This window comes from Pogoniulus pusillus, chromosome 19 (assembly GCF_015220805.1).
Source record: "Pogoniulus pusillus isolate bPogPus1 chromosome 19, bPogPus1.pri, whole genome shotgun sequence".
Taxonomy (NCBI): Eukaryota; Metazoa; Chordata; class Aves; order Piciformes; family Lybiidae; genus Pogoniulus; species Pogoniulus pusillus.
In genome coordinates, this window is record NC_087282.1 from 11636497 (window position 1) to 11880289 (window position 243793).

Below are 243793 nucleotides of genomic sequence, written 5' to 3' on the forward strand. Positions count from 1 at the left end.
AAAAAGAATTCAGGCCTTGGAAAAGGATTTATTAGCCGAAAAAGCTAAATGCCAAAGTATCTGGGAAAGCATGCTGGCGCAGACAAAGAGCCTGACCGCGGCACTGACTGCCCGGATGAAAGAAAGGCTTGTAACGCCTGCAGACACCACCTCTTCGGTCTCCGTGTCTGAATTTGAATGGAGTGATTCGCGGGAATCGGGGAGAAAGGCAGAGAATGCCCCGAGGGGCTCTTCGGGGGAGAGAAGTTCCCCGAAACCAGGCACAAAAGACTCTGCCAGAGACGCAGAGAATTCCTCTGCACATGCCTCTGCGCGGCAGAAAGCCTCAAAGCCACGCAGAAAGCGCAGGTCCCGACCGGACTCTCCCGTAGCTAGCGGAGAAGAGAGCTCCGGTGAGGAGGGCGCCGCGGTGCACAAGCACGTGTTGCCTGTGATCAGGAATGAGTCCGTGAAGGGCAGAAAAGGCGGTGCAGGGACCACCGTGATCAAAAAACAGTTTACAGATGCACAGCTCAGTGACTTACAAGTCAAATATGCGAGAGATCCTGGGGACTCAGTCGCTGACTATGTGTATCGAGTGTCCCGAGCCGGTGGGGACCGGGTCCTTCTAGACTCGCAGGAAGCTGCTGGAGACTGGGGGGACGATGTGTTCCTGACACGTGAACCCGAGGGGACACACAGCCTCACCGCTCGGATAGCTTACTGGGCAAGTAGTGTCCGTCCAGCCTACCGGGGGGAGCCGACGGAACTAAAGGTCACCAGCTCCTCTGAGCTCATCACTGCTCTCCGCAGACTTGCCTGTGTCCAGGCTATCTATGATAAGGGACATTACGATTGCCCGTTTTATGCCCCTGTGGACCCGGAGAGACTGCACCCTATTATGAAGGGTTTGCCAGCGACTCTGCAAATCCAACTAATGAAGAATGTTGAGAAAATTGAACGTGTGCTTGGAGAAAATGCAGAGAACGATGGTGCTAAAGAGCACGTAATGACTTGGGCTGAACTGTTAACTGACTTGAACGCCCACGGGCTGCAGTTTGGGTTTGGGTCTCCTGAAGGAAAAGGGGCTGGGGAGAGACAGTCTCGTGCTTCTCCCCCAGAAAATCCCAGGACTCTGCACAGGCAGGTCCGGCCAGTGCAGGACTGCCCCCGCAGGGGGACCGGTCCTTCAGGCTTCTCCCCGAGGGGAAGGGGCAGAGACCAACAGAGTGACTGGAGACCCAGAGAAAAGAACAGCTGGTATAGACAAGCCCTGACTTTAGGGGTACCAAAAACTGTTTTAAGGCAGCTGGCAGACTGGCAACTGAAGGATCTAGTGCGGTGCCTTCAGAAATCGGCTGCAAAATCCAGAGGCAGCCGCGAGAAGCTCAGGGCCAGCAAAAGCGGCTCGCCCAGCGGTGGCTCCCGTAGCGGCTCGCCCAGAAGCGGCAGCCCCCCCGCTGGGAACTGCAGCTCGTCCCCAGACAGAAAGGTTAACCCTTTCTCGTCTCCCATACGGGAGGCAAAACACTGAATTAGTGTAATGGTGGCTCGGCAGCTTTTAATGGTCAGCAGTCACGGGGAGAGCTACAGAAGCCCCCAGAATAAAGACCTGCTGCCTAGGTGAGCCACGTGGTCACTGACCACCTGCCCCAGTACAAAAGGCCAACCTATAGGGGTAGTGCCAATGGCATGGGGTAAACCCAGAGGCTTACATGCTTGGGAAGCCCTAGATGCAAATGGAAAAGGCCACCGGATCAGTACACGGTGGATCGTCCCCAACTATTAATTGCTAAGCCTGGCCTTTATAGGCCGAGGCAGATTTTGTCTCCTTACAGGTTAAGGTCGAGGCAGAGGACCAGTTCCTGACCACTTGACCAGCACCTGGGAAAAGGAGAACCAGCTACACGAGAGATGGAGTCATATCACCGGGGTGGCCAGTGGATGATGGCATCCGGACCCACGGACTGTGACCTCCAGCCATGGACTCAGAGCATCCAAGGCTCTGCCATGAACTTGGTTGCTCTACCAGGAACAGAGCAATCTTCAAATGGACTGTGTAGCTTTATTTAATACTGTTTGGGCTATTGTTAAGCCTTGTTAAGTATTGTTAAATATTGTTGGGGCGATTAATGTATTACCTATTGTTAATGTTGGAAAAGGCTAAGCCATATATATATATTAATAGGTTCCTAAATTGAAGGGGGATCACCTCTCACTCAGGTTCTAGACAAAGATGCTCATTACCACCGGGGTGGGATGTCCTGGAGTCCTGTACCCCTAAATTCCTCTCCTGCCCGGACTTCGGGGGGAAAGGGGAAAAGCCGCCTGGTTTCCCCCCCCCTCGCCTGCCCTGCAGCCGAGAAGGGGGCGGCGACTGCCCCGTGAGTTCCCGCGCTGGAGCCAGGCTGGGATTGGCCGTGCGCTTTCGCGCCTAAAGTGTGGTAACTCTGCCCTTTGTCTAGCGAAGGGTATAAATATTGGGGGTCTTCCCGCCTTTGGGGTTCCCGCTTTTGGATTTTGCCTGTGCCTGGACGAGTTCGCTCACTCTCCTGTGCCTGGACTGCAGAGAGATAAAGGACTTGCTTTGGTGTTAGGCACACCTTTGTCTGCCTAACGACCCTTAACGACCCTTAACGACTCCTGTAGCCGCTGGAGGAGGAAGACCGACTGCACGAGCCAGCCTGAGTGAGTTATTTGGCTTAGCTTAATTTAGTAAGAAACCGCTATTAATTAATAGCAGACTCCTTTTCCAAAAACTGACTTCCAAATATATATAGTCAGATTATTAATGGTATCCTCGTAGAATTCTCATGCAACTTAACCTGTTTATCAAACGAAATTAACCTTTGTATATATAGTTGTGGGGGCGGGTTTTGTAAAAATAAAAAATATCTATTTTTGATAAATTTTCTTCTCGGCCACGAATTATTACTGCCCTCCGCAACAAGTGGCTATGGCCAAGGGGATAAGGGAAGAGCATAAGGAAGAGATGTGGTGAGATGGCATTTGTCACCAGAGCCGTGGGGAAATGGGTCTCCACCTGCAGCTACTGTGGAAACAGCCTGTGCTTAGAATCATGGAATCATGGACTAGCTTAGGTAGGAAGGGACCTTCAAAGCTTGAGTCCAGCCAGGGACATCTGCAGCTAGAGCATGTGGCTCAGGGCCCCAGACAACCTGACCCAAAATGGTGCCAGGCATGGGGCATCTCCCACTTCTCTGGGCAACCTGGGCCAGGCTCTCACCACCCTCAGTGTCAAACATTTCTCCCTTCTCTCCAGTCTGAACCTCCCTCTTTAAGTTCAAACCATCTCCTCTTGTCCTGTCACAACAGGCCCTGCTCACAAGTCTGTCCCCAGCTTCCTTCTGCCTCCTTGAAAAGCCACAGTAAGCTGTCCCCAAACACTTTCCTGCCAATCACATCAGCTGGATGACCTCTTTCTGCTCGAGTTTTCACCTTGTGAACATCAAGGCACAGTAATCTCCATCGAAATTGGGGCGTTGTGCCCAAATCCTGCCCAAATCCAGCAGTGCTGGAGGATCTGGGAGTGCTCTGGAGCCAAGGCAGAGCTCAACAGCACAGCAAGATCGAAACAAGTCCAAGCAGAACCCTCTGCATGAGTCTTTGCCAACCCCAAACCGCTGCCAAGTCCTGGCTTGATGCTGGCGATGTCTTTTTCATTTCACAACAACTGCTCCAAATGAAGATGCTTGTTTCTGCTCCTCAAATATTCCCAGCAGCTGGAAAAAGTTCAGCTGAAGGTGATGAGCTTCAAAATTGCCTGTGTCAATCCCTTCTCATATCTCCTGAGGCTTCTTTTCCTTTGGTGTTCACCTCAAAACTGAAACCCAAGCAGTTCTCCTGTGGAAGAGAGAATCCACCTCCAGTCCAGAGGAGCACAAAAAGAGAGGCTGAAATATTTTGGGCATGAAAAGGACCTGGATGATGAGGCTAAAGAGCAACCAGAGCAGTAAATGATGCTCCTGGAAAGGTTGTCTCTCTTTTTTTCCTTCCCTCTGCTCTGGATGTGAGGTGCTGGCAGTAACCCAAGAGTGGAACTAGAGGGGAAATTAAAAGCAGGTCTTGGCTTCCACCAGATCATCACAAACAGGCATTTCTTGACTAATTAGAAACCCAAACACCAACAGTTTCAGCAGAGAGCTAAAAGGAGATGAGGCAATGCAAACTGTGGGTGAGAAGTCAGAACTCATTAATTGTTTAGGTTCTTGGTTTCCCAGGGAATGTGTTTCTTTGGAGGGAGCTGAGCCTTGCCCAAGTTTAATCACTAGCCTGCTGCTATGAAGGAGGAAACAGCAGTGGGGAATGTTTCATTTCCCACTTCCATCACTTACCTGGAGGCCTTGGCTGGCAATAATCAGCTTTTGGAGGGAGGATCAGGGACAGTTTGGTCATGCCTAATCCTGGGGATGGTTCCCTTAAACCAGGAGCCAAATCTGGAGTGTTGGCTGGGAGCTCTTGGAAGCAGCTTCACTCCTAGGAAGGGCAGAGGGGAAACCCTCCCTAGCGACCTTCCTGCTCTGTGTGGAGTTGTCAAACCCACCAGAAGGCTGACAGGGATGTCCTTGCATGGCAGGGATGCTCTTGGTGCCCCTGGGGTGTCCCAGAGCAAAGATCATAGAATCACTGAATCATTTTGGTTGGAAAAGACCTTTAAGATCATCCAGTCCAACCATTCTCTTACTCTATCATGTCCCCCAGCACCACAGCTCTGTGGCTTTTAAATAGCTCCAGGGATTGGAGGGGGGGAGGGGCAGGATTCAACCACCTCTCCCAGTCTTTGAGAACCCTTTCAGTGAGGACGTTTCTTCTAATGTCCATCCTAAACCTCCCCCAGTACAACCTGAGGTGCTCTGATGCCAGCCATCATCCCTGTTCCCATCTACTTTTTTTTTTGGCATCCAACCCACTCGAGGGGATCCTCCTCCTCCTCCTCCTCCTCTCCAACTTCTCCTCCCTTCCCCCACGGCCCCCTCCTCCCTCTGCCCGCAGCTCTGCAAGCCTCAGCTCCTCTGAGGGGTAATTGAAGCAGCACGTAGAGCATATGGCCAAGCAGGGATCCCTGCTGGTGCACCAGCTGTGAACTGGGTGCTGGGAGAGAGCAGGCGAGAGGCTCCCAGTCCAGACTGGCTGCCTCCCGCTTACTCAGAGGGCACCTCTTAAAGGGGTCTGGTTTTGGGGTCTTCCTGGCTACCTGGGTGCTGGAGGTGGGGTGGGGGTTGTGGCCAAGGCTTCATCCTTGGCATCCCTGCGTTGCTCTCAGGTCCCCCAGGTTGGTGTTTTACTTCTCTACCCACACTTTAGTTTAGTTTCTCTGCCCTCCCCCCACACTCCTGCCATGTCCCAGGGTGTCCCAGAGGGTGCTGTGGGGCACCTTTTGGGTGTGATGGGCACCTGACAGCAGCCAGCCAGGCTGCTTCATCGAGTCACAACCAAGTCATTTAGATTGGAAAAGAGCTTTAAGAAAACAGAGCCCAACCACACAAGGGATGGCAGAGATGGTGGCAGCTCCGTTGCTGCCTTCAAGAGCTGCATGAAGGAAGAGCAAGGTCTGTGTGAGTGTTGGCCTGGGGAAGTTTGAACTTTTCCCTGAATCCTCCTAAGAACTTGGATCATCCAGAAGAGAGACCAAATCTTTCCACACTCCTTGCCCTGTAACCAGATTTGGCTCTGGTGCCCCTTTCTCTCCCACCCTCTACCATTCCAACAGTACCTCTGGTGGAGGGGGTCGCTGTTCTTTTCACCTAGCCTCTGGTCAGGCCCAGGCTCCCCCAGGCAGAGGAGATGTCCTTCTTCCAGCTTGTGGCTCCCCTGCTTGGCCCCAGGATTGAAAACCAGGGAGGCTGTGCCCGCTGCTGGTTTGCTCATGTGGACTAACCTGGGAAGGGTGACCTGGTGGTTCAGCACCTCCACCTCTGCCTGGGCAGCACTCAGCCCCTGTACCTGAGTACACTTACCTCCCCAGCTGGTGGTGCCATGGCCCCATGGGCTGTGAGATAGAATCATAGAATCTGCCAGGCTGCAAGAGACCTCCAAGCTCAGTCCAACCTAGCACCCAGCCCTGGCCAACCCACCAGACCATGGCACTAAGTGCCCCAGCCAGGCTTGGCTTCAACACCTCCAAGGATGGTGACTCCACCACCTCCCTGGGCAGCCCATTCCAATGCCAATCACTCTCTCTGACAACAACTTCTCCCTAACATCCAGCCCAGACCTCCCCTGCCACAACTTCACACTGTGTCCCCTCGTTTTGTTGCTGGTTGCCTGGCAGAAGAGCCCAACCCCACCTGGCTACAGCCTCCCTTCAGGTAGCTGCAGGCAGCAATGAGGTCTGCCCTGAGCCTCCTCTTCTGCAGGCTGCACACCCCCAGCTCCCTCAGCCTCTCCTCACAGTGCTGTGCTCCAGGCCCCTCAGCAGCCTTGCTGCTCTTCTCTGGACACCTTCCAGCACCTCAACATCTCTCTTGAATTGAGGAGCCCAGAATTGGACACAGCACTCAAGGTGTGGCCTGAGCAGCACTGAGCACAGGGGAAGAATAGTGGCCCAAGACACCCAGGAAGCAGCCCTGGACCACCTGGCTCACACCATAACTGGGATTCCCTCCAAGGTGGAAACATCTGGGCTGAGACATCCCTGTTCTTCAGGCTCACATTCTCCATGGCCAGTCAACAGCTAAGGAGGTGAAATAGGCTCCTGTTCCTTCAGCACTCGCCAGGTTCATCTTCTAGGATGATCCCTCTGGGTGTAAGGACAATATCCCAGACACCCATGCTGGGTTCCCAGCTGGTTCCTCATGCAGGGGAGGGGGCAGGCAGAGATTCTTGAAAGGAAAGGGGCTTCATTTGGAGCAATTATTCTCAAACTGAGGAGGAGGAAGCCGTCACTCCAGCCTTCCCCTTTTTCATTCCCCCCCCCCCCTCCTCTTTCCTCCTTTTCCATTTGTTGTGTTTTCCACGCTCTGGCAGTGGCTGAATATCACACAAGTGCCCTGTCAGGAGAGATATTCAAGAAACACTTGACACCCAAGCTCAGGAATACATGGCCCGTGGCAAACATGAATTATTCACATGGAAATCAAGATAATTTTGCTTCTAACTCAGAAAACCAAGACTCTCCCTTTCCTTCCTTATTTTGCCTCTCTTCCTCTCCCCGTTTTCTTCTTGTTCTCTCTTTTTTCCCCTCTCTCATCAGTTCTTGTTTCTTCCTTCTTCCCCTCTCTCTCTTCTTGGAAACCTCCCTTTGCTGAATAAACCAAGGTGGGGACCAGAAGGAAGCTTCTTTGGATGAGATGTGTCCAGAGAAGGGCAACCAAGCTGGTGAAGGGTCGGGGGAACAGGTCTGGTTAGAAGCAGCTGAGGGACCTGGAGTTGATCAGCCTGGAGAAGACGAGGCTGAAGGGAGACCTTCTGGCTCTCCACAGCTCCCTTGAGAGAGGTTGGAGCCAAGCCTGTTCTCCAGAGCAACAAGTGACAGGACAAGAGCTGTCCTTAAGTTGCCCCAGGGGATCTTTAGGTTGGCCACGAGGAGCAATTTCTTTGCTGCAGGAGTGGTCAGGCACTGGAACAGGCTGCCCAGGGAGGTGGTGGAGTCCCCATCCCTGCAAGTGTTCAAGGAATGTGTGGACATGGCACTTGGGGACAGGGTTTAATGGCCATGGTGGTCTTAGGCTGGTGACTGGACTTGATGATCCTAGAAGGCTCTTCCAACCAAAATAAATCTGTTTGTCCCCTGTGGCTCCTCTGTCCCTTTGGCTCAAGCTTGTGAGGATCTCTGTGGCTGAGTTCCACATCATGGTCATGGGGGACTTGTTTGGGAGAGCAGGATGTTACAGCTGGCCTTTGGGATGCTTTTCCTACATCACTGGGCCTTTCCTCTGCTCCACTAAATGCACTGCCAGGAGGTGGCCAGGATGGGGTGAGCTTGCAGCAGGAGGGGTTTGAGAGATGCTGGGGTTGCATGAGCAGAGCTAGCTTCCCTCAGCCTGGGACTAAATGGGACACAGAAGTCCTGCTGCTCACTGAGAAGACCCAGAGGTGACTCTCAGGAAGGCTTTATAAATGGGATGCCCTGCCCAGAGCTGTGGGCAGTAGGGGAGGCACTGTCCTCTTTCCTCTCGTCATCTGGAAGGTCTCCCAGCTGCTCATGGACTTTTCTCCCACAGACTGGTGGAGCTTTGGCCTCTCTTCTGAATAGTGACTTGCTGCTGGGCAGTGGTGAGTTGTGGGTTGAGATTCTCCACCAATTCGTGGCACGAAAGAGAACCTGAAGAGTTTTGTCTCCAGAGAGTTTTGTCTCTGAAGAGTTTTGCCGTGGTGCTTTGGCTTACAGCATGCTTGAGCCCTCCAGAGGATGAGAGACTCTTCCAAAGGCCACTTTCCTGGGCTATTGCAGTCTCTGAGCTCCGCATACACGCCCAGTGAGGCTGTCCTCACCACTGTCTCTAGTGCTTTAGGAGCCAGGGGGCTGCACGATGGATCAGAGCAGAACCAATGCCATCAGCAGTCCACCAGGACCTGGCAGACCTTAAGAGCAGGTAGGACAGTGAGGATGCTTCCCATGGCTGCTTCCATCTGGTCAAAGCTGTTAGTTATTTTTATGGCTCCTCTTCATCCCTTCCCTAGTAACATCCCCCCTGGGTGGGAGAAGGCTCCAGCCAGCTCCATCCATCCTTTCCTCTCCCTTCCTGCTGGCAAGGCTGGAGTTTCCCAGCTCCTGGTGAATGGCCCGTGGTTAGTTGTGAGGTTGGGACTGGCTGTCAGCCAATCACAGCCCAGCAGCAGGGATCTAATAGCCCCGGCGCCAGCCATTTGAGGGGAAGGAGAATATAGGTCATCAGTGACATCATCTCTGGGAAAAAGGAGTGGTGGTGGGGGGGGGGAGAGGTAGAGAGGAGAGGGGGAAGCAATCGTTTAAATTTGGAGAGGAACTAACTGGAAATTTGGGCCATCAGGAGAATGATGGGGCCGAGAGGAAGAGCTGCAGATATTAATAGAGCAGGTTTCTGTAAGAGCTGGGGAGAGCAGCGAGGGATGGACAGCCACGGAGGAGGCTCCCTGTCGGCAGCAGCCTGTGTGCCGGAGCGGGCGGGCAGCTCCCGGGGGGCTGGAAGCATCAGCTTGGATTCCTGTGCGCCCACCCTGTGCAAAAGCTGCCTCTGCATCCCCAGAGTCCAGCAGCTTTCACTCCTCCTGCTCATCACTTGGTGGTCTTCCATCCCCACTTTGCCCCATCCCAGCCGGTTGCATCATAACCCCAGCTAGAGTGGCCACTGTCCTGAGGAACCCTCAGAGGCCCCAGAGGAGCTTGGTGTGGCTCCCACCTGCTCCTCTCTGCCCAGCTGCTGGTGTCACCCGAGTCTGGGTGCCTTCATCTGTGCCTGGCAGGGCTGAGTTCATGGTTAGACTTGGTGAGTGCCTGAAGAGGGCCTATGGGAAGGCTGAGGAGGGTCTTGGAGGTGGGAAGAGAGCTCCAAGCTCAGCCAGTCCAACCTAGCACCCAGCCCTGGCCAACCCACCAGACCATGGCACTAAGTGCCCCAGCCAGGCTTGGCTTCAACACCTCCAGCCACGGCCACTCCACCACCTCCCTGGGCAGCCCATTCCAGTGCAAATCACTCTCTCTGCCAACAACTTCCTCCTAACATCCAGCCTAGACCTCCCCTGGCACAGCCTGAGACTGTGTCCCCTTCTTCTTCTGTTGCTGGTTGCCTGGCAGAAGAGACCAACCCCACCTGGCTACAGCCTCCCTTTAGGTAGCTGCAGACAGCAATGAGGTCTGCCCTGAGCCTCCTCTTCTGCAGGCTGCACACCCCCAGCTCCCTCAGCCTCTCCTCACAGGGCCCTCACCAGCCTTGCTGTCCTTTTATGGACACCTTCCAGCACCTCAACATCTCTCTTGAATTGAGGAGCCCAGCACTGGACACAGAACTCAAGGTGTGGCCTGAGCAGTGCTGAGCACAGGGGCAGAAGAACCTCCCTCGTCCTGCTGGCCACATATCTACAAGTGACCACTGAATTTTGTCTCCCAACATCTGCCTTCTATTCCTGGACTTGGGCAGAGTTGGTATCACTACTGGGGCAGCCCAAACCCATGGAGTGTGGGTCCCTGTTGGTGTGCATGCAAGTGAAGGACAACTAACACCTATTTCTCCAGGAGAGAAATGCTGCCTTCTGAAGGTCTCAGGGCAGTTGTGGTGGCAGCTGCTCCTGGTGGATCTCAACATGCTCACAGTGAGCTCCCAATGACCCCCAAAATTGCAGTCACAGATTGTTTTGGAAGAGATCCTCGAAGGGCATCTTGTCCAAACCCCCTGGGTCAGGACAGGGGATTCTGCCCCTTTACTCTGCTCTGGTGAGACCCCCCCTGGGATACTGTGTCCAGTTCTGGTGTCCCTACGATAAGAAGGACACAGAACTGTTGGAGAGAGTCCAGAGGAGGGCCACAAAGATGGTTCAAGCACTGGAACCTCTGCTATGAGGATAGGCTGAGGCAGCTAGGGGAGTTCAGCCTAGAGAACACAAGACTCTGGGGGGACCTCAGAGCTGCCTTCCAGTACCTGAAAGGATCCCACAGGAAGGCTGGAGGGAGACCTTTCCTGAGAGTGCCTAGCGATAGGACAAGGGGGGATGGTGCTAAGCTGAGGGAGAGTAGGATTAGACTGCATTTTAGGGAGAAGTTCTTCGATGTGAGGGTAGTGAAGCTCTGGAACAGGTTTCCCAGGCAGGCTGTGGGTGCCTGATCCTCAGAGGTGTTTGAGGCCAGATTGGATGAGGCCCTGAGCAACCATGTCTAGTTGAGAAGCATGAGGGCGGTGGATCTCTGGAACAGGTTTCCCAGGCAGGCTGTGGGTGCCTGATCCTCAGAGGTGTTTAAGACCAGATTGGATGAAGCCCTGAGCAGCCATATCTAATTGAGAAGCATCCCAACCCATGTCAGGGGGAGGATTGGAGTAGATGACCTCTGAAGTCCCTTCCAACCCAACCCATTCTATGAATCTCTGAACAAAGCTGTGGGAAGAAGGGGAAGAGCCTGGAAAGCACCCCCAGACCCCAGGCTGAGCCAGCCGAGCTCGGGGAAGAGCCTGTGCTGCTGAGCAGCAAGTTACACAATAGGCAGGGCTCAGGTAGTCTCTCAGAGCTCCATCTGATACGCTGGAAGGGCTGCAGGAGCCTATCAGGCGAGGTCCCTTCCTCTGCTCAAGGCAGCCTATCAAATATTTAACGGGCTGCCATCGGCAATTACATTAGAGGAGGTAGTTAAACACCACCCCCCCCTACCCCGGGGCACCCCCCTGCCATGGAAATCAAACAAATTGGGCTCTTTTCACAATTGACACACACGATTTTACTTACTCTAAATAATTCAGCATCAAAAAAAGTCCAGCTCTGCTTTGCCCCATCTGGGTCTTCTTCTTCCCCCCCCTCCCCTTCCTCTCTTTCCTCTCTCTTTCGCTCTCCTGCTCCACGAAGCTCAACAGCTTTGGACCTCAGGGCTTCTAATGCAGTAGATGGGTGGATAGAGTGGTGGAATTCTGCTTGCCTGGCTTGAGCTGTTAAAAGATTCCCCCATTTTCCTAATGGATGGGAGGAAAAAAAAAAAAACCCAGTCCAACAAAAGAACAAACCCATCCCGTGCTCAGGAAACTGGTGAAGTTGTCCATTTAACACAGCCAGAGAGGTTCCAGCCAAGGGAATTTCCCCATCCCTCTGGAAGAAGGTTGGCATCTCCTGGGGTCGTAGCAATCTCCTGGAGAGGTTGGCTGAATGGTTGCCCTCTTTAATTAAAAGCTTTCTCTCCAAGATGATGCTCAGTGGGGTTTTAATAAGGGTTTTTACAAGCATTGGCCAGCACCAGGAGTCTTTTTCTTACACCTAAAGTGCTCAACGCTTTGCTCCTCAGGCTAAGGAAGAGCCTCAGATCAGCAGCAGCAGCAGCAGGAGGGTGCATCAGGAATGGTGTGGCCAGCAGGAGCAGGGAGGTCATTCTGCCCCTGTACTCTGCACTGGTTAGACCACACCTTGAGTACTGTGTTCAGTTCTGGGCCCCCCAGTTTAGGAGGGACATTGAGATGCTTGAGCGTGTCCAGAGAAGGGCGACGAGGCTGGTGAGAGGCCTTGAGCACAGCCCTACGAGGAGAGGCTGAGGGAGCTGGGATTGGTTAGCCTGGAGAAGAGGAGGCTCAGGGGAGACCTTATTGCTGTCTACAACTACCTGAGGGGTGGTTGTGGCCAGGAGGAGGTTGCTCTCTTCTCTCAGGTGGCCAGCACCAGAACGAGCGGACACAGCCTCAGGCTGTGCCAGGGGAGATTTAGGCTGGAGGTGAGGAGAAAGTTCTTCCCTGAGAGAGTCATTGGACACTGGAATGGGCTGCCCGGGGAGGTGGTGGAGTCACCGTCCCTGGAGCTGTTCAAGGCAAGGTTGGACATGGCACTTGGTGCCATGGTCTGGCCTTGAGCTCTGTGGTAAAGGATTGGACTTGATGATCTGTGAGGTCTCTTCCAACCCTGATGTTACTCTGATACTGTGGTGTTTCAGTGCCCCCTTTCCCCCAGGAAAAAAAAGCTTTTGGGAAGTGTGGTGTTTTGAGCTTTGACTTAATGTCATGGTTCCATGATACTGGAATGGGTTGAACAGGGAGGTTATGGGTGCCCCACTCCCTGGATGTCTTCAAGGCCAGGTTGGATGAGGCCTTCAGCAATCTGGTCTAGTGGAAGGTGTCTCTGTCCATAGCAGGGGGGTTGGAACTGGATGATCTTGAAGGTCCCTTCCAACCCAAACCACTCCAGATATCTGTGGTTCTTTGACTTTCCTAATTCCAGCAATCACAGAACCATAGAATAATTTTGGTTGGAAGAGACCTTTCAGATGATCAAGTTCAACCACGGACCCAGCACTGCCAGGTCATCAACAATCCATGTCCTCCAGCACCACATCTCTGCAGCTTTGAAACCCCTTCAGAGATGCAGACTCCACCACTGCCCTGGGCAGCCTGGGCCAGGCCTTGGCAACCCTCAAGATGAAGAAAATCATAGAATCACAGACTCATTTAGGTTGGAAAAGACATTTAAGCTCAAGAGGAGAGGCTGGGGGTGTTTAGCCTGGAGAAGAGGAGGCTCAGGGCTGACCTCATTGCTGTCTGCAGCTACCTGAAGGGAGGCTGTAGCCAGGTGGGGGTTGGTCTCTTGTGCCAGGCAAGCAGCAACAGAAGAAGGGGACACAGTCTCAAGTTGTTCCAAGGGAGGTCTAGGCTGGATGTGAGGAGGAAGTTGTTGTCAGAGAGAGTTCTTCACTCCTGAAGATCTGTCAAGCCATGTCCTCTCTGCTTCATGTTGTGCTGGAAGCTGTTGACTGCTGCTGGTGGGTTTAATTGGCAGCTCCAACACTCAGAGCCCAATAAAGCCCACAAAGGTGTCAAGGGCTCTGGTTCAGGCACATCTGGGGGAGAAATCAATCCCACTTAGGCAATAAAACCAGCTGGAGTCTGGAGGCAACTGCCTGAGGCACCAAACCACATGGTAGGCAGGACAAAGCTCTAAACCATCACCATGGAGTTCTGCTTTGAGAGCATGGGGATTAGGTGGAGCTGCAGGATTTGCTTGGTGAGAGGCATGAAACCAGGCCAAGAAATTAGGGATCAACCTGGAATCTCAGCATGGTGGGGGTTGGAAAGGACTTCTGGAGATAATCCAGTCCAAGCACAGTCACCCACAGCAGCTTGCTCAGGATCACTATGATCAAGTGGGTTTGGAAGCTCTCCAGAGAAGGAGACTCCACAACCTCTCTGGGCAGCCTGCTCCAGGCCTCCAGCACCCTCACACCAAAGAATTTTCTCCTCCTGTTCAGATGGAGCCTTCTGGGTTCCACTGTGTGACCATTGTCCCTTGTCCTGTCCCTGGACACCACTGTGAAGACCTCATGCCCCCCACAGGTCCTTTATCTCTTGCTGAGCATTGCTCAGACCCCCCCTCAGGCTGCTCCTCTCCAGGCTCAGCAGCCCCAGGGCTCTCAGCCTTTGCTCCTCACAGTGATGCTCCAGGCCCCTCATCTTCTTTGTAGCCTCTGCTGGACTCTCTGCAGTACTTCTCTGTCTCTCTTGAACTTGGGAGCCCAGAGCTGGAGCCAGGACTCCAGTTCTGGCCTCAGTAGATCAGAGTAGAAAAGGTCTTCATAGGAGAGACCTTGATTTTCTTTTGTCCTGATTGCAGTGAGATACCTCCTGCCTCACTGGAGTTACTGGTATGGATGGAAAAGAAATGAGGGCCTGGACTGTTGCGTTCAACCAGCAATAGAACGAGGGGACACAGTCTCAAGTTGTGCCATGGGAAGTATAGGCTGGATGTTAGGAAGAAGTTCTTCACAGAGAGAGTGATTGGCATTGGAATGGGCTGCCCAGGGAGGTGGTGGAGGCACTGTCCCTGGAGGTCTTCAAGCAAAGCCTGGCTGAGGCACTTAGTGCCATGGTCTGGTTGACTGGATAGGGCTGGGTGCTAGGTTGGACTGGATGAGCTTGGAGGTCTCTTCCAACCTGGCTGATTCTCTGATTCTATGATTCCTGGAGCAATCAGTAGCTGCAATGAGAGACCACAGTAAGCACTGAGAAACTTCTCCATGTTACCCAAGAAAGCCACATCTGAGGATTGGCAACCACCTAATGCTTGGTCTGTGCCTTGCAAATTAGCTATCAAGATTCAGAAGGACCAAGGGCCACAGAAACACCACCCACACTCCCTGATCCACCACCAAGCCCAGCTGTTAGCCTGCCACTGCCATGGCCATTAAACCCTGCCCCAAAGTGCCACGTCCACAAGTCTCTTGGATGCTTCCAGGGATAGAGACTCCACCATCTCCTGGGATAATCTACACTAATGCCTGAAAGTAAGCTGCTGGAGAACTTCCCTCCTTCTTTGGAGCTCTGAATGTTTTTGCACACTCTGTTTGTAGAAGGCATGGTTTTGCCTACCCAGAAGCCTGCACCAGGTGACCTTAGAAGAGAGTCTGAAGCCTGAGGTAGTGAGAACCTAGCCCAGGCTTCCCAGATAAATGGGAGGTGTCCCATTCCTGGGACCATTCCAGGTCAGGTTGTTTGGGGCTCTGAGCAACCTGCTCTAGTTACAGATGTCCCTGCTGACTGCAGGGGGGTTGGACCTAATGACCTTTAAAGGTCTCTTCCCACTCAAATCATCCTGTGACTCTGTGGACCACAGCAGATGTGGAGGTCACCTAACCTCATCCCTGCTGGGTTTGTGATTTGGGTCCCTGCTGGGACCAAATCACAAATCCATGGTAGAAGGACATCACAAACCCACCCATGGGATCGAGCTGGGAGGGGTTTCCTTCTGTCCTCATGGCATCCTACTCTAACCCTACTCAGGTGCCAATGCTGCAGTGCTGGCACCAGTGCTTGGGGGGTCCCAGCTCCAGTGTGTCCTGCTCTAGAAGCTCGCTGCCAGGATGAAGCAAATCCAGGGTGCTCGGGAGTGTGATGAGGAGACATCAAAGGGTGGAGGCTTGGCTCTTTGGAGAAGAGATCTTCTCAACACTGACATGCCAGGGGGTGAAAGGGAGGAAATGCCATTTGCTTCATCTGCTTCTTGTCTCATTCTCCTAGACAAACAGCCAAGACCAAGGGTGGTTGAGTTTTTTGGGCTGGACTGGGGCAGCTCTTCTGCTGCTCAGCCATCATTTCAGTGGTTCCAAGTATGGAGACAGAGATCAGAAGTGGCTTCGTGTGCTGGAAACCATACTTCTGTTCTCCCTGCTGAGCTCACCACTCTGGTGCTGTCCTCAGAGTCTGGATTAATGCACATCCTGAGCTTCCTGGAGGTGAAAATCATTCTGCTGAGCCCTCTAAGAGGAAGCTTTCAGCTGATGTCCCACTCACTCCAGCTGACTGCATGAGTGATGTGCTGAAGTCCAGCACCTGTGTCCAGGTCTGATCTCAGAGTTCCCAACCTCCTGGGCATGTCCTGGGTCAGAGCCTGGAGTCAGCTCCTTGTAGGTTTGCTTCTGTGGGCAGACAACTCCAGGGCTTGGAGCAGAGCTGCTCTCTCCAACCTTCCCTCTCCAAGCTGCTCTCTCTGACCTTTCTTCACCAAGCTGCTGAAACAAAGAGACAGAGGAGAAATGAAGTAGAGAGGTGTCCAGGAGGAGCCCAGCAGAAGAAATCTGAACAAGAGCTGTCAGGAGAGAATTAACCAACCCAGAGTGACAGATGATAGAGAAAACCTGGTCCTGGGCCCACTGCAGAGCACCCAAGAGGAACAATTCCCTGGTGCCCACGAGACTTCCTGGGAAGCTCCCTGGCAGCTGCTCTCCTCTGCCCATCTCCTGCTGCTGCAATCACTCGGCAAGCAGCAGAGAGGAGACCATGACTCAGATCTGTGCTGATGGAAAGCAGGGGAAGAGAGGAAGAGGCTTACCAGCTCCTGCCTGCTCTTCCCGGTGGGAACTCAGAGCATCAGCACTTTTCCTGCTGCTGGTAGCCTCTGACATGTGGAGGATGCTCTCCTAAATAGGAAGATGTGGACCATGGAGGGTGCTTTACTGAACAGGCATGTCTGGACCATGGTGGGTAGGGACTGCCCATAGACCCTCTCCCATTTCTAGGCCACCAGGGATTGGGCTTTCCTGGCAGCACCATGGTGCTGGTGGAGTTCTGGAGTGGTCTCTTTCCCCAAAACAGACCACTCCAGAGTCAGGATGAAGCTTACTGTGGCTTTTCCTGTTTCTCTCCTTCACAGGTCTGGTCCAGGGACTTTCTTACTGCAGACATGTCCCCATGGGATGGCTGTGCCTACACCTGGGCACATGTGGTGATGGCTGCTTTCAAAGTCTCCTGTCACTGGATCTGACCTTCCCCATCATGTCCAGGGCCCAAAGAAACAGCTTTTGAGGGACACTTCAACCTCTCTCAGCTCAGGCTGTGTTTAGGTCAGGATTTTCCTTCCCTTAGGACACATTTTGACCCTGTTTGATCCAAGTTGCCTAGCCAGATGATCATGAAGGGACATCTCAGATGATTCTGAGTGCAGATTCTGTTGAGAACAGTACAAGCAGGAAAGGGCCAAGGAAAACTGATCCTAACTCTGACTCCTAAACCACCTGCACCATCTCTAATCATTCTTCCACACCTTGCTGGGGCTGGATTTCCCTGTCCCCTTGAGAAGATATTTGCTCCTGACCATTGCCACCACCCTCTTACCTTCCATCAACCCCAAGCTCAATGCCCTCTGCTCCAGCAAAGCCCTCTCCAGCAGTCCCTCTGCTCTGGGCTCAGGGCTGGTGGGCTGCAAAGCCCCTCTAGATCCACCATGTGACCACCAAACTTCACCTCCACATCTTTTTGTTTCATTCTCTTTTCAGGGACAGGCTCTGGGTTTGGTGGCAGGTGGCTAGGGATGGGTCAGTGGTGGGGACAGAAGGACTGTCAGAAGAAGGCAGGCAGCAGTGCGATGGACAGGTGGTAGGCAGACAGGCACGGACACTGTAGGGGCAGGAGGATTTGGGTCATGCAACTAAGCAGCCAAAATACAAGATGGTAAAACTTCTTGTTCTCATGTTCTGATGGATCTGAGCCCACCTTTCCCCTTGGATGGAAGAGCAGGAGGATTAGGAGGCACCCCCCTTGCTCCCGGGCTTGAGGATGCTCCCATCCTCCCAGGGAAACCCAGCCCAGAGCTGCAGACAGGAATCGGGAAGAGACCTGGAAGTTGTCAAGAAAGGAGTCAGGCAGGGACTGGCAAGTGGTCGAGCAAAAGTCAAGCAGGGATCGAGTAGGAATTGAGCAGGGATCAGGCAAGGAGTCTAGCAGGGACTGGGCAGAGATTGGGCAAGAGCAGGACAGGGATGGGGCTGAGAGTTAGGCAGGGATCAGGCAGGGGTGAAGCAGGGAATGAGGCAAGAGATGGGGCAGAGATCAGTCAGGAATCAGTCAGGGACTGGGTAGGGATTGGGCAGGGATAGGGCAGGGATTTTTCAGGGAGTCGGGCAGGAATCGGACAGGAACTGTGCAGGGATCTGGCAAAGATCAATCAGGGGTCGGGCAGAGACCAGCCAGGGACCGGGCAGATGTCGGGCAGGAGTCAGACAAGAATCGGGCAAGGGCAGGGCAGAGACCTGGCAGGGATGGAGTAAATGTCGGGCACGGATCCGTCAGGAATTGGGTTGGGATAGGGCAGGGATTAGACAGAAACCTGGCAGATGCCAGGCAGGGCCAGACAGCGCGGGCAGAGCCGGGACGGGGGATGCAGACCACGACTCATTCCGGGATGTTCCGGGCCAAACGGGGGACAGCGGCGGGAAGAGACAGCCAAAGCTCCGTCATTATCCCGGGGCGGCCATGGGAAAGGCCAGGATCTCCCCCCCCGCCTCTCATCCCGGGATAACCACCGTGATAACAAGTGGGATAAAGCCGGCCAGCGGCGGAGCCCCCCCGGCACTGCGGAGGGCTGGGGCGGGAGGCGAGACCTGGGCTTTCTTTGGTGGGGGGATAGATGGAGTGAGGGATGCAGAACTGGGAGTGGGGCGGGAGCTGGAGTGGTACCACTGGGGTACTGAGGGTGCAATGGGGTCAGGGGGTACAATCGGGGTGCGCGGGGGGTGTAAAATCAGGATGGCAGGAGTACAAACGGAGATGGAGGGGATGCAACAGGGCGGGGGTGGGGTAGAAACGGGGTGAGGGAGTACAACTAGGGGCAGGGGGAGTCTGAGGGGTGTGCAACCGAGGAGAAGAGGTACAACTGGGGAGATACAACCAGAGTAGGGGGTACAAGTGAGGGAGGCAACGAGCCAGGGTGGGAGGAGACATAAGCAGAGAAGGGGATACAACCGGAGGAGGGGGGACACATAAGCGGAGGGGATGGGGTGGAGGGGTACAACCGGAGAAGTGGGGGTTGTGATCTCACTGCCCGGGGGGGGGTGTTGGGAGGGGGGACGGGGGCGGGCGGTGGGAGGTACCTGCCTGAAGCCATCCAATGAGCGTGGCGGGGGGCGGGGGGGGCCGGGCTATAATGCCATTGATGCCGGGTGGAGGAGCCAGACAATACCGCGCCCCCGGAGCCCGGGCTGCCCGGAGCGCCCCTGCCCCTGCCCCGCTCCTCTTCCTACCAACACCACCACCTCCGCCACCACCATGATGTCCATGAACAGCAAGCAGGCCTTCAGCATGCACCCCATCCTGCACGAACCCAAGTACCCCCACCTCCACACCAGCTCCGAAGCCATCCGCAGAGCCTGCCTGCCCGCACCCCAGGTAAGCTTCACTCCCCGACACTAAGCCCCCCAGAACCCCTTCTCTACCTGCGGAGCTTCCAGATTCCCCCGCCATGGGGATGGGTTTTGGGGGGTCCTGCACCTGCAGACCACCTTCAGCTCTCCGCAACTTCGTCTTCTGATGGTTTCCGTCGGGGGTCGGGTTTCTTTGGAGGTTTTGGCGAGGTTGGTGAGGTGAGGTGGGAGCTGTCCTGCTGCTGAGGGGCCTTGGAATGAGAAGAGGGTCTGGAGAGAGTCGGGAGCGGGCTGCGAGGGTTCATCGCGGGCTGCGTGCTGCACAACCCCACCCGTGAAAGCACAGGTTCTGCGGGACAGCCACGGGCTCCAGCCCCTCCTCTGGCTGCTCCCTCTTTCGGAGAGGCTCATCCTGGACGGAAGGATGGGTGCTTGAGGTCCGGCAACCCCAGTCCTGGTCTTTTTAGTTGGTTTGGGGGTCACCCCGGACGGAAGGATGTGTGCTCCAAGTCCAGAATCCCTACTTCTGCTCCTTTTATTTGTGGTGGTGGTGAGGGTTGAACCCGGGTCAAGCTGGCCTGGGCACTGCTGGAGGGAGACAGTGGGACCTCCCCCCCCCCCAAGTCATGCCAGTTTCCCTTTGATCCTCTCCCACTCGTCCCACTTGTTTTTTACTCCCATTTTGATCCGTGCTCCCCCTTCCCATTTCACATCCAGATCCAGGGTAACATCTTTGCTGGCTTCGACGAGACCTTGCTGCGAGGCGCTGAGGCTCTGGCAGCTGTGGACATCGTATCACAGAAAACCCACCCCTTCAAGCCAGATGCCACCTACCACACCATGAGCAGCGTCTCCTGCACTCCTACCTCGTCCTCTGTCCACCTGCACCACCCGTCTGTGCTGACCACCCACCATCCCCACCACCACCACCACCACCAACCCTCCCAAGGTCTGGATGGCGAGCTCCTGGACCACCTCAACTCTGCCCTTCCCCTCGGAGGGGTGCCAGGCCCAGATGTGGGCTCCACACCTTCTCACCCTCACTCCCACATGTCAGCCATCAACCACATGGGCCACCATTCCCAACCTATGAACATGTCCCACCCTCACGGCCTCACCTCCCACGCCGTCATCTCCGGCCCAGAGACGGAGACGGATCCCCGGGAGCTGGAATCCTTCGCCGAACGCTTCAAGCAGAGAAGGATCAAGTTGGGGGTGACCCAAGCGGACGTGGGTTCCGCCTTGGCCAACTTGAAGATCCCAGGAGTCGGCTGCCTTAGCCAAAGCACAATCTGCAGGTTCGAATCCCTCACCTTATCCCACAACAACATGGTAGCCCTCAAACCTATCTTAGAAGCCTGGCTGGAGGAAGCTGAGAGGGCCCAGAGGGAGAAAATGACCAAACCTGAGATCTACACGGGGGGGGACAAGAAACGCAAGCGCACCTCCATCGCCGCCCCCGAGAAGCGCTCGCTGGAGGCTTACTTCGCCGTCCAGCCGCGACCTTCCTCCGAGAAGATCGCCGCCATCGCCGAGAAGTTAGACTTGAAGAAGAACGTGGTGAGGGTTTGGTTTTGCAACCAGAGACAGAAGCAGAAAAGGATGAAATTTTCTGCCACCTACTAAAGGAGGAGTTGGGTTGCGTGCGTTGGGTTAGCACCTCCAACCCACCTCAACCACCTCGCTTTGGTCCTGCCCTTCCCCATCCCACCCTGCCCCCCCCCCCCAACCTAGCCCTCTACTTAGTCCCTCTGAGTTGGGCAGGGTTATTTTTTTTTTTTTTGGGGGGGGGGGGGGGAAGGTTCTTGGAGCTTTTGTTTTTGTTTTTCTGTGGTTCTTTGGAAAAAAAAAATTGGGAGGGGAAGAAAAAGGAAGGAGGAATTTACCTTCAAAAAAAGAAAGGAAAACTCACCCAAAGTGAACAATTCTGGTGCCTGCTCCTCACTGCCCCCCACCTACCCAGCCCCACGCCACCCTCCCATCTTGGGAGTGATGTTGTTAAGACTGGGACAAGACTTTTGTAGATAAAACTGGAGAGGAGAAGAAAAGAAATATATGATGGAAAAGAAAAAGAGGAACCAAAAGGCTCAAGAAGGAAGAGGGGAGTGTGTGTGGGGGAGGAATTTTGGGGAGTCCAGAGCATCAGCAGTGGAGGCTTTGTGACAACCCTTTGCCCCCTCCCCAGGGCATGGAGTGGAATTCGGGGCGGGGGGAGGGGTGTGGGGAGGGTGGGTGCCGTGGCACTTGGCTCTGTGGTGTCCTTCTCCTCTTTTGAGAAATTAAAGAAGCAAAAAAAGTGAAATAGGGGGAAAAAAAAACCCCAACCCCGAGCTGAAGCTCCCTCCCCCCCCCCTCCCGCTGCCCCCTGCACACACACACACACGCACTTGCATGGTTTTGTTTGCTGTCCCCTTGTGTCCCACCTCCCCTACTCCACCTCCCCCACCACCCCCAGCAAACCCATGGCAGTTTTGCAATAAGGTTTCTGTTTCTACCTCATCAGCTATGTTAAAACAAAAAAAGAAGGGAAAACATCCCAAAAAAAGGAGGGAAAGAATGAAAAAAAAAAAAAGAGGGAGGAGGGGGAAAAAAAGGTAGGGGACGGGGAGGAAGGCATCCAAAAAAAAAAAAAGGGAGGGAGGGAAGAGATTTGTGATAAAATAATTAAGAAGTCAAAAAGAAGGGAAAGAAAAAAAAAAGAGGGGAAAGAAAAAAAAAAGAGGGGAAAGAATTCCGAGAGTAAAATGCAAGGATAAAAATTGATTAGGAAAAAAAAAAGAAAGGGGAAAGAATCAAAGAACGAGGAGAAAAGAAGGGAAATAGGGAAGGAAAAAGAAAGTCACCCAAAAAATTCGGCCCGTTCCTGGAGCCCCGGGTTGGTTTCTGGGGTAGAAGGGGAACGGAGTTATTTTTGCTGGTGGGTGTGGGTCTGGTTTCACTCCTCCAAACCCCTGCGCTTCGACAATCAGCGGGTTTCGGGCTCAGCAAGCGGGGAGGGACCGGCCCGGGGTGGGGGAATGCTCGGGTTGGACCCTCCGTGGGGGCCCGTGGGGAACTCTGCACTTTCTAAGGCAAGAATAGTCTTTATTTTTGGTCATTTCTTCGGTTGTTTGGTATTCGGGTTTTATTATTCTGCTTTTTTCCCCCTCTTTCCCCCCTTCCTTTTTCTCTTTTTAGTGTATTTAACAGGGAAATTTGCCTCTTTCCCTTTTTTAAAAGTTTTTTTTTTTTTGGTTGCTGTTTTTCTTTCCCCCTTCTTTCCCCCTTTCCCTTCCTTTTCTCCCCTACTTGTTTTCCTTCGCGTTTTCTCTTCCCCCCCCCCGCCCCTTTATTTCCTTTACCCCTTCCCCACCTATTTTCCCCTACTTGTTTTCCTTCCCGTTTTCCCTTTTCCCCCTCTTCATTCCCTTTACCCCTTTCCCCTCCTTTTTTTTCCCTACTTGTTTTCCTTCCCATTTTCTCTTCCCACCCCCCTTTATTTCCTTTCCTCCTTTCCCCTCCTTTTCCCCCCTCTTTTTTCTTTCCCGTTTTCTCTTTTTTTCCCTTTATTTCCTTTCCCCTTTTCTCGACCCTTTTTTTTCCTTCTTCACTTTTTGCTTGTCCTTCCCCCCCTTTTTCTTCTTCTTTTTTTAAACTTCCTCCTCTTTTTTTTTTTTTTAGTTTGTTTTGTTGTTTTGATTTTGCTTTGTTTTGTTTCGTTTTTAAATTAAAGGCGATTTCGTTCCGCCGTGTGTGTGCTGAATGGAATTCGGTGTCCGTGTTCGCTGCAGCATCTCGAAATAAATCATGCACGTTTTACCTCACCCTCCTGCCTCCTGGAGTTACTGCACGGCTCCAGGGATTCCCCCCACCCCCCCCCCCGCCTCTCCCCACCAAACTCCTCTATTTTCCTCGGGAGCCCTTCTTTTCCCGTAGGAACCCCTCTTTTCTTGGGGATCCCCCTCCCCCCCCCCCCAAGCCCCCATTTTTTCCCGGTAACCTTCTCCTTTTACCGTGGTTCCCCTTTTCACCCCAGATCTTCACTTTCCACAGAAGCTTCCGTTTTCCACCGGGAAACTCTTTTCCCAGGGTTCTCCTTTTCCTCCCCAAACCCTCGATTTTCTTCCCAGGTACCTTCCTTTTTCCCGGGAATCCCTTTTTCCCTGGGAACCCCCTTTCCCCTCAAATCTCCATTTTCCCTGGGAACTTCCTTTTTACCCGGGAACTCGATTTTCCCGGGGACCTTCCTTTTCCCCCCCAAACTCTCCATTTTCCCCAAGAACCTTCCTTTTACCCCAGGAACCTCCTCTTCCCAGGGATTCCCCTCTTTCCCAGCGCATCTCCATTGGATCTCCAGGAGCGGTCCTTTCCTCCTTGGTGGGCAACGAAACGGAACTCAACGAAAAGCAACAGATCTTGGGGCCGAGCCGCTTCTCAGCACCCCGGGATAGAGCGGGGGGCTCCTTCCGGGCTTCCCCGGGCTCCAGCCTTGCCAGGGTCTCAAAAGGCGGCTGGACCACCGAGATAGGGGATGAGTTTTACCCCTTCGCCATCCAACACCAGCCCAAACTCCCTGTGCCCCGAAGCTCCACTTGTCGCTCCCGAACTTGGATTTGCTTAAGATCCCGGAGGATGCTCCCAGAGGTTAAATTCGTTGTGGGGATTTCGGGGGAGCTCATCCTGCATCTCCCACCCGGTGCTCCGCGAATGGCTTCAGGGAGCGATCAAGACCCGATTCCCCTAACTCCCCCACATCCCCTGGGGGTATCCCCACGGGTGTCGTTTTCTTCTTCCCTGGTCCTTACAGGGCTGCGACCTGAAATGGCTGAGGAAGGGACATTTGAGCTCCCGGCTCCATCAGCCCGGAGCTTTCCGCTCCCGCAGCGGCTCGCATCGAAATGACCCCAGAAACCAACTGGAGCTTCTGGACAGCTGAGATGTGGCAGTTCCTCGGGCTTGAGATCTTCGTCTTGGGAGGGCACTTGGGGAGATAAAAAGAGGGAGATTTTGCTTGTTTCAGGTTTTTTTTTCTCTTGATTTGCAATTTTAAAAGCTTGTTCTTCTTTTTTCCTTGTTTGCTTGGTTTGGATTTTGATTGTCTTGGGTTTTTTTTTGCTTGCTTTCTGCGTGATTTGGGGGTTTGCGTTTGTTTTGGTGTAGTTTTTTGCTTCTTTGGGAGCTTTTTGCTTTTCGTTTGGTTGTTTTTTTGTTTTGTTTTGGTTTGGTTTTTTTTTGGTTGGTTGTTTTTTCTCTCGCCTGTTTTGGTGGTTTCGGTGGTTTGGGTTTTTTTTTGGTTGGTTTTGTTTTAGGGCTTTGTTTGTTTTGCTTTTGGGGCTGTTTAGAGGGGGGTGTTATTTGTTTGTTTGTGTGCTTGCTTGCTTCTTTAAAGTATTTTTTGGTTTGGGGTTTGCTTGTTTGGGTTTTTATTGTTATTGGTGGGTTGTGGTTTTTTTTTTACTCTGTTTTGAAGGCTTTTTTCGGGGCTGGGGGGGAGGGGGGTTGGCCCTTTTAATTGTTGATTTGCTTTTTAAAACAACTTGTTCAGTGGAAAAAAAAATATATATATAAACCTCACATTCCTGTGATGGGATAGAGCAAGCCTCAAACCCTCCCATGTTAAAGGGAGTGGGGGGAAAACAATCCACCTGAAGCTACCCTAACCCCCCTGAAACCACATAAAACCCTCTGAAACCACAAAAAAAACCCAAACCAACCCAAAGCCAAATCAAACAAACAAAAAATGACTTAAAAAAGGAAAAATTATCCAACCCCCTTAATAACCACCCGGGAGGGAGAAGGACAAGCCCAGCGGTTGCATCCAAACCCTTTCCCAGTGCTAACTGGTCCGGTCCCACAGGCTCCAGAGAGGGAGTGGGGGGGTGTGTAGGGGGGTGTCCAGCCCCTGTGTCCCCCCTCAAGCCCACCCAGTTCTTTGTTCCTGCTTTTTCCATGAAGCCAAAAGCGCATTTTCATAACCAGACCTTGGCCAAGTGCTGCCGATGAAATTTTAATGAGGGCTGGATGCTGAGTGCTGCCCGGGGGGGCCTTGGAGAATCAGCTCCGCGCAGCATTAGCAGGGCCCCCTCCGCTCCGTCCCCCCCCTCCCCGCTTTTCCCCGGCTCTCCCTGGCAGACACAAACACAGCTCCCGTCTGCTGCTGCTCCTGAATCCTAGAACCCCACCAAAACCAGTCACAGCGCACCCCACACAGCACCTCCTGGGACCCTTTGCCTCGGAGATGGGAGCCTGAGCCCTGCTGGCGATATGGGGAGGGGAGCAGGGATCCTGCCTGGGGCTGCGGTCCGTGCCAGGGGCCGGTGCCAGGGGCCGGGGTCGGGGCCTGGGCTCAGCGGCCGGTGCCGGCGTCAGCGCCCAGGGCTGGGAGTGGGTGCCGGGGACTGGGGTAGGTGCTCGGAGCTGGGATCAGAGCCCTGAGCCAGAGTTCTGCCCGAGCTCGGTGCCTGGGGTCGGAGTCGGTGCCTGGGACTGGAGTCGGTGCCCAGGGCCGGGTTTCCGCCCCGGGAGTCATTGCCCAGGGCCAGGTTCAGAGCCCGGCACCCGGCTCGGTGCCCGGTGCCATGGACGGTGGCAGGCGGCAGCAGCTCGCAGGTGCCTCTCCTGTGCCCTCCCTCAAATGTGCCCCGGGTGTCGTTCGGTATTCAAGCGGGTTACAAGCGGCCGGGGGGCACTGGCCAAGCACAAAGCACTGGGCTCCGGGGCAGGGCTCCAGGGGTCCCACACAGGAAGGGGGCGAAACTCCGGCCCCCAAAAACCAGCTAGGGGAGGCTTGAGGGGGTCGGGTGGGATGGGACAGCTCTGGCCAGTGACCATCAGCTGCAGTGGCTGGGAAGGGCGGGCAGGGGGTGCAGGAGCAGTGACGAGACCTGGAGGACTCATCACACATGGGGACCCGGAAAGGGACTGTTCCTGTTCCTGACACTGACCTTCATTCTCCTCCTGTTCCTGCTCCTGCTCTTGAAACAGATTCTGACCTTGATATTGACCCTAGTCCTGGTCCTGATCCTGCTTCTACTGCTAACTTAGCAGGGATCTGAGCCTTGGCTGAGCTGCTTTTGGGGTCTTCAAGGCAGGGGTGCATAGCTGAGTGTAGATCATGGCCAGGGGAGAGGAACCAAGGACTCTACAGTGCAGCTCTCCTCTTTCTGTCATCACCTGCTGAAGCGAGGCAAATTAACAGTTCTCAGAGGTATCCTACTCACCCTAAAGCCCACGAAGCTGTTTAATGACCAGCTCAGGTGGAAACATCTTTAAATGGGGACACTAAAGCTTAGCAGAGCTTAGTCCAAGCCCTGGTGCTGCAGAGGACAGGAAAGCTGCCCACCACTTCTGGGCTGCTGAAGCTCTCAGACATTGGTTCTTGGAGCTGTGCCCAGTGAGCTCTGGGAGCTGGTGCATGACCCTGTAGCAATCGTCTCTCTTGCAGCAAAGCCTTCACCTCCAAGTTGGTCAGCTCTGTGCTACTGCCATTTTAATCTATTTTCCTTGCAATAGAACCCAAAACCCTTCAAGAATTTGGGTATCTGAGATCCTGGAGTGGACACAGAAATGATCCAGGTCAGCATGTCCATACCACCACCTGCCAAGGCATGCAAGGAGGTGTTTGCAGCTGTCCACGCTCTGAGGCTGGTAACTGCAGGCAAAAGGTGACCTGTCTGGAGACATCTTGGTGGAAGCACTGTCCCACCTCTGTGTTTTAGAGCAGAGTGGTTGAGGATGAGGTCACTTAGGGTGGGGTGTGGATGTGATGTTAGATCAGATCCCTCTCACCCTGCTTTTTGTCACAGACACAGGGACCAGCAATGGTTCCTGAGTTGCAGGGTGACAGCAAATGGTGGCAGCAAAGCTCCTGTGCCACACAGCCAGGGGGCTGAGCCAGGCTGATTGAGTTGGGGTTCTTCAGTCTGGAGAAAAGAAGGCTCCAGAGAGAATTTCTGGTGGCCTTACAGGACTTCAAGGGGACCTACAGGCAGTCTGATGACAGACTTTTGAGCAGGGCCTGTTGTGACAGGACAAGGGAGGGTGCTTTGAACTCAAAGAGGGAGATTTGGAATGCAGAGAAGGGAGAAGTTTTTGACTCTGAGCGTGGTGAGAGCCTGGCCCAGGTTGCCCAGAGAGGTGTGAGATGCCCCATCCCTGGAGCCACTGCAGGTCAGGTTGGTTGTGGCTCTGAGCAACCTGCTCTAGCTGCAGAGATCCCACTTTGGACTGGACCAGCTTTAGGGGTCCCTTCCAGTGCAAACCATTCTATGCTTCTATGACACATGGGCATCCTTGTTCAGATATTAGCAGCACGTCACAGTGTTGGGTCTGGAGGAGAGAAGATGCTCCATGTTCTTTAAGAGACTGCAGCCTTTGAAAGCTGTCCAGGTGCCGGGGCCCTGCTGATGGGCACTCTTCCATTATTCCATGTGTTTTAGCAGGGAGCAGAGCAGATGCATTTTTAAAGAGGCTGGTGCTTGAAGTCGGCTGTGATCCACTACAGGGGGAAAAAAGGAGGAGAGCAGTAATGAGAGGTTTGGTGGTGCTTGGGTGAGGAGGAGAAGAGCCAAGCTTGAGGGAGAACCCGGGATGACAGCTGGCAATTAGGTGTCTTTGGAAAGAGCTTGGGAGGTGGGAGCAGAGTGAGGCATGGCACAGCCCCCACTGCTGGAAGGCAGGACAGTTGTAGCCCACATGGAATGGTGGAAGTTAAAACTGCCTCCAAGGGGCCTCTGGAGGTCATCCAGTCCAACCCCACTGCCAAAGAAGGGTCAGCTACAGCTGCTTCACCAGGCTCACCATGTCCAGTTATGGTTAGATGCTCTCCAGAGAAGGAGACTCCACAACCTCTCTGGGCAGCCTGCTCCAGGCCTCCAGCACCCTCACAACAAAGAAGTTTCTCCTCTTGTTCTGGATTCTAGTTTATGCCCATTGCCTCTTGTCCTGTCACTGGGCATTGCTGAGAAGATCCCAGCCCCATCCTCTTGGACCCCACAAGTCCTTTAGCTCTTGCTGACCACTGCTCAGATCCCCTCTCAGGTTGACCTTCTGCAGGCTCAGCAGCCCCAGGGCTCTCAGCCTTTGCTCCTCACAGAGATGCTCCAGGCCCTTCAGCACCTTTATCTTCATCATCCTCTTCCCCAAGCCATCAGCTGCTCTTCACCAGTACCAAGGCTTCAGTCAGGCTATGGCTTTCCCTTCTGTGTTCTTTGGAGCCTTCTGCCAAACCCCTCCTCCATCTCTGGGAAGCTACTGGGATTTTGGTCAAGCAGAGGGTGCAGTAACATCTGAATTGCTCTGAGCAGACACAGCATTGCAGAGGGCAGAGGACATGCTTCAGGAAAGCCTGGGGAGAGCTTGTAGGGTGGGAGAAAGCCAAGCCAGACAACTGGTCTGCAGCTTGTCCCTCAGGTGCAGGTGAAAACCCCAGGATCTCAACTTTTGGTCACCTGAGTGTCACACTCTGCACTGCAGGAATCAGGCCACCTCCCACACAATCTGCTCAGAGGAAGCTGGGAGATTCAGAAAGCAAGAGGAAAAGCTTGGTGAGGACACTCACTCTTGAGGCATCACCTGGGCTACATCTCCAAGGACCAGCTTTTGAGTTTCCTCCTTTTGCTACCAGGAGTTTGGGTGCTCTTCACCATGAGCAGCTTTCACACTTGAGCCTGGTGTGCAAAAGCAGAGCTCCATGCTCCACACACTCATCCCTGTGACAATAAAGGAGCTTTTAACAAAGCCACGAGTGGGTTTGTTGTTGTTGTTGATTTTGGGTGGTTTTCTTTCTGGTTAAATAAGCATTTGCAGAACTTTAATCTTGTGCTTTTCCCATGCAGAGACCAAGAGCTTGGTCCCACCACCCCTCACCTGCAGTCTTGCTGGGAACAGGCCTTGGTTTGTAGCTGTATGTTCTGAGGAGGTGGAGTGGGATTTGGCTTGGGAGCGTTGGGTGAATTGGAGAGTAGGGAAGCTCACAGAGGGCTGGAGAAACTTTGGGATGCTGGAGATGGAGAGATCAGAGCTAAAATCTTTATTTCATCTGCAGCTTCTCCCCAGCATTTCCAGCAGCTGTAGGAAAAGAACTCTCTGAGAAATATGAACTCAGAGCCATGTTTTATTTAGAGCAGGCAAGGAAGGTTTTGCTTTCACAGAAGAAAAAAAACAGGTCCTTGTGTTGGTATAAACCCTCCCCAACCCTTTTGAGACCACCCAGCCACTACCTGTGACTCACAAGGACTTTGTTTGGCCGAGGCTGTTGTCAGCCCCTGGCACAAGGAGGTGAGTAGAAACTCAGTCTCGTTCATTACCAGCTCCAGCAATGAGCAAGGAATGGGTGATGAATGAGGCTGGGTTCCTACTGACTTCCCAACCTCCCTGCACATTGCTGCTGGGCAGTGTCATGTTTGTCTCTTCCATAAACCAGCACCCAGCTCAAGGAGGAAACCTCTGCTGGCCTTGCATGATGGAAGAGGATCTACCACACATGTTCAGCCACTCTGGATCTAACACTGAGTGCAGAGAGGTTGTGGAGCCTTCTTCTCTGCGGGGATTATGCCCTGGGCAACACACTTGAGGTGAAACTGTGGTAGATATTTCCCAGAGGTCCTTTCCAACCTGCTGCTTATCCATACTGGGATGATGTCCCTCAGGGTCCTAAGTGAGGGCAGCAGTAATGCCAAACTCATTCCCCAAGTTTAGGCATGTGCTGCTGACCCTAGACCAAGGATGTAGGGTTGGCTCAGAGTGCCATTGGTGGAGGTGGCTTTAAACTGAAAGGGGAGAGATTTACATTAGATGTGAAGTTTTTCACCATGAGGGTGGTGAGAGCCTGGCCCAGGTTGCCCAGAGAGGTGGGAGATGCCCCAACCCTGGCACCATTGCAGGTCAGGTTGTTTGTGGCTCTGAGCAACCTGCTCTAGTTGCAGATGTCCCTGCTGACACAAGGGGTTGGACTGGATGAGTTTTAAAGGTCCCTTCAAGCCAATCCAGTCTGGGATTCTCTGCTCAGTGGAGCACCAGGAGAAGCCTGCTTTTCTCATCACTTGCACTCACTTATAGCTCCTGATGGCTTCTTCAAGAAGCCAAGGCTGGAGGTCCATAGCCAGACACTGGGATCCTACTCTCAACCTGTTTCTAAGGGCCAGGCAGCACTGAGTACTGCAGTCTACAGTCTAGAAGTGACTGCACACCTTAGTGACAGGAAGAGAGACTCCTTGGGACTTGACTTTTGGTCATGTCTGGAATTCTTGCCTAGATATCAAGGTAGCTGTGACTGAGATCTGACCCAGGGCTCTAATCTTCCTGAGGAAAAGCAATTCCTCATGGGTGGACTGACTCCTTTTCCTTCCCTGCCTCACAGCAGAGCTGGGCTCCTCCACAAGCCATGGAGAATGCAGCTCAGCATCTCCATCAGCTTCCTCGCACATCCCTCCTCCTTGTCCTCCCCCTCCTGTCTGTCCACCTGCCTTCACACCAGAGGAGACAGCAGCACAAAGGTGAGGAGCAGAGGGGCTGCACTTGCCCATGAATTAGTCATGGCAGAGAAATGACCCCGTGTCCTGCTGCTCTGGTGGCTGCACTGCGCAGCTGTCACGGGCTGGGAACAGTTGTGGAGCAGAAGATTCCCATGGTTTTGGCTATGGAGCATCCAGAGCTGACCCAGCCTCACCCCTCCCTCCCAAACCCTCCCAGCTCTGGGCAACCTGGGCCAGCCTCTCAACACCCTCAGTGTCAAACATCTCCCTTCTCTCCAGAGTGACTCCCCCCTTTTTAGTTCAAACCATCACCCCTGGCCCTGTCGCAGCAAGCCATGCTCAGAAGGTTGCCTCCACCTCCATGGACCTGCACCAGCCTCAGGCACAATTATGAGTCTACTCCTGTGAAGTTCCAACCCTCAAGCCCTGGCCAAAGGCTGTTGACCTTCTGCCACCCCAAATCAATGCTGCAATCCAGCTGAGACCTGATGCTTTCCACTGCTCCTTGTCTGGAAGGGTTTTGTGGAGCAGCTGCCATGCTCTGCACCAGCAGCAGCTGTGTGAAGCTCTCTCCTTGCTGGGGGAAGGGGTTGATCCATGCCATGATGGCTGAGCATCTCCCTTGTGAACCACTGGCTGCTGTAAGATACCAACTGAGCCAGCCACATGCTTCATGATGTCAGTTGTGGTTCAGTGTTAATTATTGATGAGGAAACTTCATCATGTGCTGGTAAATGGGCTGCAGGATGGCTTGGTTGAATTAAGGAGACCTTCACGCTCCCTCTGTAGAGCCTTGCTGAGAGCCAAGGTTCAATTAAAGCTTTGGATGGTGGCCTCTGTCTAAGGTCTCTGAAGATTACAACCAGGGGAGCATGGAGATCAGCCTCATGGTTTCCAACAGCAGAGTTCCAGGTGAAGTGTTAACCAAGAAGACTCCAAAGCTGGGTCTGCAGAGAGCCTGAAACACCAGCTGTGCTTGCTCCTGAGCTTGGGCATTCCCCAAGCACATACCTCATGGCCACACAGACCTGTCCCTCTTGGCCACACAGACTTGTCCCTCATGCCACACAGACTTGTTCTTCATGGCCACACATATCTGTTCCTCATGGCCACACAGACCTGTCCCTCATGCCACATAGCCCTGTTCCTCATGGCCACACAGACCTGTCCCTCTTGGCCACACAGACCCGTCCTTCATGGCCAAATATGCTGGACTTTTCCACACCTGCTCAAATGCTCCCCAGGGAATGCTCCAGAAGCTGCTTGCAGGGCCTGGATCTCTGTTTGCTCATCAGTGGTGCTCTGCTCTGCCTGCTCACCCATGGGTCAGACCACGGCGCTCCATCTCCCTGCCTGGCAAGCAGCCAAAGCCACAAAGTCCACTCAAGGTGGCTGGGTGAGTGCACCTTGCATCGATCTGCTGCAAACTGAGCTCTGCACAAGTGCTCCCCTCACTCACTGGAGAGCCTGTGGAGATGCCAATGAAAGCAGCTGTGAACTCCATGGTGGGGTTGTCTTCTACACATCGTCATGGTGATCTGGCAGAGAGCAGCATGTCTGGATCTGCAGTCATGGACATGCCACTGATCGTGCTCCTGTGTCCTTGGCAAGAGAGGGTCTTCAAAAGGACCCAGTCTGGCTGGTGAGGCAGAAATAGCTCCCTGCTTGAGCTCATTTCCTCTTGTCCTGTCACCTGTTCCTTGGACTCCTCCTGGCTCCAGCCTCCTTTCAGTTCTACAGCTTCCAGCTCAGCTCCTACCCAGCTCAGCAGGTCCACTGTAGTACCCCCTAAGATGATGCAGGAACATCTCCACTGCTGTTGAGCCACCAGCAGGGCAGGGAGTTACTGGTGTCTGCTGAGCTCCAGCTCCTTGATCTGCTGACCTTCAACTGCTTCTCACCAAAGAAAGTAGGTGACGTGGTGGCATCACTCTGGGTCTGACTTACCACCTGGCACTTGAGATCTGTGGCTTGAGAAGGGCAGAGAGAGAGGGGAGGTCACCCTGTGAGGAGCAAAGGTGGAAGAGAAGCTGCTCATATGCCTTCTCCTAAGCATTGATGGCACATTTGGTGGCTGGGGATGGGAGGCTCCACACTCCTCTTGCTGGGCAAGGCTGGGGTCAAGAGGTCATAGAATCATAGACTGGTTTGGGTTGGAAGGGACCTTGAAGATCATCTAGTTCCAACTGCCCTGCCATGGGCAGGGACACCTTTCACTAGGCCAGACTGCTCAAAGCCTCATCCAATCCTCCACGGAGAGGGCATCCACAACCTCCCTGGGCAACCTGTTCCAGTGTCTCACCAAGTCACTTGTGTGTCATCAATCATGGCCACTATGGCTTTACCTTTTAGACAAAAGCCTGCTTCTGGCCATCTCTGCAAAGGTGAACACATGGAGGAGAGAGGACTTGGGCTGATTGATGGGGAGATGTTTCCTACTCCCAGTAGAGCCTCCACTCCTTCAAACTGAGCACCTGCAAAGCGAGCTCAGGCATGGAGAAGAAAAGAATCCACTTGAAGCAGCCCAGGAGGGAGTCAGGAGGAGTGATTGTGCACTTGGCAGGAGTGGGAAGGCAGCTTGCCTCCATGCCAAGCCTTGATGGCTTCATTGTGCTTTGTAAGGCTCTTAACTCCTGTGGGTTGGAGCCAATCTCTCTCCCAGGGCTGCAGAAGGGGGAAGGTGGCCTTCTGAAAAGCCACCCTAGATACCGAACTCAGTCAACCCCCTTCTGTTTGAATGCTGCTCTAAGTTATCATGGCAATAGGTGCTGGCTGCTCTTGGAGGGACCCAGGTGAAGCTAAACCACTCCCCAGTGCTCCCAGTCCTGCCACAAAGGTGTGGTCACTGCCTCCAGGTTGACTTCTTGTGAAAGCAGCCAGCAAAGGTTCCACACAGAGAGCTTGGAACCATGGAATCATAGAATCCTTTTGGTTGGACCTTTAAGATCATCAAGTCCAACCCTTAACCCTGGCATTGCCAAGTCACCACTAAACCACAGCCCGCAGCACCCTCAGCTTTGGAACCCTTCCAGGGATGGAGACTCCACCACTGCCCTGGGCAGCCTGGGCCAGGTTTTGACAACTCTGAAAGGCAAGAAATTGTTCCTCATGTCCAAACTAAACCATCCCTGGGGCAACTTGGCTCATCAGCTCTGAAACATTCCCTTGAAGAAGAGGAAATCTTCATGGATATGATGCCCAGGGAAGAGAGGTGGGCACGGGGAGTGGGAGTCCCTGGGTTTGTTTGCTGGATGGTGTCCCAGAGCAGAGAACTTACTGATCCCAGGCAGTCTGGGGGTGAAAACAGCCCCCTGAAATCAGCCTGCTATCCCCTCTCTTGTCCTCACTGCAGCTGCAGATGAGGACAGCCTCCCATAGATGTGTCTGCAGCATGTTCCACCGCTGGTCCCACCCACAGTGCCTGCATCTTCCCATTTCTTTGCCTTTGCTTTTTCTCTTTTCTTGCCATCCTTCTGGTTTTGATTTGGTTTAAAAATGTTTCTCTTTTTTATCTTCCCTTTTATAATTTAAACTTCTTTTTTTTCTTTCCTCTTTCCCCTCCTTTTTCCTCCCCTTTTTTTTTCTTTTTCCCTTTTCCCCCTTTTTTCACTTTTTTCTTCCCCCTCCTCTTTTTCTTATTTCTTTCTTCTTTTCATTTTTCTTCTTTCCCCCTTTTTTCCTTTTATTTTTCCCCCTTTCCCCTTCTTTTTTCCTTTTCTTCTTATTTCCCTCTTTTTCTCCTTTAATTTTCTTCCTTCCCCCCTCATCTTTTTTTCATTTTCTTCTTCTCCCCCTTTTTTTCTCCTTTTATTTTTTCCTTCTTTTCCCTCTCTTTTTTCCCCTTTTTTCCCCCACCTTTTTGTCTCCTTTTCTCTCTCTTTTTTCCCCTTTTCTTCTTCCCCCCCTTTTTTCCCCCTTTTGTTCTCCCCCCCTTTTTTCTCCTTTAAGTTTTTCTCCTTTCCCCCCTCCTTTTTCCCCCCTTCTTCTTTTCCCTCCTTTTTTCTCCTTTTATTTTTTCTCCTTTCCCCCCTTTCCACTCCCCCTTTCTTCCCCCTTTTATTTTTCTCCTTTTCCTCTTCTTTTTTTTTGCCTTTTCTTCTTCTCCCCCTTTTTTCTCCTTTCATTTTTTCTCCTTTTATTTTTCTCCTTTTTCCCTTCTTTTTTCCCCCTTTTCTTCCAATTTCCCCCTTTTTTCTCCTTGTAATTTTTCTCCTTCCTCCCCTCTTCTTCTATGGCTTTTCTTCTTTCCCCCCTTTTTTTCTTCCTTTATTTTTCTCTCCTTTTCCTCCTTTTTTTTTTTTACCTTTTATTAATTTTCTTCTTGTTTTCTCTCTTTCCCTTTATCCCTTTCCCTTCTTTTTTTTCCCCCTTTTTCTCTCTTTTCTCTCTCTTTTTTTCCCTCATTTTTTCCCTTTTTCATCTTTTTTCTTCTCTTCCCCCCACCCCCAGCCTCTCTTCTTCATCCATTATTTAGACTTTTCTGACTGTAACAGCAACATTCACCTTGTATACCTTGTGTGGGGTTTAAAATATAGATAAAAGCAGAAGGTTGGACTTGAAACAGGGATTCTGAGGGTTGCTGCTGACTTTGTCTGGAAGCTACAAGATCTGGAGCTATCTGTGCCCAGTGATGGTGTTGGTGCAGTTGGGGTTGGGTTGGTTTTTTTTTTTTTTTGGGGGGGGGGAGGTTATTTAATCCTCTGGTTGATATTCCTGCAAACTGCTTCAGTGTTTGATGTTTTCATCCAGCTTTTCAGCTTCTAAAAGTTCTGGGGCTTGGTTGGCTTCAGGACAAGGGAGTTGGAGTCATACAACTTCTTCTTCGAGGCTGCAGGTCTAAATCCTGACCAACCCCAGCAGTAAATCCCTGCTGGTCTCCCATCCAAAATGAGCTGGGGAGGAATGGGGCAGGTGGTCTCCATCCTGGATCCAGCAGCCTTTAATTGGCACCTCCGGTAGGAGATGCAACAAAGCCAAGGACTTCTCCTTTCAATTATAGATGCCCATGATTCTTTCATGTCTGCTTCCTTCAGCTGTTGAAGAAATTGGGGTTTGAGGAGCAAATGTTTGTGGAGAAACAAATTTCAAAGTCAGGATGAGAATGGTCCCAGGAAGCTGGCTGGACTGGAATGACCACAGGGCATCCAGGGCAGCCTGCCAGCTGGGAGGCAGAGGGGTGGCATGTGATAGACAAGAGCAGTTGCAAATATGCTCTGAGTCTGAGTGCTCAGATCATAGAATCACAGAATGGGTTGGGTTGGAATCATAGAATCACACAATGTCAGGGGCTGGAAGGGACCTTGAAGGCTCATCCAGTCCAACTGCTGTGCCAGAGCAGGATCACCTATACCAGATCACACAGGAACACATCCAGGCAGGGTTTGAATATCTCCACAGAGGGAGACTCCACAACTCCCCTGGGGAGCCTGTTCCAGTGTCCTGTCACCCTCACAGGGAAAAGATTCCTCCTCATGTTTCCATGGAACTTCCTGTGCCTCAGCTTCCACCCACTGCCCCTTGTCCTGTCACTGAGCATCACCCAGCAGAGCCTGGCTCCAGCCTCCTGGCACTCACCTTTACATATTGATAAACATTGATGAGGTCACCTCTCAGTCTCCTCCAAGCTAAAGAGCTCCAGCTCCCTCAGGCTCTTCTTGTAAGAGAGATGCTCCATTCTATTCCATTCCATTCCATTCCATTCCATTCCATTCCATTCCATTCCATTCCATTCCATTCCATTCCATTCCATTCCATTCCATTCCATTCATCATCTTTGTGGCTCTGCACTGGACTCTCTCAAGCAGTTCTATGTCCCTCTTGAACTGGGGGGCCCAAACCTGGACACAGTACTCCAGAAGGGAAGGGACCATCAACACCATCCAGTTCCAACCCCCCCTGCCACAGCCAGGGACACTTTCCACTAGCCCAGGTTTCTCAAGGCCTCATCCAACCTGGCCTTGAACACATCCAGGAGGGGGCATCCACAACCTGTTCCAGTGCCTCACCACCCTCATTGTAAAGAATTTCTTCTTGATCTCTGCTCTAAATCTCCCCTCCTCCAGCTCAAAGCCATCATCCTATGCAGGATGGATCTGAAGATCCAATGAGCCCAAGCACAAAGGAAGAACAAGGGAACTGTTGCCCAGACAGGGATGTTCCTTGAGCATAGGAAAGGAATCCAGCAGTGCTTTGGGTGGGAAGGGACCTTTAATGCTCCTCTAGTCCAACCCACTACAGTTAGCAGGGACATCTGCAACTGGAGCAATGACCAAGGTGCAGATCCTTTGTTAGCATCTCTATTTGGCTTGGGTAAGAAGCACCTCAAGACCATGCAGGGACATGCAGCTTAGGTACAAGTCTCAACCTGCTCTGTGCCAGCAGAGCACGGAACAGAGCCAGAGCCTATGGAGGCAGGTATTGTGCAGGTGTCTCCATAGCCCATCTGGCACTCACAAAAGAACTTTTCTTTCACCCTAGCCCAAGGGAAAACACATCTGCCACGCTGGGACTGGCTGTGGTATCCTTCCAGGCACTGTCCCAGCCAACCAGGATATGGAAGCAAAGAGAGAAAGAATGCACAGTGTTGATGGGTGACCATTGGCTGGAAGGGTGACCCTCAAATGACCATTGGGCACCTGGGCATCCTGTTCCAATCTCTGACCACTCCCTCAGGAAGGAAATTGTTCCTTATGTCCAATCTGAACCTCCCCTGGTGCAACTTGAGGCCATTATCACCTGGCACTAGAGAGAAGAGGCCAATCCTCACCTCCCTGCAACCTCCTGTCAGGGAGCTGGAGAGAGCAATGAGATCTCAGCTTTCTCTTCTCCAGATCACAACATTGCAGAGTGGTTTGGATTGGAAGGGACCTTTCAATGTCATTTGGTCCAATCTCCCTGCAGTCATCAGGGACATCTGCAACTGGAGCAGGCTGCTCAGTGCCCCCAGTGGGCTGCCCAGGGAGGTGGTGGAGTCATTGTCCCTGGAGGTGTTGAAGCAAAGCCTGGGTGAGGCACTTAGTGCCATGGTCTGGTTGATTGGCCAGGGCTGGGTGCTAGGTTGGACTGGCTGAGCTTGGAGGTCTCTTCCAACCTGGATGATTCTATGACTCTATGAATATCTGACCCAAAATGGTTCCAAGGATGAGGCATCTACCACCTTCCCAGGCAACCTGGGACAGAGTTTCACCATCCTCAGAGTCAAACATGTCTCTCTTCTCTCCACTCTGAATCTCCTTCTTTTAATTTAAGCCACTACCCCTTGTCCTATCACAAAAGGGCCTGCCCCAAAGCAGCTTTCTTCTGGCCCCTTGGAGTCCTGAAAGGCCACCAGAAGGTGTCCCTGAGGCTGAACAACTCCAGTTCTCTCAGCCTGGCCTCACAGCAGAGATGCTCTTGCTGATGGCTTTAAGGACTTGAAGACATCCTTCCCCCCTCCCCTGCCCCAAGCTCATGTCCTCTGAGTGCAACGATCCCTCAGAAGCCTGAGTTGTGTTTTCCTCCACCGGTCCTGTCCATTTTGCCTTTGGCAGGCATCGATTTTCCGCAATCCCCCAAAGCCCTCCCGAAGCAGCTGCCAAGACGACTCCCTCGTGGGTACCTTCTTTCATTCGGCGAACAAAAGAACCATCCGCCTGGTCCCCGGCGATCTTTGGCGGCAGGATGCCGAGCTCCCTCTCCTGGCTGCTGGCTCCGAAGAGAGCAGCTGAGAAGTCCAGCAGATGGGAACTGCAGGCTTCTGGCTGGCAGAGGATGAGCTCTGCCCAGCTCTTTTGCACCCTTCGAGGTTCCCCAACCCCGCATCCCTTGGGGATGCTTTTGGTGTTTGTGTGGTGTCCCCATCTATTGGCATGTCCACCCACCAGGGTGGTGACATTATTTTGGGGGGGGGTGTTGGTGTCCCCCACCCCTCCCTTGGTGACACTTTTGGGGAGGGCCAGCTGAACAGTCCTAGTTCAGGTGGGATGTTTTGGAGAGGAGTATCCATTGGTTCCGTGGTTATCTGAGCCTGCTTCTCCTCCTCACTGTCACACAACTGATGCCAGTGGGGGGAGAGGACCACAGAACCACAGAGCTTTAGAGGTTGGAAGGGACCTCCAGAGACCATCGAGTCCAACCCCCCCTGCCAAGGCAGGATCCCCTAGGGTAGTTCACATAGGAATGCATCCAGGTGGGTTTTGAAAGCCTTCAGAGAAGGAAACTCCACAGCCTCTCTGGGCAGCCTGTCCCAGGGCTCTGTCACCCTCATTGTAATGAAGTTTCTCCTCATGTTGAGGTGAAACCTTCTCTGTTCCAGTTTGTATCTGTTGGTTCTTGTCTTATTGCTGCTGACCACCAAAAAGAGCTTGGTCCCAGCCACTTGACACCCACTCCTCAGGTATTTATAGACATTGATGAGATCTCTTCTCAGTCTTCTTCTCCAGTCTAAACAGCCTCAGGTTTCTCAGTCTCTCTTCCTAGGGGAAGTGCTCAAGTCCCCAAATCATTCTCTTGGCTCTGTGCTGGATTGTTTCCAGCAGGCCCCTGTCTCTCTTAAACTGGGGAGCCCAAAACTGGCCACAGGATTCCAGGTGTGGTCATAGTACTGAAGACAGGCCACACCTTGAGTGCTGTGTCCTGTTCTGGGCTCCTCAACTCAAGAGAGATGTTGAGGTGCTGGAAGGTGTCCAGAGAAGGGCAGCAAGGCTGGGGAGGGGCCTGGAGCACAGCCCTGTGAGAAGAGGCTGAGGGAGCTGGGGGTGTGCAGCCTGCAGAAGAGGAGGCTCAGGGCAGAGCTCATTGCTGTCTGCAGCTCCCTGAAGGGAGGTTGTAGCCTGCTGGGGTTGGGCTCTTCTGCCAGGCAACCAGCAACAGAACAAGGGGACACAGCCTGAAGTTGTGGCAGGGGAGGTCTAGGCTGGATGTGAGGAGGAAGTTGTTGTCAGAGAGAGTGATTGGCATTGGAATGGGCTGCCCAGGGAGGTGGTGGAGTGGCTGTGCCTGGAGGTGTTGAAGCCAAGCCTGGCTGAGGCACTTAGTGCCATGGTCTGGTTGGTTGGCCAGGGCTGGGCGCTAGGTTAGACTGGATGAGCTTGGAGCTCTCTTCCAACCTGGTTGGTTCTATGATTCTTATGATTCTATCTCAGCAGAAAACACAGCCTTGTCTCTCACTGTCAGGTTATCCCACGTGGAGATGGTGGAAAAGAATGACTATGTGTTGCCTGCTGTTGTTTGCCAGGGCAGAGACATTCTCCTCTTCTCTCCAATGAGAATGAAATTGGTACTTGTTTGCTTCAGGAACTGACACAATAGAGAGTGACCATTAGCAGGTTGAGATGACAGGTCTGGATCATCCTAGTGTAGTCAGCAGAGCTCACAATGGTGTGGCCCTGATGGGTGCTGAGGGGCTCCTGGGTGGCTACAGAACCCCAGCACAGTGAGGCTTGGAAGGGACCTCTGCAGATCATCCAGTCCAACCTCCTGCTAAAGCAGGGCACCCACAGCAGCTTGCCCAGGATCACAATGGCCAGCTGGGCTTGGAAGCTCTCCAGAGAAGGGGACTCCACAACCTCCCTGGGCAGCCTGCTCCAGGCTTCCATCACACTCACACTGCAGAATTTTCTTCTTCTCTTCTCTTGGGTTCGAGTTTGTGCCCTTGTCCTGGTCAATGGACACCACTGAGCAGAGTCTGGCTCCATTCAAGAACAAGTAACCTTACCCTGGCATCTATTTAGCAAAGGTCCAGGCCAGGACTCTGGCCCAAATTGTCCCTAGCATGGAGAAAGGCTCCTGTCATGCACAAGCATAGGTGAGCCACTCCATCCATCTGTTCAGTCCCATCACTGACCATGAGTCTGGACATAGGCAGGGGCTGGGACACTGCTCTGCTGCCCCTCTCACACACACCACCACACCCATGAGCAGAGAACACCACAACCATGGAGAGCCTTAGGCGGACCTGTGACCACATGCTCATTTGAACAGATGTTTTATTTCCTTGGAGCAACTTCTCTGCTTCAACACTGTCCTCAAATAGGACCTAGAAGAATGAGGGAATGTACAGACAGAGATGATAAAGCTGGCCAGAGGTTCACAGAGGTCTCCAGTTTAGAGCAGTCAACTGTTGTCCTTCTCCCCTCAGTTCTGCTGACCACAAACCCTCCCACAGTTCTCCTGCAACCCTCCAAACTCCTCAACCCTTCTCTTTCCAGTGCAACACCTCACTTGTGGCCACCTGTTCCACTCTCTGTAGCCCACCTCAGGGGCTTTGGGTCAGAAAGGACCCTATGAGAGAAGCATGAGCTAGAGGATGTATGGGAGAGGGGCATCTGCTGACCCTGCAGCTGGGCTCAGGCATTACAGACCACTGCTCCACTATGTGCTCCACCTTCCAGACAGATCCAAGGTGGTGGATGCTGATGGCACAAGCAGCTACATCCTGCCAGTGGTGTCTTTGATGGCCAAATCTTGCTTGAGTGAAGCTTGTTCTGCCAAGAGGGGAAAAGAAGCAACTACATCCTGCCAGTGGTGTCTTTGATGGCCAAACCTTGCTTGAGTGAAGCTTGTTCTGCCAAGAGGGGAAAAGAAGCAACTACATCCTGCCAGTGGTGCCTTTGATAGCCAAACCTTGCTTGAGTGAAGCTTGTTCTGCCAAGAGGGGAATAGAAGCAACTACATCCTGCCAGTGGTGCCTTTGATGGCCAAACCTTGCTTGAGTGAAGCTTGTTCTGCCAAGAGGGGAATAGAAGCAGCAACATCCTGCCAGTGGTGTCTTTGATGGCCAAACCTTGCTTGAGTGAAGCTTGTTCTGCCAAGAGGGGAGTAGAAGCAACTACATCCTGCCAGTGGTGTCTTTGATGGCCAAACCTTGCTTGAGTGAAGCTTGTTCTGCCAAGAGGGAAAAAGGAGCTTCAGAGCACAGCGAGAGCAGCTCAAAGGAGGGAGAAGCTTCCCCTGTGAAAGGGAAAGGAAAGCTCAGCGGCAAGGTCACCTCCAGTGCCTCAGGCAATGCAGGGATGACAAAAGTTGAGCCGTGTTGCACGTCAGCAGACGACAAAAGCCATCCCTGGAGGGCAGGAAGACAAGGGGAGCGCAGAGCAGACAAGAAATGTCATGTAGGCAGAGCCAGGAGGATTGCTGCCGTTTAGAGGACAAGTTCCTGGGTGGCTACCATGGCCCAGCTGAAGCCCCCGGAGCCAGGTGTGCTCCAGAGCTGGCACTTTATTCTCCTGGCTCTGGCTGCTGGCCAACTGGCACCTGGGAACACGAATCATTGTGGGCATTTGGATCTTGGCTTCAGGTCTGTGACTTCTTTCTGCTCTGCCCACATCATCTGAGTCCTGTGGGGGTGGGTGGGGATTTGCAGGCAACCAAAGCACAAGGGTAGGGTCCTGGAGACCTGCTTCTAGGGAGGAACAAGCTCCTGCACCAGTGCAGGTGAAGGGTGACCTGGTGGAGAGCAACTCCACAGTGAAGGAGCTGGGAGGGCTGGTAGGCAGTTCACCATGAGCCAGCAATGTGTCCTCGTGGTCTAGAGGACCAGTGGTGGTCTGGGGTGCGTGAAGAGTGGGGGCAGCAGATCAAGGAGGGTTCTTCCCCCACCTCTGCTCTGCCCTAGTCAGGCCACAGCTGGAGTACTGGGTCCAATTCTGGGCTCCCTTGTTCAAGAGACAGGGAACTACTGAAGAGAGTCTGGTAGAGGCTCCAAAGGTGCTGAGGGGGCTGGAGCATCTCTGTGAGGAGCACAGGCTGTGAGACCTAGGGTTGCTTAGCCTGAAGAAGAGCAGCCTAAGGAGGGATCTAAGCAATGCCCAGCAAGATCTAAAGGACCTGTGAGGGACAGGAGGATGGGGCCAGACTCTTCTCAGTGGTGCCCAGAGACAGGACAAGGGGCAAGAGGCACAAAGTGGAACCCAGGAGGTTCCACCTGAAAAGGAGGAGAAACTTCTTTGGCGTGAGGGTGCTGGAGGCCTGGAGCAGGCTGCCCAGAGAGGTTGTGGAGTCTCCTTCTCTGGAGAGCTTCCAAACCCAGCTGGGCATTGTGACCCTGGGCAAGCTGCTGTGGGTGCCCCTGCCTGAGCAGGGTGAGGTTGGACTGGCTGATCTGCAGAGGTCCCTTCCAACCCCACCATGCTGGGATTTGGTGTGACTCTGTGACTTGTGATTGTCCCTTTCCACAGACCCAACAGTTTCTAAGACCAGAAGGATCAGGGCAGCAGCTGCTTGGTCAGTCCTAGGAGAAGTGGCCTTAAAGGAGATGCAGATGGCTCTGCTGTGAGCTAACAGCTGGGATGTGGGCAGGTTTTCCAGGGGCACAGTGGGCAGCCAACTGGAGGGTGTCTGGATCTGTGCTGCAAGTTTCAGCAGAGCAGAAAATTGGAGGTTGTTGAGTGCAAAGTGCTTGGCATGGACACAGGGACTGGGAATGCATCTAAGGGTGGCACTGGGGAGAGCATCAGGATGGTGCATCTGGAGTCAGAGTCCTGGACACATAAGATGGTCCTCATGGGTTTCTTTTTTGCTGGAAGACAGAGTCATCCAAGCTCTTCTCCAGAGCAGAGAAGAAAAAGCAGTCTTGGAGGTGTTGGTTCAGTGCTCTGAGGGCCAGTGGGAGGGGGGAGTGAGGAGAAGCCAAGGTGAAGCCTGCACAGTGCCAACGCATCCTGTCCCAGGGAAACTTCTTCCCTTTGAGGCTGTTGGAGCCCTGGAGCATAGAATGGAATCACAGAATTGGTTTGGTTGGAAAAGACTCCTGAGATGGAATCCAACCACCAGCCTAAGGCCACCATAGCCAGCAAACCATGTCCCAGAGTGCCATGTCCACACATCCCTTGAACACCTCCCTGGGCAGCCTGCTCCATGCTTGCCCACACTTGAAGATCCCTGCAGGTGCCAGCACAGCACAAATCTGTCTTTCAGCTCCAGCTAAAAGCAGAGTTCCAGTGCTGTATGGGCACCCTGGAGCTGGTACCCGCAGCAACCTCTCCTAGGGAGGCAGCTGCATTTCCCCTTTCTACCATCTGCACTTAAAAGCTTTTAAGAGAGCCATCCATCCCCTCTGCTGGCAACTCCACCTTCTTGGCCCCTTAAATCATCTCCAACCACCCAGCAACAGCCTCTTAAAAGCCTTTGCTCTCCTCCGGCTGCAGGAAACCTCAGTGCAGCTCCCTGCACTCGTGAGACACCAGCTCAGGGCCTTACTGGAGATTCATTACCAGGCAGGGGAGAGCTGGGCAGGGCTTGACAAGGGCCACACATTGGTAGGAGGAAGGAGTTTCTTGCTACGTCACTTGTAGACACTCAACTGGGCTGTGGATGTAGCCCAGATAGTGTTTTTTTGGGGTCATTTCACTTCAGGACATGGTTTAGTGGTCATGGTGGTGTTGGACTTGGTGATCTTAGGTGTCCTTCCCAACCTTAATGCTTTTGTGGTGTTGGGTTGATGGTTGGACTTGATGGTCCCAGAAGTCCTTCCCAACCTTAATGATTCTCTGGTGTTGGGTTGATGGTTGGACTTGATGGTCCCAGAAGTCCTTCCCAACCTCAATGATTCTCTGGTGTTGGGTTAATGGTTGGACTTGATGGTCTCAGAAGTCCTTCCCAACCTCAATGATTCTCTGGTGTTGGGTTGATGTTTGAACTTGATGACCTCAGAAGTCCTTCCCAACCTCAATGATTCTCTGGTGTTGGGTTGATGGTTGGACTTGATGGTCCCAGAAGTCCTTCCCAACCTTGATGATTCTATTCTTCACACACCAAGTGTGAAGTCTGCAGGGTTCCAAGACACCCTGTCCAGGAGAAACTTCTTTGGTGTGAGGGTGCTGGAGTCCTGGCACAGGCTGCTCACAGAGAGGTTGTGGAGTCTTCTCTGGAGAGCTTCCAAACCCAGCTGGACATTGTGATGCTGGGCAAGCTGCTGTGGGTGACCTTGTTTGGACTGAATGACCTCCAGAGGTCCCTTCCAACCCCCACCACGCTGGGATTCAGCGATGCTGTGCTCAGCTGCTCAGCACATCCCTTGCAGGGGAGTTCCACCCTTCAGCTGCTCACTCACTACTGCATTGAGGAGAAGGTTGCTGCTATCCCTGCAGGCTTTGAGCCAGCAGCCAGCCCTGGAGCCAGCCTGCCCTGCCTGCACAGGAGGGCAGCTGCAGGCTTTGATCTGGGTGGGTTTTAATGTTTTACTGTGTTCCTGCTGGCTTGCTTTCTGGATTCTCAGGACAAAGCTCTGTGGCTGCTGCCTTGCTGGGGAGCTGAGATGCCTGTGCAGGGCAACAAGTGACCCTTGGAGCAGGGCTGTGGGGATGGCTCAGCTGTGCAGTCATATTCTGCCTCAGGGTCAGGGCTCCACTGAGATTTCCCAGCCTGGAGGCTCCCCTCCATGTCTGGAGATCCAGAGGAGCCTGTTTCCATCCTGCTTCCACAGCTCCTCTTGGGCAAATCTTTGTCACCAGGAGGAAAGCTGGTGTAGTTGTGGAGTGGAGTGTGGAAACTGCCCAGCTTGGGCTGGAAAAGAGGGAGGAGGAGCCCTGAAGGAGAGGAGCAAGAGGATGCTTCTGCCAAGAGCACTAAATCATCCCTAACAGGGAGTGAGAACCTCCCGTGAAGACTCTGGGGACCCCCTAATAGAATCATAGAATATAATCAATGGTTTTGGTTTGAAAAGACCTTTAAGATCATCAAGTCCAACGACTCTACCAAGGCTGGTGCTAAAACACATCCCTCAGCACCACATCTCTGCAGTTTTGAAATGCCTCCAGGGATGGGGATCTGGGGATTGAGGGCAGCCTCTTGCACTGTTTGAAAACCCTTTCAGCAAGGAGGCTTCTTCTATGTCCAACCTAAATCTCCCCTGGAGCAACCTGGCTAAAGCCACTCTGGCAACATCTATGGGGACAGCCTGGAGCCCTCACCAACCCTGGAGCTCCCAGCAGTAGCAGGTGACATGGTTGGTGTCATGGCTGGTGATAGTCATCATGATGTTGGGGACATTGTAGGGGTTATCAGGGCGGGACACCATCATCCCCCTGGAGTGCCACACACCCCTCTGAGCTCTCCTATCATGGACTCAGAAGGCTTTTCCTGCCCATCCCTGGTCTTTCCTTGGCCTTTCCTGCCCTAAGCACAGCACCATGGACTCAGAAGGCTTTTCCTGCCCATCCCTGGTCTTTCCTTGGCCTTTCCTGCCCTAAGCACAGCATCATGGACTCAGAAGGCTTTTCCTGCCCATCCCTGGTCTTTCCTTGGTCTTTCCTGCCCTAAGCACAGCACCATGGACTCAGGCATCCCTGATCTTTCCTACCCCCCAGCTTGTTCCTGGAGCAGGACAAGGAGCCCTTTTCCTTCTTGTCCCGCTGCAGAAAGGGCTGAGAGCAGGTCCAGCTCCGCTGGAAGCCATCTGCTCACTGCTGAAAGTTCTCCAGGCTCTGCCAGGGCTCCTCCCTCTGCCGCTTCATTTATCTGCAGGATCAGTCGTCGCCGTATCGATTTTCCCTCTCCTCTCTCTGTTTGCTTTCTGAATTATGCAGCGGTGCAGTTTTTCCTCCTCCTCCTCCTCTTCCTCCTTCTCCTCCTCACGCCAAGCAAGCGAATTGCAGAGGATCAATTGAGCGCTGCTATAGTTTAGTCAGGAATCCCCAGTAGGGGCCAGGAGAGGGAAAGGAAGAAGGGGAGCTAATGAAGACGGGGGTCGATCAATCCAATCGTGGTGCAAAGGAGAGAAAGGGGAAAGAAGAGAGGAAGAGGGCTGAATAATCAGCCCTTGTTCCTCCTGCAGCTCCTCAGATCCCCCCCGCCTCAATCGATGCCCAGCTCTGACACTCAGCGCTGCAGAAACAAACAGCAGAAAGTCCCCCTGAACTCTACCCAAACTGCAGAGCAGGAGACCAGCCAGTGGTGGCCCAGTGAAGAGGAGGGGAGGGCTCAGACTTCTTCTTTTTTCTTATTCCCCTTTCCCTTTTTAATTTTTCTTCGTTTTCTTTTTCTCCTTTTCTTTTTTATTCCCCCTTTCTTTCTCTTTCTCTCTTTCTCTTTCTCTCTTTCTCTTGTTCACTTTCCCCCTTTTTCTTTTTAGCTTTATTTTTCTCTTTCTTTCCTTTTTTTCCTCTTTTTCTTTTGTTTTCCTTTTGCTTTTTAGCTTTCTTTTTCTTTCCTTTTCATTCTTCTTTTCCTTCTCCTTCTCCTTTCATTTTCCTTTTCCTTCTTCATTTCCTGCTCCTTCTCCTTTTCATTTTCCTTTCCTTTTTCCTTCTTCCTTTTTCATTTTCCTTCTTCATTTCCTTCTCCTTTTCCTTTCCCTTTTTCATTTTCCTTCTGAATTTCCTTTTTCTTTCCCTTTTCCATGTTTCTTCTTCATTTCCTTCTCCTCTCATTTTCCTTTTCTTTTCCCTTTTTCCTTTATTATTTTCCTTCTCCTTTTCCTTTCCTTTTTCCATGTTCCTTCTTCATTTCCTTCTCCTCCTTTTCCTTTTCTTTTTCCTTTTTCCTTTATAATTTTCCTTCTCCTTCTCCTTTTCCTTTCCCTTTTCCATGTTCCTTCTTGATTTCCTTCTCCTCATTTTCCTTTTCTTTTTCTCTTTTCCTTTATCATTTTCCTTCTCCTTCTCCTTTTCCTTTCCCTTTTCCATGTTCCTTCTTTATTTCCTTCTCCTCCTTTTCCTTTTCTTTTTCCTTTTTCCTTTATCATTTTCCTTCTCCTTTTCCTTCTTCTTCTCCTTTGCCTTTTCCTTCTCCTCTCCTTTTCCTTTCTTCCTTCTCCTTTGCCTTTTCCTTCTCTTCTCCTTTTCCTTTCTTCCTTCTCCTTTGCCTTTTCCTTCTCTTCTCCTTTTCCTTTCTTCCTTATCTTTCTCCTTTCCTTTTACTTTCTTCCTTTTCCTTTGCCTTCTCTTTCCCCTCTTCTCCTCCCCCTCTTCCTCCTATTTATCTTTTTTTTATCCTTATCTTGGTTTTCACCTTTCTTCTTCTTCCTTCTTTCTTTCTCCTTCTCCTCCTACTCCTTTTCCTTCTCCTTCTTCCTCCCTTCTCACAGCCCACGGTGGCAGGAGGCAGTGGCTGAGCCGGGATGTAAGCAGCACGAACAGGGCTTTCAGTCCTCCTGTTGTTGCAATCATTTTGCCAGTAGCAATGATCTGGAGGCAGGAGCTTTGCTGCTCTGCTGGTGACGTGGAGGGGGGGACAGAGAGCTGCTGGGTTTGTCCCAGTAGATGGCACGGCAATCTAGGAGGAGATGGTCACATCCATATCGTTGTGCCCAGGGCAGTGGTGCAGTCCCCATCCCTGGAGGGGTTTGAAAGCTGTGGAGATGCAGTGCTGAGGGCCATGGTTTAGTGGAGACCTGGCAGTTAAGGGTTCATGGTTGGATTTGATGAGCTTAAAGGTCTCTTTCAGCCAAAACCAATCTATGAGTCTGGGACTGAGCCTGCCCCTTTCATGGGGACAGGGCATTTCCTTGGACATCTGCCACACTTAGCTGGTGCTGTCCCTGCTGGGCATGACTCTCAGCATTTATGATCAGGTCATCACCTGGTTGGAAAAGACCTTAAGATCAACTCCAACCATAACCTAACATCTCTCTACATCCAGCTGTTAGACCTAAGCTCCTCATCCAACTGTCTTTGAAAGCCCTGCATAGTGATGATCCCATCACTGCCTTGGGCAGCCTGAGCCAATGCCTGATGACCCTTTTGGTGAAGAAATTGTTGCTCATGTCCGATCAAAACCTCCCCTGGTGCAACTTGAGGCTGTTTTCTCTCATCCTATCACATGCTGCCTGGAAGAAGAGGCTGACCCCTACCTGTTTCCAACTTCCTTCCAGGGAGTTGTAGAGAACAAGATTCATAGAGTCATTGAGTACCAGGTTGGAAGGGACCTCAAGGACCATCTAGTCCAATCTTTAAGATGATCCTAACTTCTTACGTGGCTTCAACAAGGTTTTCCAAGTCAACCTTCCTTCTTGGCTTATTACCCAAACCCTCCACTATGAGAAAGTCATCTCCAACCCATCCTGGCGACCTTCATCACTGGATTAGGGATGCCTGGAAGTTGTCTTCACTGGATAAGGGATAGCTGAAGAAGGGATGTTGATCCTGGAGCAACAATGGATGTAGCTCCTTCCTCATCTCCTCCCAGAAGTTATTCCACATTTTCTGCTAATAAAGGCACAGGGAAAGAGGAGAGGAGAGGAGAGGAGAGGAGAGGAGAGGAGAGGAGAGGAGAGGAGAGGAGAGGAGAGGAGAAGAGAGAGAGAGAGAGGAGAAGAAGAGCAAAGCTGCTCTAAATTATTCATGGCCAATATCATTATTGTGTCATAACAGCAAGCGTGTGATGGGAAGGAGTGAGGGTGGCAGGGGCTGGGGTAGCTCAGTCCAGGCTGCACAATAGCGAGAGCTAATTAATTATTGATGGGCACTAATTGGCGACAGGGTTTCAGGACAGCTCGGGCTTTGTTGGGATCATTTGTATTCCTGCTTTGGAAATGGACCCCCCCCCCCTGCTCCCCACCACACACACACAAACCCAACGTTTTCCTCTGCAAGTCTTCTCTTTCCTCCTACTACTTCTCCTCCAACTTTCCCTCCTCCATCTTTCCCCCCTTCTCTTTCTCCCTCCTCCACTTTCAACTTCTTCTCTCTCCTCTTCCTCCTTCTCCCTTCTCCTCATTCTCCTACCTCCACCTCATTCACTTTCTTCTGCCTCTTCATCATTCCCATTCTCCCTTCTCCTCCACCTTCTCCTCCACCTGATCCTCCTCCTTCTCCTTTCTCCTCCTCCTCCTTTCTCCTCCTCCCTTCTCCTCCTCCTTTTTCCTCCCTCCTCCTCCACCTTCTCCTTCTCTTCCCTCCTTCTCCTCTTCCTTATTCCTTCTCCTCCCTTCTCCTCCACCTTCTCCTCTTCCTCCCTTTTCCTCCTTCCTCCTCCACCTTCTCCTCCTCCCTCCTTCTCCTTGTCCTTCTCTCTCCTATTCCTTCTTTCTCCTCCTCCTTTCATCCCCTCTCTCTCTCTCCCTCCTCATCCTCCCAATCCCCCTCTGTGGGTACAAACCACCACCATCTGACTCTCTCCTGACTCTCCATACACTGCCAACACCTCTCTGCAACGAGGCTAATCCTGCAGAGCTGCTTTTTGAGGCAGCAACCAAGCCTTGTCCTCATGGACTCTCCTCTCTCCATCTGCCTCTGGCCCCATCTCTTAGGCTGGATATGAGGAACAATTTCCTCCCATTGACAGCTGTCAAGGCCTGGCCCAGGCTGGCCAGGGCAGTGATGGAGTCTCCATCCCTGGAGGGGTTTCAAAACTGTTGAGATGTGGTGCTGAGGAACGTGGTTTGGTGGTGGATTTGGCACTGTTGGCTTAACAGTTGGACCTGATCTTGGAGATCTTCCCCAGTTTTATGACTCTACAATTCTATGGATTAACTTAATCATCACAAAGTCTGCTCTGCCACAACTCCAGCTCTTCTCAGTGCCTCCAATGGATCCACCTCTGCCTCTCCCCTTACATCTTATGAGGTTGCCACCACCCTCATTCCTCTTCCTGTGGCATATTCTGAGCCAAGAACTCCTCCAAAACATCACCTTTTCAACCACTATGACCTTCCAGGATGTCCCACCAAGGCTCTTGATCTACCTGAGGTCCTTTCATCCTCTGACACCTCAATGAGAAACAGGTTGAGCTGCCTGGACCCAGTAGCTGCTTCCAGCCTCTCTTCAGGATGCCTCACTCAGACTCAAGCTCTACCCAAGATCTTTTCACTCTCTGCTACCTCAGTAAGATACAGGTTGAGCTGCCTGAAACCAGTAGGTGCTCCCAGCAGAAGGAGTGTCAAAGGCAGAGATGCCTCCTGTGATGCTTTATGCTCTGCTAAACAGCTTTATCCAGGCTTTTGACATTCCAACCATGCTGTTAGCAGAGGAGAACACCCAAGTGAACATCCCCAGGATTAGATCCCATAAGCCAGAGACCTGGTGAAGGAGCTAACCTGAGCTCATGCCTTTCTGTAGCCCTCTAAGCTGCTGGTTTTTGATAGCTCTGATTAAAATGTTAAGGCAAGAGTGGCATGCATGGTCTGAGCTGACTTCCAGCTGGGAGGTGAGGCATGGGGAGAGCTCTTGGCTGAAGATATCTCTCAAGGTGCTTTGAAATAGGGCAGGTGGCACAAAGTGAGGTGGTGACTGGATCAATCAGTGGGCTTTGGGGTGGGCTGTGATGAATGTGTCCACTGGCACTAGGCTGCCCAGTTAGAGAGAGACTGGGAATTAATGGAGAGACTCGAGTGGAGGCTACCAAGGTGCTGTGGGGCCTGGGGCTGCTGAGCCTGCAGAAGAGCAGCCTGAGAGGGGATCTGAGCAGTGCTCAGCAAGAGATAAAGGACTTCTGGGATCCAAGAGGATGGGGCTGGGATCTCCTCAGCAACGCCCAGTGACAGGACAACAGGCAGTGGGCACAAACTGGAACCCAGAAGGTTCCATCTGAACAAGAGGAGAAAGTTCTTTGTTGTGTGGGTGCTGGAGGCCTGGAGCAGGCTGCCCAGAGAGGTTGTGGAGTCTCCTTCTCTGGAGAGCTTCCAAACTCACCTGGCCATTGTGATCCTGGGCAAGCTGCTGTGGGGACCCAGCTTTAGCAGGGACATTGGACTGGATTAAAGCCTGGATGAGGCTCTTAGTGCCATGGTCTTGTTGACTGGATAGGGCTGGGTGCTAGGTTGGACTGGATGAGCTTGCAGGTCTCTTCCAAGCTGGTTGATTCTATGGATGATCTCCAGAGGTCCCTTCTAACTCCCACCACACTGAGGTTAAGAGATCCTGTGAAGGCATTTCCAGAAGAAAGGAGTAGGTGGCTGTTGGTGAAAAGCCATCCCCACATGTGCTCCAGGCACATTTCAGTGCTTAGTGGAGCAGTAACAGTCTCAAACGTGTTCAAACTGCTGGAGTCCAGGTCTCCATGTAACCCTGCACCTCAGAAGCACAAAAGGGAGCAGAAAAGCAGCAGGTCCCCCCATGAGAGGCTCCAATGGCAGGAGGGAATGGGAGGAAGAGCAAACAGACTCAGGTGGAGGAGGGAGGACCGAGGAGCTCATTTTGGCCATTGAAAAGATTCTGTTTAATAAAAAATTGATGACCCTTTAGTCTCAGAGATAGGTTGGTTCATCTTCAAAATGAATCCCATCACTCTACTTTTCATCTCACTTCACTCCTCTCTGATAATCAATCAGGCCTTTTCTCTGTCTCCCACACATCGTGGGAGCCACCAGAGACTTGCTTGTGGCCCCTTTTGAAGCAAATGGAAGCAGAAGGGAAGAGTTAGTCCTGAAAACTCAATCAAGCAAACACACCAAACTTTGTCTTTTGCTCCTACATGTTTCCTGCTCCTGCTGATGCTGAATGAGGTTTTCTGTCCCTCATCTCCTACATCTCCTGCTCACAAGAAACAGTGGGCAGTGGGTGATAGAAGATTAAGCAATAGTCACCATGAGGCTCCTCAGAGAAGCTGGCTCATCACTCACCACCTGAATGCTCATAGCTGACCCTGGTTCAAGCAGTAGTTTGGAGTAAAGACCTCATGAAATTCCTTCCTGTTCCTCCTGTGAAATAAAGCCAGAAAGCCTCTGTGCACATCAGTGGTGGTGAGGTGGTGGCCTGGCTGCCCTATGGGCTGAGAGCAGCCTTCACAAGGACAGTTGTTGGACAGTGTGACCATGATGGTAGCTTTTTGGGTGGAGGATTTGGCCTAAGGAAATGGAGAAGGAGAAGAAAAAAGAGGCTGGTGTTGGGTCTGGTGGAGATGGGATGTGATGTTGGGTCTGGGGTGTGGTTGGGCAGGGTGGAGATGGGATGTGATGTTGGGTCTGGGATGTGGTTGGGCAGGGTGGAGATGGGATGTGATGTTGGGTCTGGGGAAAGAGCAACAGCCAGACACAAGATCCAGCAGGTTGGATCCTGCAAAACAAAGTAGACCTCTGGAAGGAAAGATGCAACAAAGTGAGGTGGTTGCAGTGTGGAGGACAAAGAGAGGAAAGGAGGAGAAGTCATGGGAGGGGGGAGACAGAATAAAGCAGCTATTTCCAACTGACCCAAGATGAGATGGGCTTTGGGCTCAGCTGGCATGATGACATCACTGGAGATGCCTTAAAAGTCACTTTCCATGTTCTATAAAATATAGATATAGAGCAGGCTCCACACTTCACCTGGCACAGCTTCTGCTTCACCTCCCAACCTCTGCCTCCCTTCCCAGTGGCATCTCTTTGCCTGCAGGTTTGGAAGCAGGTCCCATCACCAGTGTTTGAAGGTCAGTAGAGTGGTGATGACCTCCAGAACCAGTTCAGTCAGTTTCACAAGGCCCCACTCTGTTCAAGGCATGTCAGAGGAGGGAGGTCAACATCTCTACAGTCATCTGCAGAGATGGCATCTCAGTGGGTGACGGTTGGGTCACAGAATGGTGAGGCTTGGAAGTAACCACTGGAGATTACCTAACCCAGGCTTCCTGGCTGGTGCACTTCATCTCACACAACAGACACAATGCCCAGGGACATTGACATTCCTCATGCCACAGTCTTCATTCCAGCTCTATCCCTAAGCTAGAATCCTAGAATCAGTCAGAGCTGGAAAGAACCACAAGGGTCATCCAGTTCCAACCCTCCTGCCATGGGCAAGGACACCCTACCCTACATCAGCCTGGCCAGAGCCTCAGCCAGACTGGCCTTAAGCATCTCCAGGCATGGGGCCTCAACCACCTCTTTGGGCAACCCATTCCATGCTCCCAGCATGGAAACCTTGCCCCAGCTCCAGAATCCCCCAGGAGAAATCCCCTTTTTCCTGACAACAATGCACGTTCAGGATGCATTTAGCAGGGTGGGTGGTGATGGTGGGTAGGGAGGGGGAGACTCTTTTCCCCCCTCCCCTTCTCTTAATCCCCCTTGAGCCTGGCGACCGCGGGCGAGCGCAGACAAAACCAGGAGGGGAGAAGAAAGGGCGAGCAGTGGGGAGAGTGTGGGCTTCCTCCAGCCAGCCTCTGCCAAGCCCGTGATGGAGCCTCATTCCCATAATCATTTTGACAGGGTGTGCAATGGATGAAGGAGCGGGGAGGGAGGAGAGAGGGGGATATACAAGGGTGAGGTTTAGGATGGGGGGTTGGAAGGCACCGAGCACCCGCCCGGGTGAGGCGGGCGGTCCCAGTGCTCCCAGTATGCTGATTAGAGATGACAAGCACACCTGCCGTCTCCCCGGCCCCTGCAATTAAAGCTTCTTTGAGGTCCCAGGAAGTGACCGAGCTCCAAAAGCCCCTCGCAGCCACCTCCTTAGCATATTTCCAGTGTCATTAGTGGAGCAGCAGAGGCAAAGCACATCGGCGGAGGGCTCTGACATGACCCGTGCTCCCTTCCCACTCAGGGAGGGGATGCAAAGTGACTTTTAAAGAGGACTCTCAGGCTTCTTCTGTGGTTTTTTTTTTTTCCTCTTTCTTTTTTTCCTTTATTTTTTTTCCCCTTTTAAATTTGATTTCCAAGCCCTTCTCACTGCTCCCTCCCTCCCTTCTTCCAGCTCTTGGAAATGTTCCATCTTCGCTGGGGTCGGCAGGGGGAAGGGAGTTGGAATTCATTAGAAGGCAAGAAAAGGACTTTGCTAAAACTGGGCAGCTTCTGGGAGGAAAAGAGTTCTGGCTTCCAGTTTGCATGCTTCCTGCTCTTTCCTCCATCCTCTTCCTCTCCTCATCCTTCTTTTCCTCTCCCACACTCTGCTCTTGATGTTCTCCCCTTGAGCATCCTTTGTCTGACCGGTTGTAGGCACCACGAGTGGTGGGGACCAGATGATGACTGCCTGGTGCACAGTGTGGAGACCTGGTGGGAGGTAGGAGCCAGCTTGCCCTTGTAGCCAGCCACACAGGGCTCATCCATCCAACCATTCTCCAAGGCCAGCCCAGCCCTGCAGCTCCTCTCCAAGAGAGAAGTCCTCAGAGCCAGACCCCCTTTTCCTCTGACATGAGAGATGGGCAGGTCTGTGCCATGCCTGCCCACGACTGTCCCATGGGTTCACATGTCTCTGCAGGTCTGAGGGAGGTTTTTTGAGCTTCTTGTGTCCACATGAGCTGGGAGGTCCCCAGAAGGTGTTTGCCATTGTTGCCTGATGTTCAGAAGACTTCTGGGAGAGGCAGGCTGCATCCCTAGAAATTCCTGTCCTCATCACAAACATAACCCTTACCCCATCCCCATTCTCACTTCTTGCACCTCCCAAGCTTGCTCTAGAGACAGGAACCCCTCACTGGCCTTCAGACTCAGCACTTTCTGCCATGCTGTGGAGAGGAGGCTGAGGGAGAGGCTCCTTCCCCTTTGCTCCACAAATCCTCCTCACCAGCTGAGCCTTGCTGAACGCTTTCCCTCCTCCTCTCCTAAAGCAGCACTACCTGCAGCATCCCTGTCCCGTGCAGGCACCTGGACCTTCTCTTTGGCCAAGAAAAACCTTGATCCACCATGACCTTGCCTCAAGCAGTGCAGGATGGGGCTGTGCAGAAGCAGCACCAAGCTGTGAAGGCAACCCATCACCAGGCAGCACATGGTGGGCAGGTGAGTGTGACTGCTGAGCTGAACAATCCTGACAAGGATAAATAATGCAGGTGAAGCTCTCCTGAGCTTCAGGATTGTTAGACTTCAGGGCTGTTAGACTCAATGGAGAAGCCTGGCCCTTGACAGCAGAACAAAAGGGTCCCCGAGGGACCGCTGCTGATTCCTTTGTGAGCAGCAGGGATTAGCAAAGCCGTGTTTGGAAGGCACAGAGAGATGTTTCAGCTCCAGAGGCTGTGAGAGATTCCGGTGCGTGGTGCTGTAGAGCTGGGGCTGAAGCTATCTCCACCTTGCGCAGCCCAAGAGGCAGCACAGATGAAAGAGCTTCAAGAGCAGAGCCCCAGGGTTGCTCCACCCAAGGACACTTCTTCAGCTGGTGGCACACAATGTGGAGCAGCATCCAAGCCATTTCCATCTCAGCGGGCCCCAGCCCTCTGATGGTTAACATCAAACCATGCACGTGTGCTGGTGATCTTGGTGCATGTGCGCTGCTGTGGCGTGCCCCCAGTGCCACTAATTCCTCAGCCTGAATTAAGATCAAGAGTGTCTGGGGGAAATTATTTTGGTCCTGGCTCTGCCTCAAACCCCCTTTGAGGCAGAGTTCTGCTTTCAGGTGACGCCACTTGTCCTTCTGGAGCCTTTCACCTGCAAAAGTGAAGCTAGGTTTCAGTGATGGGGTGGCATATGATATGTGAGGATAGCCTCTGTCCCTTGTCTTGATTTGGTCGAGGTTAAGGAGCTTTTGCAGAGGGGCCTGGGCAGGCTGGACCAATGAGCTGAAGTCAGTTCAACAAGGCCAAATGCTGGGTCCTGCACTTGGGGCACAACAACCTCACAAACACTCTAGGCTTTGGGCAGAGCAACTGGAAACTGCCCAGCAGAAAAGGACCTGGGAATGATGCTCAGCAGCAGCTGAAGATGAGCCAGTGTGTTCCCAGGTGGTCAAGAAGACTACCAGCATCCTGGCTTGGACCATAAATGGTGTGGCCAGCAGGACCAGGGCAGGAATTTCCCCCCTATACTGGATGCTAGTGAGACCACATCTCAAATCCCAGGTTCAGTTTTGGGCCCCTCTCCCCAAGACAGACATAGAGGGGCTGGAGCAGATCCATCACCCAGGTGTGGATTGGCCTCTTCTCCGTATTGTGAGGTGATAGGAAGTGAGGAAATGGTCTGAAATTGTGGCAGGAGAGGTCTGGGTTGGAAATTAGGAGCAATTCCTTTCCTGCAGGAGTGGTCAGGCTTTGGAACAGGCTGCCCAGGGAGGTGGTGGAGTCACCATAGAATCATAGAATCAACCAGGTTGGAAGAGACCTCCAAGCTCATCCAGTCCAACCTATCCCCCAGCCCTATCCAGTCAACTAGACCATAGCACTAAGTGCCTTATCCAGTGCCTGGAGGTGCACAAGAAACCTGTGGCCATGGCACTTTGGGACATGGTTTAACGGCCACGATGGCATTGGAGACACAATTTAATGGCCACGGTGGTGTTGGGTTGAAGGTTGGACTTGATGATCTTAGAATCTTTTCCAACAAAACCAACTCTGTGATTCTAAGAAGCAGTGAAAAATAGACAGCTGGACTCATGACCTGGGAGGGCTCTTTCACCCCTTAGGATTCTAGGAGGAGACGAGGAGAGGATTGAGGAAAGCAAAGAGGAGCGAACACTGCCGGAGGAGCGAAGCAGAACCTCGGGACAGGCTCCAAGCTCGCCTCGCCACTCCAAGTCCCCCCCGGGGGACAGGTATCCAGGCTGCGGGGGCGGCGAGCGGCGCTGCGAGGTAATGCTTCAATCGATGTGTTTACGGATGGCGACACGGGAGTGACACGCAGCGGAGGAGGCTCATGAAAAAGTAAACAGCCACTAAGCGCTCTGCTCCGCGGGACGGCGGCGGGAGCAAAGGCAGCCCAGCAGGCTCCGCTCGGCGGGACATTAACCCTTCCCTTCCCGCCTGGGACCCCGCCCAACAGATGCTGGCTCTTGAGGTGCTCCGCCGCTCCCCCGCCGCTTGTGGGAGGGGAGATCCTCACCCTCTTGAGATATGGTCTTGAAAGATCCTTACTCTAGAGGTCTCCATCCTCCCGAGGTGCTCCCTCAGCACCACCGCTTGTGGGAGCTGAGATCCTCACCTTCTTGAGATACCATCCTGAAAGATCCTCACCCTAGGAGGTCTTCATCCTCCTGAGGTGCTTCTTCAGCATCTCCATCACTTGTGGGAGCTGAGATCCTCACCCTAGGAGGTCTTCATCCTCCCGAGGTGCTCCCTCAGCATCACCACTTGTGGGAGGTGATATGCTCACCCTCTTCAGATATGGTCTTGAAAGATCCTCACCCTAGGAAGTCTTCATCCTCCTGAAGTGCTTGCTCTTGAGGTGTTCCACAGCCCACCCACCACTTGTGGGAGGTGAGATCCTCACCCTCTTGAGATATGGTCTTGAAAGATCTTCACCCTAGGAGGTCTTCATCCTCCTGGGGTGCTCCCTCAGCATCACCACTTGTGGGAGGTGATATCCTCATCCTCTTGAGATATGGCCTTGAAAGATCCTCACCCTAGGAGGTCTTCATCCTCCTGAGGTGCTTGCTCTTGAGGTGCTCCCTCAGCTCCTCCATCACTTGTGGGAGGCAGGCCCTCATTTAGCATAGAGTTGAGAGATGTGACTTATGGGGAAGTGTGGGGACAAGGTGCTCACAGCCTGGGTAAGCAGGAGAAAGGCTCCAGCTCCAGGAAGGGAAAGCAGCACCCAGAAGGGAAGGCAGCCCCAGAAGGGAGGGTGTTCTAGTTTCAGAGTCTGTTCCATCATTTTCTCAACAAGCAGACCAGCAGGCTGGCTTCACACACACCTCCAAGACAATCATATTTTGTCCCAGGTTGTCCTTGTTTCCCATTCCCAGGCAAGCTGAAGCACTGGCATGAGGAATTTGAATCTTGCCCCAAATCTATTTGGAAGAAGGCCCAGATCCAAGCATGGGTTGGCATGCCCATATGGATGAGATCTTGGCTGCATGATGCCCTTGACATACAGATTATTGCCCGCATCTGATCTCACTGAGGGGTTGATGTCGTGGCCATAGGTTTCCCAGCTCACTGCATGGCATCCTTTGACTCTATCCCACCTGTAGATATGATGGAGGAGCCTGGAAACAAAGAGAGGCACTGATGAACCACTGAGAAACAGCTAAAGTCCCCCCACACCCTGCCCTAAAGCCTCTAAGTGAGGCCCTTTTGGGGAGGATCCCCTTAATGTGGGGGGGATTACACCAACAGCTCTCTTCTGTGGCAAGGCTTTGCTTGAGATGTTGGACAAGGAAATCAATCAGCCTCAATCCAGCCCTGAGGAGCAGGTGGATGCTTCTTCCCTGGGAAACTGAGGCACAGAGGGATTTCAGTGGCTTTAACAGAAAGGAAGAGAGGATAAAGCAAATAATCCCAGAGCAAACCAGCTGCAGAGAGTGGAGTTGGAATGCAAACCTCCTGAGTGCCAACCACCAGCTTGAAGGAGTTTCTGAGTCCCCTCCCTCCCTGCCCAGTTATGCCCCAGCTGTGGAGGCTCAGCCATGTGCTGAGCACAGGGTCCAGCTTCTCCATCCTTTGGTGAGATGGGATGAGTCCTCCTGGAAAGGACAGACAGACAGGAGAGCTGGACTCCCGTTCTGCCCAGGGAAGGGGAAAGGGGGTGTGGAGAAGCCAAGGCTGGACCCTCAGGACCAAGAGCTCATCCATATTTCAAACACCAGTTAGACAAACAAAACAAGAACCAGAGAGGCAAGCAAGGAGCCCGTTTGTCATATCAAAAGGGGTTTCAGTGGTACCTTCCCTGCCCTCCTGTCCCCTTGAAGTTTGTAGCTGGAGTTTGGGGGGGGGGGTGGGGGGGGGGGGTGGGGGAGAAGGGACAACATCCTCTCCAGCCGAATGGCTCCTTGCCATCGCTGGAGATGGTCTGTGTGTAATTAACCTCCAAGCCAATCCCCCAGTGGTGGCTGCCAGGCAGATCAAAGAACTCACACATCTTTGTCTGAAACCAGCAGCCAAGGGGAGCTGGGAGGGAAGCAGAGGAGGGGTGGGAGCAGGCGCGTGTGTGCTCCTAATTGATAAAAAGGGAAGGGAGGCTTCCTCCGAGAGATCTCCAGCCCCATCAACATGCAGCAGGAGGAGAAGAAGAAGGGGGAAAAAAAAAAAGATAAGAAAAAAGATTTCTTTTCCTTTCCACACCAAGATCCAACTGCTTTCAACAGAAGAGGTGGTCAGCGTGACAGGGGGCACCTCAGCCAGCAGTCAGGGCTGGAAGGAGAGGGCATTGCTAGCAGTGACATTGGCAGGATGGTGTCTTGCAGCTTTGTCCAGGGTAAGGAGGGTGGAGGAGCTTTTTGAGGTTTGTATGGGCATGCTTTGAAAGGTGAGGACCTGCAGGAGCACTTAGAGGATCATAGAAGTTTTTGGGTTGGAAAAGCTCTCTAAGGTCATCCAGTGCAAGCATCAACCGTGGCCCTTAAACACTGTCCCAAAGTGCCATGTCCACGTGTTTCCAGAACACCTCCAGGGAGGGGGACGCTGCCACCTCCCTGGGCAGCCTCTTCCAATGCCTTGAGAGGATGGGGCCAGCCATAGAAGGCATGGGGTTGGAAAGGGCTCTTGAAGGGCATCTCATCCAACTCTGCTGCAGTGAGTCTCATCTTCACGTGTCTCATGCTCTTAAACTCCTTCCCTGCAAGAGTGGTCAGTCATTGGAGCAGGCTGCCCAGAGAGGTGTTCAAGAAGCCAGTGGACATGGCACTTTGGGACATGGTTTAATGGCCATGGTGCTGTTGGGTTGATGGTTGGACTCCAGGATCTTGGAGGTCTTTTCCAACTGAAACAATTTCAAGTAAACAGAAGGGTGAAACCCAGCACAGTCTACACCTAACCCCTGTGTTCTTCTGGCAGGGGGCTTGGGCAAGTTTTTGGCCACCTTACTGCAGTTTTTGGAGCCTGGCCCAGACAAGTGACAAGGCCACTCATGAGTTCCTGGCTGAAGCTCAAACTACTGGCCTTGAAAGAGGGAACCACTAGATATGGCAGATGCCAGTGTCAGAAGATGGCAGAGGATGAAGAGTGACATGAAGGCCAGATGGATTTTACAGGTGGTTGACAGTAGAAATTATTGAACTTCACAGAGAGGTGGAAGGAAGTATTGGGAGACCTTCCTGGTCTGTCAGGACACGAACCCAAACTTCTTGTTCTGACCACAGCACATGTCCCTAGGCTACTTCTGCAGTGAGGAGGGAGGAAGTCACCTTCACTGCTTGCAGGACTATCAGATGGGCCAGTGTGAGCATCCTGGTGTCACCAGGCACCTTCCCAACAGACTCCGTCACTAAGACTACAGGACATGGGTCTGTCCTAGAGCCTCACTGGCAAAGTAAGGCACCTGGGTCTAAGAATCCCTTTGCAAGTGATGGAGAGGGTCAGAGGTGCTGCCCAAAGCTGGTTCCCTCATCCTGACTCTGAAGAGAGAAAGAAGGAAGGATACCCACTAAAGGGAATGTTGTTCTTGCAGGATTTTGTGGCAATGGATGGACTTCCCAGGAGCTGCACCACACACCATGAAGTCTCAACAGGTTGCTCCACAGCAGAGTCCAACAGTTTGTGTTTGGCTGCAGCAGCCCAGCTGTAAAGAACTTCATCTTCCTTGATCCACAGGATTTGGTGAGGTTGGTCCTCTCTTGACAGCATGTTGAAGACTATGTCCACACCAGTGGATGACTTGCTTCAGGCCACTGAAAGACAGCTCATGGACAGCCTGATCTAGCAGCTGCTCCTGCTGAATGCAAGAAGGTGAGCCTGAAAGGTCTCTTCCAATCCAAACCATTCCATGATTCTATGAAGAAGGAGAAGCCAGTTCCTCCCTTTGGTTAGCTGTGGTTTCCAGGGCTGGATTCTCCTTGTGGAATCCTCTCATTTTTGCTTTTAACTGAAGAGGAGATTAAGGAAGCAAGTTCGCCTCCCCCAGCTGCTCAGCAACGTTTGCTTGCTGACTGGTGGGGAAGGATTGCATTGTCCACCTCTGAGCAAGCATTTCAGTTCTCAGCTGCCCTCCTGGGAACAGGCTCCACCTGACAATCATGGGATCCCAGACTGGTTTGGATTTAAGGAAACTCATCCAGTCTAACCCTCTGCAGTCAGCAGGGACATCTGCAACTAGAGCAGGTTGCTCAGAGCCACAAACAACCTGACCCAAAATGGTGCCAGGCGTGGGGCACCTCACAGCTCTCTGGGCAACCTGGGCCAGGCTCTCACCACCTTTAAACAGCATCATTCTTTGTAACATCAATTTCCATATCACTTAGTTCTTATGAACTTCAGCAGAGCTGAATTTTGCTCTGTGGAGGACAGGGTCAAGAGCTGAGTAGGCTGCAGATCATTATGGCAGGTAAGAGGCTGGGGTTGGTTTTGTTGCTTTTCTTTCCCAGAAACAGCTTTTTGTGCCCTAAGCTAGCACATTCCAGAGTTCCTTCCTGTTTGCACCAGGGAGTTGTTCTGGCTCTTCATTTGATCTCATCTCATCTTTGCCCCTGAAGAAGACTCAAGCTACCCAAACATCTCATTGCTGCAGTCAAAGGTTTCTCTTCCTCAGGCTGCATTCACATGACATCTCTTCCAACCAGCCCAAGTGCCACCTCCCTCACCTAGCCTGAGGGCTCAGCACCCACCCCTGCAGCCATGCCTCAGATCTTGTTCTAGCAAGACTTCAGGTGAAAGAGGAGCTTTGCTCCCACCGTTCTGTAGCAGCCCCCTAAATCCTGCCACCAATGCAACCCTCTGTTTCCTCAGCTCCTGCCTGGAGGGAGATGAGAGATGCTCCAAGGAAACAAGTCAATCCTCAAGAGGAAGAACTACTGAAGCCAAATTCCCCATGGGTTTAGCACCTGCAGTGGGATTCTCTGATGTCTGGAGTGGTGTGAAGCCAAACTAGGAGGTGTCCCACACCCAGGGCTCCCTGAGCAACTTTCCTCTCCTGGGTGCATTCTCCAGTGTGTCATTATGGCTGAGGAGGTGCTGTGGACTGGGTGTCTCTCAAGCTGGGAGGTGAGCTTTGGTGTTACATCTGATTGCTTTATTTCATCCTAACTTCTTAACCACAGCTATCAACCGCAGCTAAGTGTGGTTAAAGCTGGCCAAGGAGTTCAAGTGCCCCTGGGTGGAGGAAGCACACATCTGGGTGAGTGCAAACAGCTGCTTGTTTCTTTGCCATTAAAAGTGAATGTTTAATTTATTTGGGCTGGAAACTTAACAATGATCTCCATTTCAGGCTAGTCCAAACCCAAATGGAGCCAAGTGGGCATGAGCAACCTGCTCTAGTTGGAGATGTTTCTGATCACTGTGCAGGGGTTGGGCAAGATGACCTTTGAGACTTCATTCCAAGCTGATGCCTTCTGTAATTCCAGGGATTTTTTTTGGCTCAGTCCATGAATATAAGAGATCTTCATCACAAAGAAGCTCAAGGCATGCTCCTCTCCTTGCTTCCAGTGCAAGCAGGGATGGACAGCAGCACACAAAGCTCCCGTCTAAGCTCTAGTAGTTGGACTCTCATCACCAAGTCCCAGCATGGTGGAGTTGCAAGTGACCTTCTGGAGATCACCCAGATCAGTCCTCCTGCTAAAGCAGGGGCACTCACAGCAGCTTACCCTGGATCACAATATCCAGATGGGTTGGAATTTCCCCATAGAAGGAGACTTCATAACCTTTGTGGGCAACCTACATCAGGCCTCCAGCACCCTCAAAGTATGAGGGCAGTGAAAAGACACTTGTGTGAGGGTGTTTGCAGGTACCACCTTGCACACACCTGGATAGATCACAGCTGATGTTCATCCCTACCACATAGCGTGGATACTACAAGGTCAAGGTGGGTCTAGCCAGGTTCATGGTGCTGAGATGTTGCTTGTGGCAACCTCATGAGAAATTAGTGCTCAACTGTGAAGCTGGATGGGCTTTTTTGCATTGGAACAGGCTGCCCAGGAAGGTGGAGCCACCAACCCTGGAGGTATTTAACAGAGGTGTGGATGTGATGCTGAGGAATGTGAGGTTTAGAGGTAGTGGCAGGACTATGAGCTCTAGTTGAGCACTTGGACTTGATCTCAAAGGTCTCTTCCAAACTCAACAGTTCCACAGCTCTGGTGAGAAAATAAGAGGTGCAGCCAGATTTTGGTGGCAGTCTCTGTTGGGCTGACTCTTGTGCTGACACAGAGTAACATGGCTGATGTGTAGGGTGTGAGCATACCAGGAGAGCACTCTCTGTCATGGGTAGTGGTGGTGGGGTGTAGCCCTTCCACCGGGGAGGAAGGAATCACTCTCAAAATCAATAGCTCTTCTTCACCAGCAGGAGAGCGATCTGAGCAGGCAGGAGTGGTTCCCTCGCAGCTGGTTGACCTTGGTAATCCATTATTGATGCTTGAGTTGCAGGGCTGGCACTCTCAGAGGTCATGTTGGTACAAGAGCACATCAATTGCTTCCAAGCACTTCACCCAGCAGCACCTTTGCCGCAGCCAGGGGAGTTAATGTAGTGCTTCCTTTTAGGTTTCCCTTTGTCAGGGTCTCCAAGGAGTCTGATATGGGGGAGAAGAGACCAAACCCTACCTGGCTCCATCCTCCTTTCAGGGAGTTGTAAAGAGCAGACTGCCTCCCCTCAGCCTCCTCTTCTCCAGACTAAACAACCTCAGGCCCCTGGGTTGCTCTTCACCAGACCTGTTCTCCAGACTCTTTACCTCGTTCATTGCTCTTCTCTAGACCTGCTCCAGCCTCTAGTATCAGGTAATAGGACAGGAGGAAATGATGTGAATTGTTCCTACTCTCCAATTAGGTTGGAGAGTAGGAACAATTCCTTTCTTACAAGAATGATCAGGCATTGGAACAGGCTGCCCAGGGAGGTGGTGGAGTCACCATCCCTGGAGGTGTTCAAGAAGCCTGTGGACATAGCACAATGGCCATGGTGGTGTTAGATCAACAGTTGGACTCTCTTAGAATTGTTTGGGCTGGAAATGACCTCTATGGTTCAAACGACTCACATGAGTGTCTCTCTTGCCCCTGTGCCATGTCATGAGGTCACCTCCTGCAGATGTTAATGACCCCCAGGGTGAGGGAGAGCTTTCTGGTGTCTAGCCCACGCTGCTCCTCATTCAGTCCCCGTGCACGCCCCAGGCTTCGCCCTTGTCACCGAGTTCATTTTGAATCCAAAGGCTGCCACACAGTGCACTTGACCTCTGCCCTGGAGGGGAGACACTGGGGATGAAGGCAGAACTCACTCTTTATTCCTCTCTAATTCGAGTTGTTCCTGAGCTCTCACTGACAAATCCCCACTTACGCCATGGAAACCAACTTGCCTGCTCAGGCTGGGGCTCTCCACAGGGCTGGTTCCTCCTCCTGCCACAGATGGGCCAGTTCCTGCCCGTGGTTTGTTTTCCCATTCTGCATGAGAATGCCTAACATTGCTCTGTCCTCATGGAAGTGTGGCCAGCAGAGGGAGGGAGGTTCTTCTCCCCCTCTGCTCTGCCCTCGTCAGGTCACAGCTGGAGTCCTGGGTCTACCTATGGGCTCCCCAGATCAAGGGAGCTACTGCAGAGAGTCCACTGGAGGCTATAGAGATGCTGAGGGGCCTGCAGCATCTCTGTGAGGAGCAAAGGCTGACAGCCCTGGGGCTGCTGAGCCTGGAGGAGAGCAGTCTGAGAGGGGATCTTAGCAATGCTCAGCAAGAGCTAAAGAGCCTGTAAGGGGCAAGAGAATGGGCTCAAACTCTTGTCAGTGACCCACAGACAGGTCGAGGGGCAACAGGAACACAGTGGAACCCAGGAGGCTCCATCTGGAGATGAGGAGAAGCTTTGGTGTGAGGGTGCTGAGGGCCTGGAGCAGGCAACCCAGAGAGGTTGTGAGGTCTCCTTCTCTGCAGAGCTTCCAATCCCATCTTGCCCAGGATGGCAAGCTGCTGTGTGTGACCCTGCTTTAGCAGAGGGGTTGGACTGGATAATCTCCAGGGTGCTGGGACTCTGTGAACCCAGCAGCTGCAGGTTGGGTTTTCTGCCCCTGCCACCTTGATTGTAGAAGATAAGTCTGGCAGAGGCTGTCCTGCACATGTGGTGCATTTCACCACTCAGCACATTACTCCTCGGTTTTGGGGGCATCTCCTGCTTCTGTTCATCTGTTGAGGATGTCTATCCAACATAGGATGAACTCTGGGCTGCAAAGATGGTGTGAAGGTCATCAAGCTTTCAAAACAGACACCCTTCTGCACAAGGAATCCTTCTAGCCAAACCATGAGGAGATCTGAGAAGTGGTCCAGCAAATAATCCATCACACATGTTGTTTTCCCAACAGTCCTGACTCCTCCTGCTTGAAATGCCACATTAAAGGTGGTGAGCCACTGGAATGGGTCATGCTGGGTGGTCATGGATGTCCCCACCCCAGAGGTGTTTAAGACCAAGTTGGATGAGGCCTTGAACAACCTGTTCTAATGGAAGGTGTCCCTGCCCATGGCAGGGGGTTTAAGGGCTCTTCCAAAACAAAGCTCTTTCTGAACCCCCCCAGACCCTGCTTTCAAATGAACAGCAACTACTATGGAGTCCACCCACTGATCCCATAATGGACTCTTTAAAACACACATAGTTGAGTCACTAACCTGCTTTCAGAGATCTCAGCTGAGAGGTCAGCCTTGGCTCATCTTTTTCCAAGTCTCCAGTGTTCCTTCAGACACTCATCTGCTCCAGGCCATTCTTGTGTTACTAGCTGGACTTCACAGCTCCATTTTAGCTGCTTGTGTTGAATGAAGTTGCATGAGTAGACTAAGACCTACCTGTGCCAAGAGCACCTCAAACACTGAGTGCTCAGATGATGCCAAGATCAAAGAGCACCTACCAAAGGCAGAAGGAGGAAGAATCATAGAATTGTTTTACTTGGAAAAGACTTCCAGGATCAAGTCCAACCACTGTTTGACACCACCAGGGCCATTAAACCACATCCCAAAGTGCCATCCCCTCACATTCCTCCAACACCTCAAGAGAAGTGATTTACCACTTCAAGAGAAGTGACTTGAGAGGAGCTCAGCCCACGGCATGGAGACCACAAGCAGCTCAGTGAACACAGTAACAGTACAACCACTGTCACAGCTCCTGAGGAGGCATCCAAGGCAGTGAAGAGTTTGGAGATGGTCTGTAAGAGGTCCAGGAGAGATCTGGTATGTGGGCATTCATGGAGATCTTCCCCACTCTGCTGTCTGCACACCAGAAGAAGGGCTGGGTAGAAACACCATAGAATCGTTTGGGCTGAAAGAGACTTTGAAGATCATCAAGTTCCAAGCACCCCTGCCATGGGAAGGGGCACCTTCCACTAGCCCAGCTTGCTCAAGGCTCTCCCAAACATCAACCCACACCTTCCCAGTGAGCACACACAGGTGACATTAAAATGATCATTGATGTCCTAGCCTAGCTAGCCGGGGGGCCACCAGGCCCCCCGGCCTTTAGATCACCTCCACCATTCACCCAGTGCACACCACAGGGACTCACCAGTGATGTCAGGAGGAGGATCCCTCTGCCCAGTTGGGCAAGCTTGGAGCTTGCCTCTCCTGAGGCTCATTATAAAGGGGAGTGGGCAGGGAGAGCAAAGTGGTCACACCTGGGGTGGGAGGAGACTGCAACAGCACCCAGGTGCTCTGAGTTTGGTGGAAAAAGGGGAGGTGGTGCTGAAAGGAGGGAGGTGGAGAGGAAAAGAGGAAGACTGGGAAAATAAAGGAGATGGAGAAGAAAGGAGATGGAGAGGGAAAGAAGAAGATTGAGAGGAAAGGAAGGAGATGGAAAGATAAGGAGGAAGATGGAGGGAAAGTAGAAGATTGAGAGGAAAGGAAGGAGATGGGAAGAAAAGGAAGGAGATAGGAAGAAAAGGAGGAAGATGGAGGGAAAGTAGAAGATTGAGAGGAAAGGAAGGAGATGGGAAGAAAAGGAAGGAGATGGGAAGAAAAGGAAGGAGATGGGGGGAAAGTAGAAGATTGAGAGGAAAGGAAGGAGATGGGAAGAAAAGGAAGGAGATAGGAAGAAAAGGAGGAAGATGGAGGAAAATAGGAGATGGAGAAGAAAGAAGGAAAATGGGAGGTGAAGCACATAGGGTGGAAAAGGGGAGGTGGTGCTGAAAGGAGGGAGGTGGAGAGGAAAAGAGGAAGATTGGGAAAGTAAAGGAGATGGAGAAGAAAGGAGATGGAGAGGAAAGGAGGAAGATGGGGGGAAAGAAGAAGATTGAGAGGAAAGGAAGGAGATGGAAAGAAAGGGAGGAAGATGGGGGAAATAGATGGAGAGGAAAGGAAGGAGATGGGAGAGAAGTGGGATAAAAGGAAACCAGTAAAAATGAGAATTGGGCTGCAGTGTTTTCACTGAAGCAGCCTTTTCATGACCAACCCTTTGCCATTTCTGCTTGGAGCAGTAACTCCACACCTTCACTGGCTTGGCTATGTTGGCTGAAGAAGAGCAAGTCACACCTGTCTAAGAGGGGAAAATGGGGAAATAAAGAGGAAAACTAAGAAATAAAAATGAAAGAGAAAAGCAAATACAAATCATAACTATATATACACATAGACACACACAGAGTGTGAGGTCTTTCAGCAAGTTCTCCATGGGCCAGCATTGTGCCCTCACAGCCAAGAGGGCCAGTGGTGTCCTGGGCTGCATCAAAAAAAGTGTGGCCAGAAGGTCTAGGGAAGTTCTTCTTCCTCTCTACTCTGCCCTGCTGAGACCACAGCTGCAGTACTTTGTCCAGTCTGGGGCTGCCCAGTTCCAGAGAGACAGGGATCTGTTGGAAAGAGTCCAATGGAGAGCCACAAGAATGATTTGGGGTCTTGAGCATCTTCCCTGTGAGAGACTGAGAGCCCTGGGGCTGTTTAGTCTGGAGAGGAGAAGACTGAGAGGAGATCTGACTGATGTTTGTAAACACCTGAGGGGTGGGTGTCAAATGGATGAGGCAAATCTCTCTTCTGTGGTGTGCAGTAATAAGACAAGGAGCAACAGCTACAAACTTGAACATAGATGGTTTCATCTCAACATGAGGAGAAACTTCTTTACAGTGAGGGTGACAGAGCACTGGAACAGGCTGCCCAGAGAGGTCGTTGATTCTCCTTCTCCATAGACTTCCCAAACCCACCTGGAGGCATTTCTGTGTGGACTACCCTGGGTGATCCTGCTTTGGCAGGGGGGGGGTTGGACTCCATGATCTCTGGAGGTCCCTTCCAACCTCTAACATTCAGTGATTCTGACGAAGAGCCTCATGCACTCCCTCTTATTTTTCCATCATCTACATGGGACAACCCAAGGGAGACTCTGCTGGAGCCAAAACGCTTAACCCTCTGAAAGACCAGTCCCTACCATGCCTGGGAACCAGAGAAGAGCCTTCTGCAGCCACAAGCATTTATTCATCCTTTCTGTTTCTTGGTTTTTTTTCCTTCCTGTTGTGTTAACAGAGCATCTAATGTGACTAAATAGGACAACCTGCTCTCCCATCTCCATGAAAAATAAATGACCTGCTTTCTCTCCACTACCTTCCCCCTCCGCCTGGCACTTCTCCCACCAGGCTGCTCTTGGACCCATCCTCCCTTGGGCAGACCTCATGGAAGGACCTGGGGAACTCCCCCGGCCACACCACCTTGGTGGGCGCCATTGGCTTGAGGCAACAAAGTGTGGTAGAGGCAGGAGTTTGGGGGAGCCTGAAGAAGGTGGGGAGGAGGAGGCTGGGGCTGGGTGTGCATGTGGGGGTGGAATCTGGGCGCAGAGAGCAGCCAAGTGGCAGCTTACCCTGTTAAATATTAATCATCTCTGCTCCTGCAATTTCGGCGAGGCGGCTGGGCCCACCACTGCTGAATATTTCATCACCACCACTCACTTCCAGCGGCACTTCTCCCACTTCTCTTCCTCCCCTAGAACCTCCTCTCTTCCATCCCTCACCTCCAACTCCTTCCTCTACCACCACCAGCACCAACAATGATCATGAGGTCCATCTTCTAAGCTCTTCATCCTTAAGCGGTGAGCATCGGCTTTGCTCCATCCCCAGCTGGCTGGTGGTGGTGGCCATGTGGGGAGGAGAGCAGCGAGGTCATTCAGAGGAAGGAAGATCATCAACTCCACTGGGAGAAGAATATAAGTGTGCATCAACAAGTCCTCTACTAAATAATCCATGAGGCAGGCCCGGGCAGAAGTGCTGACTCTGGGCTGGGAGCTTTTTAAAGCGCGGCGTCTGCGTTTCCCCGCCGCTGGCTCGCTCTCCAGGCGTGCTCTGGGAGCGCAGGCAGACGTGCGAGGCTGAGCCCTGCTGGCCGTGAGCAATTTTCACCTCCAGCTCCTAATTGCAGCCTTCCCCTCCCTGCCTCTCTGGCTGCCGGTGGAGAATCATAGAATCATAGAATCAACCAGGTTGGAAGAGACCTCCAAGCTCATCCAGTCCAACCTAGCACCCAGCCCTAGCCAATCAACCAGACCATGGCACTAAGTGCCTCATCCAGGCTTTTCTTCAACACCTCCAGGGATAGCAACTCCACCACCTCCCTGGGCAGCCCATTCCAATGCCAATCACTCTCTCTGTGAAGAACTTCCTCCTAACATCCAGCCTAGACCTACCCTGGCACAACTTGAGACTGTGTCCCCTTGTTCTATTGCTGGTTGCCTGGGAGAAGAGGCCATCCCCCACCTGGCTACAATGTCCCTTCAGGTAGGTGTAGACAGTAATAAGATCAGAACCCACATGGTGAGTAGCACCTTGAGTGGCTTCAAGCTGGCAGGGCAGTGGTGGGAAGTGTGACTAGAGAAGGACCATGCAGGACATGCCAGGGTCTGCCTGAGAAACCAAAGCAAGACAAAGTGCTGGTGGCCTACTAGTGTTGAGAAAATAGTTGGACATGGTGAACTTAAGGCTATCTTCCAACCACAATGATTCCTTTCTACAAGCCAGACCTGATAGCTCAAGGTGTCCTCCCCAATCCTAGGTGTCTCTTATCAACACCAGCTGCAAAGTTCTTCCCCTTCCTGCTCCAAATGCTTCCATTCATCCTGTCCTTCTGGTCTAATCTTTCTCTTTTCTCCAAGCTTTACTCTTCTTCCTGTCCACCATGCAGTTGCTTTAAAGACTCAACCCAAACCAGTGATTAGAAAGTTGAGGTTGACCTTCAAATGTTGACTTTCAAACAATGACCTCCTCCCACTGCATCCAGGTTGAAATGCTTGTGTAGGGCCCTGGACTGGTTTGGGTGGGAAGGGACCTTTAAAGCTCACCTAGTCCCAACTCCCCTGCAGGCAGCAGGGACATCTGCAACTAGAGCAGGTTACTCAGTGTCCCATTGAACCAGGACACCTCTGCCCTCACTGAAGCAAAGCATTTCAACTTCATCTGTCACCCTCTATAATGAGTAGAGAGAACAAAGACTTGAAGCTCATGACCTGTGCCAGTCAAAAGCTGGGCATCTACAGCAGATAAGTGGTCAGGCACTGGAAGAGGCTGCCCAGGGTGGTGGTGGAGTCGCCATTCCTGGAGCTGTTCCATGTGTGGCCATGGCCCTTTGGGACACAGTTGAATGGCTATGGTGGTGTTGGTTTGAATGGAGCAAAGCTGGAGATGGGTAGGTTCAGGCTGGATGTGAGGAGGAAGTTCTTCACCATGAGAGTGGTGAGAGCCTGGACTGGATTGCCCAGGGAGGTGGTTGAGGCCCCATCCCTGGAGGTGTTTAAGGCCAGGCTGGATGGGGCTCTGGCCAGCCTGATGTAGGGTAGGGTGTCCCTGCCCATGGCAGGGGGGTTGGAACTGGCTGATCCTTGTGGTCCCTTCCAACCCTCACTATGATTCTAAGGTTGGACTTGATGAACTTGGTGGTGTCTTCCAATCCAAACAATTCCATGACTCTATGCCAAGTGATATGATTCCCATTGCCCTCCACTAGCCTGGAGCTTGGACTTAGGCATCTAATTTTCTGACATCCCATGTGAGGTGAGATAAACCACCCCCAGCCCTTGTCCAGGTGAAAAGAGGCAGGAAGGAGCCCACAATGATTCTATCTGAGATAAGTGAAAGGTTCTTTGCTTGTGTGTGGCCCAAGAGCAGCTGGAAAGAGTTAGTCACCATCTTACATGTATTGATGTCATCGGTGATGCTGCATGGCAGAGCTAACTGCTCACCTGGAGAAAGACATGCAGACACTGGCCAGTGTTGGCTGCTCTCTTCCAGCTGCAGAGATCCCAGACACTTTCACTCTTGGCATCTGTCAAGAATGAAAAGAAAAAAAGAACTCGAACCAGGTTTTGATCAATAGCTGAGGAAATGCCTCAAGCCAGTGGTGTGGTTGCTGTGTGAGGAGGTTTTCCATGCACATCTCATCAGGGGATGGAGATATTCTTCTAGTGTAATAAATAAAATGTGCTCTGGAGGTGTGGCTGGGAAATATTGAGCCAGATAACTTTATCTGACCCCAGAATCCCAGCAGAGAAAGGGTTAAAAGGGACCTCTGGAGATCATCCAGTCTAACTCCACTGTTGAAGTAGGGTCACCCACAGCAGCTTGCCCAGCATTACAATGTCCAGGAGGGTTTGGAAGCTCTCCAGAGAGAGGAGACTCCACAACCTTTCTGGGCAGCCTGCTTCAGGGCTCCAGCACCCTCACACCAAAGAAGTTTCTCCTCCTGGTCAGGCAGAACCTCATGGGGTCCACTTTCTGCCTGCTGCCCCTTGTCTTGTCCCTGGGCACCACTGAGAAGAGTCTAGCCCCATCTTCTTGTCTCCCATCCTTCGGCTCTTGCTGAGCATGGATCAGATCCCCTCTCAGGCTGCTCTTCTCCAGGCTCACCAGCCCCAAGGCTCTCAGCCTTTGCTCCCCACAGAGATGCTCCAGCATCTTTGTAGCCTTCACTGGACTCTTTCCAGCAGTTCCCTATCTCCTTGGACTGGGGAGCCCAGAACTCAACCCAGGACTCCAGCTGAGGCAGGATAGATGTGGAGGACAACCTCACTTGACCTGCTGGCCACACTCTTCTTCATTCACCCCAGGAGACCCTTGGCCTTCTCAGCTGTGAGGGCTCATGGCTGGCTGCTGGATTCATGCAGCTCATTTTCTTCCCCCCTCTTTCTGATGAAAAATTCAGAAGGTTTCCCCACCCTTTGCCTCAATTAAGCCTCTTGTTTGCCAGGATTATTGGTTACTCACTTTCATAAACATTTGATGAATTCCACACAAACATCTCCTGATGTATTAACAAGACCCAGGTTTTAATTACACAACGCTGGAGGAAGGAGGGCTGAGGGCTTCTCCAGCCATGTGAATTCTGCTGCCTCCTGTGTCTGCACATTACCACGGGAACGCTCCTCAGGGGCACATCCCAGCTCCGTCTGCAGCGGCCACACACCAGCCTTGACTCGCTGCAGGCACCAGCTGGTTGAACATCACTGAACTCTGCCTCTTCAAGGTCAGGCCAAGGGAGCTTAAGGCTGGACACGAGGAACAACTTCTCCACAGAAACCCCCTCCAGGGATGGGGACTCCACCACTGCGCTGGGCAGCCTGGGCCAGGCTTTGACTACCTTGAAGGGGAAGAAATTGTTCCTCATGTCCAACCTAAACTTCCCCTGGGACAACCTGAGGCCCAAGTCCAAACTAACACCTTTCTGCCAGATCACTTGGTTTTCATTTCTGTTGGATTCTGGACTGCTTCACTTCCTACCTATGGTGCAGAAATCCCTGGAAGTCCACTTGGAAATTAAATATTAACCTTGACCTAACACTTTGGGAGCATTATTTCTTCAACCTAACTGCTCTCCTCTACTGCTGGAGCAGCATGTTCCTCGTTACCCATTGACTCGTGACAGAACCATTGAATTGTTTGGGTTGGATAAGACCTTCAAGATCATTGAGTCCAACCTTCAACTCAGTACCACCATGGCCACTAAACCATGGCCCAAAGTGCCATGGGCACAGGTTTTGTCTACAACTACCTGAAAGGGCATTGTAGCCAGGTGGGGGGGTGGCCTCTTCTCCCAGGTAACCAGCAATAGAACAAGGGGACTCAGTCTCAAGTTGTGCCAGGGTAGGTATAGGCTGGATGTTAGGAGGAAGTTCTTCACAGAGAGAGTGATTGGCATTGGAATGGGCTGCCCAGGGAGGTGGTGGAGTTGCTATCCCTGGAGGTGTTGAAGAAAAGCCTGGATGAGGCACTTAGTGCCATGGTCTGGTTGACTGGCTAGGGCTGGGTGCTAGGTTGGACTGGATGAGCTTGGAGGTCTCTTCCAACCTGGTTGATTCTATGATTCTATGATTCTTGAACTCCTCCAGGGATGGGGACTCCATCACCTCCCTGGGCAGCTTGTTCCAATGTCTGCCCACTCTTACAGGAAAGAAATTGCTCCTAATCTCCAACCTACACCTCTTCTGGCACAATTTCAGGCCATTTCCTCTCCTTCTCTCACCTGATACTAGTGAGAAGAGACCAACCTCCAGGCTGACTCCAACCTCCTGTTAGTTGTACAGAGCCATGAGGCCACATCACGACACATTAGGACACACCAGGCTGGGCCAACCATGTTACCCCTCTTATTTCAAGCATTATTTTAAAGCTCCTGATTCTATTTGCTGTTCCTCTTATTCTGCAGGTTAGAACAGTATTTTTTTGGAGCATTATTTTAAGCAGCTTTGGAGGTTTTCTCTACAGATAGTGGCTAATGAGTGCTGAGCTCTCATCTCTTTCCATCCTCCAGACCTATTAAAGCATCAAACTCTTTCATTAAGCCTGTGAACGTTGCTGCCTTTTAAATGAGTGTATAAAGCTAATTACACAATTAGTCATTAATCATTGCAGCACTTACAGGTCTTCTTCTGGACATCAGTCTCTTCATAGATTCACAGAATGGTTTGGGTTGGAAGAAACCTTAAAGATCTTCTAATTCCAACCCCCCTGCCATGGGCAGGGGCACCTCCCACTAGACCAGGTGGCTCAAGGCCTTTTTCATGGTTTGTCACTATAGCAGATGGGTTGAAATCCATCCAAGCATCAAACCAAAGCAGCAAAAAGGTAACAGAACTTCAGAGACAAATGAAAAGAAGGAAGTTGTCCCAGCATTCCCATTCCACAGACAAGCAATTCTCCTTTCTGAGCAGAACAACTCCAAGCTACAAAATGCCTGAATTGCCTTCCAAAAGGAGACTGAAAGTTAGTCATGCTGGTGGTGACACCACTGCCTCTGCCATCATAAAGACACCCTTGCAGAGCCCCAGTGTGGTGGGGGTTGGAAGAGACCTCTGGAGATCATCCAGTCCACCCCCACTCCTAAAGCAGGGGCACCCACAGCAGCTTGCCCAGAATCACAATGCCCAGCTGGGTTTGGAAGCTCTGCAGAGAAAGAGACTCCACCACCTCCCTGGGCAGCCCATTCCAATGCCAATCACTCTCTCTGCCAACAACTTCCTCCTAACATCCAGCCTAGACCTCCCCTGGCACAGCTTGAGACTGTGTTCCCTTGTTCTGTTGCTGCTTGCCTGGCAGCAGAGCCCAACCCCACCTGGCTACAGCCTCCCTTCAGGTAGTTGTAGACAGCAATGAGGTCACCCCTGAGCTTCCTCTTCTGCAGACTAAACAGCCCCAGATCTCTCAGACAGAGCTCCCTCAGCCTCTCCTCACAGGGCTATGCTCCAGGCCCCTCATCAGCTTCCATCCAGGCATGAGCTGGGTTTTCCTTCCCCACTCCCTAAGCACATCCACCGGTGGTGGCCACTGACTGCAGACCCAGCCACAGCATTAATGTTCTCACTCCATTTACATCTAAGAGGCTTTAATAGGCAGAATCAAAGGCACTTCACCACCAGCACGTTTTTTAATACCTCATTCCACTCTTCTCCTCCTTCTTCTTCTCCTCCTCTATTTGTTTTGGTGTTCAGAATGTCAGGTTTTGGTGCTTGAAGCCAGGCTGAGCCACTAGGGAAGGACCATGCCTACAAACAGACGCCACTCACAGAGGGGCCGGGAGGTCTTTGCATCATTAGATGATGGTGAACTTTGAACTTGTGATTTGGAGGCTGTGTTTGGAGAAGGAGGAGGAGGAGGAAGAGGCAGCAGGGATGAGGCTGGGGTGGAGGGAGCTTGACGGGGCCTCTCTGGTGAATTGCTGGTCTACCCAGCACAGGAATGCTCAGGACTTCAAATCATCTGCAGTCACTTTGAAGCTCCTCTCTCTTAATCTCTCTCTCTTTCTCTCCCTCTTTTTTCCCCCCTCACATCGATGAATCATTCATGTCCTCTTTTCATTTTTTTTTCCCTTCTCCCTCAGAGCTTCCTTTAGAAGGGAAAAAAAAAAAAAAAAAAAAAAAAAAGAAGAAAAAGAAAGAGAAAAAGAAGGAAAAAAAATAAAGGAAGGGAGAAAAAAAAAAACCAACCCACCAACCACCAACAAACTCAACCCTTCCCCAAGCCCACACGGAGCCATGCTCACACACAGCCCTGCCCGGCTGATGTTCTCCTCGCTGCTCGTAGCTGATTATCCCTCGTGTCGAACAAATCACTTACACGATGCCTGCGCTGCGCTGCCTGCTCTCAGAGCAGAGCTGTGCTGGGGTGGATGGGGCTGGCTGGCTGGGTTCACATGTCCCTGCTCGGCAGAGCCACCGTGCGCTGTGACAATGCACTGCTAAGAGGACCTGTGTGGCTGGTTGGGTTCAGATGTCCCTGCTCAGCAGAGCCACCACATGCCATGGCAATGCACCACCAAGAGGACCTATGTGGCTGGTTGGGCTCAGATGTCCCTGCTTGGCAGAGCCACCACATGCCATGGCAATGCACCACCAAGAGGACCTATGTGGCTGGTTGGGCTCAGATGTCCCTGCTTGGCAGAGCCACCACATGCCATGGCAATGCACCACCAAGAGGACCTATGTGGCTAGTTGGGCTCAGATGTCCCTGCTCAGCAGAGTCACTGCACACCATGGCAATGCACTGCCAAGAGGACCTATGTGGCTGGTTGGGCTCAGATGTCCCTGCTCAGCAGAGTCACTGCACACCATGGCAATGCACCACCAAGAGGACCTATGTGGCTGGTTGGGCTCAGATGTCCCTGCTCAGCAGGGTCACTGCACACCATGGCAATGCACCGCCGAGAGGACCTATGTGGCTGGTTGGGTTCAGATGTCCCTGCTCAGCAGAGTCACTGCACACCATGGTAATGCACCACCAAGAGAACCTATGTGGCTGGTTGGGTTCAGATGTCCCTGCTCAGCAGAGTCACTGCACACCATGGCAATGCACCACCAAGAGGACCTATGTGGCTGGTTGGGCTCAGATGTCCCTGCTCAGCAGGGTCACTGCACACCATGGCAATGCACCGCCAAGAGGACCTATGTGGCTGGTTGGGCTCAGATGTGCCTGCTTGGCAGAGCCACCATGCACCGTGGCAACACAGCGTGAAGAGGACCTATGTGGCTGGTGGCAAGAGTTTGGCCCTGGTCTTGGTGCTGCCCAAGCAAAATTGCATTGGCTCATGTGCTCTGGGAGTGCTGGCTGGCAGCTGGGTGAAGATGAGCCAGCAGTGTGGCCAACAAGGCCACCAACATGCTGGACTGGAGCAGGCATGTTGTGGCCAGCAGGAGCAGGGAAGTGATTGTGACCCTGTTCTGGGTACTGGTGAGACCACACCTGGAATCCTGGGTTTAGTTTTGGGCCACTTGCTCCAAGAAGGACATTGAGGGGCTGGAGTGTGTCCAGAGAAGGTCAACAAAGCTGGTGAAGAGCCTGGAGAGCAGGTCTTGTTTAGAACCCTCACTGCCTGAAATCATCCAGGTGAAATGATCACCCTACAAGACATCTTCAGACCCCTATGTGCTGTCCATATCTCTCACAGTTCCCCACTGCTGCTCATGCCACAGTGCATTTGGCTCCTGGAGTGCACCTCAAGCCCTAAAAGCAAAAGGACACCCCACAGGGACCACCTTTACCTGGAAAGAAGAGACATTGAGGCATGAAGGTTGCTCAGTATCAACCAGCTGGCTGAGTGGGATAGGAAGAGATCTCTGGAGCCTGGCAGTGCACTTCCCATTGCTGTGAGGGTAGGATAGGAGCTTCACTGCATTTGGCAGGAAATTCCATGAGGATACCCAGGTCTCCTCAACTCCTGCAAGGCCTGGGGAGATTGATGGGGGGGTTAATGCCATTGGATTGGGGGTTTGGAGTGCTGGGGGCTCTGCATACCGCTCGTTTCCCCCCGACACCTGGACTTGGCAGCAATTAGGTCCTGATGCACTTAAGCATCCAACTAGCCTCAAGATTTCAGCCCCTGATGCTCTCCAAGCTCTGTAGATGTTTGCTTAATGAATCTCTGAAGGGGAAGAACATCATTTGCTGCCACCACAGCCCTCCCAGCTTCATCTCCCCAAGGGCTGCTTGGTGCAATCCCATCGCTAGACTTGAGCCTAGTCTGGGTTAAGTGGCTTATCCATCTTGACATGAAGACTCTCTGCATGAGTTGAGGCTTGAACTTGCATCCCCAGCTCTCAGCACACCTCTTGGGAGAGGCCAGAAGAGACCACACAGTTTATAGGTTCATAGAATGCTTTGGGTAGGAAGGGACTCCTGACCCTGGGGGTGTGCAAGAAAAGCCTGGATGAGGCACCTAATGCCATGGTGTAGTTGATTGGCTAGGGCTGGGTGCTAGGTTGGACTGGATGATCTTGGAGGTCTCTTCCAATCTGGCTGATTCTATGATTCTATGAAAGATCATCTAGTTCCAACCCCCTTGCCCTGGGCAGGTACATCTCCCACTAGAGCAGGTTGCTCAAGGTCTCACCCAACCTGACCTTGAACGCCTTCACATCCACAACCCCCCATGGCAACCTACTCCAGTGTCTCACCACTCTCACTGTGAAGAATTTCCTCCTAATCCCCAGCCTAAATCTCCCCTCCTAAAGCCTGAAGGACATTTACAGCTCTCCAACCCAGTCTGGACTTGGCAGCAGTTAGGTCCTGATGCACTTAAGCATCCAACCAACCTCGAGATTTCAGTTCTGAGTAATGGTTTGCCCAGCCCAAGTAAGGACCTCCATTTTCCCACTCTTCCTCTGGCCCTCAGAAGCAAACTCTTCCTCCAGCACCACTCACAGAAGCTTCATTAGATGAGACCTGACCTATTTACTAAGGAAAAAATAAACAGCTTTGGTATTAATAATAAATATTTAGGGCCCATCTCAGCTGTTCTTCTGCAGCTCTGCAATAGGCTGCTCAGCATCAATTCTGGTCCCTAGGCCAAGGTTTCTACTGAGGCCATGATTGGTATATCCTCAGCATCATTTGGGCTTCAGAAGCTTTGGGGGTTTTACCTATAACCTATTACATTTTCTAAGCTTAGGGCAATCAGTGTTAAATGTGAGAGGTCTCCAGCCCACCTTCCAGCTCTGCCTGTCTAAAAGGTCTCCTTCTGCTTGATTTAAGTCCTGCATCCCAAGTGCAATACCTGGGCTCAGCAGCCAATACAGGGCTGCAGGAGACAACACCACAGGGACAGAGCAGTAGAAGATCATGGCATGGTTTGGGTAGGAAAAGACCTTTAAGGCTCATCCAGTCCAATCCCCTGCAGTCAGCAGGGACACCTGCAACTAGAGCAGGTTGCTCAGAGCCACAGCCAACCTGATCTGCAATGGTGCCAGGGATGGGGCATCTGCCACCTCTCTGGGCAACCTGGGCCAGGTTCTCACCACCCTCAGGGTCAAACATTTCTCTCTTCTTTTCAGTCTGTTCCAGGAAGAGGTTTTACATCTACATCCCAGAATCCTAGCATGGTTGGGGTTGCAAAGGAGCTCAGATCATCCATCCAACCCCCCTGCTCAAGCAGGGTCACCCAGGATCACAATGTTCAGCTGAGTTTGGAAGCTCTCCAGAGGAGACTCCACAACCTCTCTGGGCAGCCTGCTCCAGGCCTCCAACACCCTCACACCAAAGAAGTTTCTCCTCCTGTTCAGGTGGAACCTCCTGAGTTCCAGTTTGTGTCTCTTGCCCTTGTCCTGTCCCTGGGCCTCACTGAGAGGAGCCTGGCCCCAGCCTCTTGCCCCTCACCCTGTAGCTCTTGCTGAGCACTGCTCAGATGCCCTCTCACGCTGCCCTTCTGCAGACAGAATGGTCCCAGGGCTCTCAGCCTTTCCTCCCCACAGAGGTGCTCCAGTCCATCTCCCCCCAGCTCTCCCAGTGCCTGCAGAGCATAGCTGCAGTGCTTCGATGGCAGCTCCTGAGGAGAAAGCCCCTCTGGCCCCATGCTTGCAGGGCTGGGCAGCTGCCCCTAGCCCCAGCAGCCATCTGCTCCGAGCGCTGGACACGGGGACAGGGAGTGGGTGGAGGGACAGACACCTCCTGCTGAGCTGCTTTGGGCACGGCCGGCTGCGGGTGTCCAGCTGAGCAGAAGACACCAGCTGCAGAGCTGCCTCCAGCCCCAGACATGCTCGGGAGCAGTGGGGGGCAGGGAGAGTAAAGCTGCTGTTTGCCGTCACCCACACATAAAGAGGTTGGGAATGGGGTTTTCCCGGGAGCTTTGGTCCTAAAGCGTTGGGATGTTGATCCTGAACATCAGCACTCTCAGCACTAGGGCAGCCATCACCAGCCCCAACCCTTTGTCCTCCCCAGCTACTCCAGCCTAGAAGGCAATTTTTGGGCAACAGGAGCTCAGAGATCCTCTTTGAGCCTGGTACTGAAGCGACCCCTCCTGAATTTCTTGGAATTAACCATTTCCATGAGCTCCAGGCACAGCCCTTTACCACCACTTGGATTTGGGAGGGGAGAGGAGAGGGAAATGGGATGCTCTAGAAGGAGGATGAGTGAATCCCACTCACATCTTGGGAGCAGAACTTGGGTGAAGGGGGGGAGGGAAAAGAAAGGGAAGCTTAGAAAACTGGGCTTGGAGTGGGGGAGGAAGAGAGGAACATGGGCTGGGGGGGGGGGGGGGAAGAAAAAGAGAAACAAAGGTTGAGGGTGAGGGGAAATTAAATCTGGGCTGGGGGAGGTGGAAAAAATAAAGAGAAATTGAGAAACCTCTGCAGAGGAGAGAGAGGTGGAGAGAAATGTGAGCTGGGGTTGGGGAAGAAAAAGAAATGTGGAAGTGGGGAAAAAAAAAAGAAATCTGGGCCAGGGGAGAGAAAAAAGGGAATAAAATCTTGGAAATCTGGGAGGAAGAGAGTATGTGGGCTGGGTCTGGGGGGAAAGAAGAAGAAACCTGCCTGGGGTGGAGAGAAGAAGAGAAATTGAGGCTCTGGGGAAAGAAAAAAGAATAAATTTGGGCTGGGGGAAGAAATCATAGAATCAGTCAGGGTTGGAAGGGACCACAAGGATCAGCATGTCCCAACCCCCTGCCATGCCCAGGGACACCCTACCCTAGAGCAGGCTGCACACAGCCTCAGCCAAGGCTGGGGACTCTGCCACCTCCCTGGGCAGCCTGTTCCGGTGCCTGATGCAGTGAAGAAAGTGTTCCTCATGTCCAATCTAAACCTCTCCTGGGGCAACTTGAGCCCATTCCCTCCTGTGCTGTCACTTGTTCCTTGGCAGAAGAGATCAACTCCCCCTTGGCTCCAACCTCCTTTCATGGAGCTGTGGAGAGCCAGAAGGTCTCCCCTCAGCCTTCTTTTCTGCAGGCTGCACACCCCCAGTTCCCTCAGCTGCTCCTCACCAGCCCTGTTCTCCAGACCCTTCACCAGCTCCACTGCCCTTCTCTGGACTCACTCCATTCCTTCAATGTCCTTCTTGGAGTGAGAGGCCCAAAGTTGAACAGATGGACCCCATGGGGGCTCCTTTAGCTTTGAGAACTTGAGGAACACTCCACCAGGCTCCTACTGTAGGTTTTCAACAGCAGGTCATGGCTTCGGGCCACCAACTTTGTCCTGCACAGGCTCCTGGACGTAGTCTTCAAACTTCTCACCCCTTTGATAAACTCATAGAGTTGTGCCAGTTGAAAGGGAACTTTAAGGTCAAGGAGTCCAGCCTGGGCCATGAAGTTCACCAGGAAGACTGCTTGAAAACTTGGACCAAGGTTGGACAGTTGACTTTGTTACTTGGACCACATGAGAAGCAGAGAGCTGAAGGAGGGAAAGGCAGAGAAGGAGAAGGGAAGGGCAAGGCTGGTGTGGCCAAGGCAACCATGGCCCACCAAGATGGGCCAGAGCATCCCTTGTCCTGCATCTTCTGCCCTCACTGGGCAGCATCAGCCAACTCCACAAGAGCCTCTGTGGGTACCCACCCCCGGCCCACACTCAGACCCTGCATGGCTGCAGGGAGTATTTCCCTTGCTTCTAAAGTTGCATCTGCACAACTCATGCAAGTGGATCAAAAGCACCTCTGAAGCACGAGAAGCTCTTGTCCCCTCCCTGTATCCAGGGTTTCCTCTCCTTCCCTTCCCCAACAGCTTTCAGTTCTTTAATTTCTCCTCCTCCTCCCATCCCACCTCCACCACCCTCCCCCCACCAACATCTGAAAGCCAAACGTCTTAAATACAAATCACCTCCAATCATTACGTGCAGGACCTCTCAGCCCTCTTCAGAGCGATGGGCTGTGAGTAATGAGCTCTGCTGAGACTTTGCTGGATTCCACCTCCACCCGTGGAGAAGATGGAGCTGGAGAGGGGGGAGGGAGAGGGAGGGGGAAAGAAACTGGATCCAGCTAAAGAGACAAGAAAAAAAATACTTGCTACTCACTTTTACCTTCCTCTGCAGCAGGCAGAGAAGTTGCAGGTCCTCCTGAAGTTCTGAGATCTGGCTGCTGAGCAGAATTACAGAGTGGTTTGTGAGGGAATTCAGCTCTCCGAGGTCCTTGGGCAGATCTCCACCTCGGTCCCACGCACACCTCAGCCACCACAGAATCCCAGACTGACTTGGGTGGGAAGGAACCTTTAAAGCTCCTCTAGTCCACCCCCTCTGCAGCCTGCAGGGACGTGCCCAGCTTGAGCAGGTTGCTCAGAGTCACACCAAGCCTGACCTTGAATGTGTGCAGGGATGTAGCCTCCACCACCTGTCTGAGCAGCCTGTTCTAGTGCTCTGCTAGAGACTGAAGCTCTGAGCCCTCCGGGTGCTCAAGCACCTTTACAGGGGGAAGGGTCCCACCTTAGACCTTGCCCCCAGCAGACCATGAGTACGTCCTTGCCTCCTAGGAGCTGTCCTCCCCATACTGCTGCTGCACACAACACTGAGTGGTCCTAGATGTCAGGGCCTGGGCTTAGCTCCAGCTCCTCTTGCTCTTCCCAGGTGATGTCCAAGGTGACAAAGCCTGCACAGATACCTCACAGTGGACAGGTCAGGCTGGCTCCAGCAAAACTCAACACAGAGATGGACAGTCCCTGAGCTCACCCAAACTGTCCAGCTCCATCCTTTGAAAGGATTGCCATGGGGGTGTCGTTCACATCTCCAGCCCCATCTCCTCTGGGGTGTCTTGAGGGAAAACCACTCTGGTGGGTGCAACTTAAAACACATCACCCTGCCCTGCCAGGCTGCATCTCCATGAGCTGGACTTTGTAGGTGGTGCAGCTTAAAACACATCACCCTGCCCTGCCAGGCTGTATCTCCATGAGCTGGACATTGGAGGTGGTGCAACTTAAAACACATCACCCTGCCCTGCCAGGCTGCATCTCCATGAGCTGGACATTGTAGGTGGTGCAGCTTAAAACACATCACCCTGCCCTGCCAGGCTGTATCTCCATGAGCTGGACATTGGAGGTGGTGCAGCTTAAAACACATCACCCTGCCCTGCCAGGCTGTATCTCCATGAGCTGGACATTGGAGGTGGTGCAGCTTAAAACACATCACCCTGCCCTGCCAGGCTGCATCTCCATGAGCTGGACATTGTAGGTGGTGCAGCTTAAAACACATCACCCTGCCCTGCCAGGCTGCATCTCCATGAGCTGGACTTTGGAGGTGGTGCAGCTTAAAACACATCACCCTGCCCTGCCAGGCTGTATCTCTACGAGCTGGAATTTGTGGGTGGGTGCTACTCCTTGTAGCTCTTGTGCTCCCACTCACAACACTCCACAAAGTGTTAGGGCAAGACATCATGTGGCTTAAGGTCACCAAGGCCAAAAGAGACCCAGATTCAGAGTGCTAGAAGCTCAGGTCTTGAAGGTAACAAATGATGCTTGGGGCAGTTTCACCTCCATGCTCCAGCCTCCAGGAGAGCCCAACATGGAGGGCAGCTAAGGTAGACCTCCCTGCTATGAAGCCAGATTGCTTCTGCACTGTGATCACCTGCTGAGGGTCCCCAGGACACCAGAAGGGTCAGGCAAGGACCTGCTATCCTGTGCTCATGGTTTGCTACCTCCAAGGGCTCTCCTGGTGCGTGCCTCAGTGGCTTCCCCCCTGCTCCAGCAGCAGTGAGCACCAGGCACAGAGCGAGACACCCTCCATCACCTCAGACAAGCCCTTGGGAACTGTCACTTGGAGAGGCAGCCCTGGCCAGGGCTCATCTTCCCAGAGGGGTTGGAGAGGGGCTGGAGAGGAGATGGAGGAGAAAACGAGAGCAAAGCCTCTCACCACAGACTTCAAAGTCCTCGTCAGCAGGAGCCTTCAGAGCGGTTTAAGTACAAAATGAATTGTTTTAATATTTAATCAGCCCATAATAGGCTGGGGGATCCCAGTGGGGATGGCTTGCAGTTGGAAGGATGTCCAAACTGAGTATCCCCACACCACGTCCAGAAGAGACAATGGTCATGGAGGGAGCCTCCCAGTCCCCCACCCCAAAACACATGTAAGGATCATCCCTTCTCCACCAGCTCCCCTTGATGTTGCACCTGGGACCAGCTGCCACATGCTCACCTGGTGTGGGCTGTGGGCTTTGAGACCTATAACCCTCAGCCTCAAGCCTGCAGGATCAGGGTTTCGTTCTCACAAGCTCTGAATCAAGCCCAGCCTGCTCCATTCCCACCTCCCACACCCCTCAGAAGGCCCAGACCCCCTCGGGTCATTGCTGTCTGCCTTCCTGTTGGGTGTGAGGTGTTCCAGGTGTTCCAGAGGCAGAACCCTAACGTCTGGTTGGCACCAGCAGCTTCACCTGGAAGATGCAAAGGGACAAGTGCTGCTGGACACATCCTTTCACTGCCAGCATCAGCAACCAGGCTCCCTTGCTGGAGAGAGAACAACACCTTCTGGTCCTAGACATCAGCCCTCATCCTGCATTGGAGTTCTCTGTCATCTGCCAACCTTCTGGGTGGTCCAGGAACCATCGATGCTCTGTCTTGTGGGCTGGGAGCCCCAAAGCCATCTCTCCACGGTCCTCCAGTAGATCTGAGCCTCAGTGCTAAACACACCTCAGAGATCACAGAATCCCAGGCTGGTTTAGGTGGGAAGAGGCACTAAAAGTCATCTGGTCCAATCCCCTGCAGTCGGCAGGGACACCTGCAACTAGAGCAGGTTGCTCAGAGCCACAAACACCCTGGACCAAAATGGTGCCAGGGATGGGGCATCTGCCACCTCTCTGGGCAACCTGGGCCAGGCTCTCCCCACCCTCAGTGCCAAACATTCTCCCTTCTCTCCAGTCTGAATCTCCCTCTCTGAGTTCAGACCACCCCCCCACCTTGTCCTTTACAGCAGTCTCTGCTCAAAAGTCTGTTCCCAGCTTTCCTGTAGTGCCTCTTGAAGTCGAGAAATATGACCTGAAAGTCTTCCTAGAGTTTTCTCTTCTCCCTCTCTCTGCTGGGTCCCTTTCAGTCTCACACCACTGAAGTGCAGCAGCAAGACGTGCGCAGGAGTGCCCAGAGCATGATGGACACAAGATGCTTCCTCCACCGCAGCTGCCTCCTTTATTGCTTGAGGGAAGGGAAAAGCTTCTGTAGCCACCAGGAGGCAGAAGCAGTTTGCTCAGCGCTGAGCCCCTGCTCCACCACCACACTCGGAGAGGCTCTTTAACTCCTGAATCTCACTTGATCCTTGAGCAGCTTCCTCCCGAGAGTGGGATTCTGCCAGGTGTTCCACCAAACCCAAAGCCTCACCTCCCATAGCCCTCTCAGAATCTCTTCTTTAAGTTGTCTCAAGCTTTGAAGGCTCGAAAAGCAAACCCAGCAGAGCAGGCAGCTGCTGTGCAGCAGCTCACAGGATGCAGCAAGCTCTGCTTTTGGCAGAGCCCCCTCTCAGGCTGAGGATGTGATGGAACCAAAGCAGAGCTCTGCTCGTTGCTGCAGATCCAAGCCTTTGGATCTTGAGGGGCTTTGGCAGTGAGGTGAGAGGAGATCCCATCACAGGCTCACAGGATGTTAGGGGTTGGAAGGGACCCAAGGAGATCATCGAGTCCATCCCTCCTGCCAGAGCAGGACCACACAATCCAGCACAGATCACAGAGGAACACATCCAGACAGGCCGTGGAAGGCTCCAGAGAAGGAGACCTCACAACCTCTCTGGGGAGCCTGTCCCAGTGCTCTGTGACCCTTACAGTGAAGAAGTTCCCCCTTGTGTTGAGGTGCAACCCATGTAGGTGCATAGATGGGAGGAGGAAAGCCATTAGTGAGAGATGATGGCTTCACTGTTGGCAAGGCTCACCTTGCCTAGGGCCAGGCAGAAGGTGTCCCTTCACCAGCAGCTACAGACAGCCTGAACAAGAGAATCAGAGCAGCCACACCATGGCAGGGGCATTGGACTAGATGTCCTTCAAGGTCCCTTCCAACCTCAGCCATGCTGTGACTCTATGAGCAACAGCAAGCAGAAGGACCAGAGCTGCCAGTGAAGCTCCAGCAGCCGTTGCAGAGGTGATTGCCCCAGGTTGGATGAAGCCCTCCCAGATCAAGTCCAGCCACTGACCCAACACCACCCTGCCCACTGCCCCACGTCCTGAAGTGCCACGAAGCACAGGCCCAGAGGTGGAGCAGAAACAAAGCACCCAGGGAGGCCATGACCTTTCCCTCCCTGGAGGTGTTCACAGCCAGGCTGGGCTAGTGGCAGCTGTCCCAGCCTATGGCAGGGGCTGAGAACTAGATGAGCTTCAAGGTCCCTTCCAACCCAAACCATTCTGTGGATCTATGAGGCTCTGCTTTTCCTAATTCCAGTAGAGGATTTGGGCTGTGTTGAGTCTCCTGCAGCACCACTATGAATCTTCACAGCCTTCACAAGGAGGACACCTCCACCCCTGCCATGAAAGACCTTCCCCAGGGTGAGGCACCACCACCACCACCATCACCACTATCATTTTGGGGGAATCCCCAGGAGCTACCTCACTGCTGGGAGAGCCTGGCCTGGCCCAGCCATTCAGGAGGATGTTATGAGAAGGGTCCTGGGGGACAATAAATCATCTCAAAGCCATTATCAGTCAGGGTTGTGCTTCCATTAGCTGCCCAGAGAATCCTCTGCCCAGAAGCAGCCTTCTCCTCACGGGTCTCCAGTTGCTGCAGTCAGGCTCTGAGGGAGCTGGTGGGTGTCATAAATAACTCGGTGGTGGGGCTGGGACCATTACAGATGCTGAGTTATTTTTGCAGTGGTTCTTAGAGGAAGGGGGTAGGAGGGGGAGAGAAGATAAATGTAAGCTTTCCTCTACGGGCAGAAGTGGAGTGGAGCAGAACGAGGTCTACAATCACCTTCCTACCAGCACCATCTTCTGGCCAACCGCAGCCCCTTGCCTTCAGGCAGCAGCTCAGGGTCTTGCACAGCATCCCAGCGTGAAGGGGGTTGCCAAGGGACCTCTGGAGCTCACCCAGGACAAGTGTCCTGCTCAAGCAGGGGCACCCACAGCAGCTTGCCCAGGATCACAATGTCCAGCTGAGTCTGGAAGCTCTCCAGAGAAGGAGGCTCCACAGCCTGTTCCAGGGCTCCAGCACCCTCACACCAAAGAACTTACTCCTCCTGTTCGTGTGGAACCTCCTGGGTTCCAATTTGTGCCTATTGCTCTTGTCCTGCTCCTGGGCACCACCGAGAAGAGTCTGACCCCATTCTCTTGCCACCCACCCTTTAGCTCTCGCTGAGCATTGCTCAGATCCCCTCTCAGGCTGCCCTCCTCCAGGCTCCCAGCCCCAGGGCTCTCAGCTGTTGCTCCTCACAGAGATGCTCCAGGCCTTTAAGCACCTTTGTAGCCTCCCCTGGACTCTCTCCAGCAGCTCCTCGTCCTTCTAGCATCTGCAAATATTCCTTGGCACCACCACCTGGCAGCACAGACACAGATGAAGCTCTGCAGAGCAGAGGGGAGACAATCCATTAGAGCTGAGGGCAGACTCCACCACTTCCAGAGGGTGTCCAGGACCACACTGAGGACAGAGCAGTTCCTTATACCACAGCAGGGCTGTCACACCCCATCAGACAGACCAGCACTCCCACTATAGCACCTCCTGATGGGGTGGTCTCACATCCACAAGTTAGAGAGACACAAGCATGAGGCTGAAGGCCAAGGACTCATAGCTGACAGGACATGAAAGGCAACCAAACCATGTCAGGACACCAAGAAAGCATCATCAGAAGCCATGCATACCCCTGTCAGTGTCTTCTGTCACCAGAGAGCACAAGGAGGAAGCAAAGTGGTACCTGGGACTGGGAACCCACTAGAATCACAGAACCATAGAGCCATCGAGGCTAGAAAGCCCTCTGAGATCATGCCCCAACACCTAGCCCATGTTCAGTGCAGCATGCAGCACCTCTTGAGCTGCCTGTGCTCACCACCGCCCCAAGCAGCTGACCCCTCAATGCTCAGCAGCAGCAACCTCAGGTCAACACTTCCCAGGGAGGGAGAGAGAAGACAAGCACAGGGAGATGTGCACCACCTTTCTCATGCTCCCCAGGGGTGGGCTCTGTCCCAGTCTACCACACACACAGAGGAGCATCCAGCATAGACGTGGGGACTCCCGACCCTGCGGGCTGGACTCTGCTGCCACCCCATATCTCTCCAAGCAGACAGGCAGGATGAGAGCAAACCAGCAGCTGGAAGAGAAGTTCAGCTCTGGGTGAATGTTCTGGAGAGTGAACTCCAAGAAGTCCTTTCTTCTCTCCTCCTGACGTGTCAATGGCCTGCAGAGCCTCATGTCCTGCCAGCAGTGCTGGGCTGAGCCCTGCAGGGCACTGCACTTCCAGGGAGGGCTGGGGGTGACATTATCTCACTTGAGGCTGCCCTTCTGCATATTTCTCCTGCCACGTGGCTTGGTGGCCCTCTGAGATGCTTCTGCTCCCACTGCCTTTCTCCTCACTCCCCACGTTTTGCCCCAGAGTTCCCCCTGGGTGCCCAGATGTTCCTAGAAGGACCTTGGACCAAGATGCTCAACAGTCCTGCTGGAGACCATGGTTGCAGTGCCACGTGTGTGCCACCCATGCACAGCACTCACTCACCTCTCCCAGCTTGGATACCAAGGAGGAGCCCTCTAACTCCTGTAGCAACAGACCAGAAGACACTGATTGGGTTCACACTTGGTGGCTCAGCTTTCTGTTTTCACAGGTGTCACAAGCTTCATCCCCCAGAGGCAGGGCCAGACCCCACCAGACAATGGCAGATCTTTGAAGGGTGGGTCTCTGCCTGTGGTGCTCACACAGTCTGTGCTTGATTGTCATCACCTTGGCCATCGTGGGAGGCTGGATGAGGCACTTGGTGCCATGGTTTAGTTAAACAGAAGGGTTAGGTGAGAGGTTGGACTCATTGATCTTCTTTTCCAAGCTGGTTAGTTCTGTGATTCTGTGACCTTTCTGACCATTTCTCCTTCTGATCCTTGCTCCTCCTGCCCTTTCCCCATAGCAATCACCCTGAAGAATGCTTCATGCTGAGGCTGGGTCCTCTCCCTTGCTTCACTGGCAGCACAGGGTTGTACCAATGTGCCGCCAACTCCCTGCCACAGCTTTGTGGGCAGAGGTGGCAGCAGGCTGGGGCCTGGAGAACTGACTGATCCACTTCATGGAGCCTGCAAACTGACTTCACTCTGCTCCACAAACAGTTGTGAGCACCAAAGTCTGGTCCCCAAAGGGGGAGGAACCTGGGTGGGGAGGAACCTGGCAAAGTGATGCTTGCAAACCCAACACCCAGCAGCAGGGAGGTGACATCAAGGAGGTGATTTCAAGCTGGTTCATCACCAGAAGCAGCAAGTGCTGCCTCCACTCCTTCCTCCTCCATGATCAGGGGTGCAATGGGCAACTCTCCGTGGCTCTGCCCACCTCTCTGAGCCTCCTCCAACTCTTACCACTGACATCAGCATCCTTACCATGAGGGATTGTTTTGCCCAGGCCAGTGGCAGCCTGGTGCCATCTCTCTCCCATCTCAGCATCAGAAGTGATGGGCAAAGAGGCTGCCCTACACAGCTGTCACCACTAGCTGCCACAAAGCCACCCTGGTGTAGAGAGAGACACCAACCACTGCCCTTCTCCTCTGTTTAGAAGGTGTCATTTGGAAGCCACACAGGGATTTGAGCTTGGCAGTGCTTGAGATCATTAAATCATGGGATGGTTTAGGTCAGAAGGGACCTTAAAGATCATCTCCCTCTTTTGCTCAGGTGGTCTGTCCCTGGGGAGAGAGCCAGGGTAAGATCCAGGCACCAGGAGTGTCTGGTAGACCATTGAGGGTGTGAAATCTCCTCTGCGTGATCGGGAGAGGCAGGTAGCAACTTGGCTTCATAGAATCCCAGACTGGTTTGGGTGGGAAGAGACCTTTAAAGGTCACCTAATCCAATCTCCCTGTAGTCAGCAGGGACATCTGCAGCCAGAGCAGGTTGCTCAGAGCCCTGCTGCAATGACCTGCAACCTGACCTGCAAAGGTGCCAGGCATGGGGCATCTCCCACTTCTCTGGGCAGCCTGGGCCAGGCTCTCACCACCCTCAGTGTCAAACAGTTCTCCCTTCTCTCCAGCCTGAATCTCCCTCTTTGAGTTCAAACCATCCCCCCCTTGTCCTGTCATAACAGACCCTGCTCAAAAGCCTGGCCCCACAAAAAATGCTACATCTACACCCCCAGAATGCCAGCAGGGTGGGAGCTAGAAGGGACCTCTCAAGATCATCTGGAGTCCAACTGCCCTGCTGTAGCAACAGGCCCTGCTAAAAAGTCTGTCCCCATCTTTCTTCCCAGCCTCTTCTCCTTTAATCCTTGGGGGCTGCTGGCAGAAGGAGGTTCCTGGGCAGGGAGGTTCTGGTTGAGACTCTGCTTGAGGGCAGGAGGTTAATTAGGTAGCAGGGTAATGAGGAGTCATTAAATCTGCCTGCACCAGGCTGTTAGCATAACAAGGGCAGCCCAAGAAGGTCAGAACTGGGATTCTTGTTTTCCCCTTGCCTTCAATTAACCTTTCCATGTTTTTGTGGCACTCTGGACCCCAGAGATGGCTTCTGGGTGTCTCCAGGAGGCTGTTAATGAGCAGAAGACAGAAACAAACTTCACTTTGAAGCCACCAACATGATCTGTTGGGTGTCCAGCTTAAAGTAAACAGGCAGGACCCAGCTCACCCTCTGAGCACTGCTGCTGTCCCATCAAAGTCAGAGACTGTGAGGAAGGTCCCTGAGGTTCATCTGGAATTGTTATTCTGCTCTCACTTTCAGCTCAAGAGGAAAGCACTGAGGGCTCAGCTCAGCCACCACCAGAGGGGTCCCTTTGCTCTGCACCAGGCACAGTGTCCCCTCAAGCCCACCCACAGGTGGGTTGGTAGGAGGAAGGTGTTCCCACCACCTTATCCACACACCCAAAGTTATCAGTCAGTCTCCAGGGGTCCACGAGGTGCCCACAGGGCAGCTGAGCATCAGTAGATTGGAGCCCCTCTCAATCCATAACCCAGCCTCAAGCCATCTCCATGTCAGCAGAGGAGGAGCAGGCACGTTAAGGAGTCATGATATGAAAGCTCTGCCTATGAGGGTGGTGCTGCAGCAGCTGGCCCAGGACCATAAGGTCAGGTAGGTTTGGAAGCTCTCCACAACCTCCCTGGGCAGGCTGTGGCAGGGCTCTGAGCCATCACAGCAAAGAAGTTTCTCCTGACGTCTAGGTGCTGCTTCCCCACTCTAAATGCCAAAGGAGATCTGTGGGTGACCAATGAGAAGTGGCCACAGGAAAAAAAGCTTCTTCTCAGAAGTCCAAAGCAGCAGGATGCACATTGCCCAGCTCCTGTGTGCAGGAGCCCACAGAGCTCCTCAGAGGACATTTTAGAAGCCTTAGATGAGCCATTTGGACCCTTTTTTACGACCAAGCCCTCCAGAAATCCCCACCCAAAGCATTTCCTTCTGCTCTGCTGCTTCCAGGAGCTAATGGGGCAGGAGGAGGCTTCCCAAGACAGGATGTCCCCAGCGAGCACTGGCCTTAATCCCACCATGGAGCTGGCTTGGCAGTGGTGGCCCACGGTGGGGCAAGACTCCAGTCACATGCACTGCTTGTGACTCAGCAGCTCTGCTGGGCTGGGCAGCCCTCCACAGAGCCCCAGTGTCTCCTCACACAGAGACAGCATTGAGAAGCCTCACATGAAACCAGTCAGCCCTGACACACATGACTGGGGCTTGTCCCCAGGCCAGCCCTGATTTAGAAGCCAGCTCCTTTTTATCTTCCCCTCCCTTAGTTTTACTCCAGCACCACTCCAGCAGCACCAAAAAAAAACCTTCTCTGAGCCCCTCCATAGAGCCATGTCACTTGACTCACTCTAGATGCTGGGGCCAAGTTTGATGTTGCTTCCTTCAAATCATCCCCTCCAGCATGATGGTGACAAGGTGGCCATTCTGGCTGCAATGGGCACTTGTAAACATTGAGTAGCACATTGGTAGCTCTGGCAGCTCTCCTCAGTGTCCTGCTCACTGTCTCCAAGTGCCCATTCCAACCAGAATCATAGAATCAGTCAGGGTTGGAAGGGACCACAAGGAGCAGCCAGTTCCAACCCCCCTGCCATGGGCAGGGACACTCTACCCTAGAGCAGGCTGCACACAGCCTCAGCCAGCCTGGCCTGAAACACCTCCAGGGATGGAGCCTCAACGACCTCCCTGAGCAACCCATTCCAGCCTCTCACCACTCTCATGCTGAACAACTTCCTCCTCACATCAGAATGGTCACCTTGCCCTTGCTTTGGTAACCCTGATAACTGTCCTCAGAGAAAGGACAAGGTGACCACTCTGCTTGGAAAGGACACCTGTGAACAAGGAGTGGGACATCAAGGAGGGCTACAAAGGTTACCAAGGAGGCTTTGAGATTAGCAGCATTAACTTCAGGGGTAGAAGCAAGGACTTGATGCTGTTGGCATGAAAACATCCTTGGAGGCACCTAAATATGGTGGTGACTTCTGTGGGTTAATGGATGGATTTCTGACAGATGATTCTTGAGGCCAGCTTTGTCCATGTGCAGTGAACACTCTCTCAGCCTCTTCTTGCAATGAAAGAGAAGATTGAGGTCAACTCTTCCTTCTCAAGCTGTTTTGGAGAAACTAAGTTCAAGTGCCCAGTGCATGGCCCAGAGAAGACTGTTCACACACTCTGGTGTGTGGCTGCCTGCCTGCAAGGCTCTCACCATCAGCTAGAGACATCCCAGTGGCACAATTCAGCTGGTGGCTTGATCCCCTTACAAGATTCCTCATGGATTGTCCATCCCTATTCTAAGTGCCACCACTCTGGAGCAGACCCATAACTGGAGAGTGACAAAAGCCAGCTGGTGTTACACAAAACCTTCACCCTAGCACTGCCAGCTGCTTGATGCCAGACTGGTTTGGCTGGGAAAAGACCTTTAAAGTTCATCCAGTCCAACCCCCTGCAGTCAGCAGGGACATCTGCAGCTAGAGCAGGTTGCTCAGAGCCACAAACAACCTGACCTGCAATGGTGCCAGGGATGGGGCAGCTCACACCATCTCTGGGCAACCTGGGCCGGGCTCTCACCACCCTCAGGGTCAGACATTTCTCCCTTCTCTGCAGTCTGCATCTCCCTCTTTGTGTTCAAACCATCACCCTTTGCTCTGTCACAACAGGCCCTGCTCACAGGTCTGTCCCCAGATTTCTTCTGGCCCTTTGAAGTCCTTCAAGACCATCAGAAGGTTTCCCCAGAGCCTTCTCTTCTCCAGGCTGGACAACCCCAACTGTCTCAGCCTGGCCTCCCAGCAGAGGGCTTCCAGCCCTGCCATCATTGCTGTGGCCTCCTCTGGCCCTGCTCCAACAGCTCCATGCCTCTGCTGTGCTGAGGACTCCAGAGCTGCACCCAGCACTGCAGGTGTGGTCTCAGCAGAAGGGCAGGGTCCTCTCCCTCCACCTGCTGCCCACACTGCTGGGGATCAACCCAGGGCAGGGCTGGCTCTAGGCTGGCAGTGCATGGTGCCAGCTCATGTCCAGCTTTTCACCCACCAGCACCACCAAGTCCCTCCTCATGGGGCCAATGAAGGCTGCAACCCTTCGTTCCCAGCCTGAATTGTCCCAGCCCAGAGGCAGTTCCTTCCACATGGCCTGGCTGAACCAGGTAGCTGCAGACAGCAAGATGCCAGGAGAGGTGACCCACACTTGGGTTTTCCTCATTCTTCCTACTCCAGATGCACTTTTCCACTGTCTCTGAGGCATTTTGCTCTTTGGCCTCACTCCTGGTAGCCAACCAACTGCAGTCTGTGTCTAGCCACTGCAGCAAGGGTGGCTGGACATGGAGAACCACATCAAACTTGCTCCCTTCACCTCCCCCTCAACCCCAGCTTTAAAGGGTCCAAATTCCATCTTGTTGACTCAATCCCTCTCCCACTATGTTTCCTCATTCCTATTTCAGGAAAGGTCAGGAGTGCTTGAAGAAGATGAAGCCCACATTGGTGGCTCCTCAGGAAGAGGCCATTAATCTTTCTGTAATCCTCTGCAATTGTTTCAGGAGCAATGACCCATCTGGCCAGGCTTTCTCTCAGCAGCTTGTTAAGCAGAGGCAGGAGACACCACTGAGCTGTCAGGCACTGGACCAGGCTGCCCAGGGAAGTGGTGGTGGAGTCAGCATCCCTGGAGGTGCTCAATCAAATGAGTAAATGTGGCACTTTGGGATATGGCCATGGAGGTGCTGGGTGAAGGGTTGGTCATGATGATCTTAGAGGTCTCTTCCAACCTTAATGATTCTGCTCCTCTGCTGGTACTGCCCTGACAAAGTCAGTGATGGTTTGCACCAGGAGATCAGCTAGGCTCCAGCTCTCATGGTCACAGAAGGATCTGGGGACCTCCTCAGCTTCTTGACATGAAGTGGTTGGATCTCTGCTAGGGTTTACTTTGCCTTTTTATCCCCTGTAGTCAGCCTAAACAATTTAAATGGAACAGATCCCTCAAAATACATGAGAAAATGAAATCAAACCCCATAAAACCCCATTTGGACCTTAAAGCAAGCCCCAGATACATGTCTCACTTTCCACCAAACCCCCATGAGGGCAAGAGGAACATTGCCATCAGAGCAGGAACACTTCACTAAGGGTTCCAGTTTGATGGGGGCCACGAGGATGCTCAGAGGGCTGCAGCAGCTCTGCTATGGGGGCAGGCTGAAAGAGTTGAGGCTGTTCAGTCTGGAGAAGAGGAGGCTCCCAGGTGCCTTCTTGTGGCCTTCTAGGATCTGAAGTGGGCTACAAGAAAGCTGGGAGGGGCCTTTTTAGGCTCTCAGGCAGTGACAGGACTGGGGGGAATGGAGCAAAGCTGGAGATGGGGAGGTGCAGACTGGATGTGAGGAGGAAGTTGTTGAGCATGAGAGTGGTGAGAGGCTGGAATGGGTTGCCCAGGGAGGTGGTTGAGGCCCCATGGCTGGAGGTGTTTCAGGCCAGGCTGGCTGAGGCTGTGTGCAGCCTGCTCTAGGGTAGGGTGTCCCTGCCCATGTCAGAGGGGTTGGAACTGTCTGATCCTTGTGGTCCCTTCCAAACCTGACTGATTCTCTGATTCTGTGACTAAAAACCAAGAGGGGAAGGGGGGAGGGGGAAATAAATCAGAAAAGTCAAGTTAGCTGAAATCCTCCAGAGGCTCTAAGAGGAAGCCCCTAGCAGATGCAGCACAGAGCACACACTCCTTTCCCAGTGCTTTCCTACAGCCTGCCCTATAAAGCTGAAGGCTGGAGGCTTCTCAGACTGTCCATCTGTTGACAATGCCAAGCTGGGCTGAAGCCCAGGGTGATGCTTGGTAGATATTTCCACTTGTCTCTGAAGAATCTTTGGGATTTGGGGGGCTCTGGAGAAACAAGGTCGGGACCAACACCTCCCATCACACCAGTTTCAGCCACATGTCCACAGCCACATGGGGAGGTCTAGGCTGGGTGTTAGGAGGAAATTGTTACTAGAGAGAGTGATTGGCATTGGAATGGGCTGCCCAGGGAGGTGGTGGAGTCGCTGTCTCTGGAGGTGTTCAAGCAAAGCCTGGATGAGACACTTAGTGCCATGGTCTGGTTGATTGGACGGGGCTGGGTGCTAGGTTGGACTGGCTGAGCTTGGAGGTCTCTTCCAACCTGGATGATTCTATGATTCTATGATTCTAGACAGAGGCATTTTCAACAGGTCCCTCACTGGTGAGGGGTGCAGCTGCCCTGAACTCTGGCTTGCAGTCAGGGCTGTCTTCTAAAGCACCTGAAGATGGCCAGGGGCTCCTGCTCACCACAAGCCCCACTGCATCACATCTCCAGCAGGAAGCCACATACACGCAGGCAGCCTCAGCCCTGACACTGGGGCAGAGAGGACAACCTTCAAAGAGAAGCAGCTGGCAAGCTGCCCTTCCTGCTTGTGTCATGGAACTGTCCATGCCTCAGCAGGCAGAGCTGCAGATGTCCTGTCATCTCCAGCCAGTTTGGCTGTACTTGGCCTCAGCTGATAAGAGAGTAGCAGGCAGAGAGAAGATTAAGTGTGGGGTCAGTGTGGGCTCGTGGGAACGGCAGGGATCTGGTTGTGCACTGCAGACACTTCCTGGGGCAGCTTCTGCTCCAGCAGGATGGACAAGCCCCAGCACCCCAAGCCTGTTCCCCAACTCAGCTACCCTGACTGGTGGCAAGGGATGTGGCTGCACTCAGGCAGAAGCAAATACTCCAGCAAGGTCTGTTCTCTAGCCCCTGGAGAGGCTCAGCAGAGCTTGGTGAGACCCAGGCTGAAGCTGCTGGTGGTTTCACAGTGTGTTGTCCATGCAAGATCCCCTGGTGAGCTGGTGCAGGTCAGAGGTGGGGATTGCTGAGTCCTGGTGAGCAAGTTTACCATGAGCCAGCAATGTGCTCTTGTGGCCAAGAAAGCAAATGGTCTCCTGGGGTGTATGAAGAAGTATGTGGCCAGCAGCCCAAGGGAGGTTCTCCTTCCCTCTTTGCCATGATGAGGCTGTAGCTGGAGCACTGGGTCTGGTTCTAAGCTCCCCGGTTCAGTAGATAAGGAACTACAGGAGAGAGTCAAAATGGGACTATCTCAGGCTGGGAGAGTCAGGGAGGGAGTGTGGAGACATCCAGGACACTGGAGCAGGGCAGGAGGGCAAAGAAAATGAGAGAGGAGATGCAATTTATGTCCTAAGGGTCCTGAGAGCTGTGACCAGCTGGGGGGGGAGCAGCTGGCTGCCCCTGAAGGTAGGGCAGAGAGGAGTTGTGCCCATCCAGCCCTGAGCACCAGCTGGCTGTACCCCACATTTCCACCCTGAAGCTAAGCAGAGAGGAGTTAGTTGTGCCCATCCAGCCCTGAGCACCAGCTGGCTGTACCCCACATTTCCACCCTGAAGGTAGGGCAGAGAGGAGTTGTGCCCATCCAGCCCTGAGCACCAGCTGGCTGTACCCCACATTTCCACCCTGAAGCTAAGCAGAGAGGAGTTAGTTGTGCCCATCCAGCCCTGAGCACCAGCTGGCTGTACCCCACATTTCCACCCTGAAGGTAGGGCACAGAGGAGTTGTGCCCATCCAGCCCTGAGCACCAGCTGGCTGTACCCCACATTTCCACCCTGAAGGTAGGGCAGAGAGGAGTTGTGCCCATCCAGCCCTGAGCACCAGCTGGCTGTACCCCACATTTCCACCCTGAAGGTAGGGCACAGAGGAGTTGTGCCCATCCAGCCCTGAGCACCAGCTGGCTGTACCCCACATTTCCACCCTGAAGGTAGGGCAGAGAGGAGTTGTGCCCATCCAGCCCTGAGCACCAGCTGGCTGTACCCCACATTTCCACCCTGAAGCTAGGCAGAGAGGAGTTGTGCCCATCCAGCCCTGAGCACCAGCTGGCTGTACCCCACATTTCCACCCTGAAGCTAAGCAGAGAGGAGTTGTGCCCATCCAGCCCTGAGCACCAGCTGGCTGTACCCCACATTTCCACCCTGAAGCTAAGCAGAGAGGAGTTGTGCCCATCCAGCCCTGAGCACCAGCTGGCTGTACCCCACATTTCCACCCTGAAGCTAGGCAGAGAGGAGCTGTGCCCATCCAGCCCTGAGCACCAGCTGGCTGTACCCCACATTTCCACCCTGAAGCTAAGCAGAGAGGAGTTAGTTGTGCCCATCCAGCCCTGAGCACCAGCTGGCTGTACCCCACATTTCCACCCTGAAGCTAGGCAGAGAGGAGTTAGTTGTGCCCATCCAGCCCTGAGCACCAGCTGGCTGTACCCCACATTTCCACCCTCTGGGCTTCGTGTGCTCTGCCCCAGGCTGAGGTGAGCTGGGCAAAGGAAGGCTGAAGCTGGGCCTGATGGCTACATGGCCAGGTGAGCAAAGCAAGTGAGATGCTGCTCCATGAGCAGCCTTCTCCACCCAAAAGAAAGCATCAAGTGACAGCTACCACTAAAACACTCAACCTAAGAACAACTCAGGAAAAGCAGATCCTTCAGCACCTGCCCAACAGCCCTCTTGCTTCTAGCACCTGAGCTGGCTGGACCAAAGTGCTGCTGGGGACATGTCTATCCAGGCACTGTCACATCTCAGTTTGCAGAGCAGGCATCTGCTGAGGCTTGAGAAGCCTCAGAGAGACAGGAGGAGGACAGATCCCTATGCTGGACTCTCCAATTTGGGATGCTTAGCAGGACGAAAGGAGCAGAGGCTGAATGGGGAATTTGTTCTCTGCTCTTTTGAGCAAGGAGTCATCTCTGATGGATTCTCCACAGTTCTGGCTCATCACATCTTCAAGGAAGCATGGCAGAGATCCAATGGAGAAGAACAGAGAAGGACCCAGCAGTGATGATCTCTACCCTGTTTACAGTCCCTGACCGCAGAGTAAAGCTGGGCTGGTCGACTTCTCACTGACCAAACCTCAACTAAGAGGGAGTCTGAACCCTCCTGTGTCTGCAACTGGGAGTATCCCAGAGTCCCAGCATGGAGGGGTTGGAAGGGCCTTCTGGAGGTCATCCAGTCCAGTGCTTGAGCAGGGGCACCCACAGTAGCTTGCCCAGCACCACAATGTCCAGGTGGGTTTCAGTCTCTCCAGAGGAGACTCCAGAACCTTTCTGGGCAGCCTGCTGCAGGGCTCCAGCACCCTCACACCAAAGAAGTTTCTCCTCCTGCTCAGATGGAGCCTCCTGGGTTGCAGTTTGTGCCCACTGCCCCTTTCCTGTCCCTGGGCACCAAACAACAAAGGCTCCAGCTGGTGCTGATGACAGGACAAGGGAGGATGGTTTGAGCTCAAAGAGGGAGATTCAGACTGGAGAGAAAGGAGAATTGCTTGACCCTGAGGGTGGCGAGAGCCTGGGGCAGGTTGCCCAAAGAGGTGGGAGCTGCCCCATGCCTGGCATCGTTGCAGGTCAGGTTGTTTGTGGCTCTGAGCAACCTGCTTCAGTTGCAGGTGTCCCTGCTGACTGCAGGGGCTTGGTCTGGATGAGCTTTAAAGGTCTTTTCCCACCAAACCTCAAATAAGAGGGAGTCTAAACCATCTTGTGTCTGCAATTGGGAATATCCCAGAGCCCCAGCATGGTGGGGTTGGAAGGGACCTCTGGAGATCATCCAGTCCAGTGCTTGAGCAGAGGCACCCACAGTAGCTCCCCTTCAACCCAAACCATTCCATGATTCAATGAAAACTGAAGCTTGTCCCTGCCCAGCACCTCAGGGAGGACCTCTTCTCTACCCCCTCTGCCAGAGGACAAGTCCCTTCCCCAGTGCTTGCTGTGCCCATCTTTCTCCTGGCCCCCTCAGAGGCAGGGTGTGCAGCAGCTGGCTTTACACACGCTGAGCAGGGGGGGGGGCTTTGGTGTCTCCTCTTGCTGAGGCTGGTGGTGGCTGCAGCTTGCTTCACCAAAGCAGAGCCATGGAGCTTCTCCAAGCCCATCCTTGCAGCGCTTGCCAGCAGCCTTCCCCCAGCTCCCTCCTCCCTCCTCCTTCAGCTTCAGTTGTTGTTTATTATTATTATTATTATTGTCTCCTCGGGGCTGTCCCACGTCACTCCTCCTTCACCCTCCTCCTCCTCCTCCTCCTCCTCCACCGGCACCCTTCCCCATTGGCTGCAGGGCTGCTCTCTGGGGGGAGCTCTGCTATTTCCTATATAACTCCTGGAGCCCTCAGCCAGTCACCAGGAGACAAAACATTCCCCCGAGCACCAACCCAGGCACAAAAGCAAACCCCAGGACCTACCAGTCCGCAGTTCTCCCGGGAGCTGCGGGACACCTCCAGCTGCCCATGTGCTGGGATGGAGCCGTGAGAGAAACTCAGCTGAGGAGCAGCCAGCCCTGGTGGTGATGAGGAAGGTAACAAGCCCAATGAGAAGCTTTGCTCTTCCACCTGTTGCTTTGCAAGCAAAGTGATTTCTTGCTCCTGGGTGAGTTCTTTTGCATGATGTTTGGGTCCATCTCAACCCGGGGGAGATGCTGAAGGGACCACAGTGCCTGTGTAAGGTCCAGCTGGCAGGCAGGGAGGAGGTGAAGAGGAAACACAGCACACCTCAACGGGGGAAGCCCTGCTTGTGGAGCAGGCTGTGTTGGTGGGAGGGAGGAAGCTGGGACCTCGTGGACCTTTCTCCCCTCTTTTTCCCCCCTGGCATTCTGCTGCAGGAGAAGTTTAGCTGCAGAAAAGGTCCATTTGGTGGGGTTAGTCAGGGAGGGGAGCCTAAGGGGAGCTGCTCTTGAGGGCAGCCAGCTCTGTCCAGGCAGGACAAAGCAGGCAGCATGCCGTGGTGGGAGAGGCTCTCTTGAGATGGAGATGCCTTCTGAGATATGGTAGACTCTGCTGGGCTTCCAGACAAGAGGAATCAATGCCAAGCCTCTCACCCTACACCTGCCATCTTCCAGATGAGAGCAGGTTGTGCCAGGGGCACTACAACTTCTTCTTCAGCTCTTCTCCTCTCTGACAATGCTCTTTGAGGTCCATGTGCTGACTCCAGAGGTTTCAGCTGTGCTTTGGACTCATTACAGCATCAAGGACATGTCCACCTGCATGTGTCTAAGCTAAGAGCCCCATCTGGGCAAGTGTGATGGGGATCCCACCAGGTGGAATGGGGTTGGAGATCCCACCAAATAGGATAGAGATCCTAGCAGGTGGAATGTGCATTCCTTCAGGTGAAGTGGGGTTGAGGATCCCATCAGATGGGATGGGAGTGGTCCCCTCGGCCACCAAGTCACATCCTCAGATGCTCAACACCACAAGCAAAGCTCAGAGGACTTTGGGACAAGTGATGCTGGCTTTGGTTTCACATCTGCTGGGCACTGAACAAGCTTCATGCCTCAGTTTCTCACCCCATCTGAGAAAGGACTGGAGATGTGAGAGGCAGCTTGGAGGAGCAGGAGGAAATGGGCTGCTGAGGAGAAGCAGACAAAGCTGCTCTTTCACCAAAGTGCTGGGTGGAGGAGGAGGGATTTTGTCCTGTAGTGCTGTGGAGGGGCCAGGCAGGATCCAGTGAGCTGTGTCCTGTGATAGCTGCTCACATGACTTTGTTGTGTTGAGTTGCTGGTTGGACTTGATGACCTCAGAGGTCTTTTCCAAACAAAGTGACTCTGGGATTCTCTGAAATCTTTTGCCAAACACCCAGGGGTTGAACAGTCACACCAGGCTCTGGATCAAGGAGAGCAGAGGGGAGCAGAAGGCTCAGGAGGTGACTTTCAGTGGTGGTCAGTGACAGGACAAGGGGCAGCAGCTTCTAACTGGAACCCAGGGGGTTGCATCTGAATATGATGCCTTTGACCAGACAGGATCTCACCTGGAGTGATTTCTGACCACTGTGATGATGGACTTGATCCAGAATTCTTTTCATTCAGTCTCACAGAACCCCAACACTGCAGGGCTCGAGAGGGACCTCTGGAGATCATCCAGTCCAACCCCACTACTAAAGCAGGGGCACCCACAGCAGCTTGGCCAGGATCATTGACCAGGTGGGGGATGGAAGCTCTCCAGAGAAGGAGACTCCACAACCTCTCTGAGCAGCCTGCTCCAGGCCTCCAGCACCCTCACAATAAAGAAGTTTCTCCTGGGTTCCAGTCTGTGCCCATTACCCCTTGTCCTGCCACTGGGCACCACTGAGAGGAGCCTGGTCCCATCCTCTTGCCCTCCAACCTTTATCTCTGGATGAGCATTGCTCAGATCCCCTCTCAGGCTGCTCTCCTCCAGGCTCAGCAGCCCCAGGGCTCTCAGTCTTTGCTCCTCACAGAGATGCTCCTCCTTCCTCTGCTAACCAAGTTCTCTCCCTTGTCCCTTTCCCTGTCTGCAGCTCCAACCAAGACCCGAGCAAGGACGTCCCATGAGCATTATGAGGACCTCTGCAGCCAGCTTTGCTGTTCAGGTCTCCATGGCAAGGATCCCAGGTCCCACAGCTCTGGCCATTCTCCTCACCTGCCTCTTCTCAGGGGCACAAACCCAGACCCCAAGAGCTTTCCAGGAGAGCACCATCCCCCTTCAAGTGCTTAACCAGGAGCAGGCTTACAGCCTGGTCCAGCCAAGCCTGTTCCAGGATGCCAAGATGCCCAACCACTCCGAGAACCTCCCCAGGAGCACCAGCCCTGAGCCACCCCTGCTGCCTGTGTGTGCCAAGCCTGCAGATATCAGACACATCTTCAAGTACATCAACACCATCGTGTCCTGCACCATCTTCGTAGTGGGGATCATTGGCAACTCCACGCTCCTGAGGATCATTTACAAGAACAAGTGCATGAGGAATGGGCCAAACGTCCTCATTGCCAGCTTGGCACTTGGAGACCTTCTCTACATCCTCATTGCCCTGCCCATCAATGTCTACAAGGTAGGCTCCACATGGAACAAGCGCTGCAGCAGCCTGGGACTTGTAGGGAGGGGGTCTGCTCTCAGCTTGGTGGCCTGGGCAGTATCTCCTCTGCTTTGCAGGCTCCATGTTTGCAAGGGACAGGAGGAGGGTGTTTCTGCTCTCCAAAGGAGGAGGGACACATAAACAAGGAGCTCAGAGAATGGTCCTGGGGCAGCAGAAGTGTCCTCACCCACAGCTGTGATACAGAGACACACACATACAAGCACACAACCTTCCAGACCTTCTAAACCCCACCTGGAATCACATAAATTGAGTCACCTGCAGTCTTCTGAGGTTACAGCCTGGTGTTTATTTCAGCTGACCCCAAGTTATTGTCCACTGAGGGCACTTGTCCCACTTGGAGGTCTCTTCCAACCTGGTTGATTCTATGATTAAGCAGAGGTCTTCTTTGTGAAGGCTGACCAAGGAGGAAAATGGCTGTGCTATAAACCAGGGCTTCTGGCAGAGCCAGTGGCCCTAAATGGGAGAGAAGAGGGACAAGAAATGTCCTCAGGAGAGCCTGAGATCTGCAGTGGGGCAGAGAGGGCTGGGGAGGGGTGAGGAGTAGGCCTGAGACCCCAGCTAACAGCAGAAGGTGTATCATGGTGCCTGTGAGATGACACCTGTGAGACATGTGATGGCATCCCTGAGATGTGTCATGCCACCTGTGAGGTGCCTCTGGGCTACCACAGCTCTTTCTCACCCACTGCTTGAGACCTGTCTTGGTGGGCTTGAAGCCAGAGGTTTGTCTGAAGGGGTTGCTGCAGGGTGAAGGACTTGGAGCTCAGCCAGATTTGTTTGTCAGAGAAGCTTTAGTGTGAAAGGTGGCAATGGAAGGGGCCTGGACGGAGCAGGCTGCATGAGAGGAGGAGGAGGAGGCAGAGAAATAGGAGGAGGCAGGAGGAAGAGGCAGAGGGTAGCTTTAGGCTAGCTGTACAGAAGCTCTTCACTATGAGGGTGGAGAGACACTGGAACAGGTTGATCAAGGAGGCTGTGGTTGAACACCTCTTTGGAGGTGTCCAAGGCCAGGCTGGATGAAGCCTTGAGCAACCTGGGCTAGTGGGAGGTGTCCCTGCCCATGGTGCAGGGTTAGAACTAGAGGATCATGAAGGTCCCTCCACCCCAAACCATTCCATGATTCCATGAAATCTGAAGGAGGAAAAAGGTGGCTATCATCTGACAGTGAGAACAACCAGAGGTGGCTGGTAGAAGGTCTCCAGTCGCAGTGTCTCCATAACCTTGCCAGGCTTTGGCTGCTTCAGGTGACACCTTTTTTTTCCTCTGAAAGCCACCCAAAGCCCATCCTGGCATTCAGGGTTCAGATCCATCCCAACCCCCACCAAGACAGGGATCCAGCACCTAATGTCTGCAGCATCCCTCCATCTGTGTGGCAGCTCATGGCCCAACAGGCCCTTGGGGAGGTGAATGGTTCCCAGCACAACACAAAACACCAGAGAGCTCACACCACGAGATCCTGCTGGAGGTGACCTCGGGCTGCTTTCAGCTGCTCTTGGTGGGCTTCTCACCCCTGGTGGCAAGCCACCTCCTGTCATGGGAATCTGGACATACAGTCCTGAAGCAGCCTGGTGACCCTTTGGTTCTTCCCCAGCTCCTGGCAAAGGACTGGCCCTTCGGTGTCCAGATCTGCAAGCTGGTCCCCTTCATCCAGAAGGCTTCAGTGGGCATCACTGTGCTCAGCCTTTGTGCTCTCAGCATTGACAGGTGAGAGGCAATGTCTGTCCTGCCCAGCCTGACCCATATCTGCTACTGAGACCATCAGGGCCAACAGGACTATCTGCCCCTTCTTGGGAGCCAGAAGGCAGGCTGTGGAGTGGGGCTTGGACTCCAGGCTTGGTTGGAGATGAAGACAGGACTCCAAATGCTCTGGATGCTGTGTCACAAAGAGCTGTTCTCCAGCAGGGGCTAGTGTTTGCATTCTGCTGGTGAAGCTGAGAGGTGCTGGACAGCTGCTGGGGTGCTGGGGAAGGGTGGCACCTGCTCACTGGCAAGCAGAGGCTCTGCTCACTGGCAAGCAGAGGCTGGGCACGGCTGGCTACCTTCACGCTTGTCTGTTGACCTCCTGCGACTCATCTCTTCCATTCCACTGAAGGGCAAGGTTCAGGGGTGGAGGAGGAAGGTGTAAGAGAAAGGGACTTGGGGGACATCTAATCTGGACCTTCTTGACCCCTTCCTGATGACTGCTTTCTCACCTGCTGGGCAGGTACCGAGCGGTGGCATCCTGGAGTCGGATCCAGGGGATCGGAATCCCCATGTGGAAGGCGGTGGAGGTGATGCTGATCTGGGTGGTGGCCATTGTCCTTGCAGTCCCTGAAGCCATTGCCTTTGACATGGTGGAGCTCAGCTACTGGGAACAACACCTGTGGGTGTGCATGCTGGCCTCTGAGCAGAAATCCTCCTTCATGATGGTAGGTACCCTGTCCCACACCAGCTGTGCATCCTCCAGCCTCGGCTAGAGGATTAGATGCTTCTGTAAATGGCTTCTTCTGGCCTTCAGGGTGACCACAAGGAGAGCAGCAGCAGCAGCAGCAGCATGTTCAAAACAAGAGTGCCCTGTGGCACTACAATGCTGGTGGTGTAGTAACACAGGGCACACTTGCTTTGAACGTGGGACCAGAAAACAGGCAGCTGGTTCTTGGTCATGGAACCATAAACTGATCTGGCTTGGAAGGGACTTTAAAGGTCATCTAGTCCAACCCTCCTGCTGTGGGGAGAGACATCTTCAGCTAGACCAGGTTGCTCAAAGCCCCATCCAACTTGGACTTGAACACTTACAGGGAAGTGTCAAGCTGTGTTGCGTCTTCACCATCCACATCAGAAGGTCATGGCAAGGTTCAGACCTCACCACACTGTCCCAGAGCACCTCCACAACCAGTCTGCATGAATAGCATTTATCACAGGGTCAGCTCAGGGTGGGCAAGGAAAGGAAGACCCTTAGAAAGCATCAGATCTCAGCCCACCACGTCTACCAGATAAGCTCCTTGCAACTGTTTCTTGCATAAGATTGGGCTGGCAACCAAACAGAAGCCAGCCTTGGGAGAAGACCATCCCATGTGCAGGGAGCACAGGAGCTGGGCTCCAGCCCCCTCACCAGCCCTGGTGCCCTTCTTTGGACATCTTCAGCATCTCGACATCTTTTTTGAGTGCCCAGAGCAGGATGGAGCACTCAAGGTGTGGCCTCACCAGTGCCAGTGCAGAAGCAGAGGGACTTCCCTGGTCCTGCTGGTAACACTACTCCTGATCCAGGCCAGGATGCCATTGGCCTTCTTGTCCACCTGGGTATGCTGCTGGCTCATGTCCCTATCCTGCCACCCAGGTCCCTCTCTGCCTGGCTCCACAGCTGGACACAGTGCTCCAGGTGTCTCACAGCCTGCAAGGCTGCAAGGGCCTGGAACCGCCTGCCCAGAGGGGTTGTGGAGTCTCCCTCTCTGGAGACATTCAAGAACCATCTGGATGTGTTCCTGAGTGATCTGCTCTGGGTGATCCTGCTCTGGCAGGGGGGCTGGACCAGATGATCTTTCAAAGTCCCCTCCAGCCCCTGACATTCTATGATTCCAAGGTTCTACACACCTCAGGTAGACACTTTCAGACATAAGAAGGGTCTGAGAAAGGGCAGCATCAGGGTCTGGGTCACTGCACATCCCAGTTACCTGCCTCCCCTTTTCCCTGGTTGGCAGCTGCTCTCTCTTCTGCCTGCAGTTCTACCGTGATGTGAAGGACTGGTGGCTTTTTGGCTTCTATTTCTGCCTCCCCTTGGTGTGCACTGGCATCTTCTACACCTTGATGTCCTGTGAGATGCTGAGCAAGAGAAATGGCATGAGAATTGCTCTGAACGACCACATGAAACGGGTAAGAAGGCCAGGCTGGGAGGGACTCTGCCAGTTCCCAGAGAGGGGGGAGGGCTGGTGGTGGGGAGAACGTGGACCTGCCTCTCTGGAGGACATGAAGCTGGCTCTCTGGAGGAGATGGATGAGCTGGTGTAAGCTCCCAGGGGTCAGTGGATACTGGTGCAGTGATGCAAATGCATGGATCAAACCAGGGGGATGGGCCTTCAGCTCGGCAATCCCCAGACCAGCCACTGACAACCCAGGGCTAGTCCATGGCCAAGCTGGATTGTCAGAGCCTCATGGCCATGGACTAGCTGGATCTTCAGTTCCTCATGGTCATTTGTCTCTGGCTATGCTCTGCCAGTCACCAGGAGTGATGGCAAGAAAGGATGTAAGGCATTTGGTCCATGTAGTCCTACCGGTACCATTTCTGCAGCCCGGATCTCAGAGTCCTCCTCATGCTGCAGGAGTTGGGACCTTCAGACCCCAAAGAGGTGCCCGCTTGTCACTGGGTGACCAAAATGAGCTGAAGAGCTGTTGCTGAGCATGGGCAGATGGTGCTCCACCTGCTCTCCAGTGCTTAGCAGATGGAGCTTCTTCTCCTGTCCACCTGCTTCTTGCAGCGTCGGGAGGTGGCCAAGACAGTCTTCTGCCTGGTGGTGATCTTCGCGCTCTGCTGGCTGCCTCTCCACCTCAGCCGCATCCTCAAAAAGACCATCTATGACCAGACAGACCCCAACAGATGTGAACTGCTCAGGTAGGGCCACCAGCAGGAGGGCACCCTGCTGGGAGCCTCTGTGGGCACCAGCAGAGGTTATACTGGGCTCATTGGTGGAGATGCCTTCCAAACGTCTCACTTCGATAGCTCCATTCTGGGTGGCCTTGCTCTCCTGGTAGGCACACAAGGAGGGTGAAGGGGCACCATGAGAAGAGAAGAAATGAAGTTTTGAGAGATGTCTCCATAAAGCCATGGGTTAAAGAGGTCTCCTGGGCTGAGGTGTCTCCATAAAGCCATGGGTTAAAGATATCTCCTGGACTGAGGTGTCTCCATGAAGCCATGGGTTAAAGACATCTCCTGGGCTGAGGTGTCTCCATAAAGCCATGGGTTAAGGATATCTCCTGGGCTGAGGTGTCTCCATAAAGCCATGGGTTAAAGAGGTCTCCTGGGCTGAGGTGTCTCCATAAAGCCATGGGTTAAAGAGGTCTCCTGGGCTGAGGTGTCTCCATAAAGCCATGGGTTAAGGATATCTCCTGGACTGAGGTGTCTCCAGGAAGCCATGGGTTAAAGACATCTCCTGGGCTGAGGTGTCTCCATAAAGCCATGGGTTAAGGATATCTCCTGGGCTGAGGTGTCTCCATAAAGCCATGAGTTAAAGAGGTCTCCTGGGCTGAGGTGTCTCCATAAAGCCATGGGTTAAAGAGGTCTCCTGGGCTGAGGTGTCTCCATAAAGCCATGGGTTAAAGAGGTCTCCTAGGCTGAGGTGTCTCCATAAAGCCATGGGTTAAAGAGGTCTCCCAAGCAGAGGAGCACTCTCTGCAGGGCTAAAGGAACTGCAGCACGTCCGAAGGCTTTGCACACATTCTGTCACTTGGTTGGTGGATGTCTTCTCCTCTTCCCTTTAGCTATCACATAGAATCATAGAATTGGTTGGAACAGACATCTAAGATCATTGAGTCCAACCATCAACCCAATGACACCATGGCCATTAAACCATGTCCCAGAGTGCCATGGCCACACATTTCTTGAACACCTCCAGGGATGGTGACTTTACCACCTCTGTGGGCAACCTATTCCAAACTTCAGGCCAGTTTGAGATGAGGGTCACCAAGAGAAATCAGATCTGCTGGCTTCCTCAGGCAATGCTGCTCACAAGCAGCAGCACTGCACAGGAAGGTCTCCTCTATGCTCACCTCTATGGTATCAACCACTGGCCCCTCGTGGAGCAGGTTCTCAGGCCAGGCAGTTGGCAGGCACTTTGGAAACTCTCCTTCAGCACTCCACGAGCTTCCAACACTTCTTCTGTTCCCTGCCATCTCAGTTTCCTGCTGGTGATGGATTACTTTGGGATCAACATGGCCTCCCTCAACTCCTGCATCAACCCTGTGGCGCTCTACTTCGTCAGCCGGAAATTCAAGAACTGCTTCCAGGTAGGGCTGACCCCTCCAGAGCTCCTGGCTCTGCTGGCCCTGCCCAGGCACTGGGCCCTGAGGCACAAGGACCTACAGACCAGGCAGGATGCATCCAGAGGAGCCCTCATTGCAGTGGACTTCTCTGCTGAAGAGATGGCGTAGAAGGTGGAGGATGGTTTGGGGCTGCTTGAACCTTCAAACCCAGGTTATGCAGAGAGAAATTTCAGGAGCAGTGAAGCCCTGAGGAAGGGATAGGATGGGATGAGGTATCTGGGATGGGATGAGGTATCTGGGATGGGATAAGATAGATGGAGTGGAATGGGTTGGAATGGGATATCTGAAATGGGATGAGATAGATGGAAGGGGGTGGGATGGAATAACTGAGATGGGATGAGATAAAATGAGAGGGAAGGGAAAGGGAAGACCTCCCAGCTGCTGTGGCAGAAAGAAAATCTGAGCCCAGCTAAGCATGCCTGGCATTTTCTATCCCCCAAGAACAAGAAAACACAAAAGGTCCTGCAGATTGTGGTGCCTTCATTTCCAGTCCTCACCAGCCCTATGCTGGCAAACATCCTTCTAGCAGATCCACAGGAGCACAGGCTGCAGTTCCCAGCCTGGCACTGCATGATGCCTGCATCACCAAGGGCCTGCTGTCTCCAGTTTCACTTTGTAGCTCACCCTGGTGTCCTCTCTCCCCACCCTCTTGTCTCCTCCCAGTCCTGCCTGTGCTGCTGGTGCCAGAGGCCAGCCCTGAGCATCACACCCACCGACGACAAGGGCTCCGTTGGGAAGTGGAAAGCCAATGGGCAGGAGCTTGGGCTGGACAGGAGCAGCTCCCGCTTGAGTAACAAGTACAGCTCCTCCTAAAGCTGTGCCACCTGCAGGGACAAGAGGAGCAGACACCGTGCCAGGGAGGCAGGACTCCACTGCTCTCACATGGACCTTTTCTGGCTGTGCCTGAATTGGTTTTGCCTTTGTGTCATGACTCACCTGCAAGGAGCTGCAGCACTTCATGGTCTCCTATAGCACCAGCTCTCACCACAGCCTCTGCTCCCTCCTCCACTCCCTGTCACCTCCAGAGGAGGGGGAAAGGAACTCAGATCCAGGGAGGATTCCTCATTTCCCAACAGGAAAACCAAGTGACTCGTGGCCATTTGTCTTGGGTGGAAACATGGGGTGGGAAGATGTGTGTGGAACAGGAAGGAAGGTTAAGATGTGGTTACTCTGAGCTGGATGTGGGATGAGGAGGAGAGGGAAAGGACCATGAGTGACAGTTCTCAGCTAAAGAGCCAAAGAAAAGCTTTGATGCCATCCCTGATCATCTCCCTCTCTTGCTGGGACAATTTATGCCTGGGCAGAGAGCCAGGGTAAGATCCAGGCCCATGTGTGAACATGGATAGCAGGAAATCTCCTCTTGATGGTAGGGAGAGATGGGCAGCAACTTGGCATCATAGAATCCCAGACTGGGTTGGGTCGAAGGGATCTTTAAAGGTCATCCAGTCCAACCAGGGACATCTGCAACCAGAGCAGGTTGCTCAGAGCCACAAACAACCTGACCTGCAATGGTGGCAGGGATGGGGCAGTTACCACCTCTCTGGGCAACCTGGGCCAGGCTCTCACCATCCTCAGTGTCAAACATTTCTTCCTTCAAGGAGAAGAAACTGTTTCTCCTGTCCCATGTTTATGTGATCTGGCAATGACTTGAGGAAACAGCCTCCAGTTGCCTCAGGGAGGTTTGACATGAGGAGCAATTTCTACCCCTTGAGGCCTATCAAGGTCTGGCCCAGGCTGCCCAGGGCAGTGGTGGAATCCACATCCCCAGAAGGGTTTCAGAGGTATGGAGATGTGGTGCTGGGGAACACGGTTTAGTGGTGACCTGGCAGTGCTGGGTTAAGGGCTGGACTGGATGATCTTGGAGGTCTCCTCCAACCAAAGCCACGATCCCACGATCAGGCAGAGGAGCCTTGCTCTGAAGTGCAGGGTTCAGTCGTCTTCTTGGCCTGACTCCTACACACCTCACCCAAGCAGCAACCTGTTGAGAGCCCAAGTCTGTCAGTTTGGGTTGGAAAGAGCCATTTTCTGGAGAACATCTGACATTCTCCATCCTCCTGTGTGCTCCTCTGTGTGTTAATAAAGCACGAGGGTGTTTGTAAGGGAAGATCTCCAGGTGCTTCCTGCTCAGCTGCAGAGGGGCTGCAGAGCCTCCTAAATAGTTGAGTGTCAGCAGGTGTCTTTGGGAGCTGCAGACCTCCACGGAGGAGACAAGAGGTATGCCCACTTCGTGGAGCAAGCAGGAGAGGTGCAAGGTGCTCCAGGCCAGCAGAGAGCAGACAGTGCCTGGCTTTTCATGCCACGTTACACTCAGCCAAAGGCTCTCACCTGGGGGATAGCCAGCAGAGACCGACGGGGCCAGTTTGCTGCTGGTTCAAACTGGGACGAGTGGCTGACATCCTGACAAGCTGTGCTACCTGGACAGGCTGGAGAGCTGGGAGAGAGGACATTCTCATGAAGTTCAGCCAGGGCAAGAGTAAGGTCCTCTGCTGGGGAGGCAGAACCTTCTGCGCCAGGAGAGGTGAGGGGTGAGCTGCTGGAAAGCAACTCTGTGGAGAAGGGCCCAGGAGTGCAGCTGGAAAACAAGGTGCCCATGAGCCAGCAAGGTGCCCTCATGCTCAAGAGGTCTCCAGGGGAGAAGTGTGGCCAGCAGGTCGAGGGGGGTTCTCCTCTGCTTCTACTCTGACCTAGTCATGCCACAGATGGAGTATTGGATCCAGTTCTGGGCTCCCCAGTTCAGGAAAGAGAGGGAACTACTGGAGAGAGTCCAGGGGAAGCTGCAAAGATGCTGAAGGGCCTGGAGCATCTCTGTGAGGAGCAAAGGCTGAGAGCCCTGGGACTGGTGAGCCTGGAGGAGAGCAGTCCCAGAGGGGATCTGATCAGTGCTCAGCAAGAGCTAAAGGGTGGGGGGCAAGAGGATGGGGCCAGGCTCTTCTCAGTGGTGCCCACTGACCAGGACAAAGGGCAATGGGCACAAAGTGGAAGCCAGGAGGTTCCACTTGAACAGGAGGGGAAAGTTCTTTGTTGTGAGGGGGCTGGAGCCCTGGAGCAGGCTGCCCAGAGAGGTTGTAGCATCTTCTCCAGAAGCTCTTCTCTGGAGAGCTTCCAAACCCACCTGGACATTGTGATCCTGAGGCCAGCTGCTGTGGCTGCCCCTGCTTTGGCAGGGGGTTTGGACTGGATGATCTCCAAAGGTCCCTTCCAACCCAAATCATTCTGTTTCAGTGCTGTAGCCTTGAAACCTTCTCAGGAGGAGTGGTTTGGGCTAACCTTTGTCTAGGGGTTAAGAAACCTAGAAGATGGCACTGAAGGAGCTGCCGTCTTTTCCACCCTACCTCCACACCACAAAGCTTGAGGAAGTTTAGGGGTTTTTTATTATTAAAGTACAGAATTTGCCTCCAAGCAGCCATAAAAGTCCCCAAACAAACAAAAAACGTTTGTCACAGGGAGCTCACCACACATCACAGACGTTTCACACATCCATGGGCACAGCCACCTCCAAACCCTACTGCATCTCCTCCTCCCTCCGCGCTCTGTAGTCCTTCATGCTCCTCTGCAAAGAAAAGGACAAACGTTAAGAGCATTGTGGCTGAGTGGCCATCCCAGTGCCACTATTCTGGTCTGTGCAGTGACCTTGCTGCCCAGTGCCTGGAAAGGCTGAGGGACCTGAGAGGCTCTGACAGAGCTCCAGGTGCTTTCAGAAGTGACTGAGTTATGGTTAGTCCAAGGGGAAGGACGCCGTGGTGTGACACAGGGCAGGCAGAGATGATGTGAAAATGTTCTATCAGATCTGTCACATCAGAAACACCTTCGGCAGGTCTTAGCTCATTCCTCTCCCCTCTGAGACCAAGAGAAGAAAAGACCTCTGAGGTCTTCTTTAGGGTCTTACCTCAAAAGTGTTGAGGACGTGTTGGCAAACCCCCATCAGGTCGTTCAGCCCCTTCCGGAACGGCTCAACAGCAGGAAGGGCTCCTTCACGGAAGAAGAGGAGTCAGCAAAATGGGAGCTGGCTTCCAGAGGGGTGGCAGCCCTGTCCCCAACACGTGGTTGTTACCACCATGCACTAGGGCAGTTCCTGTGATGGGGAGAAGCTCTGATAGCAGGTAGGTGGCCCACAGACTTCCTGAGAGCATCCTGAGAGCTGAGCTCAGGAAGAGCAGAGAATTCCCCTGTAGTTCATCCCATGGGGAAGGAGTTCCCTTGGCAAGGCAAACAGCTTGGCCACCAAGGGTTTGTAGGAAGCAAGCACCAACTAGACACTTCCTTCCAGGAAGTGACTTCTACAGACCTGATGCTCAGAGAAACAGTCCCATGATGGAGGGATGGAGCAAGACCCTCTCCTCCAGCAACAGCCAAAGCTGTGGAGCTTGGCAGGACCTGGGTGGAGGGCAGTGGGCTGAGCTGAGGGACTGGTGAGCTGGTGAGTGACTGCAAGAGGCTCAGAGTTGTCCATGCTCTCTACTACCAGGGAACAAAGCCCTCTTTGGAAGGAAAGTACAAAGACAGCATGGACTGATGAGGTGTTCAGCACCTTCAGGTCACAGCCTAACACTCAAAGCTGCAAGACAGTGGCAAAGGAGAGGAGGAAACAAAGGTTAGACAGAGCTTTGAGCAACCTGCTGTAGTTAATGTGCCCCTGACCATAGAGAGGGGTTGGAACGAGATCATCATGTCTCTTCCAACCCATTCTGTGACTCTACAATCTCACTGCAGCTTGCTGTCACCACACCTCAGCTTTCTCTCCAGTCCCTGTGCTGGTTTAGAGGCAGATGAAGCACCCAGCAGCTCTAGCAGTTGAGGGAGCAGCAGAATCTACTCTATTCCAGCACCAGTTTGATGTCTGCTTCCAGTCAACCAGATATCTGGGAGAGGGCAGGGCTGTGGGCTCCTCAGGCCACAACCCACCAGCTGGGAAGGAGAAGAACTGTAGCATAATCATAGAATGGTTTGGAAGGGACCTCAAAGATCATCTAGACCAACCCTCCTGCCATGGGCAGGGACACCTTCAACTAGACCAGGTTGCTCAAGGTCCCATCCAACCTGGCTTTGAACACTTTCAGGCTTGCAGCCTCCACGACTTCCCTGGACAACTCATTCCAACGCCTCACCACCGTGGTGGCTCAGAACAGCCTCTGCAGCTGAGGAACAGGACACAGCAGCTGCAGATGGCCAGCAGAGAAGAAGGAGAAACCTGGGTTTTTTATATCTCAATGAGTCCCACCTCGGGTCTGGATTCTGAAGTTGATCTTGCTTTCAGAGGGGTGTGTGATGCAGTAGCCACAGAACTCCACATCAGGGCTGCGAACGGGGAGAGAGCAGAAGATGATTGAGTCCAACCATTAATTAACCCAACACTTACAAATCACAGAATCTCAGCATGGTGGGAGCTGTAAGGGACCTCTGGAGATCACCCAGTCCAACCCCCCTGCTCAAGTAGGGGCACCCAGAGCAGCTTGCCCAGCATCACAATGGCCAGCTGGGCTTGGACGCTCTCCAGAGAAGGAGACTCCACAACCTCTCTGGGCAGCCTGCTCCAGGGCTCCAACACCCTCACACCAAAGGAGTTTCTCCTCCTGTTCAGGCACAACCTCCTAGGTTCCAGTTTGTGCCCACTGCTCTTGTCCTGTCCCTAGGCACCACTGAGAGGAGCCTGGTCCCAGCCTCTTGCTCTTCCCCACCTTTTAGCTGAGAACTGAGATGATCCCCTCTGGGGCTGCTTTTCTCCAGGCTCAGCAGCCTCAGGGCTCTCAGCCTTTCCTCACCAGAGCTTAAACGGCATTGCTGGGTCCACAGGCAGGGTGTGGGGAGAGGTCCTGGCTGTGGCTAGTCAGGCCCACTAAAGCCTTTCAGAGCTCTCAGGGTTCTGACTCTAAGGGCACAAGCAAAGATGGATCCTTCAAGAGAAGTGGCTGCTGAGGACCCTGCCAGAGGTTGCTTCTGTTTGCATTGCTCCAGCAACAACTGAGATGCAGGACAGGCACTGCAACAGGCTGCCTGGGGACGTACTGGAATCACTTGGAGGTGTTCAAGAAACATGTGGATGTGGTACCTGGGACATGAGTTAGTGAGCATGATGGTGTTTGGTTGAGGATTGCACTCAAAGGTCTCGATGGTCTCTTTCAACACAAACAGTCCTATGCCTGTCAGAGAAGGCCAGAGCAGGAGCCAGAGGTTCCCTGAGTGAAACCAGGCCCCGCAGAGACTTACTTCTTCATGACCATGTACCGCAGGGAGTTGCCAAGCGTGTGGTCCTCATCGTGCAGCACAAAGGTGATACAGTTTCCATCTGTCCCATCTGCCTGGACCTGTCACGAGGGAGGAGAGAAGAGACATTCTGTAAGGCCCTCTGAGGGCAGCAACACCACAGCTTCACCACAGTAACTGGGAGGGCTTGCTGCCCCAGGGCAGGTGCAGTTTGGGCATAAGGAACAGTTTCTTCCACCTGAGGACCGGCCCAGGCTGTCCAGGGCAGCAGTGGAGTCCCCATCTCTGGAGGGGTTTCAAAGCTGTGGAGATGTGGTGCTGAGGGACGTGGCTTAGTGGTGACCTGGCAGTTAAGGGTTGGACTCTATCATGGAATCATTTAGGCTGGAAAAGACCTGAGAGATCAGCAACCATAAGGTGCTTGAGAGCATGGGAGTGTTGATGCTTCTCACCAAGCCACTGGCCCACCTAGTCAGGTGTCTTGCCTCCACCAGGGAGACATTTCAGCATCTCTGTAGCTTCCACTGGGTTCTCTCCAGTAGTTCCCCTTGTCTTTGAGCTGGGGAACCCAGAATTGAACCCAAGACTCCAGCTGTGACCCAACTAGGGCAGAGGAGAGGGGCAGAAGAACTTCCCTTGCCCTGCTGGCCACACTCTTCTTCATGCACCCAGACTATTGACCTTCTTGGCCACGAAGGAACATTACTGGGGAACTTGCTGTCCACCAGCTCTCCCAGATCCTCCTCCACAGAGCTGCTCTCCAGCAGGTCACCCCTCACCTCTGCTAGTGCAGGGGGCTGCTCTCACCTGTCCTGGTGCTCAGCCGACAGAGAGAGAGGCTGCAGCCCTGTCAGCCTGACTTGCAGTGCCATCTACTGCCTGCTGCAGCGGATCCACGGAGGCCTCTCAGAGGGATCAGCAACCTGCAAAGGCTGCAGCGGATCCAGAGGCTGCTCAGAGGGATCAGCAACCTGCAAAGGCTGCAGCGGATCCACAGAGGCTGCTCAGAGGGATCAGCAACCTGCAAAGGCTGCAGCAGACAGAGCCAAGCTCGCTGCTGGAGTCTGCAGCTCCAGGCAGAGCCACCCCAAGCCTAATGTTGCAGTGCTGAGCAACTAATCTTTAAACTAAATGGTTTGTTTCAGGAAAATCTTCATAGAATCAGCCAGGGTTGGAAGGGACCACAAGGAGCAGCCAGTTCCAACCTCCCTGCCATGCCCAGGGACACCCTACCCTAGAGCAGGCTGCACACAGCCTCAGCCAGCCTGGCCTGAAACACCTCCAGCCATGGGGCCTCAAACACCTCCCTGGGCAACCCATTCCAGCCTCTCACCACTCTCAACTTTCTCCTTATGTCCAGGCTGACTCTCCCCACCTCCACCTTTGCTCCATTCCCCCCAGTCCTGGCACTTCCTGGTAGCCTAAAAAGTCCCTCCCCAGCTCTTTTGTAGCCCACTTCAGATCCTGGAAGGCCACAAGAAGGTCACCTGGGAGCCTCCTCTTCTTCAGACTGCACAGCCCCAACTCTTTCAGTCTGTGCTCACTGCAGAGCTGCTCCAGCCCTCTGAGCATCCTCATGGCCTTCTCTGGACATGCTCCAGCATCTCCACAGCCCTCTTGTCCCAGGGGCTCCAGACCTGGATGCAGCATCTTAGTCCTGTCTTGTTTTAAAATCCTTTAGTCCTGCCCTCCAGCTGCTTCTGTTCCCTGCAGGACAACCTCAAACAGCTCAACGTGAAGAACTGAATTTCAAAGGTGAATTTTCCTCTGTCCCTCGTATTTCAGGTTCTTCCCTCAGTTTCCTCCTCCCTCTGCTGTTCACCGACACTAACGGAGCAGCTCCCGCATGCCAGAGAAGAACACTGCTGGGCAGGGCTGCCTGGGTCTCTGAGAGGTGAAATGGACCTGGGGGCGCTAGCAGTGTGCTTGGGTGGCCAAGAAGGCCACCAGCATCCTGGCTTGGATCAGCCACAGGGTGGCCAGGTCACTGAGGGGCTGCAGCAGGTCCAGCCAAGGGCAATGAAGCCGGCGAAGGGTCTGGAGAACAGGGGGTGAGGAGCAGCTGAGAGACGTGGGGCTGAGCCTGGACAGGAGGAACCACTTCTTCCCCTGGAGGGTTGTCAAGGCCTGTCCCGGGCTGCACAGGGCTGCGGGGGAGTCCCCGGCCCTGGGGGGGTCTGCAGGCGGCGGAGCTGCGGTGCTGAGGGGCGCGGCTGAGCGAGGAACTCTCTGCACACCGGCACCGCAACTGCCCCCCGCCCCCCCAGCCAGCCCACGCCGAGCTGGCTCCGCCGCTCAGCCACGCCAGGGAGGCAGCGCCGAGGCCCCGGCGCCGGTTTAGTTCCTGCCGGCCGCGCAGCTCACCCGATGCCGCTCCGCCAGGGCCGCCCGCACCCACCCACCCACTTACAATCACCCACTCACCCACCCACCCAATCACCCACCCACCCATTCAATCACCCACTCAATCACCCACTGACACACTCACCCACTCAATCACCCACTGACCCACTCACCCACCCACTCAATCACCCACCCACCCACTCAATCACCCACTGACCCACTCACCCACCCACTCAATCACCCACCCACTCAATCACCCACTGACCCACTCACCCACTCAATCACCCACCCACCCACTCAATCACCCACTGACCCACTCACCCACTCAATCACCCACCCACCCACTCAATCACCCACTGACCCACTCACCCACTCAATCACCCACTCACAATCACCCACCCACCCACTCACCCACCCACTCAATCACCCACTCACAGTCACCCACCCACTCAATCACCCACTGACCCACTCACCCACTCAATCACCCACTCACAATCACCCACCCACCCACTCACCCACCCACTCAATCACCCACTCACAGTCACCCACTCACTCAATCACCCACTCACTCACAATCACCCACCCACCCACCCACTCAATCACCCACCCACTCACTCAATCACCCACTCAATCACCCACCCACTCCCTCTCACCCACTCAATCACCCACTCACAATCACCCACCCACCCACTCACCCACCCACTCAATCACCCACTCACAGTCACCCACTCACTCAATCACCCACTCACTCACAATCACCCACCCACCCACCCACTCAATCACCCACCCACTCACTCAATCACCCACTCAATCACCCACCCACTCCCTCTCACCCACTCTCACCCACCCGCTCACCATCGCTCCCTCACCCCCACTCTCACCCACCCGCTCACCATCGCTCCCTCTCACCCACTCTCACCCACTCTCACCCACCCGCTCACCATCTCCAGCGCCGCCCGGCGCTCGCCCTCCCCCGCCATGCTCCGCTCGCCCCGCCCGGCAGGCGCGGCCCCGGTCCCGGCATGCCCCGCGCGGCCGGACGCGCGTCACGGCGGCTCGGTGCCGGCGGCTCGGTGCCGGGGCGGGGGGGCATTACCGAGCGCGGCTCCCGCCCGCCGCGGCGGCAGGTGAGCGGGGGTGGGGCGCTGGATCGGGCTCCGCAGCGAGGCCGGGCTGCCCTGGGGAGTCGCTTCTGCCGCTGGAAGCGAGCCTTCTGTCTCCGGTGCCGTCGGGAGCGGCAGGCCGCGGAAGGGCCGGGGCAGCGCGGCTGAGCCGGCGGGCAGCACGGCTGGGCGCGCAAGGCCGGGAGCTGTGTGGCGGGGGGATGCCGGGGACAGGGGCGCTGGCGGACAGAGCCCTCGGTGGAGATCAGGCGGGGAGGCGGCGCGGGGAGGCTCGGGTCGGGCTTTGGGAGGGTGGGAGCAGGGTGCTGGAGGGAGCCGGAGAAAGGGTCGCAGGTGCTGAGCTGTCGCTGCGCCGTGGTGCTGATGTCACCGGGAGCGAAGGCTTCTGCGGGTCTTAAGGTCCGGGTAATAATCATCAAGGGCAGGAGTGCTGGAAGCGAGGCTGCTTCTGGGTGCGCGTCTGCCTCGGAGCGCTGCCTGTGCACGGCTGCCCTGCTCTGGTGCTGTGCTCCTTTGCTGAGCCAGCTTCTGCCAGCGCCGGGGTGGCCATCGGGGCCAGCGCAGGGGTGGCCCTCTGGGCTGTGCTCTGGTGAGGCCACGTCTCAGAGCCTGGGGCCAGTGCTGGACCCCTCACTGCGAGAAGGACGTTGAGGGGCAGAAGCGAGCCTAGAGCTGGGCAGTGAGGCTGGTGAAGGGCCTGGAGAGCAGGGCTGGTGAGGAGCAGCTGAAGGAGCTGGGGGTGTGCAGCCTGCAGAAAAGGAGGCTCAGGGGAGATCTTTGGGCTCTCCACAACTCCAAGGAACAAGGGACAGGAGGAAAGGACCTTAAGGTGCCCCAGGGGAGGTTTAGGTTGGACATGAGGAACAATTTCTTCCCCTGGAGAGTTGTCAAGGCCTGGTTCAGACTGCCCAGGAATCCCCATCCCTGGAGAGCTTTCAAAGATGCAGTGCTGAGGGACACGGTTTAGTGGCCCCTGACAGTGCTGAGTTAACGTTTGGACAGCACAATCCTAAAGACCTCTTTTAACATAAATGACTCTGATTGCCATGATCTGTTACCCTCCAGAGAAGGTGCTGGGCCTGTAAGAGGAAGATCTCTTTTAGCATAAATGACTCTGATTCCATGATCTGTTAGCCTCCAGAGAAGGTGCTGGGCCTGTAAGAGGAAGATCTCTTTTAACATAAATGACTCTGATTCCATGATCTGTTAGCCTCCAGAGAAGGTGCTGGGCCTGTAAGAGGAAGATCTCTTTTAACATAAATGACTCTGATTCCATGATCTGTTACCCTCCAGAGAAGGTGCTGGGCCTGTAAGAGAAACTGGATTCATCTCTAGTAAGTTTTTTCCATGCTGTTGAGGCAGAGGTTCCTGATGACAGCCGTGCAGGCAGCCAGGAAGCTGAAACTCTGGTGCATGAATGTCACCTTTCTCATGCTTACAGTGAGCAAATAAATCATAGGGCTGAAGGTTGGAAGTTCCTTTAGAGAAATAACAACTTGCAGGTGCCAAGGAAGGGTTAAGGAGAGTCCTGGGCTGCTTTCTGCTGAGGTCACCGCACTCAAACGATCCTCTTATTGCAGGCAGGCAGTTTGCAGCTTGCAGAGTTGCAACATCTGCACTTGTTTGGTGCTTTCAGGGCAGCAGGAATGGGATGCCTCTTGCATTCTGTAAAGAGGGTTTCTGGAAGTACCAGCAGAAATCTTTTCCAGTGCTTGCTGGCTCTGAGGCTGGGAATCTTCTGGTCCATAAGAAGAGCTGATATGTCTCCCTCAGCTGGTGAGGGCAGAAGTGTTGGGAGAGGATGGGCACAGGCTGCTGGTTTTACTTCCTGCCCTCTCATGGTTCGTCCTAGGTGTTCAGTGAGGTCAGAGCAACAAACAGGTTGGCTCATCTCACTTGGAAATCAGGAATAAACCCTCTCTTCTGAGGAGAGCATGGAAGGGGGAGTGAGAGAAGCTTCCTGATGATGGCATCCTGTTGAGGCATTGAATGAGTTTCTGCCTCCTGCTAGGCTGAGGGTTGAGAGATTCTAAACCCACCTAGACATCTTGGGCAAGCTGCTGTGGGTGACTCTGCTTTAGCAGTGGGGTTGGATGGGTGATCTCCAGAGGTCCCTTCCAACCCTCGCCATGCTGAGATTTGGTGATACATCAGCTCTTCAGGGCAGATCTGTCTGCAGAGTGCCTGGTAGGACTGAGCCCTGGTACAGAAGAGTTAAAGAGGTGGCTTCAGTTGGTGCCAGGGGAGCAGAAGGTCTGGCTGGGTCATGAGGCCTTCAGATCCTGAAGGTGAAGCACCAGTTCCTTGCTGTGGCACCTATTTCTTGAGAGGTCTCCAAGCTACTTGGTTGCATGGAAATAGGTTGCGTGTGTTGTCTCCAGCCACCAAGGTGTTTCCAGACACAAACCAAGGCAGGAGATTCAAGGTCAGTCCTGTGTTGAGTGAAAAAATAAGATTTTGAGGGTTTGGAGGGTCAAAAGTCTGCTTGAGTCCTTCCTAAGCAGACAAGAGGCTTATGGAGGGCAGATGTCAAAGCTGTGGGCTGGTGTGTGGGAAATCTTGGCCCTGTCTGTAGATTAGTGTGATGATACTTGAGCTGATTAAGTCTGTCCCTTCATGCAGGCCTGTTTGCCCAACCCTGGGGATGTCACCAGACCAAATGTCCATCCCTCAGACACTTCCATGCTGCAGCCTGGCCAGTTCAGTATATATAGGAGGCCCTTGGGTTGTAGAAGTCATAGAATGGTCTGGGTTGGAAGGGACCTCTGGAGGTCATCCAGTCCAACCTCCCCTCCAGTCAGCAGGGGCATCATCCTCAACTAGGTCAGGTTGCCCTGAACCCTGTCAAGCCTCCCCTTGAATATCTCCAGGGATGGGGCCCAAACCACTTTCCTGGGCAGCTTGTTCTAGTGTTCCACCACCTTCATAGTAAAGAACCTGTTCCTAACATCCAATCTAAATCTGCTCTTCTCTACTTTGAAGTCATTGCCCCTTGTTCTGTCACCACAGGCCTTTGCAAGCAGTCCCTCTCCAGCCTTCTTGTATCTCACTTCAGACGCTGGAAGGTGGCAGATGGGCTGCAAATGAGCTGTTGCTGAGGATGATGAGCTCACCAAGGTGCTGCTTGGCTTTGAGAAGTGCAGGTCAGGTGCTTCTACAGAAGGCTGGGGACTTAAAAGTGTCTCTGGAGCATTAAAAGAGGACATTTGGTGTGACTCTAGGCCAGTGGCAGCTGTTCTCCTTCGTTTGATAGCAATCAAAGCCAAAGCCTCAGCCTGCAGTCATGTGTTGGGGCTGGTGGGCTTGGCCTGTATAATGAGCTGCTGTTTGCAGAGCTGCAAGACTCAGTCACTTCCTTTCTGAACTGGAGCTTGCTGGTCACAGGCAGATGTTTGAGTAACAAGCAAGGAAAACAAACTTCAAGGGTCAGCAGAGGTGCAAAACAAATTGTGCTGCTAGCTAGAAATCTTGGTGGGAACAAGGAAGGTCTCATTGTGGGGTCACTGGTGGAGGAGGGTGAAGAGGTACACCAAGAGAAAACTTCTTCTGGAGGTTGTTGTAGGCTTGGTGTGGTTCTGAGGAGAACATGGAAGGGGAAGTGAGAGAAGCTTTCTGGTTGAGATATTGAATGAGCTTCTGTTGGGTTGAGGGCTGAGAGAAAGCTGCTGAGGTGGTGCTGCTTTGCTCTCCCAAGGAGCACTGCTCTGATGCTGGGTGTTTCTCTCCCCAGGTGGTGTGCAGCCATGGCTATCCTCTTCGCCGTGGTGGCCAGGGGCACGACCATCCTTGCCAAACATGCCTGGTGTGGAGGAAACTTCTTGGAGGTGACAGAGCAGATCCTGGCAAAAATCCCATCTGAAAACAACAAACTGACCTATTCCCATGGGAAGTGAGTAAATGGTCCCCTTCTGGGTCGTGGGGGGAGCTTGCAGGAGGACATAGGCTCCTGGTGGGATTGGCAGGGTGCAGATTGAAAGCTCAAAAAGTCTTTTTTCCACCCAGAACTTGACAGCATAGCCCAGATTTGAACTCTGTTCAAGCAGTGAGTGGATGCAAAGTTGATTTCTGTTCTCTCGCAAGTCCAAAGTGAGCTGGAGGGTGCTCAGCTGTGGCTCTCAGACTGCTGGAGTCTCTGTGCCATCCCAGATGGGCTTGGGTGGGAAGGTACCCTTAGAGGTCGTTTAGATGTGCCACAAAGTTACCACTCAGCATGGAATGCTCTGAAGGAGGTGAGGACAGTGATTCTGTACCACGGAGGTGTAGCACACAGGAACGGAGACAGCTCAGCAGGGGTGGTGAGATGTGTTGGCGTCTCTGAGAGGTCCTGTAGAGTGGCTGGAACCTGCTCTTCTCCAGTCCTTAAAGGCCCTGAAAAGCCTTCTGGAAGATTAGTGCCAGCTCCATCTGACCTTTTGACTTCTTTATTTCTTGTCTGCAGTTACCTGTTCCATTACATCTGCCAGGACAGGATCATTTACCTCTGCATCACAGATGATGTAAGTGCTTTGCTCACAGCTACTCCTCAGGCACCACTCTTGCATGGTTTAGCTTTTTTTCTGTGAAAGAAACCCAACAGTTGGTGGAGATCTGAGGTGTCTGAGGTACCTTTTCCTCCCTTGGAACTGCTGCTTGTATTCTCCTTCAGCTTTAAAGGCTGAACCTGGAACTCAGATGTTAACTACTAAAAGATTTGAGGTTAAGTTCTGGGTTTCACCTAAACCTGGAACCCAAATGACTGTGAGTTTTAGTTTGGAGGTTAAGTTCTGGGTTTCACCCTATGAATAGTTGGTTTTGAGGTGAAGTCCTTGGTTTCACCTCACTGGGCTTTTTTCCCTCATGGAAGCAGAATCTGGATGCAGAAGCAAGAGTTGAGTTGTATAACAGTCCTCTGTTACTGGTTGTGTTGAAGCACAAACTTCTGACTGGAAGAAGTTGCCAGGCACAGAAGTGGAGCTCTGGATAGCCCAGCAAAGTCCACTGCCAACCAGTGTCTGGGAAGCTGAGGCTGAAAGCTGGCTGCTGCTCATAGCCCAGCAGTTAAATCCCATCTTGTTACAGCAGTGTTGCTGTGTAGAACTGTGAGCTGTAGCTCCTCCACACCTGGCTAGGTGCCCTGTAGACACCATTCCTGACCTCACACAGCTCTGGATGTCCTCTGCTCTTTTTCTTCCAGGACTTTGAACGATCCAGAGCCTTCAACTTCCTGAATGAAATCAAGAAGAGGTTTCAGACCACCTATGGCTCGAGAGCGCAGACAGCCCTGCCCTATGCCATGAACAGCGAGTTCTCCAGTGTCTTGGCTGCACAGCTGGTGAGATCTGCTGCTAGATGGGATCTCCTCAATAGGACAAACTTCTCCTCACAGCTTCTTCTTGTGTCTTCTCACTGTGCTGAGTCTGGGTGTAAAGCCATGGGGGTGGTGGTTGTCCTGCCACCCACCCTGCGGCTGGGTCACCTCACTGCAGGTTAGGGTTAGCAGTGGTGTGTGAACTGTTTGTACCAGGTGGCTGTGCTGGAGATTAGACCTTCATGGTCATGCTTGAAATCACAGAGGCACAGACTTGTAAGGGTTGGGAGGGACCTTCTAGAGATCATCCAGTGCAAACGCCCTGCTCAAGCAGGGGCACCCACAACAGCTTGCCCGGGATCACAATGGCCAGCTGGGTTTGGAAGCTCTCCAGAGAAGGAGACTCCACAACCTCTCTGGGCAGTCTGCTCCAGGGATGGTGAAGGTGAGGAGTTTAACTAGTGTGAGGCTGAATGAAAGACCAGTGACCAGCTCTGATAGCATACCAGTTCTACACCTTCTCCTGAAAAATAAAGCTCTGAGAAGGTTCCAAGGAGCTGCTGCATTCAGAGGATCTTGAGCTGAGGATGTGGATGCTGTTGGTGCTGGAGCCTCTTGCTTCCCAGTTGTCAGAAATGGATGAAAATCAAACACTGGAAAGGAAATTGTGGTTTAAGTAGCTATGTGGGTGGTCATGAAGTAGAGAAGTTGTGGTCTAGCCCTGGCCTCTGCTGTCAGTCTCCTCAGATGGCCTCTTTCAGAGCAGAGATGCTTCCAGACGGTCTTCAGAAGCTGCAAGTTCAGAGGAAAGGAGCTGCCTTTTTTATCTCGAGGAGCTGTAGTACAACGTGGGAGGTCCTTGTATTCATCAACTCTTTGTCTGTTACAGAAATACCACTCAGAGAGCAAAGGCCCTGACCAGGTGGCAGAGACACAAGCCCAGATCGATGAACTCAAAGGCATCATGGTTCGAAACATAGGTACTGGGCTTCCCTTGGTGCCACACCTAACCTGGCAGCATGAGAAGTCATCAGAGAATGGTTTGGGTTGAAGGGACCTTCAAAGCTCATCTATTGCACCCCACTGCAGCCAGCTGGAACAGCTGAAACTAGAGCAGGTTGCTCAGAGCCCCAGACAACCTGACTTGCAATGGTGCCAGGCATGGGGCATCTCCCACTTCTCTGGGCAACCTGAGCCAGGCTCTCACCACCCTCAGTGTCAAACATTTCTCCCTTCTCTGCAGTCTGAATCTCCCTCTTAGAGTTCAAACCATCCCACCTTGTCCTGTCACAACAGGCCCTGTTCAAAGGTCTGTCCCCAGCTTTCTGATTGGCCCCTTGAAGTCCTGAAAGGTCACCAGAAGCTCTCCCCAGAGCCTTCTCTTCTCCATGCTGAACAACCCCAACTCTCTCAGCTGGGCCCCACAGCAAAGAGCTTCCAGCCCTCCTATCATTGCTGTGGTCTCCTCTGGCCCTGCTCCAGCAGGTCCCTGCCTCTGCTGTGCTGAGGACTCCAGAGCTGACCCCAGCACTGCAGGTGTGGTCTCAGAGGAGCAGAGGGGCAGGATCCCCTCCTTCTGCCTGCTGTCCACGTTGCTGGGCATCAGCTGAGCGCAGGGGTGGCTCCTGTCCAGCTTCTCATCCACTGAATATCTAAGAAGCCAGTGCCAGGAGCTGCTGCCTTGCAGTTGGGTTGGGTATTGGAATCTCTGTTTTGGCACTGAGGTTGTACCTACTGATGTGGGGGCTTTGTCTCTTCCTCAGACCTCGTGGCACAGAGGGGAGAGAAGCTGGAGCTGCTGATCGATAAAACAGAGAACCTGGTGGATTCGGTAGGTCTAGGGGACAGCTTGAAACAGAATCACTGCAGCAGCTGCCACATACCAGCTGTGGTGTGTCTGCTGCTTGTCTCTTGCCCCTCTTTACCTGCAGTTAATGATTCTGGAGGAGATAACTCCATGGTTTGTTACTGGGGAGGCAGAGGCTGGGGAGAAGGCTTGCTGAGCCTCTGGGGCTGCAGCTTGATCACAACTTAATTGGATATTTTGCTTTCTCTTGTAGTCAGTCACTTTCAAAACCACCAGCAGGAACCTTGCCAGAGCCATGTGCATGAAGAACCTCAAGCTTACCATCGTCATCATCATCGTATCCATTGTAAGTATGTGTGAGCACAGCAACCTTCAGCTCTCCAGTCAGGCTGCTGGTGTGGTCAGGCCCATGTGCGTTCAGCTCTAGAAGCAGAGTCTTGTGTGAGGGGAGCATCCTGCTGGGCAGCTTTTCCTGCTGAGGCAAGGGGAAAAGCTTGCTAGAAAGTTCTGCCTGGCTTCAGAGTGACTGCCATAAATCCTGCCACCTCCACCAGAAGTGTCATGGCTGCTCTAGCTCTCATGGCTTTTTAGGCTTCAGTCCTGTTGGTATCTCATTGCTCAACTCTGGAGAAGCTTTTTTTCACCATGCTGCTGTACCTCCAGCCTGTAGTAAATGCCAGCAGTGCTAACCATCAGGGTGCTGAAGGGTAATTGTGGGTTAGATGTCTGAGGTCCTTTGTCACCACCAGATCCTCCTTCACCTTCTGCTGTGGGACAGATGTCATCCTCATAAACTCACAGAATGGTTTGGGTTGGAAAGGACCTTAAAGATCATCTACTCCCAACCCCTCTGCCATGGGCAGGGACACCTCCCACTAGAGCAGGTTGCTCAAGACTTCATGTAGCCTTGAACACCTCCAGGGAGTGGGGGGCATCCATGACCTTCTTGGGCAATCTGCTCCAGGGTGCCACCATCCTCACTGTAAAGAATTTCTCCTGTTGGAGGAAGAGCTGCTGGCACCAAGTTGGGTTTGGGATAACCTGGTGGTTCCACGCTGGTGTTTTGGTTGCTGCCTCTGCTGAGGTGACTCATTCTCCTTTCTTCAGGTCATCATCTACATCATCCTGTCAGCTGCCTGCGGTGGGCTCGCTTGGCCGAGCTGTGTGCAGAAGTAGCTGGAGGCAGCTGGTGCTGGTCACTTGGAGAAGAGAATCCTAGAAGTGTGAAGAAGCAACCTACAGAATAACTCTTAATCTTTCACTACTGACACCTTTTCATCCTTCCATCCCTCCAGGACTCAAGACTTTTTTTGCCTTACCACCCCCACCAGGCCCAGCTGGTGGCTGCTCCCCTGCAGCTGCAACCTCAAGAATGGGCTGGGTTCAAATTACTTGAAGTGATTTTTGTTGTTGTTTCATTTTCCTTGTCCCATCTCCGACCTTCTCAGCTGGATCCATCCAAGAGGAGATCCTTTGGTCCATATGGAGGGTTAGGTGCATGCTCCATGGTGTAGCTTTGCACTTCCACCTCGGCGTGCAAGTGGAAGAGTTCTGCTGGCAGATGTCCTGCCTGTGAGGTTGTTGGTGGAGGGTGGTTCAGAGGGGTGGAGCCAAGCTGATAGTGGTGGCTGGAAATGAGGTTCTACTTAATCCAAGTGTTGGAGATCCAAGTCCTCTCCATGCCTGGCCTCACATGGGCCTGTAGCACAGCAACGTGTTGAGGTTGCAAGTGGAACAATACTGGTAGGAAGGAGGAGAACAGGGCCTAGTGCACTGTAAGAGGAAGGTGATACCTCTGTAGGAGACTTCACTCTTCCTGGAGGTCCTTCTGGAGGAGTTGGGTCACCTCAGTGTTTTGAAATGGCTGCTCTTCATCCTCACTTCTCCCTCATCTCCAACCCCCTTCATTTGTGGCTCAGATGATGCAGAAAAAGAGATGGTTGTGTAGAGTCAAGGTTGCAGTGATGAATCTACTTTCTCACCTGTCCTTTCTCCTCCTCCTCTTCTTCTTCTGAGGGTGGACTAAAATGGATACTAATGATCTCACTTGCTAAGGTGACATTTGGGGCCAATCTGTCTGTCTGGCTTGAGGAGGTGTTAGGGATCTGCTGCTTGTGCTGCTCTGCCGGCGGGTGTGGAAAATGAGAGAAGGGGCAGAAGGTTGGAGTTGGTGGATGCTCATCTTAGGGGCTGAAGGTTCCACCAGAGGGCGTAGTAAGACAGAAAACACAAACCAAACCCGAGGCTAATAACCAAATGTGGGAGCAGGGATGGTGGTGAGATGCTGCTGGCAGAGGACAGGTCCTGCTTTCCCTGCTGCTGGAGACTGCAAGGATCATTTCTGTCCCAGGTCTCTCCTGGCTGTGATTGTCCTGTACCTCACAGGTTTCTTTCCAAGAGAAGAAACAGATACAACTGAAATCTCAGCAAGCATCAGACGGTTCACAAAAGTGCATCTTGGCAGCTCAGGGAGGTGGCTTCTGACAGTGGCTAGAAGCTGTTGAGTTGAGGGGAGGGGAAGCTTGGTTTGGTGACTGACCTCCAGCCTGGGGTTGTTGCCAGCACAGGCAGGACAAGGACACGAGACTGCTGTTCCCTCACATCAGTTACACCAACCTCAGAGCTCTCCAGAGAGTGTTGGATCAAGAGTTCTAGAAAGTCATCTGCTTAGTGGTGCTGTCTGTCTTCGGCTGAAGTTTAGCTAAGGGTGGTCAGATCTTGATAGCCAGCAAGTGTGGGTGGTTTTGGTCAGCCTGGTGGTCACCAGCCTGTGTTTCTCTCTGTGTTGATTGAATGTAAAAGCTCAGAGCAAGATCTCCTCCCGCTGAGCTCCTGCAGCCCCCCAAGCCCAGTGTAGGACGGTGCATGTTTTAGGGATTGCTGATGTTCTTGTGGTCCTTCCTGTCAGCTGTTGTCTCCTGTACAAAGAACTTTTTAAAGATGAGGCTTCCTTTCCTTTTGAAGGACGCACTGAGGCGTTGGTGTACAAAGATTTGATTTCAATAAAATGATTGTACAGAGTCCGAGCTGCTGAGGCTTCAACAAGTGGGGCTGGCAGGAGGACCTGGGGGACCTGGGGGTGTTGGTTAGCAGTGGCTGGAGATGACCCAGTGTGGACCCAGGTGGCCAAGGTCACCAGCATCTTGGCCTGGATCAGCAATGGTGTGGCCAGCAGGAGCAGGGCAGGGATTGTCCCAGCTCTTAACCCAGCACTGCCATGTGGCTTACTGCTCCAGGGATGAGGACTCCTGCTGCCCTGGGCAGCCTCGGCCAGGCCTGGACAACCCTCGAGGGGAAGAAATTGTTCCTTATGTCCAACTCACTCACTCCAGAGTGAGTGGCACAAAACCAAACCCAGGTTTCAAGCTGTGGCCTCACCAGTGCCCAGTCTCAGGGGGCAGTCCCTGCCCTGGTCCTGCTAGCCACACTTACAGACCATGGTCAGTCCTGTGCTGGCATTCCTTCTAGGTGGCACGACTGGTAAGAAAGAGAGGGGAACTGATTCAGAGCATGGTTTGGGTTGGAAGGGATCTTAAAGACCATCTAGTTCCAACCCCCTGCCATGGGCAAGGACACTTTCCACTACACCAGGTTGCATGAGGATTCATCCAACCTGTCCTTGAGCACCTCCAAGGAGGAGGCATCAAGAACCTCCCTGGGCAACCTGTTCCAGTATCCCTACCCTCGCTGTAGAGAACTGATCTGAAACTAACTCATGACCAGTTGGTCCTTTTTTACCTCCTTCCTAATTCTCTGCTGTGGAGCATCCTGCAGTGTCTTACCTGCAGGTGTTTCCTTACTGTCTTCTCCTCAGGGTGCTCTCCTGGAGAAGCCGTGGCGCGAGTGCTGTGAATTCATTTTATCCTGCCTCACTCTCATCACCAAGGCGATTAAGTACAGAGGGATTTAAGGGCAGAATCCAAGAGGATTCACAGTAAAATCCATACTTGCACCTTCCTTTGGAGCCCTGCAGTGCAGAAGACAACGTCAGTGGGTCTGGATCTCTTATGAGCAGCCTGGTTGCTGGCCCAGAACCACTGTTTGAATAAAGCAGATGGAGTTCAGCACCATAACGTTTTATTAATCTACACTATCAAAATCACATGGGTGGCAGGGAGGACATCACTGTCAGTGCATCAGTGCCCTCCTGAGCTCAGAGCATCCAGCACTGCTTGAGGAGAAGGTTGCTGGAAGCTTTCAGAGCCCAAGAGAGTGGAAAAGTCTTCTAAAAAGAAAAAAAAACCCCAGGGGTGGCAGTTGAGGGCTGGAAGAGGTGGAAGGGAGTCAGGGGAAGGAAAAGACTTAAAAGGTTGCCTTGAAGTGGTGGTGAAGTTTCTCACCTGAAGGATGAAGATGCTACCAAAGAGCAGCTTTTCCACTATGCCCCACCCCTACCCTGGCCACCCCCAGACCCACACAAATATTGTGTACTGCTCCTTCCTACACCACAGCTTCTGGGGCACCACAGAGAGAAAATCCAGCTCCTAGGACTGACAAGAAAAAGTGGCAGGAAGGAGATTCTGTACAGCAGTAAAAAAAAAAAACAAACCCAAACTGGTCAAGTTTTGGACAAAGATCAGAGTAAAAAGTCATCTTCTACCATCTCTAGCCCTAGCTCTGGTCTCCTCAGGCTGCAGATGTGCCACATGATGTGGCTATGGCACCATGCTGCTTCCAGGCACAAAAAGGAGAACCTGCAGCTTTCTTGGTGTGTTTTGGGACCTGGCACAAGGAGGAGAACCTGCAGCTTTCTTGGTGTGTTTTGGGACCTGGCACAAGGAGGAGACCCTGCAGCTTTCTCGGTGTGTTTTGGGACCTGGCATAAGGAGGAGAACCTGCAGCTTTCTCGGTGTGTTTTGGGACCTGGCACAAGGAGGAGAACCTGCAAGCCTTCTCAGCACAGTTTTGGGACCAGGCACAAGGACAAAAATCTGCAGCCTTCACAACGTGCAGCTTTCTCAGTGTTTTGGGACCAGGCACAAGGAGGAGGATCTGCAGATTTGACAACCTGCAGCCATCTAGGCATGGTTTGAGACCTGGCATAAGGAGGAGAACCTGCAGCCTTGGGACCTGGCACAAAGAGGACAGCCTGCAGCCTTCTCAGTGTGGTTTTGGGACCTGGCACAAGGAGAAGACCCTGCAGCCTTCTCAGTGTGGTTTTGGGACCTGGCACAAGGAGAAGACCCTGCAGCCTTCCCAGTGTGGTTTGGGACCAACCTTGTGAAGGGCTGCAAGCAGAGGTTTGTGTGGAGTAAGGCTATTTCCAGTCTCCATGTGAAGACCTGTATCTCAGTAAGGTTCTGAGGGTGGAAGCACCATCGGCTGTTCCACCATGGTGAAGTCGGGCTCTTGGCAGATGAGCAGAAGGTGAGGACAGGTGGTGGTCAAGAGGAGAGGGACTATGTACATTGGTCTGCGGTGTGATGGAGTCTTGAGTTTCAGTCTCAGCTAATGTTCTTATGCCCAGCCAGCTGGGTCCTGCTTCAGGGCGGGGTTTGGCAGCACATCGGTGGGTTGGGGTGTCAGTAGCACCCCTCCTTCCAGGAGTCGTCCTCAGTGGGCTGAGCTGACTGGAGAAACCTGGGGTAGGGGACAACAGAAGTTTGGTCACCAAGAGCTACAAGCCCCAGTAATGGGTTGGTGTGAACAAGAATGCTTCTTGGAGGTGTTAGCTGAACACTGGGGCTTCTGCAACATCAAGCTTTGGGCAATGTCATAGAATCAGAGAATGGTTTTGGTTGGGAAAGACCTCTCAGGTCATCCAGTCCAACCATTCTTTAACTCCACCAAGGCTGGTGCTAAACCATGGCCCTCAGCACCACATCTCTGCCTCTCTGAAACCCCTCCAGGGATGGGGATTCAGCTTCCTCCCTGGGCAGTCTGTTGCAATGTTTGAGAGCCCTTTCAAGTGAAGCAGCTTCTTCTAATGTCCAACCTAAACCTCCCCTGGGGCATCTTGAGGCCATTTCCTCTTGTCCTGTCACTTGTTCCCTTGGGAGAAGAGACCAACCCCACCTGGATCCAGCATCCTTTACAGGGAGCTGTAGAGAGCCAGAAGGTCTCCCCTCAGCCTTCTTTTCTGCAGGCTGAAGACCCCCAGGTCCCTCAGCTGCTCCTCACCAGCCCTGTTCTCCAGACCCTTCACCAGATTTGTTACCCTTCTCTTGGCAGTTTGGTGGTGGACTCCGAACACCTAAAAGCACAGCAGGTGCCTCAGTGGGATCATGTGGATCTAGTAGATGATCAGAGAACTCCATACTGGATTGCGTTGAGGGGACCTCTAAAGCTCAGCTAGTCCAACCCCACTGCAGTCAGCAGGGACATCTGCAACTAGAGCAGGTTTCTCAGAGGCCCAGACATCCTGATCTGAAATGGTTCCACATTCAACCTGAAATGGTTCCACATTCAACCTGTTCCAGTGTTCCACCACCCTCATAATAAAGGACCTCTTCCTAATGTGCAGGTGAGGTGGACTAGATGAGTTTAAAGGTGCATCCCTTCTAGCCTAAAGCATTCTGTGGTTGGGTCTCAAATCAATCAGTCCATCTGGCCCAACTCCAGACCCCATCACACTTCAAACCAGTAAGAGCAGACGTTGAGGTCTGCAGAGCTTGAAGGCTCAGCCTCACCTCCTGGAAGGTGGTGTGGGCTTGCTCCTGGGCACTGCCACTCCTCCCACAGACGTGCGTGCTTTCACAGGGGTGTTTTTTGCCCCAGTGCCCACGGTGGTGCTCCTGGAAGAGCTGGTGCTGAGGGAAGCTGCCTGTGCTTTGCGAACTCCAGTGGCAGGACTGGTGTAGCTGCAGGCCTTCACTGGTTGCCGTGGTGTCAGCAGAGAGTTTGGGCACGACCCTGCCTTCATGGCTTGGCGCACCGTCAGCGGAGGCTGCCCAGCACTGGAGGAGTACCTGAGCTTACTGGGAGCCAGACCTGGAGACAGAGAAGACAAAACCATCCCCCAGTTGGCAGCACGTCAGGATATGGGATGTTTAAGGGCTTGGGTTGTGTCAGGTGGCTTAACCAGCCCAAGGGTGGGTGCAGAAGACCTGGCACTGACCTGCTGACCGCTGCTGGGTTCTTGGAATTCGGCTGTTGGGCACCTGCAGGTCAGACTCCAAGCTCCGGCTGTTCCGGACAGACTCCAAGGCTCGAAGGCTGGTCCTGGCCAGGTTGGGCATGCTGTGGCGCATCTCCTCTGCAACCAAGAGCAACTTGTGTTTGATGGCAGCACAGGATTGTGGAAACGTGGAATTGCTTGGAAAAGGCCTTTAAAATTCGTGGATTCACAGAATGGTTTTGGTAGGAAGGGACCTTAAAAATCATCCAAGTTCTGATATCCCTACCATAAGCAGTGGCACCTTCCACTAGGGCAGGCGGCTCAAGGCCCCCTCCAACCTGGCCTTGAACACCTCCAGGGAGGGGTTATCCACAACTTCCCTGAGCAACCTGTTCCAGTGTCTCGCCACCCTTACTGTCCAGCCATGAATCCAGCACTGCTAAGTCACCATTAAACCATGAAGAGTGAAGGCTGGAGGGAAAAAGGATGGGACTAGATGCTTCTCAGTGGTCCCCAGTGACAAGATAACAGGTAATGGGTAGAAACTTGAACCTAAGTTCCATCTGAATGTGGAACACTGGAACAGGCTGCCAAGACAGGTTGTGGAGTCTCCATCTCTGGAAACTTCCAAGGCCCATCTAGATGTCTTCCTGTGTGACCTGCTCTAGGTGATCCTGCTTTGGCAGGGAGTTGGACTCTGATCTTCAGAGGTCACTTCCAACACCTACCATTCTGTGATCTAGTGGGAGGTGTCCTTGCCCACGGCAGAAGAGTTGGAACTAGATGATCCTGAAGGTCCCTTCCAACTCAAACCATTCTACAAGACAAAAAAAACCCTTTCCACTGGTTGCAAGCAAAGCCCTCACGGAGCTCAGCAAGGCCCCCAGCAGCTCACCTTCGCTGTTTGCGTACTTGAGGCGATCCTGCATAGGGCTCTGGAGGGATCTCCTGGGGGGTCGGATGCGGGATGAGGACGACCTGCCGTAGTCTGTGGTGGAGGAAGGGGACTGGCAGCGGGGAGAGCTGAGCGGGGACGGCGAGTAGCGGTGGGCGCTGCGGTAGGACAGGGAGCAGTCGTAGTCATCCTCATCCTCCAGGCTGTAGGTGTCAAACTCCTGGTCACTGTAGGTGCCTCTGCGTAGGGAGTGGAGGGAGGCACTGGAGCTGCGCCGCGAGACCGATGCGGAGCTGGAGGCACAATCCTGGCGCAGGCCTGGAGAAGACAACAGAGCTCAAGGTTACTGTGCTTCAAAGTCAGTGCCTTACCCAGCTGCAACAGAAGCTTCTGGTTCAATTCATCTTCTCATCACAGAATGGATGGATTGATCTCAGAGATCATCCACTCCAACCTCCCCACCACGGGCAGGGATGCCTCTTAACCAGATTTGGTTGCTCAAGGCCCAAACCAACCTGGCCATCAACACCTCCAGGAAAGGGTCATCCACAACCTCTCCAGACAAATCAGCAGCAGCTGTTTCACTTTGGAAGGGGAGTCAAGGTACTGACTGCTGGAGACACAGCACGTGCAGTCTAAACTGAAGCAGTGTCAACCATGTCACTCCTCTTCAATTACAGCAAACAGTTAGTTGTTCCTTATGACATACACAAGCTCAGTGACTGTGGTGAGATGGTTTGGGTGGGAAAGCTCATCCATTCCAACCTCCTGCAGTCAGCAGGGACATCTGCAACTGAAGCAGGTTGCTCAGAACCACAAAACAACCTGACCTGGAATAGTGCCAGGGATGAGGCATATCGCACCTCTCTGAGCAACCTGGGCCAGGCTCTCACCACCCTCAGTGTCAAACATTTCTCCCTTCTCTCCAGTCTGAATCTCCCTCTTTGATTTCAAACCATTATCCTGTCACAAACCTCATCCTGCCACAACAGGCCCTGCTCAAAAGACTGTCCATAGCTTTCTGATCAAGCCCTTGAAGTTCTGCAAGGCCACCAGAAGGTCTCCCTGGAGCCTTCTCCAGGCTGAACAACACCAACTCTCTCATCCTGGCTTCACAGCAGAGGGCTTCCAGCCCTTCCACCATTGCTGTGGCCCCCTCTAGACATGCTCCAACAGGTCCAAGTCCTTTCTGTTGTGGTTTCACGCCCCATTTGACAGTAGGTTGGAAACCAACTATGGTCTGGCACAGAGCTGGCCAATATCCAAAGGGTGAAGGCACAAAGATGGGGCGAGACTCTTGTCAGAGGTGCCTAGAGACAGGACAAGGGGCAATGGACACAAACTGGAACCCAGGAGGTTCCATCTCAACAGAAGGAGAAATTCATTTGTGTGAGGGTGTTGGAGCCCTGCAGCAGGCTTCCCAGAGAGGTTGTGAAGTCTTCTTCTCTGGAAAGAGCTTCCAACCCCAGCTGGCCATTGTGATCCTGGGCAAGCTGCTGTGGGTGCCCCTGCTTGAGCAGGGAGGATTGAACTGGATGACCTCCAGAGGTCTCACTGGTTAACAAAGACTATGCCCAAGGTTCCACCTGGAGGATGTCATAGAGTGACGCTGGTCTGTAACTTTTTAAGTCCCTGCAAGTCACAAGCATTTCAGATTCTTTTTTTTTTTCTTTTGAGGGGAGAGGGGAAGGGAAGAAGAGGTGGAATCCACCCCATTTCTGTCACACAAAAGAGGTCACATACTTACTTTCTTCCTGAAGGCGTGCCATAACTTGGACATCTGTCAGGTCCTGCAGCTTGTATCCCATGGAGATGGAGTCATCAGATGTGCTCAGCTCGCTGTCCACTGATGACTGGGAGCTCAGTGCTGAATGCATGCTCAGGTAACCTTCAGCAGGGAGGAAGAGAGAAAACCTTCAGACTTCCACGTGCAAACCAGCAGTGACCACAGAGCATTTATGCCCCAAATCACAGAATCACAGAATGTCTTAGATTGGGAAAACCCTTCAAGATCACAGAGTCCAATCTTTCCACCAAGGAGATTTTTCTACAAGTCAGGCATTAGGAAAACAATAAATAATTATTCTTGGAGGACTAAGAAAAATATCATTACCATCAAGGGCAAATTTTACCTGTTGGTGCTTTTAAAGCCTTATTCATAGAAGAGTTTGGCTTGGAAGGGACCTTCAAGCCCTCAGTATAAGAAGGACATCAACCTGATGAAGTGGGTCCAGAGGAGGGCCACAAAAAGTGATCAGGGGGTTGGAGCACCTGTGCTACAAGGACAGGCTAAGGGAGCTGGGGTTGTTCAGCCTGGAGAAGAGGAGGGTCCAGGGAGACCTCTGAGCAGCCTTCCAGTACCCAAAGGAGGCCTGCAAGAAGGCTGGAGAGGGACTGTTTGCAAAGGCCTGTGGTGACAGGATGAGGAGTAATGGCTTCAAAGGAGAGAAGAGCAGATTTAGATTGGATGTTAGGAATGAGTTCTTTAATATGAGGGTGGTGGAACACTGGAACAGGTTGCTTAAGAAGGTGGTTGGGGCCCCATTCCTGGATATATTCAAAGTGAGGCTCAACAGGGCTCTGGGCAAACTGTTGAGGATGCCCCTGCTGACTGCAGGGGAGGTTGGACTGGATGACCTTAGGAGGTCCCTTCCAACCCAGACCAGTTGATGATTCTAGATCATCTAGTTTCAATCCCTCTGCCATGGACAGGGACACCTCTCACTAGCTCAGGTTGCTCAAGGCCTCATACAGCCTGGCCTTGTGTATCTCCAGGGAGGGGGCATCAACAACCTCCCTGGGCAACTTGTTCCAGTGTCTCCCCAACCTCTCTGTAAAGGTCAATCAAGTCAATATTGTCCATGGTGTAAGAGAAGTCGTACTCTACACTGAAAGAGGGAGATGAGAACAGGCCACCTAACTTTAGGGTCTCCTGGCCACTTCCCTTGAAAATGTGGGAGCTTTGTCATGAGCTGCACAGAAAAGGAAGATCACCACCACCTTTGGTGCTCCTCAACACTGCTCTTCCCAACATCTGAGCTGACTGCTCCTGCACAAAGCAGCACCCTGCTTATTTCCATCTGTGGGTGGACAGCAGATGCAGGCAGTGGTAAGAACAGCTTCCTACCATGAATTTTGGCTCAGGGTGTGATCTTTGAGGAGCTCCCAAAGGACAGCAGAACTCAAAGCACTCTCCTCCATGTTCCCCTATTTTATAACTACCATATTGCTTTGTATTAAAAATAACCAACATTCAAAATAAACTCCACCCCACCTCACTAGAAATACTTTTCTTGGGAGAATGAAAATGATTTTGGGGGATACAGAAGGATCAGGAAAGGTAAAACCTCTCCACGGCCACATGTTCATGTTCTGAACTACTGTAAGATGCTCCTGGCAGAACTAACCCTCAAAAACATAAGAACATTTAATTTGCAGAGCTATTTTATGAGAGAGGATATTGGTATCTCAAAGTAATTCCAAGATAAGGATGAAATTAGTAGTCTATAGATATAGACTCATTAAAATTAATAATTAAGCACATTATTTAACAGAAAATCAGATAAAGAATAGATTTGGAAGAGCCTAAGAGCAGTGAACATCACTTTCAGCTAGAGCAGGCACCACAAATCCTGCTCAAGCAGGAATTTGAGCTCAGCACTGAAATAAGAAGCACCAAAAGAGGACTTTACCATCCAGCAGTGGAGGGTGTCTTAACTCAAGACAGTTTGGCCTCCTGTGCTCCTAGAACTCATGAAGGCAGAGCACCTACCAAATAATTCTCATCAATGACACCAGAAATAAACGTTTTATCTTCAGCTCAACATCTAAATCCCTTTGCTGAGGAACCTTTTCAAACAATGGTTCACTCCAGCCAGGCAGGAACAAGCAGCAGCTTCCCAATACTATTTCTTCACCCTCGTCTGAAGAGTAGGAACTGCTGGCAGGGAAAACACAAGTTTGAAGACCAGGAGTAAAAGAATTTCTTAGGTGGACACTGAGCAAACTGCTTTGTACCATCAAAACTCAACTTCCTCATTTCAAGAGGCAAGTGTGACTGTAGTGTGAGGAAAGTGCCTGTGCCATTCCAAGTTAAGACTTTCCAGTATGAACTCCATGGCTGTAAACATCAGCCTGTTTCTTTCCTTCCTTCTGGTGGCAGGAGAAGACATGGTGAGCAGTCCAAGCCAAGGGGAAGAGCAGGGATTGCACCCATGGGACAGAGGATATCCAATAAACAAGGACTTCCTGCTGGAATTAACACATCTAATGCTGCAAGCTGGATTTCTGATGCAAATTAACACCTTCAATACTAAAACATGCAGTTATACCCCAAAGACAGCTTCTTTAAAGGCAAAATTCCCCTTCTGTGTGTTGACTTTGGTTCTGAGGACTCAAATTGCAGGTTTAGTTAAAACAGCCAAGGAAGGGACAAAAAATATCCCTAACATTCCCATTCCTTCATCAAGAAAAACTGGTGGCTCAGCACTGCAAGAGGAGCTGCTGATGGTTTTCATTAGAGAAACTTCACACCAGGCCACATCTGGGATTTGTAAAAAGACTTTCTGTTTAGTTTTGCAGGGAAGTTGCTGTTGGTTCTCATTTGAATGTTGGGGAAGCTCCGTTTTCCTCAGAATTAAAATCAGTCACTCCAGCTGATGTTGAACTTTAAACTCACATTAGCATTTACACTAGTGTCCTGCTCTGAGCTAGAGCAGATTCTGGTCAGGATGGAACTTCCCAGCTCAGGCTCTGCTCAGTGAGGTGCTTTCTGAAGTTCAGGGCAGGTTTGCACAGCCAGAGACTGCTTCTAGCAGGGAGAAGCTGATGGGGAGACCTCCTGCCAAGGGCTGGGCTGCAGGAAGGCTCTGCCCTGGCCTTGCTCCTGGGCACATCAAGAGCACTGCCACAGCTTGTGCTCCACCTTGGGGAGCAGGAAGGCAGAAGTGGCACCTACAGGGAGAAACAGATAGGACAGGTGACCCTCAACTGCCCAACAAGGAATTGCATCCCATGGATGGCATCTTCAGAAGACAGCTGAGGGGTCACCAGGGACAAGTCTCTCCATCCCAGGCCAGTGTCCCAGGAGGACTCTCTTCCTTCTGTCTTCCATTCTGATCCCTCTGTCCTGAATCCAGTTCCAGAATCCATCTCCTGAATCTGGTTCCCATCTGCTGCTAAGTCCAGCCTGGGACTTGCCTAGTGCCTAGCCCCAGCATCAGTGGTGCCAATGGTAACCTCACTGCCATCAAGGGTTGGGTTCCAACTTGGTTTGTGTCTCTTTGTCTCTACTTCACGGGATTGCTCTTCTTGATGGCCCAGCTGGTTTAGTTTCTTTCCCATCTGATCAGTCTCTCTCTCCTTTCCTCCCTTTTTATTCCCTTTGGGAAGTAGAGTGGTTCATGGGTAGCATCTGACACTCATCCAGTGGCCAGCGCAGCTCTAACCCTTGACACCAGCAAAACAATCACCTTCATGCATCCCTTTGCTTGCAAAACACAGCAAAGTGTTAATTCCTATTTACAGCAGCTACCTGCAGCCAGGAAAACAACCACAGGCAAACCCTTTTTTGTTTTCTTCTTAAAAACAGAAAAAAAAATAATCCCAGGTTAATTCAACATCAAGTTTCAAGCCAGAAGCCATTAATCATGCTTTGTGTTTTCAAATGTGCAGATTAGGATGCAGCAACTTCCACAAATCCCAAACAAATTAGGGCAGGATCCTTGGATGAAGCCAAGAGGCAAAGAGTTTGTGCTGGGAAGCTGACTGTGAAGTGCAGTGAGGACACAGGAATCTCCTGGAAGGGCAACAGGGACACTTTGGCAGCAGCTTAAACACAAGAGCAAACTTGAAGCCATCATTGTCCTACCTATACATAGAGATTTTCAGCCAGAATTGTGTGTAAGTTGCTTCTAAAGTAGGAAATTTTACTCCAGACACAAGTAGGGCTGTACGAATGCTCTTGTCATTTTGTGTGTAGCTGCCCACTAGGCCAATGCAGAAGCTTATCCTGGAGGCTACAGCTTTTATCTTCAAGCAGAAGGTTTCTTCCTGTTGCCTACATTGATGTTTGCAAACAGAACCTCACAAACACTCCAGCTAGCCAAACAGAATCCATGTAGCATGATGATGTTTACACCTACACATGATAACATTAATCAAGAGCAATATTTTCTTTACCCCAACAGCTGGTTTCTATTCTAAGTCACTGAAAAATTAGTACAATTGATAAGAGTTATAAACCCAACCCCATGAGATAACTACAGGACATTTAGAATGCAAGGAGGTGTTCTCTTAGGTAACAGATGAAGCCTGGGTCAATCAGTGAGCACACTGCAAGGAGAAAACCTCATAGGTGGACTTGCATCACTTGGTGATTTTTCCTTGTGCCCATCAGAATCATAAAATGATAGAATGGTTTGGGTTGAAGGGACCTTTATAGGTCAAATGGTTGAAGATCAGAGAATCATGGAATGGTTTGGGTTGAAAAAGAATTTTAAATCTCATCTAATCCAACCCCCCTGCAGTCAGCAGGGACATTTGCAACTAGAGCGGGTTGCTCAGAGCTCCAAACAACCTGACCTGGAATGCTTTCAGGGATGGGGCTTCAACCACTTTTCTAGGCAACCTTTTAGCTCTAATTCCTTGCATTTTAAAGCCCACAGTTTTACCCTGTTCTGCTGCCAGACCATACCTGAGCTGCCACAGGTTAGTAGTGCTTTGTTAGTCGATTTGAGATGGCCTGGAGAGTTTAGTGCATTGCTAGAGGAGCCTGGCTCTGTACTCAAGTTATGTGTGCTTGGAGAGGCCAGCGGGCTGCAATACAGGTTTTTCCATCTACTGGCTAGAAGGAAAAATACAAAAAAAGCCAGAAAGGTTATCAAATTATCCTTAAAAATAACCACAGAGAGCATAAGACAAAGCAAGGCAGCAGAACAAACAAGGTTGAATATGCTGTAACAGATGTACTTCAGACAGGACATCTTGGTGGTGTCAGATCTGAGATGTAGGGCACAAAGCAGCACCTGTCCCCTTGCTGACTCAACCCCTTCAACTTGTGTTGTCACTTCCCAGGGCTTCCAGGAATGAGTTTTGAGAAATGTGGCTCTGAAGAAGCTACACACTTCTGGAAGTTCCCATCCTGGCCTTCAAAGCTGAGTGGTTTCACAAATGCCTGTCACTTCTACACCCATCACTGTAAAGAGCTCCACCAGACTTTGTTCACACAGCTAATTGTGAAATGGTTGGCATCTTAGTGGCATTCTAGTTGTAGGAACAGGTTCAAGAATCAAAGAATCCCAGACTGGTTTGGGTTGAAGGGATCCATAAAGCTCTTCCAGTCTAACCCTCTCCAGTCAGCAGAGACATCTGCAGCTAGAGCAGGTTGCTCAGAGTCACAAACAACCTGACATGAAATGTTTCAGGGATGAGGCATCTCACACCATTCTGGACCAGAGTCTCACCACCCTCAGTGTCAAACATTCCTCCCTTCTCTCCAGTCTGAATCTCCCTCTTTAAGTTCAAATCATCACCCTTTGTATTGCCAGAACAGGCCCTGCTCAAAAGTCTGTCCACAGCTTTCCTGTAGGTCCCCTTGAAGTCCTAGAAGGCCTGGAAGGTCTCCCTGGAGCCAGGCTGAACAACCACAGCCTGGTCTCACAGGAGAGGGCTTCCACCCTTGGATCATTCCATGTGTTACTTCACATTTAAAATGATGCAATCAAACCAGCATCAAACCACGGAAATGAGAGCAAATTCAGATAGAAAACAACCCTTCTGAAGTACCTTCCAGCACAGAGGCTCAGAACTGGTGAAACAACCAAGAAGCAGCCAGGCAGCAGCACAGAGTGCATCCGTGCTGACTGACACTGGAAATTAGCAGCTACAACACTAAGGACATGAGTCACTCCATGATCTGTGTACCAAAGGGCTGCTGAGCTGCCCTCTGAAGCCTTCCAAGAGAGAGAAAGAAAAAAGGGAAATGCCCCCATTTGTGTCTTCCAAAACTCAGAGAGCTGGGTTTGTTTTGTCTGTTCCTTGTGATTGGGAGCTTCACAGAATGGTCTTACCTTCAGCAGCTGAGATAGCACCAAGGTTAACCAAAAGCAGGAAGGTTTTGTACCATAACAAATGTGGTGTGTACAAACAGGCACTAAAAGCACAAAGTATGAAGGGTTATCTCTGGAGATACTCCTCACTACAGCCACCACAAGCTCCAAGTTCCCTGGGCTTTACTGTTTCTCAATCAAGAAGATAAAGCAGGACTAGAAGGAGAAGGAATGTCTGTGGTTTACATACCTTGATCCAGTCTGTTCAGAAGGGTCCTACAGGCTGCTTCTGTCTCAGGACTAGGATTATCCAGCACCTGTCGGCACCATTTTAAAGGTGAGTCTGGTTTGGGATCTACGACAGGTTTTCTTGGGGACACGTAGAGCCTTGGAAGGGTTGAAAGGAAACAGGAAAGAAAAGAAAGTCATTAACAGGAGGCATCCAGTCACTGATGTAGCATTTCCTCAATAGTAAGCAAGAGAATCAGAATTCTTTGGGTTGGAAAAGGCCTCCAAGACCATGAAGTACAACCTCCAACCTAACACCACCATAGCCATTAAACCATGTCCCCAGGTGTCATGTCCACACATTTCTTGAACACCTCCAGGGATGGTGACTCCACCACCTCCTTGAGCAGCCTGTTCCAATGCCTGACCACTGTTGCAGGAAAGAAATTGCTCCACATGTTCCTAAATCTCCCACGACACAACTTCCTCTTGTTCTATCATTTGCTCTTCGGTAGAAGAGATCAACCCCCACCTTACTACAACCTCCTTTCAGCAAGTTGTAGAGAGCCAGAAGGTCTCACTCAGCCTTCTTTTCCTTGATGCTCCTCACCAGACCTCCAGACCCTTCACCAGCTTCATTGCCCTTCTCTGGACCTGCTCCAGTACCAAGATATCCTCCTTGGAGTGAGGAGGCCAAAACTGAACACAGGATTCAAGGTGTGACCTCACCACTCAACGCTCCAGGGAGACAAGACCTGCCCTAGTTCTGCTGGCCACACCACTGCTGATGCAGGCCAGGATGCTGGTGGCCTTCTTGGCCACCTTAGCACACAGCTGGTTCATGTTCAGCTGGCTGTCAACCAGCAGCCCCAGGTCTTTTCCTGGCAGGCAGCTTTCCAGCCATTGCTGAACATTCTCCTGTCTGGAAGCCCCACCAGCAAGTCTGGCCGCTCTCCTGCACGGGCAGCTGAGCATTACAACCACTCAGGTCCAATAAAGCAGAGAAAGCAAAGTGCTCTGACTCTCTCTGGATTTATTTTACAGTTCAGACCTAAAAAGGAGTAAGAGAACCATCAAATAAAAAAGAGGCCAACAGTCTCCTCAGGGCAGGTCACACTGTTCTTCACCTATTTTAGGTTAAGGGAGAAAATCCTGCTGTGCTTCAGGAAGGAGTTGTTCTACCCAGCTCTTTCCTGTGCTTCTAATTGTGTTTCTTCTACCCAGGATGGTACCAGCTGAAAATGCTAACGTTTGTGAGACTGCTGGAACCATTTCCACATGGTGCAGAGTATCCAAGGGTGTCCAAGTTGTCAGTGTTTTCCTTTGCAAGTAGCATTGGGAAAGAGTTTGAGATGACCATGAGCCAGCAATCTGCCCTCATGAACAAGACAGCCAGTGCACAGTGAACAAGACCCCAGTCTCCTGGGGTGCATCAGGAATGTGGCCAGCAGGCTGAGGGAGGTTGTCCTCTCCCCTCTGTCCCAGTGACGCCACAGAGCTGCTTTCCAGCAGGTCAACTCCTCACCTAAGAACAGCCTAATCCAGTAAAAAGGAGAAAGTACTGAAAAAGTTGAGGGGTTTTCACTTCTGCTTTCTTCCCCTCTCATCAGAAGAGGTTGGAGTTTGAATCAGTTCATCTTAAATTCAAATCAAAATACTCCCTTTCCAAGCCTGAGCAGGAAAAATAACTGACAACTACTGAACATATTACGCAAGCAATGCCCCTGCCCTGGAAGTGTTCAAGAGAAGGCTGGATGTGGCCTTGAGGAATCTGGTCTAGTAGAAGGTGTCCCTGCCCATGGCAGAGGAGTTGGAACTGGATGATCATTAAGGTTCCCTTCCAAGCAAAACCATTCTATCAATCTGCGAACTGGCAGAGCACCGAAGGACCAGAAAGGGAACATCTGACACAACTCACTGCAGCAGAACTATCAACTGGAGGCAGAGAAAAACATGAACTAATTCCTACGCATGGGGAGTGCCCAAGAAGGACAAACACTGAGGTGGACAAACAAGATAACACAATTTCAAGTGTATCTTGTTTGTTCTTTTCTGTGCTGGCCTCTCTGCAAACAGCTCTGGAAGTGAATCACAGAAAGAGTGAGCGAACTGGTCACCAGTGAGGAGCAAACAGCCCTGAAGTTTAGCTAGGTTAACTTTTGGGCATAGTCTCAATCTGAGGTTCTGCTGGAGTTCCACTCTCCTGTTTCTTTTGAACTGGGGAGATCTGTCCAGAAGTGGACACAAGACTCCAGAGGTGTTCTTCAAGAAACCCAAAAGCTTTGGCTTGCCACTTCAGGTTCGGGAAGGTTCTCCTGCCCCTCTACCCTAAGTGAGGCCACATCTGGACTACTGAGTGCAGATGTGGGCTCTCCAATTCAAGACTGACCAGGAATCCAAGTATTTACTTTCTCATCGTTGTGACTGTCTAAAGAGCTTCTGAGCTATCACTTGTCATCTGGTGAAATGCTCAGAGGAAAACCTCCAGTTAAACATGCCTGACTTCCAGCCTGCTGAGGCTTCTTCAGGAACCCCAAAAGCCCTGCCAGTCATTTACATAGCCATTGCTATGCCCAGGTGCATTTTCCCAGTGCTGGATTTAGCTCACCTGACAAATCACCCAACCATCAAAAAAAGACATTTTTAAACAGAGCAGAGTGAGGTTCAGCTGCTCACGCCCCCTCTCTTTCAGAGCAAAACTCAGATACACATGTGTCAGCCCAGCTGTTGCACCACTGGTGACACTGGCTGCGGGGAACCTCTGGTAAAAGATGACTTTTAGTCCTTAATATTACATCCAGAAAAATACTTCTGTTTGTGTAGTCCAAACTAACTCAACCAAGTTAAGCATGGTGCTGAACTTCACATCACAGCAAATCTGACTTGCAGTGGACTGGAATATGAAGATATTGGCAATTTTGAGGACCTACTTGAGCAAAGGACCTCGAAAAGGAGTCAGGTACTACAGGAAGACAAGAGTTACAGCTCCTGAAGCACCTCATGTTTCATGGAGGCTCAGCCACTGCATCCCTGTTTGCTAAAACAAAACCCCAGCTCATGCCAGTCTGGCTGAAGCCAGGGGCAGCTGCACAGGAAGCTCTGCAAGCTCGAGCCAAACTGAAGCAGAAACTTCAAACCAACAGAAACTGGGATTTTATTTTATCTGCACCTGCAGACAACAGGAAGAAACCCTCTGCCCTGCTCCTTGGTGCTTCTGTCCTCATCCTACTCAGGCAGTGGCTCTGCTGTCACCACTTCAGTCCAAGTGCTAAAAATGCAAAGGCTAGATTTAACCACAGATTTCCATCCAGCTGGAAAGTGGTAGGGCATAAGCACAACACAACAGCTCAAGCAAGGTTTTCCTCCTGCTCTACCTTAGTAAGGTCACAGGAGGGTTATTGGTTCAAGTTCTGGACTCCCCAGTTCAAGAGAGACACAGAAATGCTGGAAGAGTCCAACAGAGGCTATGAGGATGATGAAGGGACTGGAGTGTCTCTGTAAGGATCAAAGGCTGAGAGTCCTGGGGCTGCTCAGCCTGGAGAAAAGCAGCCTGAGAGGAGACTTCAGCAATGATCAGCAAGAGCTAAAGCACCCATGGGGAGCAAGTGGATGGGGCCAGACTCTTGTCAGTGGTGCCCAGGGACAGGACAAGGGGCAGTGGGCACAAAGTGGAACCCAGGAGGTTCCACCTGAACAGGAGGAGAAAATTCTTTGCTGTGAGGGTGCTGGAGCCCTGGAGCAGGCTGCCCAGAGAGGTTGTGGAGTCTCCTTCTCTGGAGAGCTTCCAAACCCATCTGGACATTGCGATCCTGGGCAAGCTGCTGTGGGGACCCTGCTTTATCCGGGGGGTTGGACTGGGTGATCTCCAGAGGTCCCTTTTCAACTCCCACCATGCTGGTATTCTGTGAATGAAGGAACACCTGTCTGGACAGCAGGTGAGATGTGCTTACAGGGAGAATTTAGCGTAGTGGGTTGGTATTTATTTCTCTGGTGCATACAGAAGTGTAGATGTACACAGCACATCTATCTACTGCACATCCATTATTCATTCTTCATTTCCAGTTTAGCTGAAGAGCTCCATGACCAGAAGCCAATGATACAAACATCTTGTTTTACAAGTTTTGTTGGATGAAAGGAAAACGAAACCAATGAAGCAACACAGCATGATCAAAGGCGATTGCTGCTAACACAACTTGCACAACACCTCCTCAACACCACTGTTATTTAAGCTCCTTGAGGTGCCTCTTTTTAGCTTGGTTTAATTTTGAAAATAGAAAGCTGCTTCAAAGAATCAAAGAAGTGGCCTTTCAGCTCATGGTATCCAACCTATAGCCCAGCACTGCCAGAGCACCAACAAACCATGGCCCTCAGCACCACATCTCCATGGTTTTGAAACCCCTCCAGGCATGGGGACTCCAATACTGCCCCAGGCAGTCTGGGCCAGGCCTTGACAACTCTTTTGGGGAAGAAATCGTTCCTCATGTCCAACCTAAACCTCCCCCAGGGCAACTTGAGGCTCCTTTAAGTCCTGAAGTCTCACTGAAGCCTTCTCTTCTCTGTGCTGAACAACCTCGAGTCTCTCAGCTCGGCCTCACGGCAGAGGGCCTCCAACCCTCCCATCAAGCTGTGGCCTACTTTGGCCCTACTCCAACAGGTTCAGGTCTCTGCTGTGCTAAGGGCTCCAGAGCTGGCCCCAACACTGTGGCAGGGTCTCAGCAGAGTAGAGCAGAGGGGCAGAATCCCCTCCCTTGACATGCTGCCCACGCTGCTGGGAGTCAGCCCAGAACAGGATTGTTTTGGGGCAGCAATCAATAAAATATATTCCCTTATCTATTTATGCTTTTCAATTACTCGTGCAATCTGCTCTAAATTCTGTTTAGCTAGGCATGAAGAGATAGAGATCAAGTTAGAACCAGTATTAGGGTTTAAATAAAGCTTGGAAAAGATTTCAAAGAGAATAATCACGCTTGAACAGAGACTCAAGATGACATTGTTACTCCTGGAGGTCTTCAAGATCTGTTCAAGGTGTTGAGCAACCTGGTGTAGTGGAAAGTGTCCCCTGCCCATGGCAGAGTGGTTGAAACTAGACCTCAAAGGTCCCTTCCAACCCAAATCATTCCATGAGTCTCATATCACGTTCCTGAGCTCCACTCCTCTAATGTAAGTTTACCTTCATTTGCAATAGCTGATGAATTTTGGGTGTTTAAGCTTTGTTTTGTATTCAGCCCTCTGGCTCCGCCAGGTTGATTTCCAGCCTCACCAACTTGAAACAAAACTGGCAGATACCTGAGGTTATCTAAACAAAAAGCCTGAAAACTAACAACTTTAGATAAAAAAAATCATGAGTCTCAGCTATGGCATGAGCTGGAATTAGCCTCCAGCTTTAATTAGCTGTGTAAGGGTGATGTTAATTAGGCTGCTGATGTATAAAACAAGTTCTAAATAGGGCTGCAGGTGGAGTCCTCCAAGGTAGGGTCAGTGAAGAGCTACAGCTTTGATCTGTTTTAGTTTTCTGTCTCTAAACAAAAGAAACCAGCATAGTGCAAAGAAACAGAACTAAGGGAAGTGGAAATGGCTTCTACCCACAAATTCCTGAGGGTCACTGCGTTTTACAGAGTCTTTATTTAAATCCAGGCTTTGCCAGTGGTGCACAAAGCTTGAACTCTCCCCAATTCCTTCATCTACCTGTGATAACTATCAATAAACAGGGGAAGGAAGTTTTCTGTGTTTGCTACAGCAGCAGCAGAAGGAAAAAAGGAGAAGCCTTAAAGTTAAGCTGTAGTCTTGCTGCTAAAAATCAAAAGCACTGCATAGAAATCACTTAATCATTGCCCAGCTAATCACAGAACCTCCCCAGGGCAGCAGGGCAAGTGTTGTAAATCACTAAAGCTTGGAGGTACATACCAGCTGTCTTCTTCTTCATGGCAGCTCTCAAGTTCTAGCACCTTCACCTCATCAAGCTCTGCACGACTGGAAAGCCCTTCCCCATCTCCACATTTCTCACTGGGATTTTGTTCAGTTATCCGAGCCAAGGGATTCACACCTGCAGTGCCCAAGCTGCCCCGCAGCTCTGGGCTGTTACTTGTATCCACACATGAGGAACATCTGATGTTCTCATCGGCCTTGAACAGGGTAGGAGACAATTCCTGGGTGGCACCAGTGTGTTGGATTGGGGCATCCATGTCTCTCTTTAGGCAGTTGTTCTCTCCATCCTCCTTCCTCATCTTGCTCAAATGGCTGTGCAGATCTGCCATGATTTGCAGCTCTCTGTTCTCTGTGATGGCAATGATGCTGTTATTAATTTCCATCCCATTGAGACCAGTATCATGGTTATCCACACCAGTATGGATCTCCCCCTGCACGTTTGTCCCGTGCACGTTCCTGCCACCCTTGGTTCTTGGGTGCTGGTTCTCTATCTCCAACCTCCTCACAAGCTCACGTAGCTTTCGCACCTCGTCCAGCTCTGGGGTGACCTCCCCAGCTGCTGGCTCTGTCTCAGGGCCCATGGCAGAGTTCTCTGTGGAGTCTCGTCCTAAATCAGGCTCCAGAACACGATCCTGTTGGATAACCGGGGCATTTCCAGGCACCACCATCATCCAGAACACAGCAGTTTTCCTGCAAGGCATGAAGAACAGATCAAGGCTCCACAAAGATTAGATAATTCCTCCCTGAAGGTGTTAGAGGCCAGTTTGGATGAAGTTTTGAGCAACCTGGACTAGTGGAAGGTGTCTCTGTCCACAGCAGCGGGGGTTGGAACCAGATGATCTTCAAGGTCCCTTCCAACCCAAACCATTCTGTGGTTCTATGATAACCTCAGATGAAAGACCTTCAGATGCAACCTTGCAAGCTTGAACAGGATGTGTAGACACAGAATGACAGGGGTTGGAAGGGACCTCTGAAGATCATCTACTCCAACCCCCACCCCACCAGAGCAGGTAATTGAAGCACACTGGAATTAAACACCAAAATTGCTGCCTTTCCTAAGAAAAATGTAATGACACTGGGGTAAAGGGTAGCTGAATTTCATCCAGATCTATTGAAAAAGGACAAAACATTTCAAACAAATCCAACTTGCTCCTTTTAAGCAGCTAGGATATGGAACTGTTATGCTCCAAATGCAGCTGTATGAAAGGAAGGGGATTTCAGCACCCACAATAGTTCAGTTTCCATCTGTTTACAAACAAAATCCAGGAGAAAAGCACTGCCTGAGCAAAGTCAGGAAGCATCATTAGCAAGGTGCTGACGTCAGGGTAGTGACAGCACCAAGAGAATGGTGAAAACATCCTTTGTTCATTCACTGATATAGCCTGGAAAAGCAGAAAAACAACAACTTGGAAACAATTCTGTATGGATCGACAGCAAACACTGAGTGCAGGACAGGAAAACATGCACAACTAATGTCCTCACTGGGATATCTGAAACTCCTGAAGCATTCTGATCGCAGCATCCCCGTGTGGCAGAGATCTCTGGAGATGATCCAGTCTAACCCCCCTGATGGAGCAGGGTGGTACAGAGCAGCTTGCCCAAGATCACGGTGCCCAGATGGATTTGGAAGCTCTCCAGGGAAGGAGACTCCACAACCTCTCTGGGCAGCCTGCTCCAGGGCTTCAGCACATCCATACAAGATAAGTTTCTCCTCTTGATCAGATGGAACCTCCTAGATTCCAATTTGTGCCCGTTGCCCCTTGTCCTGTCACTGGGCACCACTGACAAGAGTCTGGCCTCATCCTCTTGCTGCATATTGACCAGATCCCCTCTCAGGTTGCTTTTCTCCGGACTGAGCAGCCCCAAGTCTCTCAGCCTGCGCTCCACAGAGATGCTCCAGACCTTTCATCTTTGGAACCTCCACTGGACTCTCTCCAGTAGTTCCCTGTCTTCCTTGAACTGGGGAGCAGTGAGCCCAGTACTCCAAATGTGACCACACTCGACCTGCTCACCACACTCTTCTTCATGCACCCAGGAGACCGTTTGCCTTTTTAGCCATGAGGGAACCTTGCTGAGGAACTTGTTGTCTACCAGCTCCCTCAGATCCTTTTCCACAGAGCTGCTTGCCAGCAGATGAACCCCTCACCTGTCCTGATGCAGACACAGTGAAAAACAGAAAACAGGAGATAAATCTCTCCTGCCATAGATGGTGAGATGGTGTATTTCACTAAGTTCCATGAAATTAAGCCAGCTCTACTTTTCCTGCGTGAAGTGCTGCTGCTTCACCCTGTGGTTGTGCTGACCAAGGAAGGGTATCCAGAGCTTTATGCTGTGCAGATCTTTTCAGGCTTCCCCAAAGTCCTAAAATTACACTGGTTTGTTTCACATAGACATTTATAACTCAGAACAGGCAACAAATCCGGATTTTATTCTCTGCCCTGACAGAATGCTAACCAAATCCGGACTTTTCTCCCTGCCCTGACACAGAATGATCACCAAATCCTGACTTTTCTCCCTGCCCTGACACAGAATGCTAACCAAATCCTGACTTTTCTCCCTGCCCTGACACAGAATGATCACCAAATCCTGACTTTTCTCCCTGCCCTGACACAGAATGCTAACCAAATCCTGACTTTATTCTCTGCCCTGACACAGAATGATCACCAAATCCTGACTTTATTCTCTGCCCTGACACAGAATGCTCACCAAATCCTGACTTTATTCCCTACCCTGACACAGAATGCTCACCAAATCCTGACTTTATTCTCTGCCCTGACACAGAATGATCACCAAATCCTGACTTTTCTCCCTGCCCTGACACAGAATGATCACCAAATCCTGACTTTTCTCCCTGCCCTGACACAGAATGATCACCAAATCCTGACTTTTCTCCCTGCCCTGACACAGAATGCTAACCAAATCCTGACTTTTCTCCCTGCCCTGACACAGAATGCTAACCAAATCCTGACTTTATTCTCTGCCCTGACACAGAATGATCACCAAATCCTGACTTTATTCTCTGCCCTGACACAGAATGCTCACCAAATCCTGACTTTATTCCCTACCCTGACACAGAATGCTCACCAAATCCTGACTTTATTCTCTGCCCTGACACAGAATGCTCACCAAATCCTGACTTTATTCCCTACCCTGACACAGAATGCTCACCAAATCCTGACTTTTCTCCCTGCCCTGACACAGAATGCTCACCAAATCCTGTGGTGGTTTCTTTTTCTCCCACACTGGTGATTTACACCAGTTTCCAGTTCAGATGTGCGCATTCATTTCTGAACTGTCTACTGCAAAGCCCCTGATAGAAAATTAATGTTCCCCAGAGCAAGCAAATGGATTTCCCCTCCAAAATGACAATGTCCTGCAGGAAGACAGACAAGACACAGGAGACAAAGCTAATTCAAGTGTAAGAGTTGATACAGCTGCACTTGAACCCTGATTTTTTTGTGTGGATGTAGATGATTTTCTCCTGGTTTTAAGGTCTCACTGCCAGCAGGTAGGCCAAAAAGCACCAAAATCAAGTGTTTTATGAAGTGCAGGAGGTTAAAAACACAGACACCCCCACCCCCCCCAGTATTCTTCTGTTTCTTAAACAAACAGCAGAAGTTGAGTCTGTTTCCTAAAAATAAATAGTCTGGGGGTTGTTCATGTGTTTTTTTCATTTGGAAGGGTTGGTTAATTTTGGTCTCCTAGAAGCCAGGCAAATATTTTAGGCTTGTGTTTGAATTAACATCCACAAACAGCACTAAGTGAACGGAGCTGACTGCAGCACACTTCGAACACACCTTTCAGACTCATACCTGAAGTCATTTTGACTCAGGGAAGAGATTTTTAATTGCCAGTTACCAAGCAATTTGATTCCTACTCAACCTGCCCACTTCACAATCCTCCTCAGACACATTCTCACCCCAAGAACCTCTCAATAAGGAACAAAAATCTCCTGATTTCCGAGGATCTCTGAAAATCACCTCTCAGGAGCTCACCATGGATGCACCAGCAGGGAGTTGAGGAGTTCTGCTGTCAGAGCAAAAAATACCAGGATCCAAGGAAGAGAAAAGGATCAGATTTGTCACCTGAAAAATCCATTTTCCTCCAAAGCTGAAGAGAAGCAAAAGCTGCGTTTGCATCCCCGGGGTGGGAGGAATAAACAGATTCAAACCATTTTGCTTTTTCCCACGAGTACTAAGTCTCAAAACCACCCAAATAAAGCAGTGAAGGTAAGAGAGGGGAAAAGACACAAAGCTGCAAAACTCCATTTCACGGTAGAAGAGGGGGGAAAGGGAGGCAAAATTCAATTTCACTCCGTAATACGCCGCAAAAAGGGAGAAAAAAGGGGGGGAAAGGAGGAAAACCCGAGGGCGCCTCATTTCGAGCCGTTGCCGTGTGGGAGACAATAATTTGGACTTTCTCAAGCAGACATCCGGGTGCTTAGCGGCAGGTTAACGGACTCCCCTCTCCAGGACGGCAGAGATGAGGGCAGGGGGCCGGATGAACGCCTCCGGTGTGACCCCCCCATATCAGCTGGGGCTCGCCCGGCTCGGCCCTTTCCCCCTCCTAGCCCCGGGGAGGCTGCGGCCCCGCACCGGCTCCGGCCACGTTCCCCTGAGAAGGTGCAGAAGACGATAGGCTCTCGCTTCTGCCCGGGGGTGGATGGAGACTCCCTGGCCCGAGTCGCGGCTGCGGAGCGTGGACAGCTCCCGGTGCGGCCGCGCTGACGGGAGAACGAGCGAAGAGAAAGGAAGGGGGATGATGAGGGCGAAGAAGGCAGGGAGAGGGGTCTCATCCCTCACCAAGCCGCTGTGGGAAGCCTGTGAGCCCACTGTGGGGAGAGAAGGGTGGGGGGGAACGCTGCGGCCCGGCGGGTGGAGCCGGAGCTGTGGGGGGGTTTCTGACGGAAGCCCACCGGGGGGCTCGGGGCGCGGCCAGCACACGGCGAGAGCTCGCAATAGACTCAAACCCTCCTCCCTTCCCCTTCACACGGTTACCTGCCGGGGCCGCCGATGGAAGGGAGGGCAGAGAAGGCGGCCAGACCCCGCGGCCCTTCCCGCTCCCGCTCCGCCGCCTCAAGCCGCGCTCGCGCCCGGCGGGAGGAGGATGGGGTGGGGGGGGGGAGGAAGGTGGGGAAAGGGGGAGGGGAAGGAGGGGGAGGAGCCGCCGCTGCCGCGCGCGCAAGGCCGGCCCCGCCCACACCGCGCGGTGCGCGCGAGTCCCCGCGTGCCCCCTCCCTTCCTGCCCCGGGTCCGCCGGGCGAGCGCGGGGCTGCGCGCGTGCGCGGCGGCTGAGGGCGGCAGCGGCGGCTGAGGGCGGGAGCCGCGGGGGGGGGGGGGGGGGGCAGGCAGTCACGGCCGCGTTTTGGGTGGAAACGACCCCCGAGAGCTTCGAGTCCAACCGTGCCTGACGCTGCCGAGTCTGCCCCTAATCCGTGCCAAACAGCACCGCACCTCTGCGGCTTCTCAACGCCGCCAGGCGCGGGGGTTCGGCCGCCTCCCTCGGCAGCCAGTTCCAGTGCCTTACCAGTCACGCAGGAAAGAAATTGCTCCTAATATCCAACCGAAGCCTCCCCTGGGGCAACTTCAGGCCATTTCCCCTCATACTAGGGAGAAGAGACCGACCCCCACCTCACTGCAACCTCCTATGAGGGAGCCGTAGGCAGCAATGAGGTCTCCCCTCGGGCTCCTCTTACCCAGGCTGAGCACTGCCGAGGTGCTGAGGGCATCTCCTGGCTCACCGCTACCGTTGCTTTCCGTGCCACATCCTCTAGCACAGCACTGAGCGAATGTGCCGACAGCTTCTGACCCGAGGCTTCCAAGAAAGTGGCCCATGCCCTCAGATCAAAGGGCACACAAGAGCGGGGCAGGGAAGCTGTAGGTGAGCCAAGAGTGTTTATTAGAGCTCTACAGGGAAGCATGGTGCTGAGGCAACGGTGCAAGCCATACAGGGACAAATCCTGTCACCCCTTGAGGCCACATACCCAGCAGAAAGGACTGAACTTGGTGAATACGCTCTGGGGATCATCTTCCTCTAGCTTCAGGGCTTTGAACTACGAGATTCAAGCTTTTGGTGCAAGGAGATGTGGCACGAATGCTGTACCAGTCTCTCCTCCCCAACAGCACTGGTACCAGGGAGGAAATACTGGCCGTGGGTCTCAGAACCAAGAGGAGATGCTTTGTGACCCTCTGCTGTTCAGAAAGTAACATCTCTTCAATGTCTTGTTAACTTAGAAATAGCCAGATGCTTCTCTGGGGTGCCCAGGGACAGGAAAAGGGACAATGGACAAACTGGAACCCTGAAGGTTCCATCTGAACAGGAAGAGAAACTTCTTAGGTGTGGAAGTGCCAGAGCCCTGGAGCAGGCTGCCCAGAGAGGTTGCGGAGACTCCTTCTCTGGAGAGCTTCCAAATCCAGCTGGACATTGTGATGCTGGGCAAGCTGCTCTGGGTGCCCCTGCTAAAGCAGGGGGTTGGACTGGATGATCTCCAGAGGTCCCTTCCAGCTCCCACCCTGCAGAGGTGATAAAATGCAGGCAGCCACAACCAGAAGCCAACCTCTGTGTTGGGTTTTCAGGGAGTTGCTGCTCTTCGTGGTTGTACCACACACACTCAGCATGAAGCTGCCCAATCTCCTGTCATGGACATGGCTTGAAGGTCTCAAGCTGAAGCATGTCAGTTACTAGTTTCAACTGGAGTTGCTTCTGAGGTCATGCCTATAGCTGGGTGAAATAACTGCTACAGCGACCTAAAAAAGAGCTAAGTGGACTTGTGCTGCAGAACACCAACTCGTGAAGCTCTTCCATGCATGCTAAATTCCACCAGCAAGCACAGGAACAATTCTGGGGCCACCAACAGCCTTCATTTGAGCATCTGCCATCACCTGTTTCTATGTTGGAGCTCCTGGGTGCTCCAGAGACAAAATACAAACTCTGGGCACAACCACAGCTGGGCTTTGAAGGCAAGGGCAGCTGATTTCCAGGTTTTGGTGTTCTGCTTTTGCAGTGGCTGAATTAAGGGCCAAAGTAAAACGATTCTGACTTTTAGCAAGGGCTAAAATTAAGTGATTCTGGCTTTTAGCAAGTCCAGCATCTGCTGGAGGTTCAGTTTTGTGAGGGAGCATTTGCGATGTGAATAATTTAGGGAGGTAAGAGAGGAGTCAGGGCAGGGCTTGGTGAGAAGTGGAGTGGAATTCAGCTTTCAGTCAAGCAATGCTCCTCATCAGGAGAGAAAATGGAGATGCTCACTCTCTGGCACTCTTTGTACTGCCAGGAGACACCACCACCAGAGGCCAGGACAAAGTCCTGACTGGAAGAGAGCCTTATCTCCCCAACCAGACCATGGCCACACAGGCTGCTGCAGAAGCCACCAGGCAGGAAAGGGAAATGAGAGCTGACACAGCACCAAGTGCTTCTGAAAGCCAGAGGACATCAGGCAGAAGCTATTTTTGGGCAGAATTTTTGGGGTGAGAGAAGCAGAAATAGGCTTTTGCTTAGAACTAAACTCAAACTCTCCCTAAGATTCCAAATTTAGGGTTGAAAGCTGCTCAGGTCTGGTTGCTTTGTGCCAACTCACACACACTAAGCTGCAGAAATGAAAGGAAAGGGGGAAAATAGGCCAAAAAAAGGTTTCTAGGAATTAGGTCAGAGCTAAGGAGCTATGCCTGGCTTCCAGCACTCTGGAATCTTCATGGAAGTGGAGAAGGGGCTCAGCACCTTTGGAGAACCAGGCCCCTGCTCTCTGGAGATGCTGCTGCCGCATCCTGTTAGCGTTGGCACTTGTCTGCAGCTGACAGCACAAACCAGTGGATCTTCAACTCCCTCAGCATGATGAGGCAGTGAGGGGGAAAAGAACTTGAGGGAAGAAGATAGGGGGAGCAGGAATACTGCTGGCTTAGGCAGTCAGGAGCTGCTGGATATATCCCGAGATGTGCTGCTGAGGGCTTCCTGCTGGCTGCCCTCCTCCAGCTCTGCAAAACCCTGTGAGAAGACAAAAACAGGTGAACACAGGAGCTGGGCTCCACACAAAGCTCCTCAGTGGAGAGGTCAGGGGAGCAGAGGAGGCCACAGAAAGGGGATGAAGAAGCTGCCTGGTCGTGTTGCATTAAGAATAGACAAAGCAGCCAAGGGGCAAGAGCTTCTTCTCTTCCTTAAGGGGCAGGGGGAAGAGAGGAGACTCATTTGATGGTCTCAGGGTAGTGGCAGGGTTTCTGCTTGCCACTGTGGTGACTTCTGCCCTATTCTGATAATCAAAATATAATCATAGAATAGAATCAGAGAATCATTTAGGTTGGAAAAGACCTTTAGGATGATCCTGAACAACCATTCTTTAACTCTACCAAGATGGGTGCTAGAACATGTTCCTCAGTACCACATCTCTGCCTCTTTGAAACACCTTCAGGGATGGGGATTCAACCACCTCCCTGTTCCACGTTTTGAGAACCCCTTCAATGAAGAAGTTTCTCTGATATCCAACCTAAACCTCCCCTGGTGCAACTTGAGGCTGTGTCTTCTTGCCCTAAATAATGACCAAACCCACACCCAACCCAGTTCTTCACTGCTCTGTTGCTGGAGCTCACAACTCTGTAGTTTCCCCATGGTTTCACCTCAACAGATCTTTACCTACAGCAGGAACTGCCCTTTCCATGCCATGGTGCCTTCTCTCTGGAGGCATGTTATGGCTGCAAGCTGTAGGTTAGCCCAGGACACCAGGAGTGAACTCTTTAATTACCTTCAGAGAAGCCTCTCAACCTCCAAGGGACATTCCTGTCACTGCTCAAGCCATCCCCTGCTTGTCTCCCTGCCGTGAAGCTGTCACAGCCTCTTTATCACATTAAGGACAGAGACTGTGGCCCTAACCCAGCCCCTTGGATCAGCTCTAGCATGTGAGATGCTGAGGAGACACTGGAATAGGTTGCCTAGGGAGGCTGTAGATGTCCCCTTCCTGGAGGTGTTCAAGGCCAGGGTGGATGTGGCCTTGAGCAACCTTGGCTAGTGGGAGGTGTCTAGATGGAACTAGATGAGCTTTAAGGTCCCTTCCAGCCCAAACCATTCCATGATTCTATGAATCTGTTCCCAGCTCATTCTGCAGCAAGGGTTGCTGCTTCCCACCAAATTCCACAGGACAACCCCTGAGTGGGTCACTTGGAAAGGTGGGGGGTAAACTTTGTCCATTCAGTGAGCTCCAGGAGCTCTCATTCTGTGCTGCCAAGGGACACTCACCTAGAAGAGTTTCTCATAGCACTTGTCACAGTGGACAATGTCCCGGTGGATGAATATTTTATCCAGGAGATCTCCCATTGCTTTGTGGCAAATCCCACACTGCCAAAAGGAAAACAAGGGGGATTAGAAGGTAACCAAAGCCCCATGTCAGCATGGGGTGGGATGGCAGAGAACCTTTGTTTTACAAAGGTGAGAAGATGCCAAAGCATAGATCTTTGAGACCAGAGCTTTCTCCAATGGATAAAGGTCACTTTGGAGCTTTTGGGAGGCTTCCTCCTCCCACAGTCACAATTTCCACAGACTTCTAAACTTCACAAGGTTTGAGAGATGAGCAAGGTCTGCACAGGGGCACAAGGCCACCAGCACCAAGTTGGTCCCACAAGGATATGAGGAAGGAGGGTGCTGCTTCTGTCAGATGCCAATAAAGAATTCTTCTCATCTGAGGAGCTGAAGAACTTTTGGGGACACCACCAATAATGAATTTTGCTTGTCTGAGGAGATGAAGACCTTTTGGGGACACCTTCACTATCTGTGACTGCATGACCTTTTTTTGTCCTGCTGTGGATACAAGCATTTGGCCCACACTGTGGACATCACCGTGGAAGTCTGAGGACAGAGTTTGCCCCAAAGTTCCTCCTGCCACACTGCATGTCACAGCAGAAGGCCCTAGGAGAGGTTCTTACCCTGAAGCAGTACTCGTGGCAGTAGATGTTCAGATGCTCTATGATGATCTTGGGACAGTCCCGGATCTCACGGCTGCAGTAGGTGCAGAGAGGGTCACTGGACCTGTGATGGAGCAAAAGACTGAACTCCTCTGGAGCCTAAGGTGGACCCAACACTGGCACCACTCTCCATGAGACACCTGCTTTGACATGTGTTTGTGTCAAGAGACAGCACAGAGGGACACAAGCTCGCCCAGAGGTGCAGAGACCCCAGCAGCAGGGCCCTACAGATCTCAGAGTCAGTCTCAGGTTTGGGATAGAAGAGACCTTAAGGATCATGGAGTCCAACCACTAACCCAGCACTGCCAGGTCACCACCTAACCATCCTCCTCAGCATTATATCTCTATGGCTTTGAAACCCCTCCAGGGGTAGGGACTCCACCACTGTCCTGGGCCGCCTGGGCCAAGCCTCATTAATGTCCTCAATGCTCTCAATGTGCCTCCATGTCCCTCCTGGAGTGGCCCAAAACTGACCCCAGGATTCAAGGTGTGGCCTCACCAGTGCCCAGTCCAAAGGGACAATCCCTGCTCTGGTCCTGCTGGCCACACTATTGCTGATGCAGGCCAGGATGCTGGTGGTCTTCTTAGCTACCTGGGCACACTTTGGCTCATCTCCAGCTGGTGATGAACAGCACCCCCAGGTCTTTCCTACTGGGCAGTCTCCAGCCACTGTGCCCCAAGCCTGGGGGGTGTCTGTGATCCGAGGTCAGTCTCTTTTCCCAGCATCATGTACCCTCCATGCAGTTATTTCACAGAATCATCTAACACTTTGGGTTGAAAGCCTGTCCCCTGCTTTGTGATTGGCCCCTTGAAGTCCTGAAAGGGCCACCAGAAAGTCTCCTTGGAGCCTTCCCTTCCCCAGACTGAGCAACTCCAAACTCAACCCAGTATTCCAAAAATCTTGAGGTCATTTCTTTTTCACAGTTTGCTGGAAACCCCAGAGCAGCCCTGAGCTGTCCTACCTTTGCAGGGGAGCACTGGACAGGTAGCTGTGGTGGCTGTAGGCTGATCTCTCCACATCGGTCAAATCCACGAGGCTGCCATTGGGAACAGGAAACATCAGATCATGGCAGTGAGAGACAATCACACAATCCCTGGCTGATTGAATGTCATCCAGTCCAACCCCCCCTGCAGTCATCAGAGACAGCTGCAACTGCAGCAGGTTGGTCAGAGCCACAAACAACCTGACCTGCAATGACGCCTAAGCATGGGGCATCTTCCACCTCTCTGAGCAATCTGGGCCAGGCTCTCACCACCCTCAGTCTCCAGTCTGAATCTCCCTCTTTTAGTTCAAACCATCATCCCTGCTCAAAAGTCTGTCCTCTTGAAGTCCTGAAAGGACACCACAAAATCTCCATGGAACATTCTCCAGGCTAAACAACCCCAACTCTCTCAGCCTGGCTTCTCAGCAGAGGTCTTCCAGCCCTTCCACCATTGCTGTGGCCTCCTCTGGCCCTGCTCCAATAGCTCCATGTCTCTGCTGTGCTGAACAGAGCAGAGGGGCAAAATCCCTGTCAGGTCTCCAAAGCCTCTCTGCTGCCCATCCAATGCCACCACCCCTCCAGGTTGGTTAGCTGAGGCACGAAGTTGTCCCAGAACCCCCTCAGCATGTGTTTGGTGGCACAGCCATGCACTCTGCATGCAGATGAAGAAGACACAAGACCATTTCTGGGGTCTCCTCCTACCTGCCATAGCGTGGGGAGGCCGAGGAGCCGCTGCTGTTCAGGTACTGCTTCACAAAGAGGACTCCTCTTCTGGGCAGGGGTGGAAACAGGAGAAGCATTTCACACAGAATCACAGAATGGGGCGGATGGGACCCTTGAAGGTCATCTTGTCCAACCCCCCTGCAACGAGCTAACACCTTGAGCAACCTGATCTAGTGGGAGGTGTCCTTGCCCATGGCAGGGGGGTCAGAACTAGATGATCCTTAAGGTCCCTTCCCACCCAAACCATTCCATGATTCTATGATTATCACCAACTAGATCAGCTTGCTCTGGGCCTCATCAGGTCTGACCTTGAATGTCTCCAGGGATGGGGCCATTTGCAAGAGAGAGGGACAGAGCTGATGAGACTGGGGACAAGAGGGACCATGTGTGTGTGCTGGGACACCAAACCCATGTGGAAGGCAGGGGGTGAGCTGCTCTCGAACAGACACCAAACAGCGAACACTGCTGCTAAACCATACCCCAAACATCCCTCTCTAATTAACTCACCAAACCTAATCAGGCTAATTAAGAAGACTGGGATGGATAATGCAGCTCCCTTATCCCATTTTGTAAGGAGAAGCTTTCCCTAAACCGTGTCAGGATTAGGCAGGCAATGAGCCTTCGGAGAGCTCCTGGTTCTGCCCATTAGCACCAGCCCTGCTGCCAGGGACCTCTTCTGTCCCTGGAGCACCCCCAGAAGCTGCTGCTGCTTGTCTGGGGGACATCCCTGCTTGCAGAGCTGACCTTTCCTGCTTGTCCTTCCCTCTCTAAAAGCCTGATTTCAGGATGATGCATCCCCATCTCCCTGTCAGTCCACAGACTGAGGGGAGACACCATGCCACCAGCTCCCTTCCCACAACCATGACATGAGCTCATCAGGCTTCTTCTCCACAGTGCTGCCTGTAAGCCATAGTTAGTCATAAAATACATCAGGCTGGGACCCTTGAAGATCCTCTGCAGTGAGCTGGGACATTGGCAACTAGAGCAGGTTGCTCAGGAACCCATCAAGTTTGATTTTGATCCTTCCTTCTGTGAGCAAAGCTTCTTTTCTAACTTAGCAGAGAACCTCCCATGTCATGAACCTCCTCTTTGGACATGTGAGGTGATAAGCAAGTCCAGAAGGACCCAAATGTTGCCCTTCAAAGCCTATGTTGACCTCTCACCATCTTTAAACCCCTTTCTAAATTGTGTAAAGCTGTGGAGCTCTGAGATGGAGCCTGTGGAAACCCAAAGTGCCATTAGACAGCTCCGAGCTGACAGCTGCACCACGATGGGATGGGATCTTCTCACAACACAAATGGGTCCTCTGCCAGGCTCACCTAGACCTTTTACACTTGCTGTAGGTTTCTTACTTGCTCATGATTGACAATGAGACAAAGAGTCTTCCAAGAGCCCCCCAGGGGGGTGTGTAGCATGAGGAGCTCTATCATGTCCCTCCAGCTACAGCAAATTGTGGAAGATTCATGATTTTGCCAATTTGGAGACAACAACTTCAGTCATCTCCATCGTGGTCCTCACAGAAGGGCACTTGGAGAGAAGCTCATGTGTCCTTTTTGGGTGCTTCCAGCCACCATGCTCTTAGCCAGCAGTGGTTGAGAAACATCCCATGTCCCAGAAGCCAAGCAGCAAAGCCTGGCTTGCCTTCAGCAGGCAGGATGGGTGCACACAAAACCTGTGTCACAGTGGGAAGGTCGTGGTCACCTCCACCCATTGCTCCTTACCCGGCAGTGCTGGAGTCAAGCGGGTTGCTGTGCTGCAAGGTGGCAGCTGGACCACAAATCCTCTCACTTGAGCTTGAGAGAAGCCTGGAAAGAGAGAGAAAAGTCTGTGGGAACTGGAGACAGGAGCTGTGATCCAGGCTGGCAGCCAAGAAGAGACCCACCGCTACTGCCAGGAGGGTGCAACACTAAGGCCCCCTCGACCATGCAGATGAATTCATCTTTATCATGGACCAAAACGTCTCCTTGTGACATCTGTATCTACTTCCACAGAGAAGTGGTTTGGAGGACTCTCTTTTATAGGGCTCTGGGAGAAAAGATCAAACAAGATCTTCAAGTCAGCAGAGACCTGAAGTGTATGATGTAGTAGCTGTAGCTGAACGTGAGCAGCTATGGAGACAAACAGCCCGAGGAGATGGAGATGTGTTGGCCATAGTCCAACACAACTGCCCCCCAGCCTCAATTCAATCACTTCCAAAGCTGCATAAAGGAGGAGGAGGCAAAACTATGGCTACCAAAACGTTTTTGGAACACATCTCAGCCTGTCCTTCAGCCATGAGAGCTGCCACTTGGTCTTGCAGGGAGGAAGCTGACCTTGCTTGGAGCCAATTGCAGGTTATCTGATGATCTTCTGTTCACATTCCCCTGCCATGGGCTCAACACTCAGACCTATGCTGGTGGCTCCACACAGGGGCAAACCACCTGTGAATGGACTGTCACTGGCATGAAGGACTGCAGGAAGTCCAGGGCAACCTTATTCCATGTTGGATACCTCCTACCCTTTCCAACAGCCCTATTCTGGGACCAGTTCAGTTACTTCATCCTCAACATTGCAGAGACAGAGACCCCTCTCTCAACATCTCTCAGCTTTCAGCTCTCTTTTTCTGTAGCCTCTCCAAAGATCAGTTCCTGGTCAAGGGAGGGTAACCAGGAACCAACCCTTCATTATCCTGTCACCCCATGTGGTGAAACATCTCTATGGACCAGAGGTGGCTCTGTCACAGCTTTTGATAGGGGTGGTTAAGAGGAGCTCTGTGCTTCCAGCTCACACATCCACTCCCTGGAAAACATCTCTCTCTCAGCTCTTAGCTCCTGTTGCACAGCAGTTTCATGGAGGTTTCCCTCATGACCATCCAAGACCAGCCATTTACCTGCTGCTGTTACAGTTTAAGCTGTCCATGTAGAACGGCACCCTGTGGCTTCTCTGGCCAAAGGACATGGTGGTGTCTCTGGGAAGGGAGTCGTGGCTAGGAAAGGAAGTGGACACAATCTCAAGCACTGAACTTGAGTACATGAGGGATTGTCCTAAACATCTCCCTGATTAGCAGCAGCACATCCCTGCCCCTGCTTGGATCCAGGCAGTTTGGGCAGGGATTGTCCACTGTGCTGGGCACTGGTGAGGCCACACCTCGACTCCTGGGTCCAGTTTTGAGGCCCTCACTCTACAAAGGGCATTGAGGGGCTGGAGCAGGTCCAGAGAAGGGCAGCAGAGCTGGTGAAGGGTCTAGAGAATAGGTCTGGTGAGGAGCAGCTGAGGCAAATGGGATTGTTTAGTCTGGAGAAAAGAAGGCTGAGGGGAGACCTCATTGCTCTCTACAGCTCCCTGAAAGGAGGTTGGAGTGAGGTGGGGGTTGGTCTCTTTGGTGATATAACCTGAAATTGTGCCAGGGGAGGTTTAGATTGAAGATTAGGAACAATTTCTTTCCTGCAAGAGTGGTCAGGCAGGAACAGGCTGCCCAGGGAGGTAGTAGAGTCACCATCCTTGGGGGTGTTCAAGAAATGCGTGGCCATGGCACTTTGGGACATGGTTTAATGGCCATGGTGGTGTTGGGTTGAAGGTTGGACTCAGTCTTGAAGGTCTCTTCCAACCAAACAATTCTATGGTTCTATGATTAGTGAGAAGTGCTGAGGACACTGCAGATGCTGATTCCATGTAGCAGTGGGGTGCTCTTTGGTTTAAAGAACCTGGAGCCCACCCTTGGCCTCCTCACCGTGTGGCTGTGGGGCTGAAGTCATAGTGGCCACGGGCAGGGTCGTATCTGCTGCTCCTGGGGCTGCTTCTCCCATCATGAACTCTGCCTTCATAACCTGGGGCAGGTCTGGCAAGGAAGCACAAAGCCCTGATTACGTTGAACTGGGTCTCACTGGAGTCCCCACGTGGCCTAAGCTGTGTTTTGGCTTGGTGGTCACTGCCATGATGGGTGCCCCTCTTCTCTGACCATTTCTGGGCTGGCTCTGCATCTGCACCACATCTACAAAGCTCTGCAGGCAGGAAAGACTCAAAATCTAACACTGAGAGTAAAGCCAAAGCAGTTGGCTGGGTTGATGGTTGAACTCTGTGAGCTTAAAGGTCTTTTCCAACCCAAGCTATTTCATGATTCTAGTCTACATCCTCAGTTCTTTTTCGTTCCCTGGCTCCCAGCAGACCCAGCACTGGCCCATCTGGCCTGCTGACATGGTGGTCCTCTGCTGCTTTTCCCTGACACAACTCACTACTGGAGTGGCTCTAAACTGTGGGTAAAGCTTTGGCTCCTTCAAAATGAGCCTGGGGTATCTGTTTGTTCTCTTCTTGCCCATGCCCCGTGGCACAGATGTTTACGTGGTGGATCACCACTTTGGTCCTGATGAAAGCTTCAGGCAATGAAACAAAGCTGAAACCACATATTAAAGCTGTGGCCAAGAGAAAGAAGGGCAGGGAAAAACCTGCTCTGGGCAAGACACCTATAGGCTGTGGGAGAAACCCAGGGGCATGGATGAGGAGGTTCCTGCCCTGCAGAGACCTCTCACTGTCACACTGCTCCAGAGGGTGAAGAACAGTAAGAGTCTGGCCTGCTTTCCTAGTCCTCATTTGCAAATGCCTCCAAAAGCAAATGAGAGCTTTATGAGTGCTGGGAAAGGGGAGCACTCAGCTCCCACGAAGGTAGACATACAGACATTAAAATTGTAGTTATTAGTGGATAACTTGTCTCTTAGGTCACTGAGGATCATGAGAAATGAAAACAAGACTGCTCCAGCATCATCATCTCTGCAGCTAGAGGAGAAGATGTGCTCCCTACACATCCATCAGGTTTCCAGGCACTCTGGAGGTGATCTGGATGCAAGCTGCCAAGAGCTCTCCAGTGCTACAGAGTAATTATCAACTTGGATGTCCTCATTCCAGCCCTTCAGAGCCAAAACTGATCTTCTTCTACGTGCTGTAAAACCTGGCAATCCTGCTGCTTCCTCTAGCAACAAAGTCCTTCTCTTGCTTCTTCATGCAGTGAGGGTGATCCTGAGAGGGGATCTGATCAGTGCTCAGCAATAGATAAAGGACCTCTGGGGGGCAAGAGGATGAGGCCAGATTCTTCTCAGTAGTGCCCAGGGACAGGACAAGGGACAAGGGGTACAGACTGGAACCCAGGAGGTTCCATCTGACCAGGAGGAGAAACACCTTTGGTGTGAGGGTGCTGGAGCCCTGGAGCAGGCTGCCCAAAGAGATCATGGAGTCTCCTCTGGAGAGCTTCCAACCCCAGGTGGACATTGTGATGCTGGGCAAGCTTCTGTGGGTGCCTCTGCTTGAGCAGGGAGTTGGACTGGATGATCTCCAGAGGACCCTTGCAACTCCACCATGTTCAGATACTGTGACCAGAGTATCACATCTCTCTGCTTTCCCTGTCTCTGTCCCAACTCCTCACCCTCACCTTCTGGTGCTGAATGCTTGGCTGTCCACATAGGATGGGATCCTGTGGCTGGGAGCTGAGGTGTGGTGGTCCATGTAGCCTGGCATGGGATGCTGGGTCTCATACACACCAAGAGAACTCTCAGTTGAGGTGAAGTTAGACCTGCAAAGAATGAGAGCCCATCTGGCCACAAAGCTCACACAGCGGGTCACACTTTGTCAAGGCTGCACCATGCCCCTTTCTACCACAGCAAGGAACACCTGGGACACCATGCCCTTAAGAGGTCCTCAAGGTCAGGGGAATGGCAGAGGTGTGCACTGCTTCTCCTCACCTACACCAGCTGAATTCCCAGCACAGCAACACTGCTGCAAGGTCCAGCAGCTGCCCAATTAACTTGTGAACTGAAATATGGACAGCAACATGTGTGTCTGTAGTGGTGTTGCCAGCAGGACCAGGGCAGGGATTGTCCCCCTGCAGCAGGCACTGGTGAGGCCACAGTTCACATCCTGAGGTCAGTTTTATGCCCTTCACTCCAAGAAAGACATTGAGGGGCTGGAGCAGGTCAAGAGAAGGACAATGAAGCTGGTGAAGGGTATGGGTAGCCAGAAGGGGTTGAAGCATCTGAGGAAACAGGTGTTGTCCACCCTGGAGAAAAGGAGGCTGAGGGATGACCTTCTGGCTCTCTGCAGCTCCATGAAAGGAGGTTGGAGTCAGGTGGGAGCTGCTTTCTTCTCCTTGTTCCAAGTAATAGGACAAGGAGAAATGGACTCAAGTTGCCCCAGGGGAGGTTCAGGTTGGACATGAGGAACAGTTTCTTCCCCTTGAAGGGTTGTCAAGGCCTGGCCCAGGCTGCCCAGGACAGTGGTGGAGTCCCCATCTCTGGAGGGGTTTCAAAGCCATGGAGATGTTGTGCTGAGGGACAGGGTTTGATGGTGACCTGACAGAGTTTATGATTGGACTCCATGGTCTCTTCCAACCCAAACCATTCCATGACTATATCCCAAATCCAATATCCCCTGTGTCAGCATCATTTGATAGGTCCACACTGGCCACGTTTACCTATGCCCAGGACCTCAAGGAATGACAGAAGATGAGGATTTGGCAGACTTTGATGGGGAGAACCAAAGGACTCATCCCACTGTACCTGGTTGCCACTGGGCTGGCCTCGTTGTGCCTCCAGTCTGCTGTGCTCTCCTGGTGACTCTCCGTGGTGGGGTGGGTTTGTTCTTCCTGAGCTGGAGTGGTCCTGGTTGGGGAGGAAAAAGCCTGTCAGCAGCTTTAGCACTGGTGTCTTAAGTGTCTAAACCTGTCCACTTTGGTGAGGAAGTGCTGGAACAATGTGAGGATGTTTGGTTTAGCATTTGCTAGACAAGAAACGAGCAACATGGAGAAGACAAGGTGGGGTAGAAGACAGTGGTAAAGCCATGTTTGATCTCTTGGCACTGTACCTTTCCTGGGATGGGTCAGATTCGTCCACAGGTTGGGTCTCTGGAGCAGTGATGCTGCTTTCTCTAGGTAGAGAGCTGGACCTGCCAAGACACAAGACCACTGTAGCCTGTAGAGGTGCCACTGAACATAGAACTACCCTAAGATGTAGATACAACCACTGTTGACCCTCCTGCCACTAGAAAAGGGCAACAGCTCTGCACAGGCTTCCAAAGAGGTGGAAAAAACCCAGAAGAAAAAGGCAGAGCTCTTAAAAAATGAGGCTCAAAGGAAAATGAAGCTCCTGAGAAGAATCAGCTACCTGTTTACTCTTTCTAAACTAGACATCCTAACTCTGGTCATTGAATTATGACCATGAGGGATTATCCAGTAGCTCTGTCTGGCACCTCAGACTCCTAAAAGCATGACCTGGCCTCATTTAGTACCATCTCAGAAGGTTCTATAGATCCATAGATCAACCCACTGCAGAGCCCCACCCTGGGTTCACACCTGCCCATGTTAAACTAAGGCAAAGTTTGTTCAGTCTCTGCTTCCAAACTGAAGGTCTAAGCAGCTGCTCCTGACAGTCCAACTGGCCAGTGTGTGATCCTTCCAGCTAATGAGAATGGTTTCTCCCAGGCTTTCATATAAAACCAAGGTGAAAGGTTGACTCAGTAGAAGCAGCACTAGAAACAGGGTCAGAAGTGGGCCTGGGAGAAGGTTTGATCAGCAGATGGATGTGGGAAGGAAGCAAACCTCATCCTCCAGGAAAAGGCACAAGGGTAATGATCTGATTCTTTACCTGCTCCTGCTGGGGTCATACTCAGAATGTTCCTGCAACCTGGGAGGCTCTGTGTGGGCATCATGGTTAGAAGATTCTTGTCCCTTCTCAGTGTGGTTCTTTGAGTCCAAAAACCTGAAACAAAGATTCATGCTTAAGGCCCTGAAGAAAACCTGCTGGGATGGGAAGTCATCAATAAACCCAGACAGGAGCCATCAGGAAGGGAGTAGAAGGCACTGTTTGGTACTGGATCTGGTGGGAATCACCTCCACAAATCCCATTTCAGCTTGCAGGATCACAGCTGAAGGTCTTTCATCTGGGATTATCATAGAATCAGAGAATGGTTTGGGTTGGAAGGGACTTCAAAGGGCATCTAGTTCCAGCTAGGCCCATCCCATCTATCTTTGGACATCTTCAGGCTAGGGAGATGCCCACAACTTCTCTGGACAACCTGTTCCAGTGCCTCACTACCCTCATGAAGAAGTATTTCTTCCTACTGTCTCATCTCAGCTGAGCTTAAAATCCGAAGCCATCTCCCTTCATCTTGTCACTCCATGCCATTGTAAGAAGTCCCTCTCCTGTCACAGAAGATGTGAGGCCCAGGAGAAAGCACTTATCTCAGAGTTCTTTGGGCTGTCAGATGCTTCTACCACCTCAGGACACATCACATTTTGCAGAGCTCATAAATGCTGAGGTTACACTTGCTGAGATCTGTGGGCAGCAGAAGCTACTGCTGATGTCAAAGGGCAGAGAGCAGAAGCTGTCTCCTGGACTTCTAGAGTGAGTCTGCCTGATCCAAGTAGCTTTTCCCATCAGTGCAGGTAGGATCAGCTGCTGTAAAGTGCTGTCAGAACATCCTCATTCCTGGATGCAAGGCAGAGGAGCTGCTCTGTGCCATCAGTTGCACTGGGAGTAGACTCAGACACGGAGAGTTATGAAGTGCACAGATCCTGTAAGTGAGTCCTGACTACTTACCCCTCATGGACCACCTCTGGTTTGTAGCCAGCTGAAGCCTCTGTGCTCTCATGTCCCTCTTCCTTAGGAGTGTTTCCCTCTTTGAAATCTTGGGAAGACCTGGCAAAGGAAGAGAAGCCCACTTGTGGCTGCCAGGCACAAACTCCTGGACGCTCATTCAGTGCTTACTGAGAAGAAAGCAAGCCACAGGGCTTTGGTGGAGGACACTCCATGGACCGCTACCAGCACTGCCTTCAGCATGGCCCAAAGCATTGCTGGGAGTTCAACTGAAGGGCCAAGGAGCTGCATTTTCACACTCTTTAGCTCTTCAGAACACCAGTCCAAGCCCTGCTGTCTCCAGACACACATGGAAGTTGTCCTGCAAAGGCTTGGACTCTTCATGGTGGCCATATCTCACATCAGGATGTGGACACCAGGACAGGCGCCACATCTGAGACAAGGTCTGGGAATACCTTGGAGACTTGATTTGGAATGTTCCTTTTCTTCAGGCTGAACACCCCCAGCTCCCTCAGCTGCTCCTCACCAGCCCTGTTCTCTAGACTCTGTGCCAGCTGTGTTGTCATTCTCTGGACCTGCTCCAGCCCCTCAGTGTCTCTCTCACACTCCTGAAGGGTTTTTTGTGGCCAGACTCATTCATTCAGTGCACCAAATGATGCCACTCAACTCACAGAGTCATAGAGTGGTTTAGGCTAGGTAAGATCTTTAAGATCAAGTCCAACCCTTAATCCACCACTGCCAAGTCACCACTAAACCATGTTCTTTATCTTCACAGCTTTGAAACCCCTTTAGGGATAGAAACTCCACCACTGCCCTGGGCAACAACCACCTCTGTCTAAGCTACTCAGACAAATGGCCCTCACTATGCTGCTGTCCTTGTGCCTGATGTTTCCTATCCATCAGAACTTCCAAGGCTTTCAGCAATGCAGAGATATCAGCAAACAAGGGGGCAGCAGCCCAGGTCCTTACCTTGCTTCATTCCAGTAGGGCTTGCTGTATGGTGGGACCTCAGTACTCGTGTATCTGCTCTCCTGCCTGCTGCTTCTCTCCTCATAGCCCAGGACAGACCTGACCATCAAAGACAGACATGTTACACCTTAAACCAGCACAGCAACCAGTGCTCTAGTGACCACTCTCTGCTCACCAGGCAAGGCTTCTGTCAGCCTCTGCTCCTTACTGTCCCACCCCAGGGTTTCTCTCTAGGGACCATATGTATCCCTCAGATGCATTTTGAAGTATCTCAGCCACCCCTCCACTCCCTTTCTGCCACCTCACTGCAGCATTTCACTCCCAGTGAAGGAGAAGGTGGTGACTGAACCCCACCAAGCACAGGAGCAGCAAGAGGAGAGTAAAAGCTGCAGTGTTTGGTTCATATGGGAGGTGGAGGAGACAACCAAACATCTTGGTTTATTTCACAAGCCATGCTTTAACCCTTAGCAGAGCTGCCTTCATCCTTGGGACAACAGCAGTCAAAGCAGCCCTGTTCCATGCCTGCCCATACAGACTTCCCCTCATACTCAGTTTCACTCATCCACCCCCTAAACTCACTCCATTTTTACCTTCTGAAGGAATATTCTGTGTCCTCTAGGTGCAGAGGAGCTCTTTCAGTAGGAGGAGAAGGGACATCAGGCTGCAAGCTTGACCTGTCAAAAGAGAGGAAAGAATTTGTATCTCAGCAGCTTGCCAAAGGCTTCAAAGGGACCTTCTGTGAAATAACAAGGCTGGGCTTCAGCTGAGACCAGGAAACATGAAGTGGTTTCCTCAGGGAGCTGATTTTCCTCCAGAAAACCACATTTTCTCTCTCTCTAATCAAGAAGAAAAGAGGCTGCTACTGGAACTAATGTGGTTCCTTGGCCTTAGTTCATGCACCTTGGCTGGATCCACAACTCCTCTGGCCTGGCACAGGATCAGGCACCTGGGACGAAGTACAGCAGGAAGAACTTTGGGGAAGATGTTCCCCGGCAGCAGCTCTAGGTCTTGAGTTTTGCACTGTCCTCCTGGGAGGCTTGTGATCCTCCTCACCTCAGCTGCAAAGGTTGCAGACATAATCTTCTCACCTTGCAGCCTTTGGTTAACAAGGCCAGGGAGTTAAGTCCCAAAATAATGGGCTAAAGCAGGTGAAGGAAGCAGCTTCAGGGACATTTGTGTGTTCACTGGCAGCAGCAGCAGCTCTTCCCTGACTCTAGTCACAGACTTGTTTCAGTGCAACCCTAATAGTTTGACTGGATGAGGTTCAAGCATCCTCTGACTCTAACTCAACCAATGCACATTAGTTCAAGAGAAGCTGAAATGTCTCAGTTCATTCTGAGCTGGTGGATCAGCTCTACCCCACCTTTGCAAGTGCTGCTCCCAGAGCAGAGTTTGGGCAGTACTAGTTGAGGGAGAGGTCCCTTCATGCTAACATTGAGGAGAAGAGGTGAATTTCACACTTACTTTGGGAGGTGAAATCCATTGCTGGCTTCTGTGTGCTTGGGATAACTGCAAAGAAGAGACACCAAGCTTTAGAAGCACCTCCAGTTTGGGTCATGCTCTACAACTATCTTCTTACCTAGAGAGAGAGAGGAGTGACCCCTAAAACATCCCAGAGGTGTTCCTCATTCCATTCCTGCAGGTGAAAGGGCAGGATACTTTGGGGAATCTCAAAGGAGATGAGGTTCAGTGGAGTATTTAGCAACTCTGAACATCATCCACACATGACAGATGCCAGCAGCATGGAGCCATCTGGAAACTGCAGCCAGGACTCTTCCCAGAACAGTGGGGTGTCCTCCAGCAGCACAGACACCTCCATCTGCATGCACAGAGGGAAAGGAACAGCCCTGGATCCCCTGGCTTCTCTTGGGGGAGCTTCAAAAATGGGGAACTTTAGGGTCCAGAGACAGTAAACGTAGTTCTGCTTTCTTGTCTCCAGGCTGTGTACAAGTTCCCCACGAGCCAGCAATGTGCCCTCTTGGCCAGGAAGGCAAATGACCTTCTGAGGTGCATGAAGAAGAGTGTGGCCAGAAGGTCGTGGGAGATTCTCCTCCCTTTCTACTCTGCCCTAGAGAGGCCAGATCTGGAGTTGCGGGTCCAGTTTTGGGCTCCCCAGTTCAAGGCAGACAGGGAAATACTGGAGAGAGTCCAGTGGAGGCTCCAGAGATGCTCAGGGCATCTCTGGAGCATCTCTGTGAGGGGGAAAGGCTGAGAGACCTGGGGCTGATGAGCCTGTAAAAGAGCAGCCTGATAAGGGCTCCAATTTCAGTATCCATGAAGGTAGAGAGAGCTGAGATGAGGTTCTGAGGTGTGGTTCTGTCTGGAAAAGAGCAGCCTGAGAGAGGGGATCTGCTCAATGCTCAGCAAGAGCTAAAGGACCTTTGGAGGCAAGCGGATGAGGCCAGACTCTTGTGAGCAATGCCCAGTGACAGGACAAGGGTCAGCAGGCACAAACTGGAACCCAGGAGGTTCCATCTAAGCAGGAGGAGAAAATTCTTTGGCATGAGGGTGCTGGAGGCCTGGAGCAGGCTGCCCAGTGAGGTTGTGGAGTCTCCTTCTCTGGAGAGCTTCCAAACCCATCTGGACATTGTGATCCTGGGTAAGCTGCTGTGGGTGCCCCTGCTTGAGCAGGGGGTTTGCACTGGATGATCTCCAGAGGTCCCTTCTAACCTTCTCCATGCTGGGACTCTGTGAAGGTCCAACTTTCCGAGCACAGTGGACCTGACCACAGCCCAGGGGTTACTTAGAGAGCTGTGCTGCTCCCTGCAGCCAGGCACTGCCAACCTCTTTGTCTGGGTGAGTGTTAAGAGCTTGACAACAGTTGTTGTCTCTCTGATCATGGATCAGAAACACCTTCTTCACACCCCTATGCCCATTTTCACTAGTCCAGACCTGTCAGGCTGTGCAGGTCTCCTCCCTTTCCCTGCAGTTCCTCTCTCTCTGGTTTGAGGGGGGTTAAGTAATGAGGCATCCTCCAATTTCCCTGGGACAATGCCTCACAATGAGGAGCAGCTACATGACCCAAGTGACCTCAAGGACAATGAGCCTGTTGTGCCTAAGCTGTCCCTGCAGTGACACACAGGAATGCATTTATGGGCCTCAGTGGCATGACCATGACAGGAGCCCAGCCTCTACTTTTCACAAGCCCTCTGGACTTTGCTTCAGGCCCAGAAATCAGCTGGGGAATGTTTCTGTCTTTACCTTCATGGATGGAGGTGGAGAATGAGCTACAATTAACTGCAGGTGCTCAAGAAGCTCAAGCCAAGTCTTCTAGAGCTGCTTCAGCACCACAGAGCAAAAGGTGAGGCTGCATGTCCAGCTCTGCCTGCTTCAGCATAGGCTCAGCCCAACATTCACAATAGAACACCGAGATAAAGTGGTGGTTGGAACTCTAAGGGGGAGATTCAGACTGGAGAGAAGGGAGAAATGTTTGACACTGAGGGTGGTGAGAGCCTGGCCCAGGTTGCCAGAGAGGTGGAAGATGCCCCATGCCTGGCAGCACTGCAGGTCAGGTTGCTGGGGATTCTAAGCAGCCTGCCTTAGTTGCAGGTGTCCCTGCTAACTGTGGGGTGCTAGACTGGATGACTTTTAAAGGTCCCTTCCCACCATCCCATGCTTCTAAGAGATCTTAAAAATATGACCTGCCTTTGTGTATGGTTCAGAGAACAAAGAGTCCTGGTCAGAAGCCTACAAGGAGGGACTGATTTGTGCCTCAGCTGCAAGTTCCCTGTCTCCTATGTGGCTACAATACTGATCAGAGCTCTGCCCCTTACTGTGCCCAGCGGCTCAGCCTTTAGGTTCCCAGACAGCTCCTTCCCTCACGTTCTCCTCCATCCAACAAAGCTTTTTACACTTTCCCACCATTCAGCCACCCCTTCAGACCTCCTACGGGGTGCACAAGACGTTAACAGAAGCCATCAGCAACCAAGCTTCAACACATCCTTTGTAGGTGGAAGAAGCTCCCCAGAGAGTAGTGGTGGGGAGGCAGCTGGAGTGGTAAAAATAACCCCCAGGAAGTCGATTCTGTAAGGACTCAGACAGGGAGGAGAATCCTTGAGGGAGGTGAAGGAAGAGCAGAGCAAACTGACACATTGCAGCTCAGCCAGAAGAGGCACTTGGAGTGCAGCCCAGGAGCAGAGAGATCCCATCTGTTGGAGACCACCAGCAGGTATAGACAATTCCTGAGCAAGCCCAAGCTTACACCTTCTGTTCAGCAGCACAGAGCAGACTTTCCTGGCTCCTTACCCAGCTCCATGCTGTGACACCACTTCAGAGGAGGGCTTCCCGTCAGGGGCCTGCCTGTTCTCACCATTTCTGCAGAGAGAAGAGCAGGAAAGATGAGTCCAGGAGATGAGGGGCCAGAATGTGAGGTGCAGGAACCCTAGAGCAAGGTGCTTGCTGGGAGCATGGCACAGACAGCCTGGGGCTTGGATGGGAAGGACATCCTGAGCAGCTCAGGAGATGGAAACAGCTGCAACTTCGGGGCTCATCGCAGAGAGCTGAGGGAAGCCCACTCCTCCCATCTGGGTGCATCTGCTCCCAGTTTGCTCCTGCTCTGTGTGCTTCTGCTCTCTCAGATCCCTTCTTCTGTAGGATCTATTGCTCCATGACTGCACCGTGCTCAGAACCATCCTGTGGATTCGGGAGGACACCACCAAGCAGAGCCAAACTCGTGCAGCATAGAATCATGGAATGGTTTGGGTTGGAAGGGACCTTCGAGATCATCTAATTCCAACCCCCCCTGCCATGGGCAAGGACACCTCCCACTTGAGCAGGTTGCTCTTTGCTGTCCCTTAGGATGATACAGGACCAAGAAACTTGCCTGATTCCAGTAGAAATGGAGATTGTCTCTGTAGTTTCAGTAAAGGATGTGATGGTTTGACTCTTACTGCCTGTGTCAGGGCTGCAAGAGAAGAGAGAAAACAAATGTCACTTGTTGCTGAAGAAATCAGCTTCTCACTGCAGCTGGCCAGAACATTCCTGCACTGAGGAGACCTCTGGGTGGAAAAAGGCCTGGAGACCACAAGCATCACTGTTTTCATTGACAAAGTTGTCTTATCAGAAGCACTTTTTAAACTAAAACCACTGATGCTGCCCAGGAGGTCTGTCAATGATAGACAACAACTGAAAACAGCAGCACAAGGCCAGATACCCAAGGGCTGTGGAAAAAACATTGCAGCCTTTTTTGTCCCAGAGTCAGGAATTCAGAGACAAAGCTGAGAGCAACTGAGGATGATTCCATTGCACTACTCTGGTGAGGAGGAGTTCAGTGTGCTTGGGTTTTTCCCTTTCAAGCTTTGAGCACTTCTAGCAGGATGTTGTCACAGCATGGTGGAGGTTGGAAGGGACCTCTGGGGATCATCCAGTCCAACCCCCTGCTCAAGAAGGGTACCCACAGCAGCTTGCCCAGCATCACAGGTATCCACCTGGGTTTGGAAGCTCTCCAGAACAGACTCCACAACCTCTCTGGGCAGCCTGCCCAAGGCATCCAACACCCTCACACCAAAGAATTTTCACCTCTTGTTCATGTGGAACCTCCTGAGTTCCAGTTTGTGCTACTCACTCTTTGTCCTGTCATTGGACACCACTGAGAAAAGCCTGGCCCCATCCTCTTTCCCCCCACAGGTCCTTTAGCTGTTGCTGAGCACTGCTCAGATCCCCTCTCAGGCTGCTCTCCTCCAGGCTCAGCAGCCCCAGGGCTCTCAGCCTTTGCTCTTCACAGAGATGCTCCAGGCCCCTCAGCATCTTTGGAGCCTACAATGGACTCTCTCCAGTATCCCTGTATGCCTTGAACTGGGGAGCCCAGAACTGGGCCAAATACACCCTAGGGCAGAGCAGAGGAGAAGGGGAACCTCCCTTAACCTAACAGCAGTTGCCTGCTTCCAGCAGAAGTCTCCCATGTACAACAATGACAAACGTGCTTCGTTTCACCTCTAAAGAGGTGCCCACAGCAGTCTCTGACCTACAGCTGCCAAAGATCTCCAGGACATCTTGGTTGTGCTACACCACTTACCTGGAAGGAGACACTGCTGGGGACTTTGGCTCATTCCAGGAGGACCCAGCTGGGGTTTTTCTTAGTCCATTAGTACTGGGGTAAAAAACAAACAAACAAACCCCAATATATAACAAAGCATGAAGGACAGAAGCGTTTTGAGATGCCTTCTCCTTAAGAGGAGACTCATCCTGCTTTCTGGCCCACAGCTTTTGGGTCAGTTAAGCTGAACCCTGCTGTGCAAGGACTCAAACTCCCTCGTGTGTGTGTCACTGAGGTGACCAATTGCCAAAACAATGCCTTTGGAAAGTGGTTTGTCTTATTTCCCACAGCTGGAGCTGTTTCTACTCCTGGTATCTTCACTTTGCACTAAAACCCAGTTCCTCAAATGCATGGACTGAAGCTCAGTGTGGTGACAAACCTGATGTCACTGTGGAATGTGAGCAAAGGAGGGGAACTCCTCCCTAGTCCTGCCTCAAACCAGCACCACAGAATTGTCACCAAAAATCCTGAGGCAGCTCCTTCATCCTGAAAATGAAGCACTCTGGGCTGAAATGCCCCCTTGATTGGCCTCCCTGCTGGCTCTGCTAAGGAGCAGAGTGGCAAAGAAGATAATAAATGGTGCTGCTTGGCACCATGCCCCCCTCAGAGCAGGAACAGGAACTGAATCCCAAATGAACCTGCCTGAAAAGAGAGGAGGATTCTCCCTCCTAGGGGAAACATTTGCATTTCAGAGGATCCCAGCATGGTGGGGGTTGGAAGGGACCTCTGGACATCATCCAGTCCAATCTCCCTGCTCAGACAGGGGCACCTACAGCAGCTTGCCCAGGATCACAATGGCCAGCTGGGTTTGGAAGCTCTCCAGAGAAGCAGACTCCACAACCTCTCTGGGCAGCCTGCTCCAGGGGCTCTTCCCTGGGGCCTGTGAGCTCCTTGGGAAGTGAGCAGTGACTGGGGTGTGGAGTGCGATCAGGAGAGGGGCTCAGTGTCCCCTCCATGAAACTGATGCTGGAGTTGGGCTGCAGCTAAACTCAGTTTGTCACTCAAGTTCTCTCCACCCCCTGTCCCTGTCCCCACACCTGCCTATGTCTCATTTCATTCTGGATCTTTCCCTTTTAGCAAAAAAGATGTTATCAGGATGTTCTGAGAAGCCTCCCTGCAGGTATTCCAGGCCAGGTTGGATGTGGTCTTAAGCAACACAGTATAGCAGAAAGTCTCCCTGCCCATGGCAGGAGTACTGGAACTGGATCTTCAAGGTCCCTTCCAACTCAAACCATTCTGTGATTCTATGATTCTCTGTTGAGAAACCTCCATCTCCAGTTGTGTTCAGAGAGCTGCTGCTTTGCAGGTAAATGCAACTATCTGCAGAGAGCACAGGTGAGTGTGCCCTGAGCCCACAGAAGGGACAAATGAGTGTGTCCTGAACCCAAGGCCAGACACCACACTGCTCCAGGATGAGGGAAATACCTGCTGTCATCTGGTGGTAACCTGCATGAATCAGACACAGTTGGGCTTCTCCTCTGCTGGCTTTCCTCTTCTTCGATCTCAATCCTTTCAAAAGACAAAAAAGAGAAACAAAGGTCACAATCCAGCAGCTCCAGTTGGGTTTGGCCTCAGGCTCCCACCTCTGGGATCATCAGAAAACTTGTTTCAAACACTGTGGGCTCTCAAAAAGCAGCAGTGATGCAACCTTCCTAAGGCAAGTGTCCCTCCTCTGCTTGAAACATCTGGAGATGCCCTCCCCGAGCATTTAACAGTCACCCTGGTAGAGAACCCAGAGACACAACCCCAGCAGCACCTCCTGAGGGTCAGTGACCTACCTCTTGGCAAACAAAGGTGGAAATTCTTGTGTTGGGCTTCTGTGAAGGAAACAAAGGCAGTGGTGAGAAGTTTGTAAGGACAGACACACCTTGGGCAGGGGCAGCTCCCAGGGAGGCTCTGCCTCATCCTTGACCCACATAGTGCAAGGCTTTAGGTGTTACACCACTTGGGCAGAGCTGGCAGTGACCACACTCTGGTGTGGTGAAACCTGGACAGATGACAGAGCAGGAGAGATGAAAATAGGAAGAGCAGCTCTTTAGGACATCTTGACCTGAAGAAGCTTCCCCAAAGGACCTTTTTAAGTGGCCCTTCCTGAGGGCTGTTTTTCCTCCTGGACATAAACCTGACTCCATTCCATAGATGTTCCTCCTCAGAGGAACTCACATTTGGAGCAAGCCTCCACAATGTCCATCTGCATCCCATCTAAGCCCTGCTCTTGCTCTGGGCATGGCCAAATGCTCCTGGAGCATCCCCTCCTTGCCTCCCCTTGCACCATCAACCTCACTGTGCCACCACTGTGTGTGATGTCAGGAGAAGAAGGATGTGCAGTGGCCTGCAGAAAGGTCTCTATCATGGCTCCAGGGAGATTGGAGGCCTTGGGACTTGGCTTTTTTTTCCCTCCAATGAAAGATGGACAGCAAAGCCTTGGACAGCAGCAGCACCCACACATCCCTCACACTCCTGTTACACACCCACTTGTTACTATTGGGTTCTTTTTCCCCACAGAGCTCTTTTGAAACTGCAAGATCAGGATCTGAAAATGAGCCAATGTGTGTTCAGATGGCCAAGAAGGCCACCAGCACCCTGGCATGGATCAGCAATAGTGTGGCCAGCAGGACCAGTGCTGGGCACTGGTGAGGCCAGGCCTTGAGTATGAGGTTGTTTTGGACCCCTCAATCTGAGAAGGACTTTGAAAGGCTGGGGCAGGTCCAGAGAAGAGCAAAGAGGTTGGTGAAGGGTCTGGAGAACAGGCCTGGTGAGGAGCATCTGAGGGAGCCGGAGGTGTTTGGAGAAGAAGAAGGCTGAGGGGAGACCTTCTGGCTCTCTACAACTCCCTGCAAGGAGGTTGGAGACAGGTCAGGGTTGGTCTCTTCTCCCAAGGAGCAAGTGACAGGACAAGAGGAGATGCCCCCAAGTTGCCCCAGGGGAGGTTTAGGTTGGACATGTGGAACAATTTCTTCCTTTTGAAGGGTTGTGAAGGTCTGGCCCAGGCTGCCCAGGGCAGTGGTGGAGTCCCCATCCCTGGGCAAGAGGTTCAGTGTCGTGGAGATGCGGTGCTAAGGGACATACTTTGGTGGTGCTGGGTTCATGGATGCACTCCATGAGCCAACCAACATGGCTCTGTGATTCCATGACTCTTGTAATTCCAGCTGCTGCTCAAGCATAAAGCCCATGCAAACTGTGTCCCAAAAAGCTGGTCCTTGCTGAGTGCACTTCAGATTTGCTCTGGTTTCCTCTTGCAGGAAACAAAGCTGAAGAGCAGAGACCTGAGTCTGAAAACTGAACCTTGATTGCAGGACTCAAGGAACTGGGAACTATGACAGCATTTCTCTTCCTTAAATGTCATCCCACTCAGTTAAGAAGACCTCCAAAGTCCCTTGGAGGTCCTTCCCAGAACCTCACTAAAACCTGTAGATAGTCTCAGCGTGCCCAGAGAGCTGGCAGCTGCATCTTCTCCACCCATTGCTAAGGTACCCAGGACCTTCAAAGAGTCTGGGGGCCACCATCCTTGTAAGACCACCTTCAGCAGCCTCTTCCCTGTCTTCTGCCCCAGTCTTGCAGGCTGAAGACTCACCCATTGCTCTTCTTGGCTGCCGAGAGGACATAGGCACGTTCCCTGCTGGCAGTGCTCCTCAGCACACTGTTGGCTGCCTCTGTCCTGGAAGGGAAGGCAGAGGTCACATTCTGCTCACTTTCTTAGAGGTCACAGATGAACAACCCAGCAAAGGCTTCTGCTCACCCTGACAGAGCTCCTGTGCTCTGCAGAGCAGAGTCAACAGAATGGTTTGGGTTGGTAGAGAGCTCAAAATCTATCTAGCTCCAACCCCCCAAGTTGCTCAGGGCCACGTCTAGCCTGGCATTGGACACCTCCAGGAAGGGGTCATCCATAGCCTCCCTGGACAACCTATTCCCCAATCTTACCAGAAGCAACCCCACCACACAGACAAAACACATTCTGCTGCTGGTGGAACGAGAGATCCATTTGGATCTGGACTCCTATGGAAGTGCCCAGGTGCTCTAGGCTTGGAGATGGACATGCAGGCTGTGGGAAAGGATTCTTCCCTTCACTGCCAGGCTATTTGTAGGTCTCTCTGTGCCTCCTGACGCAGCTGATGGATTCCACAACCCATCTCCAGCTGCCAAATTAATTGGGGGATGCTGTCAGGCTGAATCACATCAGGCTGCCAATTATGTTGTGTTGGGAACATGGTGGCCTGGGGGCATGGAGGTGCTCTGGGGTGAAAGATCTGCTTCTTAGGGTTCTCCTGCAATCAGCCCTAATAGCCCATCATCAGACTGATCCCTAATGACCAGGTGTGCTGAGGTAAGTCCACTCCTCACTGCCCCTGCAGAAGAAGGTGTTTACCTGGAGGCCATACCTCTTTTTGTGTTCATCTGGAGTGAAGGGCAGGTCCTCCTCAGCCAAGTCCACTGATTTTTGCTTGACGTTATATGGAGCTCTGGAAAAGAAAGGGAAGGGACAGCTGGGGTGAGGAGATGCCTTCTGTAGTCTGTGGGAGAAGCAGCATGAGCAAACCCCAAAGCAGAATCATAGAATCATTAAGCTTGGGCAAGACCTCTAAGATAATTATGTCCAACCATCAACCCAACACCCCCATGGTCATTAAACCATGTCCCAAAGTGCTGTGTCCAAGCACTTCTTGAACACTTCCAGGGACAGAGGCCCTACCACCTCTCTGGGCAGCCTGTTTCAGTGCCTGACCACTCTTGCAACAAAAGAAACTGTTCCTAATCTCCAACCTAAACTTCCCCTCGTGTAAAATGAGGCCATTTCCTCTTGTTCTATCACTGGATGACTCCAACATGCTTAGAAATGAGTGAATTCCCCTTGGCTAGCAGGTGGTTGGGGGCAGATCACAGTATCACAGTACTGAATGTTTAGTAAGATGAATGTATCACAGTATCACAGATGAGGTTATAGAAGATGAGAATCCACCAGGCTGGTAGGAATCAGCCTGTACATCTTCACATCATTTATTTCAGGGCTGGAGTTGGGCTGTGGAAATGTGGAAAAGGGTTCAGCCTCTGGAGCTGCTGCACAGCAGTGTGCAAGACACTTGTCTTCTTCAAGCCCTTGTCCTCAGCTTGGTTATCTAAGCACCAGGGCCAAAGACAGAGGCTGCTTCATCAAAACTGCCCAGATCCATTTCAAGGGATCACAGAAAGGCTTCAGTTGGGAGGGACTTTAAAGATCTTCTCATTCCAACACCCCTGCCAGAGGCAGGGACACCTTGCACTAGACCAGGCTGCTCAAGGCCTCATCCAACTTGGCACTGAACATCTCCAGGGATAAGGCACACACAGCTTCTTCGGACAACCTGATCCAGTGTCTCACCACTCACATAGTAAAGAACTTCTCAATGTCCAGCCTAAATCTCCTCTGCTCTAGTTTCAAACCACTGTCCCTTGTCCTATCACCACAGGCCCTCATAAAGTTCTTCACCCTGGAGTCAGAGTTTTGGCACCAAAAGCTCTGTAGGAAGCATCAGCAGTGCTGCTGTGCCACAGGCCACCTCCTGGTTTCTGGAAGGCCAGGAATGCTGCAAACCAAGTAACAAGACTGCAAGCTCCAGTGTCACAGAATCCCAGCGTGGTGGGGGTTGGAAAGGACCTCTGGAGATCATCCAGTCCAACCTTCTTGCTCAAGCAGAGGCACCCATAGCAACTTGCCCAGGATCACAATGTCCAGCTGTGTTTGGAAGCTCTCCAGAAATGGAGGCCACACAACCTCTCTGGGCAACCTGCTCCAGGGCTCCAGCACCCTCACACCAAAGAAGTTTCTCCTGTTCAGGTGAAGCCTCCTGGGTTCCAGTCTGTGCCCCTTACTCTTTGTTCTGTCATTGGACACCACTGAGAAGAGCCTGGCCCCATCCTCTTGCCCCTCACAGGTCCTTCAGCTGTTGCTGAGCATTGCTCAGATCCCCTCTCGGGCTGCTCTTCTCCAGGCTCAACAGGTCCTGCTGAGCCCATGCACACCCAGTGCTGCTCCCTTGGCACACTCACAGTTTCTTGTAGTCCTCAGTGGTCATCCTGTAGCCAGAAGAACGTCCCACACTGGGACCCTTTGTGGCAGTGCTGCAGACAACACAGACAACATCTGTTAGGTGACTCTGCTGAACTTCCCTCACCCTTCACCACCCTCTCCTAGGTGAGCTCATGATGGGGGCAGGGGCAGATTGACCCCAAAAGTCCACCTCAAGGCTTCCCAGGGCAGTAGTGGAGTCCCCATCCCTGCAGAAGAATTAAAGCCATGGAGATACAGTGCTAAGGGGCACAGTTTAGTGGTGTCCTGGCAGTTCATGGTTAGAGTCCACAATCATGAAGGTCTCTTCCAACCCAAATGATTCCATGATTCTACAGGTTACAGCTCTGCAGAGATTCCTTGTGATTTGTCCTCCACTCAAAATGCTTTGCCCAGTTAAACCTAAACCCAGGAGCACTTTCTTAGCCCACCACCATCTCATGTTCTGGGGAGGAAAATAAGGAGCTGACGCCTGTGTCTGCTGAGTGGAGCAGGCACAGCTTCCAAGCATCTAGTAGGGCTTTAGTAGAGCTCAGTGGAAATCCAGAAGCATTGGCTAAAGAAAGAGGCTGAGCAGAAACACAATCAACATTTGAAAGCTTTTTCTTGAAGAGGCAGCAGACACACAGGTACCTTTTCTGTGCTCCATTTGAAGATGAAGAATCTGGCCCAGAAGAAGTCTTATCGATGGTCTTTGTGAACACCCCTCTGGGGAGAAGAGAAACAGATGGAATTGTTTTGCAGGACAGTGTTGGGAACTAAAACTAAGAGACTTGCAGCCACTCTTGAGCCAAATGGTGCCATTGTGTCCTGTCAGGAGGAAGCTGCTGGCTCAAGGCACTGAGAATCAGATGATCCTTCCCTGGAAGAGTCTTCCTAAGGAAATTCCCAACTCTCTGGGCAACCTGTTGACACTGAAACAGGTTTGTGGATGCTCCCTCCTTGGAAGTGTTCAAGGCCAGGTTGAATGGCTCCTTGAGCAACCTGTCTAGTGGAAAGTGTTCCTGCCCATGGCAAGGAGGGGTGTGAAACTGGGTGATCTTTAACCTTCCAACCCAAACCATTCTGTGATTCCTTCTCCCTGGCCTTAGACAAGGAAAATCAGGTCACACACCAGCTTGGGTGTGGTGTGGCAGGGCTTGCCAAGCCATTGGGATTCTGGTGGCATCAGTCTCTGTGGGCTGTAGCCCACATGTCAGAGGAGGCTGAAGCACATGAGGCCCATCACTGGTGCTGTGATGATCACAAGGATGGTGGAACACTCCCACAGCATCTGTGTGATCATCCTCTCCTGCAGAGACCTGATTTTCTTGTGTCACTATCAAACCACCTGTGTCACTATCAAACCACCTGTGTCACTATCAAACCACCTGTGACAAGGGTACTCCCAGAGCACCTCAATGTCCCTAGCCCACAGGAAAACCCAACAAAGAGCAATATTTTCCATGCCTGTTGCTCCTGACCCACTTCTCCTTCCCCCACAGCCCAAATAGTTGCCACTCTACACCAACCTGATGAGGTAACCGGATGGAGGCTTAGAGGCAGGAGACCTGTGCAAAGGACAGACATGAGTCAACAAAAAGCAGCAAATGCTGCAAATGCCACATTCTCAATGTCACAAATGTCCTCTTGTTCGGCAGAGGGAGGCAGGAAGAGGCAGGAAACAATCCCAACTGCAAGGAGAAGTGACTCAAGCTGGCACAAAGGTGGAGGAGAATCAAGAAACTGGTCATGGGAGAGGGCAAAGCTCTCCCAGCAATGGCCCTGCAGCCAGCTAAGAGCTCTCACACAGGACCAAGCCCTTCCCTAGACACTGGTCCTCAAAGCTCCTGGCTTCTTGAAGAGCTCTCATGTTCTGGCCCTGAAGCAAACTTTGCTCCCACAAAGGGCATTGCTTGCTCTGACCAGCATAGGAGTTGATGTGCAGCAGGGATCTGGTGGGAACAAGGGCATGAGGGCATCTAATGACCTTTACTGAAGGCATCAACCCATCCATTAACCCATCTGGGCTAAGCCACACTCTTGATGAGGCGCCAGCTCCTCAGAGGACATCACACTGAACACTCCTGGCTCTCCTCAGCAAGACGTGGGTATGGGGAGGTGAAGGACAAGCAGATGCTGGTGAAGGACCAGTAAAAGCATGCATTGGCCCTACAAGATAACAGAGGAGGGAGACAACAGAGTGTGTCCCCAGCATTACCTGTTGCTCTGGGGAGCAGGGGGTTTGGAGGCTGGGGATCCTCCACCAGCCCGTCCAGCCCTGGATAGAGAGAAAACACAATGACATCAGCAGCTTCTGACCTGCTGAGCAGGGCAGGGATGCTGCAAGAGTGCTGCTAAGAGTTTGCTTCTAATTCAAGAGAAGCTGGTGCAGGTTGTGGTGTTCCCTGCTACAGGGGTGGTTGTTCTATCACTTCAGCTCCTTCCCACCAAGGTCTGCCCCTTCCTTTTTTCAGTCTGAAGATGGAGAAACACCATCTGGCTTCAAAAGAACCTTGGAGTTTCTCTTGACACTTCAAGTCTACCTGTGCTGCTGGATTCCCAGCTCCCAGAAAGGTCATTCCTCACAGCTTCACCCTGTGGCAGTGACATTTCCTGGCACCATGGAGACCCCAGAATGTGCAAGCACCACATGTGCTTCTGCTGGCTGGAGAGCTGGGTACTCATGGGGGGAGAGGGAGGGGAGGGAGGGGAGGGAGGGGAGGGAGGGGAGGGAGAGGAGGGGGAGAGGGAGGGGAGGGAGAGGAGGGAGAGAGGGAAGGGAGGGGGAGAGGGAGGGGAGGGAGGGGAGGGAGGGGAGAGAGGGGAGAGAGGGGAGAGAGGGGAGAGAGGGGAGAGAGGGGAGAGAGGGGAGAGAGGGGAGAGAGGGGAGAGAGGGGAGAGAGGGGAGAGAGGGGAGAGGCTCTGGCTGGTGGCCACACTTACAGTGGGCTGCTCTTCTCATCCTCAGAGTCCGAGTTGTGGTGGTGGATCCAGCTCTTATCTCCTTTCAGGGTGGTGCGAACCTTCATCTGCTTGATGATCCTCCTGCGATCTTCATCCGTGGGAGGAATGACACCTCCTAGGAGAGGAAGAGGAGAAGGAAGGAGGGAGGAAAAAGGCTGCTGAGAGAGGGCAAGCATCCAGTGTCAGCAAGGGGAAACCTCAGAGAGCAGTGAGCACAGGCCTCCTGTCAGCCAGAGGTTGAAGCGCTGAAGGTGTGGCAGCACCCCTGATGAGAGATGGAAGCAAGCTGGCATCCCAGCTTCAAGATCAACCTACTCTGCTGCCTCCCCTCCTCAGCAGAGCTTCTGACAGCTTTTCCTCCCCTGCCAGAGGATTGGTTAACATTAAGGAGTCATCTTCAGGAAGACCCAAGATGCCCAGTGAGTGGCCTAAGTACACACTGACAAACAGAGACTGTCCTCCAGTACCTCCCATCACATCAGCTCTAGCTCTGGTTGGGTCTGTGGGAGAGGAGCATGGAGCTGAGCCAAGAATTAGGGGTTAGAGGGAAGCCATGAATGCAAACACTCAGCTGTCAGCTTTCTCTGGTAGCCTGAGAAAGGCACCACCTCAGAACTGGTGGAGGTACAGAAACCCAAAAGCTCATCATAATGGGGTTGGTAGGAACCTCTGGAGATCAAACAGTCCAAACCCCTAATCAAGCAGGGGCACCCACAGCAACTTGCCCAGCATCACAATTATCCACCTGGGTTTGGAAGCTCTCCAGAGAAGGAGACTCCACAACCTCACTGGGCAGCCTGCTCCAGGACTCCAGCAACCTCACACCAAAGAAGTTTCTCCTCCTGTTCAGGTGGAACCTCCTGGGTTCCAGTTTGTGCCTGCTGACCCTTGTCCTGTCACTGGGCACCACTGACAAGAGTCTGGTCCCATCCTCTTGCTCCCTCCCACAGGTCCTTTAGCTCTTGCTGAGCATTGAGCAGATGCCCTTTCCCAGGCTGCTCTTTTCCAGACAGAATCACACCTCAGAACCTCAGCTCAGCTCTCTCTACCTTCATGGATACTGAAATTAGAGCCAAACACAGCATTTTGGAGCTCTAAGCTAGCAGGTCCCAGACAAGGAAGAGGTGTTCTCTACCCATGAACAAAGTGCCCTGGGGAAGCTGAGTGAAGATGTTCCAGCAGATATAACTGAGCAGGGAAGGCAGAGGAAAGCCATGCCAGTGGACAGATCCCCAGCTGGAATTACCTTTACTGACACCCAGGGACATCATGGTTCTCAGAAGCTTCTTCCTCTTCAGCTACTGCTTGAAGACAACAAAGCCCTGGAAGAAATGAGGCAAGCAGATGAGTAGATGGGATAGAAAGAACTTTGAAGCTCTGTGGGAGGAAGAACATCACAACAGCATCACAGCCACAGGGCCTGGAGGATGGGGAGGCTATGGCATCTGCATCAAAGTTGGGATTTCTCCACATGCCATGGATTTCAAACATCAAGGACAGGAAAACTCAAATCAATCATGGTTTGGGGTGCAAGAAACCTTAAAGGTCATCTAATCATATCCTCCCCTGCAGCAAGCAGGGACATCTTCCACTTCAGTCTTCCATCCTCTACTTTGAGGTTGCTCAAAGCCCCATCCGAGTTAACCTTCAACGTATCTAGGGAAGGGACCCCCAAGATCTCTCTGGACATGTTCCAGTGTCTCACCATCCTCAAACTGAAGAATTTCTTCTTTACATCTAATCTCTACCCTCTTTCAGCTGAAAACCATTGCTCCTGGCCCATCACAACATGGGTGTGTTCTTCACACCAGTAAGTCTTCAGGCTGGCCTCAGAGGATCTGTTTTCCTTCCAGACTGGGGAGGGAAGTGGGGGAGGAGACCTTAGCCCAAGTGCCCAGATCCATTCAGGTGAGATGGACCTTCTGGAGTCATAGAATCAGCCAGGGTTGGAAGGGACCACAAGGATCAGCCAGTTCAAATCCCCCTGCCATGGGCAGGGACACCCAACCCTACATCAGGCTGGCCAGAGCCCCATCCAGCCTGGCCCTAAACACCTCCAGGGATGAGGCCTCAACCACCTCCCTGGGCAACCCATTCCAGGCTCTCACCACTCTCATGCTGAACAACTTCCTCCTCACATCCAGTCTAAATCTACTCACCTCCAGCTTTGCTCCATAATCTGTAGGAGATCTCTAGGAGTCTCCAGGACTCACACAGTGGGGGTTGGAAGGGACCTCCAGAGGTCATCCAGTCCACCTCCCTGCTAAAGCAGGGGCACCCACAGCAGCTTGCCCAGGATCACAATGGCCAGCTGAGTTCCCTCAAAAGAAGGAGATACCACAACCTCTCTGGGCAGCCTACTCCAGGGCTCTGGCATCTTCAAGCAGCTGAGGCTGCTTGACTGAACCTTGGGATTTTAGTCCAGTGGGAGCAGAAGAGAAGGACTCTTGACAAAGTCCACTTGGCAGAGGTACCTGTTACAACCTCAGGATACATCAGAGAGAACATCTCACTGCCTGGCTCAGAGGCAAGAGTTTGTTCTTTCTTCTTGAGGGTAGCTGGCTCCCTCCTCCAAATCACCACAGTAGAGCAGCAAAGAGAAACTCCTGGAAGAAACTCTGAGGTAGTAACCTCAGCGATGTTCTGAGATGAGGACAAACCCTTGCTTCAGAGCAAACCCAGCTTCCAGCTCCTCACACCCTCCCTTCTTCCCTCACCAAAACTATCTGCTGAAGCAAGATGCTCATGAATAAACCACCTCAGCTTCTTTAGGAGCCTGTGAATCTAACCTTAGCTTGCCATTATGTGCTGGTGGGCTTGCCCCTGCAATGCTGCTGGGAAGCCACACGCCCAGCAGGAACGCTGAGCTCGGATCTCACCACATCACTTCTAGGCACAGCTGCTCCTTCAAGCTTGTCTCAGCCCCAGACCTACCATGTCCAGTTTGTGCTGGGATGGAGAATAAGCTCTCTGCTCTTACCCCAAGGCTCACTAACATGCCAAACATTAATCCCACCATGAGCAGACAGCCCACCTCTGCTCTGACCCTTCCCACATCTCCTTCCCAACCACACTCAGTTGGCCTTGCTCTGCAGAGAGGAATCACAACAGCAGAGTTGTCTTGCACAGCCATGGAAAGCCTCCAAAGGACTGGGCAAAAGGATGGCCAGCAGGTTAAGGGAGGTTCCCTTCCTTCTCTGCTCTGCCATGTCTGTGGTGAGGCCACAACTGGAGTCCTGTTCTGGGCTCCCCAAGTCAAGAGAGACAGGCAGCTACTGGAGAGAGTTTACCTGAGGCTATAAAGATGCTGAGGGGCCTGGAGCATCTCTGTGAGGAGCAAAGGCTGAGAGCCCTGGGGCTGCTGAGCCTGCAGAAGAGCAGCAAGAACTAAAGGCCCTGTGGAGGGCAAGAGGCTGAGGCCAGACTCTTCTCAGTGGTGCCCAAGGACAGGACAAGGGGCAATGGGCACAAAGTTGAACCCAGGAGGTTCCACCTGCACAGGAGGAGAAACTTCTTTGGTGTGAAGGTGCTGGAGGCCTGGAGCAGGCTGCCCAGAGAGGTTGTGGAGTCTCCTTCTCTGGAGAGCTTCCAAACCCAGCTGGACACTGTGATGCTGGGCAAGCTGCGGAGGGTGAACCTGCTTTATAACAGGTGAGTTGGACTGGATGATCTCCAAAGGGCTCTTCCAGCCTCCACCATGCTGGGATTCTGCCTAAATGGAGGATACATCCCTGACCTAGGGCAAATCATGGGCAAAAGGGGGTCTAGGCTCCATGTTGTCATATCATGCAGAGGTCTGGGAGCTGGAGAGCTGTCACATGCCTAGCAGTGACTGAAAGTTGATTAGTGTCCCAGCAGACATCCTCTAGAGGAAGAAGCAAAGGTTAAGGAGGATGTAAGAAAGATCACAGAATCATAGAACTGTTTGGGTTGGAAGAGACCTCCGAGATCTCCAAATCCAGCCATCAACCCAACACCACCATGGCCACTAAACCATGTCCCAAAGTGCCATGGCCAAGACGTTTCTTGAACACCTCCAGGGATGGGGACTCCACCACCTCCCTGGGCAGGGAAGAAATTGTTCCCAATCTCCAACCTATAGCTCCCCTGGCACAGGTTCAGGCCATTTCCTCTCCTCCTATCACCTGATAGTAGAGACCAACTCCCACCTCACTGCAACTTCCTTTCAGGGAGTTGTAGAGAGCAATGAGATCTGCCCTCAGCCTTCTCTTTCCCATCCCAGGGCAATTCCTGACAGCTGGGTGATCTTGTATGACTCCCAGTGCAGTTCAGACTCATCTTTCCAGCACAATATGTTCACAACACTCAACCTACACACTGGATGGTGGCAACCAGAGCTTGACTTTCCAACCCATCCTCTGGGATGCAACACTGGGATGTCCCAAGCCATCCATAAGTGATGAGTGTTAGAGTGGCTACATTCCCCAGATTCCTGCTGGCTCAGCATCCAGCCTGAGCACCCCAGAATGACTGCAATGCTGTTAGACCTCAACATGAGGATCCACGCTCCTAACAGAGCTCCCAGGGAGGTATGGAGAACCACCATCACCTTTCACATCTCATATAGGTTACATCCAAGGAGCTTTGTTAGAGATCTAGACAGCCATAGAACCTCCACTTGGGAGGGAGCCTGCTGCCTGCAGGCAGGAAGGGCACAAAGCCTGCCCATAGTCTGCCTCCCACTGAAGACACCACCTCTGAAGATCCTCATCACGTGAATGAAAGCAATTAGAGGCTGTTGGGGAAGGAGGGGGGAGCTGAAACCTTGGCTAGATTTTAATCTTCAGGGTGTGCCTGTCTGCAGGCACCAAGCCAGCTCAGCTCTCCCTCTGCATGCTCCTGGCTGCTGCAGTGGTCCCTGCCTTGCTCCGGGACCTGCAGGGTGCTTTGAGCTAAAGGTATGAAGATGCTGCCGCTCATGGGGCAGAGTCTGCTTCAGCAGCACTTCTAAGGGCAGCTCCTGGTGAAAAGCCTCATCCTGCCAGGCAGGGGACAAGAGGATGGGAACAGGCTCTTCTCAGTGGTGCCCAGGGACAGGACAAGGGGCAGTGGGCACAAACTGGAACCAAAAAGGTTCCACCTGAACAGGAGGAGAAACTTCTTTGGTGTGAAGGTGCTGGAGTCCTGGAGCAGGCTGCCCAGAGAGGTTGTGGAGTCTCCTCTGAAGAACTTCCAAACCCAGGTGGATAATTGTGATGCTGGGCAAGCTGCTGTGGGTGCCCCTGCTTGAGCAGGGGGATTGGACTGGTTGATCTCCAGAGGTCCCTTCCAACCCCCACCATGCTGGGATTCTATAATCCTAAATGTCTTCTGCAGCCTGAACAAGTCTGATTCCATGAGGCATCCTCGCCCACTCACCCAGGCCTCCGCTTCGGAGCTGCTGTCCAGGCAGAGCAGCACTCCTCACCAGCAACTCCTCCCAGGGCCTGCAATCAGCAGCCCATTACTTCGCTGGGAAGGATCCTGCTTTCTGTCTAAGCCACTTAAAAAGACCTAATTACACCCCAGCAGATGAAACACTTGATGTTCTTCACAAGCCAGCTGCAGCTCCCATTACCAGCACAAAGCCCAGAAGAAAAACCTGCCAGCCACCCTCCTTCTTTGTGATGCCTCCACTGCAACTTTCAAGTGTTAATCCCAAATTTTAGAGCCTGCTATTGCCTGGAGTTTGTAGGGCACTTGGGGTAATCTCCTCTTTGTGCTTTAAGAGCCACCTTGCTTCTCCATTCCACTTGGTGATGAGCTAGATCCAATGTTGGACCTACTTCTGAGGACTAAATGAGTGCCCTGGGAGAGGAAGCTGAGATGAAAGCACCCTGGAAATGAAGCTTTTCTGGAGAGCCCACAGGCTGCCTTTAGACTCCTGAACTGTCCCCACAGCCACCAGTTCATGTGACAACCACTTCTGCTCCTAGCACCTAAGGCCACCAGGCTCACCTTACTGTGCTGGTGGCTGTGAGGGCTGTAAGGGGAGATGCTGAGCCAGAAGGCTGCTGTCAGGGTGGTTGGAAAGCTAGGGAAAGGCAGGAGAGACAGGGAAAGATGGAAAGCCAGGAGAGAAGTGGGTAAGTTGGAAGAGGAGAGATTTAGACTGGATGTTAGGAAGAAATTCTTCACTGTGAGGGCATTGAGACACTGGCATAGGTTGCCCAGAGAGGTTGTGGATGCCCTCTCCTTGGGGGTGTTCAAGACCAGGTGGTATGAAGCCTTGAGCAGCCTGGGCTAGTGGGAGGTGTCCCTGCCCATGGCAGGGGGTTTGGAACTGGATGATCTTGGAGGTTACTCCCAAGACAAACCATTCTGTGAGTCCACAAAATGGTGATAGAAGGAGAGGAAATGGCCTGAAATTGAACTAGAGGAGGTTTAGGTTGGAGATTAGGAACAATTTCTTTCCTGCAAGAGTGGTCAGGCATTGGAACAGGCTGCCCAGAGAGGCAGTGGAGTCCCCATCCCTGCAGGTGTTCAAGACACCTGTGGACATAGCACTTTGGAATGTGGTTTGGAATGGCTCTGATGGTGCTGGCTTGAGGACTGGACTCAGTGATCTTAGAGGACTTTTCCAACCCAAACCATTCTCTGACTCCATGCAATGTGGTGTCAGCCAGACCTTTTCTAGCCAGGTAACCTTCCCCAGGCCACACAACATGGAGTTAACACCTCTGCTGCCTCAGAAAGGTCATTAAACAACAAAGTGTGTGTTAACTCAGTGCTACTTCCCTGCTGCCCAGGTGGCAGCGCTCCAAGCCTCCCTGTCCCACCTACGGTGGCACAGGACCTGCAACCAGCCTGCTAGCACAGACCACCCGTGCTGTCACACTGCTGGCCTTGTGTTCCTGGGGAGAAGCATTGGAGCAGCTAGGAGCTGGTGTACTAAGGGAGGAGTTGGCCAGGGAGCTGAATGCCAGCCCCTGGCTGCAAGCAGGACGGAGGTTAGTCATGCGGAAGAGCCTCCTGGTTTAATGGCCTCTGATGTCTGCTGTGACCTTCAGAGCCCTCCAATTAGAGTGCATTTGAAATAAAACTGGGTGCACTTAAAGCTTGCAAAAGGTTTGAAACTTCTTCCTTTGAGCTTCCTAAACTCTGCCGTGAGTTTTGGCATCTACAGGCTAGGAAGGGGCTGAGGGGGCCTGGAGCGTCTCTGTGAGGAGCAAAGGCTGAGAGCCCTGAGCCTGCTGAGCCTGGGGAAGAGCAGCCTGAGAGGGGATCTGAGCAATGAGATAAAGGACCTGGGGAGGGCAAGAGGATGGGGCCAGACTCTTCTCAGTGGTGCCCAGGGACAGGACAAGGGGCAGTGGGCACAGACTGGAACCCTGGAGGCTTCATCTGAACAGCAAGAGAAACTTACTTGGTGTGAGGGTGCTGGGCCCCTGGAGCAGGCTGCCCAGAGAGGTTGTGTCCTTCTCTGGAGAGTTTCCAACCCCAGCTGGACATTGTGATCCTGGGCAAGCTGCTGTGGGTGCCCCTGCTGTAGCAGGAGACTGAACTGGATGATCTCCAGAGGTCCCTTCCAATCTCCAACCATGCTGGAATTCCAGGATCTAGACTTAAATCAGTGTCCACGTCCCTGCTCCCCAGCCCCTGTGACAAAAGGTGCCTTCACACCACCTTGGTTTAACACTCTGCAGAGCAACCCAGACTTTTACATCCCCACAAGAATGAAGGTCAGGCAGATGAAGCTTCTCCATGTAGATTAGGTGGAGCCACAGACACCCTGCCCCATCCAGGCTGGATTCAGGTGTGGGATTGCCAATCCCAGGCTGCCCAGCAGTGATCTGGAGGAGGTTGGGCACAGAGCTTCATTTCTCCTGCCTTAGCCAGAGCACACAAAGCAGACTTTGTGCCAGGGCAATGCTTTTGTGTCAGCTGTTACCTGATCTGCTGTGAAGCCAGAGCAGCCTGGAGAGGCTCTAACCTGATCCTGCAGAAACCCTGCCAGACCTAAATTAACCCTTTACATCCATTTGACCAGGTTGCCAGCTGTAAAAGGAGGGCCTGGAGAAGAGAAGGCTCAGGGCAGACCTCATTGCTGCCTACAACTACCTGAAGGGAGGCTGTAGCCAGGTGGGGATGGGCTCTGCTGCCAGGCAAGCAGCAACAGAACACAGGGGACACAGTCTCAAGTTGTGCTGGGGGAGGTCTAGGCTGGATGTTAGGAGGAAGTTCTTTACAGAGAGAGTGATTGGCATTGGAATGGGCTGCCCAGGGAGGTGGTGGAGGCACCATCCCTGGAGGTGTTCAGGCAAAGCTTGGATGAGGCACTTAGTGCCATGGTCTGGTTGACTGGCTAGGGCTGGGTGCTAGGTTGGACTGGGTGAGCTTGGAGCTCTCTTCCAACCTGGCTGATTCTATGATTCTACGAACATGTTCAAGCTCAAGAAGGAGGTGTTCAAGGTCAAGTTGGATGAGGCCTCGAGCAACCTGGTCTAGTGGAAGGTGTCCTTGCCCATGGAGCTGAGTGATGTTTCAGGTCCTTTCCAAACCAAAGCATTCTAGGATTCTGTGACTCAACATCCCATGTCCTCATGAACTCACAGGCATGCACCCTGTCAGCCCAGAACCTGCAATTCAGGAGGCTGATCCCACCTGACACAGGCAGGTAGCTGAAGGTGTTTGAAGAGGGACCTTGGCAGAGCCACAGCTCAAGGCATGCTCCAGGGTTTGGGCTGTAGCTCAGTGCCACGTGGCACAGTACTGGTTCAGTCTCGGGAGCAACTGAGTGGCTGGGGGCTTTCATGTGAAGCCAAACTGATATTTCACTGTCTCTGAATGCCAGAAGGGTTCATAAAGCTCAACCCCAGCTGCATGATTGCCTGTTTTGGTCTAGTGGCCGTGGAAATGATGGGTAGAAGGTTGGACCTGATAATCTTAGTGGTCTTTACTAACTTCAATGAATCTCTGATTCTACACAGGCAGGATGAGGAGTCACAGAATCATAGAATCAACGAGGTAGGAAGAGACCTCCAAGATCATCCAGTCCAACCTAGCACCCAGCCCTAGACAATCAACCAGACCATGGCACTAAGTGCCTCATCCAGCCTCCAGGGATGGTGACTCCACCACCTTCCTGGGCAGCCTATGCCAATGTCAGTCACTCTCTCTGGCAAGAACTTCCTCCTAACGTCCATCCTAGATCTCCCCTGGCCCAACTTGAGGCTGTGTCCCCTTGTTCTAGACAACCTTTAGCTTTTCTGAAGGACCAGGTTTTGACACTTGCCCTCCACCTTTTTCATGCAGCAACTATTCAGCACTGACACAGTCAGATATGATTTTGGTGACAGCACCAGGAGATTTCTACAGCCAAGCTTGTGAATAATCAGCAATGCCAGAGCCGAAGCAACCTGGCACCAACCTTCTGGGCTATTGCTCATGGCTACCTTATTCAGCACATGCAGAGAGGAGGGAGCTCTAAGGAGAATCCAGGCTCCAAGAGGAGGCTCTTTTCCCCAAGAACCTCTGCTACAGGTGTCTGAAGAGTCAGCTGTCAGCTGGAGGGGATGGATGGTTGCTCTGCTGTGGTGACATCTTATGCCTCTGCCACAGTTCTTCCAAGATGCTGGTCAAATAAACTGCACCACAGAATCAATCATGGAATGTTTGGGGTGGAAAGGACCTTTAAAGATCATCAAACTGCACACCCCTGTCTATCAGGATGTCTGCCATGACACTGCATATGAGTCACAGAAGCACCAAGCACTTGGAGCTACAGCTGAGCCTGGCTGGCTGTGTAAGATCTCTGTGGAGAGTATCACCCCAGTGTCACAGTTGCTGAGCATCTTAGCCACTGCTACCTGGGGACAGTGAATGCCTCTTCCCTGAGAATAGGGGAAAAAAGAGGGATGAAATCCTGCCCTTTGCTATCCAGAACTCGTTAGTGTGACCAACTCAAACACGTTTCAGCCACGACCAAGACTGCAAAGCTACCAATGCACCATGACAACTTCTGCTACTTCATGTGCAACCACCCACACACCCCTCCAAACAACAATTTAATCCAACCACAAGCTGGCAAAGCTCCTGAAGCTAGGAAAGTAGGGCATCAACTTAATCAGAAGCATCACACAAACCTGCCTGTCCCAGGAGATCACCTGGGGGTCCCACAGCACGACCACCCCCCCTCCCCCAAAACACCAACACTTGCTGCTGTCACTGCCTGAAATCACAGCCACTAGAGTGAAAAATGCTCTAGCACAGCTTTATTAGCTAATTACAAGGCAATAATTCCTAATTGCTGCACTAATTTCTGTGTTTGAAAAGGAAGGAGGATGTAAAAGCCCTTTTACCGCACCCACATGCCACTGACCTTAAGCCTTGATGTCTAGAGATGAAAGCACAAAGGAAGGAGAAGTTTGTTTTGCTTTCAGGGGCAGAGCTTCGTCTTTGCATCACAGATCCACAAACAGAGAAGCACAGAAAACCTCCTTGAGTCATGGAATCATTCAGGTTGGAAAAGACCTCCAAGATCAACCAGCCCAACTTCCCCTCCTCAAGCAGGGGCACCTACAGCAGCTTACCCAGGATCACAATGTCCAGATGGGGTTGGAAGCTCTCCAGAGAAGGAGACTCCTCAACCTCTCTGGGCAGCCTGCTCCAGGCCTCCAGCACCCTCACAAGAAAGAAGTTTCTCCTCCTGGTCAAATGGAACCTCCTGGGCTCCAGTTTGTGCCCACTGGCTCTTGTCCTGTCCCTGGGCACCACTGACAAGAGCCTGGCCCCATCCTCTTGCCCCCCACCCTTTAGCTCATATGGTGAGGTGCTCTTCTTGTACCCCACAAGAGTGGTATGGACCTCACCCCAGAATCCCAGAACCACCAAGGTTGCAAAAGATCTCCAAGATCAAGCCTAACCTTCTACCCACCACCTCCATAACCACTAAACCATGTCCTGAATTGCCATGTCCACAGGTTTCTTGAACACCTCCAGGGATGGTGACTTCACCACCTCCCCGGGCAGCCTGTTCCAATGCCTGACCACTCTTGCAGGTAAGAAATTCTCCAGGGCATCAGAGAGAAGGTACAAAATTCTGCCAAAAAGCCCCTCAGGGTATTTGTATTAGAAACCCAAACCCTGCCAAGTTGTGGAAATCAGGAGCAGGAGAAGTTCCTGGGAATAGGTTTAATGTTTTCTCCTTTGGCTGGCTGAATAAAACAAAGCAGGCTAAGGACAAGGTCCTGCCCAGTCTGAGCAAGGACACCTCTGCTCCCCAGCTTGCTGTGGTGCAACCTCTCCAGCTCACTGTGGAGCAATCTCTGCAGATGAACCCAGCTCAGGCTTTCTCCTGGCCACCAGAGGGGTGGGGATGGGGTGCTGGAGACAATATTTACCAAGCTCAAAAGTAGGATGAAGCAAGGACAGAGGGAGGTGCTCATCTCTGCACCAGCACCACCACTCCCAGCCCTTCCTTTCCAGGGAACTGATTTCACACTAGTTCCGAGAGACACAAAACAAGGAGGAGCAGGAGAGACCAAGATCTTCCCCTGCACCCCCTGTCCCACACAGGCCCTCGTGGGGGGTGGGGTGGTTAGAGATGCAGAAGGGATGCAGCACACCCCAAGTCTCCTGAGAGGTTGCCATGGGAAACCGGCTGAGATCTGAGCAGTGCTGTCCTGACTGCTCCCCTTGCCCACACACGGACCCCTCTCACTTAGCTCACTGCCATGCCCCCTCCTCTAATTCATAAACCAGGGGGTGGGGGATAGACTGTGGAAGGGTGTGGGGAGAGACCCGGTGACCTGACAGGGACAAGGAACAGAGATTCAGACCCAAACCTTCCCCCTCTGCCCCGTTTCGGTCCTCAGACCATCCCTGTAGCACTCAGGTACCACTGTGGATCCACACTTTGGTCCCACACGCCACAGAAGAGAACTTCATAGAATCAGAGAGTGGTTTGGGGTGAAAGGACCTTCAGAGATCATCCAGACCAAACCCCCTGCACTCAGCAGAGACATCTGCAACTTGAGCCCCAAACAACCTGACCTGGAATGTTTCCAGGGATGGGGCATCTCCCACCTCCCTGGGCAACCATCTCCTTATGCTTTAAGAATTTAAGGAATCAATTCCAGTCTCTCCCACTCCCACCAGAGGGTTAGGGAAAGAACCCTCCTCTTCCTCCCTCCCAGGCAAAGGGAGCAGGTGAAGCAGGGAGAAGCAGCAGCACCCCAAATGCCCTCCACAAAGCTCAGAGGACCAATCTCTCTGCCCAACCCTACCTGTGGAGGCTCCTCAGCTGTGGCTTCCTCCCAAAAAAAAAAGACTGGTGTGAAGCAGTCCCCAAGCAATCTGCAGGCACTCTGAGGCTCCCCAAGGGCTGGCAGCAGGTATCTCCAAGCCTCCCTGGCAGCGAGGGCGGCTGTGGGCGAAGCTGAGCAGCCTTTACCTGCCGAGAGAGGGCTGGCTCCTGGAAGCCAAGCCTTGTTTTGAGGAGGAGACTTGGGTGTGTTTTGCCCTTGAGGGGAATCAAACAGGTTTCTCCATTCAGAGGACAAGGTCTCCCCTCCCTGTAAGCTCTCCTCTTGCATTCCTCACATTCTCCAGCCAGTGCCACCTTCCCCAGCCCAGTGCTGCTATGGGACAGCAGAAAGCAGCACACCTCCTCCCGCTCCACCCCCAGCTCTCCCCGCACTCACTTTCCTCTGCAGGGCTGTCCTGCATAGCAGGGCAGCAGCACACCAAGGCCATGCAGGTACCCCCCTGGCCCCGAGGGAGCTGCTTACAGCAGTGCGGCTCCAGCAGCAGGGACTGGGCTGTAATTAGCACTCAGCACTCATTGTCTCCTTCTAATTAAGTCGGTTGCAGGGCTGTGATTATTGCTGCTCGCTGCAGAGGAAATCGCCACGTGTTCCGCTCGTCCTCGCTTCAGTTCCTCTTCTAGCTGCTGTGCTCACCACGAGATCCCCGAGATCCAGCTGTGGTGAGGCTCCCAATGGCCACAAAGCCTTTGGTTACATCAAGATCCCTGAGATCCAGCTGTGGTGAGGCTCCCAATGGCCACAAAACCTTTGGTTACATCAAGATCCCTGAGATCCAGCTGTGGTGAGGCTCCCAATGGGCACAAAACCTTTGGTCACCTCAAGATCCCTGAGATCCAGCTGTGGTGAGGCTCCCAATGGGCACAAAACCTTTGGTCACCTCAAGATCCCTGAGATCCAGCTGTGGTGAGGCTCCAAATGGGCACAGCAAAGCCCTTGGTTACCTCAAGATCCCTGAGATCCAGCTGTGGTGAGGCTCCCAATGGACACCAAACATTTAGTTACCTCAAGATCCCTGAGATCCAGCTGTGGTGAGGCTCCCAATGGACACCAAACCTTTAGTTACCTCAAGATCCCTGAGATCCAGCTGTGGTGAGGCTCCCAATGGACACCAAACCTTTAGTTACCTCAAGATCCCTGAGATCTAGCTGTGGTGAGGCTCCCAATGAACACCAAACCTTTAGTTACCTCAAGATCCCCAAGCCCCAGCTGTGGTGAATGGACACAGCAAGACTTTAGGTGAGACACTGTAAGAAACTTCTTCACTGGAAGGGTTCTCAAAGCTTGGGGCAGGCTTCCCATGAAGACAGTTGAACCCCCATCCCTGGAGGTGTTTCAAAGATGCAGAGATGTGGTGCTGAGGGATGTGGTTTAGCACTTGACTTGGTGGAGTTACAGAATGGTTGGACCCAATGATCTTAGAATCATTTCAGCTGGCAAAGTCCTTTATGGTTGTATGACCCTTGGAGATGACCAGATCCCTGAGACCCAGCTGTAGTGAGGCTCTGAATGGACACAGCAAGATCCTTGGGTCCACTGTTTGCCAGTTCCTAAAGCAATGCATTGGAGATGTGAGTTTAGAGCCCTTCTGAGTCAGTCCAAGACTGCCACAGGTCAGTAAGAAGGTGATGAATACCCAACCAATCATCCCTCAGGACCTCTCTCCACCACTGCAACCACCAGCAAACACTTTTCCTGTTCTGAGAACCCATCAGAAGGAACTCCAGGTCTGTAGAAGCATAGAATGGAATCACAGAACTGTTTTGGTTGGAAAAGACTTCTAAGATCGAGCCTAACCATCAGCCTAAGACCACCATGGCCACTACACCATATCCCCAAGTGCCAAGTTCACAAATTTCTTGAACCCCCCACCACAGGGATGGTGACTTCACCACCTCCCTGGGCAGCCTGTTCCAATGCCTGACCACTCCTGCAGGAAAGAAATTGTCCCTAACATTCAACCTAAACCTCCCCTGGCACAATTTCAGGCCACGTAGGAGATGAGCTGATGGAGAAACATTGCTCTTGTGACTGGATAGGGCTGGGTGATCTTGGAGGTCTCTTCCAACCTGGTTGATTCTATGATTCTTTGCACCTCAGTGAGGGATCTGCTGCAGGATGGTGGGCAAACAACCAGCAGACCAGGCTGGGATGTGCTATAACAGGGCTAACAGCCCAGCCCTGGCTGGCAGCAGCACAGTGAAGATAACATCTCAGAAGCACTGATGTCAACCTTGTTGTTCCAACTCCAGCTCTTCCTCCTGATCCAGTCAGCAGCAGCCCAGGCTCAGCTGAGCTTTCCTCCACAGAGGCTGTTAGAGATCCCAGCTGAGATAAGCTGAGGAGATGTCATAGTCCCAGAGGCACGCCCTGAGCTGGGAGTGGGCACAGAGGGCTCTCTGTGGGCTCTTGCCAATGCAGTCCAGACCCTACCTCCAAAGCATCCTCTGCTCGAGGGCTCCAGCTGACAGTGCAGCTTTATTTTTGGCAAGCCCTGAGTCATCCCCGAGTTTGCTGAAGGTTCCTTCAGGTTCTTTCCTGGAATAACAGTGACTAAGAACCTGGGTAGCCTTTTGGATACAGCAGGTTCTCTGCCAAGCAGGCAGAAAGGACAATCCAGGGTCAGAGGACCAGGATATTTTTGTCCCCGGTGTGAAGACTCCGTTCCACAATCAGCATTCAAACAACATCCATAGAATGGTTTGGGTTGGAAGGGACCTTAAAGATCTTCCAGTTCCAAATCTCCTATCATGAGCAGGGACACCTTCCATTAGACCAAGTTGCTCAAGGCCTCATCCAACCTGGATGAACACCTGCAGAGACTGAGCATCCATGACCTCATGCTCACAGTAGGTGATCTTTTAACACTAAACTCCAGGAGCTGAGTGTTGGGTTTGGGTCTCTTTTTTCAGCTGTTTTGCTGAGTTGGCAACATCTAAAGCTAAACCATTAGCTGGCCATCAGTGTTGCTCTCCTCAGAAGAGAGGAACCCAGCCAAGAATTGCTTCTCTAATTAACTCACAGGAGATAGGTGCAGCATGAAGTCATGTTTTGTTATTAGCTTGAAAATGCAGGTCCAAGCAGATGTAGAAACCATCCACAGCCAGGTCTGAAAGGCAGGGGTGTGGCAGCAAGGTAAGAACAGCAGGGAAGGTGTTTCCAACCTGGCAGCTCCATCACAACACCATGGACATGTGAGTTGTTGGTGAAGGACAGGCTGTGTGGCACGTAGCCTTCTGAGATACAGCCAGGCCAAGCAGGAGGAGAACCTCAACATGAACAACTGTTCGAGCTGGTCCGAGCTAGGGTGGAACTGGTTCTGTTCAGGATGGGACTTCTCAGCTCAGTCTCTGCTCAGTGAGGCACTGAGACATTAATGATACCATGGGAGATAGAGAATCATAGCATCACAGAATCATCTTAGTTAGAAGAGATCTTCCAGATCATCAAGTCCAATCCTTAACCCAGCACTGCCAGGTCTTCACTAGACCACGTCCTTCAGCACCACACTTCCATGGCTTTGAAACTCCTCCAGGGTTGGGGCCCACCACTGCCCTGGGTAGCCTGGGCCAGGCCTTGACAACCCTTAAGGGCAAGAAATTGTTCCTCAGGTCCAACTTAAACCTCCCCTGGGGCAACTGGAGGCTGTTTCCTCTTGACCACGTCCTATCCGTACTTCAGCCTACAAGCACATCAGTGTAAACCACATCTCTGTCTTCTGTTTCCCAGTAAGGACAGCAGGACAGGGACACTTTCCCCCTCCTTTTTTCCTTCTTTCCCCTGGAGAAAATGCTTTTCACACTTTGTTCAGCTGAAAAGAACTCCAGCTAACCATGCAGACAGCTCACCTTGACCTGGAGACCTCCAAGGTTGTGGAGTCAGCTCAGTTCACGTAACTCCCACGCTGCAAACAAAGCCTGGTAAGCACCTCTGTGGTGCTCAGCAGCTCAAACAGTTAAGGACAACCAGTCCCAAGCAAGCCTTTGTGGTTTTATCCCAAGTAAGCTCTTAGATAAACCTCTCTTTCCAAAGTCTAGCTGGACATCATTCCCACCAGCAGGCACAGAAACCCTGATGGGTGGTTTTCTTCCTCATAATTACAGCAGCACTTTTAGTTCTTTAATGAGGTGGCATTTCCAAAATCACAGCAGTGGCCAGAGGCAGAAGAAGGTTTTTTTGTCTAGTAAGATGGTCAGTGTGACACCTGGAAGAGCCACAGGGCCACCAGGTCACTCCCAATTGGAGGCTAAGAGACCCTCAAGGATGAGGGTAGAAGAAGAGCCCCTTATGGCTCAAGGTGGAAGAAGAGCCCCTCAAGACTGAGGGTGGAAGAAGAGCCCCTCAAGGATGAGGGTGGAAGAAGAGCCCCTCATGGCTCAAGGTGGAAGAAGAGCCCCTCAAGGCTGAGGGTGGAAGAAGAGCCCCTCAAGCCAGTCTAAAGGGGAAGAAGAGTCCCTGAAGCACTGAAGTCCATTGGGACATCTCCTGGTTTCTCAATACCACTTTCTCCTGCCTACCTCTGCCCCCCACCCTTGCACTGAAGGTGGAAGGGAGGTGACTAACCCCTCAGTCCTTTGGGCCTCTGCCAAGGGGACAGCAAACCCAAGCCTCAGTAGAGACGGAGCAGAGCTGCGCTGAGTAGCAGGGTGTAAAACCACTACACCCATTGGTTATGAGGGAATCAAACTGGTTTTTCATGAGGTGTCATTACAGAGAGCTGCCAACCTGCCTGGCCTCACCTTCCTCACAGCAGGCAGGACACAGCAATCCACCCTTGGCTATTTGCTGCTAGGTGGGGAGACACTGGAACAGGTTGCCCAGGAAGGTTGTGGACGCTCCCTCCTTGGAAGTGTTCAAGGTTGGATGAGGCTTTGAGCAACCTCATCTACTGGAAGTCCATGGCAGGGGGGTTGGGACTAGATGACCTTCCAACCCAAGCCATTCTATGAATGAATCTCAGCCATAGTCATGAAGCCAAACCTGCAGAGGTTTGGGACAAAATGATCTTGTCAGCAAAGAGAGGACAAAAGGCAGGCTGTAGCCAAGCCTGATGGCTTTGCTGTGACAGCAAACCATGTGCACTCACCAGGAGCAGTTGGACTTGGTGATCCTGAGGGTCTTTGCCAACCAGAGTGTTTCTGTGCTCTGTGAAGAGCCCAGCCAGGCTCTGTTGCAGGCAGGGGAGGAGAGAAGGCTAAGGGGAAACTTCATTGTATTTACCAGTCATAGAGGCAACTGAGTGAGTGAAGGGTCTGGAGAACAGCTCTACTGAGGGAGCTGGGGTTGCTTAGCCTGGAGAAGAGGAGGGCAAAAAGAGACCTCATTGCTCTCTATAACTCCCTGAAAGAAGGTTGGAGTGAGGTGAGGGTTGGTCTCTTCTCCCTAAAATCAGGTGAGAGGAGGCGAGGAAATGGCCTCAAATTGTGCCAGGGGAGGTTCAGGTTGGAGATTAGGACCAATTTCTTGCCTGCAGGAGTGGTCAGGCATTGGAACAGGCTGCCCAGGAAGGTGGTGGAGTCCCCATCCCTGGCAGTGTTCAAGAAATATGTGGCCATGGCACTTGGGGACATATTTTAACGGGCATGGTGGTGTTGGGCTGAAGGTTGGACTCGATGGTTTTCGAGGGCTTTTCCAACCCAATCAATTCTGTGACTAAGGAGGTGCTTATTTATTTCTCAGCCCCAGCTCAGCAAGCTGCCTCCAGGCTCTGAAGCCAACGAGCTGCCTTCCTCTGCCAGAACAAGGAGCAGGTTGCGCCATCGCTCAATCGGTGGAGCTGGCACTTGGCAGAGGCTTGCACAAGCCTTAGCGAAACTCAGTAAACACTTCTCTCTGTGCAGGAGCAGAAGACAGCCCACTCCTGCCAGCCTTGGCTCTGCAGGGCTAACAGGTGTGGGAACTCCTGCTGCTGCCTGCTCATCACCAGTATCAGCAGTGAGGAGCACGCACAAGGATCTACACAGGCCCTATGAGGAGAGGCTGAGGGAGCTGGGGGTGTTTAGCCTGGAGAAGAGGAGGCTCAGGGCAGAGCTCATTGCTGTCTACAACTAGCTGAAGGGAGGTTGTAGCCAGGTGGGGGGTGGCCTCTTCTCCCAGGCAACCAGCAATAGAACAAGGGGACACAGTCTCAAGTTGTGCCAGGGGAAGTACAGGCTGGATGTCAGGAGGAAGTTCTTCACAGAGAGAGTGATTGGCATTGGAATGGGCTGCCCAGGGAGGTGGTGGAGGCACCGTCCCTGGAGGTGTTCAAGAAAAGCCTGGATGAGGCACTTAGTGCCATGGTCTGGTTGACTGGCTAGGGCTGGGTGCTAGGTTGGACTGGATGATCTTGGAGGTCTCTTCCAACCTGGCTGATTCTATGATTCTATAAGAGGTGAAGCTCTCACAGAAGGGCCTCTGAGGACCCTGTGTTCACATCACTGAAGGTACTTAGTTTCCACAGTGACAACCACATGTGGTGCAAACGTCCTCCTCCACCTGAAACCTTCTACACACCCACCTGAGACTTGGCTGAAGTTTGTCTCTATGCCTTCTTGCCCAGTGGACATGCAAGGTCATTGCTGACCTGCTTTGTCATCAGTTGTTCCTCTTATCTGTTTGCAGGGATCAAAGCAAGCTACAGTTTCCCCTCTTTGGCACTGAGGTGTGTCTGGAGAGGAGCTTCCCTTGGTATCTCTCAGACTATAAAGCTTCTCCTCTGCATGTGCCCTCTGCAGCCTCCCTGTAAGAGAGGGGACACAGACTGTTCGGCATTGGAGAGACCTCATCGGTCACAGAACAGCTTGTGTGGGAAGGGACCTCCAGAGGTCATTTAGGCCAAGTCCCCTGCAGTAAACAGGGACACCCCCAACTAGTTAAGGTTGCTCAGAGTCCTATCAAGCTTGACCTTGAATATCTCCAGGGATGGGGCCTCCACTACTTCCCTGAGCAACCTGTTCCACCAGCCTCATAGCAAAAAACTTCCTCCTAATGTCCAACACCCTCTGCCATGGGCATCTTCAACTAGGCCAGGGTGCTCAAAGCCCCACTAAAGCCCTCAAAGTGCCCACAAAGGAGCTTTTGTTCCTCTCTCTTTCCTTCCCTCTCCTTTCTCCAGGGTAAGCACAGAAGCTATCTCCATTATCTCTCTTACTGCTTATCAAACCAAAACCTCTCTCAGGTCAGCAAAATTAGGAGCAGCAGTAAGAAAAAGCCAGGAGAGCAAAGTAAGAGAGATAAGAACTTTGACGAGAGCTTTGAAGTCTTTAGCAGCTCCTGGAGAGCATTAGTAAGAACAAGAGATGGCAGCAGCGTTTGACCCTAGACATTTGGAAGGAGCTGGTGATCACTTTGGCTTTGCAGCCCCCTGTTGGCTTGCTGACACTCACAGAAGATGAAGGTTGGGCAGAGGTGGCATGATAAACATATCCCAGGCAGGGAAGTAGAACCATAGAGTTGTTTTTGGTTGGAAGGGACCTCTAAGAGCCTCAACTTCAACCTAATACCAGCAGGGCCATTAAACCTTGTCCCAAAGTGCTATGTCCACAGCTTTCTTGAACATCTCCAGGGATGGTGATTCCACAACCTCCCTGGGCAGCCTGTTCCAATGCCTGAAAAGCACAGATGGATCTCTTTGGGCCTGCACAGAAAACACCAGTTGGGGTTTATGAAGGTGCTTACTGAGGTGAGAGGAGTTGAGGAAGAAGTTTGATCAGAGAAAGAGGCCCTGGCTAAAGTGAGGTTCTTCCTCTGTGGTGGCCAAGACTGAGGCACAGCAAGTTGTGCTCCACCACAGCAACAAAGCCTGTTTACTTCTGGGCTGGAAAACAGAAGCCTCTGAGGCTGCCAGGGGAAAGGCTGGGAAGTGACCTAATTATAGAGGGAGCACCAGGAGGAGCCAGCCCCAGCGTGATGCAAGGCTTCTCTCCGTGCCCAGCTCCGGGCAGCTGCTCCCCCCCACGCAGCCCAACCTCTGCCTTGCCCTTTTGGGGCTGAGCAGCCACATGAGGGAAACCAAGCTGCCTGCTGCTTTGCAGCCAGCAGGCTTCAACTTCCAGTGCCCCTTCTTTCTGTGGCACTTACTGGTTCTCACCTTCACCTCTTACCTGGACAGTCCTCTACAGACACAGTGAGAGGAGTTACCCTCCACTGGCACTGCGTCCAAGGACCCGGAGACAGCAGTTCTGGGGACTGATGGAAACTGCAGGGCCGATCTAGCTGGGAAATGCCATCTAGAGGTCACAACCTGCCCTCTTTTCTAGAGGAGACTCCACAACCTCCCCAGGCAGCCCGTTTCACAGCTCCAGCACCCTCACACCAAACCTGTTGAGCTCCAGTTTGTGCCCATTGCTCCTTGTCCCATCACTGAGAAGAGTCTGGCCCCATCCTCTTGTCCCCCACTCCTCAGCTCTTGCTGAGCATTGAGCAGATCCCATCTTAGGCTGCCCTTCTCCAGGCTGAGCAGACCCAGGGCTCTCAACCTTTCCTCCTCACAGAGATGCTCCAGCATCTTTATGTCCCCTCTTTGGCTCTGCAGTAGCTTCCAGTCTCCTTGAACAGGACAAAGCAGTGCTTGGACCCAGCATTCCAGACGTGGCCTCATTCTTCACCACAAGCATTCTTTTCAGGTCACAACTCATTTATTTTGCTCTCAGTGGGGCACTGGCACCCATTTACAGACACAGGGAGCCAAGAAAAGGTCTCCCCATCAACACCAAGTTTGTGCCAGTGTCTCAGGGACCAGGGTGATGAGACACTGGAACAGCTTGCCTCACAAGGTCGTGGATGGCCCCATCCTGGCAGTGTCCAAGGCCAGGCTGGACAAGGCCTTGAGCAACCTGATCTAGTGGAAGCTGTCCCTGCCCATGGCAGGGAGGTTGGGGCTAGATGATGCTGAAGGTGCCTTCCAATCCAAACCATTCCATGAATCTATGACACAGCTCAGATCTTAGAGAGCAGCCTCTGACTACCATCAAGATGGGCTGGAAGCTGACAGAAGAAACCCTAAGGAACCACAGGGCTTGTTTTGAATAAGTCTCTGAAGAATTGAACTCTGGAATTGAAACTTTAAATATTTAACTCTACAAACTGGGGGGGAGGGGGGAATAGAAAGCCAAGGTGACTGACCAGTGCAAACCAGAACTGTCCAAGCAACTGCCCAGTAGTTACTGCAAGATCAAGCAAGGCAAACCCAGCCAACTGTTGAAGCAGCAAATAACAACTGCCAGAAAAAGCAGCTGCCAGGGGTTGAGGCTGAGCTAAATGCAGAGAACTGGTTCTGGTTTAGCTCAAACCAGGACAAAAGTTCAACATAAAACTCTCCAAACCTCATTTCTCCAGGACTCCTGCAGCACATGGAGCAACTAGAAGAAGTTAAAGCTCCTTGAGGGAGGCAATTCTGCAACTGGAAACACCAAAACTCCTGGGGAGCCAGGAAGTGGCAGAGAGGGAAGCTCCAACTCTACTCTAAACCCTTCATTTAAAACCAAATCAGAACTGGAGCACTTAAAATAAATTACAGGGCAAAAGGCACTTAATCTAAATGTCAAACTAAGCAGCTTGGAGAATTTGCTAACCCTTTTCTTGGGGGGAAAAAAACGTTTCTTCATGTACTAAGTGGTCAAAGCAAAAAAAAAAGATCACCATTCCCAGCAATAAGATGTCAGAGAAGATCAGAGCTTAGCAAAGGAGCATCTTCCAACCCATGCAGCTCTTGTGGGGAAGACAGCCATGGTGAAATAAGAAGTGGTGACTGACCACAGTAAGAGTTTCTCCCTCCCAGAAGGAATGATTAAAGTCCTGTTCATGCTGAGATGCTCAGAATGGGCTCTGCCCTCTCACAGATGGACCACAGTGGTAGGAAGTCATCTCTTCATGATTTATTTGGGTTGCTTTTGATCAGAAACAGGCTCCTGCAGAAACAAAGGCCCATGCTTCCCTTGCAGAGAGAAGCCTCTTCTCAGGTTTCCTTCTGATGCTGCAGCAAGAAGCCAAAGAATCCTGGAGGGAATAACAAAACTCTCTTCAGTGACTGAAGAGATGGTGGCAGAGCTCCATGATTTTTTTTTTGGCACGAGCCTCTTGCCTAGCAAAAAATGCCAAACCACAGAGAGGAACCAGTCCCAAGAAGTGTTTCATTCCCCAGTCTGCAGCTCTTGGAGGAGGTGGCTGTTATCACCAGAGCAACAAAACAGAGGAGGGTGGGGAGAGAAGGTGAAGGAATGCTGAGGACTGAAGAGGGCACGGCAGGGTGTTTGGTCACAGTCCACAGGGTTCAGAAGCTGCTTCAAACCAAGAAGTCACATCAAAGGACAGAACTGTCAGCACAGCCACAACGTGAGGTGGGGGGATTAGCCCAGATAAAATCATCTTGATAATAGGGAGGAGGAGGAAGGGCTTGAGGAGAACTCCCTTTGCCAGAGAATCAGTGACATTTGCTGCAGTTTTCACAGGAGATGTCAAAGGAATTACAAAAATCAAGTAGAAAAGAATCCATGGAGGACTTGTCAGGCCTTAGCCCTGCGTAGCTGGGGGTAGCTCTGCACAGTCCTCTCTATTGCTTCATCCAAGCTCACTACTGGTTTGTAGCCCATGTCCCTTTTGGCTCGTTCACAGCTATAGTAGTGAAAAGTTCCAGCTAAGGCCACCCTCATCGGGGTGAAAGTGGCCTTGATGGTGACCAGTGGCTTGAGCAACCACAGCAGCAGAGAGAGGAAGAGGGCCAGGTAATAGGCCAGCCAGTAGGGAATGTGGTACTTGGGAGGGTCGTAGTTCAAGCCAGTCAAGATGCGGGACATGAAAGTCCAGAAGGGGACCGGCTCATCGTTTGTGATGTGAAAAGCCTGCAAGAGAGGAAGACACAAAGCCAGATGACAAAACCATTGTGGTTTTCAGCACCTTGTCCCTCTGGTGGCCTGAACTGTGTTTATGCTGAGGGGACTGACATGCCTGAGCTGTGGGAGAACTCTGTCATGGGAAGCTGCTTCGCACTGACCACCTCTGACTGAGAAGCGATGAGGTCCTTCTTTGCTAAGAAAGTCAGACACTTCATGGAGTGCTTTGGGTTGGAAGGGACCTTCCAGTTCCACTCCCCTGCCGTAGGCAGGGACACCTTCCACTAGCCCAGGTTGCTCAAGGCTTCATCCAGCCTGGCCTTGAACATCTCCAGGGAGGGGGCATCCACAACCTCCCTGGGCAACCTGTGCCAGTGTCTCTGTATCCTCAGTGTAAGGAATTTCTTCCTCATATCCAGCCTACATCTCCCCTCCTCTAGCTTCAACACTGCAAACACCCCAACATTTCTGACACTGCAAAGCTTCAGATCACTCATAAATGCTCAAACTGAATGACACAGCACAAAGCAAACACATTAGGACACACCCAGAGCATGGAGATGCCATGACCATCTATAGAAGTTTCTCCTGTTGCAAGCTCCAGCATATAAGCTCAATACCCATGGTTCTTATGGAGGCATCTTGGCTGCCCACAAATCCTTCTGGATTTCCATGCTGTAAGCTTCTTGTGAAAGAAGTTCAAGTTTCTTCATACATCTTAGAATCATTTAGGTTAGAAGAGAACTTTAAGCTCATGGAGTCCAACCCTTAACCAAACACTGCCAAGTCACGGCGCAGCCATGTCCCTTGGCACCACATCTCCATGTCTTTGAAGCCCCTCCATGGATGAGGACCCCACCACTGCCCTGAGCAGTCTGGGCCAGACCTTGACAACCTCTTCCAGGCAGAAATTGTTCTTCCTGTCCAACTTAAAGGCTCCTGGGGCAACTTGAGGCCCATATGGTTGCACACAACAGTCACTAGATGAGGAACCATTGCTTATGCCCACAGACAGAAAACTCTGCCCCATCTGTGTGTGCTGGCTCCTCTCATCTCCCAGATGAGAAAAAAAAATCAGCAGACAAAAAAGTCAGCAGAAACTACAGAGCAGGCACTTGAAGCCAAGCAAGGCTTGCAGATGAAGCTCAGCTAGTGGACACCCACTCCTCTCTCCTCACTAGGTCCTTACTTACCTTCCCGCACAGGGGAGAGCCCTTCTGAAGGTTTTCTGCAGCCAGGATGTGTCCATGGACCACATTTTCCACATAGGTGAAGTCTACCAAGTTCTTCCCATCCCTGCATGGAGAACAGGAAGAAGTTAGCTGAAAATCTGCTGTGGCTGAAGGAAGAACTTTCACACAAGGTCTGTTTACTCCAAGGTTCCTCTTCTCCCACTCTCTTGTGCTGCAACTTCAGGCTATATCCCATCAGAGAGGTGAAACTGCTCATTTTGGAGAGCTCAGCTCTCAAGGCCCTCAAAATTTACATTCCTGCAGCAGCACCACTTTACACCTCACAGGTTCCCAAGTTTGTGGGTGTTGCAGGTCCTGGAATCAGCAAAGAGTGATCCACAGAAGCAGAACAAAGAAAAAGAGAGTTGGTAGCTGGCAGGAAGAAAGTCACTTCAGGACAAGCTTTCAATTAAAACTTTCTTGGCTCATGAAATTCTAACTTAGTCCCCTCAATAAGCCAACCTCAGTCCTGGCTGGAGTAGATTTAACTCACTGTGAGACATCTATTTCTACACAGGCACAGAAAATCAATCTGCTGTCACCTCCTAGAGTCCAACTAAATCAGACAAATGGGTTGTTACAAAATCACCACCACACTCCTCTGGCCATAAAACCAGGATTGCCACACTCAAGCATTCTCAGTGTCCTGCTCTGAGCCAGACCAGGGCTGATTCTGGTCAGCATGGGACTTCCTGGGGTGTATTAAGAAGAGTGTATCCAGCAGATCAAGGGAGGTTCTCCTTTCCCTCTACTATGCCCTGGTGAGACCCCATCTTAAGTACTGGGTTCAGTTTTGGGCTCCCCAGTTGAAGAGGGACAGGGATCTGCTGGAGAGGGTCCAGTAGAGGGCTACAAGGGTGATTATGGGAGTGGAGCACTGCCTGATGAGCAGAGGCTGAGGGACCTGGGCCTTTTTTAGTCTGCAGAAAAGAAGACTGAGAGGGGATTTAATAAATGTTTATCAATATTTGAGTGCTGGGAGTCAGAAGGGGGGGACAGGCTCTGCTCACTTGCTCCCTGGGATAGGACAAGGAGCAATGGATGTAAGTTACAGCAAAGGAGGTTCCACCTCAACACAAGGGGGAACTTCTTTACTGTAAGGGTCACAGAACACTGCAACAGGCTCCCCAGGGAGACTGTGGAGTCTCCTTCTCTGGAGACTTTCCAGGCCTGACTGGATGCGTTCCTGTGTGATCTGAGCTAGATTGAATGGTCCTGCTCTGGCAGGGGGGTTGGACTCGATGATCTCCTTGGGTCCCTTCCAACCCCTGGCACCCTGAGCTCCTGTGATCCCAGCTCAGGCTGTGCTCAGTGAGGCACTTTTTGAATTTCAGAGGCTGCTTCTAGCAGGGAGAAGCTGATGGGAAGAGCTCCTGCCAAGAGCTGGGCTGCAGAAAGGCTCTGCTTTGGCCTTGCCTCTGGGCATACCAAGGGCACTGCCCCATCTTGTGCCCCACTTTGGAGGTAGGAAGGCAGAGGTGGCACCTGTGGGGAAGAGCAGACAGGACAGGTGACCCTCAATTGCCCAACAAGGGATTCCATAGCATCTTCAGAGGGTCTCCAGGAGACAGCTGAGGAATCAGCAGGGCCAAGTCTCTTCTTCACTGTCCAGTGTCCCAGGGGACTTTCCTTCTGCCCTCCATCCTGATCCCTGTCTTCCTGAATCCAGCTCCTGAATCTGTTTCTCATCTGTTTCTGAGTCCAATCTGGGACTTGCCCAGTGCCTGCCCCAGCATCAGTGGTGCCAATGGTGACCTCATTGCCATCAGGAGTTGGGTTCCATGTCAGTTTTTTGTCCCTTTGTCTCTATTTCATGCGATTGTTCTTTTTGCCCTTCCAGCTGCTTTAGTTTCTTTCCCACCCCAACAGTCTCTCTCCTTTCTTCCCTTTGGGAAGCAGAATTGTTCCAGACAGCCCAACCCTGACCCTTGACAGCTGCTCACTGACCAGTTTATGAGGTCATTTCAGGGCTGAACTGTAAGAATTAGGACCAAAAAAAACCCTCTCCAAAACCTCTCTTCCCTTCTTTCCCTCTACCCTAGGCACACAGCCCCATGTGCAGACACAAACAAAGTAGTTCTTTGCATATAACAGAACTCTTCCCTAAATTAAAGAGCACATTTCAAGAGCACAAAACAACAAATAAAAACATTCCTAGTAGTAAGCTTGGACTGTTCCTTGCTCTGAGATTTCTGTGGTCCACTGGACTCTCTGCAAGGCTCAATAGCTTTGATGTTGTACTCAGAAACATGTAAACCCTGCCATAAAGGCTTCTTAATTGCAAGAATCTCAGATGGCACAAATGTCTATTAATTAAATTAGCAGCATGCAGCCTGAGCTCTCTCATGTCTACAAGCGCAGCTCTTCAGGCAAGGCAAAGGCAGCTTGAGCCACTCATCTGTCTGCATGATGAACACTCACCCTCTGAGTGCATGAATCCCTCAGATTTTAGACACAGAATGCTCAATTCTCCTCATGGACCTCTCATTTCTCCTTCCTTTCCTTCCCTTCTCCCTCCCTCCTCCTTCCTTCTTTTTCCTTTTCATTCTCTTCCTTCCTTGACCTCCTCCTACTTCTTTCATTTTCCTTTTCTTATTTGACCTTTATTCTGCTTCTCCTTCCCCTTCCTTCTTCCTACTTCCTTCTCCTTTCTCTCCTTCCATCCTTCTCCTTTCCTTTCCCTCCTTTCTTCCCCTTCCTTCTCCTTTTCCTTCTCTTCTTTCCTTACCTTTATTCTGTTTCTCCTTCCTCCCCTCCTTCCCCTTCCTTCTTCCTACTTCCTTCTCCTTTCTCCCCTTCCATCCTTCTCCTTTTCTTTGCCTCCTTTCTTCCCCTTTCTTCCTTCTCCTTTCCCTCCCCTTCCTTCCTTCCTTCCTTCCTTCCTTCCTTCCTTCCTTCCTTCCTTCCTTCCTTCCTTCCTTCCTTCCTTCCTTCCTTCCTTCCTTCCTTCCTTCCTTCCCCTTTCTTTGCCTTCTCCATCAATGGAAAATGGCTCATAAGAGGAAAAAATATCCTCGTTTCTACTCCACAATACCACTCTTGCTTTAACATTATTCCCTTCCACAAGGGCCTTGTAGGTTCAGCACCAGTTTTACTAGAAGCCACTCAGTGCCTGAGCCTTGCTCACCCAATGATGAACTTCATTTTGCCACTCTTAGCTGCCTGGATGAGGATGGGAACCAGCTGAGGGTCTCTAGGTCCAAATATTCCATGGGGACGAATAGCAGTAGTGAAGAAATTCTTGGCTGGGTCATTTGCACTGAGCACTTCCTGCAGGGACAAAGAAAGAAAACCAAAATCAGGAGAGAGAAAGGTCTCCCTACCCCAGACCAAGGCAGCCCTTGGGAACAGGACGATGAGTGAGTTCCCAAAGGAAGAAGGGAGGAAGGAGGAAGGGAGGGAGGAAGACGAGAACAGCAGGAGAAGAGGTCCCCAACCCCTCCAGACTTTCCCCTTTGTACTGAGCATGATGTTTATGGTCTGGAGCCAACTTGGGGCACCTGTCCTGGCTTCTGTCCCTCCCAGCTTAATCTAAAGTGCTAGTGGCCTGCAGCCCATGGCAGGCCTAGGATTCCATCCCAGTGAAACCAGTACAAGCATCCACAGGAGACAACTGACTACTATGTGGAGTGCTAGAGAGCTGCCCAGAAAGCAACTCCTGGAGCAAATCATCAGCCTGCCTCAGGAGATGGACATAGGTCACCTGGGAAAGATCCAAGTGGCAGCCACCTGTCATCCTTCTGTGGCCAGAACAACCAACCCCAGAGCTCACTGAGGGTGAGGGCTGAGATCAGGCTGGCTTCTCTAAAACAAAGGGAATTTTCTCTGTCAGCTGCATTCTGGCAGCCATTGCTAGAAGTGACTTCCTTTGTGATCCCAAGAAGGAGACATTTCTTATCATGAAGAGAGATTCTGGAGGGCAAAGGAGATCTGTTGAGTCTCGAGGGGTCCCTTGTGTCCACCAGGTCATGCCCTACTTCACAAGGGCAACTTTAGGCACTGAGCAAAGCAACATCAACCATATGATACCAAATACCTTCTCCTGTAGGATCTTGGTCTCTGTGTAGTAGTCAATAGGCTTTTTGGCATAAGGGAGGTCTTCAGAGCCATTTTTTATGTCTGTGCCCTCAAAAACCACGCTGGCACTGCTAGTTAACACCAGCTTCTGCAAGAGAAGGGACAGACAAGGGTTGTTCAGAGCCCAAGACAAAGGGGACATTATTTACAGAGGCTGAGTGAGGACAATGATGGTGTTTAATCAACTGATTCTACAGATAATGATCTGGAGGGGGTTGAGGCAACCTCAGGGAGTCTGCAGATGACAGCAAGATGGGAGGAGTGTTGGTCTGCTGGAGGGTAGGGAGGCTCTACAGAGGGATCTGCTCAGGCTGGATCAGTGGGCTTCAATAAGGCCAAGTGCTGAGTCCTGCACTGGGGTCACAACAGCTCCATGAATCTCCAGGCTCGGGCCAGAGTGCCCAGTGAAACTGTCCAGTGAAAAAGGACCTGGGGGTGGCAGCTGACAGCACCTAGAGATGAGCCTACAGTGTGCCCAGTTGGCCAAGAAGCCAGCGTGCTGGCTTGGATCAGTAATAGCATGGCCAGCAGAACCAGGACAGGGATTATCTCCCTGTACTCAGCAGGGGTAAGGCCAACACCCCAAATCCTGGGTTTGGTTTTGGGCCCCTCACTCCAAGAAGGACATTAAGGGGATGCAGCATGTCCAGAGAAGGGCAATGAAGCTGGTGAAGAGCCTGGAGAACAGGGCTGGTGAGGAGAAGCTGAGGGAGCTGGAGGTGTTCAGCCTGGAGAAAAGGAGGCTGAGACCTTCTGACTCTCTCTACAGCTCCCTGAAAGGAGGTTGGAACCAGGTGAAGGTTGGTCTCTCTCCTCTGTAGAACCAAATGATAGGACAAGAGGGAATGGCCTGAAGTTGCAGTTTCAACTGAACATTAGAAGAAACTTCTTCACTGAAAGTGTTCTCAAAGCTTGGAGCAGGCTCCCCAGGGAGGTGGTTGAATTCCCATCCCTGGAGGGGTTTCAGAGAGGCAGAGATCTTTAAGATCTTTTCCAACCCAAACAATCCCATGATTCCATGACTCTCTAATCAACCACATCTAGAAGAATGTGGGCTAACAGGTGATCTAATGCAGGATGTCCCTGCTCACTTCAGGGGCGTTGAACTAGATGACCTTTGGAGGTCCCTTCCAGCCCAAACCATGAGTCTGTGATCCGAAGCTGCAGGTAGGAAAGCTCCCACTGCTTTAATTGACTCTGACACATTGTTCTGCACTACCTGAAGGGGATTAAAACGTTTCCAGAAACATCTGGGGAAGGCAGTCAAGGGAAAAAAAACACCTCCAGGAAAATCAGAGAGTCCTCTTGGCTTGGCATATGCCAGCTTTTGACAGGTAATGAGTGTTTGGGAGATTTGCTCATCATGACAATCACAGTATCACCCAGATTGAAAACAGAAAGTTCTTATCTTGGGGTTTGTTGGCTAAAAATGTACCCCTGGTGGCTTGAAGACAGGAAGGCAGTGATGTATGTGAGAAACCAGGCACACTTGGTTTGAAACAAGGTCTACATTGTAACACAGTAGCTGACTGGAGCCAAGAAGCTCCAGCCAGACATAGCTCCTCACTCTGACATTGAGCCAGACTAAGCCTGAAGGTAAACACCACGTGGCCTGTTCCCTACAAGCTCCTTGCACAAAGAGAGGGAACACCCAACAAAAAAAGAGATTGTGGGGCTGAAGGTCTGATGTGACACATCACTCAGTTCTAAACCCTTCTTCATTTGTACATGGGCACTGTGGAACCACAGTCACTGAATGCTAGTGGATGGAAGGGACCTTTGGAGATCATTCAGTTCAATGCCCTGTGAAAGCAGGGACACTGGCAGCAGGATCACAATGGCCAGGTAGGTTTGGAAGCTCTCCAGAGAAGACTCCACAATCTCTCTGGGCAGTCTGCTCCAGACCTCCAGCACTTTCATGCCAAAGTTTCTCCTCCTGCTCAGGTGGATCCTCCTGGGTTCCAGTTTGTGCCCACTGCCCCTTTTCCTGTCCCTGGGCACCACTGAGAAGAGTCTGGCCCCATCCTCTTGCCCCTCACAGTTCCTTTATCTGTTGCTGAGCATCAGATCCCCTCTCAGGCTGCTGTTCTGCAGGCTCAACAGCCCCTGGGCTCTTTGCCTTTGCTCCTCACAGAGATGTTCCAGTCTGGGCTGCTCTTACCTGAACTCCAGCTTCTTTGCAGGCCTCAATGACTGCTTTGGTTCCCATGAAATTCACCTTATAGAACAGGTCCTTGTTGTCACTGGAAGGTGCTGGTGACGCGCAGTGAAAAGCCACTGACACACCTTGTAAAGCTGGGAGCAAAGCCTGGAAGATACAAGGCATGAGACAGCAGTGAGGTGACAGCAGTGAGGACTACTCAGAGAGGAAAAAGAGGAAGGAAATAAGAGTTCCTTGTTGCACAGAAAGAAAATTGCTGCATTTCAAGTCACCACAGCCAGCACAGGCAAGTCCAACCTAGTAGCTTTCTCTGGTGGAGTCACTACAGCAGTGGAGAAGGGAATCATAGAATGGTTGAGGCTGGAAGTGAGCTCTAGAGATCAGTCTCATAGGAAGAGCTCTAGATGTTGTCAATCTAGACCTCTGTAAGGCCTCTGACATGATCCCAAACAACACTTTTCTCTCTGAATTGGATTTGATGTGGGACTGTTTAGGGGATAATGGATTGGTTGAATGGTTGCATCCTGAGGGTAGTGGTCAATGGATTGATGTCCAGATGGAGATCAGTGACAAGTGGTATCCCTCAGGGGTCTATAGTGGGACTAGTGCTGTTCAGTAGCTTCATCAGTGATGTAGACAGTGAGATTGAGTGAACCCTCAGCAAGTGTGCAGATGACACCCAGCTGAGTGGTGCAGGTGATGTGCCAGAGGGATGGGATCCATCCAGAGAGACCTGGACAAGCTGGGGAAGTGGGACTGTGAACCTCATGAGCTTCAACAAGGCAAAGTGCAAAGTCCTGTACTTGAGTCAGGACAACTCCTAGAGTAGTCCATCTTGGAGAAGAGAAGGCTCCAAGGAGACCTTATGGTGGCCTTTCAGGACTTCAAGGGGGCCTACTGGAAAGCTGGGGACAGACTTTGGAGCAGGGCCTGTTGTGACAGGACAAGGGGTGATGGTTTGCACTGAAAGAGGGAGCTTGAGACTGGAGAGAAGGGAGAAATGGTTGACCCTGAGGGTGGTGAGAACCTGGCCCAGGTTGCCAGAGAGGTGGCAGATGCCCAACCCTGGCACTATTGCAGGTCAGGTTGGTTGGGGCTCTGAACAACCTGCTCTAGTTGCAGATGTCCCTGCTGACTGCAGGGGATTGGACTGGATGAGCTTTGAAGATTCCTTGCCACCCAAATAACTTTGGGATTGTGTGATTCCTCTGTGATTCCTGTTCCTTCCATGAGGGTGAGCAGCTGGAAGAGTCCAACTTCCAGGACCCTCACAACATCCTCACCTTGTGAGGCAAAACCACACTACCTCACCTCTTCTTTCCAGGGAAGAACCTGGGAACCTTCAGACACCTGGAGGCTACCTAGACTGAGCAACTTGCAGTAGCAAGGTATGAGACTTAAAATGCCCTTAAGATAGAAAACTCATCTGGTAGCAGGTCCAACAGCCAGCAGAGCCCCAGGCACAAAGCTCAGACATGACACTTCATACTGGTGGGGAGACATCTCCTCACAGGGCAAACAAATGCTCCTGCTGAGGCTCAGAGGCACGACTGAGCTAAGGCAGGAGGATCTAGCTGTGAGGAATGATGTGTTCTGCCCTTCTCCTGCAGCTGAGGAGAAGCAGGAGAGCAGCCACAAGCCATTACCATCAGGGGCTGTAATTAGGTAAGTAGTGTGAAGTTGGGCTAACGGCCATGCAGATCACACCAACAAGCTGTGCTCTGTGCAGCTCCAAGCAGACACCAAGAGCATCTTCAGTGTTCTAGAGGAGGGTTCTACAGACAACTGCTTAGGCTATGAGACTTCAGAAGAGGTTGAGGAGCACAGCTACATACCCTTTAAAACCTCTGCAACACCTTCAGGTGGTTTAGAATCAGAGCATCACAGAATGGCTTTGGTCGGAAGAGACCTTAAAGGATATAGAGCCAAACCATCAACCCAGCACTGCTAGGTCTCCCCTAAAGCATAGCTCTTAGCACCACACCTTGATGGCTTTGAAACCTCCACCACTGCCCTGGGCAGCCTGTTCCAGGCCTTGACAACCTCAGGGAAGAAATTGTTCCTCGTGTCCCACCTAAACCTCCTCTGGGGCAACTTGAGGCCATTCATTCTCATTCTATCACTTGTTCCTTGGGAGAACAGACCAACCCCACCTGGCTCCAACCTCCTTTCAAGGAGTTGTAGAGTGCCAGAAGGTCTGCCCTCAGCCTCCTTTTCTCCAGGCTGAACAACCCCAGTTCCCTCAGCTGCTCCTCGACCTGTCTTCTGGACACAGGACTTAGTGCTATCCCTTCCACCTGCCCATGCTATGAGTTGCTGTCACTCTGTACCTCTTTGTCACAAAGGTCTCCCAGGAAGAACTTCACTCTGTCATTGTCAAATCTCTTCTGAATGTCAAACACGTTGACCTCGTAGCCCTTCTCCAGGAGCTTCTCCACCATGTGCTGGCCTAAGAATCCTGACCCACCAATCACTGTGCACTTCTTACCAGCCTGCAGAGACAGGGAGAAAAGCACTTGAGCAGCAGAGATATAGCAACAGGCTGATCTGAGCATCTCAAGGTCACAGAATCCCAGCATGGATTGGAAAGGATCTCTGGAGATCATTCACTGCTAAAGCAGGGACACCTACACCAGCTCGTCCAGGACCACAATGGCCAGATGGGGGCTGGAAGCACTGCAGAGAAACTGCTCTGGGCAGCCTTCTCCAGGGCTCCAGCACTCTCATGCCAAAGAAGTTCCTTATCATGGTCAGATAGAACCTCCTGGGTTCCAGTTTGTGCCCATAGTCTCTTGTCCTATTACTATACACCACTAAGAAGAGTCTGGCCCCATCCCCTTGCCCTCCACACTTTAGCTCTTGCTGAGCACTGAGAAGATCCCCTCTGGGGCTGCTCTTCTGCAGGCTCAACAGCCCCAAGTCTTCATGTGCTGAGATTTTGTTTTGGTAGGATTCAGCTTCACAACCCAGTGGGTCCTGTAGTAGGGAAGAAAAAGTGGAACTGCCTGCAACAAACCCTGCTCTGATTCCAAAGCAACAGGATCTGCTTCAGCTACAGGACACAGGTAACTCAGGACACTCAAAGTGTCACCTTTAGTAAGGACAAAACCATTTTCAGAACATGTGAAGCTTGGGCTTTTTCAGAGACATGAAAGCAAACAGGTTGAGGCAAAGATTGTCTTCTTTCAGCTGGTCATGAGTGCTTCTTTTACTTTGAAAACAACCCTTTTGAAATGTCTGGAGTTACTAATTAACAGAGTCCAGTCTGCTCACTGGTCTAACTGGGCTGAGACTGAAGATCTCCCCACCAACACAGAAAGCATAAGCAATGAGCCTAAGGAAGCTTTTCTGCCCTGGATGGAAAAATGTATTCCTTATTTTAATTCACAAACCCCACCTCTGCAGCTGCACTTTGAGCTGAAAGGAATTTGAACCCCAACAAGCCACACAAAGGTGACAACTGTTCAGCAAGTTCAGCAGCTTCTGGCTTTTCTACATCCTTCAACAGAGCTTCTGCTCAAAGTGCTGCTGTTTTACTCCTCAGCTTCCTGATCCTCTAAATGCCACCACATCCCTCCACTTTGCACCTCCTTGGGTGCAGCCTTTTCAGCTCCACTTCAAAGGGCAGTTGTTCCACTCCAGGATTTCTGTGGTCTTCTCCTGCACCTTCCTCACTAAAAGGGGAATGCTCGAGCTGCACATTGCACTTCCATGTGCTGAGCCAAAGTTCTAAGGCGGCAGCACAACGCCCTCTGCCTGGCTCCAAACATCAGGGTTATCTTCTCAGGCTGAATCCCAGCAGGGAGGGGGTTGAAAGGGACCTCTGGAGATCATCTAGTCCAAAGCAGAGGCACCCACAGCAGCTCACCCAGGATCACAATGTCCAGCTGGGTGTGGAAACTCTCCAGAGAAGGAGACTCCACAACCTTTCTGGGCAGCCTGCTCCAGGCCTCCAGCACCTTCACACCCAAGAAGTTTCTCCTCCTCTTAAATTATAGAATCATACAATTGTTTTGGTTGGAACAGATCTCCAAGATCATTAAGTCCAACCATCAACCTAACACCACCATGGCCATTAAACCCTGTCTCCAAGTGCCATGTCCACATGTTTCTTGGGATCCAGGGATGGTGACTCCACCACCTTCCTGGGCAGCCTGCCCCAGTGCCTGAGCAGTCTTGCAGGAAAGAAATTGTTCCTAATATCCCACCCAACCCTCCCCTGGCACAGTTCCAGGTCGTTCTCTCTCCTATCAATCCTCAACTCACCGATCTGAGGCGTGTGGCCATTCTGCAGATGGTTCTCTGCCAAGCTGATTCCTTGAAAACAAGAGAATGTTGCTTTATTCAGAGCACAAGACTTTGGAGAACACATTTCTGGTTGCAGCAATGAAGGTTTGAAGCCATTATTCTAAAGCAGAAGGCTGCAGTGGGCTGACAGTCATGCAAATCATAAGCTCTGCTCTGTGCATCTTCAAGCAGATCTCAAGTGTATCTTCAAAGTTCCAGAGGAAACTGTTAGGGATATCAGAGAGAGAAAGGCTGAACCTGTGCAATGCCTTCAGGTGGTTTAGAATCAGAGCATCACAGAATGCTTTGGATTGGAAGTGATCTTTATGATGATTAAGTCCAACCATTAACCCAGCATTACAAGGATGCCACTAAACCATGGCCCTCAGCACCACATCTCCATGGCTTTGAAACCCCTCCAGAGGTGGGGACTCCACCACTGCTCTGGACAGCCTAGGCCAGCACTTGACAACCTTTTGGGCAACGAAATTGTTCTTCATGTCCAAACTAAACCTCCCCTAGGGCAACTTGAAGCCATCTCCTCTTGTCCTGTTACTTATTCTTTGGCACAAGAGACCAACTCCCAGCTGGCTCTAACCTTCTCTCGGGGAGCTGCAGAGAGCCATGCCTCCCCTCATCCTCCTTTTCTCCACACTCAGCGACCCCAGCTCCCTCAGCTGCTCCTCACCAGCACTGCTCTCCAGCTTCCATGCCACTCTTTGGACCCGCTCCAGCGTCTCAGTGTCCTTCTTGGAGTGAGGGTCCCAAACCTGGCCCCAGGATCCAAGGTGTGGCCTCTCCAGTGCCCAGTACAGAGGGACAATCCCTGCCCTGACCCTGCTGGCCGCAGTGTGACTGCTCCGAGCCAGGATGCTGTTCAGCACACACTGGCTCGTCTTCACCCGCTGCTGGACCAGCCGCCTCAGGTCCTTTCCCAGTCGCAGGCCTGACAGCGTCCCCCTCACCTCATTGCAGCCCCCCCGGCCCTTCCCCAGCGCCTCACCGGACCGCTCCCCACGCACCGGACCGCTCCCCACGCACCGGACCGCTCCCCACGCACCGCGCCGCCGCCGCCGCCTCAGACCCTCCTCAAACGCCCTCAGCTCGGCCCCGCCTCCGGCATCGCCGCGCACCAATCCGTGTGCACGATTCCACAGGCCCCGCCCACGCCGGCGCTCCACCGCCCTCACGCCCTGGGCTGAGCATCGCGCCAGCCTCGGAGCGAGCGCTGATTGGTCAGAATGCTCCTCCCATCGACCAATCGCGGAGCTGTTCTCCTTGCCCGGCCCCTCTTGGACCCGTCCCATAGATCTCTAAACCAATGCCCATTGCTCCTGCACTTCCAGCCCCCGGCTCGCCAGCCAATGGGAGTGAGGGCTGCCACAGCAGCGGTGTAGCGGCGGGAGACGATGGGAAGGGCGATCTTGAGCCCCGGTGTGCCGCCGGTGCCGCCGCTGTCATTGTGAACGGGGCCCTGCGCCGCCCGGCGGGAGTGGGGCTCACTCCTGCGCTTCTCGCTCCGGTTCCGCGGCCGCGCTGCTCCGGGGCGGGCCGCTGTAAGGGCCGGGGGCTGAGGCGGCCGCTCTGCTGCGAGCCCTCCCCGCCTTTCCCGGAGGTGGCCTCTGCTTCTGTGTTGCTGTGCCAAGGCCTCCAGCTTTGTGGAGCCGGTTTCAGGAGCCACCTCTCAGAGGGTGCAAACGAGTCCGAAGCTGGAGCTGGACTCCAGCAGGAACAAAAGCAGGAGACCCAGGGGGCTCTCCGCTTGTCTGACACAGACGACACCGGGAACATCAGTACTGGGGGGGTAAATGCAGGGCGTTTCCTAGTGCCTGGATTGCAGCTCTGCTCAGGGAATAAAGGAATAGCAGCATAAGCAGGTGTATGTCGTGGGACCATAGAACCGTTGGAAGAGACCCTGAAGATCTTGGAGTCCAACTATGAACCCAGCACTACCAGAGCACCACAGTGTCACAGTGTCATCAGGGTTGGAAGAGACCTCACAGATCATCAAGTCCAACCCTTTACCACAGAGCTCAAGGCTAGACCATGGCACCAAGTGCCACGTCCAATCCTGCCTTGAACAGCCCCAGGGACGGCGACTCCACCACCTCCCCGGGCAGCCCATTCCAGTGTCCAATGACTCTCTCAGGGAAGAACTTTCTCCTCACCTCCAGCCTAAATCTCCCCTGGCACAGCCTGAGGCTGTGTCCTCTCATTCCGGTGCTGGCCACCTGAGAGAAGAGAGCAACCTCCTCCTGGCCACAACCACCCCTCAGGTAGTTGTAGACAGCAATAAGGTCACTCCTGAGCCTCCTCTTCTCCAGGCTAACCAATCCCAGCTCCCTCAGCCTCTCCTCGTAGGGCTGTGCTCAAGGCCTCTCCCCAGCCTCGTCGCCCTTCTCTGGACACACTCAAGCATCTCAATGTCCTTCCTAAACTGGGGGGCCCAGAACTGAACACAGTACTCAAGGTGTGGTCTAACCAGTGCAGAGTCCAGGGGCAGAATGACCTCCCTGCTCCTGCTGACCACACCATTCCTGATGCAGGCCAGGATGCCATTGGCTCTCTTGGCCACCTGGGCACACTGCTGGCTCATGTTCAGGCGGGTATCAATCAGCACCCCCAGATCCCTCTCTGTCTGGCTGCTCTCCAGCCACTCTGACCCCACTAAGCCGTGTCCCTCAGCACCGCATCTCCATGGCTTCGAACCCCCTCCAGGGGTGGACAGCCTGGGCCAGCATTTGACAACCCTCAAGGGCATGAAATTGTTCCTCATGTCCAACCTAAACCTCTCCTGGGGCAGCCTGAGGTTGTTTCCTCTTTTCCTATCACTTGCTCCCTGAGAGAGCAGACTGGCCCCCACCTGGCTCCAACCTCCTTTCAGGGAGTTGCTGAATCTCAGAAGGTCTCCCCTCAGCCTCCTCTTCCCCTATCACTTGCTCCTTGATAGAGCAGACTGACCCCCACCTGGCTCCAGCCTCTATCCAGGGAGTTGCTGAGTCTCAGGAGGTCTCCCCTCAGCCTCCTCTTCCTCAGGCTGAACAACCCCAGTTCCCTCAGCGCTTCCTTACCTCACCTGTTCTCCAGACCCTTCATCTGAGAGTAGGTCCCTTCTCTGGACCTACTGCAACCCTTCCATGTCCTTCTGGGAGTGAGGGTCCCAAAACTGAACCCAGGACTCAAGGTGTGGCCTCACCAATGCTGAAGTACAGTGAGACAATCCTTGCCTGTGCCTGCAGTGGGAGTTTGTATCAGCACATAGAGCTTGGCATCACTCTGCTGCTGATGTCCTCGAGCATGCCCTAATCCAGGGTGAAAAGCAAACAGCAGAGCAGAATCCAGCCCACATACACAGTGTCAGCTTTTATTTGGTGACAGAGCTGTGTTCCTTTCTTTTGCCACTAACTGATGTGTTCTGCAAGGCAGAGAGCTACGTATGGAGCTGTGGAGTACTGGCAAAGATGGATGTGTAAGGAGGCTCAGAAAGGTACCAATCCTGATGGCACATGTGGCACACATCAGATCAGCCCAGGCATGGGCTGGGGCTGTGGGGGGGACTTTTTCAGAGGCTTGTTGTGATAGGATGAGGAGCAACAGTTTGAAACTGGAGGAAGGGAGATGTGGACTGGAGATTAGGAAGAAAACCTTTACAGTGAAGATGAGGAGGCCCTGGAACAGATTGCCTTGAGAGGCTGCAGATGCTCCTTCCCTGGAGGCACTAAATGTCAGGTTGAATGGGGGCTTGTGCAGTCTGGTCTAGGGGAGTGTGTCCCTACCCATGGCAGGCAGTTGGAAATGGATGATCTTTGAGGTCTCTTCCGTCCCAAACCATTCTGTGATCCTATTGTTGGCATGACCCATGTAACTCCTCAGCCACTCAGAATCAAAGCTAGGAGTGATCTGAGTCCTGTAGAGGCATGCTTTCTGCTCAGTGTGTGCCCACACTCCAGTTACTGCCAGCTTGCTGTCAGAACACAACAACACTTTGCCAGTTTGCTCTTCCATCACTCCAGAGTTCTGCCTCCTCAGCAGCCACCAGTGGCCTGGTGAAGGGGAAGAACTGAGTGACAGTTTGCCTGTTGACCTGGGGGTGTAAAAGGAGAAGAGCATTGAGATGGATTCTGTGGCTTTGGGACTTTCAGGCAAGCCTGACCACTTCTTGGACCATTTTGCCAATGCCATCATAGATCTCATGAATGGGGGCATTGCACATGAAGGCACTGGTGGTCACCAGCTTGTTCTTCACGTCCACATGCACTTCAGTGACGTGTTTGTTCACATGCTTGCAGCCAAGCTCCTTCATGGTCTCAGCAGTCTTGGCATAAGGCCATCTACAAGAAGAAAAGAACATAAACCCTGTGTAGGAGCCACCATAGCACAGTGGTGTGTTGAAGACTGTTGACTGCAGAGGGATGGTCCCTACAGAAATCCTGCTCATTAGAATCCAAACCTTTCCATGCCAGAGGAGATTCTCTAGGACCAGCAAACCAGGAAAACCTCCAGATTACAGGAAGGTAAAACATCTGAAGCAAAGCCAAAATAAGGATGTTCCACTACAGATGTTCCTCTCCTTAGCTCTGCCCTCTCCATGCTTTGATTTGTGTTTCTCTTTCTCCATCAGCTTCCTACAAGTGCCATTATTAATCCCTCTGGTGAGCTCCTTCTCGGGCAGGGGAAGGACCAATTTCTCCTTCCCAGAAATCCGAGCCTCATCCTGGCTCCAAATCTCCTTTCTTCCTCAGCAGTTCCTGCAGTCTCTTGTGCCCTCACATGGCAAAATACCCAAATTACAGAAAACTGCCAAAGCAAATCAGATTCCTTTGTGCAGAGGAACATGGAAGTGCCAAAGGGTTCATCAAAAGCCCTGTTTAATTTAGCAGCCCAGGATCGTTGAATAAGAGCATGTCTGGGGTCATTGCTTCTCAGAAATAGCGTTCAGATCATCATGAGACTGCAGATCTGATTCTAGGATATCAGAGAATCACAGAATCCTTTGGGGTTGCAGAAGACCTCTAAGATCATAGAGCCCAACCATTAACCCAGCACTGCCAGGTCACCACTAAACCTTGTCCCTCAGCACCATTTGTCCATGGCTTTGAAACCCCTCCAGGGATGAGGACTCCATTACTGCCCTGGGCAGCCTGGGACAGGCCTTGGTAACCCTCAAGGGAAAGAAATTGTTCCTCATGTCCAACCTAAACCTCCCCTGGGACAACTTGAAGCCATCTCCACTTGTTGTGTCACTTGTTCCTTGGGAGAAGAGCCTGGCCCCAGCTGGCTCTAACCACCTTTCAGGGAGCTGTAGAGAGCCAGAAGGTCTCCCCTCAGCCTCCTTTTCTTCAGGCTGAACAACCCCAAGTCCCTCAGCTGTGCCTCCCCAGCCCTGTTCTCCAGACTCTTCACCAGCTCCATTGCCCTTCTCTGGACCTGCTGCAGCCCCTCAATATCCTTGGAGTGAGGGGCTCAAAACTGAACCTAGGATTTGAGGTGTGACCTCACCAGTGCCCATCCAGGGGGATGATCCCTGCCCTTGTCCTGCTGGCCACGCTATTGCTGATCCAGGCCAGGATGCTGGTGGCCTTCTTGGCCACCACAGCATATTTAAGCAGGACAGTTGAGGTGTACAGGGGTATGTGGGGAGGGCGCTGCTGGGTTTGTGATGTCCACAGTGTCATTTCCTAGCAGTTCACCAAGGTTACTTACTTCTCACACTCCGTGTCATGACCCACAGTCAGCTCACAGCCTGGAAAGATCTTAGCTGCCAGCACTGGGGAGATGCAGCAGAGGCCAATGGGCTTGTTGGCAGCATGGAATGCCTTCAGGACACTCTCCACCTCTTGTGAGATGATGCAGTTCTTGCCTTGGGTAGCCCAAGTACTTAGGTTTTTAGCCACTCCAAAGCCACCTGGGAACAGGGAAACAGGTTAGAGCAGAAGGTTAGTCCTGCTTCAGGGCAAGACTTCGTTCAGGCATGACTTAGCAGGATGCTCATATGGGTTTGGTGGGTGGCAGCAGTCGTCCAGTGTTGCTCACAGAATGCTTTAGTTTGGGAGGGTTCTTTCAAGCTCCTCTAGTTCAAACTGCCCTGCCATGGGCAGGGTTTCCTTCCACTGAGCAAGTTGCTCTAGGCTTTGATCACTTCCAGGGTGGGGGCATCCATGACCTCCCTGGGTAAGCTGTTCCAGTCTCTCACCACCCTCACTGCCCCATATCTAAGCTGTTCCTTGTTGAGATGGATAAGAACAAGAACACAAGCCCTATGAGGAGAGACTGAGGGAGCTGGGATTGTTTAGCCTGGAGAAGAGGAGGCTTAGCTGTGACCTTATTGCTGTCTACAACTACCTGAGGGGTGGTTGTGGCCAGGAGGAGGTTGCTCTCTTCTCTCAGGTGGCCAGCACCAGAACAAGAGGACACAGCCTCAAGCTGTGCCAGGGGAAATTTAGGCTTGAGGTGAGAAGAAAGTTCTTCACTGAGAGAGTCCAATGGGCTGCCCGGGGAGGTGGTGGAGTCGCCATCCCTGGAGCTGTTCAAGGCAGGATTGGACGTGGCACTTGGTGCCATGGTCTAGCCTTGAGCTCTGTGGTAAAGGGTTGGACTTGATGATCTGTGAGGTCTCTTCCAACCTTGGTGATACTGTGATACCACCCTACCTGGGATGATGAGAGCATCCAGCCCCTTGACATCCAACTCAGCAAGGTCCTTGATATTCCCTCTGGCTATTCTGGCACTTTCAACCAGCACATTGCGCTTCTCCTGAGTTGGCTGGCCTTTCACGTGGTCCACCACATGCATCTGGTCAACATTGGGAGCATAAACCTCTGCCTGGGGAGGAGAAGAAAAGCTCCAGTATCCTCCAGTCAGTATCCTAAATGCATTCAAGGTCATCAGGAGTGAATAAAAATGCTTTAGTAGCTAGGAAAGAACTTTGTTGGCCAATGTGGTGACCTTCAGGTCCACCTGTGTCTAATACTGGCTGCAGGAAGGTTCTTGTCATAGGTAGGAGAAAGAAAGGTTAGTCATAGAATCATCATAGAATGGCTTGGGTTGGAAGGGACCTTTATGATCCTCCAGTTCCAGCCTCCCTGCTATGGGCAGGGATACCTCCCGCTGGACCAGGTTGCTCAAAGCCTCATCCAGCTCGACCTTGAATGCTACCAAAGAGGAAGCATCCACAACCTCCCTGGGCAACCTGTTCAGTGTTTCACCACCCTCAGAGTAAAGAACTTCTCCCTAATGTCCAATCTAAATCTCCCCCACTCTAGTTTCAAAACACTGCCCCTTTACAGGTCTTTGGTGGGTTCTGCACAGGAACCTTGATCCTGACCTTCAAGAACTAAGTTGGGTGGTGACAACAAAGCCCACCCTGCTTATTTGGGTGGGCTAAGTGTTGGAGAGGGAGCAGTGACTCTTTCCTAGGGAAACCAGATGTCCCAGGAGACACTGGTGAAGCCATTTCTCAAAGCTTTCCATCCACTTGCACCTCCAGCCCTGCCCCAGCTGCCCTCACAAAGCAGTCATCCCTTTAGGGGTGGTGACTACCCAGCAAGCTGCTGCCAAATCCACACCTCCCCACAAAGACAGGACTTGGAGCTTCTTCTCACCAGCCACTAATTTCCCAAACCCAGAAAATGTCTTTCTCTGGAAGATGACTCTTCCCTTCCTTCTGAGCTATTTCAAAGTGATATGCAGAAGAGTGGCAAACATATCGGTGGTAGACTTTTGGGACTCCACAACCTTTTCAGTTCTGGTCCACACAATTTAAGAAGGTTGTTAAAGTGACCAGAGGAGGGCAACAAAGGTGGTGGAAAGGCTGGAAGGAGGAGCAGCTGAGGGCTCTGGGCTTGTCCAGTTTGGAGAAAAGAAGGCTGAGGGGTGACAGTTTGCTGAGGAGTGGACCTGGAGAGGGAGGTGCTGAGCTCTTCTCCCCCAGGTGGTAATGGGACACATGGGAATGGCTCAGAATTACATCAGGGGAGGTTGAGACTGGCCATTAGGAAGCAGATCTGTAGTGAGAAGGTGGTCAGACACTAGGACAGGTGTTCTGGAGACATTCTTCATGTCCCAAAGGCAGGTGATTAATTCCCTTAATAACCTGCTTTAACTTTTGGGCAGCCTTGGAGTGCTCAGGGAGTTGGACCAGATCAGCACTGTAAGTCCGTTCCAACTGAGACTTTATTCTGTGCTACTCTTGATTTGCTCAGGCAAGATCAAAGTTAAGCATGGTCAGGCATGACCGAAAATTAAAAGGGGAGGGTGTGTGTTGAAGTAACATCCGAGTTCCCTCCACAAGAGGTCCCTACTGGTCAAGGGATGAGTGTGGGTCAGTGCTTCAAGCCCACCAGTTGAGGGTATGGCAGGAGAGAAGCGACTGCAGCAGCTCAAGGAGAGAAGAGGAAAGGGTTTGGATAAATCTCATCTTGAAGCCGACTCTGAGGGCTTTGAGACTAGGTGAGCTGGCTCCACAGCATGTGTCCCTCACTGCTGTGCCTTTGCGTTTAGTGGAGCAGTTCCCATTCCCAGGAGAAGGGCTCTGAGCCAGATCTGTGGAGGTTCGGAGCTGAGGGTAATAGCACATAGAGCTTCTCTCCTCCTCTTGCAGTCTCACAGTGTGGCTGTCGTGACTAATGGCACATTAAAGCTTGAGGGCCATGGATTTCACCCCAAGCCAAGCTCAACTCACAACAGGTGGTTTATTTTCCCTTCTCATCTTCAGAAGTTCATAAATACTTCATTTCAAGCATCCAAATCCAGGAAGAGTCTTTTAAGCAGAGCAGGGAAAGCAGAAAAGAGGAAGTGCAAGCAAATGAAAAGACCAGAGAAGGTACATAGGAAAGTTTGATTCAAAGTTTGGATTGTGGTTGTGAAGTAGAAAGAAATCTTTTGGTGGAGTAGAGCTGCAAGAGTCTAGCAGAGAGTTCTCCAGGCTGGCTGGAGCAGGTCCCGTTCTGTGCTGCTTGCTCTGCCTCCAGTTATAGCTTCAGCAGCAGTGAGGAGCTCCAAAGTTCCTGAGATACCTTCTGCAGAAGGGAGATAGAAAAAAAGCAGCTCCTGAGCTACCTTCTAGCAGGAGTGTGCTAAGGTGCCTCTTACCTGTGTGCTGTTCAGCAGCAGTGAGGAGCTTGGTTTGTCCAGCAAGCTCCAAAGCTCCTGAGGTACCTCCCACAGGAGGGAAAGATCAAAAAGCAGCTCCTGAGGTACCTTTTGCAGAAGGGGGAGAGCCAAAAAGCAGCTCCTGAGGTACCTTTTGCAGAAGGTGGAGAGCCAAAAAGCAGCTCCTGAGGTACCTTTTGCAGAAGGGGGAGAGCCAAAAAGCAGCTCCTGAGATACCTTTTGCAGAGGGGGAGAACAAAAAGCAGCTCCTGAGGTACCTCTTGCAGAAGGGGGAGAGCCAAAAAGCAGCTCCTGAGGTACCTTTTGCAGAGGGGGAGAACAAAAAGCAGCTCCTGAAGTACCTTTTGCAGAGGGGGAGAGCAAAAAGCAGCTCCTGAGGTACCTCTTGCAGAGGGGGAGAACAAAAAGCAGCTCCTGAGGTACCTTTTGCAGAGGGGGAGAGCAAAAAGCAGCTCCTGAGGTACCTTTTGCAGAGGGGGAGAACAAAAAGCAGCTCCTGAAGTACCTTTTGCAGAGGGGGAGAGCAAAAAGCAGCTCCTGAGGTACCTTTTGCAGAGGGGGAGAGCAAAAAGCAGCTCCTGAGGTACCTTTTGCAGAGGGGGAGAGCAAAAAGCAGAGCAAGAGGAGCCAAAGATTAGACAGAAGGCTGCCGAGGTGGCTCTTACCTGTGCCCCCTCCCTGCTGAGATGCACCAGCACAGCAGAAGACTCATGGATCTCACTCCCGTCGTACACCCCGCAGCCAGCCAGCACCACAGCCACTCTCTTCCCCATGGTCACAGGCAGAGCAGGAGAAGAGCTCTCCCCAGAGAGCTCCAAACTGTTGTGCCCCTCTGTTCCCTGCCTGGAGGCTTTTATAGCTGCGTCCCTCCCCCAGGAGCAGGTGGGGCCAGGAGGGCTGGGCTGAGTTTCTTCCTGGCAAGAAGGGTTTCTCCCCAGTACTACAGGCAGGGCACAGAATTACTCTTTGTTTCCTCAAGCCTTGCAGCTCTTCCTCCCAGCACGTTGTCCCCAGAGCATCCCAGCTGACAGGACTTGCTCAGCACAGTAGCTGTGTTTTTCCTTCTCAGTTGTCCATTTTGCCTTCTGCTTCAGACTGAAGCACCAAGGAGGTGGTACCAAAGGAGGCCCTCCCACAGCAAGTGTTCGAGCCAGGGCTCTCCTCTCTGTGCTCCCTTTAGCAACCTCAGTCTTTTAACACCAAGATTTCTGCTCTTCAGTGTTCTTCCTCTCATCCCATCTCTCAAGACCAGATATTTTGCACTCATTTGTGGTTGGTTGTTTCCTGGCCTTTGGGTGCTGAGGTTAGAAATGAATCTTTTGATTTTCCATCTACAGCAGAATTTCTCCATCTGCCAGGAAGGTGTTGCCAGGAGTTGGTACAACTCTGACCTCTGTAGGGGCAGCAAGATCGAAATGTTGGAGCAGATGATCCTTGGGGATCAACCTGGCATTCTGTGATTCTGTAATTCACACCTTGTTGATGCAGACACTTCTTCTCCTTGTCCATAATGAGCCTCCTACTCCAAAAAGGACATTGAGGGGATGCAGCAGGTCCAGAGAAGAGCATTGAAGCTGGTGAAGGGTCTGGAGAACAGGGCTGGTAAGGAGCAGCTGAGGGAGCTGAGAGTGTTTGATCTGGAGAAAAGGAGGCTGAGGGGAGACTTCTGGCTTTCTACAGCTTTCTGAAAGGAGGTTGGAGCCAGATCAGGGTTGATCATCCAGTGAAGGTCTCCTCTGTCCTCCAGCCCTGGCTGTGGGAGCAATACTTACAAGGGAGCACGAGAGTTGGATCTGCCAAGAGGAATGTCATAGCTTGCTGCTGTAGGCCTTCTGCAGGGGCATCCTCCACCAGGCCAGTAACAGTCATGTGAAGCTCTTCACATTTAATCTTGCTTTAAGTGGGTCTGATGGGAACAGGAGCTGAGGTCTGAGGTCTGCATGGGCACAGGTCCTGCACCGCTCCATTGCGCAGAGCCCAAATGGTGGAGGAATGTACCTAAGTGCAGGCAGTTGTTGCTCCTGTCTCTCCAGTCCTGCTGGCAACACTATTGCTGCTACAGACCAGGATGCTGTTGGCCTTCTTGGCCACCACATGATCCTGAGGACAATGTCTGCTGGTAGTGACCTTTATGTCCTGATCACACGTGAGAAGCAGTAGGGAGCTGTCGGTAGGTCCCTCACCTACTCACAGGTTACAGCAGGAACTGACACACACTTCTCCTGGAAAGCCAGCAAGGTTCCTCCAGCCTGAGCCTCACACTGATGTTCTCCAGGCTGCATCTTCACCTTGACACCTCAGGAGAAGTGGATTCTGTTTGGAGTGGCTGGATGAGATAAATGTGAAGTGAGTGACCCATGGAGATAAGTCCCCTTTAAGGGGATGGTGCTGGCTCTGCCCTGGCTTTGCCCAGCACAGAACAGAAGGTGCCAGGCATTCATACCTGTTGCAGGGACAAACAGCAGGACCACAGGCCAGTGCTGGGAGAAATAACTGGTCCCCAAGGAGCTCCTGGGCTTGCAGAGTGCTTGTTTGCTCCAGCAAGATGCATTCTTTCAAACCCTCTGTTTTAACCAGTGCCATTTCTTCACTGTCAGGAGCAAGAAAGCAATGAGAGCCCTAAATCCAAGCTGCTCCTTTGCAAGTGTCTTCTCAAACAAGGGTTAACCAACGGGTTGAAGGTTGGACTTGATGATCTGAAAGGTCTCTTCCAACTGAAACAATTCTCCAATTCTAACAGTAAAACAAAGAGGGGGTGGGGGAAAGCAACCAGCAGCCCAAGGTGACTCACAGACCAAAATTTCATGCAGCCAAGTTGCTCTCGTTTGCATTGCCTCCCTCATGTGGAGAGGAACACTGACAGAAGCTGTTTGTAGGGAAAAAGGGGTGGAGAGCAGGGAGGACCTCAGGCCAGCAGAGCAGCTTTGGCTATAAAGAGCTAGGGAGGAAAGAGAGGCAGCACTTGAGCCACGGCAGCTCTGGGGAGGACTCTGCCATGGCAGACAGAAGAGCTGAGTCACTGCATTCCTCCATAGGGCTCCTGGGCATTTCCTCAGGTAGGGATCAACTCCTCTTGGCATGGCAGGGTGGGGTTGGGATAGGCTTTCATGGACAACTGCCTTTTCAGAGGGGGTTTAAAGGTGTTGATGCTGATTCTTCTTTGCCTGGGTGAAGCTTTTCAATCCAGAGATCCCTGTGCCTGTGTTAGCTGCCAACAAAATATTTGTCTTGGCTTTGAAGTGCTGGCCTGAAGTTTGGTACTCAGTCCATGCTGGGTGGGGAGCAAATCCAAACTTTTTGGTATTTCATTTCCATAACTGCACTTTATTTGGCTGCTCTTTAGTCTCTTTTCCTCTCCCAGCTTATTCCCCTGTTCTCTTTGCTGTTTTCATGCCCTTTCATCTGCTCCTTCTGTGAAAAGAGGCAAATCTAATCTGTTTCATCTTTCTGAGTGCTGCCCAGGGTCATTTTTAGGATGATAGTCCGTAGTCACAAGGCTGATGTGACCACAGAATCACAGTATGGCAGAGGTTGGACAGGACATCTGGAGATCATCCAGTCCTACACCCTGCTAAAGCAGGCTCAGCCACTGCAGCTTGCCCAGGATCACAATGGCCAGGTGGGTTTGGAAATTCTCCAGAGATGGAGACTCCACAACCTCTCTGAGCAACCTGCTCCAGGCCCTTGAATTAGCAAAAGTTCCTCCTCATGCTCAGATGGAACTTCCTATGCTCAAGTTTGTTCCTATTACCTCTTGTCCTGTCACTGTGCACCACTGAGAAAACAAAGCCTGGCCCCATCCTCCTGACATCCACCCCTCAAGCACTGATCAGCATTGACAAGATCCCCCCTCAGGCTAAAAAGCCCCAATGCTCTCAGCCTTTCCTCCTCACAGAGATGTTCCAGTCCCCTCAGCACCTGTGGAGCCCTTTGCTGTGCCCTCTCCAGCCAGTTCCTGTCATTCTGTGATGTGCTGGACATGTTCTCTCTCTGCCTGTTGGGTGATTGTGGAGTTGGGAGAGCTGATTTTTACCTTTCAGCTGACACCAGGGGACCACTTTCAAGCCTGATTAACTCCAAGTTTCCTAAAACTAGGCAATTAAACTAAAAAAAGGTGAAACCTTGGACACACACCAAGCTATGATACTCCCCTCCCAGCTTCTTCAGTTTCATTGTATGCTGTTGTTTTTCTCTCTGCACCCTGCCCTCTGGTTCTCTCCTGGCTTTTGGGGCACACTTCACAAGCTCTTTCTCCTTTCCCACCTCTCCTCTCACTTCACAGGATCACTCTTGCTGGCTGTGCACTTCTACAGTTCGCCCAGAGCAGTCCCTCTGATCCCCAGCACCACTCTTGGAGTCCTCCTCCTGATGTTATCATCTCTTCTGGCATATGCAGGTAAGATTCAGAGTGTGGCCAGCTTCAAGGCCTCCTCCTCTAGCTTCACATCTGTTTGGGCTGCTCTGCCAACAGGTTGATATAAGCATGGCAACCAGACAAGTGATATGGGAGTGGTGAGGCACTGGAACAGGCTACCCAGAGAATTTGTGGAGGTTCCAAGCCTGAAAGTGTTCAAAGCCAGGTTGGATGTGGCCTTGAGTGAGCTGGTCTAGTAGGAGGTGTCCCTGGCCACAGCAGGAAGGTTGGAACTAGCTGATCTTTAAGGTCCCTTCCAACCCAAACCATCCTATGAATCTGTGTTCTCTCTCTCAAAGTGCAGACAGAAGGGCAACATTTTCCTCTGTGGGCAACCAAAGACATCAGTGTTAGCTTTGAATCAAATCCTTCACCAGCATCTCTGAGAATTCTAACAGACACAGAATCATTCAGGTTGAAGGAGACCTCCAAGGTCATTGAATCCAACCATGAACCCAACCCTGCCAAGTCACCACTAAGCCATCTCCCTCAGCACTACATCTCCATGGCTCTGAAAGCCCTCCAGGGAGCAGGACTACCCCAGGCAGCCTGTTTCAGGACTTGACAAACAGGGTACCAAAAATATCTTCTTCAGAAGGAATGGGTTTTGCAACTCCTATGTACTGTCTTCTGAGGAGACCAATTACTGATGAGGATCATCTATAAGGATCTAGCAGCCTGTAGGGCATGCATTGGAGCTGCCAGCTTACATCAAGGTCAAACCAAACCATCAAGCAACCCAAAAGAAGAAGGTGTCAGGACCTGTTTTGCTTTAATACATTATGGTAGCATTGAGTCTTGTAGGTATCATGGGCACCTCAGCTTCCTCTGGGCAAGGTCTGGTACTTAGTTGAAGGAATTCAAGTCCTTTGAGCTCACCTCAAGAACTCTGATGAGAACAAAGTGTTGGCTGATAGAAACTTTGTGGGTATGACTACAGAGTGTAATGGGACACGGTGCAAGCCTGCCCAAACTCGTGATGGCTTTGTCTAGTGTCATGCAGGCCCTCTGCAGCTCCATGCTAGCACAGTGCCCATGCTTCCAGCATGCAGCTGCCTGTCCTAGCCACCACTGTCAGAGTCACAGATTCATAGAATGGTTTGGGTTGGAAGGGACCTTAAAGATCAGCTAGTTCCAACCTCCTTGCCATGGGCAGGGACATCTCCCACTAGCCCAGGTTGCTCAAGGCTTCATCTAGCCTGATCTTGAACACCTCCAGGCAGAGGACATCTACAGCCTCCCTGGGCAACCTGTTCCAGTGTCTCACCACCCTCCCTGTAAAGAATTAGTTCCTAATCTCCAGCCTAAATCTCCTCTTTTCCAGCTCAGAACCATTGCCTCCTGTCCTAGCACTGCCAGCCTTTGTAAAAAGTCCCTCCCCAGCTCTCTTGTAGCTCCTTCAGGTACCAGAAGGCTGCTCTAAGATCTCCCTGGAGCCTTCTCCAGGCTGAACAGCCCCAACTCTTTGCCTGTCCCCACAGGGGAAGTGCTCCAGCCATCTGACCATCTTTGTAGCCTGCTCTGGACCTGCTCCATAACCTACTGTCTCAGAATCACAGTCCTGTCTCTGTTGTCCTTTGTTTCACAGGAATTTGGAGAAGCCCAAGAAATTCCTCCTTGTTCTTGACTCTCTGCTTGACCATCTCAGCGTTCTGGTGTGGCTATGGAGTGCTCTTCATCCTGGAAGGGCAAGGAGCTTTGAATGCCACTGGTGATTTCTGCAATGCCTTGGTTCCTGGCCTGGTCACCTTCACTTTAGCACTGCTGCTTGTTGCAGTGGTGGGATTCCTTTGCAGAGAGGTCATCCTAGCTCTGATTGCTTCTGCTATCTCTCTTGCCAGTGCTCATGAAGTTGTCATGTGTTCCAGCTCAACTTTTGGTTCCTCTGCTGTGGCTTGCAATTACCTGGTCATCTGCTTGGTTGGTGGTTATTTTGCTCTGGGAAGGACCCTCTGTTTGCTAAGCAAAGAGAGAATTGTCCTTCCTGGCACAGGTCTGGCCAAGAAGAAGATCCCTGAACAGCTTCAGTCCACCAGTGGCAGCGTGAATCGTTTTGCAGTCACTGCTCTGATCCTGAACATGCTCTCTGCCAGTGTCTTTGGCTGTAGGCTCCTGGGTGTGACTGGCAAACTGTTTACTGGCCAAGTGCCCTGGCTGTGGGCAGCTGGGGTCTACCAGCTTGGCATCTGCATTCTGTCATACCGAGCAATGGATGTTCTCATGGCCACCTTCTTTGGTTTCACTTCCATCCTGAAGTTTGCTGGAGGCTATTGCCTTCTGTACCTGATCTGGCAGCCAGAGGAACCATCTTTCCCTACTCCATTCCTGGTGGCTTTCTCCATCCTCTTTGTTGTCCTGGCTCTTTTCCTCACTCTGAAGAGCCCGGTAGATGGCCTCTATTTGCTGTTCTATGTGGCCTACTGCATTGCATTAGCTTGCTGTCCCAAGGGATTTTTTGAAGGAGGACCCCAGGGTGTGGATGTGGCCATCTTTGTGGCCTCAGCCTTGATGACTCTTGTTCACCTGTCCAACATGGCCTTGCCAAGTGCCAAGATGCCAATGGGGAGGGGAGCTGCGAAGGCTCTGCTTGCTCGCAGCAGGCTGCTGAAGCTGCGTGAAGGAGCAGACCTTCATGCTCCCTACCTTGGCTATTCCAAGTATGCAGATGCAGAAGTCCTGGGCTATGCATGCAGTGTCCTTGCTTCTTTTGCTATAACAAGGACAGGAGACCCCCAAGCTCCACTTGCTACTGTTGTAATTCCATGGGTGGTGGTAGCTGGTGGGATCCTCAAGCTTCTAGGTGGCTCAGTGGCCTTTGCCCGGGGTAAAACCTTGGAGAGCAGTGCTTTCATCCTCTATGCTGTCATGTGGATCATCTGGGGCTTGGCCAGATATGCTGGCCTCTATGGCACTACCAGAAGCTTCCACACAGCTGTAGGCATCATTGCCTTCATGCTCTTCAATGGCTTCATTGTCTTCTGCACTCTCTTCTTAAACATTGCCTGGTTCCTTTACTCCCTCACCTTCTTGCTGATCTCGGTCAGCTTCTTGCTGGATGCCATCCACGCTCTTCCAGCTGGCTATGACATTGCTGCTACTCTCATCTTTGGCCTGGTCAGCTTTTACTGCTTCCTCTCTGCCCTTTTCAACAGCACCTTTGAGGGTTCTTGCTTACCAATGGGCAGGCCCATTGTGCAGCTCAGTGGTGTGGGGGGAGGAACCACCAAGTGCCTTCACCTGCCTGCCAGGAAAGCTTCCTCAGTCAAGAGAATTGCAGGTAAGGACATGGTGTGGGGGTGGAGGGTGAACTCTGGGGGGAAGGGGAGTAGATTATGAGAATCCTAAGCCAAAGGTGAAAGCCATGATCATCTGGAGCTGGTTTGATGAAGTGGGATAAGGTACATGAGTCCCTAGAAACTACATAGGCTATGGGGGAAATTAGACCCGTTCACAGAATCCAAGCCTGGTGAGAAGAGACCTCTGGAGATCATCCTGCCCAAGCAGGGGCATCCACAGCAGCTTGCCCAGGATCACAATGTCCTGCTGGGTTTGGAAGCTCCTCAAAGAAGGAGACTCCATAACCTGCTCCAGGGCTCCAGCACCCTCACAACAGAGAAGTTTCTCTTCATTTCCAAACAGAACCTCCTGAATTCCAGTTTGTGTCCATTGCCTCTTGTCCTCCCACTGGGCACCACTGAGAAGAGTCTGGCCCCAACCTTTTGCCTCCTGCCCTTTAGCTCTTGCGGAGCATTGATCAGATCCCCTTGCAGGCTGCTGTTTTCCAGGCTCAACATCCCCAAGACTCTCAGCCTTTGCTCCTCAGAGAGATGCTCCAGACCCCTCTCCATTTCTTTTAGCATAGATGGCTTCAGCAGTGACTTTGCTGCCATCCCTCCTGTGTCACATCCCTCCCTGCTCACCCAGTCTGAGATCCAGCGACCCTCCAGACTGGGGCTACCACCCAAAGTTTTGTACAGAGAAAGAGCAAACACACAGCACTTGCTCTCTCCACGGGGCTGAATGTCTTCTGGCCCTGATGAAGGTGGCCCAGAGCTCCCCTAAAGGCCACTCTTGGATGAGTGCTAGAAAATTCCCCACCAGAGGAAGTGCAGCGTCAGTTGGGAACAGGAGAGGAGAGCACTGGGTTGGCTTTTGTGTCTGTGACAGCTCCTCTGTGAGTTCCAGCCCCCCACTTCTAGTCCCTCAAGAGGTTCTGCCCTGTTGTCCTGCCAACAGATATCCTGAGGAGCGGAGGGACGTGTGGCATCCCCACAGACACTGTCTACGTGCTCGTGGCAGCCTGTCACCGGCCTGATGCTGTGGAGAAGGCTCACCAGTAAGTCTCTGTCTTGCTTGCTCCACTGAGGGCTTCCTTGGCTAACCTCAGTTGTACAATCACAGCATTGCTTTGCTTGGAACAGACCTCTAAGATCATCCAGTCCAACCATCAGCCTAACACCACCGTGGCCATCAAACCGTGTCCCCAGGTGCCATGGTCCCTCATTTCTTGAACACCCCCAGGGATGGTGACTCCACCACCTCCCTGGGCAGCCTGCTCCAGTGCAGAAGTGAAATTTTCCCTACTCTCCAGCCTAAACCTCCCCATGACACAGTTCCATGCCATTTCCAATTGTCTTATCACCTGTTGCTAGAGAGAAGAGACCAACCCCCTCCTGGCTGCAAACTCCTTTCAGGGACTTGTAGTGAGGTCTCCCCTCAGCCTCCTCTTCTCTAGGCTGAACCTCAGTTCCCTCAGCTGCTCCTCGTAAGACCTGGTCCCCAGACCCTTCACCAGCTTTGTTGCCTCTAGAACTGGTAACTGCTGTTAAGTGCTACCTATAGCTTAGCCTCTAGAACTGATAACTGCTGTTAAGTGCTACCTATAGCTTAGCCTCTAGAACTGATAACTGCTGTTGAGTGCTACCTATAGCTTAGCCTTCATGAGGAGAACAGAGTGATGAGCCTGTGGGAGAAGATCTGAATGACCAAAGGAGTCAATCGAGCTAGACTTGTCTTCTAGGGTGTTGAAGGCTTCTGGCAAGTGATGGAGCTTGGATTTCATAGGGAAACCCAAACAAGTGGCAAGCTGGGGAGGGAATTCTTGTCCATAATTGTAGATGCTTATTGTTCCAACCAAAATCCTTTTGTGATTGACAAAACCCTCTAAGAGGCCAAAACCCCTCATACTGGTGGGGGTTCCTCAGAACTCGGGCAGCTGGGTCTTGTGCCCATCACTGCACCAGAAACCAAGCCCTTGGTTTGGAGTAGATGTTCTTGATTGGGAACAGGCGAGAATGTCCCTTCTATTTGGATCCTCTGTTGAACAGTCCTGCTTTTACCCTGGACTGCAGAGCCTGCAGACCTTGTCCTAACCCTGGGCCTCACCTCAGCCTGGAAACAAATCCCCATCTTATTTCCAGGCTCCTTTTCCTTCCCTCCTTTCCAGGTCCAAGCGCCAGGCTCAGGATCGTCCCATGTCAGTTTGGATCTCTAGCCTGAAGCAGCTGGAACCTGCAAAGCATTTGTTCACTCCCCTCCTCTGGGACTTCATGGAGGCTGCCTGGCCATCTCCTATTAGCTTGGTAGTTCCCAGAGGTAAGGACATGGTGTTGCTTCCAAGTTCTCTGGAGAGCTTTGGCTTTGAAATTGGGTTGGAAGAGACCTCCAAGATCATAGAGTCCAATCATCGACCTAACACTACCATGTCCCTTAAACCATGTCCTAAAGTGCCAGATGTACAGGTGGTTTTGAAGACAAAAAAAGTCATAGAATCCCAGAATGGTTTGGGTTGGAAGGGTCCTTAAAGGTCATCCAGTTCCAACCCCCTGCCCTGGGCAAGGACACCTCCCACTAGCCCAAGTTGCTCAAGGCCTCATCCAACCTGGCCTCGAACACCTCCAGGGAGGAGGCATCCACAGCTTCCCTGAGCAACCTGTTCCAGTGTCTCCCCAACCCTCTCTGTAAATAATAAACGTCCCCAGGTGACCTCTTCCTTGTGCAGGTGACTGGGTGGACTTCCTGGGCATGAGGGACTCTGCTAAATACGTGGGCACCCCTCAGAGCATCGCCATCCGCATCCCCGACTGCTCTGTCACCACGCACCTCATCGACATGGTGAGTGACACCTGCCCCACCACTGCCTTCTGATGGTGGCAAACACCAGCTGCCAGCTCCTCTGGCTTGCTGGAGAGGATAGTGAGGGGCTGGAGCTCTCTGCCAGCCCTCTTGGGATGTCATCTCTCCTCTCTTCTTTCTTGTCTCAGTAAGGTGAAGGTTGTAGAATGTTCAGAGAGGTTTGGGGAGGGCAGAGTGACTGAAATGAGTTAAAATGAGTAACTCCTGCACAAAAAAATGCCGTGATGAAGGGGGGGGGAGGTGATGCAGGCAGCTTGAAGCTGATGTTATGGCAGAAAAGAGGTTCAGAGGAGGAGCTACCAAGTCAGAAAGACACAACAGAGGCACTTAACTGACAGTTGGTCTGTTCCCTACACAGAACTCTTGTGCTACAAGCGTGGGCTTTTCTAAAACCAGAACAAATCTAGAAGGTCCAGAGGAACTCTGCTTGTTCCCCTCAACTCTAGCACAGACAGTGCAGGCCTTTGGCAGTTTCTGTTGCTGGAGAACCAAATGTTCTTTCCTACTCCACACCAGTAAACCTCAATAACCCCCAATTCAAAACTTAACACATTTGGTGGGGCTGTAGTTGCCTCCATGAAAGGCCTCTCCTTGAGTGGGTCACTCTGAGTTCTCTTTGGAGTCACAAAGACTCATGAGTCAACTTCAGAGTCCAACTCACTTGCTTTATGCAGCAAAACCTGCTCTTATTCCCCTCTTTCTGTCACCAGGTTGGCCCCATCGTGGTCACATCAGCCAACCCAACTGGAGAGGCAGATACCACACACCACAACCAAGTGTATGCCAAGCTGGGAGATAAGGTAACTTCATTCTGGTGATCTGGCAGTGCTGGGTCAAAGGTTGGACTTGATGATCTTAAAGGTATCTTCCAGCCTAAGCAATTCCATGACTCTATCAGAGCTGCCCTTGCTGTGCTGCTGACCTTCACCCACCCACCTCTCACTCTCTTTGCTGGTTTTGGCTTAACTCCTTCTAAACCCAGCCCTCAGTGTCAGTGCAGAGGGGCAGGAGGGAGCAGAGGTGCTTTGATGATGATTCCCTGCTGTTGAGGGGTGGAAACTGCCTTCTCTACCCCAGAGGCCTGAAGGGAGCTCGATGTGACCCTCTGCTGCTTTCCAGGTGGATGCAGTCCTTTGTGATGGGCCTTCCCCAGAGAACATTGCCTCCACCGTGGTGGACTGCACTAAAATTGACAGTGGAAACATTGGATTCTTCAGAGTTGGGATCATCCCCAAGGCACAGGTAAAACCCAGCCTGATTTTCTTTCTTCCATCTCTGTTCAGTGGGTTTCAAACTGGGAGGGGGGTTCCCAGTTCAAGAAGGACTCGAAGCCATCTCTGATAACGTGAGGAGTTCAGATAAGGTGGTGTGAAAGAGCACAAAACCAGAGCTCTGTGATGTCTGTGTCCTGATCTTGCCTCCTGACCTCTGTGGCCCCTCTCTGTGCTAAGGAAAGTGACAGGTGGGACTGTCTCATGCATGGGAAGAGCTCTGAGATCCAAGGGCATGGATCTCCTTGGGGCAAGCTCTCCATTTACACCTCCCAGAGACCTTTGAGCAAAAAACAGAATCAAGTCCAAGCCTTAACCCAGCACTGCCAGGTCACCACCAAACCATGTCCCTCAAGTACCATATCTCTACAGCTTTGAAACCCCTCCAGGGATGAGGACTCCACCACTGCCCTGGGGAGCCTGGGCCAGGCCTGGACAACCCTTCTGGGGAAGAAATTGTTTCTCGTGTCCAACCTAAACCTCCCCTGGGGCAACCTGATGCTATTTCCTTTCACCCCATTGCTTCTTCCTTGAGAGAAGAGACCAAGCCCCTTCTGGCTCCAACCTCCTTTCAGGGAGCTGTAGAGGGTGAGTGTGACCCCAAGGCCTAAGCCAGGCAGCTTGAAGGAGAACAGGACATAATTAAAGACCTGGAAGAAGAAAATCAGTGCTCTCCTCTAACTCCTAACCCACTCACAGCAGTGTTTATTCATTCCAGGTGCTGCAGATCCTGGAGCAGGTGCAGAAGAAGCACTCCTTGGTTCCTAGCAGTGGTCCTTGCACCACCAAAGACCAGGGAGAACATCTGAACCACAGCCAAGCCATGCCTAACGGGGTGGGTTTGGCTGCCTTGGAAGAGACCACCCCAGCTCAGGCCCCTGATGATGGGCTGGAGAACTACACTCGGCTCTGACTCTGGTGCAGGTCAAACAATTCCATCCTCCCCAGGAAAATGTTGGATGGGCAATGACAAACTGGGGAATGGGAGAAGAGTCCCAGCTCCAGAGGTGACTTCTTCATCTTTCTGTGGGTACTGCTAAAACATCCCAGTGCAGAGCTGGCCTCAGCCAGAGCCACCCAGAGGTAAACTATTCACTTATGGACGCTGCCAGCTCGCACTGAGGATCAGACACGACCAGAGGAGGTGGTGTGTTGGAGACAGATGTCCCAGAGCTTTGCTCTTCTCACTGAGACTTAATAACTTTGGGCTGGGCCACAACATGAGGGTTTCAATAGTCACACATTGAGAGGGAAAGCACTGCAATAAAATTGAAGTAGGGGAGGGAGAAGGGAGGATGTACTCAGGTGGATGCCATGGAGAATGTTGAGAGGCCTCAGAACCTTCAGCCTGGAGTTGATCAGCTGAGTCCAGTGCTGGAGCCCTCAGCACAGCAGAGACATGGAACATGGAACTACTAGAGCAGAGACAGAGAAGGCCACAGCTGGAAGCTCTCTGCTGTGAGGCCAGGCTGAGACAGTTGAGGTTGTTCAGCCTGGAGAAGGCTCCAGGGAGACCTTCTGGTGGCCTTGAAGGACTTCAAAGGGCCAGAAGAAAGCTGGGGACAGACTTTTGATCAGGGCCTGTTGTGACTGGACAAGGGGTGATGGTTTGAACTCAACAAGGGAGAAATGTTTGGCATTGAGGGTGAGAGCCTGGCCCAGGTTGTCCAGAGAGGTGGGAACTGCCCCATCCCTGGCACCATTACAGGTCAGGTTGTCTGGAGCTCTGAACAACCTGCTGTAGGTGCAGGTGTCCCTGCTGGCTGCAGGCATTGGGCTAGATGATTTTTAATAGTCCTTTCCCACCCAAACCAGTCTGGAATTCCATGAGCTATCTTCTGACCTTGCCAAAATGGAGGCCACAGAACCCAACATCACCCAGAACTGCCATGAGCTGAGACACCATTTCCTCTGTTTCACAGTCAGGGTGGACTTACTCCTAACTGCCACAACATCTCCTTAGAAGCTGTGGAGCATTCTGGAGGACCCTCCTTTCCCACATTCTCTTGTGCAGAGTCTCCATTGCAGGAGAACCACCTGCACTGCCTTTGAGGGTGCTAGAAGCTGGTCTCTTCCCTGACAGCATAACCACATCTCATGGTACCTTTCCTCCAGGCTGCAGGCGTAGTGCTGAGTAGTAGCTGCTGGCCAGGAGGAGGTGGTAAGAACTTCCACACCAACATGAGGAGTTGTCCTTGCTGTTAGTGGCTTGTTTGACCTCTGAAAACTGTTGATCTTATTGTCACCTGAGTCAGGTGCAAGGTGCTGACCCAGCTTCAGCTGAAACCAGTGAGCTGCTGCCTTGGTTTCACCTGGAGTTCTGCTGAAACATAAATGCTGTGCAGTCAAAGGAGCTCAGCCTCTACCACCTAGGGCTGCAACCAGGTCTTCTCAAGCTTACTCTCACAGAGCTGGCTCTCTTCCTGCAGAGAAAGAAAACTCCAGATCCTTGAGCCTGGGGCAATGATTTTTGCTGTCTATTTACTGTACCTCTTGGGGGTTTTCTTCAAACTGGGTTTTAGAAGGCAATAAAATCTTTCCAATGAGTTGTCTGTCGTGTGGGACCCTGCTGGCACCTGCAGCATCACAGAAGGTCTTTGGAAGGTGTTTGGATGAGCAGCCTGGGGACATGGTTTAAGAGCTGTGCACAGGGAGATGTTAGCTTGTGACTGGACTTGATCATTTTAAGGTCTTTTCCAACCAGGATGTCTCTGTGATCACCTCCCTGGAGGTGTTCAAGGCCAGGTTGGATGAGGTCTTGATCAGCCTGGTCTAATTGAAGGTGTCCCTGCCCATGACAGAGGGGTGGGAACTGGATGATCTTGAAAGTCCCTTCCAACCCAATCTACGAACCTGGAAAAGTCCTGGTGGATCAAAAGGGTTGTGGACTTCAGCATGTTCCTGGCCATGGAGCATGGATCTTACTAAAGGGAATCAAGTTGTATCACTTCCCAGGGTGAGAAGGAGAAGCTGGAGCACCTCTCCTACAAGGACAGGCTGAGGGAGTTGGGGCTGTCCAGGCTGGAGAGGAGGAGGCTCTGGGGAGACCTTCTCAAGGCCTTCCAGTGCCTGAAGGGGGCTACAGGAAGACTGGGGAGGAACTGTTTAGAAGGGCCTGTGGTGATAGGACTGGAGGTGGAGCAGGGTGGGCTTAGGTTGGATGTCAGGAAGATGTTCTTCACAATGAGGGTGGTGGAACACTGGGGCAGGTTGTCTGGGGATGCAGTGGAGCCCTCATCCCTGAAGACATTCAAGGTGAAGCTTGATGGGGCCCTGAACAACCTGATCTAGTTGGAGGTGTCCCTGCTGAGTGCAGGGGGGATGGACAGGATGAGATTCCAGGCTCCCTTCCAACCTGATGCCTTCAATGATACGATGCCACACTTGGCTCTGTTCTTTCTCTTTCCCTCTGCATGGTGCCTACAGAAGGTTCTGCTCACAGTATCAGGACATGGGGAGAACATGCTGGGGAACCACTTCTCCCTCTCCCAAGTGAGGTGCAAGGTGAGGAGATAGCTCAGGTCAGTCCTTGTTTTACACCAGCCACAACTCTCCTGTGGGCAAGCAAAGAGAAAGCAAGAGTCTGGGGAGGGGAAGATGTGAATGGGGTATCCAGGCCAACACACTGCCAGTATTTCAGAGTTCTCCCAACCTTCAAGGTGAAGCAAAACACCTGAAGAAGTGGAAAAGGAGGAAAAGCCTCTATTGGAAGTGGCAAATCCAAACCACTTCAGTTTGAAAGTGGTGGTGAAGAGTGGTGAGACTGTAACAGGCTGCCCAGGGAAATCTTGGGTGCCCCCTGCCTAGAAGTGCTCAAAGCCAGGTTGGATGAGGCCTTGAGCAACTTGGTCTAGAGGAGGTGTCCCTGTCCATGGCAGGGGGGGGTCAGAACTAGGTGGTCTTTAAGGTCCCTTCCAACCCAAGCCATTTTATCCATCTATGAAACGTCTGGGACAAAGCTGTGGTGGTTTTGCAGCTTCTCTTCTGCAAGAGCACAGATCAAATCCATCTGCAGGTGCTGCCGAGGCTATGTCACCTCTTTTCATCACTCCAGCTGTAGGGTTTGATCAAACAATGCTGTTCAGCCTCCCTCTGGGTGATGGTTTGGGTGTTACCTGCCCCCTTCCTTTGGACAACCACCCACACTAGCCTGAGCAGCTCTGGGGACTGGAATGCAGCTTTCTCTTTCCAGCTGAGCACAATGAAGAAGCAGATATTTACAGTGCCTACAGAAATAGACAAGGGAAAAGGTAATGCAGAAACACAACAGCCCTGCCAGAAACCTGAGCCCCCAGCAGGGGCTCCCCACCACCCTTCCACCTTCTCCCACCCCTCTACCTTACCCCAGGCTTTGCCTTATGCTGAAGGTAGTTTGGAGGGTCAGCCAGGGGGGTTAGGAAGCAGATGGATTAGGCAGGCAGGTTAAAGAGAGCAGTGCAGCCCAAAAAGCCCAGAGAGTGACTGACTCCCTTATCTGTATTCATGTTCTTGTTCTTATACCTCTCAGCAAGCCTATGAGTGAAGTAGCCATCACCACTCTTTCCTTTTCACAGCCTGTAATCTAATTCTTCTCACCAAAATATTCCAGCTAGCTTCAAACCAGCACACTCTGAGGTGGCTTTCACTGAGCCCTTCTGGTTCTATCCATCTCCTGTCTTGCTTCATAGAATCATAGAATCATAGAATCAACCAGGTTGGAAGAGACCTCCAAGATCATCCAGTCCAACCTAGCACC

General features: G+C 52.2%; 9 protein-coding genes and 1 long non-coding RNA gene across 18 annotated transcripts; 4 read left to right on the top strand and 6 right to left on the bottom strand.

Moving 5' to 3' along the window:
• The first annotated feature begins 19073 nt into the window (after positions 1-19073).
• On the top strand, positions 19074-20946 carry LOC135183682 (brain-specific homeobox/POU domain protein 3). Its single transcript, XM_064158879.1, has 2 exons — positions 19074-19250; positions 19943-20946. The coding sequence occupies exons 1-2, from the start codon at positions 19131-19133 to the stop codon at positions 20849-20851; spliced, it is 1029 nt and encodes a 342-aa protein (XP_064014949.1). The 5' UTR covers positions 19074-19130; the 3' UTR covers positions 20852-20946.
• Positions 20947-57774: 36828 nt separating this feature from the next.
• On the bottom strand, positions 57775-66451 carry LOC135183683 (uncharacterized). The gene is made up of 3 exons (XR_010305653.1): positions 66238-66451; positions 65846-66077; positions 57775-58337 (listed from the first exon to the last, which is right to left on the bottom strand). It is a non-coding gene; the product is annotated as an uncharacterized LOC135183683 (long non-coding RNA).
• Positions 66452-99514: 33063 nt separating this feature from the next.
• Positions 99515-110283, top strand: LOC135183947 (endothelin receptor type B-like). 2 transcript variants are annotated; one of them, XM_064159314.1, is made up of 8 exons: positions 99515-99725; positions 101607-102134; positions 103765-103877; positions 104377-104581; positions 105873-106022; positions 106624-106757; positions 108040-108148; positions 108848-110283. In XM_064159314.1, the coding sequence occupies exons 2-8, from the start codon at positions 101637-101639 to the stop codon at positions 108995-108997; spliced, it is 1359 nt and encodes a 452-aa protein (XP_064015384.1). In that variant the 5' UTR covers positions 99515-99725; positions 101607-101636; the 3' UTR covers positions 108998-110283. The 2 variants fall into 2 exon arrangements, with proteins under 2 accessions (XP_064015384.1, XP_064015385.1); XM_064159315.1 differs by lacking the exon at positions 99515-99725 and adding an exon at positions 100141-100204.
• A 1254-nt stretch (positions 110284-111537) lies between these two features.
• Positions 111538-117775, bottom strand: LOC135183939 (DNA-directed RNA polymerases I and III subunit RPAC2-like). 2 transcript variants are annotated; one of them, XM_064159292.1, is made up of 5 exons: positions 117670-117775; positions 114389-114486; positions 113403-113479; positions 112071-112153; positions 111538-111734 (listed from the first exon to the last, which is right to left on the bottom strand). In XM_064159292.1, the coding sequence occupies exons 1-5, from the start codon at positions 117706-117708 to the stop codon at positions 111687-111689; spliced, it is 345 nt and encodes a 114-aa protein (XP_064015362.1). In that variant the 5' UTR covers positions 117709-117775; the 3' UTR covers positions 111538-111686. The 2 variants fall into 2 exon arrangements, 1 of the variants encoding a protein (XP_064015362.1); XR_010305774.1 differs by having other exon boundaries at positions 111718-111734; positions 112071-112256.
• On the top strand, positions 117748-127967 carry VAMP7 (vesicle associated membrane protein 7). Its single transcript, XM_064159291.1, has 8 exons — positions 117748-117855; positions 121583-121741; positions 122291-122348; positions 123026-123163; positions 124029-124119; positions 124903-124970; positions 125200-125292; positions 126054-127967. The coding sequence occupies exons 2-8, from the start codon at positions 121596-121598 to the stop codon at positions 126120-126122; spliced, it is 663 nt and encodes a 220-aa protein (XP_064015361.1). The 5' UTR covers positions 117748-117855; positions 121583-121595; the 3' UTR covers positions 126123-127967.
• A 1039-nt stretch (positions 127968-129006) lies between these two features.
• On the bottom strand, positions 129007-152186 carry LOC135183937 (SLAIN motif-containing protein-like). 3 transcript variants are annotated; one of them, XM_064159288.1, is made up of 9 exons: positions 152097-152186; positions 147079-147789; positions 141197-141333; positions 139593-139742; positions 134646-134786; positions 132899-133216; positions 132004-132141; positions 131576-131876; positions 129007-130526 (listed from the first exon to the last, which is right to left on the bottom strand). In XM_064159288.1, the coding sequence occupies exons 2-9, from the start codon at positions 147768-147770 to the stop codon at positions 130469-130471; spliced, it is 1935 nt and encodes a 644-aa protein (XP_064015358.1). In that variant the 5' UTR covers positions 147771-147789; positions 152097-152186; the 3' UTR covers positions 129007-130468. The 3 variants fall into 3 exon arrangements, with proteins under 3 accessions (XP_064015358.1, XP_064015360.1, XP_064015359.1); XM_064159290.1 differs by lacking the exon at positions 152097-152186 and having other exon boundaries at positions 147079-147448; positions 147627-147700; XM_064159289.1 differs by lacking the exon at positions 139593-139742.
• Positions 152187-152974: 788 nt separating this feature from the next.
• ZNF185 (zinc finger protein 185 with LIM domain) lies at positions 152975-190680 on the bottom strand. The gene is made up of 30 exons (XM_064158880.1): positions 190660-190680; positions 184540-184615; positions 183273-183408; positions 182548-182607; positions 181859-181897; positions 180981-181055; positions 180329-180400; positions 178684-178764; positions 177879-177962; positions 176083-176121; positions 175730-175813; positions 174284-174358; positions 173093-173173; positions 172516-172584; positions 169735-169779; positions 168861-168944; positions 168271-168369; positions 167305-167403; positions 166351-166464; positions 165572-165652; positions 165268-165369; positions 164145-164285; positions 162456-162563; positions 161616-161711; positions 160468-160551; positions 158726-158794; positions 158003-158077; positions 157002-157104; positions 156319-156417; positions 152975-155076 (listed from the first exon to the last, which is right to left on the bottom strand). The coding sequence occupies exons 2-29, from the start codon at positions 184562-184564 to the stop codon at positions 156319-156321; spliced, it is 2319 nt and encodes a 772-aa protein (XP_064014950.1). The 5' UTR covers positions 184565-184615; positions 190660-190680; the 3' UTR covers positions 152975-155076.
• A 13475-nt stretch (positions 190681-204155) lies between these two features.
• Positions 204156-219233, bottom strand: NSDHL (NAD(P) dependent steroid dehydrogenase-like). 5 transcript variants are annotated; one of them, XM_064159297.1, is made up of 8 exons: positions 219188-219233; positions 218107-218157; positions 216171-216332; positions 213841-213987; positions 211639-211767; positions 210730-210872; positions 207564-207666; positions 204156-206379 (listed from the first exon to the last, which is right to left on the bottom strand). In XM_064159297.1, exons 2-8 carry the CDS (start codon positions 218125-218127, stop codon positions 206044-206046), a joined length of 1041 nt encoding a protein of 346 aa, XP_064015367.1. In that variant the 5' UTR covers positions 218128-218157; positions 219188-219233; the 3' UTR covers positions 204156-206043. The 5 variants fall into 5 exon arrangements, with proteins under 5 accessions (XP_064015367.1, XP_064015366.1, XP_064015365.1 ...); XM_064159296.1 differs by having other exon boundaries at positions 219169-219224; XM_064159295.1 differs by having other exon boundaries at positions 219150-219222.
• Positions 219234-221341: 2108 nt separating this feature from the next.
• On the bottom strand, positions 221342-228097 carry LOC135183941 (glutamine amidotransferase-like class 1 domain-containing protein 3, mitochondrial). The gene is made up of 4 exons (XM_064159299.1): positions 227904-228097; positions 224778-224949; positions 223831-224032; positions 221342-222458 (listed from the first exon to the last, which is right to left on the bottom strand). Exons 1-4 carry the CDS (start codon positions 228009-228011, stop codon positions 222266-222268), a joined length of 675 nt encoding a protein of 224 aa, XP_064015369.1. The 5' UTR covers positions 228012-228097; the 3' UTR covers positions 221342-222265.
• A 2136-nt stretch (positions 228098-230233) lies between these two features.
• On the top strand, positions 230234-241608 carry LOC135184144 (uncharacterized). The gene is made up of 9 exons (XM_064159736.1): positions 230234-230294; positions 231521-231634; positions 233301-234929; positions 235889-235988; positions 237099-237247; positions 237654-237766; positions 238498-238587; positions 238907-239029; positions 239777-241608. Exons 1-9 carry the CDS (start codon positions 230234-230236, stop codon positions 239969-239971), a joined length of 2574 nt encoding a protein of 857 aa, XP_064015806.1. The 3' UTR covers positions 239972-241608.
• The last annotated feature ends 2185 nt before the right edge of the window (positions 241609-243793 follow it).

Excerpts from the sequence above, each read along its gene's own strand:
- LOC135183682 (XM_064158879.1), top strand. The coding sequence starts at position 19,131 with ATGATGTCCATGAACAGCAAGCAGGCCTTCAGCATGCACCCCATCCTG. Across the intron at positions 19,251-19,942 it reads CCTGCCTGCCCGCACCCCAG|ATCCAGGGTAACATCTTTGC; the intron begins GTAAGCTTCACT and ends TTTCACATCCAG.
- LOC135183947 (XM_064159314.1), top strand. The coding sequence starts at position 101,637 with ATGAGCATTATGAGGACCTCTGCAGCCAGCTTTGCTGTTCAGGTCTCC. Across the intron at positions 106,023-106,623 it reads TGAACGACCACATGAAACGG|CGTCGGGAGGTGGCCAAGAC; the intron begins GTAAGAAGGCCA and ends TGCTTCTTGCAG. Across the intron at positions 106,758-108,039 it reads AACAGATGTGAACTGCTCAG|TTTCCTGCTGGTGATGGATT; the intron begins GTAGGGCCACCA and ends CTGCCATCTCAG.
- LOC135183939 (XM_064159292.1), bottom strand. The coding sequence starts at position 117,708 with ATGGCGGGGGAGGGCGAGCGCCGGGCGGCGCTGGAGATG. Across the intron at positions 114,487-117,669 it reads GCCGGGCGGCGCTGGAGATG|GTCCAGGCAGATGGGACAGA; the intron begins GTGAGCGGGTGG and ends CCCTCGTGACAG. Across the intron at positions 113,480-114,388 it reads CGGTACATGGTCATGAAGAA|CCCTGATGTGGAGTTCTGTG; the intron begins GTAAGTCTCTGC and ends CCCCGTTCGCAG.
- VAMP7 (XM_064159291.1), top strand. The coding sequence starts at position 121,596 with ATGGCTATCCTCTTCGCCGTGGTGGCCAGGGGCACGACCATCCTTGCC. Across the intron at positions 123,164-124,028 it reads GTGTCTTGGCTGCACAGCTG|AAATACCACTCAGAGAGCAA; the intron begins GTGAGATCTGCT and ends TGTCTGTTACAG. Across the intron at positions 125,293-126,053 it reads TCATCATCATCGTATCCATT|GTCATCATCTACATCATCCT; the intron begins GTAAGTATGTGT and ends TCCTTTCTTCAG.
- LOC135183937 (XM_064159288.1), bottom strand. The coding sequence starts at position 147,770 with ATGATGGTGGTGCCTGGAAATGCCCCGGTTATCCAACAGGATCGTGTT. Across the intron at positions 132,142-132,898 it reads CAAGTACGCAAACAGCGAAG|AGGAGATGCGCCACAGCATG; the intron begins GTGAGCTGCTGG and ends TCTTGGTTGCAG. Across the intron at positions 130,527-131,575 it reads CCCACACCACCTTCCAGGAG|GTTTCTCCAGTCAGCTCAGC; the intron begins GTGAGGCTGAGC and ends CCCCTACCCCAG.
- ZNF185 (XM_064158880.1), bottom strand. The coding sequence starts at position 184,564 with ATGATGTCCCTGGGTGTCAGTAAAG. Across the intron at positions 182,608-183,272 it reads GATGAGAAGAGCAGCCCACT|GGCTGGACGGGCTGGTGGAG; the intron begins GTAAGTGTGGCC and ends CTCTCTATCCAG. Across the intron at positions 173,174-174,283 it reads CCAGCAGTGTCTCCTTCCAG|CCCTGACACAGGCAGTAAGA; the intron begins GTAAGTGGTGTA and ends CTTCTCTTGCAG.
- NSDHL (XM_064159297.1), bottom strand. The coding sequence starts at position 218,127 with ATGGCCACACGCCTCAGATCG. Across the intron at positions 216,333-218,106 it reads TGGCCACACGCCTCAGATCG|GCTGGTAAGAAGTGCACAGT; the intron begins GTGAGTTGAGGA and ends CTGTCTCTGCAG. Across the intron at positions 211,768-213,840 it reads GCAAAGAAGCTGGAGTTCAG|AAGCTGGTGTTAACTAGCAG; the intron begins GTAAGAGCAGCC and ends CTTCTCTTGCAG.
- LOC135183941 (XM_064159299.1), bottom strand. The coding sequence starts at position 228,011 with ATGGGGAAGAGAGTGGCTGTGGTGCTGGCTGGCTGCGGGGTGTACGAC. Across the intron at positions 224,033-224,777 it reads GGATGCTCTCATCATCCCAG|GTGGCTTTGGAGTGGCTAAA; the intron begins GTAGGGTGGTAT and ends CCCTGTTCCCAG. Across the intron at positions 222,459-223,830 it reads CATGACACGGAGTGTGAGAA|ATGGCCTTATGCCAAGACTG; the intron begins GTAAGTAACCTT and ends TTCTTCTTGTAG.
- LOC135184144 (XM_064159736.1), top strand. The coding sequence starts at position 230,234 with ATGGCAGACAGAAGAGCTGAGTCACTGCATTCCTCCATAGGGCTCCTG. Across the intron at positions 235,989-237,098 it reads GCTGTGGAGAAGGCTCACCA|GTCCAAGCGCCAGGCTCAGG; the intron begins GTAAGTCTCTGT and ends CCTCCTTTCCAG. Across the intron at positions 238,588-238,906 it reads ATGCCAAGCTGGGAGATAAG|GTGGATGCAGTCCTTTGTGA; the intron begins GTAACTTCATTC and ends GCTGCTTTCCAG.